Source organism: Thamnophis sirtalis, unplaced genomic scaffold (genome assembly GCF_051295495.1).
Source record: "Thamnophis sirtalis isolate CommonGarterSnake01/CBP01778 unplaced genomic scaffold, rThaSir2_p1.2 scaffold_1, whole genome shotgun sequence".
Classification (NCBI taxonomy): domain Eukaryota; kingdom Metazoa; phylum Chordata; class Lepidosauria; order Squamata; family Natricidae; genus Thamnophis; species Thamnophis sirtalis.
In genome coordinates, this window is record NW_028261381.1 from 134,916,932 (window position 1) to 135,205,289 (window position 288,358).

Genomic DNA, 288,358 nt, shown 5'->3' on the forward strand with positions numbered 1-288,358 from the left:
TAGAAGGATTTAAATTATTTAAAAGAAATAGACAAAATAAAAGAGGAGGTGGAGTTGCACTATATATAAGAAATAACTACATCTCTACAGAAATAGAGCACAACAATGATGAGAACTATCTTGAATGCATTTGGGTCAATATTAAAGGTTGGGGGGGGGGAATGACATTGCCATAGGTCTATACTACAGGCCATCCAGCCAAGCAGAGGAAGTAGATGAACTTTTTGCTAGTCAGCTAATTAAGGTATGTAGGAAGCACACCACAATAGTAATGTGGGATTTTAACTACCCTGACATCAACTGGGAAACAAACCCTGCACCAAGTGGAAGATCCAACAGGTTCCTAATGAACCTAGCAGACAACTTTGTTCCCCCAAAAGTAGAGAAGGGAACAAGGGGATCGGCCATATTAGACTTAATTCTCACTAAGAGAGAGGAAATGATAGAAGGTGTTGAAGCCATAGGAACTCTGGGGGCAAGTGACCATGCAATATTGGAATTCAACATTATGCAAACACAAGTAGTAGAACAAAGTCAAATTAGAGTCTTGGACTTTAAGAGAGCTAATTTCAATAAACTTAGAGAGAGCTTGAGAAGAATTCCATGGATGAGAATCCTCAAGGGGAAAACAACTCAAGAAGCTTGGGAAATTTTGAAAAATTAGATTACAAAAGCTCAGTCTAGCACAATACCAATGAAGAAGAAAAATAACAGCTCCCAAAAGAAACCAGCAGGGCTGCATAAAGAACTCTCTGACAAATTGAAAGACAAAAAAGTTAAGTATAAAAAGTGGAAAGGGGGGGGAACATAACTAAGGCAGAATATCAGCAAATAGTCCGAGCCTGTAAAGATGAAGTGAGGAAAGCTAAGTCTCACAACCTATCAAGAACAGCACCACAAAAATCAGATTAGGAACACAAATTGAACTAGGGAAGAAAATGGTAAGTGAGCACCGGTCTACCCTAGACGAGTTCAAATCACCAGGACCGGATGGATTACACCGCAAGGTTCTGAAGGAACTGGCAGACGAGATGTCAGAATCACTGAACTATAGCTTTCAGAGATCCTGGAGCACCGGGAAACTGCCAGAGGACTGGAAAAGAGCTGATGTGGTTCCCATCATTAAAAAAGGAAAAAAAATAGATCCAGGAAACTATAGACCTATCAGCCTGACTTCAATGCCAGGAAATATTCTGGAAAAGATAATCAAGCAACGAATTAGTGAACCGGTAAGATCCCACAGGGTGGGCCTCCTTCAGATGCTGTCAGCCAGACAATGTCGGCTGGCGGCTCCCCGGAGGACAGCCTTCTCTGTGGCTGCCCCGACCCTCTGGAACGAACTACCCCCAGAAATCCGGACCTCACCCACTCTCATGGCCTTCAGAAAAGCTGTCAAGACCTGGCTATTCCGGCAGGCCTGGGGCTGTTGACCTCATTGGTGAGGTCCAGCCCTGGCTGAAATGAATGTATCTGTGTTTTTTTTAACTTGTCTATTTTATTTTTAGTTTATTTTGTTTTCTTTCTTTCCCCTCTCTGTAAGCCGCCCGGAGTCCTCCGGGATTAAAATTAAACTTGAAACTTGAACTTGAAACATCTAGAAGTAAACATAGTAATAGGCAAAAGCCAACATGGGTTTGTCAAAAACAGATCATGCCAGACTAATCTTATTGCATTCTTTGATAATGTGAGAAAATTAGTGGACCAGAAGAATGCCAACGATATAGTTTACTTGGACTTCAGTAAGGCATTTGATAAGGTAGACCATAACCTACTACTAGATAAAGTAGAAGAATGTGGGTTGGACAGCATCACCACCAGATGGATTCGTAACTGGCTGACCAACTGCACTCAACATGTAGTCCTCAATGGAACTGCATCTACATGGAGGAAAGTATGCAGTGCAGTACCCCAAGGCTCTGTTTTGGGCCCAGTACTCTTCAATATCTTCATCAATGATTTGGATGAGGGAATAAAAGGGGAACTCATCAAATTTGCAGATGACACCAAGCTGGCAAGAATAGCCAACACTCCAAAAGACAGGCTTAAGATACAGGAGGATCTTGGCAAACATGAACAATGGGCACTATCTAATAAAATGAAATTCAATGGTGAAAAGAGTAAGGTTCTACATTTAGGCAAGAAAAACAAAATGCACAGGTACAGTATAGGTGGCACCTTCCACAATAGTAGTAACTGTGAGAGGGATCTTGGAGTCCTAGTGGACAACCATTTAAATATGAGCCAGCAGTGTGCAGCAGCTGCCAAAAAAGCCAACACAGTTCTAGGCTACATAAACAGAGGGATAGAATCAAGATCACGTGAAATGTTAATACCACTTTATAATGCCTTGGTAAGGCCACACTTAGAATACTGCATTCAATTTTGGTCACCATGATGTAGAAAAGATGTGGAGACTTTAGAAAAAGTGCAGAGAAGAGCAACAAAGATTATTAGGGGACTAGAGACTAAAACATATGAAGAACGGTTGCAGGAATTGGGTATGACTATTTAATGAAAATGGGTGGAAACTAATCAAGGAGAGAAGCAACTTAGAACTGAGGAGAAATTTCCTGCAGTTAGAACAATTAATCAGTGGAACAGCTTGCTTCCAGAAGTTGTGAATGCCCCAACACCGGAAGTCTTTAAGAAGATGTTGGATAGCCATTTATCTGAAACAGTATAGGGTTTCCTGCCTAGGCATGGGGTTGCACTAGAAGACCTCCAAGGTCCCTTCCAACTCTGCTATTGTATTGTATTGTATTGTATTGTAATTTATATATTTATGTTTTCTTTGAATCTTTTGACTGACACATTTTTTTTCTTGAGGCTATTCTTAAGCATCTAAATCAGCAGTCCCTAACTTGGTGGCATCAGGGACTATTTTTGTGGAAGCTAATTTTTCCATGGACCAGGAAGGGTGCGTGTGTAATTTCGGTTTTATTCATTCACCCGCCACTCACTTCCAACTGTGCGGCCTTGTTCCTAACAGGGAGTTGGGGACCCTGATCTAAATCATCAGAAAAATTCTACCAGATCAGGTGTCCAACTGGTCAGAATTTAGTGGCCAAACATGAAGTTAATAGATTGTTATAGCCATGTGAGATTGTCAGAGCTATATTAGCTTCAAAAATTCTTCTTTACATATTTCTTAATTATGAATAATGCTAGTTAATATAATTAATTGGCAACTTCTGTTGTACTCATTTGAAAATTAATTTAATTTTGTTTTAATCCTCTAATCTGAACATTAGTGGTTTGGGAAGATGATTGTATCCTATTAGTTCCATTCCTTTTGGGATATGTCAGAAACAGCTGCATCTGCCATTTGATTTTGCCTTAATGCTCTTGTGTCCTAGAATCCAGATAAACAAATACTGTACATATAGTGTACGATGCACTGAATTGTATTATATAATATCTTGCAGTCTTGTACAATTCTGCATAATTCTCTAGATAAGACACTGTTAGTGAGTTTCAAAGAAAAACCACTGGAAAAGTAGTCTGCACCACCATAATCCATCCTGGCAGAAATAAGAACTCCACAGTGAACGCTGGCAAATGGTTTAAGCAGCTCTTCTAAGTCTCCTTAATCCTGAATTACAGAATATTAAAGCTTTGCAGAAAGTATTATAGATAATGGATAGAGCCTTTAAGAAAACAGTCCCGTATGTACAAAACTATCCTATATGACAATCTGATGACTGGCTCCTACTTAAAATGCTGGGGAAGAATGAAGAGAAGAGAATAAATCACCAGCTAGTGGATGGGCAGAATTACAGTGGCAATGAGACCATTTTTGGAAGACCTGAAGGCCAGGTTAGGGTCAGATCATCCTGGAGAAAATGTTTTGTAGTTGCTAAGTTTATTTATTTATTTATATTTCATATTTCTTAACCACCTATCACCCTCAGAGAGGGGCTATGGGTGGTGTACCATATAATCAATAACATTAACCTTAATATTAGAATATTGTAAGATTAAAAAAATTTAAAATTATAGATATAACATTATAAAATCTCAAAAGCTAAAAAATTCCAAGATGAGGGATTAGCAGTTCTTAATAGATAGGTTCTCATGGGGCCAGCCAGTCCCATGGTTGTGTAGGCCTCTGTGTCCCACTTACAAGGCTGCCCACCCAAGTTTTGACCCCTTTGAAAAAGATCAAGAGATTGGGAACTTTCCTCATCTCTGAGAGCAGGAGGTTCCACAATGCAGGGGTAGCAACGGAGAAGGCCCTCTTTCTAGAGTTGGCATTGATTTGACAGCATATACTATTCAACCAAAAAATTTATTGATATAAGGAGCTCTTAAAGCAGTTTATGAGCCAAACCATGTCATCCAACATCAACAGTATATGTGATCTTTCTAAATGTTTAGGGAAGTTTGAGTAACAAACTTGGTGACTTAACCTTTCAACAGCTGAAGTCACCAATAACACACATTGAAAAAAACCAATATAAGCTTGTTTCTCCCCATATTCACAAATTGTAAGAAGAAAATGAGCATCTGAACATTGGATTAGCTTTAGGTAAGGTCTTTTTTGACTTGCTTGGACCCAGGATTGAAAGACAATATTGTAAATAATGATGATAAGAAAACTGGAATTTTTTCTATCACCCTTCATTTTAAAAAAGATTTGCATAGTCACACATCTCAAAGCACAATCTGGGTTGCTCACAACAACATTAAAAGTGCAAAATCATAAAATTTATTAAAAGATTTAATTAAGATAGCAATATTACCTAACTACCTAATTAGTAGAAACTCCTGTGATAAAATTACACTATAAGATACAGAATTGCAGAAGCAGGATTGGTATTGCAGTACTTCCTTCCACTAAGAAAATCAGGCTAAACTCTGCTATCTACCTGTTTCAGTACATTTATTCTCTGAACAATTCCAACATATGGAAACAACACGTTTAGCTTTTGACATTCCTCACAACCTATTCTTTTCATGAAGAAGCATACAATACATTTTGTGGGTTTGTTCCATTTATCCCTTCAAGCTCATTTTTCAATAAAAGTCAAAACTTTGTATCACTTCCAGAAAATATAGTCAATGTACACTTGAATTATTCTTTAAAGCATTTATATATGTTCTTAGTGCTGCAGCTTTCTACACAAATCAGATTCCTTAACAACAACATGCTTAAGAGCAGTGAGTGTACCATATCAAAAGCTGCAGGATTCTTATTTGACCTATAAATCCAATAGCAATAATGCAATACATGCTATGCATTTTCATCCCATTTACTATTTCTACCCTACAGGGATTTTTTCTTACAGTGTAATTACTATATTCACTCATTTCTCTGTGTGTTACAAACAGAAAAAACAATCAAATTAAATGCATCATGTAACCATTTGCAGAATGATTTGGTTTCATATTATATCCTTGAAGGACCGGATTATTTTCCATGTTTGATCACACACAAGGACAACTCTAGTGGTTCAAAACAATGAATTCACAGATTAGCACTAACTGAAAAAGGACTTTTTAGAAGCGATAATTCTTTCCTATACATGTTTATACAAAAATAAAAGATGCATCCCTCACCTTTGTGAGTTTAGATAAAGATCCAAACATCTTTAACTATCAAACCTGTGTGTGTTTGTGTGTGTGTGTTGTGTAAGCAGCTTCAACATACACATGAGATGATGTCTAATTTCAGTAATACAAAAAAACCATCATAAAACTATTGCATATATTTTTGGCTATTCTAGACATCCTATTTTCAAAGTGCAGAGTAATACAGCAGCAACAGGCTTGAATACTGTTTCATAAAACAGACCAAGTAAAAATGTAGATTCTTTTTTTTTTACTTTGCTTGAATCCTGGTTTCAAATCATAGTTTAGCATCTTCAGCTATCATGATTTGTGCACCTAACCGATGTCTGTGGACTTCACTTGCTATGAATGCATACATGCGTGTATTGTGAATTCTGTGTATAAAGAAAAATACTTACAACTGCTTGGGGAATTTGCAGCACAGTCTTATTTGTATGATTACGTTGCACATTATTTAATCCGATTTATTCCTAGGTAAGGATTCAAAGACTTGTGCTATGAGAAAATTGAAAGAAGACTTAAAAACATTTAGACACTTTTTCCCCCTTTCTAAGCAGATTTATGACTCTCAGGGACCTTTACCAGGCTATTTTAAGAGACTAATTGTCTGATTGCATTACATTTTTATCTATATCCTTCTTTCTGAGCCCTGCTGAAATTAATGCAAATTTTAATATTAAAGAGCAGTAGGGATGTAACAGTAGGAGGAAACAAAAAGTGTATCTGCGGATAAGGACACTGAAAGGGAAGGGTCTGAATTGAAGACTCTGCCTTGGCTTCTACAATCTAATTTTTGCTGTTCCTTCACGTTTCAGGAGGGATCTTCCTAACTGAAAATATTGCAAACTAGAAAAACATATGGAAAGACCCCAAGGAGGAAGGAAGAAGAACCAGACTTCACTATGCAATGAGGAAATCCTGGAAAGAGAGAGGGGGGGGAGGGAGGGAGGGAGGAGAGAGAGGGAGGGAGGGAGGGAGAGGGAGAGAGGAGGGAAGAGGGGGAGAGAGAGAGATGAAACTAAGTAAAACTATTGGGCAGCCTCTCTTTTACTTTTGGGTCTAATTGAAATGGAGACAGGAGAAATGGTTAAATGGAATACATAAGCAACCAAAGTTCATTTGAACATTTCTTTGCAAGACACTGACAAAAGTGAGGGCCCTGCATCTAAATTTAAATACCTTAAAGTGAAAATAGTGGAAACAGATCTTCACTTCTTTCCCAAATAGAATAATGATGGCACAAACATTCCTGTCATGGGCACAAGGAATGTCCTTCAAGGACAGTAGGAAGAACCTCTACAAAGGTATTGATCAGATAGTGGAACTTGAACCCAGGGCAAGAAAAGCACATTCAGATAGGCAATAAACATATGCCTAACTGACTGGCACTGGTTTCTTAGTATGTTCTAAGTGTATTGGTGTTCTGAGAGGATGACTTTTCTATTGGTCACCTAGAGGGAAGCGCCTAGGGAATGTTGTGTGAGTGATACAAAAGGATACAAAGTGCAACTAGGATAACAATAGGAGACAAATGGCTGAGGTAGTTTGCTAGTGACAGAGTCGCAACAAAACTGTCAATTCCTACCTACAATCACACAACACAGCTCTAATCAGGCACCTATAATGGATCCCCTGGCTTTGCCTCTAACTTAATAGTTTGCAAGACAAAACACGTTTCTCACATCTTGAAGCTATGGCACACAATGTTAACTTTAAGGGGAAAATTCCTATTTAAAATTCATATGCTATTCTTAATATCCACTAAAGGTTCTTTCACTCTGTTGCTGATGCCAAGACAATAACAACATCATTAGGCCATAGAAGAAGTTTGGTGTTGCCACAGTATAATTTTAACATGATAAACTATAATAGAGACAGGTCCAGCCCACAAACCTGATCCAGTCTGTTGCACCATTCAGCCTAATACACAGCGGCAGTCTTGATGTGTTGATGTCTGTTCACTTAGAAGCTGTGGACAATCCTGCCTTTCTGATTATTGTTCACTGAATAACTTTGCAGAATATTTAATACACTGTATTGCTTTTTTTCTTTTTGATGTTTTCTACCACCGAGATATTTTGAGTGTCAACCTGTATTCTGTTGAATAACTTTAAAAAAACTAACTCTGTTGCACCATCTAGTCTCAATCTAATATTGGCAAAGATTAGGATATCCAAAATTTGTGTAGGTTAGCTCAGCATTACTATAAAATAAGACAGGAAAGGTAGAAATACAGCTGCTCTTGAACCTATGGGTTAGGTTGCAAACTTTTAATTCTGTTATAACTTACACGACATATCAGAATAAAGGGATGCATACTAATAGAGCCATAAACTGAAAGTTTATTTAGTAGGTTGAAAATATTTGTGGAAAAACACAGTGCATTACTTTGCAAAATGCTAGCATATCATTCATATCATTTAGTTAAAATAAACTGTAGTAGAAAAGGGAATTTAGTTGGCTCCAGGCACATTATCACCATGGCACCACAAACACCCAAAAGTTAACTGATTTTGACTGAGTTTTTGTACTGCATTAAGACAAGCAATGATTGGATTAGTTTTGATTTAGCATGATTTGTAAATCAGTTTTTGGCTTACTAAAATATGTCAACCCAGCTATGGTTTTAACGGAGAACAAAAATGCTTCACTGTGTGCATATAATAGCACTCTTCAATTTTTCTGTCAAACACAATAAATCTGTTGGGGGAAACGTGTGGTTTTCAAATCCAAAAAACTTGCAGTGTAATTACTTTATAATTTAGGCCCAAAGTTGCCTTCTAAGCACATTTAAGGTGATGGAATAGGTAGAAAATGCAAATATTGTGACAATCAATATTCATGCCACTGACATGAGATGAGTTTCTAGTAAAACACAGACACGTCTTAAGTGAAATGATGTGATCACATGAGGGACCAGGAAAAACAACTGGATTAGGTAAGATAAAAGGAAGAAGAAATAGAGAGAAAGACTGGAGAAAACTGATTGTCACGCTCAGAGATATTTCTACAATATCCCAAGAAAAGCTGCCAGTTAGTAGTAAAGATCAAGGCAATAAGCATGTCTTAATATACTCTCAACAGGAGTCTTCAGAGTGGTAATATGTGCACTGTTGGAAGACCTGAAAGACTAGGCTAGGGCAAATCAGAATGCAGAAAATCTGTTTATGTGGTAGCTAACAGTCAACAATTACTTGGTGGCATATAATCCATCAATCACCTGGAAACAAAGTCAGTGAACCTAAGTAATATTATACCCAATGATTATGTATTATTCTTGTTGGCTTGGCAATTTGTACTCATAAAACAGTGTTTTATAAGTACAATCTGAGCCACTTTAAGGTACGTTGACTTCAACTGTGGGAAACACTGCCATCAAGTCACAATAAAAGTGAGCATATCTAGTTCTGCATCCCTCCTTGCAGAAATGTCCACAATAAGATGTGACGATTATGGCCCTCTTCTCTTATAGGAAGTGAATGGTAGCTGCTATTACTACCATTATTACTATTATTATTCCAAAATTCTCCTATCGTGAAAGAAATAGCCCCATGTTGTCTATCGATATGCCTCTCTTATCACGTGAATCAATCCTTTTTATATCACCCCTCCAATATAAGTGGGGGACCCCCTTCAGGATCTGGCCTTGAAAAGGTAGCTATCAAGTCATCCAGTGTGTTACTCCTCCATTCTTATTTTACAGTGAATGCAGTTGTAGAGCAGAAGTGTCCAACCTTGACCACTTTTAAGACTTGTGAACTTCAACTCCCAGAATCCCCTAAGGAGTCCCACTTTAGGGTCTGTTTCTGTTGTTCCCCTCTAGGGGAAGGTTTCAAAGTATTTCTAGGAGGATTCTGTAACAGCTTTGTTTCCTATGCCATCTGCCTGGTAAATTTGTAGGATTCTTTTTTCTTGCCATGTACAGTTATACATCCAAACTAGATTCTGTTGTTTTTCTGTGTCATGTAATACAGTGGTCTTCAACCTTGGCAACTTTAAGACCTGTGGACTTCAACTCCCAGAGTTCCTCAGCCAGCTTTGCTGAGAATTGAAGTCCACAGGTCTTAAAGTTGCCAAGGTTGGAGACCACTGATGTAATATATGTGGGTATACACTTACTTACTTACTTACTTACTTACTTACTTACTTACTTACTTACTTACTTATTTGTCATGCTTATGTAATGTATATTGGAGGTGTATTTGAGAGCTGTATGCCCCCCAAAAATACCATTTCAATGTATGGTGATTAGTGTATATTCAAAGTGACAATAAAGCTACTATTACATTCTATTATCCTATTATTCTAATTCTAATAATTCCTATTCTATTCGCCATTGCGGATCTTTCCTTGTTTCCTTTTTTTTTTTTAATCACTGCAACAAACCCCGAGGGGACCCGTCTTAACCACGCTCGTGTTCTAACCGCTGACCTATAGAGCCATCATCCCGCTCCCTTCTCAGCCTTTCTGAAGGCTTTTTGTCCTACGAACCCAATCTTCCCATTTTTCCCCTAGAAGGGACTCGGCCGCCGCAATGAGGGGGAAAACCCCCACAAACCTCTGTGACGACCTGCGGAGGGGAAAAGATAAGGTCAACTCGCGGGTGCTCCGCTTTTGGCTTTTGTGAAAGGGCGCGCGTGCAATTCAGGGATTTTTTGCTCCTGTTTACCGCAGAGGTGCCCTTGGACCGGCCTTTGTCTTTGCGAACTCCGAAGACCCGTCCAGGAGGAACCGAGCGTTTTAGGGGCAATCCGCGAGGAGACGTCGGGATTTTTCTATCCGGGACAGGAAGCGTGTTGCGGTAACCGGACTTGGCCACTGGAGGGCGCCGCTGTACTATTTCAAAGGCGCGAGGCAGGCAGCCTGAGGAGCTGGAGCCGATGGAGTTCTGCCCTCAATTCTGGTGCGAATCCGATGGAATTTGCCACCGAAACGCGGCAAGCAGCCTTCCGCTGAAGAGGGCGCGGGAAAGTCGGTGGCTCTGGGCTTCAGAATCCTCAGGAGTCAGGACGAGACTTCAGGGAATCGGCCAAAAGGGTCGCTCAAGCAAAACCGGCTGCCGGCTCGCCAGCGTCGCGTGGAATTAGAGAAAGCGAAGCGCCTCCTCACGTCAAGCACGAGAAGGCGCGCCTCAATTTATTAGGTCCAGGTTTCAAAGTGATCTTCAGGCGCTGCTGCTTTTTTTTTTCCTTAGCAGGGAAAAAAAAACCCCTGACCTATTTAAGTTCAAAGAAATTTTAACCAGAATGCAACCATTGAGGAGAGGGTGCAAGTGCTTGGAAGTTGTTGCCATTCCTGAATATATTCCTGAATGGCAATATAGCCACTTTAGGGTTCACACCTACAACCTGTACTACAAGCTACAAGGGTTCTGAAAAAAGTGACTTATGACTGTTTTTCACACTTATGACCTTTGCAGCATCCCCATCATCATGTGATCAAAATTCAGATGATAACTGGTTCATATTTATGACAGTTGCTGCGTCCCAAGGTCATGTGACCCCTTTTGGACCTTCCAACAACCAAAGTCAATAGAGAAGCAGGTTCAAGTAACAACAGGTTACTAACTTATCAACTTCAGTGATTCACTAAACAACTGAGACAAGTGGGGGGCAAATTTCTCACTTAACAACCCATTAAGGACTACCTGTATTTTAATTCCTTGGGAGGGGAAGGGACAGTGAAATATCTCTGAAAATGCATCACATTTATCTTTACCTGTTCACGATAACTGATGGTCTTAGATGTAAGAACTTAAAGAATAATTTCCCCCCTCTATTATGAGATGAACCTCCAAAATATTAATGCTTTAGTTATTAATAGCCACGCAGGCTGGAAGAATAATGTGCCTCTGTGCTGAGCAACAAATGTTATAAAGTAGCTTGACAGATAAGTAGTGAAGTTAAAATCATGGCATCTCTTTTGCAACAGATGATTTATCCTGTCATGTTGACCTCGTGTTGCTGCGTTAAGATGGACATTCTGCAGACTGCTCAAATATTCAGGCCACAGTTATCAAACCATCTGCCTCAGAGCTCATGTCAGTATTTGCACATGTGCAAAATGTTAAGAAGTTCACTCAGCTCATTTTCTGCGGCCGTTAAGTTTTCTCATTGTCCATGTCTGTATCCTAGGAAATGTAACTCCCTAAAGTATCCTGTGATGAATAGCTAAGTCCAAGTAAGCTGTACATAAGCTATACTTGCCACCTCTGCTGGATAATAAAGTCTTTGGTTTTAGGAATCAATAACATTTGGGGATATTTGCTTACAACAATTTCCATTTTCTCTCTCACCATTTTGGGGATTTAGCTCCAGGGCATCTCTTGATGCCAAATTTATTATAAGGAAAATGGATGAACCTATTGAATATTTCCAAATTAGGTTTTTATTGCACAATTTCTTAGTTTGTTGATGGAACTTTTCTGAGAAAGGTTCGAGCATCATTTTTGAGTTATTATCATCCTGCATTTTCATTGCTTCCCTACTTTTTTCTTTCCACAAAAAAATAGTGAGAAAGCTAATTGACAGCCAAGAAAGGAATGCCTTAATACCTAGAACAAACATCCTATGATTATAATGGTATCGCAAACCATTTCATCTGGCAAATGTTGGGATATATGGTATTATCTTGCCAGTTGGGGATTTCCAATGTACCAGATATCAGAGGCTTAGTATATAGTATTGTGAAAATGCACTTTATTTTTAGCAATAGCAGTAGACTTATATACCGCTTCATAGGGCTTTCAGCCCTCTCTAAGCGGTTTACAGAGAGTCAGCATATTGCCCCCAACAATCTGGGTCCTCATTTTACCCACCTCAGAAGGATGGAAGGCTGAGTCAACCCTGAGCCGGTGAGATTTGAACCGCTGAACTGCTGATCTAGCAGTAGCCTGCAGTGCTGCATTTTAACCACTGCGCCACCTTGGCTCGTTTTTACCAGCAGTGGGAAGATCAGAAAACTCAAAATGGCAGCTGTGATCATGTCATGAAGCCCTACACTTTTTGACATGTGTTGCAAGTGTGATGCAGGTAAAAAGAGAAGATGGGACTTCAATTGCATGGTCATACTATCACTTTTTTAACTCTTCCCTGCAGACACCTCTGTCCCACTGTTCATCTTGGAGGAGAATCCTGAATGATGCCCATATCTAAATAGCTAAATTAAAAGCTGTCTTTGATAGGTTGGGATTAATTGCCTCTCACATTTTATCTGCTTGGATCTTTAAAATATATCTGTTTCTTAGTACTGTATAGTATGCTACAGAAAACACCACTCATATTCTTCTTGAGGTAGATATTTATACCATTCCAGACAATTGACTGTCCAGTCTCTTCTTAAAACCTCCAGTAATGGAACACCCACAACTTCTGAAGGCAAGTCATTCTAGTGGTTATTTGTTCTGTTAGGAAAGTTATCCTTACTTCTAGCTTGTTTTTCTCCTTGATTAGTTTCTATCCATTGTTTCTTGCTTGGCCTTCTGGTACTTTGGAAAGTAGGTTGACCTCCTTTTCTCTGTGGCAGCCCCTCAAATAATTCTCTTGAACGAAAATGCCAGAACCAGTTGTTGTTTATAAATAGGATGTGAGTTTGATAGGAAATGAGTCTCTAGTTTTGTTTAAATAAGATTTTCCACACCATTTTATATTTTATATTCTACCAGGTAAGAATAGGAATCACACTTCAGTCAAGGGTCAACAGGTAATTTTCTTTGACATGAAGCATCTCAGCTGAATGTGTCAAAGGTAATGTGCTAAGTACTCACATTGATTTGCCAGTTCTTTTTTGCTATAGTGTTCATCTTTTCAGGAGGAGAAGCTCTCTTGGAGCAAAAGTCAGTAAACACATTAGAAGGTGCAATCTAGATTAGCAGCTTTACCATTGTGTCTAGGGAGGCAGGTGATGTCACAGGTGTTGTGATGTTTTCATGCAAATGCCACCTCTGGCTTTTGCAAAATAGTAGCAAAACAAAGAACACCATCTACTTCTAACCAGGAACGTGACTTCCAGGGTTTTATTTTTCAAAAAAAAATTATTATACTGTCTCTCTATGTATACGGGGTATTTCATATAATTTGTTTATATCAGATATATTTCATTTATTTATTTAATCCAAATTCCCAATTACATCAAAACCAATTGCTGCACAAGTTTACCAAAACAAGTACTGCACATATCAGTAAACACAAATAATAGTAACAAATCCATCCTACTAGGCCTCACTCTTTTGCCAAACAACTGTCCGAGGTAGGCTTGCATTTGGATAGGAATTTCCCCCCACTTCTCTTCAGGGGCCACTAGTACTTAAGGGTAGAAAGTCATAAAAAAATAAAGTCTTTGGATTTTGATTTGTTTTTCCCTAAAGCATATTATGAGCAGTCAAGGCCTTTTTTTGGCAAGTATGGCAGCTTTGTCTTATACTCAAAAAGCAGATCCTGCGTTGAAACTCCACCCGGAGAGGCCAAATTTTCTTCAAGGGTTTGAGGAAAAATAAATCTGTGGAAGAGACTCTGCCTCCATTCTTTTTCATTCAGGTCTTAAACATTGTCAAAAAAAGGTTCAAATTCAGGATGAAATCACACCCTTCTTAATAAAATCGCAGGCCTCTGCAAAACTGTGGAGTTTTACTGTGCAGAGCTCCCATCCCATGTAGCTGTTTTGGTTGAAAATAGTTACAGCTCCATTGTTGATAAGCATGAGAAAATCTGGAGACCGTAGAAGTTGCTGTGCTACAGCTCCCAAGAGCTTCAGCTAACAATCTCCAAAGTTGTTGAAAGTTGTAATTTGGCTATGTTTCAAGGCCAAAACAATAGTTTTCCTATCTCATTCCTGTTCTTGACAGGAAGATAAGATAAAGATAAGATAAAATCAAGGATGAAAAGAACACAGCAAAAATTTTCTTGTAATAATAATTCTAATGTTTCACAGAGCAGGTCCTCTGTTTGAAAGATTGTCCAATCCAAACCTGGTTTCAAATACGAATTATTTACAAGGAAAATTCTCAAAACCCAATTACCTATCATGCTCTTGGGGGGGGGATCTAATAATTGTATCAGTAATCCATATTTGCCTTTAAAATAACATCTATCATATTGTTGATAAGAATGAATTTGCAAGTAATATATTAAAAACATTATTTAGTTGTGTGAATCACTTTGACCTGTATTTGAGTAGCTAAATCGCAGCAGATTGTGGGAAGGGAACAGAACTAGAAACATTGGGTGATGGGAAGAATGCATTTTAGCTATTGTGTCCTTCAGAAAAATTATGGAAAATAGGATATTTCCTATATCTTGATTCTGTCCTTCACTGGAAAGAATATTCTGATAGCATTCTTGTGACCAAATGTATTTTTCTTCTAAATTTTACATGTTACAAGGCCTTTACATAACTCAGATTTCTGTAGCCCCTTATGATTCATAATAAGAAATATTAAGCCACAAATCATTCATAATAAGAATTCATATTAGTCCTTTTCCCATGTTCTACAGCTAACATTACGCTTTACTTCTGGAGCACTCATTTTCACTTTACAATATTTCTATGTTTTCTTCTCTACTGTCAATGTTCTCAGTTCTAATTTTGCTTTTTTAAAAAAAAATTAGGTCAAATAACAAAACAAATTTTTCTGTGGGAGAACAAAAGAGCCATCATCGTAAGTGCTGATGGGCATGAATCCAATAATAATAAACTCTGCAATGAATACAAACAGAATTGCTCAGATATTGCTGAGATTAAAATGCCAGTAAAAATGAAATCTGGCAAAATGGGGGTAGATCTACACACTGTTTATCAAAGGCAATAAAACAAGGAAGAGCAGAGCTGAAGCTCACAGTAGCTGCTCTTAGCTGCTCTAACACCAAGGAATGCTGCTGAGCAAGATATTTTAGATGCTATTGTATCAAATCTGACTTCTGGCAGTGATAGAAAAATGCCCACCATCTCAACCTGTCCCTGGCAATAATCTTTCAAGGACAGTCAGTGAAGCAAAGGTAAACTTGGTAAACTTATATTCTTTTCCTCTCACATTATTCACTGTTTGTTATCTATTTGAAATTGAATCCTTCTACCTTTTCAGAAACCTGCCTGCTCATTTGACATTTCATTCTCTATGCCTGGCTAATTTTCTCTACAAACATGTCTTTGCTAGTGTGAGGTATTAGTTAAATGATTTGAAAAATTGCACCACCACTTGCATCTCTCCCTTCCCAAGAATAAGTATATACACAAAACAATCCTTTCCAATCTCCAGGTTGTACATTCTAGTTCTTCGTTTTTGACGTAGAGCTATTAGCACTTTGCCACTTCTGCAGATTAAATAGATCAGCGGGTGTTTCATCTGAGCCTGATGCTTTCCTGTTTAGAGATGGTCTGTTGCATCTCATTCTTCACTTTTTAGCAGAGCCAGTTCTTCAGAATACTAGTTCTTTCTGTCACGCTGTGATCCTATTAACACAGGGCTCTTCTACAGCTTTCCATATTTTTGAAAATGCTTTTGCTTGTATTAGAGCTTTTCCATGGTTACTCTTGAGGGTTGTTCTTGGCTGTAAATTTTCCCATGATTTTAAAATTTTGCTTTTCTTTTTCTTGTATTGCCCTCTTTTTATTGACATGGTTGACAGAGGAATCTTTTCCTCTCTTTTCTTGATGTTGAGCATCTATATTCAGTCATCATGTATCTTTTTTGTTGCCCAAATCATTCATTATCCAACTTTCTTTCACTATCATCATAACTTGTTCTAAAAGCTTATTGGATTTTTCTTCCCTTTAAAGTCTTGGGAATGTTTTCTCATTTTGGTTTTCATAATATCTCTTATTCTCTTATTTTTCCAATAGTTTATCACTTTCCATTTTGGTTAAGTACATTGAATCTGTCCCTTACACTGATCCTGATTGTGTCTCCTCTAGGTCACACCTATTCTGTTCAAATTTCCAAACTAATGACAAATAGACTGTTCAGTAATGATTCATGACTTATTCCATATTCTGCCCCTGGAAATATCCTGGCTGACTGGATTGTACTTCCTTGTTTTCCATTCCCCTTTGTTTAGTCAATTTGATTCCAATATTGTCTACCCAGTGACATCCTGGAGTAGGTCCCAAGGTGCTTCCCCCCACCCTCCAAGAAGCAACTGGACTTTCTGGTTTTACTTTGAAGATGTTTTGCTTCTTATCCAAAAAGCGTCTTCAGTTCTGACTTGATAGTGGGGAATGGAAGGATTTATACTCCTTGCAGACAGCTGGTTATTTGCATTCTTTTAGTGGGTTGTTAAGGTCACCTGGAGGTTTAGCTATGTCATTAGGGTCATCTGAGTGGTGTAAATCGGTATGGAGCCTTCAGTCAGAGCTGAAGAAGAATTCTTGGATGAGAAGCGAAAAGTCTTCAAAGAAAAACAAGAAAGTCTAGTTGCCTCTTGAAAACAAAAGAATCTTTGGGACAACCATGACCTTGATGACTGAGAATCTCCATAGACATCCTGGAGTAGGGTTTGCATTTATGTCACCTGAAAAAGGTGTTAGCAATGGACAAAGAATTTCCTTTATAAAATTTAGTTAACTTTTAACTAAATTAACTTTTTAACTTTTAGTTAACTCATTAGTAAAGTAATTCCAAAAATATTAATAATACAATGCATTTCTAGATGTTATATTTAATATCTCTTGAAACTTACGATGCTATTTTATATATTTTTTCTACTACTGAATCATTCACATTCACTGGCTTAATTCTAATATGATCCTCTTATTTTTGGGGTTATGTAAGTATGGCATATATGTAGTGATGGGCATAATTGTCACTTTGTTCCTTTGTAAGGATTCATAAGCTGACAGCCTATCATGCAGTTATCTGACTTCAAGGGCCCCAATAAGCTGATTCTAAGCTTATTAATAGAGTATGCTGTCTTTACATTGACATTTTTAAGGTTGGCTCATGTTTTCCACATTTCATGTTCCATTTGGATGCATCCTTATAAAATGCAGAAATCCTCTTTCAAGATTGGCCAAATTTCTCTGTAGCTTTGGGATAGCCAAGCCATCAGCTCCAGATATACTCAATGAAAGTTCACAGGTAAAGAGTAAATAGATATGTACCTGCTGATTTAGCCCTTACATTTGTTTAAAAGTTTCAAGTCAAGCTGATGTTGCAACTTCTTGTCCTAAGTAGATTGCTTTCCTTTAGGCCCGCAGAATCTAATTTATGGCTCCTTGGTGATTATATTTAATCCAGGTTCAAACTGATGACTTCTAGACCAATCCAGGGTGCCTGTAATTCTCTCTCTGGCTGCTTCCCAGGCAACATGTGTCACTTGATTGATTAACTGATTGATTGATTTATATTTATGGGTACCACTAAGGCAGCCATTTTGTGAACAGGCAAGACCCATAGCAGTCAGAATGCCCACAAGACGCTTGCAAAATTTCAAATGTGCTCATTGGGGAAAAAAAGTTGTTAACCCTCAAGGAAGTTAAATCAGGGAAGCATGTCATTTGGCCCAATTTCTCTTCTCCATCACCCCCACAAAAAATATGTAAAGTATCATAAATATTAAATAAAACATCAACCGTTAAAAGAAAGCTCAGTGATGTTGGTAGCAGTCCTATTTCTTTTGTCTTAATAGTTTTTTTTCCCTACAAAGCAAGAACTTGAGGCTTGAGATGCGGCATGGAAAGCTTCGTTACCCAGAACATATTTTGTCATTCAGCTTCTCCTAGTAAGTATGAAGAATAAAGACCCTTTAACCAATAATTATGATTTGCCATGCACAGTGGATAAGCTTGGCCTCATGCAGCTTTCTGCATCAATCATACCATGCTCCTCTCTGCTATCAGGTCATCATCTTTCCCCAATCATTAATCATGTTCGCCCCAAAAATCTTGGGCAATTATTGAAACAACTGTGTTATCAGCAGCCCCTTCTGCATCCTGCCACCTTAGCAGAGGTGCTTATGCCCCTTTGATCTTGGCAACTACTCACTCTGATCAACAAAACAAGAGGCTGGGAAGGGTGAAGGATGGGGTGTGGAAGAAGAGAAAAAAGAGAAGGTTACATCTGGCCTCAAACAGGAGCAAGGCATTACTTTCAACTTTGGAGCTAAACATTTATTTCTTTTCCCAAAAAGGAGTTTCTGGTAAAGGACTCAGCCGACTGCAAAGATGCAGTGTTGTGTGTGTGTATGTCATGTGTTTGCAATGAAAGGAATGCAGGCGAGCTGGAGACGAAAAATAACAGCTGGGGGAAGAGAGGGAGCCAGCTTCACTTAATTCATAGCTGCCAAGTTGCAGTGATTATGTGGGGTGTTTTATGTAAATGATATAATTAGCTAATTTGCATGTTTGAAAATTATTTGCATATGCAGTAAAAACACACTGTGTTTTTAGAATTTGATAATATCGCTCTGGCAGACAATATTTTTTGGGGAGGAGGGTTGGGGATTTCTGTTTCAAAGTAGCAGCAAAGCACAATCCATAGATTGCGATTTTGGTCATGGCTCTTGTTTCCCAAACAGTGTGGATGTGCAAACATCCCAGAATCATGTTATTATTTGAAGCCATTTTTGGCACCATGTTTTAATTATATATTTACTAACAGAGGTGTAAATTGGGAGTGACTATTCCCGTGCAGTTCTCCTTCTCCCCACAGTATTTATTACTGTGATTATATTTTCCTTTATTATTTTAATGTGTAGTAGTTTTAAAGTTCGTAAGCTGCCCAGAATTGTCTCTGGACAAAATAGGTGGCACATATATTTGTTAGATAAATAAATAAAGCCAATAGGCAATTACATCAGTAAAACTCTTCTACATTAAATTCTTTTTCTACTTTTTCCTACTATTATCCATTCTATCTTTCCTTCAGGGAATGTGAGGCCAGATTGCCATCATATGTGAATAATAGAGTTCCCAAACAGGAGAGATGGATATGCCGCCTTACAGATTTGTAGCTAATCAAGTTTCTTTTGGTTTCTCACCTCCAAAATTAACAGCCTAACTCATGGATAGACAACCTGGAATTGATGTGAGCACCAATACTTTCCTTGGTGATTGCCAGTTTCTCTACTCATCCACTCTTTCATTGTTGTTGTTGTTCTTTAAATGAACCACTGCCACAGCTGTCTTGTGATGGTACTCATAACTTATTCTCAAAATCCTGAACATGTTCCAAGGCAAAACAAATTACTGTACGGTATTTTATTTAGTTACTGGACTGTAGTTTAGTTACAGGAGTATCCACATTCATGCTAAAGTAATTTCCAGGCTCCTTTGATGCCAAATGTTAAATGTGGAACTGCTCCCCCCCCCACATGCCAGATCTGGGCTGCAATGGTCTGAATGACTAATAGACTTAAAATTTATATTACATCAAACTTTTTATCATTCTTATTCTTTTAATCAGTTATAACAGTAGCAATTAGACTTACATACACACACAGTGTACATATACTTCACAGTGCTTTACAGCCCTCTATAAAAAGTTTACAGAGTCAGCATATGGCCCTCAACAATCTGGGTCCTTATTTTACTGACCTCGAAAGGACGGAAGGCTGAATCAACCTTGAGCCGGTGAGTATCGAACTGCTGGCAGTCAGCAGAATTAGCCTGCAATACTGCAATCTAACCACTGTGCCACCATAGCTCCACTATATATACTTGTGTTTTCCTGAAAATAAGACCCTGTCTTATATTTTTTGCCACCAAAAAGGTCTTATTTTCCAGGGGGGAGGCATTGTTGTTGTCCACTGATCAGTGGTGGGTTTCAAAAAAATTTGGAACCTCTTCTGTAGGTGTGGCCTGCTTTCCGGGTCCACTGGTGGAACCTCTTCTAACCAGTTCAGTAGATTTGACGAACCGGTTCTACCGAATAGGTGCGAACTGGTAGGAACCCACCTCTGCCACTGACTCATCTCACTTGCGAGCACACCCCCAGCCTCCTTTTTGCTGTCAGAGGCCTTCAGGAACTTCTTCTGTGGTTTGCAAGCCTTTCCTTATAGAAATATAATAAATTCAAATTCAATTCAATTTCCTGAAGGCCTCTGCAGCTGATAACAGAACTCCGGATTGATCCTTCAGGAAAGCATTGCCGGTCTTGCTGGCTGCAGAAGAAATGGGCTGACAAGGCAGGTGTTGGGGTGTGTGAGGCCTATTTGCAACTGTCTGAAAGCAAGTAGTAGGGCATCCACCATCCCATCCCCACCCTAGCTTAATTTTTACCCGTGCACCCTGGGGTGGGAGGAGTCTTAATTAGGGCTTATTTTGGGGGGTAGGGCTTTTATTGGGCATACATGTAAAAATCAAGCTAGGACTTACTTTTGTGGTAGGTCACATTTTCAGGAAAACACTGTAGTGGTCAGAGGGGGACTTGAAGGACCAGATTGGGCACAGAATGTCCTGTGTAAGATGTTTTTCAACTGTTGATTTATCACCAGATTATATTTTAGCATACTAATACTTTTGTGGTGTTTTAATTTTATCAATTTTACAGTAAATATTCTTGCGCTTCCTTTTTTCTCTCTTTCTTTTTTTACAAAAACAGAATTCTAATTCTCTGTATTCCCTTCTCTTGAACATCCTCTGTGTCCTACCACCATTTGTCCCTGGATATCTATGGAGATTCTCAGAATTATTCTTCAGGATCCCCTGAATCCTCCAGAGCAGATTTGGAGTGCGGTGCGAAGCGAAGAGAGTCAGAAGCCAGCCAATATGAGAGACAGGCAGAAGTGCTCTATCAGCAGACAGTCATGTGTCTATATGATTTGCTGGCAAAGGTAGGATTTGACAAGTGGGACAACTTATAAATATAAAATTAAATACATTTTTGTGATTGTTTATTAATATGTCTATTTATCAGGAGGCCAGGAAAGTAATGCAGTGCACCCATTAGTTCTCGAAACCGGATGAATTATCTTGTGAAATCAGAGTTCAGAAGCATAGAATACCTGGTTGAATAAATCCATGGAACTGTAAAGAAACATCACACAGGAATCAAACTAACCTTGATGCTAATTCACTAGCACATGGCTTGAGATAGCCTGTCACCACTTAATGAATCAAACACAAAGCAACTTGGATTTTGTCCAAGAGTAAAGCAATGTGTTATTGAAAACGCCTTTCCAAAGGTGACTGATAAATGGACACTGTTATTGTTAATTTCTCGGTTACTCTGAAATACCTGTCAACAGCTCAAGGTTCCTTATTTCTGAAGGAAGGCTAAATGCCTAAAGATTAACACTTGATTTGACAAATACAGTTTTGCTTAAAACAGTTTTTCTTTCTCAAATTAAGTAATAGAAAATGCCGATATTAGAAAATAAAATGAGTCTTGATTTACTGAAGAAAAATAATAATAAACATTTATGCTGATCTAAAGCTTCTTTATTATTTGCATGTTTCTTAAAACTGTAAAGAAAAAAATGTATATTTTGCACCATTATGTATTTTATTGTATTTATTTAAAATGCTTATATAGCTGCCCAACTATCAACCAGTTCTGGGAGGCTCCCAATCAAATTATAGTTAGTACAACTATATAACTATAAACTATTCATATGTTATCATGATTTTACTTTGAAGAAATCATTTTTATATTGTGACTTGGTTTTCCATCCAAAGCAATAAGACGGAAACCTTAAGATAATTAGTAAAGTGATGTGTTTGCATACACATTTCCTCAATATACTTGTTCATGAAATCATGAATTTCTTAAGATATTGAAACACTAAATTACATCATTATCTTGAACATTCATAAAGATCAGCAAAAACCTTAAGCAGATGAAGGTGAATATACATGTCCCAGGATAATGTTGCAGGATTCAATCTGCGTCGGTCACCAGGACCAGAGGTTTTGTCTTCTGAGCTTTCGAACTCTTGCTGGAGCCCATCTTCAGGGAACTTTTTTCTAGCAGAGTGTGTGCTGTTCTGTGTGTGGTATTTATAGCGCCCATTGTATGTGGCTTTTTGGATGTTGATTGGGGTGTGTTAATGGCTGAACAGAACCACACAGAACAGCACACACTCTGCTCAGAGGTGGGTTTCTGCCAGTTCGCCCCAGATTGGGCGAGCCAGTAGTGGCAATGGTGGGAGGTTCCACCCACCCAACTGGATGCTTCTGCGCATGTGCAGAAGTGTCACACGAGCATGTGTGCGTGTATGAGCGAACCGATAGTAAAATAAAATGAAACCCACCACTGACTTTGCTCCCTGAAGATGGGCTCCAGCATGATTCCGAAAGCCTGGAAGATAAAACCTCTGGTTATGGGACCGACCCAGGTTCCCAGGCATTGTGCTAAAACCTTAAAACATAAATATCTTGCACAAGATAATTTCTAAACACTGGAATTCTCTTTCGATGAATGTTATCCATAACAGTTTGGAAATCTGTTACAAATGCTAAGTGGCAGATTTTCCTATCCCTAATATGATGGATTAATAATATATACCAGGGGTTGTGACTTTAAGTATATACCTCCCACCCTGGCTGGCTGATAAAGGAGTCATTCTCTGTAGCTCAAATGGTTGTGACGAGCCAATTGACAGATGATGGAAGCAGTTAGCTTCCTCCCATAATTGGGGCTTACCAGGGGTTGTAAAAATCTAATAGATACCTTTCACCCTGGCCTCGCTGATAACGGATAAGAGCCTGTGGCATAATGGCTAAGATCTCTGCCTAGTGTGCCTAGTATGCCATATAGCCCAGGTTCAAATCCCAGTAAGGGTATGGCTAGCTGATGAGAGCTAAATAGCTTGAAATAGATCTATACTAGTCTCCCTTTATTTATTTATCAGCACAAATAAAAAAAAACCACACAAAAACACACACACACACACACACACACACACAATGAAATCCCACTTTTAATTTAATTTTTATTCTTAGCCGCTTTATTCCTCAAAGTTCATCTAATTGTTGGTGTATTGATCCCATCTTCCCAAGCATGAGAAATGTAGCCTGTTCTAAATATTATCTACTTATCGTATGATACTATAAAGTACACAATCTCTCCACTAGGGCTTTTCAAGAACAACTTGTCATAAAATGATTTTTGGGGGTAAATATCTCCACTTCTTCTGCTGTCTTTTAAACCTTCATAAGGCAGGATACAAGTGAATGTTTATCATGAAATAGAATTACAATCGAAACTATTAATACTTGGTCCCTGTAATATATTATACAGCAGGTATTATTGACTAGATAGAAAGTGAAAAAGCTTATAGTGGTCAAATGTTATGCACTACATTCCCCCAAACAATATACAGTAAATTGTTTGTATTTGCAAAGAAAATAAATGATCCTGGTTGTTGCAAATGAAGCAGAGTGTAGAGGATGAAAGCAGAGTTCTAAATGATTATATACAAGTAAGCAAAGAGAAGATATTAATAACTACCTAACAGAAAATATTTTAAATGTGGCAGAATCAAATATAGGGTACAAAATTGAACAGTTACACAGTAACAGAAAATGAAACATTGGAAAGATAAGTCAATATTTCATGGTCAATATGTGAAACACAAACACAAAGTGAACAGTAACAAAACTTGGCAATGAATTCAGGTTATATCCTCCAAGATATTTGCCGCACAGAAACAAGTTCTAGCAAAAAATGCCATGAAAACAAAGATTTAAAAAAAAGTTGAAACAGCAGAAAACATAGATTATGCAAAGAGGAAGATGAGAACCATCTAATAAGCAGCTGAAGGAAAATTCCCCAGATATGACCACATATAAAAATATGGTATATTATAATTTATTTAAAACACATAGATTTGATGACCCCCAAAGTATTGCTATGACCATAATGTTGAAAAAATTCTCCAGCATGATGATGTAAATTTTGTAAACCAATAAAAGAGAATATTTGTAGCTCAGGGTTTAAATGAGGGGTCCTTCGTGCTCTCTGAGCTTGCTTGTTTTCTTGCAGATGTTTCATTACCCTAATTAGATAACATCATCAGTGCTAGTAAGGAGCTTATATTCTGATAGCTTGCCTGTCAGTGTTGGTGGGATTGGTTTTAGAGATTGTTTGGTTGGGCTGTTTACTCTTGGTTCTTTGGCCATTTCTAGATTGGGGTATTGCTTACTTGATTGTTGATCTGAAGTTAACCTTGGAATTAACTTCAGTTAATCTATGCTGATCTGGGTGCTGATTGCTGGTGGAGAAGTGCTGGAGTCCTTTTCTCTTTTGGGCTGGTTGATTGTCTCTTTTGCATAATCTATAGATGTTATTAATTAGACATTAATATGTCTTTTGATGGCTGATTTGTCAGAGTTCCAGATTTATAGAAACTCTCTGGCAGTTTTGGACTTGGCCTGGTCTAGGATTGTCACATTTTCCCAATTGAAACTATGGTTAAATCTGCCTATATGTTGTGAAATCAAATAATTTTCATCATGTTTTCTGACTGAACATTCTTCAGAAGAGAATGAATACGTATGTATGTATGTATGTATGCGTGTGTGTGTGTGTGTGTGTGTATATATATATATATATATATATATATATATATATATATATATATATATATAGCTTGCTCCCATAATTGGGGCTTACCAGGGGTTGTAAAAATCTTATATATATATGTATATGTATATGTATATGTATATGTATATGTATATGTATATGTATATGTATATGTATATGTATATGTATATGTATATACATATACATATACATACACACACACACACACACACACACACACACATGCAGGTTTTGGTGTATTTGGGTCTTTTCCCGTGTAAGATTGGGAGTATCTTGGCAATGTTTCGACAAGATCCCACTCGTCATCAGCGTCATATATATATGCCATAAGATATGCATAGCCTACGCATTTACAGTATATAGTTGCATTTTTGAAAATACATTCTGAATGTTGCAAATCTGACACATTCCAAAGGAAAAAATATTCAAAAAAAAAGGTGACCAAAGTAAAAGACTTGAGTGATGAATAATTTGGAAATTCTGTGAAAAAAACAGCTCATGTCTTGATTTGTTGTTTGCATTTTAATAAGCACAAGCAAGATCTGTTTTTCTGACACCAGCACTTTCATTTTTAGAACGTTAAGCCTGCTTTCATTTCTTCAAAGCTCTGATTTCAGAGAGAGTGCTAATTTTCACATTTCATTGGATGCGTTTGGCATCCCACTGAGTTGTGACTTTTCAGATGTCATCAAGTCACAATAATTTGCTCAGGCCCTTTTGATAGAACACATCCTCTGGGTCACTTTTCTATCAACACTCTGGTAATGCTGAATTGTGAGTATTTGGGGACCTGAGAAGTGACCTCTGCCCGTCCCATATTTGAAATTCATTTCTCTTGTAAAAGTTCTCTTCAGAAATCTGCCGAGTAATGAAACACCAAGAAAAAAAAGACATTTATCTCCCAGTCTGAAACATGGCATATATTTTAATCATACAGGGAGTTTTATCATGTGGGATGTTAGAAAACTGAATTCATACAGTCATGCTGAAACAGTTGCAGTGAGGCAGTGGTGGGTTTCTACCAGTTTGGACCGGTTTGGCTGAACCGCTAGTGGTTTGGTGGCCTGGGTCGCTGGAACTGGCAGCAACCCAGGCCTACCATGCCCCTGAACCAATTCTCTTGTTCTCTTGTCCATCTTGTTTTTTGCTTCTATGCATGCGCAGAGCAATTTTTATTGCACTGTGCATGCGTGCGTGGTGTGCCCATGAGTGAGTGGCAGTAGTGACTGCTGAAACCCACCCCTGCAGTGAGGTGAGTGGTCACATCTCGGGTTCACTGGCCTAGGCCTTCTCTTGACCTCCTGCCAATTCTTGTTCCTTTAGCTGGCCATGTGCCATACTAGGGTGTTCTCCTGAAACGGCACTTTCAGTTTAGTTGAAGGTTTTCCCCTGTCTGGGCAAAGCACGCAAACCTTTGCCTTTTCATTTTTAGGTGAGAATTATTTTGGAAAACAGCAACAACAACAACAATTCAGTAGATTGAAATACCCGGTATTTAACTGATGAATAGTGGATCAGTCTGCTGCACTAATATCAAAATTAAAGAGTGTCTATCTATACCCTGACCTACTCTAGTATCAGTATCCCTAACTCTCTCCCTCCTTTCACCTTTTACTAAAAATCCCAATTGTCAATTATATTTGCTCTTCCTCCTTACCTATCATTCATTCTAAGTGATGTTTGTCTTTAAATCCTTCCATTGAGAGTCTACCCACTTCCTGTAAGTCTCTAATTAAGTCAATTTCATAAAAACTACAACTCTTCAAAAGTATTTCCAAAAAAGCGAAATCTTTATATATAACTATAGTAAAGATCTAAAGTTGTATTCTTGAGTTGTTATTTGATAGGATGAAGCTTATTTTTTTATTTATTAAATTTATATGCCACTTATCTCACCAATAAGGTGACTCTGGGCAGATTAAGGTCATACTTCTTATCTACTGAACTGTCAAAGTTTATTCTGCTTTGCAAAATATGAAGTCCTTCCCATACTTCCCATGTTAACATTCCTATGTTAATACTCCCCTCTTTTCCCACCCAAAAGTTAGCAGAGAACAACTTTCTTTAACCTAATGCCCCCACCCCCTTCAATATTTTGATGTGTTACACTGATGACCATGCTAGCTGGGTAAGATGAAAACGATAGCCCAAAATAAAGTGATAAGAAGCATTGCCCATCTGTAGGGAATGCTAAAATTCAAAAATAAAAGCCTCTGACTGTTGGGGATTAGCTGGGGATTAAAACTGCAACTGCATGTGGGCAGGAAGGGGCAGGGAGAGGTTTAATGTATTCTTAATAGGCACCTCGGATTAGTTGTAACCCCTGAGGACCTATCCAATGGGATCAAAGGGGAGGGAAAAGGGCATCACATTAGGGACTGGGTATAAAAACTCTTACTTTTGAATTCTGGGATGTGTTCTTGGGCCTAGAACTTTGTGTTGAAGTCTTGCTCAAGCTCACTGCACTTTGCAAACTCCTTTTTTTGTTTTCTTTTATTTTTGTTAATAAAATTCTTTTCTTACCGATCCAAATTTTTGTAAGGATTTATTTCCAACACATCCGAGAAAAGAATGATGTCCATTAAAAAAAAAGCTGGAGAAACATCTTGAAGGCATCATGTAGGAGAAAATTAATATTTAAGATCTTTTTATTTCGCCCTTCTCATTTTCTAGCCTGCTTGCTGGAGTCAATCTAGAAAATAAAATTGGGGATAAAATTTTCATAATTATTACCATTTTCAATATTATGAGCAACAGACTAGATGAACTACTTAGATTTACATACGTTACTGTCTACATTCTTGAAGGCTGGATGTATATAAGAGTGAGCATGTGGATAGATAAATAAAGCAAGAAGAAACTAATGAAAGCCTATTTGGGGATTCCGTGGAATATATGGGCTGGCAAATCTCCTACTGACACTTGTTCTACAAGCCAGAGATTAGTCGTCAGAAGACTGAATAAACAATTTGTTATCCCCAATGCTCCTGGGACAGTGGTAACAAGATGGAACGTGATCCACACACTACGCATAGAGATTGACAACTGGCTAGAACAGGACATTCTGCCTTCAAATGGAAAATAGAAAGAACTGATTATATAAAAGGCAGGTCATCTTGGCCTGCATGGTTCTGAGAACAATCAATATGTGATGTATTGAAAGATGACCTAGTCATTTAGTGATTAGGCATGTGAGAAGCTGCAATTGGCACTTCTGACTATAACAATAAACTCATCTGGTCACTTTAAGAAAGGTTCCTTTCGGTAGCTATGCACATGATAAGACTATCCTTTCTCATCTACAAAAATCCAGATTGCAACAAGGAGTCAATTTTCATTTTGTCTTTGCTGCCATCTAATGGTGTTTGAAAGCATCGCAATCCCACTATGGTATGTAGCAGCGATGGCGAACCTTTTTTGGCTTGTGTGCCATAAGAGGGGGGAGCGCAGGGGGGTTGTGTGCAGGCGTGCCACACCCATAATGCAATGCATGACACTCCCAGCGCACATGCGTGCCTGACAGGCGCTCCCCCCATTTTTTGCATGTTTTCGCCCTCCTCAAGCTCCAGAGGCTCGGGAGAAAAAAGCCCCCCCCCCAGGCCCTCTGGAGGGCAAAAAATGACCCTATGAGCAAACCGGAAGTAACTTCCAGGTTGCTTGTAGGGGCGATTTTAGCCCTCCGGAGCATTCAGGAGCCCTCAGGAGGCTTCCCTGAAGCCTCTGGAGGGTCTCTGGGGGATTAGGGGAGGCTGTTTTTGCCCTCCCAAGGCTCCTATAAAGCCTCTGGAGCCTGGGGAGGGCAAAAAATGGCTTTAAAAAAGGCTGAACTCAGCTTGCCAGCGCGTGCATACGCGCTGGCCAGCTGATAGGGCAACGCCTCACGTGCCCTGACAAATGGTTCTGTGTGCCACTTGTGGCATGCGTGCCATAGGTTCGCCATCCCAGGTATGTAGGCTACATACATCCCACAGACTTTTAACTGGAGATACATATGAAATGTTCTCCTGATCTTATACAACCCAAATTCATACTGTTCTGGTGGCACTCTGGTTATAATACAGTATTGCAGGCTAACTCTGCCCACTGCAGGGGGTTTGATCCTGACTGGTTCAAGATTGACCCAGCCTCCCATCCTTCCAAGTTTGGTAAAATGAGGTCTCTGATTGTTAAGGGCAATATGCTGACTCTGTAAACCATTTAGAGAGGAATGTAAAGCGCTATGAAACTGTATATATACCTAAGTGCTATTGCTATTGCTATGTATGAAAAACTAGTTGTGACCTATTTCAATTAGACTTTCAGCTGGAATTTGGCACTGAAATTGCTTTGTCATCTTGGCAGGTGACTATACTGGAAAGTAGCTGGGAAGAGCATGGTGTGTTGTTCTCCTGGATCTTGAAGCAACTTTGATGTCAGCACCAATGTGGTATCCCTTGGATCTCCCGTTAGGGCTGGGGATTAGGTCCCTGTTTGAACTGGCTTCAGCTGATATTGCCAGGAGAACAGAGATCAAGTCTTGGCATACGTCAGTATTGGCATGGTATATGCTTGTGTGATCATGATTTGATTTTAACAAGACATCCATTCTCTATCAAATCTTCTGCAATCTCAGAAGAATTCACATATTTCTATATGTGAACTTCTTTTTATATATTTCCTATTTCTTAACCACCCTTCTCCTTCAGATTCCTTTTTTGGAGGAATATATAGAAATGTGAAGTCCACAGCTTTGCTTAGTTTTTCTTTCCATTTTGAATAAATAGAGTTAATTGCCAGGAATCTAATTGTACAACGAGGAGGGATAGTTTTTTCTTTAGTATTTTTATTTTATGAGGTTTTTCCTTTTTTTCAAAGCATAAAATCCTTTTAAAATTATGTCTTATGCAATATGAAACCACAGCATTCTTAGCACAGGACAGCAGGGGTCTCCAACCTTAGCAACTTTAAGATTTGTGAACTTCAATTCCCAGAATTCTGGGAGTTGAAGTCCACAAGTCTTAAAGTTGCCAAGGTTGGAGACCTTCCGGTACAGTATGTTGTTGGGGCAGCCTGCAGGCTTGATGACCTTTTCTGTTGGAGACCCACCTGACTTTATCACCCAGACTAATTGGGTGAATTTGGATCAGCAATTCTTTCTCAGTCCAACCCACCAGAGTTGTGAGGAACATGGGAGGCAGAAGTATTTGCATATTGGCTGCCTTGAGTTGTATTTAAAAAGGTAGAGTAAAAATTAAATAATGATTCGTAATTCATGTAAGAAGCCAAATCACTAAACTCTGCCTTTTGTTAGCCATTTAACTGATTCTGTTAAAGGAAACCACTGTTTTATTGATGAGGTAATTGTGTATATTCCAGAATTAATGTTAAAAAGGTGATTACGGTATTGGCATAGACATATATTTACCTGATGTCACAGGCAGGACAATGGTATGGCTTCACCAGGATTATTTATTTAGCATATGGCATATCATACATGGACTAGCAACATATATTGACATTTCACCTGGATTAGAAAAGCATTAAAACATAAATGTTAAAAAGATCTGTTTAAAGATCAGCGACCCCCAATCTTTTGGGGACCAGGGACTGGTTCCATGGAGAGAGGTTTTTGCGTGGACTGGAGGCCTTGGCTGTGGTTTCATGTGCTGCCTGCTTCTCATGGATGGGGCTTTTTGTTTGCACGGCCCAGTTTCTGACATGCCATGGACTGGTGGTGGTCCATTGACCAGGGGTTGGGAACCCCTGGTCTAGGCCATCTAGCCATTTAAGTGCAGCATCATTTATATTTTTAAAAGGCATCAAATATTGTTCATATCTACCAACCATGACTTCAGTAACTTATTAGACTCAGCACAAATACGTAGGCAGGATTGCAAATGTGTTGAATTTGAGAAAGAAGATAGATCAGGGTATAGTATGCTTTTTATACACTAAACATTCCTACTTCTGTCTTTGAAATCTTTAATTAAAAGGTTAATTTGATAAGAGCCACTGCCCATCAGAGTAAAGAATGGTGCCCCCACCTCCCAAAAAAGCTGGAGGAAGTCTTACCTGAAAGAAGACAGCTTCTTATGAAAGTGCAACTTTACAATTGGTGTTATTTTTTTTTAACATCACAGCAAAATACTTGCTTCAGTAGTATTGCATTGTACAGTTTTAAATAAATAACAGCCAACACTGATAACTGCAGTTATTCAACTGATGCAACTCGGTAATTTTTATTGCAACTGGAAGACAATACATCACAGAAACTTTATGGAAGGTTTTGGGAGAGTGTTATTTACAATAATAACTGATGAAAGAGTTTGTCTTTGGCAATATGATTATACATCAAGAAACATAAAATGCAAGTATGCCTCTAGATCAACATTTTTCCATATTTCTGGCTGATTGCACTTGCCTTTTGACTGCTCATTTAGGTAAACACAAATACAACTTAACATTTCTGTTTATGTCCCCCATCACAGTTCTCACTTATATTAAAGAAACTGGCAGTTCCATTCAACTAGTACAGCATTTTCGGGGAAAAGAGGAATAAAATCAGAAAACAAAAACAAAACAACATAATTGGCTTATTGCTGTACTAAATTAACCTATTGGCCAATGAAGGTCTCATGACCCGCCCCTAAAGCATTGATATTGTATATATTGGTCTTTTGATTGCTTCATCACTTTTTTTCTGCAGAACAAAAATATTTCAAAAATATTACAGAAGAGTATAAAAATGTACAAATCCATAATGCTTTTTCATACACACAGAAATCATTCCCTACCCCATCTCTTCCAACATTTGACCCCAAGGCAGACTGAAGTAGTGAGTGTGTATAATACAAAAGTGAAACCAGGCTAAATCGATTGATTTTGAAATTCATTAATGAAAGTATTAAAACAGAACTCCAAGCACCAACATTTTCATCTTAATAGTAGTACTGAAGGGAAAATTTAAATCAGTGTCAAGCCAAGCCAGAAGAAATCCAAACCTGTAAGGTATATTCAGCCATCAGATCTTTTCCTCAGAAATAGACATTAGGACAGAGCAACCCAAATCTTCCCTTTCAGCTTCTGCACACAAATCTATTGGGAAAATATGTGTGCAAATCCACAACTCTTACTTTCTAATTCAATCTCTATCAATTATCTTTTGGGTGAGAAGTTGGATTTAGCTGCTCTTCCATAATCAAAAGGTTGTTTGGTAGATATGACTTCTGTTTTTTTTTAAAGCTTAAACCTGGGTATTTGGTGTATACTTTGTTGATGCTGGGTATCAGGTGGTTCTCATTCAGAATTGGAAAAAAAACAGAGGCATTCCCTCATTATCATTGGCAAATAGGTTCAAAAATAAATTTTGTTTTAGGTAAGTATAGTTTCAAATGCTATTATTGAAAAAAAAATAGCCTAAGAAGCTCTATGAAAAAAATGGTTTTAAAACATTTATTTTTAAATTTTGAATATTAGCAAAATACAGCACCAGATATTGAATTTAAAGATAGTTTTTGGTTAGTGAAGTAGTGCTGGCATGCTGAGTTGTGGAAGAATTGCACAGACATAGTTGGCTTTATAAAAATTTCACATCTACAATTTTGCATTTTGATTCAAGAAGAGTTTGGAAAAAGAATTATCCCTGGCTTACCAACATCTCTCCACCAAATTTTCCAGTTAGAACTACAATCAGAAGGGAGTTTTGTATAAAGAAGATGAGTATGGGAATGTTCATATATGTGATAGCATAGAATATTTAGTAAATACTTATAAAATTCAACTTAAAAAAATCCTACACCAAGACTATAGATTCATAGGAAAAGTAAAATACATGTGGTTAACTATGTTTTTAAATTCCTGATAGTAGAAAAACAGACGGTCAGAGGTTGTGCATGGTTCTTTCCATACTGAAGTATTAACATATATTACATATTAAATAATAATAAAGTTATTTAAATTAGATCACAGTGCTGCATTTATGTGCATAACAGTGTTTTATATATTGCAGGCAGTGTCATGAAATTCACTCACAAACTTAATTACAACACAACCAAAAGAATGACTGACTCTGGTCAGTGAATGGAACATTTAACATTTAGCCTGAAAATAATTTAATAGCCAGGAAACCGAATTCCACCACGGTAACTTTCTTACTGAAACCAACTTCAACTCTACATAGTCTGTATTGCCTTTTTGAAGGTGACAGAGACTAGCAAGAACCTGCTTGTATAAAGACACAGCACACTGCTTCTGTTGAAGTATTTCCATTTGTCATAGAAAAATGGCTTTCAAATCACTTCTGTTCTCCAAGACAGATTATCTGAATCAAGTGGCAACAACTGCTGACAAGTTTATACAGTTAAACAGATTCTCTTCTGTGACATAAGACACTAATAATAACCCATGAAAGTTTTCAAGTTGCCATCTATCCAATGCTATACAGAAATACAGCTAGGAGAACAATCCCGAGAGCAATTTCCAAGAAAGATTTGCAGCTGGCACATTCTGAACAGCTGATCTAAAAGTCAGAAGATTTGTTCCGGTAGATTACTAATCCCACTTTATTTCTAAATCATTTGGATGCAAGTCTAATTTTTTTCAGGGAGTGACATATGGATATCCTCACATCACATCTCAATTAAGTTTCATTGTGGATTCAGACCTCCATTCCAGCAGAACTACGTTCAACCTCTTTTATGTTAAAAGTCACAACACGGGTACTCAGAAGTCACCAAAGAACTACATACTTTGGAGTGTTCAGAATTAAAACACTGTTTGTAAAAGTTTGTCATTAAAATAATTTAATGGCAAACCTAGATTGATGACAAGAAATTCTGCAACGGTCTGCTATGAAAAAATATTACTGAGAATTAAATCACAATCCAAGCTGATGCTGGCTTGAATCCAAATCTTATTCCTACTAATGGGATCCACCTCTGCTAACTGTTCAGGACATGTTCCCAATAGCAAGTAAGAGGAACAAAAATGAATTTCTCCCATGCCAGAGCTGCAGCCTCTGAAAATTGGAGGATTTTTCAGCATAAAGTGGGAGATGATATTTGGAACTACAAAGGGGCTGGATAATTGACAACAGTTGTTTCTTCCCTTCTGTTAAAACCATCTATTAGAACAAAAGCTTTTGGTGGACAGAGAAAGCCCTTTCATTTATGGAAGGAGAAATATGGAGTAAACAATTCACTATTTTATAGGGAAAAAATCTTACACATTATTTTGACAATCCACAGTTCCTACAAAAATTATTTGCAGAACATAAAAGCTGCCTCAATTACCAAACACATTAAGAACGATGTAACAACAAGATAGATGTATATGTTACTGTAAGTACATATACACATTCTCCTTGCCATTTTGCCACAATGCATACCGCACAGGACTTGCTCCATTTTGCTTAAGGCCTTCAGAGATAATATCTCAGATTGTGCTAACTTAAAGACCTTCATACAAGAAGAATGCAGCTGTGACATCTACAATCCCTAAAAGCTTGAATAATTATGCCTGAATGACAATGGGTTGTGATTATTACTGGATTATTTTTAGTACTCTATGTGGGAGCAGAGAAAGACCAAACAGATGTTTTATTATTGCTTACATCCCCCAGTTATGAACATTCCCCTCTCGTTATTTCAAAATGCCTGAAGTGTAGGAATAAGGATGGGCTCAACACATAGAGGATGGATTTCACCATGAATAGAAGTAGTATCTGATGTTTTTAACTTGGGTCCACCTCTTTTATTTTCAGTTTGGCACTAAAGATAAGTTGGCACAACAGAATAGTGTTGTGGAGTTTGTTTAAAGTATTGATTGTGGCTGTACAACTGAGAAGGCGAATTCTTAGTAAATCTTCCATAATTTCTAATAAAATCTAGGTATTTAACTTGCAACCTCAAATGAATTTTGCCTTATTTTGTAAAAATATCAACTGTGATCACTTTTTGTATATCAATAGCTAAACATATTTACAGCACATTACTTTTTATTTGACATGTTCAAATTATTGATGTTCAGTCAGTGGGATACAGTCCTGTTGGAAGCATGTTGTACATTTCTGTGGACTTTAGTAGACAAATTGGTTTACTTTGGATAAAATTTTGGGATAATATAATTTCAATATAATAATATACTATATAACCTCAGTTCTCTTTTTACATTGTGGTATTTTCAAAATGTCAAAACATTGGCCTAAGCAATAAAAATTTGAGTTGGGAATCCTTCCAACATCAACTCTACAACTGAAAACAGTTTCACTATGAAATAATTATTCTTTTGCAATACATAGCAACAACATATTTTACATTTCATCAGGACTCCATGGCAAGATGTATATGGCACTCTTCTATAAAGAGAAAACTCCTAATTCACTAATGTGGTTTCTTTTCATTAACTCTTAAAATTATTGATGCTTTTTAGGCAAATATCAATTCTTTCAGAAGGTAAAGGCAGAAATAGGGATTCTAATTTTTGAATATACAAAAAAGTGTCTTGATAGGCAATGCAGAGGTTGAATTTGCTCTCAAACATTTGTTAGCTCAAGCCTGATTTGGCACACATTATTTTAAAAACCTGTTTGTATCTTTCAGTGGATACTATGTTCCTAGAATATAATTCAATGACAGCTAAAGATATTTCGAATTCTTTCTCAGTTTCTTGCTATTGACTATTCTCAACTCACCTTAATCTCTAAACCTTAAAATATCGTCAGTAACATCACTACTTCCATTACTATAACACTATATTTATTTAAAGTAAAGCAGCTAAAATCGAAAGAGTTGCCTTCCTGATACTATTCTTGTGAGGGCTTGCTAGAATGTTCGTTTGATTGTAGCTCCCACATTTTTAAGAGGAATTTTATAAGCTGCAGAATCCGGATTCTTGACAAGATCATGTAAAAATCATGTGGAACCCAATGTACAAGTCTTAAAAATAATCTCAAGATTATGGCTGTCTATACTAGTATTTTTTGGGGTGGTGGTGGTATGGAGCCTTATTATAAACTCTACAGTCCATTTACAGGACTACCACTGCAAAACAGGTATGGCCATAACAAAATTGCTTCTCCATCATGTACTCAAGTCAAGTTGTGAACACAAATGAAAGCCCTTTCAAAATGTATCCCTTCTTGTCATATCTGTGTATCTCATTGGTTACAATCTCTCCAAAACCAAATTGTCTATTGTTTCCTCTCTCCCATCTATACAGTAAATTCAGAGTCTTTTCCTGGAGTCTTAATCATACACACTCACTACTTGCTTTGCCCTCAAAATTATTGCGTAATGTTAATACATGTAAAGACAAAGAAAGGACAAACATCTTCAAAAAACAGAGAAGTAGGGGAAGGGGGCTGAATGTGCAGACAAGGCAATATAATTCAACCATCCAAGCCCTACCCGAGCATGAAGTTTTATTTTTTAATATTGCAGAATAAGTTCCCCAACAGTCAGTATTTGTCCCTGAAAAAGGTTAAACCTTAAAACACCTGCTTCCCAAACAAAATAAAAAACAAACCAAAAAAAAAAAAAAAAAAAACCAAAACTAAGCCTATTGGCTTAAAAATTAGAGGCATAGCCTTTTCTCTATTTTTCTCTATTTATATGAAAATAATTCATGCTTCATGCTAAATACATTATTTACCTTACAAGAACTTTTGTTATCTTTGAATTAAAAAGGGGGGTTTTATTTTGTACTCCTGAGCCCCTCCCGGAAATATATCCATGCAATTTGAATCAGGATCAGTGAATCTGGCTACAGTGGTTATAACTGGAAATATATTGTTATTTTTGCACAAATGTATCCTGGCTATTTAACAGGTACAGCGTTTTGAGGAGCACTGTACAGAGTTTTAGTTAAGATTAGGATTTCTTGTCCAACCAAATATATTTGTTTTTTTTAAATATAATATAATACTAATGACAGGTTTTGTAGCATATGTATTTTGCTCTTCTCATGAGATCAATTTTTTTTATCCTATCAAAAAGGTTTCCTCATTTTGATCCTCTTTAAATATCTACTCATATTTTTATTTTAGATTTGATTGCTTTTCACTCAGGCAGTTAAGAACTCATAGCTTGTTTTCCCATAATATTTTTGCAGGCAGTGCCAATCTTCAGGCTTATGGCTTTTTAAAAAAACATTCTTTTAATTTAAATATAGAAGACAATTAATTGATTAAAGAATATCACTAATCCCCCCAACCCCCTCCACCCTTTTCTCCTTATATTATTGAAACTCATTGCATACACAGTTCAGTTTCCATAATTTAAAAAGTTAAGTATTAAGTCTTCACATTATGAGCCATATACAGTACATGAAGCTTAAGTTATTCATTACTGTATGAGCAGCTGTTTTAGTGGATATTCCAAGATTTCTATGGCACAAATACAAGCAAATGCCACTATCTTATTCTTGATTCTGAAGATGGGCCTCTGACTTCCCTCAAATTTATGGAACATGCACACATACATACATACATTCATTCATACATACATTCTCTCTCTCATTTAATTATAAGGCTTTTAAATTATTTTTCTAAGAGCCTGGCCTGGGTCTACCATATTATTCAATTTCTCATTATATAATGTATTTTCAAGTGCCAATTTTTATTCTTCTCACATTAACTGGTGGTTATCACAGCGTATTCAACCATGCGTTTCTGACAGAACTGGAGAAAGCAATGGCAATTTTGGCTTTTACTTATTTTTGTCTTCGTGTAATGAAAAGCTTTTGTAAAATTAGATGAGTATCAGTATGAGTTCTATGGCTTCAATCTCCTTTAAAAAAATACAACACAAATATTTTGGGTTCAAAAAGGGGGGAAAGAAAAAAAAGGAAAAAAATGGGAGAAGAAAAAAAAACTGAAGAAAATATTTTCTGATATTGCCACAAATCATTAGAATTCACCTGACGTGCTGAAACAAAATTGTTTTATAAGTTCAGTCAATGGATTTGTTCTCATTTTTCGCCGTGTCCTTTTGCTCTTTCTGTCCCTTTGCCGTCCGATTGGTGATGTTGTTCAAACAAGATCGAATTCCTGCCAAATGCAGGAGTGACCCAGCAGCTTCTTTCATCTCCTCATCATCACTCTCAGGGGGTTTCTCCGTGCGTCTCTTTTTAAGAGGCAGTGTGTCACTCGGTACTTTTTTCGCCTTCAATAAATGCTGACGTTTTTTGTGCTGAGAGGGGACCCCGCTATCAGCTACAAAATCCTTGGTCTCTTTTCGGTTTTGCCGTTTGCTCTCATCTTCTGCCTCACTATGGCTCTCGTGGCTATGGAAGTTGACCTCGCTGCTCTCACTACTGTCCCGGTTGCCTTTTGCGACAAATTCATAATGATCATCAGCAGAAGAAGAGGAAACAGAATCACTAGTGGGTGATGTGCTCCTATGGTTGGAAGATTTGGCACTGCTATAGTTATGATCCTCCTTTGGGTCACCACTCACCAATGGAGAACCACACGACTGCTCGCTATCTGTCCTCATTCGGCAATTTGCTATTCCATTCCTGAAAAAAAAAAGAGAGAGAAAGAGAAAGAGAAAGAGAGAGAGAGAGAGAGAAAGAAGCATAGTCAAACTCTGTATTTTTTGTGACAACAAAAAGCAAGCAAGTAATGCAGACATCAAAATGCTGGAAGGAGATGGGTAAGCTAGGCACTTTCCTTAGTATTTGTTGGAATCTTAAAACTTTAAGGAGAGCAGAGTCATTAACTCTGCCAGCAGCAATGAGCTATTAATTCTGGATGGCCTGCTGAGGGCAAAATAGATAATTATTATCATTAGGCGCATAAGATTTAATCTGCTTTTCAAAAAAGTCAAATCATTTGAAGAATTATAGATTTAACTGAGCAGACTAAGATAGAACAAAGTCCTATTTAAATTCATTTTGATTTTCATGTATAATGAAGTAATGAATGGAGATAAAGAATAATTTTATGAACCTGTTTGACTGTTAGGATAAAAGGAGAAGTTCATTTTTTAATTTATTTATTCAGCTATCTATCTTAGATGCATGATCCAAGCATCTAATCACACTTAAAAACAAGATAAACACTAGATAATAAAATTATAAATAGCATCTAGAGCAATTGAGAAAATTTAATCAACAATGTCAACTTAGCCACACATCCGGGATTCCAGATTCAATGGCAAAACCAGGGTTTCAAGGTCTTATGAAAGGCAGTAGAGTTGGGACAAGTCCTTAAACACCAAGGGAATGTTGTTCCACAGGACAGATGCCATGATATAAAACTTTCTTTTCACCAAATGATACCCCCTAACGGATGGTACCCAGACCATGCCTCTACTATTGGACCTAACTTTAAACTTACACAAAAGCTGAAAATTCTATGCAAAATTTGTTAAAGCATCTCCTAAAATTTCATTATTGATGGTTATAGGTATTAGTGATAATAGCATCTCTAGACAAAACTGTTTTTCTACCACTGAATACACTATCATACAAAATGATAATTAAAAATGCAGAATAATTCATTTTGAGAATTTCATTTTAATTCAAAAGAATGCTGCTGTAATGCATGGGGGAGGAATAAATTCTTGTTGTGACATTTTAATAACATGATGACTATGATTTACAGGTGCCCTTAAGTCTGCCATACTTGATTATCAATGCTGAGTAGATTATATACTGTAGGTAATCACCAGAGAGCTAAAAATACAAGGTATTTCAATGATACTTCATTGAAGAGGAGTTACTTTAAGCTTCATTATTATGGTGAGTGTTACTTAAGGCTGCAGTTGGGTAATTCACAGCTGCATCTATCCTATATGAGTTATTGCTATAAGCTGTAGAGCAAGACTGGATAAACATTAGACTAGCTGTTTCAATCATTATTATTTTCTACCATTCAAAACCTAATGCAGTTGTACATATAGAATTAACAATCTTGAAATCCAAGCATTTGTTCCAATATAGTTGTATTAAGCCCAAGGATCAGGACTGCATATAATTTTGCAACACTTTAGACTAAGGGTGTCAAACTTATGTCATCGTTACGTGATGTATGACTTTTATCTCCTTTGCTAAACGGGGAATGAGCATGGCAGCGTGTGACGCATCTGGCCCATGGGCTGTGAGTTTGACACCACTACTTTAAATAGAGCCATCAGAGGTCATTTAAAAGTTGCAAAGAACTTCTGATTTTTAGTATGTCAGAAAGCAAAATTACTAGATGTGCATTTAATTTCAATTAACATACTGAGTACATAAGGAGTAGAGTGCATATAAGAGACACCATGTGGATTGGAAAGAGTGTATGAGAGGCATCCTGCAGATTAGGAAGGGTGAAAGACAGCATACAAGGGGCACAACATGTGTCAGGGAGATTGTGCACAAGAATGGCACAACAAGGGTCAGGACAATATGTGAGGTTTTGCAGGTATTAGGTATCTCTGAAACAATGACCCAACAGATCATGGATTGTCTAGTAGTATAATAACTGGCCATAGGGGGGAAAACCCTGCTTCTTCAAATATTGTTCTATTTATAGTCCTGGTGCAATTTAAGAAAAAGCTCCTATTCAATTACAAATGGCTAAACTCTAAAATCGTATGAAAAGTTTCTCTAAAACTCCTGGTTTATATAAAGGAAACTTAGCATCTATGGATGATAAATTATGCCGATCTCAGCGTGTGAAAAAAGACAAAGGTGAATCTCCTTCAGTTAATAATAGCTAAATGCAATGTCATTCATGATTGTGCAGGAAGTCAGCTGCATTTACAATGAGGCAGCATCACCAGTGCAAGAACTAAGATTAAATGATGCCAAATACTTAAAGGAAGTCATTCATGTATACATTCAAAGCAAGGTGGTACAGTGGAGAATTTTATTGGCATTCCCTTAAAACCATTTAGTGAGGTTTTAAAGAGAAAGCAAAATGAAGAGATTTAAAAAAATGTTTTTAAATATTTAAATTAAAAAAAATGTTTTAAGATAAAACATTGACATTTTGAGAAAATTGTTAACAGATTATACCAGTTTATGAAAAAAAATGCTTCCTTTTCATTAGTTTGCATAAAGATGGGGTGTGTGGTTCAATCAAGAGCCTGCATGTTGTAGTAGGGTTACGGAAGATGATTCTTAAGTTTGAAGATTTTAGTGACATATTTTGATATCTCCTTCATATAAAGAAAAGTCTAAAGGTTTAGAGCTCGTTCTGAGTCAACCTGCTTGTTTTTTCACTTTTGCTTGTTGAATACAGAAAAAGGAGGGAGAATCTTCACTTGGTTGTCAATTTGTGAAAATCTCAGACTTTCAGTTCCCATGCCAGAGTCATTTGCCAGGATCAGATCTTGCAGTCTCATGACCATAGCCAAGGTCATGAAGATATGGTGCCAGGTTTTGATAAAAATATTAGGGTTGTTTGTTGTGAGCTTCTGCACAGAACCTGGCACTGGGTACCATGGAAACTAGCTGCTCTTGGGGTATCTCTGCTGGCAACTTACAAGAGATTTGGGTATGGCCATTATTGCTTGGTATGTATCCTTTTCATATTATGCTTTAAAATCTGTTTGTTTGAGTTAATAATGACATTGAACATTTTCTTATCCACTGATATGCTGCATATCTCAGGATTCAAAAGAAGCAATTGCCTGGGTATTTTGATCACTGCCCTTCTTTTGACCCCTGAAATAAGCAGTTGGCCTTATTTTCCGAGTCTTATTATTTTTGAGTGTGGTCACCTCATGGCTGCTGCTATGTTGCTGTATTTTCGGGGAAGGGCTTATTTTAGTGCATGCGCGCAAAAGCCCAATTGGGCTTATTATCTAGGGAGGTCTTATTTTTGGGGAAACAGGGTATTAGCAATAAAGGTTTTGTTCCAAAAGGCAAAAACTAAAAAGGCAGGGGATAAGGGATCAAAGCTCAATGCATATAAAGAGGATATATAATGTATTAGTACAGATGGATTCTGAAACGGAACTGATTAAGGATTGTATGATAAAATGGGCTCAGAATATCGAGGAACCAATAATGCTTGAAACATGGGAAAGAATCTGGGTAAGAAATGTGAAATTTACACAAGCACAAAACTTGAGAGAAAATTTTTATAAGATGTTTTATAGATGGCACCTAGATCCTAAAAAGCTTGCCTCTATGTATCCAAATGTTCAACCTAAATGTTGGAGATGTGGTTCTTGTGATGCTACATATTTTCATATATGGTGGACATGTCGTAATGTCAAGGCATTTTGGATAAAAATATGGTGGATCCTGCAAAACATCTTTAAAAGAAGGATAAAATTTACCCCCCAGTTGTTTTTACTGGGTATATGTATTGATTTTACAGCAGCAGAGACTAATTTGGTTCTGTATTTAATAACGGCAGCAAGACTCTTGGTGGCGCAGTATTGGAAGAAGAAAGATTTACCTACAATTCAAGAATGGACTTTGAAAGTTATGAACTTAGCCGAAATGGCCAAAATCTCAGCATATCTCAAAGAACATTCAAACGAGAGATATAAACGAGACTGGAAAAAATGGATTGATTACATAAAAAGTAAATATGGGACTAAGAAACTCCAGATAGCTTATGCTTAGTATCAGTAATAATTTAAATTGTTTAAAATTTGGGTAACAGTAAGAAGCTGAGTTCAATGTAGAGATATTTTAGACTGTGATTGTTCAAAAGTTATACCACGTATGGTCTTTGGGAAGTCGGGGGGAGGGAAGGGAGGTGGGGATTTAGGGGGAGGGGGGAGGGGGGAAATACAATATGTGTTAAATTCCATGATTGTATTTGTATACTGTGGCTTTTCAATGTTAGTGCGAAAATAGAACAAACCTAATATACTGGAAGGTAATAGATACCGAAGGAAAGAGTCGAGTGAAAGAAGAAGGAGGGTGGAGAGGGTGAGAGAGAGGAGGAGGAGAAGGGAGGGAGGGAATGGAGAGGGAGTGATAGGGTTAAGGTTAGAAAGAAGGGGAGGGGAAGTAGGCGTAGAGGGGTGTGTGAGAAGGAAGAATGAAAGTTGGAGGGGGTTGAAAGAGGGTGTATGGCGGGCCAAGGTGGTATACTGGGTTTGTATTGTAGAGGGCATTTTCTATATTCAATGTTATATGCCCTGATTAAGCACAGTGAATATGTGATTGTATAGAATGAAAACATAATAAAATATATATAAAGAGGATTCAAAAGAAGCAATTGCCTGGGTATTTTGATCACTGCCCTTCTTTTGACCCCTGAAATAAGCAGTTGGCCTTATTTTCCGAGTCTTATTATTTTTGAGTGTGGTCACCTCATGGCTGCTGCTATGTTGCTGTATTTTCGGGGAAGGGCTTATTTTAGTGCATGCGCGCAAAAGCCCAATTGGGCTTATTATCTAGGGAGGTCTTATTTTTGGGGAAACAGGGTATTAGCAATAAAGGTTTTGTTCCAAAAGGCAAAAACTAAAAAGGCAGGGGATAAGGGGTGAGAAATTGTACCGCATGGCACGTATTTTTATTTTAACAAACCTATTTGAATGGATATGCTTAAAATACCCCCTCAAATACAAATTGTATTTTAATCAAAAAAAAAAAAAAGACAGTGCATTGAGGAAAACAAACCTTTATGCAAGGTTCTGGAAGAATAAATAATAGATCCTGAATCAGAAGCAAAATAGATTTAAAGCATGCAAAGGGACACACATACCATCTGTTGGGAATACCTTAAAAGTAACTATGAGCAGCTGCCACTGCATGACCTCGGAAAAATATACATAGAGGCTAAGATCTTCCCCAATAGGTGCTATATGTGCATCCATGCAGGCACTGAATACCATTTTGTCTTTTGAAACCAGATCTTTGCACATCCACAAAAATAAGCAACGGGAGCGTTCTTGCCTTTTTGTGAGTGCATAGAAGCCTCCCCCACCCCCAGTGTGTTCAACAGATGAAATGCATTTATAGGAAAAGCTGCCTAAAAGCCTAAAAGCTTTCCCAAATGAGGTCACTCTGAAATGCAAATGCTGGGCTTGTGGGAACTAATGTGCTCAACAGACACCTTCACTAGTGTTTCCCAGGCTTCCTACGCCATGAGTATAGTTTAGAAAAAATATTTAACAAAAAAAGTTTAACTGTTATTTTGAAAAATGCCTTTGAACCCAGTATGGGTGGGGGGCTGTTACATCCCAGAGCTATGTTTGGAAACATGCCCACTTGCCATGAACGAGGACAAAAGTGAACTGGAAATGAAAATTACAAGAGAACTTGGAGACGTATGTCCAAGTTCCTGACTACTCATACTCTTCCATGGCAGCCATTTTGCAATGGCACCTTCAATATTTATTTATTACATGTATTTTCACATCACCCATATCCCAAAACCACAAATAGTTTATAATAGACTTAAACATGCCACAGTAATGAAATAAAAGACATGATCATCAGCAATATGGATATGAGAATATCAACAAAACATCACATACAATAGCACATGAAATTAACCTCCAAATATGTTTGCAGAAGTCCAGAAATGCTTACCCACTCAAAAAGATGCAATGTACAATACACAAAGACACAAAGACACACACACACAAAAAGACACACACACACATATACACACAATCCATGCTGATAACTAGTGAAAGCAAGTATCTATCTATCTATCTATCTATCTATCTATCTATCTATCTATCTATCTATCTATCTATCTATCTATCTATCTATCTATCTATCTATCTATCTCAAAAGGCTGAGATGGGTATTGGGGGCGGGGGGGAGAGGAAAGCCAAGTACTTGAGAGGACTGGTAATGGGCCTCCTTGGGGAAGTTCTCTTGCCCAGGTATCTTCCAATTCTCAGTTCTACTTGTTAGCAGTGATTTGCCAAGATATCAGAGATCTTCACCACATCTTCTACCAGATCCCTCTATTTAAAATGCTGACCAATGAATTCTGATTATCTGCATGTAAACCACATGATTAATACCTGAAAATAAGTACCTTCTTGAATCTAGGACAATATATTTTTTCAAACGATTCAGCCATAACGAAAGATAAAAACTTTAACACAATTCTGCCAAGAAGACTTGAAGAGTAAACCAGAATATGTTGCTATGTTCAACTGTGCAATGTGATCTATCAACATTTTTCTGTGCTCTGGGTAATCACAATAGGAAGAGCCAGGAATGTGGTTGTTGAGCAAGGTGATCATGTGGGTATTTTGTTTAATGACAGGATGGGCTCAATTCTGGGTTTAATTATGGTTGTACATTGAGGACTACCTGTACTCGTATGTTCCTGCATTCTGCAGCTTCCTAATGAACTTCAAGAACAGTGCCACACAGGATATACTGCACGCTTCCTCATGATAAAAGAACCACCAGATATGGATATAAGCTGATAAAGTATATAAGTATATAAGTAACTGTCCACAGACCTCCCAGTCCATAAATCAGTGCAACTGGTACTCAAGATGAATATATGTGAAGGTCTTCCTATTCCTCTAGCAGGAACTATGAGTCCAGGAAAATCCTTGAATTGTACAATTACTTCCAAGCACTGGTACAAGAACTTAAGAGCACAACTTGGCTGAATTGAGACTGAGATGTACAATTGGTATCATCAGCATACTAATGACAGTAGTCACTCCAATCTGATGGGAGTTCCTCATCCAATGGCTTTGCACAGATGTTAAACAGCAAAAGGGAGAGCAATAAGCCCTGTAGGATCATACACAACAGGAGCCTCGGCTTCAGACTCTCTTTCCTGCCAATACTGACTAGAATTGGCCACAGAAAGAACCACCAGAATATGGAGTCCCAATTCTTAATTCTATAGGCAATCCAGAAAGATACCATGATTGATGGTATTTTAAAATATTTATTTATTTGGGTCTTGCCTTTATTATTTTTGCAAATAACTCAAGGTGGTGAAAGTATCCAACATACCTTTGTCCTATTTTCCCCACAACAATCCTTGGAATGAGTTGGGCTGTGTGAGAGAGTGACTGGCCCAAGGTAAACCCAGTTGGCTTTCATGGCTAAGGCAGGATTTTAACTCATAGTAACCTGTTTCCTGGCCTGGTGTCTTAATCACTAGATCAAACTTGCTAATAATATCAAAAAGAGAGATAAAAAAGAACTGAGAGATTACAGCACTCTGTGTCAACTTGCAAAGTGTTTCCATGATTATTATCAAGTTGACATAGAAAAGAGAGAAAAGAGAGAATGCCATGCATACCTTTGGCCAGAGTCAGGTCTCATATTTCTACAGCTGGCGTGTGAAATGCGCAAGTTCATAGCCTGCCACAGCATATTGTTGGTGGATGTGATTTATGACACAGACAAAAGGGAGGGGAGATGCAGGGGTAAAGTTCAGATGCCATTAAGTGGAAATCAGATTTGGCTCCGCAGCAGAAGATAAAGCCAAAATGTTGCTCCTAATAAATGACTGGATTTCTTTTGAACTTTGTCACGAGGCTCGTAATTTACTTAGGGCATCTTTTGGAAAGTACACACTCTGTCCATGTTCTATCAGAGGTCATCTCATCCACAAGTGCAACAAATGATATATCCATACTATGTCCCAGTGTAAATCTTGATTGAACAGAGTCCAGATAATTTGTTTTCTCTAGGGATCATTGAAGTGTAATCTGACCATTTTCTTAACAAATTTTACTAAAAATGGAAGGTTGGAGAATGAATACTTTTTTTAGAAGTGCTGGATCTAGTGCTGGCTGCTTAAAGAGGAGATATACCACTGCCATCAGTTTTCTACATTTCTATTTCTTAAGCTATGGTAAGCTTTTTTTCTATAAAATGCATTAAACAAATACATAAGTTGCTATACTTAGCTTTGTCTTAGGAAAAAGTCATCATAGAATGAAAATTATCCTACAATTTTTCTGCACATAGGCATTTTTATTGTGCTGTCATAATTGATGTAATTTTTGAGTCTGAATCAGAATACCAGTGTATGGGCAAAACATGGTGATTGGCTTCATGATAGCGAAGTGATGGACAAGGCTGTATACTATCCTCTTATTTGTTCAATCTATATGCTAAACAAACTGTATATTAGAGGAAGCTGGTTTGGAAGAAAATTAATGTGGTTTTAAAACAGGAAAAAGAAACATCAAACCTGTGCTAAGCTTATGACACTACCTTCTTTAATAGACAAAAATGCAAAGGATCTGCACTGCACGTTCTAATAATAAAAATTAAACAACAATGGGAAGAAATAGTATTAAAATTAAATATAAAGCAGATATACTAATGACACAATAGGTAAAACAACCAGCTTTAGAATTGGCAATGATAATACTGGAGTGATGGATTGTTTCTGTCTTTTAGGTCAACCATCAACAGCAAAGAAACAACAGATAAAACTAGCATTTGAAAGAGCAGCGATGGAGACCTTAGAAAAGATATTCAAATGCTGTGGTGCACCTATTCCCACAAATAACAGAATTGGACAAGCCATCCCTATGGAAGTGAAAGCTAGATGCTGAAGAAACAGGATAGGAAGAGTATCGACACTGTTGAATTTTGAGTTGGCAAAGCCTCTTAAGACTCCTGTGAATGACCAAGAAAAGAAACCTACTCAGAGTTCTTATTCAAGGCCCAAATGAGCAGGCTCAAATTATCCTACTCTGGCCACATTATGTGAAGATCTAGTTCTCTGGAGAAGGCTCTATTACTGGGAATAGTGAAATGAAAGAGAAGAGGACAACTAGCAGTAAATAAACGGAGTCAGTTTCAGTGGCAATGAGTACACTGTTGGAAGATCTGAAAGACTGGGTTATGGAAAGATAATTGAGGAGAAAATCGATGCAGTCACTAGAAATTGAAACAAGTAGATTGCACTTAATCAATCAAGAATGATTATATGGTCCTACCTAGTAAAGCACATGCAGGGAAATATTCCTATTGAAAAACTGAAATTGTATATTTGCCAGCTTCTGAGCAATGGAAATATAATTTATAAAAGTTTATCTCATCTATTCTACTTTCTATGCATTCAGTTTTGCTCATTTATTTTCACTCCTTCCTTATCTTTCAACTTCTATCCTATGAACTCTAATATGTATGAGACTAAGTCTGGTATTCTTTTCAGGCAGGGAGACAGTATATGCATAAAAACATAAACACTGACAGAAGTATGGTTTCCAATTAACCTGAAATTTTATTTTATTCTACTTTGGACAGGTCATATTGCAGGTACTATATTCAGTCCTGTCCTCATACTTTAAGAAGCAATTAGAGAAATAGGAAAGGTTCAGAAAATTGCAATAAGGATGTATGGGACCAGAAACTATGTCCTTTGAAGTGTGTGTGTGTGTATGTGTGTGTGTGTGTGAGAGGGGGGGTGGTAGGGGGAGGAAAGAGATGTTAGATCTGAGGAAGAAGAGTGAGGGGAAATCAAATAGCACTTTTCAGAGGCTGTCGTCAGCGTCAGGAAGGCTCCAAAGGAAGTAACTATGAGTGGGGAGCAGGAAGCAGGTGCAGCTGATGCCTACAAATACGGAGCTTCCCTCCGCTTTCCAACCCCAAAATTCCAGAGTGAATTTTGGGCAGCCTTTGACAAAATCTGCAATAAGAGGTAAGTAACCCAGGCTCATTGGGGGAGGGGAAGGTGTCATCCAATGAACCGCAGCTGGAGAGACACAATGTAACCTCAGCTGCTGACCCCTTCCTTAGAGGGTGAGGGTGGAGCACTCAACCTTTAATCAGGGCTTCTGGCATGGCGCTAGGTGCTGGTGCAGCCCTGCTTTGCAAGACAAAGTGGGCGGATGTAATTGCAACTCCAGCCAAGGAATAGCAACTGTGTCTGGCCCAGAGGCTGAGAAGGAACCGGAAGGGTGAAGTGGCTGGGCTGCCTTCTGGCCCGCTGGATTCAGGTTTTTCCTTTGATTGAGGGCTGGCGTGGGCCAGGGCCGAGACAGCAGGGGCCGGCCCCTTGCCATCTCCAGGGTGGCCCCAAGGGCCAAATTTAAACACCTTGTGGGTCAGATCTGGCCCACGGGGCCCTAAATTTGACATGTCTGATTTAGGTAGTTAAGCTTAAAAGACAACAAGAAACATAAAGGCACAATCTCCATTACGTTTCATGTCAAGTCATAGAATTTCTGTTGGTTTTAGTATTTTTGAGTAATTCACATTATCAAAACAATTCTCATTCTATTGCACCTTGGTTTTGACACCCAAACATAAAATGGTTTAAAAAACTGGCTACATAATTCATTCATTCAAAGATTACAAGTGGCTTGAGCATGGTACAACTGCAAAATGCAATGCATTAGAAATATATACAGTATAATCTAGGAGAATTTAAGTATCAGTTAAAATATAAATTCTGTATTTTCACATGTTGCAACCAAAGAAGTCATTTGTACATACTGTACTGTTTGGTCTATGAGAGTTTTTTTCCCTAAAAAATGTGGGTGGAAATGCCTTTGCGTCTTATAGAGCGAATGTTGCTGAAGCCCCGCCCACCCGCCGGCCCCCACCCTTCAGCCTCTGCCTCCCAGCAATTTGCTTTCTTGCAGCAAACAGCCTGGTCAGCTTCAGCACAGCCTGGTTTAGCACGAACAGCTGACTGGAGGTTGAATTGGCTTCTGGAATACCACTGATCAGCTGTTCCAGGCTGTGGGGAATCACCTCTGCCAATTGCCTCTGTCGATGCCCATTGTCACCTCCATGTGCCCATTTTTGGCCTCCGCATGCCCCATTTTCGGCCTCCACGCATCTGGATCCACGCCGCCTGGAACAGGCCAAAACCGGCACATGCAGAGGCTGAAAACAGGACACGTGGAGGTGGTGATAGGTGGTGGCAGTGATGGGGGCAATGGGCGGCGGTGATCCCCACAGCCTGGAACAGCTGATTGGCGGTATTCCAGAGGCTGATCCAGCCATCAATCAGTTGCTCAAGCTAAATCAGGTTGTGCTGAAGCTGACCAGGCTGTTTGCTGCAAGAAAGCAAATTGCTGGGAGGCAGAGGCTGAAGGGTGGGGGCCGGCGGGTGGGCGGGGCTTCAGCAACATTCGCTCTATAAGACGCAAAGGCATTTCCACCCACAGATTTTTTTTCTTGTTTTCCTTCCCAAAAGCTAGGTGCGTATTAGGATCCGGAGTGTCTTATAGTGCGAAAACAATGGTGAATAATGTTGCAGTCACATAGATCATGGACTGTTATCTTCTTCATTGCAGATGACTTGATTGCTGGTACTGAAATGGTAAAATAGGCAAATAGGAGCAAACACAAATTATAGTCCAATAACTATAAAGAATATATCCAATATAGCTTTTAAAAATTTAAAATGCAGACTTCCATTTAATATTTTACCAAAGTTGCAATTAATGATGGAAGGGTAGCATCTTATATATGTTATGACACATACGGACAGATTGAACAGATTTGTATGTGAATATTATGTAGTCACAGAAAAATGTTTTGTCATGGCTTCACCTGAAAAAAATTGAAGAGTCTAAGTCACGTTTATATGTCTCCAAATTTACTAAATCAATTGAAAATGTATTAGAATCCTTTGAGAGTTCTTATTTGAAGATTCTTGGTTTTCTTGACTTTCACAGAGAGCATAATCTTGGGACATGATAGAAATTACAGACAAGATCGAACTGACTCAGTTGCACAACTAAGTGCAGTGCTACTGATCTTGCACTTGAGAACTCTTACCTTACTGCAGCAGCCATGTTTCCAATAGGGTTTATTGGCAGTGGTCTAACTCCTGGGAAAATTCCTCTACTCAGAATGCGAGCTCCATTTTGTATCACTCCAGGGGGAACTGAGGACAAATGGAAAGAGAAAGAAAAGAAAATACAATTAAAATTGAATGTTGACTATCAATTTTTATATTAGAGTCGCCAGTTTCCTAAATTCACATATAGGGCAAGATGTTATTGTATATCATGCACAGAGTAGAGTCACAAAGACTGTGAAAAGTTGCTGAAAAATGCTTATTAAGAAGACAAGTTGAAATGTTCTTGGTCCAAACCTCATTTCAGCAACATACTTACCAGGTGATCTAAGGTAAGATGTTTTGGTAGAAGCCATGATACAGTGGAATAGAAAACGTATAATCCAAAGTTCGAGATATAATCTATTTTAACAAGCAATCTTTGCAGAAAGGGAAAGACCCCTGCCTAGCATTTCAAAAAGAAATCATAACCAGAACTAATACTACTAAACTAGTAAGAAAAAAGTAATCTGGTTGAGAAGCTGAATTTTGCAAATTCATTCAACTCAAGTATATAGTGCACATTTTCTTGGCAGCAATATTCTTTCTTCAAATGAGGACTAAAAGTAATGGTCAATCTAATAGGCATGTTTTGAAGGCTCCTGAAATAGGGATAGATTCAGAATTATTCTCCCATAACAGGAAAAATATTAAGAGTTGTAAATTTTTGAAATTCCAGACAATTCTGCAATAACTTTTCCAAAGGCCACAAAAGAAAGGAAAAATCAGTGTTCACAATCTATAGATGTATAGATGGATGTAGCCCACGGACCATTAAATACCCAGGTCTGTATTATATCACCAGAGCTGGCAGGCAAGGAATATTGATATACCTGGTGGGCCCAGAAGAAGTGCCTTCTATGTGGAACATCATTACCCCAGAGATTAGAATGGCCCTCATTCTAACACTCTTTTGGAAGGCACTGAAGACCTAATTCTCCCAGCAGACCTGAGGAATACAGAGAGGGGTGGCTCATGTGATGTGTTGTCGCTGAGGGAGGGTTATTTTATTATTTATTATTATATGATTATTCTCTTTTATTAGTTCTATTGTTTTATATATGAGGCTTTTTATTCTTGTAAGGTGCCTTGAGTCGCCGGGTGTGAATAGGTGGCAATATAAATTTCCTAAAACAAACAAATAAATGTCAACAGCAATTATATATCTATGGAAGTTTCTAAAATGAGTTTTCCCCTTTTCCAAACAGTGTTAACTCCCAATTGTCATTTAATACATAAAAGCAAGAGCTTTATCAGAGATAAAGGCTACTCCAATGAGTATTAACTCATTGTACATTACTTTATTTCCTTTCTAAATAGGAGGATAAGTAGTACATTGGGTCAGGTAGGAAACAGCAATTGGCGGGCCTTTGGTTTGGACTCAAAGTTCCCTTACAATGACTGCTAAAATGGACGACATTATTTTTATATATTTTGAAATGAAAAAGACTGTAGCAGAACTCCTCAAATATCTACCCTATGGTTAAAAGACTACCTCAAACAAATTCTTCCCAATCTAGCCTCACTCATATGTATAAATGTCTTGTATCACATTTACATATACTGTTTTTAGAATCAATATCTTCTGAAACAGTAGGATATTCTCACCTGGAGTAGAAACCTTTTCATAGATTATAGCCTATGAAAAGCCTAATTTACACAGATGGAGTAGCAGCAGCAACACACAACTCACTGTTCATGTGAATTGTCAACATCACATCTTTTTATCTATAGTAAGTGTTGTTATTGAGATTAATACTACTTATCCAATGAATAAAATATAGTGATTTGAATAGAAATATGAGATACAAAACGTATACAAGTCAGAAAGATAAGACTAAGGAGGACTTCAGTAGTGGAATGGAATGGAACTGTCAAAAAATGTCTGCAACATAGCAGATGAGAAAAGGAAGTTTTAAGGAACGAAATATAAAAATCACTTTTCAAGAAATGTAGACGTCTATAACTTCTTGTGAATGGCTATTATTTCTGCATAATGAAATATCCAATAAAATGGATATACGTAATCTTAAAAAAGTTTTTATTTAATCAACATCAGGCACACATCAGCAAATGAAAATACTAGGAAGAGAAATATGAAAATCAGTTTAGCTTAACTTAGTAAGAATATGTCTTAAGTATATGCTTTTTATACAACTGTGCTAGGCAGTTAGAATTTGTATTTTGCCTTCTATGCATTTCATAGGGCAACGACCCCTAACTTTTTGGGCGCTAAGGGCCGGTTCTGTGGAGAGAGATATTTTCGTGGACTGGAGGAGGCATAGTTTTGCATGCTGCCTGGATCCCGCACATGGGGCTTTATTTGTTTGCGCGGCCCGGTTTCTGGCATGCTGTGGACCAGTGCTGGTCCACAGATCAGGGATTGAGGACCCCTGCTATAACGAACATTTCAAAATTAAACTAAACCATCCACAGAACTAGTAGAATAAAAAATAACAACATCTTACAACAGAAACAATTTTAAAAACCCAGGCACTCTACCAATATATTCATCGAAAATCCCATTTGAAATAATGATTAATATGAAGAAGAATGCAAATTGTTATAGGATATTTGAAAGAAAACGTACTCTTCTGTTTCCATATGCCAAGGTTTTCATCATAATCTAACCCAATAATGTTCATCCCGTGGTCCATAGGCTACATGTGGCCCTTCACTGATAGTAATGTGGCCCCACAAGATAATAAAAATATTGAAAAAGTAAATGTTGTTGTTTATGTACATTAACTGTATTATTTATTTTATATGCAGCCGAAGACAATTCCTCTTGACTCAATGAGGCCCAAGGAAGTCAAAAGATTAGACAACCATAGTCTAATTCCTTCAGTCACTTTAAATGACTAGGCACAATAACAATATATAATGCCCATTAATGAATTCTAGCTATGTGGAGAGCAGGATACACATATACTACCCATTTGTATCAACCTCAAGCCCTATTTTTTTCAAATATTTTGTAACAAAAATAAATAGATATACACATTCACATTATTATGCCTCTTCAGACAGAAGGATCTGTAGGAGCTCCACATCCCCTGCAAATCGAATCCATGGCTTTTCCAGAACTTTTGAAATTGGGAAATTCTTAGGCAAAGGAATACTGTACTTATTTGCACAGGATACATTTGAGTCTCAGCTATACACTTTCCAATGCAAATACTCTAATTTGGTGGCAATATGTCCATGGGGAAAAATAAGCCTCACAATATTTTCTTTAAAAACTGGCTATAATTTCTAACTAGCTATCACAATAACCTTCAAGTTACTATTGTGATTACACCCATAATATAGAATATAGAATTATACATTGTAAGCAAAAAGTTGCAAAAGTACTTCAATTATAGAAATATACCTATGTATGTTTCAGGGCTTTTACTTGCAGGAGACAGAAAAAAAGATAGAAGGAAAGCTTGATCAATGTATTTATTCATTTTTTATTCCATAATGAAAATACCCCCCCCCCCTAATTTTGCTTGTCAAACTGATACAGATTGGTAGCTGAATTGTATGGAATAAAGCTGGATTACTTTTTTCCAGGCACAAATATAGCCATTATTGCCTACTCTCAATTTGTTAATAATATTTGACTAGACTTAAGAAGGTTAAACTAATGAAAACATTATATCTTTTTTATAGTTAACCAAAGATTTGTAGGCCAATGAAATATGGAATAAAATTTAATTGTTAAATTTATGTCTCAGATCTGAACTATCTGAAGTTAGAATTTTCTTTTTAAGCCTTAATAATCTCTAATTACAGACTGACTCCTGTACCAATTTTTGTTGTTGTTATTAACATCACAAGCATACATCTTCCTCAAATACTGTGTTTTAACTTGCAATGTGATCTGCAATCCCAAGAAACTTTGCATCAGTAGCAGGTCTGGATATTCATACTATCTATCTACGGTATATTTCATATTTGTTTGCAAATGAGGTTATTGGATCTGAATTTATAAATGCTTTTAATAGTATCTTGCATTAATTTTACGCAACTATGGTTAACTTTAAAATAAACAAACAAAAATGTGTTTTGTATTTTAGCAGAGATTTACATATCATTTAATACTTGGCATATCTCAAACATGAGACAGCAGCTCCCCACAGTGGATAAAAGAGCAAGTAGCATAAACATCCTGTTTCTATGGAAACAATAATTTCACTGAAAATTACTACCACTGTTCACACAGATACAAAGCCAGAGAACAGTCTAGCAAACACTTTTAGCACTCCCAATAGTAGCGGTTCTCTCACACATTTAAGTTACTTGATTCATTTCATGACAGTTGCTTAAAAGATATATGTAAAAGCTTACAAATGTTGGGAAAAGACTAGATGACTCAATTTAACATAACACTTTCTTTATATGAGCTAATAGAAGTCTATTTTGTAATTACACTGAAGCAATTCTAGATTGGGCCTAGACAATGTCATGTCTTCTCCCAACTTCTTCAGTTCACTTCTATTGGAAAGCTAGTTAAGGTGAATGGAAACTGAAACCTGAATCATCTGAAAATCTCCAGGTTGACTAATCCTACTTTAAAAAGAAATTGATTTTGTCTCATTTTGGGTTGTTATATTTTCCTGAACATACCACAAAATCAAGTAAAAAGGGGACTTGTAGAGCAAAATATCTGGAAAGACTTGGTTTTGGAAAAATTTCCGGCCTTGCTTTTTAGTACAATACTTTTCAAAAATGTGGAATTTAGGTCTTACCTATAATTCTATCTACTATGCTTGTTTTAGGCAGAAGGAATCCCTCTGGTGAGGAAACACAGAACTAAATTGGCATCTGGGAAGTGCCCAGAGGAATATGCCAGACAACTTCCTAAATCAATTTAAGCAGGAACCCCATCTTATTTGCATTTGCTAAGTTCTTTTTATTCCTTGGCAGTCAGTTCCATCTGTGCTATCACTTATTATCTTTCTCACCGACTTTCATAGTTGTGGATCTATTGAACCAGGATCCTATCTCAGCTGTTTGCATTATTATTCATGTAGCAAGTCTGTCTTGTCTCTGTCTTACCTACCCTGAAACTCTAATTCCTGTAACCTTTAACTAAATGAAACTTTTGACTCAAGGTACATCAAATGGACTAACTCACACATTCAGAACACATCTAAAGTTTTGGCTAAGCTTTGCAAACTTAGGTAGTCCACACTTTGATTTTGCATTTTTCTACTCACTAGGAATCTCACAGCAGAATTAACCATGATGGTTGAAAGAGGTTCTTCTTTTATCTTTACCTTCTGAATCCATTATTTTATAAAAGTGACAGAGATGTAATCTGTACTAAGCAGTAATTTAAACTTTACTTTAAAAATAGGTCAGAAAACCCTTAAAATCTTTATATGGCTATTATGGCACAACTTTAGAATATATTTTATTTAACATACATGCATGCTCATATCTGTCCTTGCAAACATTAATTAATGGGCAAATCAAAAGTCCAACAGAGAATATACTTTATATATTCACTTTAAAGAATATCAGAATGAAAGCTTTTCCTTGCTATCACTGATTATAGGGACAGAAGTGCCAGTTATCTATACAAATGTTAAGATTTTCATAAGAATCTTTTCCCCCTGTCATTAGACAATGAAGAGCACATTATGTAAAATTAAGGCCTTTTTAATGATGTCACACTTCATATTTTAGTTTTTGTTAACTTTTGATCATTATATTAATAATAGAGAATGCCATGTTCATATTAAATAATTCTAGTCGCTAATGTTAAAAAGTGTAGTAAAAGTACAGAGATTTTCCATTTTTAATATGTCTCTATTTTACAGATTTACTGGCCTTACTATCAAATTAAACAAAAAAAAAATAGAAGAGGGAAACTTCAGTAGAACTCTTATGTTGGACTGGTGCTTGGACTGTATCACAATAAAGTCTGGCCCAATAAAAATAGTAGAACGATGGCCTGATTTTAGGCTACAGAAATTTTACTCCCCCCGAATTCATTTAGATATAAGACACTATGAAATACAATGGCTTCATATGAACATCAGCCAATATAAGTAAAAATAAATAAATGTAGAATTGGGTATGCGCCTACCTAAAATGTGGTCTAACTCACATCATGCCTGTATCTTCAGAATTCCCTCTATGAGATTTCATGCATTCATAATCTGTCTCAACAGCTGATTTAGATGCAGAATATTCTTAAATGTGGAAATATCAATAGGTAATATATGGGAAAATATAAGGAAGTGAAAATGTTTCTCCATAGAAACCAATAAGTCAATTACAATCATATAGATTGGAAAAGCCAAAGGCAATCTTTGGAAGATAAACCTTATAATACTTAGTCCGTCCAAACCCAAAATGTCTGTTCCCAAATTGCTCCAACTCAAAGAATATAGAATACCTTATCATATGCAATAAAAGAAACAATTATACAGCAGCATGGAATCCTGATCCCTCCGTACATTAATTAATTCTACTGTTTGATTATATACAGAGCTTATTGGAGTCAGTCTACAAACTGAGAGAAATCAAGTTTCTATATAGGGAAATATAAGTTTGATGAAGATAGTGCCTTTTATACTAGTCATTACCAAGAAACTTTAATAAACTACTGATGACTATCGATTTCTATGGAATACCATATTGTGTTTCTGTTTAAAATGTTGAAAAATATAAATGTAGTCCTTCTGATAAACTTAAACAGAGCACTCCAGTGAAATTTAAATCCCTGTTCCAGCAGCTAATGTATATCTGTTGTATAACGTTCTGTATCAGTTGGATAATTACTTGATGAGTTATAGAGAAAAATGTTCTAAATGAAGCAATTACCTTATTGTTAGTTTTGGTTCTGTAATGAAAAACTTTCTGATATTGCAGAAATTTGGTTCATTTTTTTATTTGTTTTGGATGGCCACACATACAGTACAGTCTAGTTTAATAGAAAGAAGGACTAGGGGAGACATGATAGCAGTGTTCCAATATCTCAGGGGTTGCCACAAAGAAGAGGGAGTCAAACTATTTTCCAAGGCACCTGAGGGTAGAACAAGATGCAACGGGTGGAAACTAATCAAGGAGAGAAGCAACTTAGAATTTTCTTGACAGTTACAACAATTAATCAGTGGAACAGCTTGCCTCCAGAAGTTGTGAATGCCCCAACTTTGGAAGTCTTTAAGATGATGTTGGATAGCCATTTGTCTGAAATGGTATAGGGTTTTCTGCCTAGGCAGGGGGTTGGACTAGAAGATCTCCAAGGGCCCTTCCAACTCTGCTATTTTATTATTGTATTATTGTATATAGTGATTATATTCTCTGAAATCTTCAAACGTAAGTATAGTAAAGCCATTTATTATCTTTAGAACAATTTCCCATTTATGCGTTTTATGCCATGGAACATTTTATGACATTGAGTTGCTCTGCTCTCATACTTTTTTCTTTATGATATTTTAAAAGGCATATTTATTATGGCACATTTTTATTATTGACACTTTTATTCTCTCATATGGTCCTTTGTAAGCTGATTAAGGCAATATTCAACTTAATTTTTGTTCTATCAATGATCATTCTTTACCATTCTGAAAAGTTACCTATAAATTCAAGACAAAATCAGTGAAAGATAGTCATGATGGACTAGGAGAAACAAATATAGCTTATAGGATGATTTTGAACCAGACTTTATTCTTTGCCAGACAATTTCACAGGATAAAAGCATTTTAGATAAGTGGCCTCTTCTTAAAAACCTTGAGTGATGTAGAACCTACAACTTCTGAAGGCAAACCATTCCACTAATTAATTGCTCTCACTGTCAGGAAATTTCTCCTTATTTGTAGGTTGGGTCACTCCTTGATTAGTTTCCATCCATTGCTTCTTATGCTGCCTTCAGCTGCTCTCTAATGTTTTAGAAAAGGGAGAATCAACCTGCACACCAGCCAATTTGCACACACTTTATGATAGTCCTTGATAGCCAATAACTATTATTTTAGGGGTTCCAGTAAAGTTAATGAAAGACTCAAAATACATCTTAAAAACCAAAGTGAAGAATATTGTTCGTGGAAATTACTATTTCAGTTGGCCACCTATTATAAAATGCCTTGCTCCCATGTCAATGGATATACTTCCAATTTAATACCGTGAGATTACTAATTGTCATTAAGGGAAATTAGTAATATATTTTTAAAGTGTGCTGGTAACAACTTCATAATTGCCCACAAAATAACTATGAAGCACTGTGGTAGATAATGAACCACAAAGATTCTGCACACACACACAAACATACACAATCTCTCTCTCTCTCTCTCTCTCTCTCTCTCTCTCTCTCTCTCTCTCATATATGCATTTTGAGGTTTTGCTTTTTGTATGTTTTGTTTTTAATTTCAAGTTAGATTGCAGGGATAAATTCATTAGGTTTTCTAGAGAGCAGTTTTGAAAGTGGTTTGCCATTGCCTTCTTCCAAGGTCCAGAGGAAAGGAATGGCCTAAGTCAGCCATCTGGTTCTGTGACTAAAATCTTTAATCCTTCACCAAACTGACTCTGTATTTTAAGAATAGGAACCAAGTATTAAAAATGGGTAAAAATGAAATTCTAATCTGATAAGAAGCCTTCTCCATGTAAAATACATTCCAGTATGAGAGTAAATAACTAGATTAGGAAACTAGAGCTTCTCTTGTTTTTTTTTAAATCTGTTTAACTCTCCTTATGATAAATCCACCTTTCTATTTTAAAAAAACTGATTAATTCAAATGTAACTCTGGTACACTACATATATTTTTATTTATTTCTGCTTCAAGTTTTGATCTCTAAAACACCTGATGCTTGTACAGACATCCCCACAAATAAATTCAAATCAAAACCAAAGCATTTTTGTTGGCTCTACAACTCTTATCTGCCCTAAAGAAGAAAAATGCTTATCGTGCTATTATTATATGAATTACAGTTGCATATATAGATCATTCTGTGAACGAGATATATACAACTGTGACAGTTCAGTATTCAAAGAAACTTATCCATCTGAACATCTACCCAGATAATACTATGTAAGAGAGTTAGTAAGGGTCTAGCTAAGAAATCTGATTTCTCCAACTAGTTTTATTTTTAAACCTAATATGCTATGTACTAATGAAAGAGTTAGGCTTACATATCTATGGTGCTATAGGCTATAGAAATATCTACTCACAACCTGCTTGTATCTCAGGGGGAGTATTCAAAAGCATCATGGCAGTGGCAGCATCAATGTCAGGATCTGGAAAAATCAACCAATAAATACATTACTTTACAAATGGGCCAATTCCCATCCCCATGACTTGACAGAATGAACTGAATCGCTAAAAGATTTAAAAAGATTAAATCAACAACAACAAAAACCCAGAGAAAAGTCCTAATATACAAAACAAACGGGCATACTATCACAATTCAGCTTATCAACTATGCTATAGTTTCTTTCAATTTTTGCAGAGATCTCTATTTGTCAGGTTTTACTGCTTTCACATTCACACAGTATCCTAGGGCATTTTAAAGCTGGTTTTTAAAAAGACTTTCACTCACCAGGAGACTCTCTGCAATGTGTCTTAATCCTCTCAAATATGCAGGTAAAGGCTTTTTAAAAAAAAATAATTGGGATCCAGTCTGATTCCTTTCTCCAATAACACTGGTCTTAATCCTCTCAAATATGCAGGTAAAGGCTTTTTTTAAAAAAATAATTGGGATCCAGTCTGATTCCTTTCTCCAATAACACTGGTCTGCTCTGCACACTGTGCTAGGTCATATTTTTTTTCTTTTTGGTATTAGATATGAATATATGTTAAGGTTTGCGAGACCTGATATAGATTATATCATATTAATTAGCTAATTGTGTTAGAAAGTCTAGGTGCATCATTAACCACCTTTCATCTCCATTCATCTCCAACCATTCATTCATCTCGAACCACCTAGCTTTTGTCTGGATGCAGTTAAAAGAGCTGTACTATGCTGTACTGCAATTCGTTAGTGAACAAAGGTTAAATTGATTGCTGTCTTATCAAGCCATATATATTAGAGGTGGGTGATAAAGGTGGAGTATGAGCCAAATAGTTTACACAATTGTATACATGATACTATTGTCAAAACCTGGACTAATGTGTTTCTGAATACATTAGAGGCTGATCTTCACTTGAAAAGAGGCTTTACCTCTTTGCATATAAATTCAGAGACTTCCCGCCCCACTTCCCACCAGTAAGGGTTAATAAAGAAAAAATCAGTATACAGAGCTCAAAAATATGTATATGAAAAAGCAGAGCCGCCCCTGAAGGCAACAAAGACATTTGCATAAGGCCCAGTTTTACTTCTAATAAATTATCACTGAGGGCTTGCCATTATCCTTAATCAGTTTTTGAATCCATCACATGCAGTTTAGTTGACAGATGGTAAGTAAGAGACACAGAGCAAAATATGATTCTTTTATAACTATATTCCTTAGTCTCTGAGAGGAGGCCACATGGCTGCTATGGAAATAGACGTTGTCATGACAACAGTAAACAACCAAGAACAGCCAGTGAATAAGCTGAAAAGAACATCTGCCCCAGCAAAGCGTCCCAGCTGCCCTGGGGCGAAACTCACTAATAGTGTAGTGATGCTGCATGACAGAGAAAGCCGCCTATGCCATGTTCAAATAAATGAAGTGTGCAATTGAAGCAGACACAGAATGCAACACCCTTGTTGACTGCTGCCTCTGTGCTGCTAAACTGAATGACTAATGGGTTTCTTTCTTTCTTTCTTTCCTTTCTTTCTTGAGGTGGGGGCGGGAGAGAAAAAGAGAAAAAAAATACTTGTCACTACTGAAACTAAATTACATACCACAAAATTCAATTTGCGGTTAATAACTTCTTGGCACTTTATTTTGGATATTATGTTGGAAAATTACACTTTAGTGTTAAAAATACATATTTCACATATGTTATAAATGCAGTTCAATTTCAAGGGCAATAATATAATCAAGTATAAAACCCTGCAATCTGCTGGGAGGTACAATGTAAGAGGCTGTAATGGTTACTTTCCTCCTTTTCTTTCCCAGAGAGAGACCCCCCCCCTCCTCCACACATGTTACCTTTTATGGTTGCATTTCTCTGAGGGTCATGTTACCCTCATTTATAGATTATGCCTTTTTAAACAGTAAACTCATGCCCTGTGCTAACAGAAATTGAGTCAAGGGAAGGCTGCTGAGAAACAAGGAGGAAAGTATTCATATGCTTGGGAAATTCCCTGAGGCTAACAGAACTTCAAAAATAAATTGTTCTGGATGGAAACATATCACAAAAAACTGAAAGGGGGGGGGGTAAGGAATAATTTATTTCATTCCAAAATAAGGCATGTTTGGTCTGCTGGCTACAGCTCTGAATAAGAACATAATTAAGTGATTTTATTTATTTATTTATTTATTTATTTATTTATTTATTTATTTATTTATGCTATGTATGTGTGTAAGCATGTATGTCTGTCTGTCTCAACACACACACACACACACACACCCCTAAACAGCTCTGACTGCAATGCCACATGTTTCTGAATATATTTATAGATATAAAAAAACAATCCCCAAGTGTTGCCAATCAAAATGTGACTGCTGATTGAAAGATACAACCCCAACAAACCTGAACCGTACCCATCTGAAGCAGGTTGATATAGAATTATTCAAGATCTCCCCAGGAGTTGCAGAACTTTCTGCATAGTGATAGTTGAAGATCTTTTCTTTGTTTCCAAGATAGAATTCAAATTCAAACTGTTTTTACTGAATCACTGACTGGAATTAGGTTGTTTCATATATAAGCCTTACAAATAAAGTCATGTGTGTAATATTTTTCAAACTTGATACCATATATTTTTCCAATCAAAGTACTTTCCAATTATATGCTGAATTATTAGTGGATATTGTTGCAAAATCAAACCTTTAAAGATGAAAATCTTAAAATGTACAAGATGTCAGGAAACAAGATACCCAAACAAGAAAAAAGGTAGTATTCTTTTTAGTTGTTGTTGCTTCCAAGAGCAAAAAAAGTTCTATGACTTGCAGCACAATACCAACTAGATGACAAGAAGTATATAAAACAAGCTACAAGACACCAAATTTATAAGCTATCAATCCTTTCTTGAAAAGCAACTCTCAGGTTCAAATGAGACAGTATTAATGCTTCTAGAATGACTTTCATAAAAGTTCTTTCTCAACAATACATAGGCCTGGATGGTTTTCTCTCGGTCCCCAGAGCTCTCAAACAAGCTAGAGATCACTATTTTTTAAATTTAAATTTATATTTTTAAACCACCCATCTCCCCCATAAAGGTGACTCTGGGCTCTACTTCATGATCTCTTTGTGGACAGATTTTATATGAAGCAAACTTGTGAATGATCCTAGTCTTTTTTCTTGATCTGGAGATGAGTTCTGAGGAGTTGAACCATTCAGTGGCTCCTCTTATTACCAAGGTCCACTCCAGTTCACTATGGCTTCTACAGAGCACCTTTGGATGACAACAGTTTTCCAAAGGCTGTGCTGTCTTCAGAAAGCTATGCTGCTTTTGGAACAAAGAGTTCCAAAGACAGTGAAGCTTTCCAAAAGCAGTGCTACTTTGGGAAATAAGGAAGAAAGGTAGGAAAGTAGGAAACATTCACTAGAGAAGGTGGTAAAAGGTTGGTGCATGGACTGGAGAGAAGGCAGCTGTGTGAACAAATGCTGGCTGGGTTAGGCTGGGCTGGAGAGCCATGTGGGGCTGAGGAGAGAAGACTGATGGGTGAATGGTTGGTATTGCTGAGCTGGGGAAAAAGGCAACTGGGTGAGAGTGCTTGCTGGATGGAACAGGCAGGTAGCAGGTGTTGGACTCAATCCCTTATCATACTTAGGCATGGGGCTGGAAGGGGCCAAACCTGGACTGGCTTGGATTAGGGTGGGTACTTACTTAACAATCCACAATTCACAGTTAATGCCCACTAAGGGAAGAGCTGAGATTGCCAATATAAATCGGTGCAGTCACATGATATTTCAACTCACTATAATCCCCTAGTAATGAATGGATGGTTACAACTTGAGGTGGCTGCTTGGATATTGAAGTTAAAAAAGATTACAGGGCAGAATCCTCCAAGACACTTATCTTTTTGAAAAATTCATTTAAGAAAACAAGAAGTATTCAAACTCAATTGTGGTGCATGATTACAGCAAACATATTCAGAACATCTAGGATATAATTAAAAGGTTCCTGAAAATGATTGAATTAAAAACACTTGCCAAGTATTTTAAAATCAATAATATAATTGCTCAGGGATTGAGCAGGAACTCCCTAGTTCAAATCTTATCTTTACATAAATTCACTCAAGGGTATTAATTAAGTCAACTTTCTCTGTAATCCACAAGGAATAGTTAGGATAGTTATAAAGATTATAATAAGAATGTGAGTGTAGTTTTTAACATTTTAAAAGTGTCACAATGTTTATTTTTATTTAATCACTTGGCCACTTGGCTCTGCCTGGACTCACACCCTAATCAACTGCGCAATCTATCTTTTCTTTCTTTTCTCTACCTCTTCTCTTCTTACTTTGTATGGGATATGCTAGGGGTATGTATGTAACTGAACGAATGATCCCACTTTTATTGCCATTATTGTTGTATTTTTGTGTTTTTTTAACTATTACGTGGGGACTGTTTGGGGGAGTGTTTGAGTATGTATGATTCGGAGGGCCTGCCGGGAGTGGCGGGGGCGATGGGGGTGGTTGAGGGGACCAGAGACGCAGGAGAGGGTCGGGGTATTGCGGTCGTAACAGGGAGGGGCAGATACGGCGGGGACTTTAGGGCAGGCCATTACCGGGGAAGGAGGGTTCGCTACATTGCAGAGATCCCTCCTTCCGGCCCTAGGAGTCCCACTCCAAGACCAGATGGCGTGAGTAGTCAGGACCCTGGTCTCAGGCTGTTGTCGCTAAATGCCAGGTCTGTTGTCCATAAAGCTCCTCTCGTCCGGGACTTAATTTTAGACGAGAGGGCAGACCTGGCATGTATTACTGAGACCTGGCTGGGCCCAGAGGGAGGAGTCCCCCTTGTAGAGCTGTGCCCAGAAGGATTTCAGGTGCTGCATCAGCCAAGAGCCCAGGGAAGGGGTGGGGGTGTGGCCGCCGTTATCCGGGAGTCGTTAGTTCCTCGTAGGGTCCCTGCTCCGGAGATTGTCGGGTGTGAGTCATTGCTGTTAAAGTTGGACCTCAAGGGTCAAGTGGGTCTGCTGCTAACGTACCTGCCTCCCAACAGCGTTGCAGCAGCCCTCCCCTCGCTCCTCGAGTCGGTAGCCGAGCTGGCAATTGAGTTCCCTAGGTTGATGGTCCTGGGGGACTTCAATTTGCCGTCGCTCGGTGAAAGCTCTGATGGGGCGCAGGAGTTCATGGCCTCCATGACAGCCATGGGCTTGACCCAAGTAATTCGAGGCCCAACCCATTCAGCAGGACACATGCTTGACCTCGTATTTCTCTCGGAGCAGTGGATTTGTGATCTTGGTCTGAGGGGGAGCGACATCATACCCCTGTCGTGGTCAGACCACTGCCTACTGAGGCTCGACTTCCGGAGGCCAAACCCCCACTGTAGGGAGGAGGAACCGTCCAGGTGGTTCCGCCCCAGGCGCCTTATGGAGCCGTTAAGGTTCCAGACAGAGCTTGGGGTTATTCCTGACACTCTCGCCCACAGTCCGGTGGAGACTCTGGCTGCTGCGTGGCACTCGGCAGCGTCGGAGGCCCTCGACCGGATTGCGCCACTGCGGCTCCTCCGAGGCAGCGGATCCCGGAGACCCCCTTGGTTTACCGAGGAACTCCGGGAGATGAAGCGCCGGAGGAGATGCCTAGAGCACCGTTGGAGGTCCGATAAGTCCGAATCGAACCGAGCAATGGTAACCACCTGCACCAGGGAATACACCAGGGCACTTAGGGCAGCAAAAAGATCACACATAGCCACCCTGGTTGCATCCGCTGAGTCCCGTCCAGCCGCCCTGTTTAGGATAACCCGCTCCCTATTGAACAAAAGGGAGGCGGGGGAACCCTTGCAGGGCAGAGCTGAAGAGTATGCCCAATTCCTAGCGGACAAAATTGCTCGGTTTCGGTCGGACTTGGACTCCATCCCCGCAGCTCCAGCCGAGACACAGGGGGACCAAGTAGAACAGCTCTGGGTTGAGTTTCAGGATGTTACCCCCGGGGATGTGGACAAGGCCATGAGAGCTGTAAGTACCTCCACCTGTGTTCTGGATCCGTGTCCCTCATGGCTGGTCACGAACTGCAGTGAGGTGACACGAGGCTGGATCCAGGCGGTTGTGACCGCCTCCCTTCGGGAGGGGAACTTCCCCGCCGCACTGAAAGCGGCGGTGGTGAGACCCCTCCTGAAGAAACCATCCTTGGATCCAGCTGTCCTTAATAGCTATCGCCCTGTCTCCAACCTTCCCTTCCTGGGGAAGGTTGTTGAGAAGGTGGTGGCCTTCCAGCTCCAACGGTCCTTGGAGGAAGCAAACTACCTAGACCCCTTCCAGTCAGGCTTCAGACCCGGCTACAGCACAGAAACCGCTTTGGTCGCATTGATGGATGATCTCTGGAGAGCCAGAGATGAAGGACATCCCTCCATCCTGGTCCTCCTTGACCTCTCAGCGGCTTTCGATACCGTCGACCATGGTATCCTTCTGCGACGACTGCGGGAGGTGGGAGTGGGAGGCACCGTGCTACGGTGGTTCTCCTCCTACCTCTCGGACAGGTCGCAGTCGGTGTTGGTGGGGGGGCAGAGATCGTCCCCTAGGCCCCTAAATTATGGGGTGCCTCAGGGTTCGGTCTTATCCCCCCTACTATTCAACATCTACATGAAACCGCTGGGAGAGATCATCCGCAGGCACGGGATTAGATACCATCAATATGCGGACGATACTCAATTGTATCTGTCCGCCCCGTGCCAACTCAATGAAGCGGTGGATGTGATGAGCCGGGGTCTTGAGGCCGTTATGGACTGGATGAGGGTTAACAAGCTTGTGCTCAACCCAGAAAAGACCGAGTGGCTGTTGTGTTTTCCTCCCAAAGATTTGGCTAATATTCCATCACTCAGGCTGGGGGGTCAAATTTTACACCCCTCAGAGAGGGTTCGCAACTTGGGAGTCCTCCTGGATCCGCAGCTGTCATTTGACCACCACCTAACGGCTGTGACCAGGGGGGCATTCGCCCAGGTTCGCCTGGTGCGCCAGTTGCGACCCTACCTGAATCGGGAGGCTCTCACAACAGTCACTCGGGCCCTTGTGATCTCCAGGCTGGAATACTGCAATGTGCTCTACATGGGGCTGCCCTTGAAGAGCATCCGGCGACTTCAGCTAGTGCAGAACGCAGCCGCGCGAGTGATTGCGGGTGCACCTCGGTTCACCCGCATAACACCTATCCTCCGCGAGCTGCGCTGGCTACCTGTCGATCTCCGGATGCGCTTCAAGGTGCTACTAATCACCCATAAAGCCCTACATGGCAGTGGATCTGGATACTTGAGAGACCGCCTTCTGCCAATTACATCCCTGCGACCAATAAGATCTCATAGATTAGGCCTCCTCCGTATCCCATCGGCCAGCCAGTGTCGGCTGGCAACCACAAGGAGGAGGGCCTTCTCAGCAGTAGCCCCGGCCCTTTGGAACGAGCTCCCTGTAGAGATTCGTACCCTCTCCACCGTCCAAGCCTTCCGCACAGCCCTGAAGAACTGGCTCGCCCGTCAGGCCTGGGGATAAGGATAGTTACCCCTCCCGAATGATGAATGTATGTTGCTTACCATTTTAGTATATGTCTCTATTTTGTTGTCTGTATCCCCCCCTTCCTAGTTTTATGTGAGCCGCCCTGAGTCCCCTCAGGGAAAAGGGAGGCCTACAAATTCTAATAAAACTACAAAACTACCAAAAAAAAAAATCTGGTTGCAATAGATAAATTTTTCCCCAAAACAAGATAGGGTCTTATTTTCTTTTGACCCCTGAAATAAGCGCTTGGCCTTATTTTCAGGGAGGTCTTTTTATTTTTGAGGTGTAGGAGGCGGCAAGCATGGTCACCTCATGGCTGCTGCTGTTTTGCAATATTTTCAATGAAGGCTTATTTTAGCACATGCGCTCAAAAGCCCAATTGGGCTTATTATCCGGGAAGGTCTTATTTTCAGGGAAACGGGGTATCTGCTGCCCAACGCCCAGCAACATAAGAGCTCATAATTCCCTGAACTTTGAAATCAAATATAACCCAAATGACATGCACACATAACTCTCATACACAAAATATTTTGGTTCCCGCTTGTTACATCACTTCACTGCCATGACTTGTGGCTTTGTAATAGTGGTGGCAAACTTTTCTTAGGTTTTAGGCAATATTTTAGACAATAACAATATTGCTACATTAAATTTATACAGGTAGCTTTAGTTTAACGATGCTATTTGGAACTAAAAACTCTGTTGTCAAGTGCCATACTCATTACGTCAAATGGCAATTCAGGCAGTCCTGGCTGAAGTCATTAAACAAGGATCACTTGTTCTGACTTCCTTTCAGCTTTCCTATTGACTTTGTCTGTTGGAAGCTGGCAGGGAAGATTGCAAATTGCAACTACAGGAATCTTCAACAGCTTTTAAGTACGAGATACCAATCATTGAGTACTGTCATATAGCCAAACAGTCACTAAATAGGTAGTCATTAAATGGGAACCACCTGTACAATATTTCATCAAATGCATAAAGGAAACTTCTCTGTTTGATCACTCCCTTCTCTAATAATATCAAATAAAGGTAAAAGTAAAGGTTTCTCCTTTCCAGTCATGTCTGACTCTGAGGGCAAGTGCTCATCGCGGTTTCTTAGCCAAGGGAGCCACTGTTGTCAGAAAATACTTCTGTGATCATGTGGCCAGCATAACTATAAATCAAGGAGCATGGAATGCTGTTATCTTCCCACAAAGTGGTACCTATGTATCTACTTGCATTTGCATGCTTTCAAACTGCTAGGTGGACTGGAGCAAGTAATGGGAGCTCACCAGGTTTTGAACCTGGGCTGTCAGCTTTCCAGCTGTCAAGCTCAGCATCTTTAAGCACTGAGCCATCACATCTCCATGAATATCAAACACTGCTGAGTGATTAAAATGTATAATGTTGTATTCCTAAAAAGTCCTTTTTGAGTTTGAATCAGAGAGGATCAAACTTTTAAATTAATACTTTGTTTTAAAGCTACAATATTTCCCAATAGCTTTCTGTACAGGCAGGTCAATTAACTCTTTAGTTTTTAATCCTGTGAAATATAAAGTTCTCAATAAATAACAATAGGATGAAATACATAGTCTTATAGCTACAGATGGAGATTAAAACCCATTTATAAATGGAGCACTTCAAATTCTTTCTATTATATGGCTGTTTAGCTACTGAAGCCTGAGATATTAGGTATTGGCTTACACATATGCATATTTTTAGAAGTTTTAGTATTCTCCACAAAACAATGTTATTGGGTTGGAATAATTGTTTTTTAATCCTCTAAAGCAGATTAGAAAACAATCATCTCATAAAATTAACCAAGATACTCCTGCATCTGTAAGATGAATTTTGATGTAGACTGTTCTAATATTTCCTTCCTACACATACTTTATTCCAAAAATTATTTAAACCAGGAAAAAATTGCCTTGAAACATTAATGGTTATCAAACCAATTCAAACCTTCTGTATACAAGAAGGGATTTTAAAAATGTACATGGAAAACTTTTTTAGACAATGATAATCCAATTCATCTTAGAGATACTATAAATTTGTTTGCAATTTGCTTGAATGACATTTGTTTCATTTCTATTAGTACCGTGTATTCCCCAAAATAAGATAGGGTCCTATTTTCTTTTGATCCCTGAAATAAGTGCTTGGCTTTATTTTTGTGGAGTCTTATTATTTTTGAGGTGCAGGAGATGGCGAGCGTGATCACCTCATGGCTGTTGCTGTGTTGCAATATTTTTAGTGAGGGCTTATTTTAGGGGGGGGTATTTTAGCGCATGCGCTCAAAAGTCCAATGGGGCTTATTATTCAGGGAGGTCTTATTTTGGGGAAAACGGTAGATTATTCACCAGAGCTAGTAAATTTTTCAAAGATTTTTATACAGCCAGATGAGAAAGCATTCTTCTTCTGTAGTTTTCTAGTGCAACTCTTAATTTCCCACATGCCCATCTCCAGAATTTACAGTGTCAGTAATTTCTCTATAGATTTAAGGTAAGATCTAGAACAGAAGAACATGCAAATACACATTGCATGGCCATACTCATTAATTAAAACAATTAAAAAAATCTAAATCTGACAAATAGCCTTTTTGGGCAAGAAGAAAAACACTAAATTAAAATGCAATTTACATTTTTCTTCATTTTAGGTGATATAAACAATAAAAAAGAAACCAGACTTGTTTATTACCAAAACCTTTTAATAAAATTTACTTGAATATAAAAATAGAATGTTGATTTTACTCTCTAATTCTCTCTTACACGAATGCTAATCTTTAACAATCATCTGGCAGCAAATAAAATGCATTAAGGAAGCTGCAGTGCAAAGAAATGCTCCACTATTCCTGGTGACTCTTTTAAGGCTCTAAAAAATCGCAAACACTTAAAATTACTTTATCTAACAGAAGAAGATAATTGCTATTCTGGAAAACACAACTGTCTTGCCTTTCTATATGTCCAGTAGGGGGTAGAAAAATCTAGTATAAAAAATAACTCTGGATTATTTATTTCAAACAACTTTAATTCTGAATGTGATAATTCAGGGTTTTTTCCCCCTCCTTTCAAACAACAGCATACTTTAGATCAAAAAGCAGAGACCAGATCATTAGGGATATTTCTAGGCATTATAACATAGCTGCTTTTTCAGGTAATTTTATGTGAAATAGTTTTCTGTTAAACTACTTCCATTATTCTGGATAGCTACACCCAAGAAATTTACCAAGAGATTTTTCATGAGGGCAATAATTAAACGCCATATAGTACTTAGTACTTTTTTGTGGACCACTGATTTTCTCTGACTGCATAATCAAATTTCAATAGATGGGTAGCATGTGGAAAATGTAGCATAACAGTTAAGATCAAAAGATGAAAAAAGTAAGAAAAGCTTAGTTAGGCTAACACATCCCCCCCAAATGTTAAATGCAACCAGAAAATTGTCCACCCAGGAGAACAGGAATGTTCAAAAGTGCAGACAAAATGCCCCCCATCCTCGTTCCCCTTTAAATCTTTCTGTCTGAAAAAAACTGAGGTTAGAAAATTTAATTGGAAAAAAACCCCAAATGAAGCAGAAATGCTGGATTATTCAGCAAGGATAGAAGTTTTTCTTGTAGACTTCTCTTCCTAATGCCAACAGAATGCCCATGAGTTCAATCTGCTCTTGCCAATTGTGTTTAGAGTAACCAGGTAAAATGTTGTGTTTTATAAAACAAACTTAGAGAAAACAAATACTGTTGCTATGTGATTCAAATATAAGGCTTGGCAACACACACTTGGGCATGGGAGATAATAGGACCTGTAGGTCTTGATTTCATCAACAGGTTGAACAGGATACAGAACATTAACAGCCAAGGCGTATTAAATGCTTGTGGCTTAGTTTTTTGGGGGGAGCTAGTGTATATAATAACAATTGGTTTTAATATAATAACAATTCTTGTTTCAGTATTGTTATCTTGAAAAGAAAGTCTTCTCTCTCAAACATGCTTGTTGAGAAGCAATTTACAAAACATATTAGAGAAAATTTATCTATGTGGTCATTGATAATCATTATCAACTTTATGTTATATAATCAAAATAAATTTGACTCCAAACATATACTCCAAATAGACATAGAAGATAAAAAGGTTAAGAAGGAAAAAAACAAAATCAAAGTAACTCTATCACCAATTTTTCACCATTCTTATAATAGCTAGTTGCAATGGCATTGGGTTATTCAGAGAACTTAACATGACCATGGCTGCTTTCAAAATAGACAGCATTGCTATCATCTCTCTCTCTCTCTAGGCATCAAGTCTTGATGGGATTTCTGCCAGCCAGACACAGTGACAATCAAGAACAGTGGCAGTTTTATTTGGATGTTGTTTTCTCTCCCCCCCCCATTTGTCAGGTACTGAAGCTGGACAAAATTCCCCCGCTTAACCAGAAACTAAAAGACCCTGCTATTATCCTGTTTCTCACAGAATAGAGTTCTTAGTAGCAAATATCTTTCCCCAAAAGCCTTATAAAAAAAAACCACTGAAAGACAATATAATGCTTTCAATAACTTGCAAAGTGGTTTCTAGATTAAGGATCCTAGCTTGCAAAGTTTAAAATGCTTGGGTAAAAGTAGCTTCCACTTGCATTTGTGGGAAAGTGATCAAACTATTTTAAAATACAACTGGTGAAAAACAAAAACAAGTAGGTCAGTCTAGTAACTTGACAGGAAGCTTAATTAAAGAATGAGGATGAATTGCAAACAAGGAAAGAAAGGAAGGGTGAATGGCTTGAGAGGAAAGGAAAGACAGAAAGTCATGGTGGATGGGGTTGAGATTCTCAAAAATAGATGTTAAGGTTGTAGAAAGTAATGTATAAAGTAGTATATAGATGTGATAAAAGCAAGGTTAATTTGCAGAGACATAAAGATATGTTGCGATACAATGAGTGATGTTAACTAAATTGGCAACTAAATGTTTACTCTCCCCTCAGTATTTTAATTTCATCTACGTATATCATAATTTTCCAGATTAATTTCTTCTATTCTCACATCAAAATGTTGTGTGACTAGTTTCATTCAGCTCCATTAGGATGGCCCATCTTTTGATCCCTCTTGACTCATTTATAAAAACACCTATAGCCAAGTTATGCTATTATATTACTTCCCATCAACCAAGTTCCTGAAAAAAAAATCATATAATCTTGTAGAAAATGGAAAAAAAAATCCCTATCTATGCATTTACCTGTCCAAACAGCAATATTCAGGGTCAAGGTGGTGCAGTGGTTAGAGTGCGGTACTGCAGGCTACTTCTGCTGCCTGCTGGCTGCCTGCAATTTGGGAGTTCAAATCTCACCAGGCTCAAGGTTGCCTCAGCCTTCCATCCTTCCGAGGTGGGTAAAATGAGGACCCAGATGTTGGGGCAATATGCTGACTCTTTAAACTACTTAGAGAGGGCTGTAAAAGCATTATGAAGCGGTATATGTCTAAGTACTATTGCTATTCAAGGCCACACATTTAATTGTAGTTGTTTTCATGCTAGGTTTTTGTTAACTATTCATTAAGTTTGGATTTCGTTCTCATGACTATTTTGTCTATTTCTCTTGCAAAATGTTGAAGTATTCATATCTCTGCTGGCCTCTGAGCCATTCCTTCTTTGCTTTGAAGTATTTGAATCATCCTCTGGGCATTTCATTTCTTCTATTAAATTGAAAATTCCATGAATATCTTTGTAAACGCAATTGTTTTAAACTCAGGGATATTTGGTGTAAACCTGTAGGTTGCATCTTGAGTTTTCCTGAAGGTCTTAGGTTTGATTCTAATTGGTTGTTTTATTCTATGCACTTCTGCAAAAGTCTTACAAATTCCTGCAGTATTTATCTTTATTGTCTATCCATCTCAGTAGGTAATTAATTTTTGGCATTCTGCAAATTACTGGCTCTTCCAGATTTTGTCTATTTGTATAACTCCTTTCATGCTCATTAACAGTGTTTACTGTATATTGGGTTTGCCAGAATTCTTCCTTTTAGTAACATAAATATTATTGGGAGGTTTACTTCTGCATTGATCAGGCTTTTCCCCAGTTCCATTATTTCACTATCCCTAACTAGCTTACTATGTTCCGTTTCCTCCACCTGTGTTACATATAAGGTACCTAAGTTCTTTGTATTTCTGATATTAATTGATTCTGATTGGTTTTATAATATTCACAAATGTAATTTTGGAAGATCTTGTAATATCTAATAAACACCTTTCATTTAATTGCCAAACCAGCTGTTGCTATAGATTCAAAAGGAAAGATTGCTCTAGCACCTAGATCAATTTTTTTGTGCTCTACATAAATATTGTTTATTCCAGAAGTGAATAGTATTATGGCTATCTATGCAACATTATCAATAAGAAGAAATTAAGCACAATCTTTATCTTGACATATTGCTTCAGCTCAAGTTTAGGGCAACTGAATTTATTATCAACTTTACAAATCTTGTTTGGAAGAATAATGTCCTCCCAATATTTCCCCCAAAGTATGAAAAAGCAAGTAAATTTTTATTTGCCCCTTGTGTTATAAGTGTTTGCTTTCCACCTAGCCCTGACAATATCCATGTGTTAACTTAGCAAAAAATTGACAAATGGGTGCTTATAAGCAAGTGTATTTGTTAGTTCCCCTGGCATGCAGAAGGTGAAAGAAAAGCTTAGAGAGTCATAGAATCAAGGACAGAGGCTGTAATGATCCGGATTATCATACCATAAATTTGGAAAACATATGGGTTTCTTGTTTTAGTTATCTGCATAAAATAAAATATTAATCCATGCTGCCTTTTCACTATAAGGCAAATTGACTGGATTACCTATATATTTATAATTTAAATTTCTAAAGCCATCAATTTGCTAATAACTCTCGGCATCTTATAGAGAATAAAACATAGATACTACAAACATAGATAGCATATTTATTAAAATTAATGATGACAATTTTGCTTCTTGCTGCTATGAAATCATAGCATCTTTTGAGGTTATTTGTTGGCACATTGGAGATAAGCTTTCCAAATATGCCATGTGTGTGAAGTGTCAAGAGTTCCTTGTAGAAGAGTCTACAGCTAGGATGTACATGCACCCTGCAAAATTCTCAACTGTACCCAAATATCCTAATTCTCAACCCAGAGCCCTTTTGAAAATTTTTATTAAACTAAAATTTGTGACAGAAGAAAAAATATTAAATTAATTATGAAATTAATTTAAATCAAGTTTTTGTAATAGAACATCAATGTCTTTATTCTGCCTTTTCTGAAATCTGACATTGCCATATAGAGTATTTTTTGGAGTATAAGACGCACATTAAAAAAAAAAAAGACTGAAAATCTGCGGGCATCTTATACACTAAATACAGCATTTTTTGCCTCCTGAAACCCCGCTTCTCCAGCAAAATGGCCATGCATAGCCTTTAGGAGGCTTTTAGAGTGCTCCTGGGGGCTGGGGAAAACAAAAATGAGCGAAAAACAGACTGATTTCCCCCCCCCAGCTCCCAGGAGCACTCTATAAGCCTCCAAAAGGCTATGAATGCCTGTTTTTAAAAACAAAAAATGGCCAGTTTTTGCAAAAAAACAGACCTTTTTGGGGAGGTCTGCAGAGTGCAAAAACTTACCTTAAAAAATTTGCCTCTCCAAAATTTTGGTGTGTCTTATACTCTGGTGCATCTTATACTCCAAAAATACAGTATATGAAAGGAAAATGGCTTAGAACTTCTGGGAAAGTATGGCGAACTACAACTGGCTAGATGAAAACAGCATTGATGACTGCAGGAGAGACCCAGGAACTGGTGAGTGAATTATGAATTGCATTAGTTGCCAGTGTATTTTGGGTGCAATTCAGGGTGCTGATTATCAATTTTAATACACTTGGGTCCCAACCTTAGGACTGTGTTATCTGAGGGACCGCTATCTCCTAGTAGTTTCCACTCACTCAATTTGGTCCAGCAGGTTGTAAATACTACAGGTCCCATCAGTGTAGGAATGTCAGCTGGTGGGAATTAGGAAGTGTGTTTTCTCTGTCATAGCCCATGCCTCTGTAACATTTTCCCTACAGAGATACAATAATACAGCAGAATGGAAGGGACCTTGAGGTCTTCTTGTCCAACCCCCTGCCTAGGCAGGAAACCCTATATCCTTTCAGACAGATGGCTATCCAACATCTTCTTAGAGACTTCCAGTGTTGGGGCTTTCACAACTTCTGGAGGCAAGCTGTTCCACTGATTAATTGTTGTAACTGTCAGGAAATTTCTCCTCAGTTCTAAGTTGCTTCTCTCCTTGATTAGCTTTCACCCATTGCTTTTTGTTCTACCCTCAGGTGCTTTGGAGAATAGTTTGACTCCCTCTTCTTTGTGGCAACCCCGGAGATATTGGAACACTGCTATCATGTCTCCCCTAGTCCTTCGTTTCATTAAACTAGACATACCCAGTTCCTGCAATCATTCTTCATATGTTTTAGTCTCCAGTCCCCTAATCATCTTTGTTGCTCTTCTCTGCACTCTTTCTAGAGTCTCCACATCGTTTTTACATCATGGAGACCAAAATTGAATGCAGTATTCCAACTGTGGCCTTACCAAGGCATTATAAAGTGGTATTAACACTTCATGTGATCTTGATTTTATCCCTCTGTTTATGCAGCCTAGAACTGTGTTGGCTCTTTTGGCAGCTGCTGCACACTGCTGGCTCATATTTAACTGGTTGTCCACTAGGATTCCAAGATCCCTCTCACAATTATTACTACTAAGCAAGATACTACATATACTGGGCCTGTGTATTTTGTTTTTCTTGCCTAAATGTAGAACCTTACTTTTTTCACTATTGAATTTCATTTTGTTAGATAGTGCCCAGTGTTCAAGTTCGTCAAGATCCTTCTGTATCTTAAGCCTTATCTTATGGAGTGTTAGCTATTCCTGCCAGCTTGGTGTCATCTGCAAATTTGATGAGTTCCCCATTTATCCCCTCATCCAAATCATTGATGAAGATGTTGAAGAGTACTGGCCCAAAACAGAGCCTTGGGGTACTCCACTGCATACTTCCCTCCATGTAGATGCAGTTCCATTGAGGACTACATGTTGAGTGCGGTTGCTCAGCCAGTTACGAATCCATCTGGTGATGCTGCTGTCTAACCCACATTCTTCTACTTTATCTAGTAGTAGGTTATGGTCTACCTTATCAAATGCCTTACTGAAGTCCAAGTAAACTATATTGACGGCATTCCTCTGGTCCACTAATTTTATCACTTTGTCAAAGTATGCAATAAGATTAGTCTGGCATGATCTGTTTTTGACAAACCCTTGTTGGCTTTTGGCTGTTACTTTGTTTACTTCTAGGTGTTCACGAATTCATTGCTTGATTATCTTTTCCAGAATCTTTCCTGGTATTGAGGTCAGGCTGATAGGTCTATGGTTTCCTCGATCTATTTTTTTTCCTTTTTTGAAGATGGGAACCACATCAGCTCTTTTCCAGTCCTCTGGCAGTTCCCCGGTGCTCCAGGATCTCTGAAAGATATAGTTCAGTGGTTCTGAGATTTCATCTGCCAGTTCCTTCAGAATCCTGGGGTGTAATCCGTCCAGTCCTAGTGATTTGAACTCGTCTAGGGTAGACAGGTGCTCACTTACCATTTTCTTCCCTAGTTCAATTTGTGTTCCTAATCTGATTTTTGTGGTGCTGTTTTTGATAGGTTGGACTGTTTTATCCCTTTGTGTAAAGACAGATGCAAAAAATGAGTTAAATAGTTCTCCTTTCTCCCTGTTGCTTGTCACCTTCTTGCCACTTTCTCCCAACAATGGACCAATTGTTTCCTTAACCTTTTTCTTGTTTTTAACAGGTTGAAAGAAGCTTTTTTTGTTATTTTTTACTTTTGTGGCAAGCCTTTCTTCATTGTGAGCCTTAGCTTTCCTTACTTCATCTTTACAGGCTCGGACTATTTGCTGATATTCTGCCTTAGTTATGTCCTCCCCCTTTCCACTTTTTATACTTAACTTTTTTGTCTTTCAATTTTTTCAGAGAGTTCTTTATGCAGCCTTGCTGGTTTCTTTTGGGAGCTGTTATTTTTCTTCTTCATTGGTATTGTGCTAGACTGAGCTTTTGCAATCTCATTTTTCAAAATTTCCCAAGCTTCTTGAGTTGTTTTCCCCTTGAGGATTCTCATCTATGGAATTCTTCCCAAGTTTATTGAAATTAGCTCTCTTAAAGTCCAAGACTCTAGTTTGACTTTGTTCTACTACTTGTGTTTGTATAATGCTGAATTCCAATATTGCATGATCACTTGCCCCCAGGGTTCCTATGGCTTCAACACCTTCTATCATTTCTTCTCTGTTAGTGAGAATTAAGTCTAATATGGCCAATCCCCTTGTTCCCTTCTCTACTTTTTGGGGAACAAAGTTGTCTGCTAGGTTCGATAGGAACATGTTGGATCTTCCACTTGGTGCAGAGTTTGTTTCCCAGTTGATGTCAGGGTAATTAAACCCCCCCCATTACTATTGTGGTGTGGTTCCTACATATCTTAGTTAGCTGATTAGCAAAAAGTTCATCCATCTACTTCCTCTGCTTGGCTGGATGGCCTGTAGTATAGACCTATGGCAATGTCATTCCCCCCTCCCTTTAATATTGACCCAAATGAATTCAAGATAGTTTTCATCATTGTTGTGCTCTATTTCTGTAGAGATGTAGTTATTTCTTATATATAGTGCAACTCCACCTCCTCTTTTATTTGGTCTATTTCTTTTAAATAATTTAAATCCTTCTAGCTATATGTTCCATTTGTGGGTTTCATCCCACCAAGTTTCTGTAATGGCAACTATATCATATATGCCCTCATTTACTTGAATTTCTAATTCACTCTGTTTATTCCTCATACTCTGTGCATTGGCGCATAGACATTTGAGTCCATTTTGATTGATCCTGTGTTTACTGTCAACATAACCTGTGTTATGCCTGACTGCCCCTATTTTCTTGCCACTTATATGATTCGTGCACATGGTATGCATTCACTATTAATAGTGCACTTACTATTAAATGCTTGGCTTTGCTTGACAGCAGGACTGATAATCTTACCCACAACATCTAAGTTACATGCACTGATAACCCTATGAATTTTAGGTTGCTGGGGACAGAAATGTTCTGTATCAATTAATTCTCTGTCCCCGCTATTCAGTTTAAATGTTTATCCAGAAAATCTGTGAATTTAATGCCATGTAACTCAGTTCCTTTCTTGGATGGGTGCACACCATCTCATTAAGATGGCCTCAAACCTGTGGGCCTTTTGTAAAGCCTTGAAGTCCTGATTATGTGCCCAGGCCTGAGATTAAATTTGGACAGGGAAATACAACTCCATTCAGTACCAGAGATGGACTTTCTCTGGAACTGTTGGCTCCAGAAATCCAAACTCATTCCAGAAATATACAGCTCACACAGTAGTTATGTTACATATGTCAAGACAAGAGGTCACAATGGCATGGATGACTGCGTGCAAAGCCTTTTAGTCCAGGAATGAACGCAACTGATGTATAACCTGAAGCTGTATAAATGCTTTCCTAGTGACAACTACCACTTTCTCTTCTAGCAGGATGAATAAGTCCAAAATGACCTCCAGATTGCACATGGGTCTGTATGGGGCAGTACCAACCCATCCAAGATCAAAAGTAGAAAAACCTTGTCACCAGAAGACCCAAATACCCAAAGCCAGTTCAGTCTTGTCTGGGTTGAGTCTATGCCCATTTAGGCCCTAATAGTCTCCAGGCACTGGGAAGTGGAGTCCCTCAGATAACTTGGGATAGGGATATAAAGTTGGATATTATAGCACTGTGATGGCGAACCTATGGCACGCGTGCCACAGGTGGCATGCAGAGCCCTCTCTATGGGCACATGAGCCGTCACCCTCAGCTCCACTGTGCATGTGTGTTGGGGCAGGGGGCGCACATGCATGAGCAGGGGATGGGGGAGACCATGCGCCCCACGGCCTGTTTTTGGTCTCAGGAGGCTGCAAGGAGGCCTGCTGGGCCAAAAACAGGGCACAGGGGTGTCGTGCATTCATGCACAGGGGGGGGCATGCAGGGGGGATGTTGTGTACTGCATTATATGACAAAAAGGTTATCCATCACTGTTATAGCATACTAATGATATTCACTCCAAACCACTTCAAAGTAAATAAATAATAAAGTATATATATATAGTCCAAGTCCAAGCATCAGTGCCTAGGAGGTAATTGCTGAAAAGACATTTAAGTGGAAATTCCATGGACTCCACTGTAGCATTTTATATGTAAGTTAAATATATATACATATATACATATATACATATACATATACATATACATATATACATATATACATATATACATATATACATATATACATATATACATACATACATACATACATACATACATACATACATACATACATACATACATACATACATACATACATATATATATATATATATATATATATATATATATATATATAATTTAACTTACATATAAAATGCTACAGTGTAGTCCATGGAATTTCCACTTAAATGTCTTTTCAGCAATTACCTCCTAGGCACTGATCCTTGGACTTGGCATAATATATGCAAGTTCTTTCTCCCTACCAGCACAGTTTCACACATATGGGCTGCCATTCAGGAGGCAGAGAGGACTACTTCAAGAAATTATTTGGGAAACTGACTATTCCCAACATGTTACAGCATTAGTTAAAATGTAACAATAGACTTGCAAAGCTATATACTAGTTTCAGCTCATGAACCTCAAATTAACAAACACCAGGCAATTTGGATTTGTTGTTTTACTATGTTGGGAGTTTATTTTGATTAGAATATTCAGAGCTTCGCTGAAAACTTTCAACAAATATGGAAACATGGATAAATATTAAATCCCTTAAGAGGTGCTGAAAATTACAGCTTAGGTTTAAAAATAATGACTCAAACACACATTTGAAGGCTGAGAATGATTCTATTTTGGGTAACTGTATTCATTTTTTTAAATTGCCACAGGAGTGCATTGCATATCTAAATATAGCACAACAGAGAGAAGATGCTACTTTCAGACCACTTCATTTCTACCCAACTGTTAAAATCACTGCAATGTGTATCTGCCTTGCTATGTGTCATTTAAAATGCAATAACCAATGGCACTCAATACTGGGCAGAGTGACTGGTTTTTGTATTATGGTACTAGATCCTTAAAGCACTTAACTTTGAAATTTAAACAAATCCCCCGAGTAAAACAGTTCAAAATTTGGAACATTATGAATAAAAAGACTTAGTAAATAATAGTCAATTCTTCCAAGGGATTTGGAAATGTTCCAATACTAAGGGCAGCTTGCCAATTTTAGCACAGGGCACAGGGCAAAGCACTGGAGGGTTGGTATTCACTAAGCATGCCAGGCAATCCTGATATCGTCTTCTCCTTCAGGGGGAAAACTTTCATATTTCTTTGTAAGGTAGCTACTATGAACTGCAATGTAGATCTTTAGAAAAATACATGAACGAGGTGAATGAATTAGGTTGAGGATTCTGCTTGCACTTTTTTGCACTTATTTTATTTTAGCAAAATTATATTATTCCATCCAGGCTACAATCTAATCTAATCCAGGCACTCAGGAGCTCACCTGAGGCAGGTTGGACTAAACATTGTGATGGGCTGAAAGGCATCTAATTGGCTTCTATACATCGGACTACAACCTATGGCTGTGTTGGCGAACCTTTTCGGCACCGAGTGCCGAAATGGGAGTGGACATGCACACGCGGGGGAGTACCAGAAACCAGAAGAGCATTTCCCTGGTGCAAGCTTCCGGTTTCTGGCATGTGCACTGGTCACGTGGTTTTCTGGTTTCTGGTGTGCATATGTGCGTTAAGACCAGCTGGCCAGCACGCATGTGCATGCCGGAAACCAGAATTTTAGCTTCCTGACATATCAGGGAGCTGTTCTTCTGGTTTCCGGTGCTCCTGTGTATGAGAAAACCAGCTGACATGCGCGCTGGCATCAGGAAGAGCAATGGGTGTGACGGCTGGTGTGCCCAGAGAGATGGCTCTGCGTACCAATTCCAGCACACATGCCATAGGTTCACCATCCCAGACCTACGGCCTTCCTGTTTCTACTCCAGCATGTTAACCGCTTCATCAAAGTGCCAGATCAACAAAATTTTGGCAACAATGTGAGAGATTGCTGAATCAGTTCCAGTTTGTTGTCCTTGAGAATATGAACAGGATTCATGGATGAATTTGGACCACAATGTGTCCTGCTCCCTTTTGGCTGGTACTGGCTAGAAGGGATCAGGTAAGGGAGAGATTGCATTTAATATTAATAACTTCCTCAGCAGGGGAAAGGCTTATAAAAGAGGCATTTATACATTTCTTCCTGAGGAAGCTAACATTAGATTGCTCACTTTTTAAAAATATTTTCAGGCTACTTTTGAATATTCCATTCATGGCCAAAATGACTACGAATGTTCTGATGGAACAACGTTATGTGTTCCTGGATGAAGCTGTATGCCTAGATCTATTTCAGTTCAGTTTCCACCTGGGGGCATGACATGCAGATAGCTTCTGTTCTGTTCTATTCTACTATACTTTATGCTCCATGATGGTGAGGAATTGTGGGCCTAGGTGTCATCTTTGTGAACAGTCCACTTAGGTTCAATTTTTCCAACTACAACATATAGGTTGAGCTCCCAAGTGCTGGGTTAGATTAGACTGTTTGGATGGAATTACATAATTTTGTCAAAATAAGTGTAAAAACGTGTAAGCAAAATGCTGTGTTTATGCATCCAAACAATTCCCCTATGAACTTTCTGGCTTTCAAAGAAAATGAATAATGACAGATACAGAGGAAATACTGAACATAAAATCATAAATCGTATATAACAGGTCATCAAAGGAAAGTTTTGCTCCTTTTTGAATATTGAGAACAATATCAACCATTAAAACATAATGTAGGTTCAAGAGTGACAAAAGATTCTTATGTATAATTGATGGCCACTAATTTAGATGATTTTAAAACTGGACAAATCCAGTGGGAACAGAGATACAGTATTAAGCACTTCTAGTCTCAATCACTCATGTTATCAATGGCTATCTGCAAAAAACAAAGGCACATTCTTAACTAATCAACTGCTAGAGAGAAACAGTAGCAGAGCCTATCATCCTTGTTTCCATGCCTGTGTATTTCCTGAATGCATCTGACTGATTGCTAAGTGGCACAGAATGCTGGACTAGATAGGACTTTGGTCTTTTGTTTGGCTAAATTCTTTACAGCCTTTGGTCTTGCTTCCACAACAACTAAACGGCAAATAAATGACTAGAGTTCATTTAACAGACTCCAAATAGAAAGGCTGCCTGCTCCTTTTCTGGGAGGGAGCAAATAGCTTCTTTGATGGGGAAAGGCTTCTGGCATGCACAGGTCATGCCATATCTCAGAAAAATAGACTTTTCAACATTGTTTTTGCATTCTAGCTTGTCAAAAGTCAATTTTTACTTTTTTTTAAAAAAAAAGATATTTTTCTCTTATTTGCTTCGCTGCACATAATGTGAACATTGTGAACAGTAAACTCCCTTAATGGCCTGATCCAGGAGGACTCTTCCTATGTTCTTAGAGCATTTAGAGTCAATAGGGCAATTTTTGCCATATTACGTAGATAGAAACTGGGAGTAGGACCATGCCTCCTTATCATGGCCTGGCCTATACATCATATAGTCTAGTACTTATGACTCCATAATGGGATGCAGTGGCTCAGTGGCTAAGATGCTGAGCTTGTCAATCAGAAAGATAGGCAGTTCGGCGGTTCGAATCCCTAGTGTCGCGTAACAGAGTGAGCTCCCATTACTTGTCCCAGCTTCTGCCAACCTAGCAGTTTGAAAGCATGTAAAAATGCAAGTAGAAAAATAGAAACCTTTGGTGGGAAGGTAACAGCGTTCTGTATGCCTTTGGGGTTTAGTCATGCTGGCCACATGACCATGGAGACATCTTCAGACAGCGATGGCTCTTCGGCTTTGAAAAGGAGATGAGCACTACCCCCTAGAGTTGGGAACGGCTAGCACATATGTGCGAGGGGAACCTTTACCTTTAATGACTCCATATTTAGCATATCAGGAAAGTAGTTATAGTGGAGCTGGGCAAGCTGGGATCCTTCAGATAAGTTGGGCTACAATGCCATAAGATTCCACTAACATGGCCACTGATTAGGAATCTATAAACTAAATATATTAGAGCATAATATAGTTGGTTTTCAGACACTGGGGGGATATCCTTAGAACATCAGAGAATCTGCCTGCCATAGCAATTCCCTTTCCTTTTTGATAGATTTAATATACTATATGTTTGGAGCTAAATATCTAAAATACTTCAATTATGTGGAATTTAGCTACATTGTTACCGTAAACTAATTATTAGGTTTTCTCTTCCAGTCCTTCTAAGCCACAAAAGCCCCCCCCCCCCCCTCGCCACACAGAAAAAAACTGCTTTGCCAGCCAATGCTTCTTGGAAATTATACTTTTCATATAACTGCCAGAGGCTTTTTTTGTCCTTACTTTATGCAGGAGACTAAACCAATAATAGCCTGTTAGCATCTTCATTCTACTGCCTTTTCTGTTGCTGGTCTTACTTCATTCATAATATTATTCAGTTCACATATAAATCTGCTATATACTGGTGTTATAAGAATTCACAGGTAACCAGGAATTTATTACCCTTTGAAATTCAAATAATAACTGCAAATTAAAAGTAAGATACCATTTATCAGATGGGAAAAAAGGAAAACCTAAAGTTTTAAAATATGATTGGCAGTTATCTGAATCTAACAAAGTTCATGCCAATAATAAAGTGCAGAAGCTCAATATAAAAGTAGGTATTATATACAGCCTAGGGATACCATTATCTCCCTATGGCTTAAAAGCTATTCAAATTTGTGGCTGGGTTCATACTTACATTAAGCATAGGAAGACTTGATTTTGATTTAATGTGAACGTGGGGTAGTAAATAAGATGTAGTTAGTTTTAGAGAAGTAAGTCACTGTTTGAAACAGTAACGAACTAGTTCAACATGAGATTCAATTTGGAATATCAGCTTTGATTGTATTCAATCTAACCAATCCACAATAGTTCAAGAAAGAGCACTGAACTATGGGTAAAACAAAGAACAGTTTAGTATAATGTATAAACACTGCATGGGCTATTGTCCTGAGCAGAATCAGAATTAGTTAATACTTGAATGAAAGGCAAGGGCTGTGAAATGTTAGAGCTATAGATGAGACTGGGAAATTAAAAAAAAATCTTGGAAAAGCTAATAGAAAACCACATCCATATTGCTTCCAAGAACACTACACAGGGAGTCACCGTGGAAGTTGAACTTGATTCATGAGCAACTTCACTATTCTTTTATTGTTATAATAGCTGAAGTAGCAATGAAAGGGTCATTATTTCTACAAACATCATAAGAAAGAATAGCCATCCAGAAGCACACATGAATACCACTTTTGAGGTTATTTGACAACCTCAAATTTTGAATGAAACAACTGGCATAGGGTTTTGATCTTTCAATTTGGATAATTTTGTTTTCACATACATACATACATACATACATACATACATACATACATAGTTTTCACTGCCCACAACAACTAAACAGCAAATAAGCAGATGGAGTTCATTTAATAAGTTTCAAATTGTGAGGTCACATTTCCTTTTGCAAGAAAGCAATGGAGAACAAAAAAAAGAAGAGAGGAGCAAACTGCTTTTTGGACAGAGAAATTTCTAAGATAAGCAGGCCAAGTCTTGGATGAGAAAAGACACATTTCTATTTAGTTTTTGTAATCAAACTTGTCTCAAGTCAATGGATACATTTAACAAAGGACTGGCTTCTTTTCTCCCTCTTTTTAATCTGTTTTATGGGACATAAAAGTCTATGTTCTTAATGTAAATAATATGGTCATTTTAAGGATCTTTTCTATCTTGAAAGATGACTCAAACATTATACATTAAGGAAACAGTTGTAAAATGGTATCATTGCATGGCTGCATCAATAAGAAACATTTCAGTTCTGGGAATATGCATTTTGTAAATCTCCTTTCCAAATTGCAGAATTAACCAGATGTGAATCTTCAAGAATCTCAGGTTAGAGAAGATTATCATCAATGAAATCATTCAAAACAAAGTTCTAACATTTCAGAATGGGATGCTAAAGATACATAAAAAAACACGCAGAGAGAAACATATATTTGCCCCCTGCTTTTGTAATATTTCTTGTTTGCCTTAATAGGGTATACAATGTTATTGTACTCTTTGTTGAAGCGTGTGTCTGTCTGTCTTAATTAATACAGCATTTCTATGGCATGCTTTCACATCTTACAAAAGTAGCTGCTACTGGGAAACATTAGTAATTCATTCTATTCGTCTCTGTTTAGTGTAGATTTCATTTATTTCCCTGTGTCTGAGAAAGAATGATCTGCTTATATGCAGATGTTTAAACGGTTAATCATTTATTAATTTCAATAAATATTAATCCATATTTATCCTGTTTTGGGAGTATGTGACACAAACATGAAAGTGTCATAAGCACATATTTGTTGAAAGAAAAAAATCACCAGCATTAATTTCAATGGGAGATGACAACTTAAGTTGATGGCAGGGAAACTGAGAAGAATACAAGATTTGTCTATTTGCAACATTCATTCTGCTTAGCCTTCCTTGAGAGAGGATTGTTTTCAATTCAAGGTTTTGTTCCTTTCAGGTAAATGCCAGTCTTTCCATGCTTAGTACATCTTGATCATATTTGATGACACTGGGAACACTGAATCTATTCAGATTTATAATTGTTTAAAAGCACTTTTAAATTGGCTATTTAACAAAGGACTGGCTGTTTTGTTTTTGTATGAAACATTTATTTTACAAGGCTTGCATTAATGAAGCTAATCTTTATATTTAAACAGGGTCATAACCAGCATTGTCATGCTGAGGCTTTAAATTTATTTCAGGCATTATATACCTTCATTCATTCCTTTGCATACAAAAAGCATCTGTCTAGTCTCCAATGGCTATGTATTAAGCTCTTGAAACTCAAGTTGTCTATTAATCCTTTTTTAAGGGAAAAAAAATCCTAAAAGCATGCTGTCACATAATTCAACATGTTAATTAGCAAAAATCCTGCAAGCACCATCACCTATCCTTTAAAAATGGCAGGTGTTGGTGGAACTTTCACCATTCTATTATTTAAATGCTAAAAACAATTTTATACATCAGAACCAGAATCTATTTTCCTTTAAAAGGAAAGAAAAACTTTGCAAACCTATATCTTGTCTAGTTAGGTAAAGAAATTAGTCCCAAATGATATCCTTAAAAAAGGCTATATAAATATCATTTTAATTTAAAAGATGTTTGGCTAGAAGAAACTACTCCCGAACTGACTGTATTTTTTCTACGTAGACAAGAAATTAATAGACAATATTTTCTAAAGGAAAAATAATTTTTAAGTAGAACTGTAATACAATCTGAGCAACTCTTCAAATTGATCCATTATGACATCTGCACTATTAGTTTGGTTGATTGCAGTCAGCCAGATGTTTAGACTGAATTTGGCATTTTTGTCCACCTATCCTTTTAAAGGACCTGGATAGACAGATTTTATTTAATAATATTAAAGGTATCTGTCAAAAGTTGCTCCAAGTAAAGCTGTTTTTGCAATTGACTAATGGTATTCAAGAGATGCTCCAGATATTTTGGAATTGTACACAAGGTGCCTATTACTACTGATATTATTTTGCTTTCTTTTGCCACAATCATTTTACTTCTATTTGCAGATCTTTCTCCTCTCTTCAGATATTGTAATTTTTACTATCCAGATTTATTGTCATTCTTGTTGTGTCTGGATTTTATGTGTCAGATGCCTGTCTGCTTAAATTCTAAAGTCCCCAAACACTTTAGCTTCTTCATTTTGTATTATTTTATCTATTTTATGGCTTCACAAATTCTGTCGGGCAGGCAAATTGATTTTTTTTTTTTTTTTTGCAGATATTGCAATGAACCATTGTTGCTTACTTTGTCATGCTGTCGTTTGTGGTCAGTCTGTGCAATCTACTTGCAGCAGCTAACTAGATGGTCCACTATATGTTTAGTTTTTTCCCCCCCAGAAACTGCAATTATTCTGTTATTAACTTCATTATCACGTTGGTTGCAGGGTCAGCCAGCTGTTTAGATTGGATTCAGCATTTTTATCCACCTATTGAGTTCTTTGCAAGGACAGGCAGATGCTTGCTTATTGTTATATGTTCGTAACAATGTGAACTGTGTTTCCCAGTTTCTAAGTCAGCACATTAAACACTGCATCAAACTTGCCCTAATATCACAGCACAAAGAAAAGTTATGACGTTTCTGATTTTCAACAGTTGCATAGATATCCACTGAAAAATGGATTAAAAAGATACGTCAGCACTTATTGAAATGTAGGTTAAATATTCTATATAAATCTCTAAGCTTAGACTTTGATATAGAGATCTTATAAATGTTTTCCTGTGGAATTAAAATGTTCTTGAAATAGCTAGTAAAATAAAAGCACAAACAATGTTACATGTTGCTACCTAGTTTGATAATGAAAAGTCTGTAAACAATCAAGCTCAGAGAGCACCAAGGACTCCACAGTTCAACCCTGAGCTACCTATTTTACTGAACAATACCAAATTTTGGTAACCCTCTGTATTTTGAATGCATTTGCTATCTTTACATATCCTTACTGCATTTCTCATTCTGAATTGCCTATACTGTGCCTAAACAGCACTTCATTTTTCCAGTACAGACATGTTTAAAATTCTATTAGAAGACTGTGATTTCATCTTGTACAATCTCTTCCCCAAGGTGTTTATGTGAAGCAGTTGGACATAAGGAACATCTGTATTTACTGCAAATCAGCAATCATCCTTTGTACATTTCTACAATTAGGGATTTTTCTACTTAGAATACTAGAGGCATTTTGTGCTTTTCTTGTTATCCCATAATTAACAACATTCATGGGCTATGGACATTATTGCCATATTTCACATTATCTTTATTTTAACAAAATACGCATTAACGTAAAATCAACCTACCTTTCATAGGCAAAGAGAAACATATACATATTGATAAACTAATTAAAATGTATTCCTGTAATATAATCCTCTTCAATGGATTTCAAGAGAGAATAATTTCACAGGCCAATTTCCCTTTGTATTTCATGTCTTGTCCAGAAAAACAAGCAGGGCTTTGAGTGCTCAATAATCTGTCAATCTCTTCAAGTTAAGCTTGTTCTATGTCACATATGTGATAGTTGCTTTTTCCTTAAAAGAAATGTATTTTATTTGATTGAGAAGCAGTCTTGGATATTTTGAACACAGACCACAGATGATCCCAAAGTGCACCTCAACAATACATAAATTATACAAATACATGATGTAATGGATTTCATTTTAACTCACTTCTCAATAATTCTGTATCATTTAAAATGCCACTATAAAGCAATCTTTCTGTAGAGGAGGACGACGACGAGGTAGAGGAATGAAAAAAAACAAGAAAATAGCTTGAATGAGTCATCATCATCATCCAATGAATCCTATCCATGACAATATCTTTGGCATTTTCTCATTTGATATCCCTTGTCTGTAAGTCATCTTTTAACATCTGACACCAAGTTTTGCAAGGTCTACCCCACTTCCACTTTCGTTCTGACAGTTCCTATCATACAGCATTTTTGGGGTACCAAGTGAGTAGCATTGGCCAATTGATAAAATATACTCAACAACTTAGATCTCTTGCGGGCATGCATGGATTTGTAACTTATGACATCTTTGATCTCTCCCTCACGCTCAGCCTGGTCATCTTCTACAAATTCTGATTTTGTAATGGTGAATTTAATATGTATTTTTAATACTTGAAGGGAAAAAACAAAATCATTATTAATGCCTACTATTGCTTTCTCAACAAAAAGATGTTTATGATATCTTCCAAAAGCAAACCGCAGACTTTTCAAAAATGAATGAATTGGGTTTTAATCATCTAAACAACTGTTGGAAGACAAACTTTGCCACACGAAGTTCTTCCAAGAAATGCATGAAAATGCAGAAAATATAATCAGCTGTCCTTGACTTGATCCTAACCAGTAAAGAATCCTTAGAGTCATCCTTTGTCAATATTTGCTTGCCTATAGAGATAAACAAAATGACCACAGGCAGGCAAAAAAGAAGGGTGAGCAGGAGTGATTTCAGACTTCATGTTGGCTGCCCCATTGCCTTTGCTTGTGGAAACTAGCAGGGAATATTGGAAATCATGATTATTGACCAAGCTGATGTGTTACACTGCAAAAGCCATATGTTTATGAGTACAACTAGTGTTAAAAAGTTTGAAATTTCAATTCCATAGAAGAAATGACTCTTGGGTTTTGTATTCATTCTTCAAATTAATACATTTGAGATATCTTATTCAGAAATTGTTGTCCTGTGATGTACAATTTCAGCTAACTGAAGATTACAAATAGACAGGAGGGTTTTAGTAGCATGTAAATTAACACTGGAGGGGAAGTGATCTGAATCTCAAGTATGCAGATGAGGCTAGAGAAAAACCTGGTTGATGGCATGGTTGAACACCTGACTTTAAGAAATTCTGGAGAATTGATAAAGTGTCAGATTATTGTAGCCAATAATTGATAATTAAATGGAGGCAGTTTACTCAAAAAAATGTACTAATCAATGTTTATAAAATTTTTACCTATCAACCGTACGTCAATATATTACTATAAAATATAATATACAAATCATGAAAAGTAAGCACTGATTTTTTCTGCTCTGGTCAAACTCCCATCACTACTACTAAGTTGGAGCTCTAGAGAGCACATTTTAAGACAGATCCTGAGAAACTGCAACAGAAATTAGAGAAATGAAACCAAGTCCTCTGAAGGAGATAAAGATATTTTTAATTGTGAGAAAAGATAATTGAAGAAGGATATAATAGAACTCGTCTAATATTTTTAAAAAAATGATATATAAGAATGACAAGTATTATTCTTTCTCATTCCAAAGTGCAGAACACAGAGTAATGGATTTAAGTGCTGGGAGTCCAACCTTTTGACTTGGCTGGGGTGCACTGATTGAAGAGGAATGTCAACTTGTGTAGCTTCCCTGACCTGCTCTCTAGTTGCCTTAGGCAGGGGGATTTATTCCTCAGTCATAACAAGATGCATTCTGGCTGACCAAGTCAAGGCCATCTCCATGGATACCAGCAATGCCTGGAAGGGAGTGACTTCTGCAACCCGCAAAAGTACCTCATTGGATAACAGGGTAATACAATTTGGGGTGAGGGGGAAACAGGGACAGAGGCATGGCGTAAAGGGGTTGAAGTCAGAATTGGCTTCACCTAGGTAATGTTGACATGATTCTCCTAATAAAAGACTGGATTTTTATTGCCGGATGGCTTGAGACTCTTAATTGCATTAGGGCACTGGTCGGAACCCTGACAAGGAATTGTTTTGGCCCACATATAAAATACATAATATAGCTAATGTGTATTAATATCGCTACAATTCACATAATAATGTTAAAAGTTTATAATCTTATGGGGTCACATAACTAGCTATCCAGGCCTGCATGGTGGCCCATGGGTCATGGATTGGACACATGTAATTTAAGTAATAGAAAGGCAGATTCCAATTGAATATTGCTAAGTGCAATTTCATAATGAAACTAGATACAATGATAAATGACAGATTTCCTTACTTGGATTTATTCAAACAGAAGTTAAATAATCAGGTGCATGGGATATTTTAAATTAAACTATTTTAAATTTAAATTAGATGCTTGCTCTGACTGGCAGGGTATAGGGATAGGGTATAGGGATATCGGACTTGATGGCCTAAATGGACCCTGCTCATTATCTGACTATAGGTCTGTAGCTCTCAGTGAAAGTGATGTATATGAATCTTGTTAACTAAGAATCAAAATATTTTAACATGTATACATCATAATTAAAATAATTTTCTATAAAGTATTTAAAAAAAAACATAGGTAGCATTCAAAAGGAAAGCCCTTATGAAGAGAACAAAAAAGGGAGAGGGAAGAGAAAATAAGGGATAAAAGTGAAGAGGAAAAAACAAAACAAAACAGATTAGTTTTCTGTTCAAAATAAGAGATCTAAGAAAAACTATTCTCTTCTTAAGGAGATTATCAATTTTAATCTTGGAAGAAAATTTCTGGAAATTAAATATGGGAAAAATATTCATCCTAGACACTTTTACATCTACATGGACTGATTTTGCAATATTGTTTTCTGTCTACATAATAACAAAGCTACACTGTCTATATAAAATTGAATTTCATCCCAGTAAAAATGGAGAACTGTAATCTTCAAACTGCATAGTTTTTCAAAACCTAAAAATAGACCACTACTGTACTAGTTGCCAGACTTACATATTAAAATGGACTCAATATATGTGCTGGCTGATCCTTCAAGGGAACCCAGAAACACAATGCCTTGTCGTTTCCCAGTTCAAGATTTTCTGACATATCATTTCCTTCCTCAGTTTAGGTCAGCTATCTATTGCCATGGCAACGAGTAACATTTCACATACCACAAGCATTATATCATATAAAACCCAGGCTGAAAAGAAATGCCACAATATACTTTAGAAAGCCACCTTAACTTAAAGGAGAGAAAAAAGAAGAAAGTACCCATATGCATTAGGCAGTTAGAGTAAAATACTATTGTTTATGTACAATCTGCTTGCTAATGTATTACCTGCAAAAAACAAAATGTGCTTTAATCTATGCAATACATGAGCTTTGCAAAACGAAAACTAAACAATTGTTTTGTTTTACTTCCCACACAAGAGTTGTCTCATAAAGTCTTATTCATAAAATGCTAACTTGCATTTCCTAACTACAACTAATCATGGAGCAGTAAAAAGAAGAAAACTCGTTTTTCTCTGTTGGCAAAACTGCCTAGAGATAGATTGAAATTTTTCACCCAAACTCCAAATGTAATCGATTCTTCACATCAGATCACCATCCAATGCCGTGAGTTAGACCAGATCAGGAAAATGATCCACAGAAAGACAAGAGCTATATTTTATTGAATTGGTTGTTAACAGAATCTTGTGCAAGCGTGTTTTCTTCCCTTCTCTCTTAATACCCCAGTAAGGTATACAATAATACAATAGCAGAGTTGGAAGGGACCTTGGAGGTCTTCTAGTCAACCCCCTGCCTAGGCAGGCAACCCTATACCGTTTCAGACAAATGGCTATCCAACATCTTCTTAAAATCTTCCAGTGTTGGAGCATTCACAACTTCAGGAGGCAAGCTGTTCCACTGATTAATTGTTCTAACTGTCAGGAAATTTCTCCTCAGTTCCAAGTTGAAATGGCAAAAGAAACCATTGAAGATCTCTGGTGTGTAGGCGTGTCCAAGGGAAAATGCCAATGGCTGAGACCATAGTGCCTACCAACTGGACAACATAGCTAGGAACACCCTTCTCTCCCTGATGACCTGGGAGGTGAACTCCCTGAGATTTTGCTGTCTCTCAGGCAACAGAAAGACTATGCCTGACACTGTGTCTATCAAGGCCCCTAGGTCAAGGTTGACAGTCTTTTAGAGCACCATTAACCGAAGATGGCTGTAATAATATGTCATCTAAATAGCATTGGAGTCATACAGGTACCCCCATCACCTTTGTGAAAACCTCAGGTGCAGATGACAATCTGAAGGGTAAAGCCCGGTCCTGGAAATGGTGCCCTAAGTAACAAAACCTGAGATACTGCTGATGTTCAGGAGCTATGGGTATATGCAGGTAGGCCTCCGTAAGGTCTATAGAGGTGAGGAGGTTCCCCTGCCTTATACCTTCTAGAATGGCTTGCAGTGAGTGCATTTTGAATCTCCAATAACGCACAAAGTGGTTTAGGCGCTTTAGGTCAAGAATAGCTCTCCAGTCGCCCAAGGCTTTTGGGATCACAAAAAGAATGGAGTAATAACCCAGGCCCTGCTGATCTGTGGGCACAAGCTGGTTAGCCCTAATGTCCAATAGGTGTTGAATGGCCTTCTGCATAAGCTGCCTCCGAGTCAGGTTATTTGATACTGTACAAGTCCAGAAAAAACCTGGGGGGCTGGAGAGAAATTCAATAGAGAATCCTGACCTGACAGTGGACTTAACTCATGCATTTGATGTGGAAAAATCCCAACAATCAGCAAAATATGCCAAGCGTCCCCCGATGGGAGGGGAGAGCAGCCTTGAATTAGACCCAACGGTAGGAGTGGCCGCCACCACCTCTACGAAATGGACGTTTCCAGCTTGTAAATGTCCTGGTGAGCCCTGACGTCCACAATAGGCACCCACTGCTACAGATCCTGTAACCAAAGGAGACAAGAACGCTTAAACACCACCCCTAGTGCCCTAGGCATGACCACCTTGAGAGGCTGATTCTGAGGTTGCTGAAATGCAGCAGCCAGACATTGCTGAAAAGCTCTAGTCATCATGTCTTGGAAATTGGGGATGCACATGGGGAACATCAGCCCAGGTGGAACCCTTGGAGTGGTGGATGGAGCGCCCTGTGCTAAATCCATAGCAGGTTGAGGTGCCACAGGCGTGAAGTGTAGCCAAATTGCCATCCCTGGGTAGACCTCCAAATCCCTGAGGTGTCAATTGGGATTCTTAAGTTGAGAGAAGGATCTCCGTCTGTCAGTTGTCCCAGAGAAGACCTCTAGCAGAGGCTGGGGCAGGGGCAATGTTCCTGCTGCTGGCTTTTTTATAAATACACTCAAGAGCTTTATGTTTTTGTCACTCAAACCTGGAAGTGAGCTTTGAAGCTTTTTTGCCCTGAGGTGAATTGGAGAGGTGCTTGGTCTTTTTGCTGGCCTTGCGCCCCCTCCCCTTGGTGGCAGGGGAGCCGATGTGGCCACGAGGTCCTCCTGACCTCCCTTAGGCCTGGTGGACACATCTGCGAGAACCTGATTCCTCGCAGCATCTGTGCTGTTACTGGTGGCCATTTTGAATTGTGGCTGCAGCTCTGTTCAAAATGGCGTTTCATGCTAAAAGCAACTGTCACACTCTCCGAGGCTCTTAAATAAGCGGCTTGGGCCTCTAAGGGCTGCTGCATGCCTCCCCTCTGGCTGATAATGCCGGCACTGCAGGGAATGACTTGCCTGGCGACGATCTGAGCCTCCCAGCCATTTGCCTCACAATTTAAAGTTTTTTCAAGCGCAGGCCACTGTGGCGCTTTAAACAGCCACAGTTTGCCGCTCAACCTGCAAAGGGAGCAGCAGAGCGCTCCAGCGCAGAGCCCGTGGCTGCCCTGGCTGTCAAACTCCTCTTCTGCTGTCTTTCAGTAAACAGCAAGCCCCGAAGGCAGCCCTGTAGTAGCAGGCAATGAGGGCTCTTCTGATAGGAAAAGCCTCCCTCAGAATTCCTCATTGAGGCTGACAGTTCACCAAGGACTCTCTATGCCACCCCCAAGAGAGTAAAGGCAGGCAAATACCACCCCAACTGGGATTTTGTTGTGAAGTGAGGAGGTATTCACTATTATACAGATCAGAAATTCACAATTAAATCAATTCTACTGCAAATTCCTCTTGAGTAATGATATGACACATCTGTCCACACTGAGGGACTGAATTGGAAGCTGGGTCTGCCTGGCAACATGGGTGTGGTTTAACTGTCTTGTCAGACTCAGTCAAATCAATGAGCAGATGAAGTCAACCCAGCCTGGATGCTATTCCCCCCACTATGGAGAACACGCTGCTGCAAAGTGATTTTACTAGGAATATGCAGATTAAATGTGAAAGTTAATTTTAAAAAACTATGAAAAAAATTAAGTGATTTCTACAAGTATATTGTAAGATAGATGTTTATAGAGATCATTAATAGATGCTTTACATGCATGCCCATTATAAATATTTGGAAATAATAAAATAAACATCATCATCAAAAACAAACAAAACATATCTGGTGCTCATCCTTGTGAAGTATTGCTGTATTTTGTACAATAAGTTTATAAAACTGCATTACCAACTAGAGTCATGTCAAAAAAGCAGAATGCTGATGATTTGTGACAGGAGACATTTCTAACTAAGATTTTTTTTAAAGTACAATATGTCTTCGTGTGAGAAAGAGCTGAGAAGCAATAAAAAGCCTGTTTCTCTTCTGAATGTGCTGCCAAGCAAAATGATCTAGGAAGATACTTTCTATTCTTTTATTGAAGGAAAATACATTAAGAAAAATCCAGCACAAAAGATGTTTGGGCGGGGAAGGAGGAGCCACGTCACGATGTTACAACATACGGCCTTGATACTCTGAGACCGCCATTGACACTTTTGCCACTGGGGGTGGGTCCATTGAGACCTAAACCGTCCCGTAGAAATGGTGATCAGGAAGAGAAAGCCTTGCTGGTCTCAGGGATATCACAAAATCCCTGATAGACCCAAGGGAAGTGCTTCAAGCCCGTGGTAAATAGGCAGCCCCTAAGTTGATGAAATTAGGACGCTCCAGAAGGAAGGAAGTGAAAAGAGAAAGTGAGTCCATCCGGTGAGGTATTTTTTTTTATTTTGCTAAAGACTGCCCAAAGAAATGTTTCTTTAAAGCCAAATTAGATCCTTAAACAAAAGAACTGAGTGGCGAAAATAATCCTAATGGGATCGCTGTGGAAAGTTGTTTTTCCCTTTGTCATTGTAACTATTTTTTATGGATTGAAATGCTTGTAATATTCTTCATCTCTCCTTTTAAAGTGAATGAATTGATTTTTTTTCCTTCTGCTTCTTGTTACTTTATTTTTTGACTTCTGGATTAAAACCTTCCTTTTTATTTTAACAATTCTTCCTACTACTTGTTAATAAACCACACTAAAAGAAATTTAAAGAACTCTGTTTCCTACAGAAGGTGAAAATTAACTGCCACTCGGAGTTTTTTGAAACAACGTATATCTTTTTTTATTTGACTCCACTAACTTTGCAGCTGAAGGGTTTGCAACTTGTTTGCAGAAACTGATAAAGAACCAAGGGCACGAACTGTTTTCACAGGTGCCTCTGAGAATTATTTTGGCAGGGAAAGAAAGAAGGAAAGAAAGAAAGGGGGTGGGGAACAGAACCCTTCCCCTTTGAAGAGCATAAAAGAACTTGTGTTCAAGTCAACCTAAAGTAAAAAATAAAAGAGGCCTGGAAGGCTAGAGCGGCAGTGGCTATTCTTTTTTCCCCCTTTCCTCCTTCATTTTTGGAAACATGGATCAATATTCAGATGAGGAAACTTTAAAATTCCAAAATATCTTGGCTGGAATTCAAAATCTATTGGAAGGATATGGGAGAATTGAGAAGAAGTTGGAAAGACTAGTCTTCCTCACAGCAAAAGATTATGGGGTTTCAGCCCCCAAAATTAAAGGGGAGAATGAAGATATAGAGGATAAAGATAAGACGATAGATTAATTTATTAATGGAACAAATGTGGGTGAAAATGGAAAGAAGGGAATATGGAAAAGGGAATTTGATGAATTGGAGCTCTATCCCAGATTCCAGGACACAGAAGAGAAAAAAATACTATTGTTGATAGACATAAGAAGAGAAATTCTTTCAGAAGCAAGATTGACAAACAGAGATATGTTAACTTTAGTAGCAATTGGTAGGCAAGGAGATTATCTGAGAGACCCTTCAAGCAACAAAGTGAGGAGAGAAGCCAATAAAAACCTTATAAAGGAGATAAAAAGAAGACTGACTCCACAATTGGCAAGAGAGATAAGACTGTTTTGTTACTGGAAAGATACAGGTTGACAATGAAAGTTGGTAATAAAAAAATAGTTTTTTTATTATTGGTGATTAATAAGTAGGAATTTTGTAACTCCTAGATTGTTATTAAATGTTTACTCACTAACAATTAATTAACTATAAATAATAATAATGAAATGATAATGGATACAGCGTAATGATATATACATGTATTGACAATTTAGTAAAAGAAATTTGGATATAAATTGTAAATTGTGACTTGGGAAAAAAACCTATAAATTTTATTAACAAATTTTCATTTAGATCTTGTTATAAAGGTCTAAGGTTTTTTTTTGGGGGGGGGGCTGATGAGAGGAGATGGGGCATAAATAATAAATGATTTTTAGCCAGTTATAATAACAACAAGGAAATGTTAATGGACATTGTTTAACAATATATACATGCTATGGTATTGGCTACAGTAATTTGGATATAAATTTTAGTCAGTGAGTTGGGGAAAAAAAGGGAGGGAAACTTTATTAATTGACTTTTACTTAAAAGATGTTATAAAGGTGTAATGTTATTGGAGGATTTTTTGAAATAGCTAATGAATGCCATTATGTGGTTGTGTCTTTAAGTATGAATGATTTGAGGTAAAAGCATGTTCAAATAATTGTAATCAAATGAGAATTGTGATACATTGATAGTAAGATATACAAAGATTTTTAACTTAAAGTGTATAATCTAATATGAACTATAAGTAATGACTGTGGAAGAAATGCACGAAAGTTATCTGTAACCAATCGACACGCTTTCTACAAGATGTAATGAAGGATGATTCTTTTTTTGTGTTTTTGTTCAATTAAAATAAAAAAAATCTTTAAAAAAAGATGTTTGGGCAGCAATCAGACTTCTTTACATTATGTTGTGTACACCTAGATATAGATATATTGATTGGTCTACAAATTGACTTCTTGATATGCTTCATATTTATGCAATAAAATATATATAATCTATATTGCTTAGATGTGACTTTTAAAGGTTTACCATAGATATTTGTAGAGACGCACAATTTATTGCAAGAATCATTGTAAGAAATATCCAGCTTTTAATGAAGTTGATTCCTAGCTTTTGTTTGCCATTTGGAAGAAAAATTGGGATTAAATCATGTTTTCTAGGTGTTGCTGAAGAACAATTTATCCAGCCTCAACTGGTAAAAGTGAAGGGATTTGAAAGATTGCAATTCAAGTGGAGTGTTATATTGTCCATTTCTAGGCTATAGGAACAAGAGGATGTGACTCAGTACAAAATAGTTGTCTTTTTCTTGACAAAGAAAAAAGAATTCATTATAGCCACTTCAGAGATAGCAATAGTACTTAGACTTATATATTGCTTCATAGTGCTTTACAGCCTTCTCTGTGGTTTACAAAATTGTAAACCCGGCAATATGGTTTCTCATTTTATTGACTTGGGAAGGATAGAAGGCTGAGTCAACCTTGAGCCAATCATGATCAAACTCCTGGCAGTGAGCAGAGTCAATATACAATAGTGCATTCTAACCACTGTGCCACCACAGCTCTTCTGTGATACAAGTGAAAATTCATTACAATTACTATTGAGATGCCAAGGGAAATTTTTACCGTGAAAAGTAATGATTATTGTCATATGATACATATGAACCTTGCTGCAATACCTGTAAATGTTACAGAGCTTTCTTTCAACCAAGATTATTTCCAAGAGGACTCCTATCTCAATCATCTTTCACAGTGGAAAAAAGCAACCCACACCTCATGAAAATTTGCATTTTTTGAAATAGGAGAAATGTCTTTTCATTTCTGCTTTACATTTAAAAGCATTCAGACAATCACCACAGATCCTAAAGTTTACCTTGAGATAACTTCGCCATGTTTAAAATGAAATATTCTAAGTTGGATCCCCCTATTAGTTCAGTAACCTAAAACTTCATCGCTCGGTTCTGTTGGCCATAAAAAGCTTGTTAGCAAATAGGACAGTTACATAACACAACAGTAATCCATGGTTTAACACAGTAAGTATGAGCAGAAAAGAGCTCACTTTGTACTATTCCATCATTGCACTGAAGAGAAAAAGATGGATGTCTATTTAATTTCTGTTAATTTGGATTGTTGTTGCAATATGTAACAGGGATTGCAGTTTCATTACAAACTTTAGATGATTGTTAAACAAATCAACCATGAAAGACTCCAGTGACTTATTTTTTTAAGCAATCAAGTTTATTTAAACCACAAAATCCCTGGTTTGCTTGTAACAATCAGCAGGATTTGGGTCAAGTGAAATTCTCAATACTGTACTGTTTTTACCTTGGAATGTTCCAAGAAAGAATTGTGTACAGGTATACAACTCTTTATTGGCAAGCAAAGACTTTCATTTTTCCTATAATCTTTGCAGAACTTAAAACAGATGTGCAATCTTCATTACTCTTAATGACAATTAGGAAAAGATTCCAAATAAGCAATCTAATATCCTGCAATCAACAGCACAGAATAATGCCCTATTAAATGGATGTTTTGCTAACAAAGATGATGAATCTGGGGCTTTAAATTTAGCATCTAGCCATTCAATGACCTGAAATGTTGAGAAGAAATTCCTATGCATGAAAAATGAATTGCAACACTTAGGGAATACAGTACATAGTATATTAGTGTCATTTCCCAAGATTGCTCCGATCCGTAAATAGGAAATAATAATACTCACTGGGTATGGCAGTTTATTGGGCCTATACAATACTTTCAATTGCTGCCTTCCTGAGATCTGTCATTATGCTTAAATCACACAATCTGCCCGTTGTGTATTGTTTGCAGAATTTCTTGGAATGATATACTGAAGGGGTGACTATGGCTTTTGCCTACATGGTCAGCTACTGTTATCCCCTTGCAAAGTATCACCCTGATACTATAGTAAAATGATATTTATATAAAAAACCAGAGGGCTACCTCCAGTGGTGGGTTGCAGGCGATACGCCCTGATACGGACGTACCGGATCCTGCCCAGAGCACCGGGTACCGTTCCAGTATGGTGCGCCGGAGGGCCCATCCACCCGCCCTCCTTACAAGTGGTTTATGCTTTTGGTGCTTCCGCACATATGCATGGCACATACGCTGCCTGTGCGATGCTCCGCGGAGCAGCTGGAGCGTTGTGGAGCCTTGCGGAAGCATCATTTGATGCTAGAACGCATGCAAGCACATGTGGGTAACTCCGGTGCTGTTCCAACCGTACCGGTTGGAATGGAATCCGGAACCCACCACTGACTACCTCCCTTTTTATTGGCAAGTATTCTTGTGCCATCCTGTACCAGTCAAATAAGTGGACTTAGGTGATTATGTAGTTAGCATTAACTATTTATTCAGTTAACCAGCAGCAGATTCAAATGCAGGAAATGAGTGCAAGGTAAAAGCTATACAAATTCCAAGAAACGATGCAGTCATGAATTTTTCCTCAGCCAGTATTTGATCACTGTTTGCTTTGCTGGATAAAACTTATCACAGTATTTACTTTCAGAAATAGACTTTGTACCATTGTGGACAGGGTCATTGCTATTCACGTTGTTCTTACTACGCAAGCTTGGCAATTTCTGTGAAAAACAGCTGGAAGGCACCAATGGGGAAAGTTGATCCACAAAGACTGGCATCAGATCACTAACCTTCCATTTTGGCAGTCAGGGTTGATTTTTTTTCCTGGCAACTGACTGGTGATTTTAGTCTAATTGTTATTTTCTCTTTTCTCTTGGTAGATACAATGCTATTCTTGCTTTTCTATTATGCTTTACTATTTCCACATTTAAGATCATAGCATACCCAGAAAGGAAAAAGGGGATATTACATAAATATGTTTTATATAGTTTTTATATCACTCTTATTTTTTTTTAAAAAAAGGTTTAGCTGACAATCCTTTATAGATTTTATTTCTACTGGCTTTCCTAAAAATCCTCCTTAGATCAATACTACGCAATTTAGAGAATATATCTTTAACTTGTATTTTGCAGCAAAGAAATATCAGGAGGTAATTCCAAATGAACACTGAATCTGTTTTTAGCCTTGCTGTAACTTCTCTGCCATTCACTACAAACATACACACATAATCATACTATCATATTATGGCATTGCTCTCCTTTCAGCTGAGAGCAACCCAAGCTCCAGGTATTTTAGTAATGCTGAATAAATGTAATGGTGTATTTCATTTCCCACTGTTGTGCGGGTCTCTTTGACAATGACATAGACAGCTCAATAATGCAGCCAAGTCCCTAAAATGTAACCTGGAAAGACGGATGAAGGGGAAAGAAACAAAAACTATTGGGGGGGGGGGGAGAAGCAAAATTCACTCTAATTAGTAAGTGAAGCTGAACTCAGGGGTAAATACAAACAGGCAAATCACACACTACTAGAATGGGGTTGACTTTTGTGACAGATGTTGTAATTAAATTTAAAAGGTTTCAAAGCTACACTTCATGTCCAGCTCAAACATTAACTGTTAGGCTGTATTTAATTATTAGATAAGCATCCAGCCTTCAATGCCATAATAATCCTAATGTACTCATCATTACATAAAATGTACAGCAGAATCAATCAGTCTTGCTTTTATTTGAAACAACTCAGCAAATCCAGTAAATGCAATTCTGCTGCTTTTCTAATAGAAGGGAAAAAACCCTTTCCAGATTTCTGTTTGTAAGAGGAGGGTTGATATTCCAAACCTAGCCAGGAGTCCAGGTCTCAGTCTACCTCAACCTATCTCTTCATTGATATTATTCCTGTATAATTCCAATTTCTGGCAGAAATACACACCACACAGGTGGTGTGCAGGACAATTGTCAATCATTCATAAATATAAAATATAGACATATATTGAAATACAATTCAATTTTACCAGCCTTTGACCTGTTAATTGTAAAATGCAGGTGTCAGAAATCCGGCAGTAATCTCTCTGAACAACTTTAATTTAAAAATTAAATGTACATAGTTAATACAGATAATATACAGTGTTATTCTTTCATGTGATCATCATACCTGAACTATTTTAAAAAGTCATGTAAATAATTCAAAATCAAACTTATTTTCAAATAAACCAAGCTGCAAAAAAAAAAAAAATCAAAAACTAGAAACACTTGGCTTCACTTTGATAGTTATAGCAGTAATCTAAATGACAGCAACATACAATTATGGGCAATAAACTTATTAGTATATTTACAGTCTTAATTTGTAAGCTACATCTCTTAAATTGGCTCCTACTACACACTTACAATATATTTGATTTAAAAGTTTAGATTGCCATAAAAATCTGTGTGATATTCCTGCAAATTATTTAATTTGATTTATTTAATGTCGAGGTAAAACAACTAAGAAAGCATGCATAAAACCTTTTTCTCCCCCACGCTCCCATCTGAGAACACATGAAATGAAAGTCTAAACTTCCTCCCTGTCTGACGTTTATTGCTTCTAAATTTGTGGCAAACCTGTATGCCTAGAAGATTGTCCAGCTGACTTGTTGCTGTGAAATGATGATCTGGGATTGCCTTATAGGTTAGACATGAGACAAGGGAAGTGAACCATCCTATACTTGCCTGAATAGGATGCAGCCCTATTGCCTGGGGCCTAGTGGGAGAAGATTTTAGGGAAGGGAGCTAAAATCTCTCCTTTCCCTTTGGTGGATATGGTGGATGGCGGATATAGAAGTGTTTAGGGGTATTATGTGGTTGACTGGTATTGAAATAATGAAATAACAATGTCCTTTTAGATCTCAAGCAGCATTTGATACAATCAATCACAGTTTCTTATTGGCTGCCTGCAAGAGTGTGGTTGAGATGCATTGTTGTGCTGTAGTTCTACCCCTTCCTAAATTGGCAGTTTCAGCTTCTCTATCTTTGAGAGGAGTGACAACAAACTGATAGTTGCTCTAATATGGGGGCCCTCAGACTCACTCTTCTCTCCTATGCTATTTAATATGAGCATGAAACTGCTGGTAGAGGTCAACTATCTGTATGAATGAACTATGATGATGATACTCGATTATCATAGCTACAACACAAGATGGGTATGCTGTGGGAGCTCTGACCTAGTCTCTAGAGATGTGGGGGCTTAGAAGGGTTAAAAAAAGATTAGATTAAACCCTTGCAATGTATAGTTACTGTTCATCAGTGATACATCTGACTCAATCACAGCTCCAGTTTTAGCTCTAGATGGGGTTCTATTTCCCTTAAAAGAATAGGTCTGGACTTGGAGTGGCTCAGAGGTCTTGGCAGAAGGAAGTGAAAGCTATGTATGGAAGCTATTCAGAAGCTGGCTTGTTCTGCATTGTACTTAGGTGTCTGTAATTATTTAGGTAATGATCATTCCTTGTCTTTTTTTTAAAAAAAAATCATATTTTGCTTATAGTCATTTAGTTGTTTGTAAGCCACCTCAAGTGGTTGAAAATGGAAATAAAAACTTCTGCTATTTCCCTAACTATACTCATTTTTAAAGTGGAAGATAAGAAAACAACAAGCAATGATAGATAGTTAGACAGACAGATTTGCATACCATCATCACAAGAAAAACAATTCTGTCAAGAAGACTGGTATTCTGGTATGCAAAGTTATTGTTTTGTAATGTTTACATAGACTTCTAGCTCACTATTATGTTTTATAAAAATAGCAAGCTTCAACATGTTATACATATTGCATGACGTTTAAGTCCGAGAACCTGAAAAAGGGGTCGTAGAAATGAGAAAGAGAAACAAAGGCTCAACCAGACAGTGAACTTACAACAACAAAAGAACAAAATCTACCTCCAAAAGCTTAGATTTTATCACATGGCATCCTTTTATTTTATGAAAGCAAATTCAGCATTTGGGTACTGCCAATCCATAGCTTGATTCTTTCTAGAAAGATAACTAATCATCCACCGAACTATATCAACCTTAATTTGTAAAAAGAAGAGCATAGGGAACAAGCTACTGAGAAGCAAAAATATCTTATTTTCCAACAGAGAAAGTGCCAAAGCATTCATTAGAAAACTTATCTCTGTGGAATTTTAGCTATTTCAGCTTCCAAGATTTATCACATTACCAATGTATACCAAGTTACTTCTTCGTCTCAGCATCCCTTGGGCACTTATAATTTTGAGAGACGATTGTAGATCTGTTACAAAATTCTTGGCATTTCAGGATTTTGGGGAAGAAGCCAAACAATTAAAAATAATATAAAAACAAATCTAAAATTGTAGTAAAATTATGTTTCCAAAGAAAATCATGGGGTGACTGTATTTCATTTAAAATAAAAATTCCAATTATTGACTCTATTTTCATTTTGCAAATCTCATTGTACTACAAGATTTAGCTGTCTAAAGTTCATATGATAGTGTGTAGCCATGAGACCAACTTTATAAAATACCCACCTCTGTACAGTTGCTGCAAGGCAATTTTCTATTTGAAGGTGACTTCTATATGAAAGATTGTCAAACTGAAGTTAGTTTCAAGAAAAAAGAGAGAGCAAAATCTTTGTGAATATTCATATAGAAGTCCAAGAATGGAAACTATACCCTTGGCCATAATCTTCTCCGTTATGATGAAATGTATAGCATTCCTAATTAAATAACAGTGATAAATTCTGTATGTATCTGTAAATATTATGCCAAATTTCACCCTCTTTTTGAATGATTCCTTTCTCTCTTTGAAATGATTACATAGCCAAAGCTTATGTAATATATCAATGTTGATTAAAGGACTATAATTTATTATTTAGTAATATTTAAATTGCTGGGAGAAAGTGGCAAGAAGGTGACAAGCAACAGGGAGAAAGCAAAATTATTTAACTCATTCATCAATGATTTGATTGAGGGAATAAATAGGGAACTCATCAAATTTGCCGATGACACCAAGCTGGCAGAGATAGCCAACACTCCAGAAGACAGGTTAAGATACAGAAGGATCTTGACAAACTTGAACATTGGGCACTATCTAATAAAATGAAATTCAATGGTGAAAAGAGTAAGGTTCTACATTTAGGCAAGAAAGACGAAATGCACAGGTACAGTATAGGTGGTACCTTGCTCAACAGTAGTAACTATGAAAGGGATCTTGGAATCCTGGTGGACAGCCATTTAAATATGAGCCAGCAGTATGCAGCAGCTGCCAAAAAAAGCCAACACAGTTGTCGGCTACATAATCGAGGGATAGAATCAAGATCACATGAAGTGTTAATACCACTTTATAATGCCTTGGTAAGGCCACACTTGGATAGTGCATTCAATTTTGGTTGCCACGATGTAAAAAAGATGTGGAGACTCTAGAAAGAGTGCAGAGAAGAGCAACAAAGATGATTAGGGGACTCGAGACTAAAACATATGAAGAATGATTGCAGGAACTGGGTATGTCTAGTTTAAATGAAAAGAAGGACTAGGGGAGACATGATAGCAGTCTTCCAATATCTCAGGGGTTGCCACAAAGAAGAGGGAGTCAAACTATTCTCCAAGGCACCTGAGGGTAGAACAAGAAGCAATGGGTGGAAACTAACCAAGGAGAGAAGCAACTTAGAACTGAAGAGAAATTTCCTGACAGTTAGAACAATCAGTGGAACAACTTGCCTCCAGAAGTTGTGAATGCCCCAACACTGGAAGTTTTAAAGAAGATGTTGGATAGCCATTTGTCTGAAATGGTATAGGGTTTCCTGCCTAATCAGGGGGAAGACCTCCAAGGTCCCCTCCAACTCTGCTATTGTATTTTATTGTATTGTATTAAGTATAGTTAATACAATTGCTTCCCAATTTTGAAGTAAAAGGCCTCTACCAGGTTCAGTTCAGTGTTGACATATCTATTATGACTTAGGATATGCAAAACAATTAATTCCCATGAAAGGTTATTTATATAATTATTTCCAAAAATTGTTTAGAATTCTTTTATGAAGAAATTACTATTCTAAAATATACTAACGCAAAATAATACTTCCTTTAATGAAAACTATCACAAGTTCAATTTATACTAATTGGTTTGATAGTTCTAGTGTGTGAGCAAATGTAGATAAATGAGAAGACAGAAAAGAATGCTTACCCAAGAGGAAATGCTTTGGGGGCTTTTGGGGTTCAGGGCTTCACTAAAAATATTTAACAAATCTGATTCATTATAAAGGAAATAGGACACTGGTAAATTTCCAACAAATTATCCATCTTACTTGATTGATAGAGGATCTTGATATCTTATATTCTTGTCCAAGGTTTCAAATATAGGTGTAACATATATGAACTTTAAAAAAACCCAACAAATATTCAGTACAAAGCTACACTGTTTCCTTAAATATAATAGAAATAGAAGATCGAATACTCTGGTACTGTAACTTAGATCAAATGTACCAAATCATATTATTATGAGTTACAGTTATTTGTGTCATGAACAGGTTTAGTATGAGGAATGCCATATTTTTCAACTTGCAACTTGATATATGAAAGGAAGCCTAAATATTCCCAGACCAATGTTTTTATAGGTCTAATTTGTCTGGCTCTCCAAGTACAATGGCAAGATTTGCAAGCAAGGCTAAACCATAATTAAACATTATGCACATAAATGTTCAACTCTTGAACTCTCCTGTACCTCCTTTTTTGGAACAGCAACAAAGAATAACCTACAATTTCAGCTAACAGCATTTTGATTTTTCAAAAGTGGAAGCCACAGCTGGTGTTAACAATTTACCAAAACAAAAGAAAGTTAACTCAAAAAAGGTGCAACCATAATGAAGTTAACATCAAAATCAAATTCAATCTGAATCTTGTTTGAAAAATTGGCCCAAACAAGCTCTGAGGACTAAGAAAATTGTGAGAAAGTAAGTAGCCTCTTTGGTTCTTAGCTCCTTAGTGGTGCAACTGCAGAGAACCAGTTTGGTCTAGTGGTTAAGGTTCCAGGATGGAAACTGGGAGACCATGAGTTCTAGTCTTGCCTTAGGCATAAAAGCTAGCTGGGTGACTCTGGACCAGTTATTCTCAGTTCAACCTACTTCACAGGGTTGTTATGTAGGACAAGCAGGAGGGGAAAGAATGCAGTGCGTGCCATCTTGAGTTATTTACAAAAATAATAAAGGCGGGATAGAAGTAAATAAATAAACTGCAGAAGGCAGTACAATCCAAAGCATTATGGAAAAGTATAGTCACAGCACTGTACTTGGAACGCACAGCTAAAGCAAAATGTACCCACTCCAAGGGAAACAAAGACAACACATGAGAAATAAAGGGGGTCCTCTGATTAGGAACCTGTGTCTTCTGGACTGCTGCCAGCGATAGGCTTCTATGGTTTTTAATCTTCTACATTTGTTAATTTTAGTTGACTGAGTTAATTATATATTGTTAGTAGTTTAGTAATTGGGCCAGTTTACTTATTCTTTTCATGGTAAAACGGTTACATGTTGGGCATTCCACTGTTCCCTTAAAGTTAAAGCTAGCTAGCTTTTGTGTCTACTTTCTATTTTTGTATATTTTAATTCAACTGATATTCTTTTATTTCCATTCTGCATTTAATTTCTAAATGTATCAACAATAACACCCCCATATTAAAAAGAATTGTTTTGACAAATTAGCTTTAAAAAGCATGAACCATTGTATGGGTATGGGCTGCGTAAAAATACCACATTCAGTTTCTACAAAACATATCTCTGCTTTTCCATGGTCTAACTATATTATTTCTGTTAGCTGTTTCATGTCCCCTTTAGATTATTACATCCTCGAGGATGAGCATAAGGAGAATGAGGGGACACTGTCATCAGCAAAACTTACTTTTCAAAGTACATTTCAGGAAAACAAGAACGTTATTTTTGCTGAACATTACATAGAAACTCAGTTTACTACAGCACAAACACACCCAGTCTAACATTCATATTGTACTCTGACCTACCCTGAGGTATTATACCACTCCCATCAGTTGTCAAGGCTAAGTAAACAAATGGTAAACTTTGCCTGAGGAATTTTAACAGGGAATAAGCCATTCATCTGATACAAACAAAACTAGCTAAATTTCTGAAACACACTAAAAATATTTCTCCCATATTCAAAGTAACTGTGTATCAATGTGATAAGTGGATACTAATTTTCAAATGCTGAAAATTCAATAAATGCCAGCAATACCGGCTGCCTTAATACATTTTCCTGGCTTGCAGCATGAAAAGAAACAAAAGTTTTTGTTTTATGGCAGTCTACTCTTTTGTCTTACCTTTCCCAGGAGCTGAAAATGCTGCTACTATAAACCACCCTGCCTTATAACATCCCATTTTCACCTCTGAAAGGGTTAATATGGATTGAAAACAGACACTTACAGCACTGCTGGAGGAAGACAGAGTTAACCGAGTTATAGACTAGAACCCATATTAGGACTTACCTTGTGGCAAAAAGGTGTAAAAGTTGTACTTATTTTTCTTCCCTTATTGTATCTGCTATAGGACTTGTTTCACTTGGTGAAAATGCTGACCTAAAACCCAGGTTTCTCTTAGGAATGAAACCCTGAAGCTGACCTGGCCTGCTTGCTATGGGTGTATTAGTTGGAACCCTGATACCCATTCAGCTTGGAGTCGGACTCTGACTTGGCAGACCCTTTAGAAGTGACCAAGACATAGGTTATCTGAAAGGAGTTTGAGCCAATTGATCCTGAGGATATGAGCTTGGCCTCTCTTTCTGGACCATGCCGTCTTGGTTGCTTTAAGATCTCACAAGAGGTAGCCAGTGGTTGGATCCAAGTGATAGTTAATGCCTCTTTGAGGGAGGGGATGGTATTGCCTGACTTGAAGTACGCAGTGGAATGTCTTCTTCTTAACTTGCCATCTTTGGATCTAAATTATCAGACAACTTTTGTCTAGTCTATAGCCTCCCCTTTTTGGAGGTTATTGAGATAGTGGATGGTGCTCAGTTTCAGGGGACCCCTAATGAAGTGGATTATATGGATCCTTTTCACTTTGGGTTCAGGTGAGGGTAGAGTATTGAGATGGCATTGGTTGTACATGTTGATGATTTCTAGAGGGCTTAGGACAAGTGTGATGCAACCATCCTGGCTCTCCCAGATCTCTCAGTGGCTTCTGATTCCATGATATCAACCATGATATCCTTCTGGACTATATACAGAGTTTGGGAGTAACATACATTGTTTTGCATGTTACCTCCTTTCTCTGGATATGATTCCAATTGGTGTGTGTTGGGGGGAGCTCTAGGATCTACAGTGTGGGGTGCCTCAGAGCGTAGACCTCTCATCGCTTCCTTTGACATATACATGAAACTGATGGTCCTTCAACCCCACAGATATGCATACTGATGATATGCAGCTATAAAACTCCACACCATGCTAAGCAAAAGATACTATTGTAGTATTGACTGAGTGCCTGGAGACTGTAAGGGTTTGGATGGAGAATAACTGACCAGACCTGGCAAGATGGAGTAGCTTTGATTTTTTAGCCCCTTGGAGTCTAGACATCTGTGACTCTGAATGGGGTTGCATTTCCATGGACTGAGCTGGTGCATAATTTGTGTGTGTTAGACTCACAGCTCAAACTTGATGAGCAAGCAGGTGGCAGTTGTGAGTAGGGAGGCTTTGTATAGATTCAACTTGTGTGCCAAATTGACCATTGGTCCTGAAGGGTCCTTTTCTGTGCACTGCGGGAGAGTCCAAGCATGGATTAAGACTTAGGAAAAAATCTGGCGTTAAGGAAGACCAGGAGGTGTGGCCAAAGAAAAAAGATTCCTCAGTCCTAGGGCAACCAGACTAATTTAATCCATGCTCCAAGCAGTGCACAGGAAAAGTGCTTCTTCCTGGATCAGGAAGTCTTGGTCATAGTCATTTATCTCTTACTCATTTCCCATTTGGATTTACTGCATTATGCTCTACATGGGGCTAACTTTGAAAACCACTCAGAAATAACAACTTGGTCAGAATGAAGCAGTGCAGAATGTTGACTGCTTCTAGGTTTACCCAAGTAATGCATCTGTTGCATGAGCTGCATGCACAATTTCCTTCCAGGTGTAATTCAATATATTGTTTATCACCTTTAAAGTCTTACGTTGTATGGGATCAGGATATCTGCATGACCACCTCTCTCTGAGAGTATTTGCCTTGTCCCACCAGATCAGATAGGGAAGGCATGATCCAGGTCCCTTTCCTAATCTGTTGCCATTTAATGGGATCTCAGAAGTGCACATTTTCTGTGGTTGTCCCTACCTTATGGAACACAATTCCCTGTGCAATGATCAGCCCCCACCCTTTCAGTCTTCTACAAGGCCATCAGGAAGTGTCTTTTTATCCAAATGCTGAAGTAAAGTGAGGATATTTTGGGCTGGTTGTTAGAGCAACCCTAGGACATGATTGAAGTGATGGGGATTGGTGGTGTTTTTATGGTTATTATAGTTTGGGGTTGCATTGTGAGCTGCCCAGAATTGTGTTTTAAAATGGGCAGCCATATAGATCATAACTCAAACAATATAAAAAGTAAGGGAAGAGCAAAGCTATGAAAGGAGCTATGCTAAAGGCCACCATCATAAATTTACTCTTGTTCATCAGTCACTTTTAACTTTTCATGACCTAATGGACATAATTTAACTAGAACTGCCTGCAGTAATTGCTTCTTTGCATTCTCAAGCTCAAGCTCATGCTTGCATTATGGAGAATATCACCTAGCTACCTTGTTCTCTGTCAGCTTCTTTTAAAAAAAATGTTTGCTTTTTCCAACCATCGAAGTCTTTTTCATTGACACTTGCCTTTGCATTATCTGTCCAAAATATTAAAGCTTTATTATTAGAATCTGCAATGAGCAATCTTGTTTCACTTTCACCTAGTTTTGAGTGATTTATTCTTATAGGCAAAGGAATTCTCAATTATCTCCAGCACCCCATTTTAGGGGCATCAATTTCACCTTTCATTTAGTTTTTCTGAATATCCAGCTTTCACTTTGATAAATTAGAACTGAAGAAAAACCATGATGGCTTCACCAGCTGATGTTTCTCCTAACAATTTCAATTTCATTTTCTATTTTTTATAGTTCAGTATTTCTCCTGAAAAAATCAGCATATAAGAATCATAGTAAAAAAAAAAAAAAACTTTATGGACGTTGGCAGCCATTGAAGCTAACATACAGGCAGACACACACCTCCTCCCAATTACCTTAATATACTCTTTTTCCAATTTTCAACTACTTAATTGTTCCAAATTCTATTCTAGCTGTTGCATTCTCAACTCCATATAAATTCAGAATGTCCGAATTTATACTTGGATATTCAGGCAATCCATTGCATCTATGTTTTTAAGGACCCTCCGTGGTTTATTGTTTTCTATACAGTTAAAAGCCTTAGTATATTTAATAAAGCAAAAAGAGAATTTTTAAAAAACTCCTTGGTCTTTTCTACAAACGATCAGATTTTAGCAATTTGATCTTAGGTTCCTTTGTCTCTTCTGAATCTAATTTTTATAACAGGAAGTTCTCATTGTTTGTATTGTTGAAGACACAATTTCAAAATCTTGAGCATTTTGTTAATGTAACATGTTGGATTAAAAAAACCCACCTTGTGTTCCATTTAGCAAATGACATTCTGATAACATTCTGATATTACACCCCAGAAATTAGAAGTATCCAGCTACACAGAAAAGTTACCATTATTTGGGTTTCAATCATACAAGGATTACTAGGACTGTACATAGTTTTATGTACAATGTTATTTCTCCTTGAGCATGTTTGTACAATTAATAATTCATTATTAACAAATTAAAACAATCTACATCTGCTATAAAAACAGGAGGTAAAAATATTTCTATGAGTTGGATGGGGGGGGGAGTAGCTAGAAAGCAACCAGTTATACATCCAAAGGATTTTGTTGAAAAGTTTCATTTAAACACAAGAATGATAAAACCAAAGATTTTAAGATACACTGTAACCAAGATAATTGCACAAAGTCATAAAAAACTAATTGCACATACAGTGGAGTTTCTACAATCAAAATAGTGAAGCTATAGATTATTTGGAGCAGTCAAAACCAATTTAAAAAGGAACCAGTTGAATAAACAGTTTGTGATGTTGATGGTCATTATGACAATGTGTTACAACCTGTTTGTTAATTAAAATCCTCATGTTTGATGGCAGCTATGTAATCAACCTGGAAACATTATTGAGATTCTGAATATTCTAGCACATTATCCCTCTAGTTACAATCAACCTGGATAAAGCATAATGAAATAAATGCAGATAGTCAATTGAGGTAGATTTAGCTCAATGATCTAGAAATGATCTAGCTACAATGGATCAACTGTTTTTATATTTTGTATATTTTTTGCAGACATAATTTTTCATGCATACAAAAATATAGCTTTAAATTTGCATCTAAATATACTCAGTTGTTCAGTTACTGCAAAGCAATCTTATTGTTTCTTGCTTGTATAGCTATTGAGATATGAACCATTCATGGATTAATCTTACAATGGTCAGACAACTACTAACACTTTACTATTAAAATGTAGGTGTCAGGCCTGCAAATATATTCCTTTTAGAATTTTTGCCTGCCACACTTTCTCTTATTTCATTATGTTGTTTCATTAGTATAGTTGATGGGAGGGGGGAATAGATAGCAGTAAGATTGTGGAATGTATTGTTTTCATTCTTTACTAGAAGCCAAGGTCATCCTTTGTCTCCGTACTTTGACACCTGACCAGAAGCAGCTGGGTGTGGATGCCAGCGTGGAAGAAAGAGATTGGACCATGTGATGGATTGTGGGTGTGGGGACAAGATCATGAACTTTTAACTGGGTGGAATTTTGATGTCATTTCCTGTATTGGGATTCCATAGCAATGTGCCAACATGTCTGTCTTATTAAATTGGAACCTTAAGGATAGCTCTGCCTTGGACTCTGATTTAATTCTGCATGATATTTGGAACGCTGACAGTAGGTACGTAAGGAAGAAATATATGAAAGGTACTTCTATTAATGTTTACTAATAAGAATAATTCCATTGCTGAATTTAAAATTCTAACTTATTAAGATGCCATGTCCTAAAATATTGAATTAATTAAACCTTTTTATTAAATTCTTTGATTACATTCTCTATATATTTTAGTATTTTCTCTTGTTTTCATCTATGAGTTCTTTCTATGCTGTTCTATATTCACAGAAGCCTATGGTTCCACCACAAAATCGCGTAGGACAAAATCGCGCTCGACAAAAGCGCGCTGTGACGTCATCACAGCGCGACGAAAAAGATCGAAAAATGTAAAAATAAAGCGAAAACCTTACCCTAAGCCCCCCAAACCTAACCCTAAACCTAACTCTTAACCTAACCCTAAACCTAACCCTAAACCTAACCGTTAAAGTAACGAAAAACCTAACGCTAACCCTTATCCTAACCCTAACGCTAACGCTCTAAAGCTAACCCTAACCCTTAACCTAACCCTAACCCTAACCCTAACCCTAACCCTTACCTTTATGTGAATCGGCTTGCTTTAATTTAATTTTTATTAATATTTTTCGATCTTTTTCGTCGCGCTGTGATGACGTCAAAGGCGCGATTTTTTCGATCGCGCTTTTGCCGTCCGCGCTTTTGACGGGTCACGGAAGCCTATGTCCTACGAAATTTCACAAGAAACATTTTTTAACATGCATCTTTTCCTGATAATCAAGAATAGGCAGCACCAATAATACTATTTTATTCATTTTTCTATTTTGCAATTTTAAGACATTCTTTCTTCTTTTTGTAAAGCTATTGTCTATATATTCAGATAATAACTATATTTGGTAAGAAATACATCATTAATAGCTTATACCACTTTAAAACAGAAATTCTAGATAAAAAGATGAATGATAATGCAAGGACATGTGAACAATACACACATAAATCATAATCTTATCCAGATCTCCTCTGGGTAAAATTAACATATTCCCAAATAAGCATGTAGAGGATTGCAGTCTTAGTAAATCTGAAAAGTTTGAAGTATAAGATGTCTTTCTCTGCTAGGACCTAGATATTAGAATTCTTAATATCTCTTCAAATAATAATAATATTTTTCATTATATATTAACAATAATAATTACTAAAATAGTTGGTGTCTTTTATTCCTCTTCTGAGCACTATTTATATAAGTGGTAGATTAGATACCAATTTTCAGTTTTATATCAATTCAGTCATGTAATATGGTTCTTATGATGCATTCTGTGATCTAAAGATAGAAATCTCTAAAAATGACACAGTGACATTTTTAACCAACATGATTAAAGCAGAAATTAAAAATATATTCAAGGCTGTAGAAAATTAGCCTTACTCTATGTTCTGAACATGAATGAAGCAGTAGTAATTGGATGAGAGATTCTGGATACTTACTAACTCCCCAAGAGTCATCAAAAAATAAATAGATTTCCTCTTAAATAATACATTAAAATTACACAGAATATCAATTTCCATCACTGACAATTAAATTCAAATAAGATTATTCCGATCACATAACCCTCAAAGATTCAAAACTGGCATGCAACAATAAAAAAATGCTTTCATATTCTATCTAATGTAATTTCCAAGTTCAGCTCCATAATAACTAGTCAATATCACTCAAATGGAAAAATGAAAACCAACAAATACAAAGAGAACAATCATGCCTTGCAAGCATTCCTTCGCTACTGAACAACAATTCTTGTCTCCAGTACTAAATAGGAGAAAAATACTCATAATTATATTGTAATAGAAAAAAGTGACTGTGTCTTGCATATCAACCACTGTACATCGCCCTCTGAGATACACCTGTCACACGACTACAGCTAGAAGTATTTTTCCACTGATACATGCAGAAGCAAAACTATATTATTCATCAACACAAGTTGAAAGGTATCATGCTGTGTAAACCATGGATGGAGGAAAAGAGATACACGCATAGCATATTAAAATATTTCATGGTAAAACAAATTGAGCTCATGAGTATACTACATATGAATGTAGATACTGGAAAAGGATAAAAGCACTATAAATAAGCTTTTCTCCTGAAACAATGGGCAACTTATGGCAATTATTGTAACAGAGAATCTTTGGCCTACCTTGCAGAAGAGCTCCATTTCTCTTGATAAAGGTGCTTCCTGGCCAAATGGGTGGACTGGATGTGCTAAAGTTTAAAAAGGGGAAATGGTGTAAAAAAAACATTTATATTTACAAATTGTCTAATCATATTTTTATACAATTTTGTAAATTTGGACATCAGTTTTAAAAAAAATAACATTTATTTTTTGAATAGTAGAATTATCTCTTTATAAAAAAATATTCATCAATCATATTGTTTGCAAAAAGAAAAAAAAAGAACCTATTGTCTACCTACACGTATTTAAGAAAGGGAAACTAGAAACAACATGTTATCATTTCTTTAAAAACCATTAACAGTAAAGCTTTCGTTAAGTTTAATGTTAAAATACTGTTTTACATTCTCATATGCTTCAAGACAATTTTAAACAGAATTATAGAAGCTGTTGATTTGGCCCTGAACTGGATACTATTTTATTTTAGTCTAGGACATCTTCTGCGCTAAAAAAAAGATAGGCTGTTCTAACCGTCATGAAATGTAAACACATGTAGAATATTAATACACTACTAAATGCAAGTGTCCAGTCCAAGCAAACTATAAATAAGCTAATAATTTCTGTGTGTATTGTCAGATCAGATATATCATATAAAGACTTATGAGTAGCACAACAGGAAATGCCCTTGATAGATATATGACATCAGAAACTAGAATAAGGACATTTGGGGAAAGAAGTATATTTTTACCATACATTTACATTTTGGAACATTCCTGGTCTGAAAAATATAGATATCTATATAGATACAGATTGAATAAAGCCACAATAAAAAATAAAAATTACATAGGTGCTAAATCAGGTATAACTTAGGAAGTTGCCTACAGTAAAATCTGCATCTGGGCCTCCAAATCAAATTAAGGTAACAATTTGCTCACAATCTGATTTGGAAAGAGCACAAAGAGCACTAAGGAGGAAAAATAATAGCCTTTTAAACTGTATTAGAGGTCTCATCTATGTGGCACTACAGTTATTTTATCACACAATGCTGCTGTATTTGCAAAAATGCAGTAGCCAGGAAACAACCACTGGCACCAAAGTTTTGCAACCGAGTTTCAGATTTTCAAAAGACTATATGTATAAAATCAAACAATAAAATATACTGTGTATGTGTGTGTGTGTGTGTGTGTTTTAATAAATACATGGAATTATAATCAGCTATTTTCAGAGCTTGACTGATTTGAAGATATTTAAGCTTTAAACAAATAAGATGTACCACATTCTTGCTCTGTTTATAAGAATGATTTGATTGTAAGTAAAGTAACAGAAGCTATCATACAAACATCATTGTCTTATGGAAAAACTGATTTTCCACCAGTTGCCAACTTTAGACTGATGATGCAGTCTGACCTTCACTTACTGTAATGATCATTACTACTAATACAATACAAAGCAGTATTTCCTACGAATGATCTATGCAAGATTGGCCTAGTATTATTAATCCTGATTAACCATGATTTTTCAGTGTCTCGGACAGATATGTATCAGACCTTATAAAGAAGACTACCCAAAAAATATTATGAAATTAATCAGAACACCAAATACAAGTTGGGCAGAAACGATCTCATTCTGTTAAGGACCTAGGAGTACTCATTCATCTCAAACGATCGAAGACCCAGAGCTCACTGTAACAGCATTGCCAAAAAGGCATTAAGAGTTGTTAACCTAATTTTGTGAAATTTCTTCTCTGGTAACATTGTACTGCTAACTAGGGCATACAAAACCTTTACCAGTCCAATTCTTGAATACAGTTCGTCCGCCTGGAATCCACACTGTATATCGTACATTAACATGATTGAGCGGGTTCAGATGTATTTCACAAGACAAGTACACTAATCCTCTATTCACAATAGAATTCCCTATGCCACTAGGCTTGAAATTTTGGGCTTGGACAATCTGGAACAGCGCCACCTGCAGTCCGATCTAAGCATAGTACACAAAATTGTCTGCTACAAAGTCTTGCCTGTCAACGACTTCTTCAGCTTCAATCATAATCATACACGGGCAAACAATCGATACAAAGTCAAGGTAAAGAGCTTCAAACTCGATTGCAGAAAATACAACTTCAGCAACAGAGTGGTCAACGCCTGGAATGCTCTACCTGACTCTGTTGTAATAGTCTCAAACCCTCAAGGCTTCAATCTTAAAGTGTCCACCGTAGACCTCCCCCCATTATTAAGGTCCGTTAAGTGGGTATGCACAAGCACACCAACATGCCTACCGTCCCTGTCTTATTGTCTCCATTTATCTGTATTTACTTCCTTTGTTCATGTTTATGTTCATACCTATACTTGTTATCTTGTACATGTTTAACAAACAAATAAGACAAACAAATAAATAAAATTACAGACAGATAGAAACAAGCACTCAGTTACTTCAACAATGTTCAAATGTTTGTATCCTAATATTTATATTTAAAGTACAAAGCAAAAAATATGGCAAGCCTCCTCCTTCTTGTTCCCTAACACTTATTAAATTACCTGAATTTTTGTTTTTAACACTTTTTAATTTCTTCAAATGACAAGCTGTGAAAAGACAACATTTGAGTTCAAATATGTATAAAAGTAAAATTAATAAAGATCATTTGGAAAATATACTTAATGTTAACATGTGAGCCCAATCCATTCTCATATACTACTTCCAAATATTACATTCACTAAATTATATACAAGAATAGGTATTACTTAACTCTACAGATTCCTTCTCACCAATATTTCTTATATAGAGGAGTCATCAACTTAGTATTGTAATTGAGCCCAAAATAACAATTGTTAAGTCATGGACATCATGAGCATTTGTTGCCAGAAACTGGAAGTAAATGACTGCCTCTACTTGTTTTTTCAATAAAGGTTTTAGGATACTGCTGTCATACTACCCTAACAGCTTTTTTGGTCAAAGATTCAAAGAGTAAAAAAAGAAAATACCCTGGAGTATTTATTACTACCCCTTTCCCCACTATTTTATTCCTTGAAAATCTATCATAGAAACTGGAAGACCTTCTCAAATAACGTCAAGTGACAGAAAAGTCAGAAAGAAAAACTGCCAGTTACAAACACATCTTGTAGGTAAAAGTCCTTCCTGCCTTACTATTGTGGCCTGCCGGCAGCCAGTGAAGCTAGCAGCAGATTCAGACAGTGAGGAGGTTGGGGAGGAACATGGGCCAGTTCTGGAGTCTGGGAAAGGCTCTGATGAGGGCTCTGTATTGGAGGCAGAGAGGGGGCCACAGCCGCATGCCAGTTATCAGCTGTCTTAAGAGTCAGACATCAGTGAGGCAGATGAACAGCTGGAGCCTGTTCCCACTGTGTGAGCCTGTTCCCACTGTGTCCATGCAGAGTTGCCAGATGAAGGAAACAGCTAAAGAATAGGGGTCGAATTGGGAGTAATGGCACAGGTGGACCATGAATGGCCACTCCTAGAGGAAATAAAAGTGGAGCAAAAGGGGAATGGAGTTTGCAGGAGACAATTAGTTCACTTAATTGGTTTGTGACTCTACGAGGCTCCTTGCCAAGTTTTGCAGATATCGCCCCATCAGCTCTCCAAGCCAGGTAAGGCCTGTGACTGTAAATCCTCCCTTGAAAGACTTTGCTGGATGTGAATGAGCAGAATTCACAGTAAATTAATAAAAGGGTTTTTTGTTGTGGCAAGGAGTTTGCTTCATGTTCTTGGGAAGCCTCGATCAGAACAGTTACACGGCTGTTATGACTTCTGGGATGAGCAGTTACTATGTAAAAACTACTCAAATATTGATGGAATTGATGGTTCATTATCAAGCTGGTAGGTGGCAATCAGAAACTACATGACTACATTTGATAAATGCTATTATTCCAGTATTTTATATATATGTATGCATGATTAATCATTATGAGTACCAAAAGATAGTTCTCACCACAAAGTAACAAAAGTTGCTAATATTTAGGCCAAGAGAAATCACTAATAGTAAGCTAAACTATATTGCAGCATTATAATTTTTAAATTAAAATGGAATATTTATGTATGGCAATCACTTTAGTAATTTTTATTAAGATAAAAGAATTTATTATACTTTCTCACAACTGTTGGCAGTTAATATTACAATTAGGAGTTACCTAGCAACAGCTAGTAGTATTCTTTACAATTCAAGTCATAGAAGAAACAGAAAAATAACTGGACTAATTAAAATTGTATTTTAATATTTTACTGTGCTTATACCATGACATTTAGGGAAGGAACAAAATTTATATTTTCAGTGGAATAGATTAAAGGAGATGCTTAATGTCAAAAGCATTTAAAAGGCTTAAATTAATTTAGATTAGAATGTGTTGTTACTATTTTAATAAATCATAAAAGAAAAACCTGTGTAATTAACAATTTCTTAGTAATCTACAGATACCTTCTACTCTTTTTTGCGGGGGGGGGGGGGCATTAATGGGTAAAACACAAGGATGCTGTGGAACACTTAGAAAGTGATCCTAACATCAAGTTAACTTGATGTACCTTCGATTTTACTTTTAGTTTTTTCTTAAAGCAACTTATCAAATAGTTGGCAAATAATTTAAAAATCAGAGTTACATTTGAGTTGCTAAAACATCTAAAACTGTTTTTTAGAAATCCAAGTACGATTTGTACAATCACACATATTGCTGTATTTCACTCATCAGGGTAAACCTTATTTACTAGGATATTAATGAACTGTAGAAAATATTATGCTTATATGCTTCTGCCATTCATTCTTCCCTCACAACTCAGAAACTTTAGTATTGGTTTTAGTTTACTGTAATTATATGTACCTGGAAAACTACTACTTAGAATAAGAGATTTTTAAAAGATTATTTCTTGCAAAAGCAAAAGATGAAATGCCTGGCATTCCAATTTTTCTCACAAAAATATTGCAAAATACCTTAGGGTAAGGTAGCTCATATATATTTTTTCACATCTGTAATTAAACTTTGGCATTTGCTACCATGAGAAATGGTGCTGGCTACCATCTTGGGTTGCTTCAAAGAAGGGTAAACCTATCTATAGAAGTCATGAGGATCAATGGCTATTGGCCTTGATGGCATTGTGACTGCCTCTGAAAGCCACTTGGTGAGAGACAAGTGGGCTTCCTTGTGAATTTGGGTGGCACTGTGAAAACAGGCTGCTGTATGTGATAGGCTAAAGGGTCTGATCCAGGAGAGCACTGTTTATGTTCTTATAACTGGCCCAGAGTCACCCAATGAGCTATGGCTGAGGTAGATCTTGATCTTGAGTCTTAGTCCCAGTCCAACAGTTTAACCAATATGCTGCAATCAAGTGGATTGATTACAACGTATTTGAAACTGAACTTTAACCACAAGATTTATGCTGGAAATGTGAAAAACAGCAGTTAACCAAAATTAAAGTAAAAATTGTTTATTTAATTTTAAATATTTATATGGCTGCTCATTTTAATTCAAACTTTGGGTGGCTTGCCATCAAAGGCTAACTTTGGACATTTTCCAAAGTGAAGCAGAGGAAGCATAGGTGTTTCAGGCTTTCTTAACCTCATATATACCACACTAGATCATGCAACTATTTACTAAGTTGTTTCTTAGTAACACATTTTTGAAAAATTAGTAAGCTTTTTAACTACCCACTTTTGACATCTGGCACCATTCTACATGAACATATTCCATAATCATGACCGAATCAATATTAAACTAACCTTTATTATTTTTAAAAAAACAACTGCCATATATAAAACATCCTGCAGCAGAGTTTAAAGGTAGTCTTTTTCTCTTCAATTGTTAATGTTCATTTTTTTCTAGCTTTCCAACTGCTCACTGGACAAACAGACTGTAGTCTGTTTATATTCCACAGACACATACTTTGCATCGTGTTATAGGAATGGTATGTAAAAACCATGGTGATGGTAATGTATGGCAAGCGCAACTGATTCATATTTTTTCTTCCTGCAGAAGAGCATTGGGGGTGGGGGACAAATACCAGAGCTCTGCTGTCTCTGATTATCATATGGCTATTCATAAAAATACAAACCCTCCAAAGACTGAAAAAGTACTATTTTAGAAAACTGGGCAGTTAGACAATCTAACCATGGTTGCATTTTAAATAGAACAAGATAATGATTTGTAGGCCAATGTCTCAAATCCAAATAATCAGCTAGGTTTGTGAGGTCTGAACTGCATCTTACTTGAAAAACTGGGTGTGGAAAGTATAGTATCACTGATAGGGTTTGTTTTTTTCTCTCTCTAGAAAAAATCTAGGGGACGGAGGGCTTTAAGGTTTAATTAGCATCATTTTGAACCACTTAAGTATTTAAGTCCAAATAGCTATCCTTATGATTTTGAATGGTGAGATCAAAGGCCATATACCCCAAATTAACTTCGAGTAATGAAAAGAAATAAATAGGTAAATGTGATTTAATATAATGTACTTGTAATTAATAAGTTAATCTAATCATAGTTGATATTACTTTTCACGCATGCAACAATTTCTCTTCACATACTGTCAATATTTTTGCAGCAATATTTTTACACACAGGTAGTTCTTGATTTGGTATCATTCATTCAACACCTTTTTAAAGTTAACAATGGCACTGAATAGAGAGACTTATGACTGGTGCCTGATGTTACAGCCATTGCACCACTCCAATGGTCATGTGATTGTAATCTGGGTGCTTGGCAATGGATTGCCACAATTGCCCTGAGATCATGTGATCACCCTTTGTAATCCTCCCTGTGGAGTACTCAGGAAGTCAATGAGGAAGCTAGTAGGAAAGGTCACAAACCACTACCAATGCCAAGAGGACTCCTTCTCATCTCTTGCCTTCTGCTCTGAGGCTGAAAATCCTGCTGAGAATCTTGACAGCAGCAGGAAAGCAATCGCAAATGGGACATTTTGTTTGTACTGGTGGACTGCAGCATACCCTATGCCAAGCCTCCTTCACCCTGAGGCACTCTGCAGTCCTTACTTGAGATGCTGTCTGTTCAACAACCTACATGATCATTTAACAACCAAAAATGGGGGTGTCAGGATTACAGACATTTAGCAAAACAGTCACATTACATCTCATTTAATGATTGCTTTGCTCAATGACCAAGACTCCAATTCCAATTATTGTTGTAAGTTGAGAATTCACAGGTCTGCAACTAAAAAGCTGTTTGATTATTTTCATCTAATTTTCATGTATTTTGGTGTGCTGAAAACAAATAAATAGTGAAAAAACTCTTAGACGTCATGATTTGCCGCAACATGCAAAATTGTCTTCAAATTTATCAAATTTTTTTAATTTTGGGTATTTTTTTATATTATGGGTTTTTAACCAACTTTAAAGTCCAAATTACTATTAATTAATTCACATAAGTACATTTAAGATATAAAATGCCAAAAAAAACCTTAAACAGTTTGTCCGAGTTATGTAAAAAAATATAGCACAGTAAATCTGATGGTCAGCAATATATACATAAGCTAAGCAAGTTTTAAGTCTGTCCTTCTAATGGTAGAAGGGTTTATCTTTCCTGAAGAATCCAGTGGGAGGGAGACACAGGGCAGATAGCAGCATCTCCGGTCAGTGCAGGGGGCGTGGCCAGCACTATGACGTCTCGTGTACAGACACAGAGCTGCTCTCTCCTGCATGCCACACTTGTGCACGAATCATCATCAAGTTCTTGGTTCTAGGCTGTTCACACTTTTTCATCGCAATTCATGTTAGCTCGTCATTCTTCAACCGTTATGTTATGGCTCCGTGAAAGTGTATTAATTTGCCAGACAGTTTCTGTTTCATCTGGGATGAATATACAGTGAAGCAACAGCGGAATATTACATTACAGACTTTGTGAAAAAAGTATACTTTGCATACTTTGGACTAAAAATTGGAGATCAAGATAAAGTTTGGGGGCCTCATAAAGTGTGCAAACGGTGTGTTGAGGACCTCCAAAACTGGTTCAAGGGTAAGAAAAAATATTTCCGTTATGGGATTCCTATGGCATGGCGAGAGCAAAAGAACCCTAGTGATGACTGTTACTTTTGTTCATGCGATGTGAAAGGGTTTAATTCCAAATGGAAGGATTCCATTTCATACCCCAATCTTCACTGAGCAATTCGTCCCATCCCCCATGGCAAAGATATACCAGTACCCAAGCCCCCTGCTACCTTGGAAGAGATACCTAGCTCCGATGAAAGTGAAGTCATACCTGAACCAGATGACGAATCAAGTTCTGACTTTGAAGATGATACAAAACCAAAATTGTTTTCTCAGGAGGAGATGAATGATTTGGTAAGAGACTTGAATCTTCCCAAAGATGCCGCTGAGTTATTCGGATCAAGGCTGAAAAGCAGGAATTTATTGTTGCCAGGAGTGTCATCTTTATGGTTCAGACATCGTGAAAAGGAGTTCTTTCCTTACTTCGCCCAGGAAGACAAGTTGGTTTATTGCATCGATGTCAAAGATCTGATGGGTCAATTTAAAATCCAATATGATTCAGAGCAATGGCATCTTTTTATAGATTCTTCAAAAAGAAGTCTCAAAGCAGTTTTACTCCACAACGGTTTTTACACTTCCATACCTGTAGGTCATTCCGTACACTTGAAGGAAACCTACGAGAACTTGGAATTGGTTCTTCGTAAACTTAAATATGAAGACCATGGTTGGCAAGTGTGTGGGGACTTGAAGGTCTTGTGCATGCTGCTCGGGCAACAAGCTGGATATACCAAATATCCTTGTTTTCTGTGTCTATGGGACAGTCAAGACCGACAAAATCACTGGACCAAGAAGAGTTGGCAGCCAAGGGTGCTAACAGTCGGTGAAAAAAATTTCCTCCGAGAAACTTTGGTACCTTACCATAAAGTTCTTCTACCACCTCTCCACATAAAATTGGGATTGATGAAGCAATTTGTAAAATCACTTCCAAGAGATGGAGAATGCTTCAAATACTTGGTCACCAAGTTTCCATGCCTGTCGGAGGCAAAACTGAAGGAAGGTGTGTTCGTCGGACCAGACATTAGAAGGCTTATAGTTGACCAAGAGTTTGTCAATACCATGACGGATCCTCAAAAAGAAGGGTGGATTGCATTTAAAGAAGTCGTACAGAAATTTTTAGGCAATAACAAAGATCCTCACTACAAAAAGATCGTTGGAAGAATGCTGAAAGCATTTCAAGCTTTAGGTTGCCTGATGAGTTTGAAAGTGCATTTCCTCCAGTCCCACTTTGACTATTTTCTTGAAAATTTGGGAGCTGTGAGGAACAAGGTGAACGATTCCACCAAGACATTAAAGAGATGGAAAGGAGATACCAGGGAAAATGGAGCATTACAATGATGGCAGATTACTGTTGGATGCTTCAGAGAGACATTCCAGATGCTACTCACAAGCGTAAATGCACCAAGAGGAGCCTCACAAGGAAGAAGAATTGAGTTTAGTGTGCGTAGGTGAGCTCATTTCAGTTCAAAAAAGGATTTTCATGAAAATATTGTAATAAAACTTTAATTTTATGTCTATTTCCATTTATTTTGAGATATTGCCTTATTTAACATAGTTACCTAAATTGTCAGGAAATGTGATGTCCTATGACAAAATGGAGGTCATTTTTTGATTCAGCGCACCAAAAAACATAAAGATTATGTGGAATAACCAAAACAGCTCTCGAAATTTTTTTTTTTGCAGACCTGTGTTACCTGTATGTGGAATATATCCATTGAAGTCCCTGTTAATGTTTCCAGGGTTTTTCAATAAATTTACAGATTCTACTATGATGACTTGGTAAATTAGTAAAGCCAACCTCCTGCCAGTTGAAAATCTTTCTTACCTAGGGAGTAAAAGCTGTAAGATGTGAATACAATTATTTTATTCGTTTTTGCTTTACAGATTAGAAAATTGCCTTATATACCTTATTTTTGAAAGCACACGTATAATTTCACATGATATTATTGTAGCCAAGTCACATATTCCATTATAAGATGAATGAAAGACCTACTGAATATGAAATATGCAGAAAATGAAATTGAAAATAAGAACAGGAAATCTGAATGCATACACATAATGGAATCCCCTAAGTTGAATATTTAACACTGTTCACAGAAAATAGTTCATGCTTAAGGAGAAGTTTATAGACCATTATTATTTAATTTATTATGAATTTTATCCACCTATTTTTAGAAAAATTACAGCTTAGAAATACAGCATATACACTTTTTAAATATATAAATAAGCACCAGTTTCTATCCAAAACCAAAGCGCTTTCATATTCATATTTTGTCTTAGTCCAGATCTTAGAGTAGAGTTAAGTAGGATAGAATAACAGAGCTGGAAGGGACCTTGGAGGTCTTCTAGTCCAACACCCTGCCTAGGCAGGAAACCCTATACCATTCCAGACAAATGGCTATCCAACATCTTCTTAAAGACTTCCAGTGTTGGGGCATTCACAATTTCTGGAGGCAAGCTGTTCCACTGATTAATTGTTCTGTCAGGAAATTTCTCCTCAATTCTAAGATGCTCCTGTCCTTGATCAGTTTCCACCTATTGCTTCTTGTCCTGCCATTAGGTGCTTTGGAGAATAGCTTGACTCCCTCTCCTTTGTGGCAGCTCCTGAGATATTGGTACACTGCTGTCACGTCTCCCCTAGTCCTTCTTTTCATTAAACTAGACATAGCCAGTTCCTGCAATAGTTCTTCATATGTTTTAGCCTCCAGTCCCCGAATCATCTTTGTTGCTCTTCTCTGCACTCCTTCTAGAGTCTCCGCATCTTTTTTACATCATGGCGAACAAAACTGGATGCAGTATTCCAAATGTGGCCTGACCAAGGCATTATAAAGTGGTATTAACACTCCAAAATCCCTCTCACAATTACTACTATTGAGCAAGGTACCACATATACTGTACCTGTGCATTTTGTTTTTCTTGCTTAAATGTAGAACCTTACTTTTTTTCTCCATGAATTTCATTTTATTAAATAGTGCCCAATGTTCAAGGTTGTCAAGATCCTTCTGTATCTTAAGCCTGTCTTCTGGAGTGTTGGGTATTCCTGCCAGCTTGGTGTCATCTGCAAAGTGATGAGTTCTCCATTTATTCCCTCATCCAAATCATTGATAAAGATGTTGAAGAGTACTGGGACTAAAACAGAGCCTTGGGGTCCTCCACTGCATACTTCCCTCCATGCAGATGCAGTTTCATTGAGGACTACATGTTGAGTGCAGTTGGTCAACCAGGTACAAATCCATCTGGTGGTGATGCTGTCTAGCCCACATATTTCTACTTTATCTAGTAGCAGGTTATGGTCTACTTTATCAAATGCCTTACTGAAGTCCAAGTAAATTATATTGGCGGCATTCCTCTGGTCTGCTAATTTTGTCACTTTGTCAAAGAATGCAATAAGATTAGTCTGGCATGATTTGTTTTTGTTGGCTTTTGGTTATTACTTTGTTTGCTTCTAGGTGTTTGCTGATTTGTTGCTTATCTTTTCCAGAATCTTCCCTGGTATTGAGGTTAAGCTGATAGGTCTGTAGTTTCCTGGATCTATTTTTTCCCCTTTTTTGAAGATTGGAACTACATCAGCTATTTTCCAGTCCTCTGGCAGTTCCCTGGTGCTCCAGGATCTTTGAAAGAGATTCTATTGATCTGTTGTAAATCTGCTTTATAGGTAGTCCTCAACTTATAACCACAAGTGAGTACAACATTTCCATTCCTAAGCAAGGCAGTTGTTATGTGAGTTTTGCTCTATTTTATGACTTTGCCACAGTTGTAAAGTGAATCACTCCAGTTGTTTAATGAATTATGTAGTGGTTAAACAAATCTGGGTTTCCCTGTTGATTTTGTTTGTCAGACGCCAGCTGGGAAAGTCACAAATGATAATCGTATGACCTTGGGATAGTGCAACTATCATAAATGCTTGCCAATTGCCAAGTGCCCAAATTCTGATCACATGACCAAGGGGATGTTGTAACAGAAATAAGTGTGAAAAATGGTCATAAGTCACTAAATGAATGGTTGTACGTTAAAGACTACATGTATAAAACCTGGGGTCCTTTCTCAAAAATGAGAAATTCTGTGATAAAATGAAAATGAATGATACACATTCAGAGACCAGTTCTGATGTAGAGATAGAAATGAAATGAGAAGACTATTTTCCATACCAGCAATTTTTAAAATCACTATTTGCCTTCCAGGTTCTAGAATCCAACTTCCAGAATTCCTAGACAAGTGTCTGTAATGAAATATAACATGTATCTCACTAGAAGGGAAGAATGACCAGTCTTCGTCTACAAAGAGATTTAGATTTATTTATTCAATACTGCTGTTAGCCTTCTGAGAATGTTAAAAGTCTATTTCCTTACTAAATTCAAGAGAAGGCACTGTATTAGTTTTTTCCAAGACAAATGACACTCATTACAAAGGTAATGCAGTAATTCATTAAGCAGTAGTGACCTTTCCATAATGAATGCAAAAGAGGTCAACTTTCTCTCTGTTCCTTGAAATTCTTCAGTTGACTAGTAAAATATCAAAAAGAAAAAGGGCTCATACTGCACATCATGCAAGTATCTCGACTAATCTACTTCTCCTCCCTACCCTAACTAATATTATGTACCATAAGACTTTGCCTAAGTAAGCTACAGAAAATCTCTTCCACATCTATGACACATATTACTTTCCACTAAGTACTAATTTCCATTACCCTCATTTTAATTTTTACCAATTTTTTTATTTGTGAATTTTCCCTTTGCTATCATTGTAAAAACAAGGTGCAAAGGTATCAGCCAGATCAAAGAACAAAAGAACAGCAGGGTTGCATATATGCTCCAGTCCCATTGTGCATGACACTAGGATAATCATAAACAATTACTTCCATGGTTCTGATTTTATTTCATCTATAAATAAAATTTCTACTATTGTAAGCTAACTGAATGTTTATAATACAAAGCTAGCGCACAATTTTAATAATCAAAATAGTATTTATAAAGTATCAATGTCTTCAAAAATCAGACAACTGTCTAAAATAAATTTTCAATGAGAAAACAGAACTAATTATATTAAAAACTCCAAAGTCAATTTAAGAATCTGTACTGATTTATAAATACTGTTTGAAATCTTAATTATTTACATATAGTTATGTATAAAGGACAAGTGCAATCAAAACTCAGATTGAGCTATATTCTCAGGAAAAAGTTTCTTTTTTCATTATATTCACAAACTACCCAACTATAAATCAATTTAATTACATGACTATAAGTAATTCACTGATAATGTAACTTTCATTTTCCACGTTTCAACTTCTATGAAAATACTCTTTCAAATTCCTCATCCCAATTTCCAGCATGGTTCTATTTCAGGAAAAAGGCTAACCCCCTGATAAGATGAATATAAATTCTCCTTTCACATTCTGAAGAGATAATTGGTTTTTGCTCCCTCATTTATTAAAGCTAATTGTTTTGAAAACTTTACTCTAAATGTTAACATATGAAAATAGAAAGAAAGAAGGCTATCTGTAAAATTAATATTTTTGCAGAACTCAGACATGGAATATGCACAGTTCATATAGAAAGGTATCACATTTTTTTACATAAATCTATACATGAGGTGTAAACTTTATAAAGTAAAATTTCTATAAAACTCTATGTGCATAAATTACTATGCATGGAGCTTCTGGGACCTTGACTAAATTTTGGAAGATTCCAGATTGAAATGAAGCCACACATAAAAAAGCTCTGTCTCCTTCAGATATTTGTCATAAGTCAGTCTTCTTCAGTAGATGACCTCCAGAAATTTTTAATGATGGTAGGGAGGAACAACCAGATTAGGCTGAGAGTACTGGTCTCATTCTGCTACTTGACTTGATGGATCAGATGTTGTCAAACAGTAGAACTTGAAGGGTGTTATATGAGAAGTTAAGCCTATTCCACAATGTCATTCTTTCCTTCTCAGATTCCTCCCATTGCTCCTTATATTGTCAAGCACTGAGAAAAGAGCAATGTCTGATGAACATATCTCAGTGATGCGTACTGGATGAAGCAGGAACATGTATATAAGCTAAAAGAAGAGGGAATGATGTGACAGGATGAAGAGACCCAATCCTTCTTATAGTCCTTCAGGTGTGCTGACTAGATGAACTCCAGCTAGTTTTATCTCTGTCCCACTGTTTGCCTGCATTGGGAAAGGCAGAGACAAAGATGACCTAATTCTGTCAGCACTCCTCTGCTTTATACATGCTATAGTCTCAAATAAAAGGGACAGTGTATAGAGCAATTATGGAGGATGGGCCTTGGGCAGTTGTTTCTCACTAAAAGTATCGCATACCAGATGGGAAAGTCTTGTACCTAGGATTAGATCTCTGAGACAAAGATTTCCATTCCTAGATTGTACCTTCCATTCATCATCCCTGAATACTGCTTTAAAAGACTATGACATCTAGTGGGCAACACTATGAGGGAAATTGTCATGCACAAGAGCTAACTCACACAGAGATCTGGGGGTCATCATAGTTCCACCCAAGCTGTATCATCAAGACCGTTTTATAGAAGTACATTTAGCATTTATAAGGATAAGCTGCACCTCCAAATTCACAGGACAATGATCTCACAAGCTTTCCAAACTGAATTGGCTCATTAGTTTGAACAAAACTGTTGAATTATTCTTAACAAAAGAAAAGCTCTTTATAAGATTCATAGCCACTTTTCATGACCTTCTGCTCCACTCCCTTCTCTTTTTTGGCCTTCAAATTTCAATCCACTTTAAACAATCTCAAGACTAATTGGTGCCAGGACTACTTTGCTTTGCCATTTGTATTCTTTTCCTTTTCAATGTTGTTGAATGCCCAGAGAAGAGCAGGATCCCTGTGGGTGTAATTTAATAATCAGCAGAAAGTATTTTTTTAATTGATTGAGCACCAAGGTTTTACAGAGACATCTTTCACTGTCAATTAAGGACTTGAAGAAGGGAAAGAATGTTTGGGCTATTTGCATTTTTAGCATAGAGGACAATGGAAAAGGACTTACTTATTGCTATGCTCAACTCAATTTTATTAATGGGTCAAATATATGCTTTTTAACTTCTTTGTCTTTTCCAAAGACAAAACAGTAACAGCATTTATCAAGTGGTTTGGGATCTAAATTAAATGTAGAGGTAGATTATAGGGTTGGGACAAAGTAGACATCTTTTCACTGGTACGAAGAAGGAGTATAATGAAATAATTCTCTATTAGGCAAGATTAGAAAAATAGAAAGTAAAAAAGAAACTTTAGAAATTTACATATTTTCTTTGGTTTTTAACTTTTTACTATGCTTATATAGCAGAATACGTCTTCAAAAAGTCATCCCTCTCCATTTCTATTCTCATAAACACCTCAGAAACAGATTAGGTTACAAAAATGCAACTGGCACCATACTATTCAGTGAGCTTCACGGCTAAATGGAGATCTTAATTTGGTTAATGCAAAACCCTAAATTGCTAAATTGACACAATTAACAAGGAATGTGAGAACCAAAATAGATCACAAAATCTGGTTAAGTATAGGATAAAATACCGTTTGAAGAAGTTATGAGCTTTTCAATGAAAGAGAGATTAAAATCTATTGAAAAAGTCATTTCCGCTTAACAGTTGAGGAAACCCTGAAATTGAATCCACGCCCACCCCAGCTCCACAAAGGAAAAATGTTGTGATACATTGTGATGGCAATGTGACACCGCAAGTTTGACACGCCGGAAGTTTGACATGGTTTAGTCGATCGTAAATGTGAGTTGGGTGGCCAATCACCAAATAATGTGATCATGTAACCCACAGGGTAACAGTGATGATGGCAATCCTTACTTTGAGGATGCTTTGTAAGTAACTTTTATTGAGTCTGTTGTAACTTCTAATGGTAATTAAGTAACCGGTCATAAGTCAACATCTGTTCAAAAGCATATAGGGAAATATTTTACGTGAGCTGATGATGATACAGAACATTGTAGTTAAAAAAAGCTTGGAAAAGCTTTTGAAAACACACTCTCTGATATAAAAATACATCTACGTGAAAAAACAGAGTCCTGATAGATCAGCTTAGCTTCCTGGATACAACTATGGGAAGCTCACTATTACAATGTGGAAGCAATTGCCTTCTTCTTCGTTTTTTAGATGTGTACTATTTATGACTCAAAAACAATTATGCTCTCAAAATTAAAAATTAAAAGCACCAAAATGTTTGTCTTCCATATATTAACCTAACACTTCTTGAAAGCTATCAAAGAGCACAGCCATAACCTTATTTTCTGAATGGAAATTTCATTAGTTTATTATATGTGATATGAAGAGCTACTTTCTTGGTCTTATTCCAACAGTTTCAGAGATAATCCTAGCTTTCTCCTGATATTAAAAACTGTGAACCTGGCATGAAAATGAAGTACACACTCCACAGACTTGTCTCTTGGTTTGTAACTTTATGCCTATACTACTAAAACTCGTGCCCAGTAGGAAAAAAATATAAACATCATTAAACAAAAAATATTTATAAATTTTAAATTTATAAAATTATGATTAAAATTATAATGTGCAAAGTACATATGAGTGAACAATCAATACCAAATCAGTTCTTGTTTCATTTATTTCACAAATAAACCTATTCAGCATGTTATATTGCAGTGTGAAAAAATATTAATTGTTCCTTCAATCAGTTCAATTAAACTTATAAGTTATCATAAGTAGAATTAGCTGTAAAAGTGGCTGTTTGAATTGGACCACCACTACTTTATATCAGCCTCACAAATAATTGTTCCCTCTATCACAAACACACAATCTAGATCTATATCATACTATACTCAAAAGAAATTCCTGAAAATCTCAGTAAAAAATAATAATGCCCTTTAGTCTGGAAAAGGTTAGAAAACTATTTATAAAGTTTTGAAGCTCCACCAATCCAGTCTAATACTAAGTGTATTTTATATTTTAAGTGACCAAGTATTTCTTGACTGCAGTGAGTAGAAAATCAACAAATAAATTGTCTGAAATGAGAAGAACTGGGATCATAGTATATCTTTTCAAGAATGGTGGTCATAATAAACTCACTACAAAAGCACAGTATTAAATTGTTCAAGCTTTCACAAAGAATTCAAGAACAACATCTAAATACTTACAGTTTTTCTTGTCTTAGCTAAAGTCGGCATTCATGACCCTGCCATGAAGAAATGTACAGGTAGATTTTGTTTAACAGAATAGAGGGACTAAGAGGGACCTTGGAGGTCTTATAGTTCAACCTCATATACCATTTTAAATAAATGGTTGTCCAATCCCTTCTTAAAAGCCTCTGATGTTGGAGCACCCACAATTTCTGAAGGCAAGCCGTTCCATGGTTGATTGTTTTTATTGTCGGGAAATTCCTCTTTAGTTCTTCTCTTTGTTCAGGTTTCCATCCATTCCTTCTTGCCTTCAAATGCTTTGGAAAATAGGTTGAACCTCCTCCTCTTTATGGCAACTTCTCAAATATTGGAACATTGCTATTATGTCGCCCCTGGTTCTTCTTTTCGTTAGACTAGACATACCCAATTCCTGCAAACATTTTTCATAAGTTTTAATCTTCAGCCCCCCAGTCATCTTTAACAAATGCCCTGTTTAGCTAATATTTGAAGTTATGACTGCTTGACAATTTCCCTGTTTAGCTATGATGGCACTGAAAAAGTAACTTTACAACTGGTTCTCACACTTACAACCTTGCAGTGTCCCCATAATGACATGATTGAGATTTGGGCACTTCGCAACTTGTGGCAGTCTTCTGGCTATGTGACTGTCATTTGTGAGCTTGACAGCTAACTTCCTACAAGTAGAGTCAATGGCTAAACTGTAACAAGTCACAGTTACATGATGGCTAACTTAACTACTGCATCTAAGCATGCTAAGTAAAACTGGAATTTATTAAGGCAGAAGGCGTAACTCACTAAGTATAACATTGGTGCTTGTCTGAGATAGCTAAGTCAAACTGTACACCAAAACCTCATAGAAAAATCATGGCAGTCAATTTAGGAATCCCACAAATGTTGAAACAGTTTCCTATAGACAAATTGACCAGTATTCCTACAAAGATATGAGAGATTGATAAACAATTACAGGAAATAATTCGTTGTATGTATGGCTGCTAAAGATGGTATAATCAATGACTAAATCTACAGGGAAGCTTATTTTTTTTCAACACTAGCATACTACATTTGGATTACTCTGTTTAGTCAAATGAAACAATTATTTATTTGTTTGTTTCTAAGATTCTGGTCAGATATCAGCAGGATCCAATTCTCTTTAGATATCAATAAACCTTCATGAAGCTCGGATAACATTAAGTGCCAAAAATTAAGCAAAAATTCAGAAAATCCAAAAGAGATTTAAATACTTTCCCCCTGAATTGTATATGTACCATCAATAAACAAGCATTTTGTTCTTTTGATTTTTTTAAAAATATGCTTCAAATCACAGTTGTAGGGAAAGCCCCTGCAATTATCTTGGCAACAATATGAAGCTGATTTACTTTGTTTTCTTTCTTTCCAATCTACTCCAAAGATTTAGGATTTCCCATCAAATACTAACCAGTCCAACCCTATTTTAGATCTTTTAAATTCTGCTTAAGGAAAAATAAGAAAAGAAAGTCCTACAGGAAATATCTTCTGCTTGTCTATTTTTTTTATTGATTTTGTATATGAAATATGCTTATTCTGATAAAGAAAATTGATGTTGAATCAGCAAAATAATACAAAAAGAAAACCTGGCCAAAGTTGGCATGTCCTGGTAGCACTGGAATCTTATATAAATTACTGGCAGCCATTGCAATCAATGCATAAGCAGCATTGCATTCAGATTACAACATACATTAAATCAGGTGAAGCTTGCAATATTCGGGTCATACTACACCCAGATCCCAGATAACTGAAAAAGAATATGTGCACCACAGCAACAGCTGGGTAGAATAAGCTCTAAAACGCTGTGTGTCAAACTCGGCAAATGCATTTCTTTCTAAGGTTTGAAAGACATGAACAGTGGGTCACTTTCCCTCTGTGGTTTCCTGCCAGACAAGCTGTATAAATCTTCTAATTCCTTCTCTTAATCCAACCCCCTAGAGGCTTTTTATTACTGGAAGAGTTAAAGCCATTCTGTGTGTAGTTTGAACTATGTAGCAAGATCCAGCATTTTGGGGAATGCAGTGGAATGCTGACATTTGATTTCTCCTTGAAGATAGCATTTGTTCACGTAAAATCACAGTCTTATTACAAAATGCTGACTTGCAAGAGAGAATCTGCTTTCTCTTTTGGAGATTTCAGTCACTTCTGAAAACTAGTTCTACAGGTTCCCAACAACAGAGGATCTGAATGGGATGAATGCTTCAGGTACATACATATATGCAAATCCATTATTTAAGAAATTGCAGGTAGTATTTCATGAAATGCTTTCAACTTCAAACAGTGCCTTGTAATGACCTCCCAATGGAAGTTTATATAATAGGAACAGTTTCAGCAATGTGTATTTTGTATTCATGAGCTAATCCAATACTCTATTTTAAATACTTTATTGGTATTTTAAATAAGAACTGATTAAGCTTCCCAAGCGAGAAGGGGGGAAAGACTTTAATTTTTAAAACTCTTTCCCCCAATTCATCTTCCTTAAAATATTTCCAACGAAGCAGAAATATTACAATATTAACCAGGAGGGAGTAAGGCCTCTGTGTTTTCAGAGCTGGAAACATCAGATATTTTTCCCTTCAACTGCTACTTGTCATCCAAATTTCCCAATCTTCTTGAGACAATGGATACATTTGGAACATTTATGGTTATTCTTTCACAAATGATTTAGCACAACAGTCAATCACATAGCATCCATTTACCAGAAGGAAAACAGATAAGGATGCTATCCACCAGAAATTTTAGCTCTTACTCTAACTCCTCAGCTAAGCTTTGAATTTTGTTATTGGGAGTTTGACATATTTCCAAAAAAAAACAAAAACCCAGTGCCATAGTCTTATGACAACTAAACAAATTGTTAGAAATAGATATTTACATTACTACCATCATTATTACTATCTAAAAATAATAACTAAAATCAGATAGGTCAATAACCTGGTGTGGTACCAAGAAATTTTTCTTAAGTGTAACTGGCACTCTGGTTATAATCCAAGAGTAACAAAATTTACCACTGACTAATACATTTCAAATTGCAATCTCCAACTGCAGGCATACTTTGAATTACACACCTTATTTAATTTGTAGATTTTCTTGTTCTTCCCCATCTCTTGCATTTTGAAATTACTTGCCCAGTGAGAAAACAGTTGTGCCATTCTAGTTAGTTCTCAGAAAGATATTGCCCTATTGTGGCTGTTGGTTTTTTTTCTTATAGATAAACAGGACTATTGTTGCTTTTAATGAACAAAAAAGCATACTGTACAGTCCAAAAGTTAATAGGAACTACACAAAGACACTCTAATTATTGCTTTTAATATATTTCATAGGAAGAATTAGATGCAGCTTATTGTCAGCTTCAGAAACTACATATGTCTTCAGTTTAAAGGAACATTTTTGACAACTTTACCATACAAGTCAAAGGTACTGTAGTATTGTAAGAAACAAATGAAAATAATTTCCATCCAGATATAAAAACAACATCTCCATTTATTCCCATTTTTCTTATAGGAAAAAATCACTTCAGTTGCTTAATAAACTATTATTGCAGCTCTTTAAAGGCTATATTTTTCTATAAATTTAAACATCAAAATGGAATCTCATCTATTAGTTTAATATATATTCACTGCAACAAGTAGCTAGTAGTTAGTTAATATTTTCTACACTAGCACTCCAGATCTCACTAGTCATAAAAGTAAAGTGATTACTGAGACATGGACAATACAGAATTGCTATCATTTATACCAAACACACACACACACAAACATATATAAATATATACATACACATACACATACACAGAGTGCGTATATATATATACACATACATACATATACATACACATACATACATACACACACAAATACACACACACACACACAGATAGAGTTCTAGCAAACTCGGTTCTGTATTTACATAATAATCTTAAATTCCCTCTTCCACAATTCATTTTTATTTTTATAGTTACACATAGATCATCCAAGTATACGTTATACTTGTACATTAATAATTTTCTGTTTTCCCCCTCCTTCCCCCTCCCTCCTAATTCAAATTTTCAAATACTGTTCGTTAAATATCCAAAATGGCACATATCATGATGGACTCGACTATGTTGGAGGAGCCCCGAGCTTTAGAGAGGTGTGAGAAAGTATTTAAGGGGGTACCTAAAATCTACGGTATTTAAGTGAGAAGGATTGGGAAGCTACAAAAGAGCCAGGAAATAGAGTATCCTGGAAGAGGGCAAGTTCCAGCCTTGAGTATGACTAGAACGGTGCGCAACTTTCTCTCTATGTTTTTGGATGAAAGTTGTCACAGGTGTTTGGCCCTCGAAAAAACTTTGTGACTCATACTATAATCTGCACTGATACAGACTCTTCTTATATTTTCAATCCCGTCTTCATAAACAAAATAATTTCTATTCATTAGGTCTTCAAAAGACTTAACAGCCAAAGTATGCAACAGTCTTTCTATAAAATGTATTAAACAGAAGTAGATTTGCACTGATCAAGTAAGAACTGTTCTACACTTATGTAATGGTAAGTGAGCACCTGTCTACCCTAGACAATTTCAAATCACCAGGACTGGATGGATTACACCCCAGGGTTCTGAAGGAACTGGCAGACAAGATCTCAGAACCACTGAACTATATCTTTCAGAGATCCTGGAGCAGCAGGGAACTACCAGAGGACTGGAAAATAGCTGATGTGGTTCCCATCTTCAAAAAAGGGGGAAAAATAGATCCAGGAAACTACAGACCTATCAGTCTGACCTCAATACTAGGAAAGATTCTGGAAAAGATAATCAAGCAACGAATTAGCGAACACCTAGTAAACAAAGTAATAGCCAAAAGCCAACATGGGTTTGTCAAAAACAGATCATGCCAGAATAATCTTATTGCATTCTTTGATAATGTGACAAAATTAGTGGACCAGAGGAACACCATCGATATAATTTACTTGGATTTCAGTAAGGCATTTGATAAGGTAGACCATAATCTACTACTATATAAAGTAGAAAAATGTGGGTTAGACAGCATCACCACCAGCTGGATTTGTAACTGGTTGACCAACCACACTCAACATGTAGTCCTCAATGGAACTGCATATTCATGGAGGGAAGTATGCAGTGGAGCACCCCATGGCTCTGTTTTGGGCCCAGTACTCTTCAATATCTTCATCAATGATTTGGATGAGGGAATAAATGGGGAACTCATCAAATTTGCAGATGACACCAAGCTGGCAGGAATAGCCAACACTCCAGAAGATAGGCTAAAGATACAGAAGGATCTTGACAAACGTGAACATTGGGCACCATCTAATAAAATGAAATTCAATGATGAAAAGAATAAGGTTCTACATTTAGGCAACAAAAACGAAATGCACAGGTACAGTATAGGTGGTACCTTGCTCAACAGTAGTAACTATGAAAGGGATCTGGGAGTCCTAGTGGACAATCATTTAAATATGAGCCAGCAGTGTGCAGCAGCTGCCAAAAAAGCCAACACAGTTCTAGGCTGCATAAACAGAGGGATAGAATCAAGATCACGTGAAATGTTAATACCACTTTATAATGCCTTGGTAAGGCCACACTTGGAATACTGCATTCAGTTTTGGTCACCACGATGTAGAAAAGGTGTGGAGACTCTAGAAAGAGTGCAGAGAAGAGCAACAAAGATGATTAGGGGACTGGAGGCTAAAACATATGAAGAACGGTTGCAGGAATTGGGTAGGTCTAGTTTAATGAAAAGAAGGACTAGGGGAGACATGATAGGAGTCTTCCAGTATCTCAGGAGTTGCCACAAAGAAGAGGGAGTCAAACTATTTTCCAAGGCACCTGAGGGTAGAACAAGAACCAATGGGTGGAAACTAATCAAGGAGAGAAGCAACTTAGAACGGAGGAGAAATTTCCTGATAGTTAGAACAATTAATCAGTGGAACAGCTTGCCTCCAGAAGTTGTGAATGCCCCAACACTGGAAGTCTTTAAGAAGATGTTGGATAGCCATTTGTCTGAAATGGTATAGGGTTTCCTGCCTAGGCAGGGGGTTGGACTAGAAGACCTCCAAGGTCCCTTCCAACTCTGCTATTGTATTAATTTAATTTAATTTAATTGTAATCTTATGAGATATGAATAGGGACAACTATTAACCCAGACTTGATACATTTCATTTCCGCAGATCTGCCTGGCCAAGAAACTCCAAGCAATAATTTAATGTTTTGGTTAATGCATCAGCAAATATCCCTTAACTGAACCGATTTTAACTATATTGTTTTCTTCTCTAAGAATGTAAATATGTTGATATGCAAGCTTGCTTGTACTACAGGAAAACTTTTAAATAAAGCTGTATTTGCTTTGACGTAAAATGCATTATGTCAATTGTCTCAATGACAGTAATTCTGAAACACATAAAAATGATGTTTTGAAACATATTGTCAAACCTAGACAAATAAACATAGAAAACCTCTGCATGGAGTCAGGGTCACATTGTTTGACTTCTCTTCTTTTCCCATACTAAAAAGTGGAATGAAACAACATTCAGAACTAGTAGGATGGGGAGGGGGGATACACTGTTTCTAAACCATTACTGCCACACTACTACATCCAAGAACTGAGATAACACCAAGTATGATATCTACAGTGGCAAACACAAAATGACCCTTCATTGTAGACTACCTGAAGCTTTCTCAAATGTCCAATTGAATTCTGCCCTTAATAGGGAAAAAATCAAAATAAATATTTGAATGGCACATATAACAAGAGCTTTGTTGCTGAAGCATATAATGTCGCTTAGTATGCTTGCAAGCCACGTTACAAAATATTTAGCTAGCTCAGCCTTTCTCCAATCTGGTTCCAAATGCAGCAGCTCATAATTCCCAAAATTCCAAGCCAGTGAATCTCTGGATTTAGTTGAATTATTGAGTTGGATTCCAGCACATTTGGAGAACAAATCTGCTTCCTAATTCATACATGAATAATGCAGAATGAAGCATAAAACAAAGTTTCTTTACAGAATTCACTGATCAGGAAGACAATGTAGATTATATTTTAATGTGTTTAACTTATCAATTCTTAAGATGCTATAGCTATCAAAAACTTTCAATTGCTGCTCTTTCTTCTTTCATTTTTTTACTACAACAAAACATTTTGTAACTTCAAATGACTATACGTAAGAGTTCTTAATAACTAAATTAAAAATAAAGAAAAAAAGATGAAATGTCTCCCCCCCCTCCCTTTTTTTTAATCAGGATGATAAAATGTTCAAACCCACTGTAGTTTCTATGTAAGGTTATCTGTTACCAAGGCAACAGTGCATGTCTTAGTACTAATGGCCTGTCCTTTTGCCAGGCAACAAACAGCCTTGTGATGTAACTGCACCTGTCTCAGCTATGCGTTGCTATGGAGGCCTTCTAGTTACTATGGTTACCATCACGCTAATCGCCTAGCAAGGGCAGACATACAGCCGTTGCCTGCAAAAGCCCAGCTGTTCTTCCCAATCTCTGCCTGAAGATTGATTGTTTGGGCCATGTGATGGAACGCACGGCTCAGCAGAGATGCTCAGGCACTTTATTAGAGTTACAAGAATGAAATTACATTGCAAGTTGCCACTTCTTAAAGGAGCATTTTAACTGAAGGGTGCAACTGCACTCTCAAATCTCAATCTTAGTAAGCATTTAAAAATTGCTATCAGACAATCATTTGTGTAACCAATGTCTGCACTTAAGCAAAAAATGATGCCATGGCTCTATTTTATACAGATTTCACAAAACATTTATTATTTATAGCTATCTAACATCATGCTAAGTGCTGCAGCAATTATGGATTCCAAACTTCCTGTAACAAATCATATATTTTCAAGCAGATTTGAAATGTGGCAGGTTTTACATCTGCCGTACCTTTTTTCACTGCAGTAGGACAAAAAGGCAAACTCATCCGTGAAGGTTTTTTTATTTCCTGCCATTTTAAAGTTACCAGACCTGACTGACCCTTTTACCAAACAGAAAAGCACTATGGCAACTAACATAATTGCTCGCATTTGCTTTGCAGAGCAGGTAACCACAACAGTAGCAGGTTAAAAAAACAAAACACATACTTTCATCACCTGGAAGCCAAAGTTTACATGAGGCAATCTTCCAAACATAGCGTTAGAAAGAAAGATTCGGCAGCAATCTTATCCACTCATGAAAGCATAACATGAAAATCTGGAATCTTATCTTATACTTCACAGCTTCTAACACAAGTACAGAGGACAGAGAATTTTGGTAATAATTGCAGAAGCAGTGGAACATAAGAGTAATTAATTGCAGCGGACATGTGACTTTCATCAAAACTGGTAAGAAATTCTATAGTACAAACTAGGGCTGTAAGAATGCCTATGGTCTGGCAACAGGTGGGGACCTACCTTTTTTAATAATTAGTGTAACCATTCATGACAGGGATTCACAGGCTCTAGTTTTTGTTGATTATCACATAGTTTTGAGAGGACCACTCAATGTAATCAGGTAGTTGGATACACTCAAAGAAAAATGCTGAATAAGCCTTACTTTGAAAATAAATTGGTGGGAACAACATTTGATATCACTGCAAGCGCCAACATTTTTTTTAAAAAATTATTTGTGTCTCAGAGGTTGTCATAAGCAGGGAGATTCTCAGTCATACAGGTCATGGTTGTCCCAAATGTGATTTTTTTTAAAGGCAACTAGATTTGTTTTTCCTTGAAGACATTTGCGTTCTCTTCAAGGAAAAACAAAGTCTAGTTGTTTTTTGAAAAAGCACTCTTGGGACAGCAGGGCAGTATTTTCCTAGCCCCCCCCCCCCTCCCTACACTTTTTGTATGGAGGTATCTTAGAATTGTGAGGCCAATATTTATTTTATTCTTTTAAATACAATCTAAAGCTTATATGGTAAGGTAACTGCTAAATGTTTTTAAAAATGGATCAGGTTCTGGACACTAAAGAAGGAAATAAATTAGCAGTCTGAGCATTACATGGCATTCATTGGGTGCAGGTTGCTCATTCCTACTTCAGCCACTTATCATACATTAGTTATATTTTACTTATTTAAAAAATGCATGTATACATACATTCCTTCTAGATTTAATATATTTGAACAGATGAATTGACTTGCAAACCTGAAAGCAGTACACAGCTGATTTACAGACTTTATATAAAGATATGTTCAAGTTTTCTTACCTTTGATATGCCTGAGGAGATGCTGGAGGTGTGCTGAACACATGGGAATATGGGTGATAGGGTGTCTTTTTCAAAGCCTGGATAAGATTTTGTCTATATTCTGGGTCTATACACCACAAAGACCCCTTCCCAATACTCTGCAGAGAATGATAAAAAAATCATAATTTTAAAATAATATATTTTTCACATTTCTCAGAACACCGAGAATATTTCTTCCTGTTATAAAGGAAAGCAGTTCTAAGTCTTTGACATAAATTTCAGAAAAAATTCTGCTGCACTTCATTGCTAATGTTTAGAAGATACTAAGGCTATTTGATATTTAAAAAATAGTAATAGCTATTCTTGTTTAGATTTTTATCCTCTCTTTTTAAAAAGATATACAACTTAAAGTGGCAAACATGCCAATACTCCTTCCTCCTCCTATTTTCCCCACAACAGACCACCCAAAGTGTATTAGGGTGAGAGACGGTGGCTGGCACAGTCACCAAGTGTTTTGCATGCCTAAAGTGGGACTAGAACTCACAATCTCCTGGTTTCTAGGCTAGCACCTTAATTGCTACACCAAACTGGTTCCCTAATTTGGGGGGAAATTCTATTTTTCCACAAGTTATTTAGCTGGGAGGGAATATCACAGTCCAGATGGATGATGAATAAGCGCCTCATATCAAACTCCTATTGTGAATATTATAGAAGAAAATTGGAGACAGTGATTTTGAACACTCAACCATCTATGAAGCGGAGCCTAGATGCTGTGACGAGACGACGTGCGATCTCAAAGCTCTGAGATCGCACTCGATACTTTTATTGCTGGGGGGTTCTAACGGATGTAAATCATCCCGAAGAGATGGTGAACAGAAAGATTACACCTTGCTGACCTCAGGGATATCGCAAAATCTCTGAGAAAAGCAGGTTTAAAGTCTTCTGCTAGCAGTAAAAATTCCAGTCCTTCAAGACTGACAAAGTCAGGGCAATATGGAGAAGTGTTAAGTGTTAAGCTGGTGAGAAACTTTTATTATTTTTTAAAAAAACGGACTGCCTAAAAATTTTAAAACTAACTCTAATCAAAGAATAGAAGAACTTAGCGGCGATTTTGATTTTTGTAATGGTTCTGGACAGTGGTTATCTTACTTTTTAAATGTTATTTACATGGATTGATTCTAAGTAAAGCTTTTCAAATGGATAGACTACTCTAACATTTCTTCTGACTCTCTGTAAGCTATAAATTGACTGTTTACACCCCGACACTTTTATTGCTTAGCTGTTCTGGCTTAAGATCTGATAAGATTGTACAGCTATTCCTTTGTACTTTGCTTTCGCTGCCAAGTGTTTTTAGTCTTGCTGAGCTTTCAAGAAAAAATACAACTGCGTGTAAACATGGCGTCTCTTCAAGCCTCTCTCCAAGTGATACTTTCAGCTTTGAAGAGGGTTTTTGATACAGAGGAAAGAATTGAAAAAAAATTGGATTATCTGGTGTATTTGGCAACAAATTGTGATGAAAAGACTGAGGATGTTTATCAAATACAAAATAAGAAGATGGAAATTCAAAAAATTGAAATGGACGGATATAAAGAGTTTGAGCTGGTTGATATTCATGGCAATTGGTTTATTTCTGAGGGAGGAAAGAATGGAATATTTGAAGAGGAATTAAATGGAGAGAAAATTTATTTCAAAGGACAGGACATAGAAGGAGAAAAAAGCATTAAAGAACTTATGGACTATGAAATACTATTTGCAAAATATTTGATAACACTGCTGAGAAGTAAAGACAAGCTGATAAAGGAAACAAAAGGTGGGTGTCAACATTATATGAGAGATACTATAAACAAGAAGGTGCAAAGATCATTTCGTACAAACTTGTTTAAAAAGATGATTGGAGAATTGGATCCACAAATGGCAGTAGATGATTGTTTTGTTATTGGGGAGATACAGGTTGATAGATGGAAGAGTATAATTCAAAATTAGCTAAACTTAGCTAAATCTAGTGGTAATAGGTATAGTTAAATAAAAATTGATAATGATAGTAATGTATACAATGTTGAGCTGTTATGATAAGTAATAATTGGACATGAGAAGGGAAGGTTAGAAATATTTTTGGACTATATATAAAGATTATTAATAACAATAATAATTATAATAAAAAAACAAAATTAAATACAGTTAAGTTTTAACTAATAGGGGGATGTTATGATATAGGATATAGTTAAATAAAGAAAGGATAATGATAATAAATTATATACATGGAGGATTAGAAAATTTTGGTATTAAATATTATGGATGTTTAGCTAAAACAGGATATGAGGATTTAATGTTAATGGAGGATTTTACAAATAAGTAAATGAAATGCCAGTATGTGGTTATGTATTGAATCTTGGTATATTTAAGGATGAAGGATGTTTAAATAACTATAGTCAAATAAAAGTGGAGGTATGATGATGTTAATATAGTAAATATTTGAGTTAAGATACTTGAATTAATATGAATTATATTTGATGATGGTGGAAGAGATGCACAAAAGCCTTTTGTAACCAGCTGATACACTTTCTACAATATGTAAAGAAGGAAAATAAATAAAAAATTATAATAAAAAAAAGAGAAGATTGGCCGGGGAGCCCAGGGGACACTTGCAACTTCTGTCCCACAGTCGACAGCTGGTGGCCTCTCAGGAGGCAAAAGAGTGAACCTACTGGGCCTTTGGTGTGGTCCAGCAGGGCTCACCCCATATTTTCCTATGTCAGTTTCTGCTTCGCTTGCTTACTATCAGCTGCCATAGAAACAGGGTGGGTGAGGGCATGGTATTTGGGATGGGAATTATATGGTACTGGAGGAGATATGGAAAAGGGAGTTTTCTTCTCACCATCTTCTGCGTATGCTGGTGGCCGGTGTTTGGATCTGGTCAAGGCCAACCATCCTGCATACCAACTTGATGATGTCTTTTGGAGATGCAACCCACATGATACCTTAGGGAGTTGCAGATTGGACATTGGGGTAGGGTCATTGGAGGGGGGGCTGGGTTATCATTTGATATGTACTTGTTTGCACCTTTCTGGCTCAGATCTTGCTTTTCTTTCACTGCTATCTTTTCATAACTAGTAAAAGTATTTTAATTTCCATGGGGGGAAAAAAACATCTATGAAATAAAATAATTTTGATTGTACAGCTAAAAGGCATTAATGCCATTCTTTACCATAAACCTTATCAATTTTCTGCACTGATTGATTAGTATCATAGCTCCAAAAACTAATAATCTAAACAAACTTGGGTAGATAAACATATTTAAGAATATTATCAGTCTGGATGGCCTGCAATATTAATGTTTTTGCAAAGATTAATTACTTTCCAGTTCAGAGAATTTTAGCTGTGTTGCATTGGTATACTGAGTGGTCAAGACATCTTATATTTCAGAACTAGATCTCTGTAGGACTGTAGATATCTCTGTATATATATATGGTTTATCCTAGAATTGGTACCCCTTGATATGAGAATGGGGACAATATTGCATCAGCACAAACAAACTTGTTACTTATTGATGATCCTTTTAACATGACAACTCTTTCCTTTCCCCTCATTATGTCAGCTGCTTTTAAAACATCAGCATGCTGGATTCCATCTGGACTAGAGCTTAAATCACTGCAATGCACAAATAGCACTGTTGCAATATTATATAATAATTCAAGAAAAAGTACAGAGCGCAATGGTTGTCAACCTTTTCTTCACCACAGACCTTCTTTAAATATCCTTTGTGACCACGGACCACCAAGACTTAACTCTGCAAACTATTAGGTTGAGAACCACTGACATAAAGCATACATTTTCATATTAAACTTGATTAATTGGCTGCATTTAGAGTTAATGCTAATCTGTGATTTTACTAACCATGATTTGATGAACAAAACATTGGTGTACAATGTTAAAGGTAAGCAAACCACAAATATAAGAATTTTACATTTATTTTTAAATTATTGATGCTGCTCTTCTAATTTAGATATTTCTATGGCAGCTTACACTACACACACAAAAAAAGATTTATTAAAATGAATAATAAAATATATTATATAATAAGATCAATAAATGCATCAGCTGGAATATTTGTAATGTTTCTATCTATTTCATAATTAGGATATTATATTAACTAAATTCTTATTTTCAAATTGATTGATTTTGGATATATTTCTATGCATACCCCAGAGAGATATTAATTTTGTAATTTATTGATTTAATTTATATAGTCACTTATATTGAACTAGAAACTCAAGGTGGTAAACTGTAAGGCCTACATCTGAGTAGTCATTTTTTGTACATAAGCACAAAACAGTACTAAAACTATGATTCTAAATATAATGTTAGGATATGGATGTGAAAATATAGAATATGCATTCCATCAGGCACCAGGGGTCCTGTTCATGATAACTATTGCTGTTTAAAAGACCCAGTGAGACTTGAATAAAGCAAATATAATATGTTCATAATGAGATTCAGTTTGGTGTAGTGGTCAAGGCATCAGGCTATAAACTGGGTGATTGCAAGTGCTAGTCCAACTTTAGGCATGAAGCCTAAAGATTTTGGGCGAGTCACTCTCTCTCAGCCCTAGGAAGGAGGCAATTGAAAACGATAAAATCTTGCTAAGAAAACTGCAAGGATTTCTTCAGATGGTCACTAGGAGGCAAAAACTGATTCAAAGGCACACACACACACACACAAAAGTTCCTAATAACTAAACCATGATTTGGCAATTGTGAATACAATCTAATTTTATATCTCGCCTCCCTTTCCCGGTCATACGTATTATATTTTCTGGTTTTGAACAAAATCAAAATACTTTTTTTCTATATCATAGAATTAGAAAGCATAGCTTGGAGGGAAACAGCAGCAAAGTAATTTCCAACCATTGTTTTCAAGTCTGAAAGCCAGCTAAGGTCTCCTTAAATCCAAAATGAAATTCAGAAATAGAGATGACAAGAATTGACTTCTTTATCTTCGAGACAAAGATAAATTAAATTGCGTAAGTTCTAACTGTCACAACTGCATGTATACAAAGATATATCATCATATAAATGGGCTAAAAGATATATGTATTATGCATAAACAAATATCTTCCTATATCATTACTATACAGTTCCTGTATTATGGAAAAATATTATTGAATACCTGCTAGGTAAAAAGTTGGGATATAAATCATCAATATAATGTAGCTTTCTTGTAAACAAAAAACAATGGCAGGGACACATAATTATTGATAACCCTAACCTAATATTTTGTAGCCCATCCTTTTGAGGCAATAACTACAATCAAGTGCTTTCTGCAGCTCTGAAGGAGACTTCACTTCTCACCTGGCAATTTGACCCATTCTTGAGCAAATTATTCCAGTTTTCTTATATTCGGAGGATTCCTTCTCCCAACAGTGAGTTTCAGCTCTTTTCATAGTTGGTCTATTGGATTCAGACCAGAATTCATAACAGGCCACATTAAAACAATCTAATGTTGGTTTTCAACCATTTTTGGCTTCTCTCAAATGTATGTTTTGGGTCATTATAATGCTGGAGGGTCCATGACCTGAAAGTGAGATAGAGCTTTCTAAAACTAGGTATTATATTTTGCTCCAGAATGCTTTGATAATCTTCTGATTTCATTGTGTCTTAGCACAGATTCAAGGCACTCAGTGCCAGAGGCAACAAAGTAACCCCGTAACATTATGGAGCTTTCTATATGTTTCACATTAAGGATGGCATACTTTTCTTTAAAAGCGTTTTTTTACTTCTTTGAATGTATCCGCTGTGACTTAGTAAATAGTTCTAATTTTATTTTGTCTGTCCAAAAATCAGTCTCCCAGAAAGGACTGTGTTTTGTCAACATGCCTTTTAAGAATCTCCAATGTAGCTCTTTTGTGTCTATCAAAAGTGGGCTCTTCCACCATGGAAGCTACTTTAAGCCAGATGGAAATGTATAGTATAACTTGTTATATCTTGATCTTGGAGATTAGCCAGGATCTTTATGATCTTTTTTCTTGCTCAATCATTGAAACTATTCTACTCAATCTGGGGTTGATTTTTTCTCTTGGAGCTATGTCCAGGGAGGAAAAAAAAACATTTCTGCTCTATGGCCTATGGAACAAAGAATGGTGGATGAAATTTACCTGTGTTAATTTCAATTTATTTTAGAGCAAATTGGGATTCTTTGGGAATAAGTCCCAATACTTTTGGTCACATCAATATAAGTCTCAACAATTCATTTATCCATTTAAAATGTTATATTGTAGCGACACAAATTTTAGACAACTTTCTTATTGAACTTAAGATCCTTTAGATAATTTATCTATCCAGAAAGTCCAAATTTCATGGACATTGTTAATGTTTAACTCCTTCCGGGCTCTGCTTCACCAACATCTTCTGGGATAACCTGAAAAACTACAGTGCTAAATCCATTGGGAACACTCAAATTTAGCTCTAATAGTAGCAGGTCAATTTAGTGATGTGCACTCTTCTCCTGCTTTGGCCAGTATTTATTGTGTTAGGACCACTTTATAGTGCCTAGGTAAGACCACATGTGGAATATTGCATCAATTTTTAATTAGTACAATGTAAAACAGATGCATTCTAGAAAGAGTGCAAAGAGCAGCAACAAACATGATTAGAGCTAAAACATATGAAGAATGACTGCAGGATTGAGTATGTATAGTTTAATGAAAAGAAGGACTAGGGGCAACATAATAGCAATATTCCAATATCTAAGGGCTGCCAAAAAGCACCTGGAGGCAGAACAAGAAGCAATAAATGAAACTAGGCCTCTCCTGAATCTGACAGGGGTGTCAAACTCAATTTCCTCATCATGGTTGTGTTTGATCTCAGGGGGCTGGTGTAAGTGTGGCCAGGATGGGTGTGGCCAGCTTGACATCACCGTGTTGGGGGCGCCTGTGGTGGCCCGAGTGCTCTGCCAGCAAAAATGGGCTCCCAAGCTCCATTTCTGGCTGTCATGGCCTCCTGCACCTCTGCCAGCGAAAACAGAACCTGGGTGGGCCTTGTGCAGCCCTTCCAAGCTCCGTTTCTGGCTGCGATGGCTTCCTGCAATCTTCTGCCAGCAAAAACAGAACTCCCGAGTTCCATTTTCGCTGGCAGAGGCACTGTGGAAATGGTCCTTTGCTGTTTCCAGGGTGGCCCCATGATCTAAGAACCCAGCAGGCTGGATTTGGCCCCCAGGTCTTGTGTTTGACACCCCTGATCTAGGAGTGACTCAGTCTAGAAATAAGGAACAATTCCTGGCAGTTAGAACACTTAATCAGTGTAATGAATTGCCTTCAGAGGTTGTGAATGCTCCATCACTGGAAGATTTTAGGAAGAGATTCATCTGAAATGGTATAGGGCAGCGATGGTGAACTTTTTTGGCTCGCGTGCCATAGGTGGGGGGAGCACAGGGGGTCATGCGTGGGCGTGCCAGACCCATGATGCAATGTGCGATCCCCCAGAGCGCATGCGCATGGCAGGCACAACCCCCTATTTTTTGCATGCTTTTTTCGCCCTCCCCAGGCTCCAGAGGCTTCAGGAGTTCAGGCGCTTCCCTGAAGCCTCTGGAGGGCAAAAAAATCACCCTACGAATAAACCGGAAGTCACTTCCGAGTTGCTTATAAGACTGACTTTAGCCCTCCAGAGCGTTCGGGAGCCCTTAGGAGGCTTCCCTGAAGGCTCCGGAGGACAAAAGTGACTTCCGGTTTGCCCGTAGGGTCATTTCTTTGACCTCCGGAGGCTTCAGGGAAGCCTCCTGATGGCTCCTGAACTCTCCAGAGGGCTAAAAGCAGCCATACAAGCAACCCGGAAGTGACTTCCGGTTCGCTCATAGAGTCATTTTTTGCCCTCTGGAGGTTTTAGGGAAGCTCCTGAAGCCTCTTTGGGGGGGGGGGGTCGGGGGAAGCTTTTTTCGCCCTCCCCAGGCTCCTATAAAGCCTCTGGAGCCTGGGGAGGACGAAAAATGGCTTTTAAAAAGGCTGAACTCAGCTTGCCAGCACGCGCATGCACACAGGCCAGCTGACAGGGCAACACCTTGCGTGCCCTGACAAATGGCTCTGTGTGCCACAGGTGCCATAGGTTCGCCATCCCGAGTATAGGGTCTCCTGCTTGAGCACAGTTGGACTAAAAGACCTCTATGGTCTTCCAACCATCCCATTATTCTATTCTCCTTCTCTGAGGGATATATAGGTAATAACAAGCCATAATAATAAGTTTCCAGGAACTTGGAAACTCTTGGCATTTCAGCTCTGCATATTAAATGGATGTCATGAATGTTACAGAGGAAAAATGCACATATTGGGATACCTAGAGGTTATGCATCATCAAACTCTATGTTGACATCACAGGATTTACTTAATAAGACACAACAAAAACTGGACTTAAGCCAGGCTGACCATCTTCATTTATTGCTCCACCTGGACTGTAACTATCACATTCAGCTTATGTTGGAAACCAAGAGGATATCCATAGTTTACAAATCAGCCACAGGATTAAATGGTTCCGTATGAATTCTCCAAATTCTGGCAGCATCTGCTTTCAACCCTAGAGTCAATAGAGGCTCTAGTTGTATATCAAGATCTTATAAGCACCAACCATTCCCAAAATCTCCTCCTTGGGCTAGGAGAAGCTCCCTTGGGCTAGGAGAAGCTATATTAAAAATATTGACTGATGGGCTTCTACTCTGATCTCCCTTTTTATCTATATTGAAAACACATTCTGAACACCAATCCACTGGAATTAGTCTACTCCATCTCCAAAGTAAATAATAGTACACATCCCCTACATTACCATCTGAGTAATGAGTATACTCAATTAGCTATTGTATTTTTTGGACTACACTGGAGTATAAGATGCACCAAGATTTTGAAGAGGTAAATTTTTTTAAAGGTTTTTGCCCACCCTGGCCACCAGGAGCATTCTGCAGCCTCCCAAACATTCTGCACACATCGTTTTTTTGTGAAACGATGTGTGCAGTGTGTTTGGGAGGCCTGCAAAGTGTTCCTAGGGGCCGGAGAGGGCAAAAATGAGCAAAAAATGGGTCTGTTTTTCACAAAAATGGGCCTGGTTTTGCAAAAAACAGATCATGCGGAGGCTTTGAGAGGCCTGTAGAATGCTCCTGGGTGCCGGGGAGGGCAAAAACAAGCAAAAAATGGCCCCATTTTTTGCAAAAAAAAAAAAAACAGAGTGTGCAGAGAGTTTGGAAGGCCTGCAGAGTGCTCCTGGGGCTTGGGAGGGTAAAAACACTCCCTTTTTTGTGAAAAACAGGTCCCTTTTCACTTGTTTTTGCCCTCCCCAGCCCCCAGGAGCACTTTGCAGGCCTCCCAAACCCTCTATGCGTCCATTTTTGTGAAAAATGGGATGCACCAGGTGGGGTTTCAGGAGGCCAACAATGCTGTATTCAGTATGTAAGATGCACTCAGATTTTCACCCTCTTTTTTGGGATGAAAAAGGTGCATCTTATACTCCAAAAAAAAATCGGTATATGTTGCTTTGCTGGTGGACTGGCTGAAACTGGAAAAATTCCTGGCAGATGACCAAGCATAATTTATAGAGGATAGTTCTACAATGGATCAATGCATCATTGATCTTGCAATTTTTAACAAAAAAATATACACAGGAACAGCTCCTCATTCATTGCTTTTAATAATCTGAAATCATCTTTCAATTCCATCCAAAGACTCTGGTGGAAGTTTCCCTTACACCTATCGACCAATTGATACTTTCAGTAATCAGGATGTCCCATGAAAACATGTGTCACTCAAATAACAAAGATGAGGTGTTTTTTTTATTGCAGGTACTATCATCTGCCAAAGAATGAAACACTTTAACTCTCCTACTTCTCCATCAACAATAAAAGCATTCAGAGTAGGATATGTTATTCTTTCAGGCAGCCTTTCCAAAACTGGTTCCCTCCAGATCTATAGCTACTTTGGTTGTCCAAGGAAAGAAATGGCATATTAATATTAATAAAGAATATAACCCAGAACGCTTAACACATATACAATCAATTTGGGAAATACAACTTCAGCATGTATTTTTTAATAATGGTTTTATATAAAAGTGTATCCATGAGAAAAAGATTTATAGTATGATTCTTAGTGATACTAAAGAAAGGGTGCTCCTTGACCAGCCTCAGGTTGCAGTTCATTTTCTCTGACTGTATTTCACAAGATTATCAAGTTCTTCTATTAAGACAACATCCTACATCACCTCTTTGCTTCTTGAAATTTAGAATTGGCAAATGTAATGATCTGGCATCTGATTTAAATTTCACTTGCCAGTTTACATATGCTTGCAGAAATATTACAAATGTGAAATGCCCAGATGGTGCTTCTGAAAGAAAAAAAAATCTGTTTTACATCAATAATGCATCTCTTTTACTACATTCCTCTTCATTGCATTACTTCCAAGCTTTAAAAAAATGTTATGCCATTAGGTAGCTGAAATCACTTTCATGACCTAAAAAGCTGTTTCACAAAGAAGTTGTTAAAAATGAATGCAAATTGTAGAGCTGCATGCTGTGTATACTGCAGTACTATGCAACAGGAAGCTAGAACCCAAATGTATCTCCCTACGCCGAGCTTCTAAATAGAGAACTCTACAGGGAGACATGAACGTGTTCCAGGACATCCTTTACCTGTTTCAGGCGGTATTATGCATCTAATCCCTATCTTCAAAATGAGACCCATTTTATTGTTATTAATATACATATCTACATTCATACATATAAAGCAATGAAGTGGATCTCATGTTGAAGACTGTTATGTATTATAGTCAAAAATTCAGCAGTGTAAAATATGTATTGAAATGATCAGGAAGAAAATCAGAAAACAAAAGAATACAAACATAAATTCCCCCCCAAAATTAATCGAAACAAAAGAAAAACAATTCACAAATTTCTCCCTAAATCCTTGAAAAGGAGTTCCCTTAAAAAAGCAACCCCAAAATAACAGAGTCAAAACCAATGCAAAACAAAGCATGAGTAGTAATCTCATCTGTGAAAAATCTGCAGCAGTAATCTGCTTTTACCCATCTTTAGTTCATTTATTTGTAGTCTATATTTGTTCTCTTTTCCCATCTGTCTCTTTTCTTCAAGGCCCAAAAAAAAAAGAGGGGGTTAGTATTCTGATGATCCCTGACCCAGATTGAGATGTCAGTATAGCCTATGGAAGATCAAAGATTAAAAGTGAGTTAAACGCTTCATCATTACTGCTGTAGAGAGTAGGCCCCTCTGTCTCACCAACCTGCAGAGTAATAGTGTTTTTCCTGCGGCGGATCACACATGCTATTTATCTACTACTACATTTCCACCCATATCAAAATTTAAAGACCAAGTGTACTGGTTAACTGTCAGACTGTTCTGTTAACTAATCAAAATCAATTCCTAATGTAAATTTTCTGGAGAGAGAGCTTTGAAAAAAAAAATCAACAAAACTTGCAGAGGCCCAATCAAGACTGAACTAACTAATTACTGGATTAATACAAGGTAAACCAAGCGTAGTAGCCATATACAGGTGAAACAAAAATTAGAATATCGTGCAAAAGTTCATTTATTTCAGTAATGCAACTTAAAAGGGGAAACTAATATATGAGATAGACTCATTACATGCAAAGCAAGATAGTTCAAGCCGTGATTTGTCATAATTGTGATGATTATGGCTTACAGCTCATGAAAACCCCAAATCCACAATCTCAGAAAATTAGAATATTGTGAAAAGATGCAATATTGTAGGCTCAAAGTGTCCCACTCTAATCAGCTAATTAAGCCGTAACACCTGCAAAGGGTTCCTGAGCCTTTAAATGGTCTCTCAGTCTGGTTCAGTAGGAATCACAATCATGGGAAAGACTGCTGACCTGACAGTTGTGCAGAAAACCATCATTGACACCCTCCATAAGGAGGGAAACCTCAAAAGGTAATTGCAAAAGAAGTTGGATGTTCCCAAAGTGCTGTATCAAAGCACATTAATAAAGTTATGTGGAAGGGAAAAGTGTGGAAGAAAAAGGTGCACAAGCAGCAGGGATAACTGCTGCCTGGAGAGGATTGTCAGGAAAAGGCCATTCAAAAGTGTTGGGGACTTTCACAAGGAATAGACTGAGGCTGGAGTCAGTGCATCAAGAGCCACCACACACAGACGGATCCTGGACATGGGCTTCAAATGTCGTATTCCTTGTCAAGCTGCTCCTGAACAACAAACAACGTCAGAAGCGTCTTACCTGGGCTAAAGAAAAACAGACCGGGTCTGTTGCTCAGTGGTCCAAAGTCCTCTTTTCTGATGAGAGCAACTTTTGCATCTCATTTGGAAACCAAGGACCCAGAGTATGGAGGAAGAATGAGAGGCACCCAATGCAAGATGCTTGAAGTCCAGTGTGAAGTTTCCACAATCTGTGTTGAGCCATATCATTTGCTGGTGTTGGTCCACTGTGCTTCGTTAAGTCCAGGGTCAACGCAGCCATCTACCAGGAGATTTTGGAGCACTTCATGCTTCCTTCCACAGATGAGCTTTATGGGGATGCTGACTTCATTTTCCAGCAGGACATGGCACCTGCCTACACTGCCAAAAGCACCAAAACCTGGTTCAATGACCGTGGGATTACTGTGCTTGATTGGCCAGCAAACTTGCCTGACCTGAGCCCCATAGAGAATCTATGGGGTGTTGCCAAGAGAAAGATGAGAGACATGAGACAAAACAATGCAGAAGAGCTGAAGGCTGCTATTGAAGCATTCTGGTCTTCCATAGCACCTCAGCAGTGCCATAGGCTGATAGCTTCCATGCCACGCCACACTGAAGCAGTAACTGCTGCAAAAAGGGCCCAAACCAAGTACTGAGTACATATGCATGCTTATACTTTTCAGAGGTCCGATATTGTTCTATGTACAATCTTTGTTTTATTGATTGCATGTAATATTCTAATTTTCTGAGATGGTGGATTTGGGGTTTTCATGAGCTGTACGCCATAATCATCACAATTATGACAAATCACGGCTTGAAAGACCGCTGGCTTACCTGAATGGCCATTCTCTAGGCCCTATGGGAGTGTCCAAGCACAGGTTAACTTCAGCTTGCTGCCCAAAGAACTGAGTTTTAAAATTGTTGTAGCTCCGCCTCTTGGTTGCCTCAGAGGCTCAGTTTTGAAAAACTAAGAAGATCCAATAGTCCATAACTCAAACAAGTCCAAGTCCAAGATATAAGGTGAAATACACCTCGCAGCCCCACATCAAGGGTGGGGTTGGACACTCCTGCAGCGTCTAGAGAAAGACCATTGGCTTACCTGAAGGGTCCTTCTCTGTGCACCGCGGGAGAGTCCAAGCATGGGTTATTTCAGTCTGCTTGCCCTGGACTGAGAAGTCTTTTACCTGGCCACGCCTCCTTGCATGGCTATGTCCTCCAGAAAAAATAGAATAGTCTAGTCCGTGAGGATGTCACAAGAAGATCAAGTTCAAGTCCGAAGACAAAGTCACCACATATCCCGGGACAACTGGGCGGGTTGGACTCTCCCACGGTGCACAGAGAAGGACCCTTCAGGTAAGCCAATGGCCTTTCTCCTGTGCACCGCTTGGAGAGTCCAAGCATGGGACATACCCAAGTTACTGTCCATTAGGGCAGGCAGAGAGATGATCCCAGGGCTCATTTACAGGAACAACCGCCTGGAGTACTCTTCTGCCGAAGGCCGCCTCGGCCGAGGCAAACACATCAAGTTTGTAATGTCTGACAAAAGGAGAGGGTGAAGACCACGCTGCCGCTCGACAGATCTCCTCAATCGAAGCCTGGGAGGCCCAGGCTGCCAAAGTGGCGGCGCTCCTTGTAGAATGTGCAGTGATGTTACGTGGAACTGCCCGAGCCTGGCTTTCGTAGGCGGAGGTGATGCATGCCCACAGCCACCTTCCCACTGTGGTGGAGGAAACCTTCTTGCCCAGGGAATCAGGTTGAAAGGAAATGAACAAGGCCTCAGACTGCCGAAAATCTGAGGTCCGGTGAAGGTAGGCCTTCAGGGCTCGCCGAACGTCCAGTGTGTACCAAGAGCGCTCGCGCGCGTGGGAAAACACGGACAGAAGCTTGGCAAGATGACTTCCTGCACTCTATGAAATCTGGGATTAACCTTCGGGATGAAGGACGGATCGAGTCGCAAGACGACCCTGTCGGGATGAACAATGCAAAGGTCCTGACGAACCGACAGGGCCGCCAACTCGGAGATACGACGAGCGGAGGTGATGGCTATCAGGAAGGCCGTCTTCAGCGTGAGATGGCGAAGAGAGATGGAGCATAGAGGCTCGAAAGGTGGAGTGGTGAGCACCTGGAACACCACGGACAGTTGCCAGGTGGGATATCGATGGATGGTGGGTGGACGCAGATTTGAGGCACCCTTCAGGAAAACGCATACCCTGGGGACCTTGCTGAGAGGCAAGGAGAGGTCCCCGGCCCAGACAGTAGATAAGGCCGCCACCTGGCATCGCAACGTGTTGGGGGACAACCCCTTCTCAAGTCCCCCTTGCAAGAAATCCAAAACGTGGCCCACAGGTGCAGTAGCAGGATCCAACAGATGGTCCTCACACCATCTGGCGAAGGAGGCCCACGTGGCATCGTAAATTCTCGTTGTGGAGGGACGCCGAGAAGTCTGCATGGTGCGTACCACCTCCTCCGAGAATCCCTTGTTCCTCAGCAGGTCCCCCTCAAGTGCCAGACGGCCAACTGTAACCACTGGGGATCCGGATGGACAACAGCCCCCTGGCGAAGGGAGACCTGATTCAGAGGGATCCGCCACAGAGGGGATACCGACAGGCTGACCAGGTCAGCTAACCACGATCTCCGGGGCCAATGGGGAGCCACGCGAATCACCTCCGCCTCCTCCTCAATGATCTTGGAGATGACTTGCGGCAGAAGAGGAAGCGGAGGGAAGGCGTAAAGCAGACCCCGGGGCCAGCGGAGGATCACAGGCAACGTCCACCATCGGAGGGACCTCTTCACGGCCGGAGGGACGGTGATCAGCATGCTTGAGTTGCTCCTGTTGGCCCTCTGGTGGGGCAAAAGCAGCCACTGCAGAGCTCTTGAGTGTAGCCTGGCCCAGGGAACAATCGATAGGCACGAGATCATCTTCCCCAGCAACTGTGACAAGAGGACCACCTGAGTCTGCCTTGCACGGATCACCTTGTGTGTCAAGGATCTGAGAGCCTCTACCCTGTCTAGGGATAGGAACACCCTGCAAGAGGAGGAATCTATCACCGCCCCCAGGTGATTGATTTTGGTGGAAGGGGAAACTGCATCTTGAACCTCCAGTAGACAATGAACCGATTGAGGTTCTTGAGGTCCAAGATGGCCCTCCATCCTCCTGAGCTCTTGGGGACCAGGAAGAGGATGGAGTAGTAACCCCTCCCCTCTTGCCCGGGGGTACCTGTTCTATGGCGTTTATCTCCAGGAGGTGAAGGACCTCCTGGTCCATCCGCTCCCTTTTTACGGGACAGGAGGGAGTGGGGCACCTGATGAAGTTCCTGGGGGGAAGGGAGAGAAACTCCAGTGAGAGGCCCTCCCTGATGGTCTGAAGCACCCAAGCATCCTCCGCCGTCTGAGCCCAATGGGAGGCGAACAACTGGAGTCGACCCCCTATGGGAGACGACATCGGGGAGTCACTTGGACTTGCGAAAAAGCCTATTGGAGGCCCCCCCACGGTTGAACTTACGGAACCTGTATTGCTGTCTCCCCCTGTCGCGAAAGGGAGACCTCTCCTGCGCTCTCTCCCCTGACTGGCCCGAGGACCTGTTGGAAGGGTTAAAGGCGGCAGACGTGGAGGGCTCTGAGGCACGAAAGGACTGCCTCCTACGATAGTGGAAGGGCTTGCAGTCCTGCTTCTTGGAAGTCGAGGGCAAGACTTTTCTTTTGTCCTTAGACCCTATGAGGAAAGGGTCTAACACCTCCCCGAACAGCTTGACACCCTTGAAGGGTGCCGCAGCTAGCTTCCACTTGTGTTTTTGGTCCGCCTGCCAGTGGCAGAGCCAAATTAGACGACGGGAGGTAACATTTGACGCTAGGGCCCTGGCCGCAAACTTGGTGGCATTAAGGGAGGCGTCCGCAGCATACTGAGCTGCCGCAACCGTCTTAGACACGTCTTGGTGAAGTCGAGCATCATCAACTGGGAGCTTGCGTTGTAGTTCCCGCAGCCAGATCACTACAGCCCTATTAAAAAAGGAGGCGGAGGAGGCCGCTCTAATGGCCCAGGCCGCCGCAAGATGGGTCTTGTGGCAGGCCTTCTCCGCCTTTTTGTCCTCTGCTTTGAGTCCCTCTAAGAGGTCTGCAGGAAGGGGCGTGTTAGAAGTTAAAGCCATGATAGGAGGATCCACTTCTGGCAGGACCAGGAGGTCCTCCAGGGCGGGCTCCATCGTATACAGTTGTTTTTCCACCCCACTGGGAGAGAATGAGGTGGCTGGCTGACTCCATTGACGCTGTATAAGATCAAGAAAAAGCTCGGGAATCGGCACCAACTACTGGTGCGAGGGAGGAAGCTTAGACATGGCTGCATTGGGATTCACCAGAGCAGCCCCTGAAGGGGCAGGGACTGGAGTGGGTTTAACCCCCTCTCCGGTAGCCACCTTCACCTTTTGTAGGATTGAATAGGCTAGGCTTGAAAAGGCCCAAAAGGCCGGGGCGTCAGAAGTGAGAGCCTCATCATCAGACAATTGAAAAAAATCCTAGCCAGGATCCTCAATAACGGAGGTTTCACTGACTACGGAAGACTCAAGTGAAGGGTGGCGCACACGCTTTGGCGGCGGAGGCCCAGACTGGGCGTGCTGAGGGAGGCCTGAGGACGGACGGTGACACTTTCGCATAGCAGCCTCGACAGCCTTAGCTATGGCCCTGTCAACCACCCTTTGCATACTAGGGAACAACTCGGAATCAGAGTCGGATACCGAATCCATATCCAGATCAGCAGGCTCCCCTTGAAGGGAAGGGAAACTGTAGGAGGGATAGGTCCGGAAGGCCCCACAGGATCTAGCCCCTGGTCATAAGACCAGGAGGGAGTAGGGGAAGAGGGAGCCAAGGATCTGCCAGGAGATAGTTCCTGCGATCCAACCTCCTCGGCCAACAAGGCTGCGGGGTCCTCCCTGGAAGGGGGTGGAGCTGAGGATCCCCCAGGGGTAGAAGATGGGGGAACATCTCAAATTGCTTGTCAGGGGCCCTCTGGCACCTTTCGGCATCCCTAGCCTCAGCCACGGAGGGGGTCTTGGGGGTTTTACCCTGGCTGACCACCCACACCCTGCCCGAACCATCCTCCACAGCGGGGGGGGAACCCACGCTTGGAACCTGCGGGGGACCCTGTCTACCAGGAAGAGAACCTGAAGTAAAGGAATCCATAATGAATGATCACACAGGCAGATCAGGCAGTTGGCAGAATAACAGGAAAAGCTCTGACTGGCTACTCTGCAACAAAGGAAAAAAGAGAAAAGCCATAAGTTGAAGCACTCATAATCCAAGGCACAAACTTGAAAAAAATAGGCAGAGAAAAAAGGAACCAGAGACAGAGCAGAGAAGGGGGGAGGCCAATGAATCTGCGTGATACCAGCGAGACAAATCGGGAGAACAGAGAGCCACCCAGGAGCCAGCGAGGAAAAATCAGGGAAATTTTTAATTGCTAATCATGCTGGTCCCAGGGCCTCTCTGTGCCAGGGCGCAGGCCAAGAATGGCACTGGCACCTGCGCCGCCTAGAGAACGATGAGGATGGCCGAGGGTCAGTTGAGGGATGAATGAAGGCCCCTGCTGAATCTCCTGTCCACCCAGCGGCTGCCCGATGGGACGGAACTGAGGCGGAGGCCAGGGCTTAAAAGGGCGCGAAACCACCTTCGCCCAAAATGGCCACCGCAACAGCGTGGGAAGGAGAGACGAGGAGCAGGGACGCGTGCGGCAAAAACCGCCGGCCCCGCTCGCCTCTGCGGCAGGCTAAACTAGTACTAAGGCCAGAAACAAAAAAAACTGTGGAGAAAATAAGAAACGTGGCCAGCACAGCTTCGCTGCGTTCCCTAAAACCTAGCTGCCGATCGCTGCGCCTGTAAAAGGCAAGTGGCAGGCTTCTGAAGCCAGCCGAAGCCGGCTGCGAGCACGCGGCCTCCCCCACTCACCGTCTGCCTCCCAGCCTCCAAGAGGCTTAAATGCAGCAATCCAGGCTGCTCAGGGACGAAGAAGAAAGGAGAAAACAGGCAAAGAAGTTTAAAAGGGGAAAAGACCAGAATTGGAGAGTCCAAGCCAAGGGGGAAAAAAGCCAAAAGCTGGAGCTCACAGAATTCAATCCGACCGGGCTGGACTGAGAATTTTTTCTGGAGGACGTGGCCACGCAAGGAGGTGTGGCAGGGGAAAAGACTTCTCAGTCCAGGGCAAGCAGACTGAAATAACCCATGCTTGGACTCGCCAAGCGGTGCATAGGAGAACGACCATTCAGGTAAGCCAATGGTCTTTCTCCTAGGCGCTGCTTGGAGTGTCCAAGCACGGGACATGCCAAAGTCGAACTCGGGAGGGAAGAACTGTCCAGGGCTGCGGTGCTCACTATGACCCTCTGCAAAACTCTCCTCCCAAACGACGCCTCAGCTGAGGCAAACATGTCAAGTCTGTAGTTCCATATGAATGGAAATGGACTGTACCACGTAGTGGCATGGCAAATCTCCTCAATTGGCGCTTGAATAGCCCAAGCAGCCGAAGTTGCTGCGCTCCTTGTTGAATGTGCAGTAATGCAAGGAGGTACCGGCCTGGCCTGAAGCTCGTAAGCCATCTTGATACTCGCTCTTAGCCAGTGTCCTATAGTGGAGGACCTGACCTTCTTTCCCATGGAAGCAGGTTGGAATGACACAAAGAACGCTTCCGACTTATGAAATGGGGCAGTCTGCTTCATATAAATGCACACCGCCCGGCGAACGTCCAACTTGTGCCACGTTATCTCTCTCGGGTGCCTGGGACACAGACAAAAGTCTGGAAGTATCACCTCCTGCGCTCTATGAAAGACGGTGTTGATCTTTGGAACAAAGGCAGGATCCAGCCGTAGGATGATCCTGTCGGTGTGGATGATACAAAGGTCGCCTCTAACCGACAAAGCGGCCAACTCCGATATCCTGCGTGCCGAGGTGATGGCAACTAGAAAGGCAGTCTTTAGGGTCAGGTGGCGCAGACCCACCGTCCGCAACGGTTCAAAGGGAGGCGTGGAAAGCGACTGTAACACAAAAGTCCCAGGTTGGGTATCTGTGGACCGTGGGCGGACAGATGTTGGAAGCCCTTTTTAGGAAGCCCCGAACCTGGGGGTGTCTAGAAAGTGGTAACTGAGAGTCAGTGGACAGAATGGTGCCCAAAGCGGCCACCTGCCAATGGAGAGTGTTGGGTGCAAGGCCCTTGTCCAAGCCGTCCTGCAAAAAGTCCAGAACTTGTGGGATGGTTGCGGATGAAGCAGTTATCTGGTGGTTCAGGCACCATTGCGAAAAGGACGACCAAGTCGCTTCATAAATTCTGACGGTGGAGGGTCGCCTAGACGCCTAAATAGTCTGGATGATTCTGTCAGAAAAACAGTGAAGCCTCAGAAGGTCCCCCCCAAGTGCCAGACGGCCAACTGCAGCCACTGGGGCTCCGGGTATTGAACGGTCCCCTGGCTGAGGGAGATCTGCTCCTGAGGTATGTGCCATGGTCGGGACACCGACAAGCTGACCAGGTCGGCGAACCAAATCCTCCTCGGCCAGTGGGGAGCCACTAGCAACACCTCCACTCCCTCCTCCAGGATCTTTCGTATGACCAGCAGGATCAGAGGAAGAGGGGGGAAGGCATACAGTACACCTGGAGACTAGTGGGACCGAAGATCAATCGTGCCTTCCGCCCCGGGGCAATGGAACCTGGTGAAATACCGGGGAAGGTGCGTGTTGATTGGCGAGGCGAACAGGTTGACCACCGGATGGCCGAATCTCCAGGCCAGCTGGCGGAATAGTCTCAGGTGGAGTCACCACTCTGAGTTTTGGATGGTGGATCTGCTTTTAACCAGTCCGCTGTTACGTTGTTGACTCCAGAGATATGATCCGCCCGTATCAAGGCCAGATGTCTCTCCGCCCAGCGATCTAGAGACTCCACTTCCGACAAAAGGGCCAGGGACCGCGTGCCACCCTGATGGTTGATGTAAACTTTGGCAGCTATGTTGTCGGTCAAAATCAGTACATTGCAGCCCCTGACCTGATTGAGGAAATGGCACAAGGCTAGCCTGGCCGCCCAAAGCTCTAGCCAATTGATGTTGTGGGTGAGCTCCGCCTGCGACCATCTGCCCTGGACCACCAAAGTCTGTAGGTGAGCACTCCAGCTGAAGAGGCTGGCGTCTGTAGTTATAATTTGGTGCTCCGGTTCCCTGAAACAACTGCCCTTGAGAAGGGCCTCTGACTGCCACCATCTGAGAGAACGGAGAACCTTCAGAGGGACCCATATCACTGTCTGGAGTTGCTGGCCTTGCATCTCTGGAGAGGGAGCAGGAACCACTGGAGCTCTCGCATATGCATCCGTGCCCACGGGACCACTGAAATGCATGACACCAGCTTCCCATCAGCTGAGAGAGGGAGACGTCCAACGCTGACCCAGTCGAGCGGATACTCCTCACCAGGGCCCTGATGCTGTCCACTCTCCTGCGTGAGGAAGACTTTGCAGGTCTCGGAGTCGATGACCGTCCCGAGGTGCTGGATTCTGCAGGTCGGGGTCAGGTGACTTTTGGCGAGGTTGACTGAGAACCCGTGCAGGACCCTGATGGTGGTGTTCAAGTCGTTCTGGTCTTGACCCCTGGATGATGAGTGGATAAGGATGTCATCCAGGTAGCAGTCCAATCTCACAGGAAGGGACCAGAGACGCACAGCGACAGCAGCTTGGTGAATGTCCGTGGGGCCGATGAGAGGCCAAAGGGGAGGGCCTTATACTGGAAGTGGCAATCGGCGAACTGGAACCTCAAGAACTTGCGATGCACCGGGTGTATCAGAATATGCAGTTACGCTTCTTTCAGGTCGATCAAAGTCAGCAGATTGCCTTGCCTGACGCAGCCCAGAATGGTCTGAAGGGACTGCATCTTGAAGTGCTTGTATGCCAGATGTTTGTTCAGTTTCTTGAGGTCCAGAATCACCCTCACCCCACCCCCCATGACTTGGGGACCAGAAACAGGATGGAATAAAGATCTCCCCGTGGAGATTCATACCCTCACCACCCTCCAGACCTTCCGCATAGCCCTTAAAACCTGGCTGTCCCGACAGGCCTGGGGCTAAAGACCTCAACCCACCCGAATTGTATGAATGTTGTGCTTTTAATGATGTACTGTCATGTGTTTAATCTGTTTGTCCTCCCTTCCTTCCAAATTGTGAGCCGCCCTGAGTCCCCCCAGGGAAAAGGGCGGCATATAAATAAACTACCTAAACCTAAACCTAAACCCCTGCCTTCCTGATCCCTGGGAACTTCCTCTATGGCCACTATCTTCAGAAGATGGTCTATCTTCGCCCTCATAAGTTGGAGTTTGTGGGCGGACCTGGGGATGGGGCAGCAGTGGCATGCGGTGAACTTCATGGCCGGTGAGGCAAGCACGAAAGCCCCGCTGAAGCCCCGGCGCTAAGTCCACCATAGAGCGGGACCGGGTCCCTTTCTATGGCAGATGGCACTAGGACTTTAAAGTCCTGCTGCCGGGGCCCTGCCACCACTTTAAAGCCATGCCCCCGGGCACCGACTGCTCCAACGAGGCTTCCAGCTCCATCCCGATGGGCGGAAAGGGCGAAGGAGGACTGGAGGTGATGGGCGAGCGGGTGGGTGGGCTCAGCAGCGCCGCTGCACCGGCAGAGCCAGCCTGAGTGAAGAGGGGTGGCCAAGCCTCCGTGGCGGCAGGGCCCCGGCGGCAGGGCTTTAAAGTCCTGGCGCCATCCACCATAGAGCGGGACCGGGTCCTCCCTTCTACGGCTCACCCAACCTTCGTGAACCGATTGCTGACAGAGGGGAGAGAGGAGAGGACCGCCGCCCTCTAGACCAAGCTGCGGGCTGTAGCTCTGCCTTTAGCCGGGCTGGACGCTGGAAGCTGGCTGGCGCCCAACAGCCAATGGCTGAGCGACCCCAGGGGCGGCTCCCGGCCGGCGGTGAAGCAAGGCTGCTCGGGCGGCTGAGGCTCGGCCACCCCTCGTCCCTCAGGCTGGCTCTGCCGGTGCAGCGGTGCTGCTGAACCCGCCCGCCCATCGCCTCCAGTCCTCCCTCACCCTCTCTGCCCGCTGGGATGGAGCTGGAAGCCTCGCTGAAGCAGTCGGTACAGGCGCGCATCTTCAAGATCGTCGTCATTAGGGACTCCAACATGGGCAAGACCTGCCTGACGGTCTGCTTCTGTGGCGGCATCTTCCCCGCCACCACCGAGGCCACCATCGGCGTGGATTTCAGGGAGAAGGCGGTGGAGATCGCTGGGGAGCACATCAAGCATGTCCCGCTGAATGGCCGGCCCGGAAGGCATGCCGGCACTTTAAAGTGCATGCCGCCTCAGCCCGCCATAGAGCAAAACATGTCCTGGTTTGTGGCCAGGAGGCACGCTGGCACTTTATACAGATATTCTAATTTTTCGAGTTTCACCTGTATAATGTGTTACAAAACATAGTTTTAGTTACGGAATTACACAAATATCTATAGGTTGACTCAGCCTTCCATCCTTCCGAGGTCGGTAAAATGAGGGTCCAGACTGTCGGAGGCAATATGCTGACTCTGTCACTTAGAGAGGGCTATAAACCACTGTGAAGTGATATATAAATCTAAGTGCTATTGCTAGTGCTATATAATACAGAAATAATCCCACATGCCATTGTGATAAGCAAAACCATAGTAAGCTTTCTGATTGACATTCTGGAAATTGAGCATGCAAAATGTTCATGTTGGGTGCCTCCAAAATTGAAATTCATGTTTAATCATCAAAGCAGAGGAGCCAGATGGATTATTCAGAGCTAATAACTACTTCAACTTTCCCTTGAAACAAATATTCAGCTGTGAAAATGTTGGCCAAGTTTCTGGTGATAGGAACACATTAAAGACAGAACTTGAATCAATCAGCAAAGCTTATTTTCTCTTCTGGAATTAAGTGTTACAGGTTTTGTGTTTGTGTTTCTGTATTGTCTTGACAGCAGCTATAATAAGAATACATACACACCAAATCTGTTGATACGTAAAGTCCCCAAAGTCAAATGGATAGGGGATGGTATGTCTTAAGACGGCAGAAGCCAACATTAAATTATGGCCGTGTGATCACTGCAACATTTATTCTTCCATCAAATAATGTTCATTTGAATTACAGTTGGACATTTCCACTAAATCTCTTATCTTCACAATCTATAAAGGCTTTGCCAATAGTAAGTTCATGGAAAAACCTACCCCCCTCCCAACTATTTCACTTCCACATTTATAAAAATGTTCTTTTTGTATAAAGCTACTCTTCATTGATAATGTAACTTGAAAGAGACTCTTTAACACCTAAAAAAATGTCACATTGAACTTTCCATTGCAGCTTCTGCATGCAATAATAACTTAGAAATGCACTTAGGTTTAAAGATTGGATTTCCTTTAACCAAACCAAATGATATGAAAAAATAAATAATACATTTACCAATATCATGGATTTAATTCTTCCATAAACATGATTTACAATTGGTTGACATATCAGTACTTGCTTTAAATAAATAGTGCAATTAAGGAGGAATTCAAAACATAAATAAATAAACCTGTAAGATCATTGCTGAATCAGCAACCTGGTTCCAATGGCCCAGGAGTTTCAGAGAACATCAAGTTTTTAATTTTCTTTTCAGTTCTTATGTAGTGATTGTGAATAACCAATGATGTCTACTAGCAAACAATTGCATCCTTTATGGAAGGTATATTAGTTTATTTCCTACCTCCCCTTCAGAAGCTGTAAAGTATCCTAGAGCTAATGGGACTGAAGTAAGGTAGAGCTAGCTAGAATAAAAACAAGTAGCTTGTTTTCCCTGTCTCCTTCAGCACAGGGTAGAACTAACATTAGAGAATTTAATCACTGCATAAGGTCCTGATTGTATATTGTAGTCTTTTTCACAAGTGTCCACAAGAAGGGAAAATACAGATATGTGTATCATAGTATCATCATGCAAGTGACACAAATGACATGTCATGATCCACATGTGAATTTGATGTCATTGTTTGTTATAGATGGCTATGTTCTAGTCACTAGTAAACCTATATGAGGATGTTTCTAAGAAGTCATTAGAGTATTGTAACGATTCTTTAATTCAATGTTTTGAATTTTTTAAATTCAAAATATTGCTAAGATCAATTTCTAATGTTATAAAATTTTGTTTGGCAAACTTAGCAGCACATAATAAAAAAGCAGAATTTGGATCCTCACTCTTCTGAAGGCAATGAATCTGCAGCCTTTATACTTAGTTCTAAAAAGGCCCTCTATCTATGTAACACTGCAGTGTGACAACTCTACCTTACCTCCAACTGCAAATTTGAGAACATTTAATTAGAACTAAGGCATCCCCATTCATTTGAATCTATTTCCCAAGCAACTGAATTTAGTCCTTTGTATTCTATAAATAATGATTACAGAACAACTGCTACAGTATTTCTTTGATAAAAAAATAAGTATTCATTTGAACTCAGAAATTAAGTACTCTGACAATTTTCTAATGCTGAATAAATTCAACGGCTGAGGAAACAATAAAGAAAAACAGATGTTGTTGACATACTACTTCAATGCACTGTACCCTAACATTCAACAAAATGTAAACAATTTGTACCCAGTAAAATTTCTGCAGACCTTCAAACCATTCTTAATAAACTTTTCAAAATCTAGATATAATTTTTATAATTTAAATCCCACAAAGTTTTTTTAGTGGCCCGGTAAATATTGTAATGCAGCATTTCTTAACCTCAGCCTCTCCTCAGTATGTTAAAGTCCACATATCTTAAAACAGCAGAAGTTATGAAATACTTTTGAAACTTAAGAAAAACACTGGAGGGTTTTCTTCTAACACTAATCAACATTTGTGTAATTACCTCTACTCATGTGATAGCACCCTACATGTTAACTGTGCTCATCAGCCAACTCCAAAATACTCAATCTGGCAAGACTCAAGCAATAAAATTTCAAACAAAGGTATAGGTATCCAGCTACACAGCTTCCTCTCTTTATGGAGAATGCAAACTATAAAAAGGGTTGCATTTAGAGTTGCATTTAGAACAGCAGCCCCCAACCTTTTGGGCACCAGGAATTGGTTTCATGGAGAGGGGTTTTTCTGTGGACAGAAGAAGGCGTGGCTAAACCTGCTGCCACCATCCCGTAGATGGAGCTTAGTTTGTTTGCGCGGACCGATATCTGGCATGCTGTGGACCAGGGACGATCCATGGACTGGAGGTTGGGGACACCTAATTTAGGAGGAGATGGGCAGCATATAAACTTAATAAAAAAATAAAAAGCCATTAAGTATAGAGAAGAGTAAATGAACACTTGAATACATAAAATTTAACTTACAAGAGTTCTAGCTCATAAGAATCAGGATGGTTCATAAGAACCTGGAAAAATGAGATCAGCAAAGATAAAACAAACAAATCTCAAAGACAGAAATAAATCTAAGATTAAGCAAACCAACTTGTTCAGGGTCTAGGTCTGCAGGGACAAATAACAATTACTGAAGAGAAGACTGTTCAAACTAGGAAAGGCAAGCACAAAGAAATGTGTGAATACTTGAGAATAATATTCCCAATAATTTGTGATTGGTTGCACTAACTAGAATAGTTACTGTGTTTCCCCGAAAATAAGAGAGGGTCTTATTTTCTTTTGATCCCCGAAATAAGCGCTTGGCCTTATTTTCAGGGAGGTCTTATTATTTTTGAGGCAGCGAGCGTGGTCACCTCATGGCTGCTGCTGTGTTGCAATATTTTCGAGGAGAGCTTATTTTCGGGAAAACAGTACATTTTGATGGTGTCAAAAATAACTTTTAAAAATATTATGCTCATGGCTTCTGCTGCAGGACTCTGAAATTTCCTCTACTTCAGAGTTGAGAAATTTCTAAAATGAATATCTTTGACAATACTGGTAACTGTGTGACTATAGCTAAAAGCAGGCTTTAACTTCATGGCTTTGGACTAGAGTTATATAAAGTAATACTTCCATTCAACAAATCTTCAGTTCAATCATCCCATCAAAACAATTTGCAACCAAAGCAGGAATCTGTTTCGAAGTAGTAAATCAAAACAGGTGGCTTTGAATTTCATTTCAAAGCACTTCGCAGATCTAATGGATGGGGGGTTGGGTTGCTAGATGCAGTTCTCTGGTTGTAATAGAGAATATATAAAAATAATGAAAAAGATTGAGTGATGTGACAGGCTTTATGATACTAATGTGAATAGCTAGAAAATGAGTTATAACACCATTTTTAGGATGACAAAGCAAACACTGGTTTGGGATGTATTCCCTTTTACAGCCCCAGCCTCTTTAATGTGGGGTCCAACAAGTTTTAGTATTTGTTCACACCAGAGTGATGAGAGCTGATCTGAATTTTAGTTTAACTCATTCCTCAGCATTGTTAATGTGGGCTTAAGTTTTATTGTTAATGTGGCCTATAAGTCTTGTATAGATTCTTCAGTCAAACCTTAGTTTCAAATTCATCATGACAGATTTAAATACTCATCCATGATGAATGGGTACCAAGTGTTACAAATGTTGCCCTACATATTTACAACTTTTAATAGAAGTGGCGAGGTTATAAATGTGACTTGTTCTCTTCCTACATCTATATTATAGTCTCAATATACCAGTCCTCTTCTGTTGATTATTTACTAGATTACTGCAAATCACAACTTTGACATTACAAGTTCTGCCATTGATGAGGGAAGCCTTCACATGAAGAGACAAACTTCTCATCTAGTTATGCCAACCTTTTTGTTACCAGGACCAAAAGCTATAATACCTCATTAAGTCAAATCAAGTCATTCTTCTGAGTTCTCCCCAAATTAGTTCAAGCTTAACCCATATGCCTAAACTAACTTGGCACCCACTAAAGCTAGTGAGGTTCTTCCCATGAGAAGTTAAACATACCACGTTTCTCACATCACAGAATAAATATCTCATTGCCTGAGGCAACAAGGGCAATTTGAAAGCTGTTGTGGTGTCTTTTCCTGAAGTTTATTATCTCTGCTTAAAAGAGGTAAGTGGGAGATATGTAAAATCCTGAAAGATTTAGCCAAAATTAGATAGTGTTTCCATACAAATAGTCTTCCAATCCTACCATTTCCATCCCGTTCTGGATTCACTTAACAACTGCCACGTTTGCTTTACAAACTGGTGTGTTTGCTTAAATTGTCCACTGCAAAAACAGTCATAAAATCAGGAGTGCTCCCTTGATGGACAGATTCTGGAATTTCCAGTTCTTCACATAAAACCAGTAGTAGAGAAATACCTCATCTAAATATGCCATAGTTTCTATTCAGAAGGCATGTGTTTCTATTTAGTGGCAAAGCATTTGTCTTGCATGAAACAATCTTATCTTTATGACCCAACATCTTTTGGTTAAGACTGAGAAAGATCCTTGTCTAAAATCTTGGAGATCTGTTATCAGTAAACAAATACTGTAGACAATATTTAGCTAGAAGAGGTCAACAGTCTGACTCCATATAAAAATACTTTCTAACGTTTCCAATTTCCTCAAAGAAATTTACTCATTTTTCAATCCATTATTTTAAAATGATATGTAGAAACAAGCAGATATACCTAGACATTTCCTCGGCCAAACTCTGAAGTTACTTAAAATTATTATGATCATTGTAGACCATGTTACTAGACTCAGAAGTACCACTAATGATAGCAGTGTGGTCTGAAGTACCTATGCTTATTTATTCAAAAGTCAAATTCCACTGAGATCAATGGGATTTACTGACTCATTTATTTTATTATTACTCAAGTGGAGATTTTTAGTGGATAACAACAGATTTTGTAAATGCAGAGAGACACAGATCCTGCTTATCTGCCAGTCAGTATGTCAGCTCTTACCAGAAACTTGTACTGACAATTACTTATTTGGTCAATGACAAAGCCAAGAAGATTGCTTCATTTTGCCACTCTAAAGTTTGATTTGGACACAGAAGAAGTGTCAAGCACCGGGGAGATCAGGCGATTCAGGTAGCTCAAATAAGTATAAAGATTTTATTGCAAACTTTAGCTCGCTACAAGAATCTGATCAAGTAGTGTTCACCGGATGAGTGGGAGATAAGAGAAGCATTCAAGGTGGGCTGGACTTAGATCTCTTGCGGGCACACAGGGACTCGTCACTTATGATGCGTTTGACTCCTTCCACAGGCTTAGCCTGGTCATCTTCTACAAGAAGATCATTCAATGTTACTCAAACGTTTGTGAACACTTCTGAATTTTCGGTATTTCTGCATAAATATAACCTAAAATGTAATCTGTTCTCCAAATAAGTCCATATAAACCTAGATAAACAGAGGCCAATTAAATAAATGAGTCAGAAACATAAGTTGGAAGAGGCCATTTTTATCCTCCCTTCATCCAGAGTTAATATTTTTATTTTTATGCTATATTATTGTGACTTTTGAGATTTTTATTGGTTTTATATTGACTGTTTTATTTATTATAGTACGCCACCCAGAGTCCCCTTTGGGAGAGATGCGAGGCTATATCAATTTGATAAATAAATAAATAATATGTTCATTTATTTATTGAGAATGATCCAAAGCTGCATATGTATTTATGAGACAAATGTACATATCTTTGCTTTCAGTGAACGTCCCACACCTTTGGCAGCAACAACTGCAATTAAATGTTTCCGATAGCTGCAAATCAGTCTGGCACATCTCTTAGAGGAATTTGAGCCCATTCTTCCTTACAACACAGCTTCAACTCATATTGATGGGGTTCTTTATATGAACTACCTGCTTCAAGTCCTTCCATAACATTTCTATAGGATTACGGTCAGAACCATTGCTAAACATTAACTGTATTCTGCTTTAACCATTCTTTAATCATCCGACTTGTGTATTTTGGGTCACTGCCCTGTTGCATGACCCACTTTCTCTTGAGCTTCGGTTCACAGACAGATATCTTGACAATTCCCTGTACAATTTGCTGGTACAATTTAGAACACTTAGTTCTATCAATAATGGCAAGCTATCCTTCTCCAGAGGCAACAAAGCCGCCCAAACCATGATACAGCCAACACCATATCCTGGAATGCAGTGTCTACCTTTTGCCAAATGTAATGCTTTTCATTCAAGCCAAAAGTTCTATTTTGGTCTGATCTCTCTACAAAATATTCTTTCAGTAGTTTTCTGGCTTATCCATGTGGTCTTTCACTAACTATAGATGGGCAGCAATGTTCTTTTTGGAGTATATACTTTTGTTTTTTCAGTGTTCTCCTGAGGGTGATCTCATGAACATTGGCATTCACCAACACAAAAAATGTTAGTTCTTTATAAACTACCTTGAGATTCTTCAAGACCTTGCTCTTACTGTGATCTTGGTTAGTCAATCATTCCTAGGGAGAATAACATTGGTGCTAAATTGTCACCATTTATATATGAACTCTCTGGCAGTGGACTAGTGGAGTCCAACCTCTTTGAAAATGGTTTCCAGCCTGGTGAATGTCAACAACTGCTTTTTTTTGAAGGTCTTCAGAAATTTCCTTTGTAAGAGCCATACCATACCTTCCAATTCCTGTTGTGAAGATTAGATTTTGATAGTGAATACCCAGAATTCTATTCTTTAAATAAGGCAGGACCTTGCAAACTAACACCTAATTATCATCTCACTGAAACACCTTACTCTAATTTTCTCTTCAAATGAACTGATAATCCTAGCAGTTCACATACTTTTGCCACAAATAAATTTATAGCTTTGGATAGTTCTTTTTTTCAACAAATAAAGGAATGAATATAATGATTTTGACTCATTATTTAACTTTATTTCTCTTTATCTCTTATCCTATCTCTTTTAGGACGTGTGTAGAGAACAAATGATATTTTAGATCAGGGGTGTCAAACTAGTGTTGTCACGTGACATATTGCAACTTTTTTCCTTTGCTAAACCAGACGTGGGTGTCGCCAATACATGATATATTCAGACCGCAGGCCACGAGTTTGACACCCGTTTTAGATAATATTTATAGCACTTAGTACTTAGACATATACTGCTCCATGGTGCTTTACAGCCCTATCTAAGCAGTTTACAAAGTCAGCCTATTGGCCACAACAATCAAAGGTCATTTTGCTGACCTTGAAAGGATGGAAATTTGAGTCAACCTTGAGCTCCTCAGAACAGAGATATTGGTGAGAAAAAGATTTCAAGGAAATGCTGTAAACTATTTGAATAACATGCCTCTGGCTCCGAGCACCAGGTTGCCAGCACAATATTATTGCTTTTGAGGTGTACAAGAGCAAATAGCTTACTTTCTTGTTATCTCTCCCTGGAATCTCTCTACTCTGCAAGGGAGAAAAAAAGAAAAAGCACAGGCCATACAGTACAATGCCTGCTGACTAAAATGACAATTACATGACTGAAAAACTCTGTGAAAGTCACAAATGGGTCATAAAGTTATTTTTTCAGCACTGCTATAACTTAGAGGATCCTGAATAAATGCAATATAAACAAGGACTACCTGCACAAAGTTATATTATATTAGGGAAAACTGTTTTAAAAAAATTAAATACATTTGATATGTTGCAAAAAAAATCACCTATACATGCATTTGAAATGTACATGAAAATGCATAAAAATAGAATTGTGTTCTATTTTAAAAGCAAAACTATCTGAGAAAACAAAACTGATATTTTTCTGAAAAAATCAGAAAAAAGCAAATCAATCTGAGAATACCTAGATTTTACAAATTTGCTTATTCAAAGCATAATATACAGCTATATAGATCACAATTAACAAAACCTTCAGTCATTTCGTTTCAGTAAATTCCATTAATTCCTGATACCAGTAAAACACAAGCAGAGCTATAATGCATTATTTTGTATAAAATATGATTGGCCTTCTCCTAGTCTTTTTAGAGGAATTCACATCTTTAAAAAAAAAGAAAACCACATCAACAGGCCGTCTAAGCATTAGTGAGTAAACCCTTTAGTTAAATAATTTACTTTCAATTCTTTCTTAATAGAAACCAGTACTATATGTTATGTATGCCCAAGCAACACTTCTGTTAAGACCACAAGTGAAGCAACTTGTCTATGTATGCACATACATAAGCAAACAACTAAGGACAGACATTAAAGTAGACATGCAAGACTACCACTGCTTTAACATTTTGAAGAGAGATACTCTCTTTGAGTATACTCTCTTTGAGTATCTTCGAGTGAAGAGCCACCTGTGCTGCTCTCAGCTCCAGCCAATTGATGTTGTGTAGCAATAGCAATAGCAATAGCAGTAGACTTATATACCGCTTCATAGGGCTTTCAGCCCTCTCTAAGCGGTTTACAGAGAGTCAGCATATTGCCCCCAACAATCTGGGTCCTCATTTTACCCACCTCGGAAGGATGGAAGGCTGAGTCAACCCTGAGCCGGTGAGATTTGAACCGATGAACTGCTGATCTAGCAGTAGCCTGCAGTGCTGCATTTAACCACTGCGCCACCTCAGCTCAGTTCAGGAACTATTACAGTGTAATAGTTCCTCTGGGGACCACTGTCCCTGAGTTACTTGAGTCTGGAGATGGGCACCCCAGCCGAATAGCCTGGCATCCAATGTAATATTCAAGTGGCTGGACTCCTTGAACAGGCAACCCTTTGTCATGGCTGGAGAGTGTCACCAGCAGAGGGAATGAACGACTTTTGGTGGAATGCGAACCTTCGCACTGGAACTGCTGGCACCAGCTCTCTGGTGCGGTAGGAGGAACCACTGGACGATTCTTGCATGTAGACGTGCCCAAGGAACTATTGTGATACTACTGTTAGTGCTTGCAACCTCTGAACTTGGTTCACCAGGTTCTGATGCTGTCTAGACATTCTTTGGAGAGAAAAAACCTTGCAGGATATGATGTCCAACACCGCTCCCAGGTGGAGCAGTCTGGTGGTGGGAATCAGGTGGCTTTTCTCCAGGTTTACAGAGAATCCGTGGTCCTGGAGCATTTGTAAGACGGCGGTCATGCCTTGCCTGCGTGAGGGATGACGACTGGATGAGGATGTCATCCAGGTAACATTGGAGCCTCACGGGTCTTGATCTGAGGTGTGCTGCAAGTGCAGCTAACAATTTAGTGAAGGTCCTGGGTGCCAATGATAGGCCAAACGGCAGGGCTCTGTATTGGTAATGGTGCCCTGCATAATAGAACCTCAGGAACCTTCTGTGTGATGGCCAGAATGAGACGTGAAGATAAGCTTCCTTTAGATCTATTAATGTTAAGAGATCACCCTCCCAAAGGCATCACAGAATGGATTGAAGGGATTGTATTTTGAACTGTTTGTACACCAAGTGTAAATTGAGCTTCTTCAGATCTAGAATAGCTCTCCACCCCCACCCCCAAACTTTTTGGCACTAGAAATAGGATTGAGTAGAAGCCCTGCCCCTCCTGCCCTACAGGGACCCGTTCTATGGCCCTGATCTCTAATAGATGCTGAATTTTGTTTCCATGAGACCCTTTGTAGAAATGTAGATGGGGGTGGGACACTCAAAATGGCCACCTGGCAGTGGCCTGTGTCTGCCCCTGTCCTGAAAGGACTGTTTGTTCTGGGGAAGATCAATTCATTGGGAGTGGGGGTGGTGGAGGGAAGGAGCATTGAGGCCTGCTTTGGGGGACCGAAATGGTTGCCTATGAAAATAAGGAGGGGTTCTATGCTCTGCTCTCCTGTTGAGTGTGGGTCAAAACCTTCCTCTTATCCTTGTTCATAATTAGGATAGGTTCTAGAAACTCCCCAAACAGGTTACCTCCCTTAAAGGGAGCAGAAGCCAAATTCCACTTTGACCTCAATTCTGCATGCCAATGGGAAAGCAACAGGAGGTAACGAAGTAACCTTGTAAGATGTTGAACGCTAAGGTCCTGGAAACAAACTTGGCCACCTTGAGGGTAGCGTCCGCAGAAAATTCAGCTGCTGCCATTAACTTGTTAACGTCGTGGTGTAGCCTGGTGTCCTCTGGGGACAAATTGGATTGCATCTGGCGAAGCCAGAGAAGAGAAGCCCTATTGAAAAATGAGGCAGTGGTGGCCGCTTTAATGGTCCAGGCTGTCGCCTGATGTGTCTTATGAAAGGATTTTCTGCCTTTTTATCCTCCGCCTTCAGACCTTCCATCAGATCTGAGGATAGAATTGAAGCCGAAGTCACTGGGACATCCACGGAGGGCAACTGCAGTAGCTCCTTCAGGCTTGGGTCAATGGTGTAGAGCTTCTTGTCATTTCCACTGGGCGCTGTTAGGGAACCTGGCTTAACACTGACATTGGATCATGTCTACAAACAGCTTAGGTGAGGGAATAATGTCCTGCACCACAGCAGGTTTGTTAAACAACCCATCACTGGGATCCTGAAGATCCATAGTCGCCTCCTCAGGTCTACCTGGCACATCAGGAAAATTATATTAAAATAGTTCCATATTAAGCTGAAACATGGCCATTTCCAATACACTGATGGTGTTCAGAGATGGTGCTTCAAAGCACTATTTATAGTTTATGTGCCTTCTCTGGGAACAAAATCTGAGGTAGCTCAGGAATTCATGGCCATTGTAACAGCCATGGACCCAATCTAGATCACTGAAGACTCAACACACAATTGTGTCTCACACTGGATTTAGGTTTTATTTGTCAATATAATTGCAATGTGATCTGAATTTGGAGATTATCATAATCTGTTTGCCATGTTTCAGCATGGTCAGATCAGTTATGATTGCCTTAGAATGTTCTGGTGCTACTTCCTGTCACAGAAAGTCAGGGCTTATTTGATTGGCCCATCACAGACAACTGATGGATTCTACTGGGTTTCAGAAAGAGCTGAAAATTTAGTGCATGCTCCAATTTCGGCATCACCTGGAATGAGAGAACACGCCTATGCATTCTACCCTTATGATGGCCAGGGTCCCCTTTGTTTTTTAAGGAATTGAGGAAGGTGAAATGAGAGAAGAATGGAGAACAAAAAGGGTCGAACCCAACTGACCAGGAGCTACAGTCACTATTAAAAGTGATACCTCAGATTGATAATGGGCAATGGGTAAATCTCAATATTTCTCTACTCTTATTGCTTATAGGGAAAGCTATCAAGCAACCCTGTTTAAAGTAACATGGTCCCCTGTAGGAAATGTTGAGTTGGAGGTCAAGCTGCAGTATATGTTAGTGAGGTATATGTTATCTGCTGAATGAAATCACTCAGATTCACTACAAATTGGACTCTGGTCATAAAGCAGGTCCCATAGAGGCCCACATACAGTTGATTATCTGGGATGGCTTATCTGTATTATATTACAAATATTTAAAATAATATTTAAGAGACAAGGCTATGAAATCAACATATTACATTTTTCTTTACTTGATACTATCTATTTAAGATTAACAGAACCATTTTTAAAAAAACTTGACTATCAGAACCCAACAAGTACTGTAAAAATGTTTAGAAATGAGAAATATTCAAATGATTATAACTTAGTTCATACATATTTGGGTACCTAGAGCAGGAATTAACATTCAAAATGCTTTCATACCTTTATACTTATAGGCTGACACATGGCACAGGAATTCCTAATTTATTTAAAAACAATTCATTTAAAATTGATACAGTCTTATATAGTTCTTTTAAGAAGAGTCAATGAGTTGCTGTGATCACAGTTTGGCTAAGCCTAAGCAAGTTCAGGTTTAAATTCCCACTCAACCAGGGAGCTCACTTGGATAACCCTTATGCCAGCCAAACTCTAGAACTACTAAGCAGAAGTGACAGAGAGTTTATATGGCTAGCTTTGATCTCCTTGCAGGAAAAATGGGAAATAAGTATCTGATGCTAAAAAATACACCTTGGGATTTCTTATGCCTAGACTGCAATTGGTTCTCCTTATAAATAAAACTTAAAATTAAGTACTCAACTATAGCTTGAAGACAAACATACTGCTTAAATATCAGTAGCTGGAGGCAAAATTTTCTTGGTAGCCAGGAGCAAGGTTTCTAAACTGACAAGCAATAGACCTGTTTTACTGAAGTACTTAAAATGTAGTTTTACCAGTTCTAGATTACTGATTGAAAACTATCATCTAGTGCTGGTGATACACTAATTGGCAGTGATACCCAGGCCCTCTACACTATAAGTCTAAGGAGAGAGGGTTGAAACTAAAATTATTGGAATACAATCAAATCCTTACAGTGCCAGCTTTCTGCATCTAACCCCAGAAGAAAAAGATGCAAAGAAAAGGAGTGACAGCTAGACTATTGGGGAAAGCTCACAGGCCTTCTGAGTGATAGACTATCCAACTGTTCCTCCATATCCTCTAAATGTCATTTGCTAGTCAGGGATGATACAATGACAACCAAGTTTTCAACCTTTTGGTTAGAGATCAAAGGGGAAGATTTTACAAACCCACTTCTATATTTCACATGCTTGGCGAACAAATAGCCAGGAAGCATAGACCAACAACAATTGCTAAGTGGCACAGAATGTATTTTACAAGTAAAAGGCTGCAAGTTGAGTTCCTGGCACATGGTGCCTCCATTTCAAAAGATTAATAACCAAAAATAAAGAGTGTGGGCACAATCTGACAAAAGAGAGAGAGAGAAGAGATTGTCTTCAAAGGGCCTTGATAAAAAAATAATTTCAGTTGCCTTTTGTATTCTGGATACGTAATCCTTTTTTAAAGAACAGAGGGTTTTAGAGTTACAAACTGTCTTCTAAAATGAGGAAAAAGCTTATGCTGTTGAAAAAAAGAATAAAAAAACTTTCATTGAAACAAAGAGTGAGTTTTCACTGTTCTCAATCACCACAAATAGTATTGGTATAGGTATAGGAAATCCTCCCCATATGACCACAATTGGACCCAGAATCTTGGTCACTGGGGGAAAAGAGTGGTTAAGCAAGATGCCATGTAACCACTCTGCTCAACAACTACAAACTCACCTCTCACAGGTGTGGTTGTTAAGCAATTACAGAGATTGCTAAGAGGAGCACTAGGAAGATGGCTGGGCCTCCCAGGCATAGCAGGGTGGGGATTGGTCACAAGAATACTGGTATTTGGTAATCTTTTTGCCAGATTTAAAGTCTATTCCTCTAATGTGTCAGATTTCCCCTCTAGAGGAACAGAAGCACCAGCATTCTGAGCTAGCATTTTGCCCTCCCTTCTGGGAGCCTTTCTGAGTCTTCTGGATGGTTGATGAAAATGCTAGCAAATGCCAGTATTCTAAGCCTTTCAAAACACTGCCTTAGCTAGAGCTTTACCCCACGAAGATGAGGAGAAATTGCTAGTGAATGCCAATGTTCTGAAAGGCTCAGAGTGCTTGTGATCACTGGTATTTTTGCCAGATTTGAGGTCCGTTCTTCCAGTGTGTGGAAGGATTTCAGACACCTCATATCCAACAGCCCCTCCATTTGTAATGTTCCCTGGCGGCTTCCCCATTGACCTTTTGGAGAAGTCAAAGTGAGGATGGCAAATGGAAATCATACAATCACAGGGCACTTGACAGCCAGTTATAAATGTGAGCCGGTTCAGAAGCACCCAAACAACTGGTTGAATCAAGGACTACCTGTACAACGATTTCCAATTATCCTGCAGCTCAAAGTGGAAACACCCCACTGCAACCTACATTATTCTGTGCAATCAACTTAAATTACACATCAGTATTTAAAGAACTACTGATAATATCATGTTTAAAATCAAACCATCATTACTGAATGACTATTGGCTTACCTGAATGGTCGTTCTCTAGGCACTGTGGGAGAGTCCAAGCATGGGTTAACTTCAGCTTGCTGCCCAAGGACTGAGTTCAAAGTTTGTGTAGCCATGCCTCCTGCTCCTTATAGAGGCCAGTTTAAAAAACGAAGGGATGAGACCCAGAAGGATGCGGTAAAATAGATGTGTTATGTCCTTAGCAGTGGAAACTTGCACACCAACGACGATCCCAAGGTGAGGTTGGACTCTCCCGCAGCACCTAGAGAAAGACCATTGAGGTAAGCTGATTGTCATTCACCTAGGCACTGCTTGGAGAGTCCAAGCATGGGACATACCCAAGCTATGTAGTCCCAGGGCGGGAAGAAGGATTGTCCTGGTTAGCAGGAGCTGCGAGGACCCATTGCAAGACCCTCCTTCCAAAAGAAGCTTCAGCAGTTGCAAAGGAGTCCAATTTGTAATTCCGGATGAATGGAGATGGTGAGGACAAGGTAGCTGCCCTGCAAATCTCCTCAATGGACGCTTGCATGGGTCAAGCAGCCATAGTTGCAGCACTCCCCGTAGAGTGAGCCGTTATGCGAGGAGGGACCGGCCTAGCCTAATGTTCGTAAGCTAGCTTAATGCAAGCGTGCAGCCAATGTCCTATGGTGGAAGATGATACCTTTCTGCCCATGGAAGCAGGTTGAAAGGATACAAAGAATGATTCCGACTTGTGGAAGGAAGCTGTCCTTTTGCTATATACGTGCAGCGCATAGCGTACATCCAGTTTATGTCAAACAGGCTCTCCGGGATGTCTGGGGCACATGCAAAAATTTGGAAGGACCACTTCTTGCGTCCTATGAAATAAGGTGTTAATTTTCAGAAGGAAAGACGGATCCAACCGAAGGATAACACTGTCAGGATGTACAATACAAAGATCCTTCCTGACCGAGAATGCTGCCAGCTCCGAAATTCTGCAAGCCAAAGTAATGGCTATAAGAAAGGTAGTCTTAAAAGATAAATGTCGTAGACTAATGGAACGAATCGGTTCGAATGGAGCCGAGGTTAAGGCCTGAAGGACAATTGATAAATCCCAAGTTGGGTATTGGTGTATTGGCGGAGGACGGAGTTTGGTAGCTCCTTTCAAGAAGCTGCGAACCCTGGGATGCCTGCTGAGAGGTGGAGAAGTGTCTCTGAACAAGATGGTGGCTAAGATAGCCGTCTGTCACTGAAGCGTGTTGGGGGCAAGACCCCTGTCCAACCCCTTCTGGAGAAATTCCAGAATTTATGAGATTGTCACTGCAGTGGCATTGATATGATGAGACTGGCACCAAGATGTAAAGACCAAGATGTCGCATCATAGATGCACACCATGAAAGGTCGCCTGGACGCCTGGATGGTACGGATGACCTTGTCAGAAAATTTGCCCTGCCTCAGGAGGTCCCCCTCAAGTGCCAAACAGCCAACTGGAGCCACTGAGGATCCGGATGTGGGATGGCCCTTTGGCTCAGGGAGATCTGCTCCTGAGGTATGCACCAGTGTTTGGTCACCGAAAGACTGACAAGGTCGGTGTACCAGGACCTTCTTGGCGAATGAGGTAAAACCAGTAGGACCTCCACTCCCTCAGTCAGGATCTTTCTGATCATCTGTGGTATCAGGGAGAGGGCATAAAGGCGTAAAGGAGGCCAGGAGCAGCAGAGAGCATCCATCCCTTCTGCCCCGGGGCACTGGAACTGAGAAAAGAATCAGGGGAGGTGTGTGTTGTCCGGATTGGCGAAGAGGTTGATTGTCAGAAGGCTGAATCTTTGAGACAGCTGGCGAAACAGAGATGGGTGAAGACCGCCATTCTAAGTTGCTGATGGTAGTTCTGCTTAACCAGTCCGCGGTCACGTTGTCCTTCCCCAAGATGTGATCTGCTTTTAACGATTCAAAGTGACACTCTGCCCATCACCCTAGGGCCTCTGCCTCCAACATGAGGGCCCTCGATCGAGTCCCTCCCTGGTGGTTTATGTGGGCTTTGGTGGAAATGTTGTTTGTTAGTATTAAGATGTGGAGTCCATCGATGTTTTTCCGGAAATGGTGCAGGGCGAGTCTGGCGGCTCTGAGCTCCAGCCAGTTTATGTTGTGGGAGAGCTCCAATCATGACCACCAGCCCTGCATCACATGCATTTGTAGGTGGGTGTCCCAGCCGTACAGACTGGCATCTGTTGTTATGACAATGTGCTCTGGATCCTTGAAGAAGGACCCTTTTGTCAACGCCGCCAACTGCCACCACTTGAGTGACCGAAGTACCCTCTGGGGCACACATACCACTCTCTGGGAATTGCTGGCTTTGCGTCTTTGAATTGGAAGGAGGAACCACTGAAGGTTCCGTGCATGCAATCATGCCCAGGGAACTACTGCAATGCATGAGATCAGTTTCCCCAACAACTGGGATAGGTTGATGATGGATGTTGACCTGGGTGCACGAGGGATGTGATGCTGGTCACCTGCTCCTGCGTGAGGAAGACTCTGCAGGTTGTGAAGATCCCCGTGGCTGGAACTGGAGGCGTGTGACCTAGTTCTAGATCGACCCTGATGACGCAAACTGTGACCCAGCTGTTGGATGCTTTCAGAAATCCCCTGAGATATCGCACGTGCAATGACCTCTTTCATCTCATGGAAAAAGTTAGGGCCTTGTTCCTCAGATGGGCGACGGCCCTTGATTCTAAGGCTAGGGGACGGAAGGACCTCCTCCTCAATAAAGGAGCAGGCCTCACGCAGTGAATCCTCAACCAAGGACGGACTGAGGGATCTAGGGTATGCCCTGGATGGATCAAGCAATAAGTCAAGCTCTCCTTCCTCTGCCAGAGATGGAGAAATATCCTGATGGAAAGTGGGCAGGGAAGGGCCCACAGAGGCCTCCACATGCAGAGGAAGAACCCTGGCAAGGCTGTGGGCTTTTTGAAATTGTTTTTCTGGGGCCCTTTGGCATCTCTCAGCATTTTTTTCAGCAGCTTTGGACATCTTCTTAGGCTTGGGCTGTTTCCCCTTAGATGTACATCCAGTACCCTCACCCTTGCCAGCAGGATTGGGTCTGCTGCACTTACTGGTGGAAGGACCTGCTTGCTCAATATCCTCGGCTGCGCTGTTACTTGCTATTGCCAAGGGATCAGGGCACAAGAAATTGTCCTTCACTGCAGGTATGCTGCCACTGGAGGCCGAAGCAAATTAATGAAAGTCCCAAATAGAACAGTCACTGTCCTGAGGCAATGAAGAGCTCAAGCAGGAATAAATTGGCATCTATCGGAAAGGTCCAGAGCGCCCGCAGATCTAAATGTAAAGCATGGTATGGTCAAACACAGCTAAACATCCTGCAGCCGCTTAGAACGTTCTTCCTGGAGAGGGGGAGACCCGTCTGGAAGCCCGGAGCAAGGTCAGTAAATTAATACCCCTCCCAGTGGTGATCTGCTTTGGAGACAGGCAGCGGCAAGGCAAACGACCAAGAAGAAAAGCGTGCCAATTTTAAACCATCCAAAACGGCCACTGCGCGGCTCCGAGTGACACCGGGAACTGTCGGCAATCTGGATTGTTCAGGAGAGCCTCCGGAGCAAGAAAGGAAGTTCTCTGACAGTTCTGGGGCACTCTAGGCTTCCTACCTAGGTTCATCAGCAACCGCTAAATGAGCCTCCGGTGGTGGTGCCTCAACCGCGATGATCGTGGAAGGCAGCTTCGCACCGAGCAGCCTGCTCTGCACGTCGAGAAGAGCTGAGGAAAAAAAAATTCTAAACTGCAAAAAAAAAACATCTAAACTCTCAACTAAATACAAAAATAACAAAGGCTACACTACACTGTTTTGAGAGTCCAACTTTGCTGCTCAAATACTGGAGAGCTCCCCAAACTGCGTCCTTTTAGGGAGGCTGAGTTTTTTAAACTGGCCTCTATAAGGGCAGGAGGCGTGGCTACACAAACTTTGAACTCAGTCCTTGGGCAGCAAGCTGAAGTTAACCCATGCTTGGACTCTCTAAGCAGCGTCTAGAATGTACACAAAACACTTATTAATAAAAAAATAAATTGGTGTATAATTGCAGGGTCAGCATGCATATCTGCATCATAAGCAGTAATACCTTTCAAACATAGACAGGGAACCCATCTAGCATCTAGCCTTTGCACTAATTTTAATTTGAAAGAGAATGAGATAAATGAGATAAAAGACTTTGTGAGGCTAACTGAGGGATAAAATTCTAACGGAGCTAACATTGCACACAATTTCTCAACCATAAATTAACAGGGGGGGGGAATTAAATACTCTATTATGAAACTCTAAAAAGTATTAACTCTATAACAGATCCTCTTTTTAGAGTAGATTGTCCCCTGAATCAAGGCTGGCCTCCACCCTTATGTCCTTCCAGATCCAGGTGCACCTGCCTCTTCTCGAACACCTTCAGAGATTATTATAAGTAATATCACCATGTCAAACAAATTTTAACTCATTAATTGTAGGCAAATAAATTTTGGATTTTATTTTTAAAATTTATAATATTGATTTTTGCACAGTATTCTATTTTGTAAGTTCTGTAAGCCAGTGGGAGACCCTTAGGATTCAGGCAATGAATAAGGTTCACAAATAAATAAATATCCTTCAATTAATACATTTAAAAACTAATGTGCATTTAGTTCCATATAATTTTACTTTCAACAAGAAAGAAAATACGTTGCTGTAACAACATTCTAAGGAAAATAATTCAACAGACATTAAAATGTAGGAAGTGACATGTACAGAGAATTATGTCCCCCTTAAGAATGCCAGATTGAGATTACAGCCACCTCTAGAAGGCTCAGCAGCCCCACAATGTGATGCAAAGCCCACGACACCCCCCATCAGTGGTTCAAAGCATCAATGCCGCAGGAAAACCCAGCTGAGTCCCAGTCCCAGTCATTCTCAACATCATGCACTCCTAATGTGAGCACATCTTCCACATCTGCTTGCTCTCATTGCTAACGAGGTCTGCCTGCCCTGGCCCTTCATGAGGCAGATGCTGACCATGTGGGCCATTTTCTCCAGGTGCTGCAAATAAGCCCCATGCAGCCAGCAACTGCCTGTGAAGGGTCAGGTGGGCAGGCTGGTCAGCAGTGGGAGCAGGAAGAGAGTGAAGGAGAGCTAGGATGGCAGGGGCTGTGGAATGTCAAAAGACATAGATGGAGACAGTGGTGGGATATGACCAATATGCCCCGGTACAGGTGTACTGGTGCCTGCTGGGAGCACCAGGTACCGTTCCGGTACGGTGCTCTGGAGAGCCCACTCGCCCATGCTCCTTACCTGTATTTGAGCTGTTTGGGGTTTCCGTGCACATGCATGGAGTGTACAGCGCCTGCACGATGCTCCGCTGAGCAGCTGGAGCATCACGGAGGTGTCGCGGGGGGTTAGTATGCATGCGCGTGCTGCACGCATGTGCTGTGCGCAATCATGTGGTGGATGCCTGGCCCCGTTGCACCATACCGGTTGCAACAGGATCCGGAACCATCACTGGATGGAGAGAAGGTAGGAGAGTGGGGAAGCTGAAGACCCCCTGCATCATAAGTTCTGGCAAGCTGCCAAGCACCCAAATTTTGATCATGGGACATTGAAATGACTATAATTCAGGGACTAGTTGCAAGTCCCTTCATTCAGTGATGGTAACAAACGGTCCTAAGTCAAGCACTTTTTAAAATTCTTTTGTACCAGCTGTAATTTTTCTTGCAATGCTCTTAAACAAATAAACAATAATGCAACAATCAGAATGATTAAATCTACACACAATTGCTTCACAAATAAATTACCCAAAACTAAATTTAAAAGAAATTTAAGAAATGTATTTGCTTAACATTACAAATATCAACCTTTAAACTGCACAACGTAAAATTTCACACCCAATATGATTAATATCACAATCACACCCTTGCAAGGCAGATATATTTGAACTAAAGGGGAAATTAGCTATTTTCAAAATACCTTTTTTTCTTTTGCAAAAAAGCCGTGATGGCAGTTGAGTGCTAAAAAATAGAATGATAAAACCATTCAGCTTTTGACTTGGGTAACATATTTAAAGATTCGCACTTGCTACTTGTAGTTGAAAAAAGCATTTATTTTTAGTGAGCACACATACATACCTGTGAAAGGGATGAAAATAGCAAAAATGAGTATGGTGTGTAAAAATATTGCCTGGAGTAGAAAGCCAAAATTAGTCAGAACAAGACTGCTGAGTTTCTACTTCTTTTGTTTTCATTACAGACACTGAAGCTTCATCCTCCTTTAAGGCTGAGATATAAAATATTCCAAGTATTTCATAAAATGCTTAGTTTTAATTGAAGTTTAAGTGTGCTTTCCTTCTTACCACATACAAAAGAAATAACAGACAATAGCAGAGATATTATACATTCCTGTGAAGCTTAATTCTCTTATGTACCTTAAATGACCCTTCTGAAGATTAAAAGCTTCAGTTTTGCACACATTCTAGGACTTATTTAATAAACTCAGACAAGTTCTGAATAAATTCATTTAGATTGCTTAGCATCCTTTGAAAGGTGTTTCTTGGGTTAGATCAATGTAGGAATATTTCATGAAAAACAGCAACCTGAAAGAACCATAATATATCAAGTATTGATTATCTTAGCTGTACAATACAGTCATCACTGAGATCATGCATTATATTCCATGTCTGTGATGGTGAACCTGTGGCACGAGTGCCAGAGGTGGTACGCAGAGCCCTCTGTGTGCACATGTGCCATTGCCAGCTGCTTGTCTGGTTTTTGGTGTGTGCATGCCTGCATGCATGTGCACCAGCCAGCTGGTCTTCACGCACACCGGAGTGCCAGAAAGACCAGCTGGTCAGCGCATGCATGGTCTTTGGGTTTCTGGCGCTCTGGTGCACGTGAACACCAACTGGCCAGTGTGCATGCGCATGCCGGAAACACAAGGACCAGGTGACCACCTGTTCAGATTTCTGGCACTCCACCGCATGCACGCACACACACACACACACAGACACATATCAGTTTGGGCACTCAGTGCCGAAAAGGTTCACCATCACTGTTCTATGGCCTGGGAAAGAAAATGTAATTAATTTAAATTGTATAGTGCAATGTAATATTTACTGCTTAGAAGGTGATTTTAGGTTCTGGGTATTTGAAAATAGTCACAAAATAATGACTACTACTAAATTCTTCAATTTTTTTAGCTACCTGTCAAAAGTGAATAAATGGCATCCTTTCCTATGTTGTTTCTGTGAAATTTAAAATATGTTTTTTCTATTGAAAGCTTTTTTCATTGATTATACAGTTTCCATCACCCAGTAACAATCCTTTCTGCTATTCTTTCCATCAGACTTGAACCTAGAACTGGGAAAAGGAAGAGAAAAATTATTGGAATACGAGCTAAAAAAAGCTATGGATTCCTACATAATTACGACTAAGACCTACTACAGTAGACATAAGCCTGATCTGATGCTCTTCGACCTTATTGGAGCTGTAATTCCCATAGATTGGGGGGCATCAAAATGGAGAAATCTAACCTCCTCCAACTAACAATCATGCAAGCAACCTGCTAGAGTCATACACAGTCATTGGTAACTTTTCTCAGAAAATTCTTTGCTGCTCTTGAGCACAATAGTTATTTTGCATAAACCAGTTCATTTAGTGCATAGACAGTCCCTAACTATGTTGCTATTACCTGTGGTTTTACCTCTGTATCACTACCAAGGACAAAGCAGATCAGCATGATGAATCTGAATTATAAAGAAAAAGTATAGCAATAGAGTGACAAGTACAGGTTTTCAAATATTACATTAACAGTCAACTCTTCTTGTCAGCTTTGGGACATATCTGCAGCACAAAGTACAAGTAGCCTTTGACTTACAACCATCCATTTAGTAACCAATATTAGAATGGCAATGAAAAAAGTGACTTATGACCATTTTCCCCACTTATCAACCATGCAGCACTCCCATGGTCAAGTGATCAAAATTTGGGCATTTTGGCATGTATTTATGACAGTTGCACTTTCCCAGGCTCATATATAACCTTCCCAGACAGTTTCTGACAAGCAAAATCAATGGGGGAAGCCAGATTCACAGCCACGATTCATTTAACAACTGGAATCATGCCGAGTCTTCCAGCAGCGGCTGCTCTAGGAGTGCACTCTATGGTTGTGGGCTGGCTGCTCGAACTCTCTGTAAGGGAGTCTTCCAGACAGAGAGTCTTCCAGCAGCCAGCCCACAACCATAGAGCGCACTCCTAGAGCGGCCGCTGCTGGAAGACTTGGCAGCCAAGTTTGGGAGTTTGGGAGAATATATTATGCTCGGAGCGCGGCGGCGGCGGCTGCAGGGAGAGCTGGGCCCGGACATGTTGAGGCTATGATACATGCCTGCTGGAGGCGGAACAGGCGCTCGCGCAACCCCTTCTCCAGCCGGGCAGAGCTCCCTGCACTGACCTAGAGGGTATCCCTAATGAACCAAGCCGTGGGAGCTGGGGAGTGGGCAGAGCACCACATGGCTTGGCGCCTTAGTGATACCTCCTAGATCAGTGAATGGTGCTCTGCCCGGCTGGAGAGGGGGGTTGCCGGGCAGTTGCTCGTGAGGTTGGTTACCTCATGGCTTCTTCGCCCCTGAGGCTGTGCTTGGCTCTTCGGGAGCCAGTTTGTAAGGGAGCAGCCGCCAGGCAACCCCAAAACAATAAGCCTTCCCCTATAATAAGCCCAAGGCCATATTTTGTAAGTAAAAAGAAAATAAGACCCTGTCGTATTTTCAGGGAAACATGGTAACAATCCTAAAAGTCATGTTGCAGCGAATTTGTAATTATTTATTTACTTGTAATATTTATTAACTGCCTATCTTGCTATATGATAACTGAGTAGATTGCAATATCAGAAGTTAAAATTGTATAAATTATAATAACATAGATACAATACTATAAAATCAACCTAGCTAAAAAGATGGGAGGGAGGGAATATGATGGAGGGGGGGGGAGAGGATTGGATCTAGCGTTAATCAATCAACCACCACCAAAATGAAGCCCTACATTGGCATTGCAAGCAAACTGGCAGAGCCAGGTCTTTAAGATCTTATGGAAGGTTAGGGTTGGAAGGTCAGGAGGGTTGGAGCTGATCTCACGGGAGGGGGAGGGAGATGTTCCAAAGAACAGGTGCAAATTACCATTACCATACAACTACCATATGTGAATACTTTGTGAAACAGAGTAGCATATCTTGGATGATAGTACAGTTGTCGTGGACTTCCAGAGCTGAGGAGGAATGCTCTATAGTTTTCCAATAGTCAGGGAATTATGGCCACTGTATATTTTTGTTTCTCATTAATAAGGACATCATAGCAAAGAGATGTTCAGCAAGAAAAAAGTTTCTTCAAAATGCTGGAGTTTTCTTTTCACATCGTCTCTAATTGCCATTGTTCTGAGAAAGTCATGTACAAGTTATAGAACTGACTGTGCAGCATATCTATATACATCTGTTTAAGGAACCTGAACAATAATAATTTCTCATGATTTAACTTAAGAGTCGTTCAATTGAAACATGGATATGTAGAAACATAACTATTTGATGGTCAGAGATCGCAATCATTATTGAAAAGGGCACAAAAATATTAGTGGCCAGGTTTTTATTAGGTTATAGAGGAAATCAGTGGTTGCTTTTAAAAACCTACTTTATTCAATTTATATTACAATTTTAATAGATTATACCCTTTGCAATGCCACTAATTTTCAAGACATATGTAATCAGATGGTGCATTAGAGTCCACTAAAATACCATTTGGGGCTATCTCGAACTCCACATGCTAAAACTAATCCTTCAATAACTATAAATAATATCTATGTAGTATAATAAGAAACAGCCCTTTTTAGAACATTTAGAATTTAATATTAGGGCAATGGACTTGCTTATATTTTAAAAAAGAAATATTAAAACTGTATCACTGTATCTTGTACCTATGAACAAAATAAGGACAAATTTAGTTCTCAGAACAAGCTTATGGAATTGTCTTTCTATTATACGTCCTTTTCAGATCCACGATACAATATGCAAATTCCCTAACATACCCAATTATAAGCAATTGTCTCTGCTAAAGCAAAAAAAAAAAAAAAACAATTACAGAGAAAGAACTCAAAGATTAATCTGAAAGCAAAACAGTTAACAGGTCTGTCAGATTTTGCTAAAAGTTGCTTTTGTCAAAACCTAGCCTTTAAAAAAACTAAGCTTCTGTTTTAAAAATGTAATAGTTTTAACTGTGAGCTTGATCTAGAATTGTGTAGTACTTAACAGGGAATTCCCCAACTTCTCAGTAGTTTATACACACTCCAAGATACTATAGAAAGGAAGAGTAGAGAATGTCACATCAGAGGCAAGGACTCTTCAAAGCTCAAAGAAGCCATAGGAAGAATAGTTGGGAGAAAGATGGACACAACTAGAAATAGCACTGTAAAACATATAATTGGCGGCCTCTGCATTAGCAGACTCAGGAAGGCTCCCATCTATAAAGCCATGGGCTGAGAAGAAACATTCTTGGTATAAAAACTTGGTTTAAATTTTATAAAATTCACCACAGCATAAGGTTGGTAGACAAATCCTTCCTATCTGAAGGCTAGCTAGGGAAAAAAAAAACATTTCAGCTGCTGCAACCAAGATGCTTGCAGATGTCTTACCTGCAAGAGCACTAGTGGTCACAACCATATTATAGCAGAACCGCATAATGCATTTGAACTAAACACAATCCTTTGCCTGCAAGCAGAGGAACTGCCACATCAGTAACTCTGTTGCTAAGGCAACTGCTTACTTTCCCTATCAACCGCATGCTCATTGTTACAGAGTCACATATACAAGAAAAATTCCTCTCTATAGCCAAGGACCAGATGGCAGCAAAGCTACGAAAGGCACGGACTAAAGGGATCGCACTAAACGGGTGACATACTAGTGCATTCAAGTGATGGAAACAAAAGCAAATGGATACAGAATTCTACTAGTAAGAAGGAAGAAAAGGGGAGAAACCTCCCATGTCACAGTTACAATGCCATCATTAAGACTTCAGGCTTGTACATACAAGCTGATTTTACTGACAAAGACCTTTGTAATGACACTAATGTTTTTCAGCAGCCATCCCATCTATGCCCCACTTCTATCTAAAACAACTTCAACATCAGTCTTGTTAGTATACAACTGTCGATAGCACACTTCACCAAACGAAGAAAACTCGAAGATGCTTTTTGAAGACGTTTTACAATGAAAATCCAGTGCACACAGCATAAATCTAACATTATTTAACAACATGAGGGAGAGTTGCTCAGCCATCCACAGAAATCCAGTATTATTCCATATAACAGAAGAAAATGTTAGTAGGCAATATTGTTCTTAGGATAACACGTGATTTTCCTAGAAGCCCTTTTGCAAACAGTGGAATTTAGGAAAGTAAAGGACAAACTATATTATACTTCTTGACTCACTTATCGGACAAAACATTAATTTGTTTCCTTGTTTATTTTCTGTTACATTTATAACAATAGCTATTTCAATTATTCTTTGAGGATATTTTATGATTAGAAACTTGTTAAGGATGTGTTTCTGTCTAATATATGACACTGTGAGTTGTTTCACATTTACTTTATGGGGAAAACAAAAAACAAAGGCAAGATAGAAATCCTTATAAAAATTAATGAGACATTTAAATCATTATTAAATAGAAAATAACTACTGTTTATTTTAAGTGGCACTTAGCTATTGGATTCACACCTAGACTATAATATGCATGCATTTAAAACAGATCACTCTAAAATCTGTAAATAAAAAGTAAGTATAAATGTACTTACTTACCCAGGTCACACAATAACATGTTCTGGGGGCAGCTTCATAAGAAATAAAAGAATAAAATATATATATTTTAAAAAGTAACATAAACTATACCTATAAAGAGAATACCAGTCTAGTAACAAAAATAGGCAATGACTTAAAGGAGCAGTCCTATACACTATCAAAACCTGGCAGTTGCTGGATATGCTGACTAAAAACAGAGTACTTTGAGTACAATCAAAGGTGTATTATACGCAGTGCAGGATTGCTAGCATTCTGGATTTGTGTCATTCCAATCATCCCTAAAGCATAAAGAGAACTATGCCAGGTCAAGAGGTAGAATACTTAATTACCTCCCACTGGATATAAACAAAAGAGTGCAGACCAATCTCAATAAGCCAAAAAAGCATAGAAATTAAGGAATACATATTTCTCTCTACAAGTATGGCAGGACTGTTCTGTTAGGCACAAAAACCTTGCTCAATCTAACATCTCCTGTGTTAATGGGGGTGCAAGAAAGACCTCACATTGTGATGGGTTCACTCATAGAAAAAAATACATGCCTGCAAGACCCAAGTTACAGAACTAAATCATCCATTCAGATTTTAGGCACACAAATATCCTTCCTGTAACTTGACATAGCTTTGTAAGAAGTTTATTTATTTATTTAATATTTTATTAGTTTATCAAAATATAAAATACAGAAGTACAAAGAAAAATGAAAATAATGTTAAAATAAGGAAAAGGGGAAGCGAGAGAAGTGTAGGAGAAAAGTGAAAAGAAAAAGAAAATCATTGACTTCCAATCCTTTTGGTGCGGTAGAATAAAACCCCAAATTTTCACTTTTATATGATAATATATACTAGCCATTTCTATAACAACAAATCTATCTAATCAGCAAAACCCAAATCAAAATTTTATTTTTTCCACCTTAAGCACAAAGTCCAGAAGCGGTTTTCAAGTAGAAGCAAAATTAATTGTGTTCTTTTCTTTAATCAAAGCAGATGGCTAAATTGACTACTTTGAATAAGAAGTTTAATCTTGGAAGTTACATTCTATCAGCAAGATTTGGGAATTCAATGACCAACCTAAGCATTCTTGAGCAAATAAAAAAATGTTGCCTCCTCCTTTTATCTTTTTTGCCATCTGCATGTGTTAACATATCAAGCATTCTTCTCTGGCCACCATCAAAGTTGCAGACCTGAGGCTGCAAAAATTACACACATAAGAAAACATCAATATTTCAATAACATTATCAACTACAATTACATTAACTTCACATTTTGCAAAAGCTGAAAGGAAAAAAGCTGACATAATTTATAGAAGAAGAAAAAAGAACTGACACCAAATGTTTATGTAGCCCATTTATAGTGTTCCAATCAAACATGTTTCTTCTCAATTTCAATGCTCAATTTCACTTCCTTGATTTTGATTTTCTTCTTCATGGTTTATATCATGTGTTTTTAAGAGTTTTAAATATGGGAACAGTAAATTGTTAACATAATCTAAAAGCATATATACTATTAGTCTAAATTTAATATCCACTTGTTCAGCAACTATCCAAAGTTACAATAGCACTTAACAAGGTTACTTAGGATAGATCCTCATCTGGCCATCACAATATATCCATAGCAATAGCAATAGCAATAGCAATAGCAATAGCAATAGCAATAACAGTAGACTTATATACCGCTTCATAGGGCTTTTAGCCCTCTCTAAGCGGTTTACAGAGTCAGCATATTGCCCCCAACAACAATCCGGGTCCTCATTTTACCCACCTCGGAAGGATGGAAGGCTGAGTCAACCCTGAGCCGGTGAGATTTGAACCGCTGAACTGCTGATCTAGCAGTCAGCCTGCAGTGCTGCATTTAACCACTGCGCCACCTTGGCTCCATAGTCAGGTAATCATGATTGGACACTTAGTGACAAGTTTGCAATTATGTTGAGGCATCCTACAATCACATGACTGCCATTTACAAATTTCACTGTCAGTTTCTAACAAGCAAAAGTCAATGGAGTAACAGTCTGGAGATTGCAAATGGTGATCATGTCACTGCAGATTAGTGCAAATGCACAACAGTGTTAGGCAAACAACATTGTTCACCTAACAATGTGAACTAGAACTGCCAGAACTGTTATCCCAAGCCAATGCAGTCATATTATGTGCCTAATAACTGCATCACTTAGCAATAGAGTTCCTGGTCCAATTACACTTGGTAACAGTTCCTGGTCCCATGCTTGTTATCCTTCACAGGTACACAGCATCCAACACATTAGATGCTTAAGCAACTTTTGGGATTCAGATGTCTGATCTCAGAGATGTTGTTAAAAACAATATCACATCTCTATATCTCTGCTGCAGTTTACAAGTCAGTGAGTATTCCCCATAGCCTTGTATTTAAGTACTACACTGGTAGCCACAGGCAACCAGAAATTGCATCTAAGCATTCAGCAGGCTAGCCAGGCAAGGAGGAACACCATATCCCTTTTTCGCAGATAGATACCAGATTGGAAGGTCCCTTTTTCATGCTTAGCACAAAGTGCATTTGTTTTTGTTTTTCTTTGTTGAGCCTAGGAGACTGGTCAATTTTTGCAAGCTACTAATATATCCAATGCCATAATAGAGTTTTCATAGCTTGAAAAACACAGTTATTCCCTGCATTATATTAAGGAAAGTGATTCTACCAGACAGCATAAAGTAGTTCAAGAGGAGAGGCTGAGCAATTCCACTGGTAATTAAAGCAATTCCACTGGCCATTCAAGAACTGTTACCTAATGGCTGCCTTTCACAATGCTACCTGAATTGTCTCTATTCCAGCTCACAAACTTTTATCACATGGAAAGAGAGTGCTGGAGGGATAAGCGTTTGATCTGATCTAGATGGGGTCTATTTTATGCTTTAATATTAGGAATTACCCCTTGAGATTCAATTTTCTTCATTTTACCACCCCTTTCTAATCTTGCTCTCAAACAGTGTGTTTTTAAGTTTATTTTTAAGGACTAGGTGTATTATGCCACTGCTTTTCGTAGTACATGTATTTTTTTAACTGAAGAGTAAAAATGTTTTAAATAAATACCACATTTTAAAAACATTTGAATGCAGGAGATCCTTTAAAGTCATATTATCACTTAAACTTTTCCAAACTATGTTGTCCAAATAAATAATTTTGAAACTCTCATTACAGTGAAAACATTAGTCCTCAAAATACAGGCATTAAGCTAGAGGAAGTTGCAGCTCAGAAAAAGTCATCTTCCAACAAGTGAATATAGGTTTTAAGCCCAGTGAAACATTTTGCATGAGATTTGTTAGATTCCTATAATAGATCAAGTAATGATACAGTTTTCACCTAGCATGTTGTGTAACCCTATGGCTTAATGCAGTGTATACCTCTAACCAATGTTGCTTTATTCAACGAGTATTTAAAAAGTGTGCCTTGCCACTGAATTTATAAAATAACAAAGCATTCCAAACCCAAGAAGCATTTCTTTTACGTATTATTACAAAGTGAAAATAATGTTCATTAACACAAATCCCCAGAACTAAAAGGATTTTAAAGTATAATTTTTCAAGTACAGGTAGTGCTCAATTTACAATCACAATTGAGTCCAAACTTTCTGTTGCTAAATGAGACATTTGTTAAGTGAATCACTGGAGTTGATAGGTTAGTTGCTTCCCCATTGGGGAACTCCACTGGAGAGGAGTAAGCAGCACTCCAAGCAGTGATAGCAACTTCCTTTTCTTTAAAGGTAACTATCAGAAAGGCATGAGACTACAGCTGTGTAAAAAATATTCTATCTGTCTTAATTCATGGTAGACCAAACTTATTCATATGCTTATCCACTTACTTTTCTTTTGTAACTTTTGCTATTTGCAATTCAATCTGTTTTCCCTTCCAGATCAGTTCTGTAAGATTTTTTTCTTGCTGTTTAAGTAAAGACTGAATCTATATACAATTTAAAAACTCTCATAGCCTGTTCACTTTAACAGTTCTGCCTATCCCAGTAAAGCTAAACCTTAGGTTTAATATAACTTGTTGCACTCAAATATATCAAAAGGGCAAATCAATATTCTTAGAGTTTCTTAAAATATTTGGATCAAACATCAGGATTGACAAAGGATAAATAAAAGATTCTTGAGCAAGGAAGGGGGGATGTTCTTGATTCTAGAAATTTTTCCTTTCTGTTATAGCTTGCCTCCCACCTCTGTTCTACTGGAAATTTCCTTAAAACTCTTTGGAACAAATCTAACAGGAAAAACACAAGCAGAAAGGACGTTGGTCTTACCTGAACGTCTATTTTCAGAGTGGGGGAGGGAGTGGTCACGTGTGGGTTTTATCTTAGCCTGATTGGTCCAAAGACTGAGAGCAAAGCTTTAAATACTGGTGCCTTCCAATCCTGGCCCAGATTCTCGAAGTCGAACGGTATAACTGAAACAACAAGAAAACAACCACAACAAACCCCGGGAACGCCCGGGCCCTCCCCTTGGCCCCAACGAACACAACCCAGGGCGGGTCGTGACCACTCCCTCCCCCACTCTGAAAATAGACGTTCAGGTAAGACCAACGTCCTTTTTCCAGAGGAGGGGGAGGGAGTGGTCACTTGTGGGACATACCCAAGCTAAGGTCCCAGGGAGGGAGAACAGGAGCCACTAGGGCCCAAGGGGAGCCTCGGCCTCCACCCCCTGCAAGAATCTCTGACTGAAGGACGCATCCGCAGACGCGAAAGCATCCAGACGATAATGTCAGATGAAAGATGTCGGGGAAGCCCAAGTGGCCGCACGACAGATGTCCTCAAACGGGGCCCTTGTGGCCCACGCCGCCGAGGTCGCGGCACTCCTAGTAGAATGGGCCGTGATCCCCGATGGGGCTGGCCGACCTGAAGCCCCGTAAGCCTCCACAATGGCCTGACGCAGCCAACGGCCAATGGTAGCCGAAGACACCCTAGACTCCAGCGTCCCCGGCTGGAAGGAAACAAACAAGGCCTCCGACCTATGGACCCCCTCGGTCCACCGGAGGTAAATCCGCAGAGCGCGGCGGACATCCAACTGATGCCAGAGTCGTTCCCTGTCATTGGATGGACCCGGGCAAAAGTCGGGCAGGACGATCTCCTGAGCCCTATGAAAGGGGGTATTCACCTTCGGGACGAAGGCCGGGTCCAGACGAAGCATCACCCTGTCCTGGTGAAAGTGACAAAGATCGTCCCTATAAGACAGGGCACCCAGCTCAGAGATACGTCGGGCGGATGTAATAGCCACCAGGAAAGCCACTTTCAGCGACAAGAAATGTAAATGAACAGACCGGAGAGGCTCGACCGGGGCCCCCATCAGAGCCTTGAGCACCAGGGGAAGATCCCACGTGGGGAACCTGTGAACGGGGGGAGGCCTGAGATTAGCCGCCCCCTTAAGGAAAAGCTTGATCAGGGGGAACTGGGAAAGGGAAAAAGACCCCCCCCCAGGACTGAAGGCAGAGCTGCCACCTGGCGGCACAAAGTATTCTGCGAAAGCCCGTCCTCAAGACCTTTCTGAAGGAAATCCAAGACGTTAGGAATGGTGGCCTTATTGGGATAAATGCCCCTAGGCGAACACCACCGGACAAAGACCGTCCAGGTTGAATTATAAATGCGGGTCATCGACAGTCGCTGAGCCGCCTCGATGGTATGAATGACCCCGGAGGACAGATGAGCCTCCCTCAGAAGCTGCCGTTCAAGAACCAGGAGGTCAGATGGAGCCACTGGGGCTCCGGGTGAACCAGAGCCCCCTGCAGCAGGACTACCTCCCCCTGCGGAATCCTCCATGGGGAGCCCACCGCCAGCTGTACCAGGTCCGCGAACCAGGGCCTCCTGGGCCAGTACGGGGCCACCATGATGACCAGGGCTCCCTCCGCCACCACCTTCCTGACGGTTCCCGGGATGAGGGAAATGGGAGGGGAAGCAAAAAGCCCGGGGGCCACCGGCTCCTGAGGGCGTCCGTGCCCTCCACCGACCTGGACTGGAAACGGGTGAAAAACCATGGAAGCTGGGAGTTCGCAGGCGACGCAAACAGATCCACCCGAGGAGACCAGAACCTTTGGCAGATCCTTCGAAACAGCGACGGGTGGAGCTGCCACTCGCCATTGTCCAGAGTCGCCCGACTCAGCCAATCCGCCTGGACACTGGAGAGTCCGGAGATGTGCTCCGACACTAGGGACAGCAGGTGTCTCTCTGCCCAGGAGCCCAGACAGAGGGCCTCCAACCAGAGAGCCTGCGAGTGGGTTCCCCCTTGACGATTGATGTGGGCCTTGGTGGCCACATTGTCCGTCAGGAGGAGCATATGACGCCCCTTCACTGAGGGCTGAAAGTGATGCAGAGCTAGCCGCGCTGCCTTCAGCTCCAGCCAATTTATGTTGTGGCGGAGGTCCGAGGCCATCCACCTGCCTTGCGCCATCCGAGAGCCCACCAGGGCCCCCCACCCGAACAGACTCGCGTCTGTGGTGACGGTCACCCTGTCCAGCTCCCAGAAGCAGCAGCCCCGCTGAATGGCCGGGGAAAGCTACCACGCCAGAGAAGTCCGGACCCCCGCCGGGAGACGGAGAGTCCGAAGAGAATTGCTCAATCGTCCCCTCTCAAAGGGGATGGGCTCCCACTGGAGGGGCCTGAGATGAAGTCTGGCCCATAGGACAATCCCGATACAAGAGACCATCTTGCCCAATAACTGCGATAGAGAGAGGATGGAAGTGAACCGCCTTCCGTGAACGCTTTTCGCCAGTCGACGAAGACTGTCCTGCCGTTCCTGAGACAGACGCACCATCCCCGACATGGAGTCTATGACTGTCCCCAGCTGGAGAATGCGGGTGGAGGGGGAAAGATGGCTCTTGGCGAAGTTCACCAAAAAGCCCAGGCTTTGAAGGCTCCGGATGGTGAGCCGAAGATCCAAGACGGCCCGAGGCAGGGACCCCGCCTGAACCAAGACATCATCTAAATAACATTGGAGCCGAACCGGAACGGACCATAGATGAGCCGCCAGGGCCGCCAGAACCTTCGTGAAGGTCCGGGGAGCCGAGGCCAGCTCGAAGGGAAGAGCTCTGTACTGGTAGTGGCGGGACCCGTGCGAGAACCTCAAAAACCTGCGGTGAGCGGGCAGAATAGGAATGTGAAGATAGGCCTCCGTGAGGTCCACGGAGGCCAGGAAGTCCCCCTTTCTGATGTCCTGAAGGATAGATTTGAGGGAGGACATTTTGAATCACCTGTACACTAGAAACCTGTTCAGGCGCTTGAGGTCTAGAATTACCCTCCAGCCCCCCGTGCTCTTCGGAACCACGAACAGATTGGAGTAGTGGCCCCGGCCTCGTTCCCCTAGGGGAACTTCCTCCACCGCCCGAATGTCAAGGAAGTGGGCAATCGCCTGATCCATCAGGCGGTGGCGCTCCCTGCGGGTATAAGGTGACAGAGGTGGCTAAGGCACCGGATGCAAACTTGACCGTGTCCAGGGTCGCGTCAGCGGAGAACTGGCAAGCCGCCATGATCTTAAAGAGATCTTGGTGGAGCCGCTCGTTGTGGATGGGAATGCGCTCCTGGAGCTTCTTAAGCCACATGACAGTGGCATGGTTAAAGTAGGAGGCCGAGGCCGCAGACTTGATAGCCCACGCTGTGGCATTAAAATTCTTCCACAAGGTAAGCTCTGCACGCTTATCCTCCGGCTTCATCTTATCTGCTGCATCGCCTGAAACCACCAGAGAGGAGGAAACAAGGGTGGCCACCGGGGTGTCAATGGCAGGCAGTTGAATGGCCTGGGCAAAGGTCTGCTCCACGTTATAGTGCCGGCGGTCATTACTCCCTGGAGCAGACAAATTGGAAGGGCGAGCCCATTGATCGGTCAAGACCTCTAAAAATAGGGGAGGAGCTGGAATTTCCTCCTTGTTTGTGGCCATGGCGGAGAACATGGCCATGTCAGGATCCCTAGGCGGGGACACCGAGGAATCCCCTGTTCCAACTTTGGTGGCCTGCCTCGCCTTATCCAAGAGGATTTTGAACATGGCTGGAACAAAGAGACCCTTAGACGAGGGCTTATCTGAAAGACCTGCATTCTCATCATCCGAGAAGCCCATGTCCTGCAGGTTCTCCCCGCCCCCCAAGAAGGAAGCCTCGCTCACCATGGAAGGAGAGGAAGCACGACACTGGGCCCTGCCAAGTCCCCCATGCCTGGAAGAAAAGGAGCCCTTGTCTTGCTGGGCAACACCCCTAGAAATGGCTGCAGAAATAAGCTTTTTAATACCCTCAGGGAGGTTCTCCAAATCTTCTACATCACCAAAGGCAGTGCTAGGCCCTTGCGGAGCCAACCTGTGTGGGGGACATGGCCCCCTAGATGTCCCCTCCAAGGGATCCCTAGAAGGGGAAGGAGAGGGAGATCGCCTCCTTCTGGAATAGGAACGAGGCCTATATGGAGAGACCGAGGGGGAAGAGTAAGGGCTAAATCCCCTAGGAGAAGAACGTGCTGAAAGAGGGCCCAGAGGGGACCTGGATCTATTCCAGGATGAAGGCCTAGTAGACCTGGCCTGTCTTTCAGCCCTTGCAAAAGTTTTCTCAATAGCCCTGTGCCTACTGGCTTCCTCTCTAGTGGAGGACCTAGAGGGGCGTTGGGCCTTACCAGAACCCAGGGGGGAATACCCTGATCAACCCCCTGCCCTAGGCCTTCCCCACCCCCAATCGGGCCCACCTCCTGGCCCTGGGGGATTTCAGGCCCCTCGTCCATGCCTACTCACGTGTTCGACGCTGGAACGAGGGTTTCAAGGCTCTGTAGGCCCCACGGGGACCAAGGCCTTCAGCACGCTGAGGGAATAAGGCCTGGGCAGCCGCAGACTGAAGCGCGCGCCTCGCACACGTGGCGGCAACAAAAATGGCCACCGGAACTCCTCGCACCAGCCCAGCGGCCAAATCAAGCCTCCAGCGGCTCAGCCGGGCGCTCAGACACCCGCGCCGCTTCCAGAGGGGACGGGGAAGGCCATGCGGCACTCAGGCTCGCACCCCCTCCCCCAGAGGCCACTCGCAGCCAGAGAAGGCAAGAAGGTAACGCGGAAGCCGATCCGACAATCGTCGGCTCCACGGGTGGCTCGAAGGCGCCTCGTGGCGCCGCTGCTGCAGTCCGAGGCTTTATGGCCCGTGCAGCCGCCGCTGCAGCCACCGATAAAGGAGCTGGCACCCCCGCACCCCCGGGGATAGGGATAAGGCTCCAGGCCCACAGGGGGGGAGGCAGAACGCCCCACAGGGCCCTCCCCAACCGCCCAAGGCAGATAACTGTCCCTTGGGGCCACAGCTGCACAATTTGGAATTTGGGAGAACCCTTTAAAGTGCCCAATTTAGCCAAATAGAAACCAGATTGCAAAGAACAAGAAATCCTACCAATATTTCTCTACCAGTGTTTGGACCAAAGACTGAGAGAATCTGGGGCCAGGATTGGAAGGCACAGTATTTAAAGCTTTGCTCTCAGTCTTTGGACCAATCAGGCTAAGATAAAACCCACACATGACCACTCCCTCCCCCTCCTCTGGAAAAATATCCTATTCTCTGAAAATCAAAGTTAATGAAAGCCATTTTGTAGTTTGCTTTAAAAAAGAAGCTCCTCGCTGCACCAGCTCTTGCAGCATCCCAAATGTTATACAGCCATCAAAGTGCATACAAATACAGATACTCAGGATAATAAGACAAATTATAAAGAGAAGTTTAAATTAAATGAGCATGTTTCCCATTTAATTTTTGTGTAACTCAATTTGCTCTTTATGAAACAGAAAGTTCTAATTTCAACAGAACATTAAATTACTGAAAAGTTTCAGTTGAACAAAACTGAGTCTGAACTGTCAAAAAAATAAAAAGCTTAAAAGAAAAAAATTCAAATGCTAAAGAGATTTGGGGTGTTATGTATAACTTAATCCAGGCTAAGTTTTGCTTTATTATTATTATTTTAGAAAAGTTTTGAATTGCATGTTAAAAAAATCTTTAGACATGCCAAAATCAAATTATAAGCTTCTATTTTAGGAATTACATGGCTCAAATTCTGAATAAAGATAAACCTGTTTTCAAATTACACTTCACAACAAAAATAAAACAAGGCAGTTAGGGAAATAACAACTTTGGGTAAAAAGATTTTTAACCATTTTACCACTACAAATGTTATAAAAGTCAAGAAGTATATAAAAAAGTAAAGGAAAATCCAGTGTAAAATCCAGTGGCATCTGTTGTGTCTATGTAAATTTTACTCATAAGGAAGGATTTCATAAAATTGTTACTTTTTTATTTTTCTCAATTACCTTTTCACACAATACCTAACAGAAGAATATTCAAAGACAACGTAAATGCATAAGATAAGGTTGTATAACATCTTACATCCATTATAATATCATGGAAATTAGACTTCATAATGGAATCATTCAAACATAGTATAGATAGTCCTCGACTTACAATCACAACTGAGCCCAAAATTCAAGTTGCTAAGCGAGACATTTGTTAAGTGAGTTTTGCTCCATTTTTCCTGAAACATTTGTTAAGTGAATCACTGCAGTCCTCAAGTTAGTAACATAGTTGTTACATGAATCTGGCTTCCCCATGGACTTTGTCAAAAGGTTGCAAAGGGTTGCAAAAGGTCATGATCCTGGGACACTGCAAATGTCATAAATATGAACCAGTTGCCAAGCATCCAAGTATTGATCATATGACCATGGGGGAACTTTTTCAATACCATTGTAACTACAAATGTTTGCTAAACAAACTTGTAAATTTCTATTTAGAATTAGAAATTAGAATATTTCTATTCTGCCTACCATCTGAAGAGTTAAGCAAACAAGATTGATAGTTTTGGGCACAAGTAAAGCAATGACTGATCATCTTTTCAAAATGGAGTCTGTGAACCAAGCTCAATAGTATTATTTCACAGTAAAGTGTAGTTAAAATTATCAGATTCGTAAACTTACATGTTAAGTACAAGAAATCCAAAAAAAGGCTTTTTTTCCAAAGTATTTTTCAAGGCTTAGTAAAAAGACAAACATTGGTAATGTAAATGTAAAAGTATCAAGGCATATGTCACTGAGGCCATACATTCTTATTTCATGAATGCTAATTAAATGAGCTCTGCAATTTGTTTGGTCTTCAATTTATGAACTGGGATTACTAGCACCTTAGCACTGTAGTAACTAATAGCATTTTAAAAAAAAAAGAAAATCTAAATGCTTGGCCTAAAATGAATACATTATTTGTTGATGTAAGTTGAGTGTAACATAATGTTCCCAAGCCAATACCTTATATTTGAGTTTAACTAGAAGTCCGCAAACTCATATCCCATCTAACAAAGACAATGTTGCTGAGAATCCTAGAACTTGTAGTTCAACCATTCCCATCCCTTGGAGAAACAGAACTGTTTCATGGCCTAAATAACACTATCTATATGGAATGTGTTGTACAGCTAGATAGTCCTCAACTTATAGTTGCAGCATGACCATTCAAAGTTAGGCTGGATTTCAAAACAGTTACTTATTGCCTATCCTTGAAAGTGACTATCAGACACAAACCCACATCACATGACTGCATTTAGGCGCTTAGCAACCGTACACATTTACAACTGACTATAGCAACCAACAGTCATGTGACACAATTTGAGACTTTTTGCCATTTTCCAGCAGAAATGACAAAAAGTACCTATTGAATATGCTGGATTCCCCCAATGATGTGATTCACTTAACCACTTACCAACAGTGAATTGCTTTACGAACATCATAAAAAGAGTCATAAAATTCAGTTCAATCACACGATGCCTCAACTTACTATTATGACAACTTAACAACCATAATGGAGCCCAGATTTTGGTTATGAGTCACAGACTAACTGCATGCTTTTTTAACATAGAGGATATACATTTATACAATATATTTTATACTGGTTAACCTAACCATAGTTTAACTCATTTCAGTTTTCTAAAACTTGATAACAAATGAATTTGTCCTATTTTTGGATATTAGGCTAAGATATGGTTGATTAGTTTTTGGTTCAGTTTACTTCAGTGTAACATGTGAACATAACCAGAGTATGTCTTTTTATTTAGATGTAAAAACAATCAAAACAGAGCTAGCAACTGCAATGAATCTTTTAAAAGAAATATTGAAAGTGCAAACTAGAATCTTGATTTAAATGTATTCTTTATTTTTTCCTAACAATTCATATCATGACTAAATCACCTTGATTTTTAAGGCACTACATCCACTCCACTTATAACTTAATATCACATTTTAAAAACCTTCATCAGTTTGTAGGAGACTACAAACAGCTGGAAGAGACGTTAACACAACAGAAATGAGAGTATCTGGTTGCTTGATCCCAAAGGAAAGTGGGGCAAGAATATAGAAAGTCAACAGCAAAATGGTTGAAGAAAAACATCTGAAAAGTAACGTGTTATACTTAACATTATTCCTTTCTTCTGATATTTACACACATACACACACACACACACACACACACACACACACACAACAGAACGTTCAAAATAATCTACATTTGCTTCAGCCTGTTGAATATCTTTTCCTCAAACAGAGTTAACAATAACTCACTAGGTTATTTACATTTACTAGCATTTTGGAGAAAGAAAAATGTATGTGTATATATGTATACACACAATATATATAATTGTGTCACAACCCCTGGTATGCCCAAATATGGGAGGAAGCATACTGCTTCCTTTCTCTGTCTATCCGCTCACCCCAGACCATCCAGACAGAAAGCCATTAGTGGCTAACACAACTGCCTAATATGTAATACAGCACAGGTTCAAATCCCAGTAAGGGTATGGCTAGCTGATGAGAGCTAAATAGCTTGAAATAGATCTATACTAGTCTCCCTTTATTTATTTATCAGCACAAAAGCAGTTTATATATTTATATATATAAACTGCTTTTGATTTTAAGCAAATGTTATTGATCTTAATACAATGCACTTTAAAACTTTTAACTGCTGTGTGTCACAGAAAGTCGAAAATACATTAGATTTGATAGAAAGGAGGCATCAATCATAGTAACACCTAGTGTATTGCACAAATATCATCCATGTGTTGCTTCTAACACAGCTGTGCAAGATACAAACATTCCTCAAATCACTCTTAATCTCAGCTTCCACATTTTATCAACAAGAGATACTATCTAATAGAAATACTGGTTTGTCTCAGAAACAGCTACAAGAAGATTTAGATCATAACAGATTCAATAAAAGGCTAGATGATATAATTCAACAACTAAAGCAATGGCAAGAGATCATTCTCCAATCAGAGAGAACAAGCTTGATATAAAGATGGTCCTACATTCAATTTTTGCTTCTTTAGTGCAAACTATTAGGCAGCAGGTGCTTAAACCTGCCGATCTGCTGCCAGTGATAAAATACTGACCAGAAAGACTAAGTCCATGGAAAAATATTCTGTAAAATGCAATCCTGGATGGAAAATCTGTATATAAGCTATTTATCTTAACTCACAGTTTTTTTTTCAAAACTTAAGACTTTCACTTTTCCTCAGTTCAAATACTCAGTCCAAATTTAAGCAAGCAAAAAACCAAGCAAAAAACATAGTCTTTGATTCCTAGATTTTTTTCCCCCATGGGTCAATCTGTGAATTTCACTGAATTTAAGATACAGATCTCACCAATTCCTTGCATGGAAGCAACCCAAAATAAACCAAAGTTACAGCAGATGGTTATAAATGAAATATTAATATAAAATATTAATGGAAATACAATAAAATTACTGTTTTGTAATAAACAGAAAACTGAAAGACTGCAAAGGTCTGCGCATGCAACACTAGACACATAAGAAATCAATTTCTTCACATTCAATTAAAGTGGAAGAGAAGCTAAAATTGCACAGACGTATAAAAAGCCAAGCATAGTATTCAACTCATTCTATGTGATTACATGCACCTGGTATGTCTAAAAATCACCAGTAAAACAAAATAGCCTATATTGGTATCGTAGAGATATATATAACATGGAATTTTAAAATGCATACTATATATTTATACAATATCTTACAGCTGTCTAGACAAAAATGCAATGTTTTATGAATGAACCACTTGAGATCAAATACTATTTCTTCAACTGCATGGAGCAATACTGAGAGAGGGGAAAGAGAAAACATAGGACTGCTCGATCCATTTTAACTAGAAAAAAAACCATCCCAAACCCCAAAGTAGTAATAAAGATTAGAAGACTAAATGGATTTTACAGACATTATTCCAGCCTCACCTGACTTCTGTCTTTGTCCACTTTCTTAAAACATTTATTTAATGACAGATTATGCCTCACAGAATTTTTCCATCCAGTAGGAGCATTTGCAAAATAAGGGAAGTGTTCCAAAATCCAGTTGTATATATCCTTCACAGGAAGCCGCTTGTTTGGAGAGTCCTCAATGGCCATAAATATGAGGCAGCTAAATGAATAAGGTGGTTTACAGTTAGGGTTCTGCTTGGCATCATAGGGCATGTCAGCATGAGCAGGAGATGGAGGGGTATCATCATCCAGGTCTTGAACTGGGCTAACACTTCTTAAGACCGAGTCCCCAAAACTTTTCAGCAAGTTCTTACTCTCATGTAACCAATTCAAATTAGTAAGTTCTTCATCTTCTATAGGATCTTTTTCCAGTCGAAGAGTAGGCAAAGAAAAGTCTAAGTCCTCCTCATCTTGTAGAGTTTTTGATAGGTCACCATCTGTGTAACACTGACTCAGTCCACTGGAAATGGTAATTCCCGAGCCCTCTGGCTTCTTACTAGGAGGCATAACTGGACCCATTTAGTCGGAGGCTCCTAATAAAATAAATCCAAATTTTACACAAAAAAGGGTTAGGTAGATAAAAAGAAAATGACATTCAAGCAACTTTTCCTAGTCTGCATTAGGGATTTAAAAAGCCTAGTGGCTATGCATCCTCCCACACAACAATGGAATTTTAATTTTTGCAATAAACATTATTGTATTTTTGAAATACATTAATTTTTCTGCCTATGAACAACAAAAATAGGTTGATTTTTAAACCCTTTTAAAAATCATCATGCTTTATCCATGAACTTGAGAAATAAGCAAATGCTATCAATTGTACTTTCTCCCGAACTAGCACATCATATGGACTCCAATATCACTGGTCATAATAACGGTTATTGTTTGTAATAAGCATAGAAAATTGAGAGCTTAAGACCAGTTGCTTCATGTTAATTTCAGCTGTTTCATTTCCAATGTGAACACAGCCACATTATAATTATAGCCTCTGTAACTTTGGCTAAACACACAAACAAGCAAAACTCCATGTTTACACACACACACATTTACAACCAAGCATTCACTCAGCTTCCCAAAGAAATTGCAATAAAATTTGTGATATGCATTCAGTATTAAGTTTTAGTGATTTAAATACAAGTTAGAGAAGCAGAGAAAAGATGCATATACAGAAAAAGAATTCAGCCCCACAATGACAAATTTAGCTGAAATTACAGTAAACAATGAATGTGACAAGCGTGACTTAGAAGAAAGCATGAATAGTGATGTCATACACAGATGAGTAGATACTGTTGTTGCTATACTGGGCTCAGAGAATAGTATGCAAAAATAGATCAGGCTATATTACATTTTAAAAAGCAAAAGGCACCAAAACTAGAAAATGTGTACAAATAAATAGCCTGACTATGTGATATTTTAGAGAAATATTTGAGAAAGTATTAAAAACATTAATTAAACCTGAATTCTGCTATCAAGATTAAGCAATCAAAGCCATATCTTAAACCGTTTACCCTTTATCTGAAACAAGTTGATTAATAATTATTCATTATTTCATCTATCTTCAATCAGTATTCCATATGTTATTGTCATCCCCAAGATACCATGCCACATCATGGCTTTGGCCAATCAAGGTTTTTACATACAGGTTTATAGTAAGATAAATAAAGTATAGGCTAAGTTGCTTGTGTTAGTTGTATTTATGCCACATGCAAAATTCCATGACACTGGTCTCTTTTGGCAGTTTGACAAGTATACCACAAATATAATCAAAGTTCAAGCATGTTCAAACTTCACTATAAAGGATCTCTAAATTAAAATAATAGAGACCAACTAGAAAACCTAAAGTTGCATGTGGACACTGAAAAAATCAATCTACAGAAGCAATATCAAAACATTTCTGCATTATTGACAAAAGAGTTATCAATTAGTTTCATATCTGAGCTTCATTCAAGGAAGGCTTTACCTTTGTGCAACTTTTCTAGAATATTTTCCTTTATCAATTACAATTATGATCAGCATATTTTATTAATATAGTGTTAGTGCATTACAAGAAGATTTAAATGGTTAGCCCCTATATAATGCATGCAACATTTTTATATAAACTCATCAAACATATAACCAGGCTTTCCTCAATGTAATGTCTTCAGCATATACCATTTCTAAAACTTCTTAGGAGATACACTTTGGGGAAGATTTTGAGCTTAAACAACACTCAGCAGTTTATTTTTTAAAAATGCAAAATTACTTGAAACACTTCACAATAATTTAATATGACATGTCAAAAACCTATGTAAAAGGCTTGATTTGTTAAGATGTTTCAAACATTAAAAAAATATAATTACATAAGAGGTCATTAAGGTGAGTTGAAGAAAAAACACAAAAAACCAAGACTCTTGGAGATAAAGGTTGAATAAAAATGAAGCTGAAGGAAAATATTAAAATAGTTGAAAAAAGTTAAGTGAATCAATACCATATCATTGCTACTAATGAGAAAATGTATTGATAACACTTAAAACAAAGTTCAACAATTAACAAAAATGTGATTAAAATGTTCTTGAAAATTACAAAATTGGAAGCTACATATCTCTCATTTTTGAAAGAAGGGGGGGAAGTAGTGAGAATACCCGTAAACATTGCTTAATAAGGGTTTTCAATGCTGTTTTTCTTCACAATGCTGTTTCAGTGTGAAGAAATGCTGCCTAGTGAAGACACTGTTATGGAAGGACTGAAGAAGTAAGGGAGATTACTGCAACGTGTATCCCTAAAACATTAATCTCGCCACCTTTAGTTGAAAGCAATGTAGCCAAATGCATTCAGTACAGAGAACTTATATCCCATGAGCAAGCTTTTAAATAGGAAAATTATATCATGGCTGACAACATAATTTAATTGCTCTGTTGCTATGACAACATGCTGCTCTCTTTCAGTTTAATTTGCTTACTTGCCAGCATTCTCCCAAAGGACTATATAATACCATCAATTTTCACACAAAAACTAGGGACTTCTTTCTAAAAGCTTATGTTAGACTGGCAACTCTTTCCAATTCTATAGATACTGGGTCAACTTCATGGTTTTCAACATGCTCTGAGTTAATTAAAATTATAACCTACCAAACAATTTATGTTTGGATTAATAGCCACAACCACTTTACTACATGTTTTAAACATGTGGTTTTATTTATATTTATGCAGAGTAAAAGCCACTGAATGCCACAGGACACACTTTTGATCATGCTGGAAATGTCTCATGGATTCTAATCATAATCATTGAAAAATATAAATTAATGAGAAATGTTGTGCATGGCTGAAGGAGAGATTTTTTTAAAAAAAATGTGCATTATACCATAAACATTTCAACATCAACAGCTTGGAAACTATAAGTGCCTCTTTCGTGTGCACAAGGAAAAGTTTCCAGAAGTGATGCAAAAGAAATGCTTAAGTATTTCTAGTGTACCCAGAGTAGTGTAGACCTAACTGTACAGTTTCAAGAACATGTTTGCAGCATTTCAGTTGAAAGAATAGCAGACAATTTCATAACTTAAGATGAATTATGGAAAAGAGACATTCTAGTTTAGATTTACATGAAGGAAAAAAGTATACTGCAAAATAAGTTTTAGAAACACAGCTGAGTTTTCCTCAGCTGAACTCCATCTCAAAGGAATAACCTGCCTGCAATTTCTAATTAACAATATACATGGAGGCTGAAGAATTCTAACCAAACAATTATATACAAATTAGCAACAAATATTTTGTAAAGAGGTAACTCTACCAGATGCCCTCAGAATATGACACCAGTGTGTGCAATATGAACGTTTTGCTGCTTGAGCAGAGCCACTGTTTTTAATATTCAGAGTTGTAAAACTGACACAATACACAAAAAGGAAGAATTACTAATTACTATCCTTTCTCCAAATAACTTACATCTATGCAGTGACATATATTTGAAAGCTACATTTGAATGGGTGTATATTTAAAGAAATAATAAAACGGGCCGATATTTTTAAGTGAAGAAGAGAGCAGTCAGGGAGACTGCACTTTGCCTACACTCCCTACTGACTGTACTTGTCAAAAACATTTGAAGGGGAGAAGGAGGCCGCTGATTGGTTGGGATTCAAATCAATCAATAGCGTTGCTAGGCGACTAGAAAACTGCACTTTATGTCTATACAGTGCCATTTGCAGCGAACATACCTACAATGCTGGACAGATATCTTAAAACCTTTTGCATCGGCCTATCTTTTTTTACACCACGCCATCATATATATGCGCCCCCTCCCAAAAAAGCTTATGATCTCTTTCTGTAAAAATCATTTCAAAAACGTGATGTTTTAATGCTGAAGCTCATTCTACTTGTTAAAAAAAAACAACGATGGGATTTTAAAACTTGAGAGAAATGCTCCCCCAAACTACAGGAAGCAACTGGAAGCAATCACTGTCGCAAAAAAATGATTATTACAAATGTTGTAAAGGTTGAATTCGTCCTCAAACTCTCCCCCCCCAACTTTAAAACACAATGCCAACTCTTTCGTCAAAGGTCCTTATTTGCTGCTTTAGTTCTGATAACAAAATTACGTTTGTGCCTGCAAACTCGGCTCGACCCGCTTCACCTGACGAAGAGAGAATTTACATCCCCTTATTTCCAAGACGAACAGGAAGTTGTTTTTAGACATTCCGAACTGATTTTACTGCGTCTTGCGCCCAATTCACCTTTTTCTCGTCTCCCTTGTGCTTTTTTTTTGCCCCCCTTCTTCTTTCGATTCCAATGCAGAGAATCTTACGCAATCTTCCCAGCGAAGGAATTACGATTGAAATGAAAAGAGTGTCTACCCAGAAAGCAGAAGACAAAACGCCCCAACCATATATATTACACGCGCGCGCACGCACACACACACACGTATGTTAAAAAAAAAAATCTAAACTTACCTGTCCTGGGTGAGTTCTAGATTTTCCCTGCCGCCTTTCCCTTGATCATTATGCAAACTTTTCATCCGATTGAACAAGGCATTGCTTCCTCCCCCAGCCTGAAGCCAACAATGTGGCCGAAGGGAAAGAGCGAGGGGAGCCCAGAGCCGAAAAGGAAATCCGAGGCGAGCATGGGACCCTACTGCAGTTTCACCCCCCTCCACCCCGCCGCCCCTCTTTGCTTCGCCTCAACGCTCCAGCCGTTGTCTCCCCTTCCTTTCCTCTCCCCCCCACCCCCTCCAACCCCCCCGTCTGAGCGAGTAGCGGTTTGGGTCGGAGGTGCTAGAAGGCGGCGAAATTGTTTCCACTGCAAACAACAAAAAAAAGGCAACACATGACCGCGGGGGGGAGGGAAAGAGGGAAACGTGGGCAGGGCCAGCAGAGACTAGCCGCCACGGAGGGAAGGAGAAGGCAGGGCTAGCGGAGGTGGGTGGGTGAGAGGGGGGGTTAGAAGAAAAGAGGGGGGGGCTTTATTGCTCCACGACCCTAATTGCGAGACAAGCGCGGGGTTAGGTCGGCGTTTCCACCCACGCGCGCGCGTTCCCCGGCTCTCGCTTCTCCCCGCTGCCCAGCCAGAGAGGCCTGTGTGAGCCCTCAGAAATTCTCAGGCTGCCGCCTCCTTCGGCCTCTCCTTCCACCACTTGGAGAGTCCCAAACGCTGCACATGCCCTCCTCCTCCGGTTGCTCTGACTGGCTTCTCCCTTTTTCTTTCCCCTCCCCACCAGCCTACGTGGTATGTGGGTGAGCCTGAAAGTCACTTCAGGATGTGTGTGTGTGTGAGAGAGAGAGAGAGCGCGCGCCACCCTTCCGCGTTAAAAAAATAATAATTAAAAAAAATATGGACAGTTTTGCCTTTCCAAAACTGCAACTACGAGATAGCACCTGCTCGCCACTGCTTAACGAAAAGCCGCACGCAGGGAGAGAGTTGAGTGGGTGGGTGGGGAGGCATCTTAAAAGACAACACTTCCTGAGGGGTCAATTCAATTCTGAAGTAAGTCCCCATGAATTCACTAGATCTCTCTCCTAATTAAGTAAAACTAATAGGATACAGGCAATAATTCTAGGAATTGAACTGGGAACAAGCTGTATCTGAACGCAGTTGCTCTGCCCACCAGACAGTCTTACCCTTGGTTAGTGTAAAAATGTTTGCCCAATGTTGACATTGATTGATTTAGAGAATCGTAAAGTTTGCACAGTCAGATTAAAATGTAGCTGGTGTTCCATGTGCCAGTGGGACACTATGACACTTACTTTACTGCTTTTCTTCATTAGGTGTATAAAGTGGCCAGTTGGAAGATCAAAAAGTCAGAGACAGGCTCACAATCTCTCCAAACTGTAGTATGGTTTGTTTGGGTTGGGTTCAACACAATTTATAAACTCAGATATTACCATAAACTATAAGTGGTCACATGGTTCAAGTTGTTTTGGTCTCTATCAGAATCCCTGATCACTGAAATGAAAGTGATTGAAATCAAGGAGGCACCCAGGTTGGCCTCATGTAAATGCAAGGGCAAATAGAGATCTTGTGACAGATTGTCATTGGGGGAAAAAATCAAAGATGGCTTATATATCACGGTTGTTGTTGTTTTGCTTTGACTAAAAAGATGTGAAAAATGGACTGAAAAAAACAATACAATGGAAAACCAGGAACTAGTGAAAAAAGGAAATAAAACTTGGTCCTATAAATGCTTAGCTGCACATATAATCTATACATAGATGTATACATATAGGTCCAAGTTTCATTTTCTTTTTGTGTGTACATTTTGTTCTTACAAAAACAATTTTAACTTTTTTCAATATTACTCAGCAATATAATCTGATGTTTTAAGAGCACAATTCAAATGGTATCCATTATGTAGCAAAAGTACAATAGATAACATTGATGATTGCTGCATTTTTCAAACAGTGCCTAAAATCTGACATCAGTTTTGTTCCACACACTGAACTTCAAACAACAAACTATTCAACCACTGGTCAGCAATATTTTGGGATAAAACCTAATGTCTCTTCTCTAAGCCAAAAATACCCCCACATACGGGTAGTCCTCAATTTATAACCATAGTTTGGATTGGAATTTTAGTCATTAAGTAATGCACTCATTAAGTGAGTCATTACACAACCACCCAATTTTATGATCATTTACTGTAGCCGTTAAATGAATTGTGTAGTTGTTAAATGAATCTGCTTCCCTCATTGACTTTACTGGGAAGGTCCAAATCATAATTATGTGGCTGCAGGACATTGCAACTGATCACATTGGAAGCCGGTTGCCAAGTGCCCACTTCACAATCCTGTGCTTTTGGGGGGGGTGGGACAATTGTAACAGGTTGTAACTCACTCTGAACCCTTGTTAAACAAATGGTTGTATATTAAGGACTATCTGTATATATAATTTCAAGTTGGAATTCTTATTCACATATATTCATAACTTGCTGACAAGCAATTTGATCTGTAAGCCCCTGCTCAATGAAGTTATAGGCATAACCCTTTTGATTTAAAGATAAAAGAATATTTTGGAATACATGGGATACTCACATGGCACCTATCCATAATTCCTCAAAGCAGCTGGTATGGTATGACTGCTCTTTGCAGCAATAGCATAATCCAAAAGAAAAATTATGGAGTTGGAACCAGATGCTATCTGCATCAGGAATGGGACTGTATAATCTTAATACTCATCTGAGAGTAAAAAGCATTGGATGCAGTGGAACTAATTCCCAAGTAAATTTTATGTTCATTTACTTTAATAGCATAATTAAGCCTAGTATGAATTGTGTCATGTATGTAATCAAAGAAAGACATTCTCAATTGACTCAATAAACAGATAAATTTATAAATGATAAGGTTATCATTAGCTACCAGTCATGAAGACTGTGTTTTGTCCTTCAGTATTAGAGCAGTATTAACACAGTAGTTTAATGGCTAAGACCTTGAGCTTGTCAATCAGAAAGATTGGCAGTTCAGTGGTTTGAATCCCTATCACCATATAACGGAGTGAGTTTCCATTACTTGTCTCAGCTTCTGCCAACCTAGCAGTTTGAAAGCATGTAAAAAATGCAAGTAGAAAAATAGGGACTACCTTGGTGGGAAGGTAACAGCGTTCCATGCGCCTTTCGCATTTAGTCATGCTGGCCACATGACCATAGAGACGTCTTTGCACAGCGCTGTCTCCTCGGCTTTGAAACGGAGATGAACACCGCCCCCTAGAGTCGGGAACGACTACCACATATGTGCGAGGGCAACCTTTAGCTTTATCTTATTGGAGCAGTGGCAAAGTTCAAAGGCATTCTAAACAATGGTTTATTTAATTATATTTTATTGAGCGAACTATACATCAAAATGAGCTTCACAACAAGATAATCATAAATTACAGTGTCTCAATTCTGATAACACATTGCCAGAATTAAACAAACTACAGTGTAGCTGATGTGGTGCAGGAATCAAATGAGTTTATGGATATGATTTGCTTGGGAAACAAAGCAGGACAGTGCTGTTCTTCAGGTCCTATTTAGAGGCTTCCAGAAGGCAACAGATTGCTGGATTAGCTAGGCTTCCCATTGAATCCATGCATTTTTGTTTCTTCATATTAACGTAAGTAACTTTCATGCAAACATACTTCTGCAAATCATTATTTTTCAGAGGCTTTTGCATAAATGGATATAACTAATACATTTCATTGTTAAAATGAATCACCACATTTAAAATAGTTGCAGCATTTAAGTTTCTAAATTACCCAAATAAATAGTAACATATGATAACAATCAGAGTAATCCAGAGACAGTGTCTTCCTTTGGAACCCTTTTGAATAGGTCTGTGAGTATACATTAAGTATCATTTGCTTTCCTTCTCAGTTGTATGACTAATAATGTTAAGATGGAACTCCCTATGAATCACATGGTGTATATGTCCAGCACAGTAGCTGAACTGAATTATTGATATTTATAAGAACTACCGGTACCCAAAGCCAGCTTAATATATCCAGTGAATTCTTGTAACCTACTTGTGAAAGGAATGAGTAATTAAAAATATGACCCTTATAAAGCAAAATGCCATTTTTCTTTTATCCTTGCTTACCCTGCAGCCATGCCTGTTTATCTAAAACTAAAGCAGACCTTGAATTAGTAAGTCAAACAACGCTTATCTCATGGCCATTTTGCTGTTTTTAAAATACAACCCAAGTTACCAAATGCTAACCCAACCCACAGAAACACATATACTCAAAGCATTCTGAGAGATCTTTCAGAATGAGATAAGTAGGTAAGTCAACAAGAGATGAGACATTCTCTGTTTGCGACTGATGTCAAAAGTCAAGTGGCTAAAACACACACACACACATGTAGGTCAATGTAGCAACCACTGTTTTCAGTGGCAATAAACAGGAACTCTTCGGGAATGTTTGGATGTATATTTAAAAAAATGTTTAGCTAGAAGACTTAAAAGTGAAATGTTCCTGTGGTAAATAAGGTTTTATGCCATTTGATATTCGAGGCAAAATTGATATTTAATTTTAATGAGATGAGAGGAAAATTCTAAAGCTAAATAAAGCAACAGCAGAAAGAGTCCTACATGAGTTATGAGCAGACTGACCTTAGAATGATTACTTGGAAGTTATGTCACAGTAAATAATTTTGCATATCATGCAAAGCTCTATTGTGGTTTGTTTGGTTTTCTTTCAATTTGTTGATAACCCAGTCAATTCTGGATTATTCAGTAAATGATTAAACACACCGTAGCTTAGATTATGTATGGGTAAACTAAAGTCAATGAGGCTTCTGTGGTAAATTATGATTAAGAATGACATCCTCAATATTCCAATTGCTGACATTAGTCCCATGTTCATAATTGATTATCTAAATCAGGGGTCCCCAACCTGTGGGCTGCAGCCCACTAAAGGGCCATTTCTGTGGCCCATGACAGCCCACATGTGCATCCTCACTTATGAGAGCAGCAAGTGTGCGCATATGCATGCATGCTGCATTTAAGTGAATGGCATGCACACGTGCATGTCCTTCACCTAAATGGAGCTGCACACACATGCTTGCTGGCCAATCACATGAACTACCCCCCTTGCTCCCCCGCTCACTGGTCTGCAAAGCCAGAAACGTTGGGAAAATCTGATCTAAAGCAATTGTCTTTGGATATCATACTTGATTTCATTCTGTCCTTTCAACCCATATCAAGCTTTCTTCAAATATACAAATAAAGATTTCCCCCCCTCTGCCCGGAAGACATAATATTTATTTTTACACAACAATTCATTAAAGCATTCACTTAAATTATGCTTAACATAACTTTGCCAAGGAATACTTTCTGACAAAATACTTAGATGCATATTGATGCCTTTTCATGCCATTTATATCGCTTATTAATACAAGACAGAACCTGAAAGATAACTTGATTGCAAAATTGTATATTCTTTTCTAGAGTATACAATTTCTTTTCTAGAATATACAATTGCATTACTGTAAGCAGCAATATGAAACACATATTAACCTTCACATTCTTTTTTCTCATATCAGATTGAAGTTACTTCAGTACTCTGATCATTAACAAGTTGGAAGGTTATAGGAACTGATGGAATACCCACTGTATAATGGCAAGCAATAGAAGAAGAAACAGGAAAGATTTTAACCAAGCAAATCTCATTGTCCTCATGAGAAATTTATATACATGTCAGGAAGCTATAGTATATACAATACATAGCGAAACAAACTGGCTCCAGGTTAGTAAAGCAATGTGACTAGACTGCATATACTCCCCTTATTTATTCACCTGTATTCTCAATATATATTAAGGAGAGCAGATTGGAAAAAGATGAGCATGGTTTTAAAACTGGAGAATAACCTGTAAAGTACTAATTACAATAACCTGATAGCTGAGAATGCAGAAGATTTATAAGCCCTAGTACTAAAAGTCAAAAAGCACACTGAAAAAACTGGAACTAAAATTAAATATAAAGAAGACCAAATTAATAATAACAGGTTGAGCAACCAGCCAACTTATAATTGACAATGAAGATATCAAAAGGGTAGATAGCTTCTCCCTTTTAGAGTCAACCACCAACAGAAAAGAAACAAGCTATCAACAAATATGCTGCAGACTAGCACTTGATAGAGAAGCTACAAGGTCATTGGAAAAGATATTCAAATGTTGTGATGCATCTATATTTGCAAAGATGAGAATTAGTCACAATCTATGAAAGTAAAAGTTAAATTTTCAAGAAGTAAGGTGGGAAGAGTATTGACATTTCTGAAGATTGGTGGTGTTGGAGAAGATTCTTGAGAATACCGTGAAGAGCCAAGAAAACAAACCAATGGATCATTGAACAAATCAAGATTATCACTCAAGGGACAAATTACCAGGCTCCAATTTATCCTACTTCAGACACATTGTACAAAGATCTAGCTATCTGGAAAAGCTTCTAATATTTTGGAAAGTGGAAGGAAAGAAAAAGAAAAGAAAAGGATGATCAGCAGCAAGGTGGACAAAGTCACTTATAGTGGTGATGAGTGCACCATTGGAAAACCTGAAAAACCAGCTCAGGGGCAGATTGTCCTGGAAAAAAAAGTCTAGTGATTGCTGAGTTTTGACAATTACTTGATGGCACATTATCAATCAATCCTGTATCCACACAGGTCTTCCTTTTTTCTTTCTAGTAAGAATTATTTGCAATTGCACCTTCACTGTCTGATGTATAGCATATAACCAAAATTATTCAATCACCGTAATGCTTCTTTGAAGGTTCATTTGATTTATTATTTACACAAGATAATGCAAGCAAAATTTACAAAGACTTAAATTTATGGGAAAAAATATCATAGCAGATCCTTAGCTAACATCCAAAAGGTTACCAACTATCATAAAAAAACAAATTATATGTCTGCAATTTGTCCATTATAAAATGATTTTCATGCAGTAAAGAAGCTGTGAAGTGTTTTATATAATGGTCTCCTACAACCTACTTAGATGAATATTGCTAGTCTAGTTACATGTCTTCCCACTTAGAATGAAAAGCTGTACACTTTGCCCTAAAATTACATACTTGTGGCAGACTGTCAGTAAACATTACAGACCTAATCAAGAATATATTGACTCATGAATGATGGAGAAAATACACACAAATAGTAGCAAAGTGGAAAAAGCAAAACAGCAACAACAATAACAGCCAAATCACAGAGATTTATGACACAACATTTGCCTACACAGAGATTTTGCCAAGAACTCAATTATGAACAAGTTCTCGCTTTGTCATTTCCTCTGAAACATATGGGATACCAGCCACCTGATTCAGGTACAATGGTAACTAGATTGAATTTTGATAAATTATTTTGAATGGAGAAATGTCTCTTTTCTTAATGCAAACAGGTAGTCATATTATTCCACTGTAGCAAACACCCACACACAAACACCCACACCCTTGTCTCTTAAAGATAAACAGGACAAGCATATCCTCAATGAAATCATAGCTTAATATATTGTTCTGGAATCCACTGTCTTTGCAAAAGTCTTGCTAAAGTGTACTCTGTTCTTTTTTTTCGGGATGGCACATTTTCAAGTGATTATTGATTAGCATAATGACCATATCAAATAAAATAAGATAAAATAATAGTGTACTGAAATATTAAAAATATTCAGTGAAATAACCCAGTAAGATCATTCCCTTGGTAGTTGACCCCAACTTGATCTAGATAAGAAGCTCTCAGTTGAATGGAAACTTGGCAGTCTTTCTTATTGTCCATATATAGCTTATTGATGGGGGTCACATTTCCAAATGTAGATGTTGTGCTGCAGCCATTCATCACTTTCACTGTCTAGCAAAACCTATGGACTAACTAAACACATGGACTATGGACTATAATTAATATCCTGAGTTATTCTTGGAAGTAAGGATGATGGTGATGGAGGCCATTCCTTTGTTTTATAGAATCCACTTTTCTTTTTCTTTTCTTTTTTTAGTTATGTAGTTTTATTTAACTATAAAAACACAAATAAGCAAGGAACCAGCTGAATATTAAGAAGACATCCAGGAGCATATTAGCATTCTTATCAGCAGTATATTGGTGAATCTAGCAGCAGAGTGTAAACTAACTACTCATATAAAGGATCACTCCTCTGCAGCCTTCTAGCATTGCTTTGGGAAATGTGAAAAGCAGAGAGGAAAAGAGGTAGCCTATTGTGCCATTCACTAGTGAATGAACACAATTGGAGTCAACCTAGAATATTTTAACACTCCACAATGAGGATTCATATTGTTTGGCTGAATAAAGCACGTATATAAGAATGTGCAGCCAGAAACCCGTCTCTTTCCTAAGCCGACTTATGAAATACTTTGTTTATTTTTCATTAACAAAAATTAGAATTTAATCTTTTGTTGACAGAGCCTGTTGAAGCAAAAGTACTATGACTAGCACTTAAGCCTTGTATATTTTGTTCCAAACCTGGAATAAGTCTTACATCAAAAGTATATAGATCTAGGATAGATGTACACATTGTACACAGTACTGTGATATCTATTTCTGGAATCGCAGGATACACATTCTAACCTGTCATTTCATTCTGGTGATATTTTCTATTAGCTGTATATTTTTATGACAATTATTTGAGATAATCAAGACATTTCTGGCAAAACCTGCTCTATTTAAATTTCCTTATAAGAGTGGTTTCTGTCACATAGATGGCAATAGACAAAGGGTGTCTGAAACTGGCCATATTGGGAAAGGGGCACCTTCGCAGAAAACAGCATTGAAACAAACAAACAAAAACAACCCCCCCCCCCAAAAAAAACATAGTCAATGTGAACTAGGATAGGAAGGCATTCATTAGCTCTTTAGAAGGGAAGAGATGAACTGACAGGAAATACTCATCTTCAAATATACTTCCTGTATCACATGACTATTTATCTCAAATCATTGATATATAGCCTTAGACAAATATTGGAATAAAAATAAAGAGACAATGTGCAATGCCATGCTGTAAACCTTTTTAATACCTCTTACTTTTTTTCAGAGTTGTGATGCTTTTTGTTTTAATAGGAATACTGCATACTGTAACTTGCTCGTGTCTCTGAGCAACAATTACATTTGGCAAAAATATCACCTTCATGATTCCTTATATATGAAAGGCAGCCTAAAGAAAACGTAAGATGCAGTAATGAAATGGGAGTGATCCAGTACGACCATAAATTATTAATTAGTCAGATTTGCAATTCCTCCAGCTGCGTCACAGGTACATTCACCCCAAGACCAAACAAGTCTAGCACTATTTTCCCTCAGGGATAATCTATTTGGGTTGCTGTATGGATAAGGCTAATGCAAGTAGGGCTGAAGATTATTTTGAAGACCTTTTCCAGACAGGATTTAGTCCCAATCTGAACATATTTAGTCACCCCAAAGGATAATCTGTATGGGAGGAAGGAGGGAGGGAGGGAGGGAGGGAGGGAGGGAGGGGGAGAGAGAGAGAGAGAGAGAGCGCCTTGTTCATACCACTGAATCTCATCAAATTTTGTTACAGATAATTACAATATTTTTGGAAGCATTTGGGAGAGACACAGAGGACTATAGAAAACCCTACTAGGTACTAGAGGCTATACCTCTCTTAACATTTTAGGACTTAACATTTTAGGACAAAAGCAGATTTTGCTTTTGCTGTACTTAACTATTTGCAAACCATCTAGACGTATATATGGGTATTACTTGCATCATGCCAAAGTTGGTAGGACTCCCCCCCCCCAGATGACAGCTTTTCCTTTTAAAAAGCAGGGATAAAGAGAGGACACTTATAAAAGATCTGAATGGATCTTTTGCAGAGAAATTTTGAAATTAGGTTGAAGGATACAAGAAATTGATTCAAGGACTACATGTGATTCACTCTTGACTTGAGTGCTGGCCTGAAAGAAAAATTACCCCTCTCATCTTTAATTTGTGATATATTAATAGATTTCTAAACCACTGAATTTATACAACTCAGTGATGTACAAGAATGATTGCAAACATGAACATAAAACAACCAGAGTGTAATCATCACAATGTAATAAAAAATTAGAACAAATAATCTAATTGGATAAATATAAACATCTCATTTATTTATTACATTTCTATAGCACCCTAGGACTTAGGTGATTTTTGGGTACTCAAAATAAAAAAAACCATCAATTTGGTGTGGTCTCAGATATAATGGAATGCATGGGTGACCTTGAGGAAAGGGGAGAAGAGATGCTGACTAGAAAACAATCAGACAGGAGGGACAAAAGCTTGCTGTTAAAACAATGAGAGAAAGAAACTGAAGGACCCATCCTAATGGAGCAAGTAGTTGGAAGTAAAAGATAGGAAATTTGCACTTTCAGACTTGCAGGATTCTGTTAATGTAGCTTTACAATAAAATCAATGTACCTCATTTGGTCAGGTTTCCTTGCTGGTGTACCAGGGAAGGCTGACATCCCTTGTAGTAGAATTTTTAAAACTTGTTTCTTAAAGGATAACTCTAAGCTTAATCTGACTTCCCAGAGAATAATGGCCACTTTCTTCTGGCCTCAGCCCCCTAATTTCATGATAGTTGGGGGACAAGTAATTTTTATTCAGATAATTCATTCTTGTTGAAGCATATATTTCTGAAGGTACCTTAGTATCAAGGCATATAGTACTTTAAGGTTAAAAACAGGTTTAAATTAAATTAATGTCTTGGTGAAGCTCCTCCTGGGTTCTCACAGAGATAGAGAGAGGAGCAAAGTGCATTCAGACTCACAAGATTTGGTTACTATAACTTTACAGTAGTAATTCTAAACTATGTGAGCCTGGATCCCAATATGATATACCTTGAATGTCTGACATCTGCAGTAGTTTAGCCAGTTGATGAATACATGAATTACTTTTATAATGTCTGCTCTCTCCTAGTGGTATACCAGCCTGATGGTCTACCACTTGGAATGGAACCACCACCAGGTGCTATACCAGATTTATGGCAAGGCTTTCTTGGCCACAGTTTCCACCTGCCAAATCAACAATTGATATGAAGCTGGGAGGACGTCTTAGAGCAGTTCAGCTCTTTCAAGAGAAAAAGGGCGTTGGTATCTTACCTGATATGCCTCTTCTAATAAGGTGGAAATAGCATCCATGCATGGGTTGATACTGTCCATGCTCTGATTGGACTGAGTCTGAATACTAATTAATTAACCACTATATAACCCGCCTCCATGAGTGGTACCACCCAGTTTCCGGTGAAGAGAAAAAAAGACAGATTCCATGTGTTATCCAAACAAATTTCAAGTTTAGTGATTCAATGAAAAAAACCACCACCAATATGTCAATACAAACATCTGAAATTAGAATGAAAAAACAGACCCATAAAAACAAGGAACAGTCAAAAGAAGGGCCAGGGCTGGATGCTATCTCCACCTTATTAGAAGAGGCGTATCAGATAAGATACCAATGCCCTTTCTCAATAAGGGTGGAGATAGCATCCATACATGGGACATACCCAAGCTGTATAACCCTCAAGGGTGGGAAATAGACTGTTCTGAAACTGACTCAACCATCCGAATGGCCTGCAGCACTCTCATTCCAAAAGCAGCATCGGCTGCTGCAAATTTGTCAAGTTTGTAATTGTGTATGAAAGGGGACGGGGAGATCCACGTAGCCGTTCTGCAAATCTCATCCAGAGAAGCCTGCGTCGCCCACGCTGTCATCTTGGCAGCGCTTCTTGTAAAGTGGGCCATTACCACTGCTGGCCTTGGTTCCTGGAGCAAGTCATACATTACTGCAATGCAACGCCTGACCCACCGTCCAATGGTCGCTATCGAGACTTTTTGCCCAAGAGAAGACGACTGGAATGAAATAAAAAGGCCTCTTGAGTGCCTGTGATCTGCCATGCAATCAATGTAAACTCTTATCACCCGACGCACATCTAACATGTGCCAACAACACTCCAATTCATGACTGGGTGAGGGACAAAAATTTGGCAATACCACCTCTTGCATGCGGTGAAACCAGGACCCCACCTTTGGTATAAAGGAAGGGTCCAGTCTGAGGACCACCCGATCCTTATGGAACCTATAGAGGTCATCCCGCAGAGACAAGGCATGCAGTTCGGATATATGCCTTGCTGACATCAAAGTCACCAGGAATGCTACCTTCCAGGTAAGTAATTGTAAGGACACTTCCCAAAGGGGCTCAAATGGTGGATCAATCAGGACCTCCAGGACCTTAGCCAGATCCCAGGTTGGGTATCGATGCACCGCTGGAGGCTTTAGATTAACCTAACCCTAACGACTGACCCCCACCCAGGTAAGTACACTACTAAAGGCGGCCACCTGTCTCCTAAGAGTGTTGGGAGACAACCCCCTCTCCAAACCATCCTGTAGAAATTCCAGAACCTGAGGGATGGTAGACTGAACTGACGAGATACACTTGGCCACGCACCACCAAGAAAAATTCTCCAGGTGGCACTATAAATGCGGACCGTTGATTAACTCCTGGAGGCCTGTATGGTGGAAATGACCCTGTCTGAGAGATTACCATCCCTCAGCGTGAGGTGCTCAACTGCCATACGGTTAGCTGCAGCCACTGAGGGTCCAGGTGTTCCAGAGACCCCTGGGTGAGGACAACCCTGTCTGGTGGAATCCTCCAAGGTCTCTCCACCGACATCGACCGCAGGTCAGCGAACCAGGGGCGGTGCAGCCACTGAGGCGCCAGAAGGATGACTTCCGCTCTGATGCAGATGACTCTGCAGATGACCCTGTGGAGCAGAGGAATCAGGGGGAATGCATAAAGCAGGCCCCTGGGCCAGGGGCAGCAAAGAGCATCCACTGCTTCCACTTCCAGTGCATTGAACTGTGTGAAGAATCTTGGCAGTTGGGCGTTGTCCGCAGTGGCAAACAGGCCGACGATCAGGAGACCAAAATGCTGCGTTATTTCCTGAAAAAGACAAGGGTGCAGATGCCATTCGGCTTGGTCAACCCTAGCTCTACTAAGCCAATCAGCAGTGACGTTAGTGATGCCCGAGATATGCTCTGCGGAGATGTACCAGAGATTCTCCTCTGCCCAGTAAAGCAAGACATTCGCTTCTGCCATAAGATCACCTGATCTAGTACCCCACTGCCTGTTAATGTAGGCTTTGTCTGCCATATTATCAGTCAGAACAAGTACATGTTGTCCGGAGACGGAATCCTGAAAACTCAATAGGGCTAATCTTATGGCCCGTAATTCCAACCAGTTAATGCTTCTCTCCGCCTCCTCTCTTGACCATTAGCCTTGTGCCATTTATGTCCCCATATGGCCCCCGCCAATCATACAGACTGGCCCGTAGTTCCAACCAGTTAATGCTTCTCTCCGCCTCCTCTCTTGACCATTGGCCTTGTGCCCCCCCCAATCATACAGACTGACATCTGTGGTAACTGTCACTTTATTGAACACTCTAAAATGGCACGCTTTCTCTATGGCCAGTGACCTCCACCAGTGGAGAGATTGGCAAACCTCTCTGGGTAATAGTACCTTGGTTAAGGAGACACTGCAATTGGACTTCTGGTAGGGAAGAAAGAACCATTACAACTCCCTTGTGTGCAACCTAGCCCAGGGCACGATGGAAATAGTAGAAACCCTTTTGCCCAACAACTTGGATAGAGTGGCCAGGGATACCCTGTGACTACGTAACACCTCTGTCATGATATGCCTAAGGCTGCTGAGGCAGTCCTCCAAAAGGAAAACCTGATCTGCCTCTGTATCTATCCAAGCTCCCAAATGTAAAATATGAGTTGTGGGTGTAAAATGGCTTTTGGCTTCATTGATGGAGAACCCATGCTCCCTCAATACACCTAACGTGAGGGGAAGATAAAGTTGTATCCTGACAGGGATCGAGCATAGATGGGCCGCCAAGACTGCCAATATCTTGGTGAAGACCCAGGGCGTGGAAGAAAGGCCAAAGGAAAATATTCTGTACTGGTAGTGATGTGACATGTAACAGAAATGCAAGAACTGGTGATATTCCCTCTGGATAGGCATATGTAGGTATGCCTTTGTGAGGTCAATCAATGTTAGAAAATCACTTTCGCGAATACCTTCCAGGATAGTGATTAAGGAATGCATTTTAAAACATCTGTATTTGACAAACTTGTTTAATTGTTTCAAATCAAGGATGGCCCTCCACCCTCCAGAGGCCTTAGGTATCTCAAATAGAACAGAATAGAAACCACAGCTGGCTTGATCAGCTGGCACCTCCTCTATAGCCCTAATCTTGAGCAAATACTGTATAGCGGACTGCATAAGGTTTCTGGGGGTTGTTAGAAACAGGGCAATGAAGAAAGAACTTTGGGAGTGTGGAAACAAACTCCAAGGCCAGACCGAACCTGACCGTGGCCGTAATCCAGGTATCAGTAGTTGTGGTCACCCATTGGTCTGTGAAAAAAATGCACCTGCCTCCAATGGGGAACTGTTCCTGAGAAGGATTAAGGTCTGTGGTAGTATCGGTTACCGCCTCCCCGAATAGGGCATTTAGATTGGCTACCCCTCTGCTGCTGATACTGTTGTTGCCAAGACTGCTGAAAGAACCCACCCTGTGGCCGATACCCCAAGGGAGAGTACTCCTGCTGTTGGTTGGGACCCCCATACTCTTGATTACGAAAGCATTGCCTTCTAGGATGAGGAGCCAGGCACGCGAACCCTTTCTTGGGATTGGAGGGGAGGATTTTGCACTTATCCTTACCCTCAATCAACAGGGGAGTGAGTGAATCCCCAAAAAGTGCTCTCCCCATATATGGCTCAGATGCCAGGTGCCATTTATCTTTGACATCCGTTTGCCACTGTCACAGCCACAAAGGTCTGTGTGAGGCCACCGATGACGCCATTGCCCTGGAGGCAAACCAGGTGGTGCTCAAAGTGGCGTCCGCGGTGAATTGTACAGCAGCTACAATTTTATTCAAGTGCTGATGGGCCCTTGAATCCTTGACCGGCATCTGCTCCTGTAGCTGTTGTAGCCAGCTAAGACTGGAGCGGGAGAAGAAAGAAGCCACTGTCAAGGCTCGCACCGCCCAGGCAATCTCCTGGTGGCCCCACTGGATGATCTGGTCAGCCTGTCTATCCTCTGGTTTGAGGATGTCCTCCTGTGCTCCTGGCATTGTGGTGTTGGTGTACAGGGCTGTCACGGGCGGGTCAATCATTAGCCACAACAGCACCTTGTTGAGGTCATCTGCAACATTATAAAAATGCTTATTGTTGGTTGACGGGGCTGGGCTAGACGTAGGAGTGGACCACTGATGCTGAATAGTGTCAACAAACAGTTGTGGAGCTGGAATGGTGTTGGTCTCCATCTTGTGTTCAGTAAACCAATTGCTGGTTGACTGGGGCTGAGATGGGGGTTCCTTCACTGCTTGAGGCCCCAGCTCTGAAGCTGCCTTGGCGTGGCATAATAAGGGAGTGAACAAGTTAGAAGGAAAAAGGCCCATGTAGGAGGGTTTATCGGTGATGGGGCCCTCCTCATCTGACAGGTCGCCATCCCTGATTTTGCCCTCTTCTGAGGCGGGAGAGGGGCTGCGGTCAGGTTCTGGAAGCTGAGAAGGAGCTGCAGATGCCGGCGCCCCCCTGCCCCAGATGTGACCTGAGGGGCCTCAGCTTGCGGCCCCGTGGCCCTCTCTTTTAGTCCAGCTGCAATCCCTTGTTTTATAGCTTCTGCTATAAAATCCTGGTAACTGGCGGGCATGGTTGGCATGGCGGCAGGGGCATATAAACTGGGCAATGGAGTCAGGTGCTCTGCCTGGTGAAGGCCAGCCGCAGTTGGGGTGAAGGTGGTCTCCATGCTCCTACCCTGGAAATGAGGCCCAGTGGTCCCCCAAAGCCCTGATGTGTTAATTGGTAACAATGGGCTAAACGGACCCAGATTTAGGTCAAGCTGCAGCAGTGGCAGTGGGCTTGGCTGCAGCAGTGCCCGTGTCTCCTTCTCTGATCTGTGTTGGGAGGAGGTAGACGAGTGCTTACTACTGGAGGAGGCCTTGGATGCCTTCTTAGCCTTTGAGCCCTTGCTTCCTGAAGAGGAGCTCTTGTGGGAGGTCTTAGCCTGAGATGGGACTGCCCTGGCAGGGGAAAGAGAAGCCTCTGCCATACAAGTAAACCAGGGCCAAATTCAGCAACCTCCCTGCCAGTGCTTGAGGCAGGTTCAGGCACACCATCGTCGGCCATGCTGTCACTGAGGCAAAAAGATGGCTGAAAATGAAATCCGCAGCTCTTTGTGGGCACTCTGGGCTCCGCCCCCTTTTTAAAATGGTGTTTGCTCCCTTTTGTTGCTCAGCCAAGGCCCCTCAGTGCAGCACCGAGCCTCCCAGAGAAGCACTCAGTCGCCCTTGCCAATTCGTGCTCTTCCTGGGCTCTCCTTTTCGGCGTGATGCTCTTTGAAAGCAAGAACAGCCTCACATGCACCGTTGGAGCCGCCTCTGCAATTGGTGCGCTGCCCAGCCGCTGCGCAGCATTCTGGGTTCTCCCCTGTCTCTATGGCTGTCAGTTGTTAAAAGGAACAGAACACCACTTTTTTTACTGCTTCCCAAGCAAGTCGTTTAAATGAGGTGGGGAGCAGTCATCCTTGTGTTTGCCAGGGGGGAGGTGCATGGCCTGTGGGCAGAAGCCTGTGGCCCCTAGCATCCAGAGTCCCAAAGTTTGGATCCAGAAAACTCACAGTTGCTGCTAATAATCAACAGTTCTGAATCTATCAAATTTGACCAATAAAGGTAGAGATAAGAAGGATAACACGACTGTCCCAGAGTAGACTGAGTTGGAAACTGGGTGGTACCACTCATGAAGGTGGGTTATATAGTGGTTAATTAATTAGAAATCAGACTTAGTCCAATCAGAGCACGGACAGTGTCAACCCATGCATGGATGAAATCTCCACCCTTATTGAGAACACTAGAGCTAGCAGAGAATCTCCCTGAAAATGGAGCAATTCCATCTTGCTTGGCTTTAGCTGTTTATTCTCATCTATACCCCAAGTCATGGGACATTCATCTGCATTGCTAAAGCAACCCAGAGAAGTTATATACAATTGTTTTGTTTTATTTTTTACAAAAGAAGCTTGTTAAAGTCTTGAAGAAGCCTATTCAAAAGGACAAAGAAAAGTTGAAGAGAAATAAAATATTTGGACAGTATTTGGATGAACTAAAGATTCATATTTTCAGAGGTAAAAGGAAGGAATATAAAATTGATTCCAATAAAGGAGAATATTTGTAGTTTAGGGTTGAAATGAGAGGTCCTTGGTTCTCTCTGAGCTTGCTTTCTTGCAGATGTTTCATTACCCTAACTAGGTAGCAACATTAGTGCTAGTTAGGGTAATGAAACGTCCACAAGAAAACAAGCAAGCTCAGAGGGCACCAAGGACCACTCATAAAGTTGGTTTATTTGAACAAGGTTAAAATAAGAAATGTGTTCATCATTAAGTAAACATAATCTATACAGTGGCCTTCTCCTGATTGCTACAGTGCAATTAGTCCAGGAAAGATGGTTCCCTTCAGGCTCCCTCTTTAATGCCATGTAAAGAATTGTTCTGTGGAGAAGTATCCTTTTCTATTGATGCCCCCTTCTCTGAAATAGCATTGTGATTCTGCAGCAGAAATAGTGTTGGCTACAGCCTGATTGGTTTAAAAAAAAAGGTTGAACCAAATTATATAAGTCATGAGGATTGTGGGGGATCAATGACTTGATGTCAGTGTGACTGCCACTGGAGGCCATTTGCTGGGAGACTAGTGGGTTTTATTCTGCAGTTGTTGGGCATTGTGAGAACTGATTCTAGACTAGATGTCCTTGGGTCTGATCCAGCAGGAGACTTCTTAAGTTTTTATTCCCTTGGGGTATTCAATTTTATTTATTTGTTTGTCATATTTAAGAACAACCCATCTCCCTCAACATTACTGAAATTTTGGGAAGCAAGTAAAAATTAATTCAAACAAGGTTTTGAAAAAGCAATGATTTAAGAGACATTCCTCTTAAATAGGATATACAACTATGTGAGCATGATTTCTTGGCACAGGAATGTTTTAGTATGTAATTGTTTATTGTTGGGTATTTTGGTTACCATATCTAATCTTGTTTCCATATGGCAAGACTGTAAACCTCTAAAGATTGATTGATGATTGGAATGACATATAAGCTTAGTTAAATAAATAAATGGATACATGTGTTTCTTAAGTTATTTTCTCTACTAAAGTTGTTTACATTAATTCTTATTAACTAGGAGTACAATTACTAGCAAAAAAAATCTTCAGTATAGTTGAAACCTGAGGAAAAATGGAGAAAAAAAGCGAACTGAATTTAAATCAAAAAGAACTTTAGTCCAAATCAAGAATGTTTATAACATCTTTTCTTAATCAACTTATATGTAATGTACACTCAACTCTAATGGAAGCCTTTGTTCAGTTATACATCATCTGTGTGTTTCTGTCTGTGTGTATGTATTCCTCAGTAATAAAAGGAAGATATTACCATTTTCTTATGTATTCTCTAGTTTCAATTTTTAAGTTGTAAACTTTTGACCAAAATGTCCACAGAAGCAAGATGATACATGTAATGACATATAAAGTCACAAAAAACCCTACAGAAAGGCAGAGCTTCATGATGTCACATTTCATCATTTTGACATCACTGTGGTCAGCCACAGAGTTTGAGCAGTGGAATGTTGAATTCACACACAATACACAAGATTGTATATAAGGCTGTAAGATTTTACTTGCAGATTCTGGCTCTGATTCAGTGGGGCCATTCTATTTTTTAATATCTTCCATGCACTCTCAGTATTTGTTTCTAGTTGGGAGAAATCCTCTAGGTAGGACTGTTGCACCCTTAGCAACCAGGAAAAGCCATTGTACAGATTATGTTCACTTAATGGTGGGTGTAGGCTAATATTCTCTTATTCTGTAATGGTCTTCCATGGTCTCTCATAAAATAGGTGATAATCTAATTGATACCAACTTTTAGCTACTACATATACACTTTACTCAGAATTATTAAAGATTCATAGAATATAATGATTGGAAATGACTTTGTGCAAGATTCTGATCAGCAAACACTATCCTTTTGTATGAGATTTTATCTATTCTCTCAGATGTTTTGAACCCATTTTCCATGCTCCAAAAATACATTAATACTGTAGCCTATATTGGGGAGAATTATGGTCAGCCACATAAAGATTTTTTTTCTAAAGTGTTTATAGACTACCGTAATGTGCTTTACTTGGGGCTGCTATTAAAAAGTATCCAGAAGTTTCAGCTGATGCAGAATGCATCAACCGTGGTATTAGGTATGCTCCCAAAATCACACCTGTTACACCTCTGCTGTTTGAGCTGCATTGACTGTCAGTTTGTTTTCTAGTCCAGTTCAAGCTGATGGTTCATAGTATGGGACCAGCTTAATCCAATTACATCTGCCTATTCCATTAGATCCATTAGATGTTGCGCAGATACTATGCGCAGATACTATGCGCAGATACTATGTTTGAGGGACCTACATTTGGTGGGTTCCAGGAGGTGGGCCTTCTCTGCCCATGAAACATTCACTCCCAAACCAGGTAAATTCCATCCCTACTATCATTCTGGAAATCCCTGAAAAACCTGATTATTTCACCAGGCGTGGAGATCCCAGGAAACTGGAGATATTTTTAGATGGCTCCTTCATAGTTGATTCTTTTACTCTCTGTGTGATTTGTATATTTTAAATTTTGATTTCATATTTTTATTTGCTATTTTATTGATCGTTGCACGCTGCCCAGACTTGTTTTTTGTGAGATGGGTGGCTAGATAAATGTGTTTAAACTTAAGGTAAACCACTCCAAACTCAATTGCAGAAAATACGACTTCAGCAGCAGAATGGTCAATGACTGAAATGCACTATCTGACTCTGTGGTTTCATCCCCAAACCCCCATAACTTTAACCTTAAACTGTCCTCACCCCATTCCTAAGAGGTCTGTAAGGGGCATGCATAAGCACACCAGCGTGTCTACTGGCCGTGTCCTACTGTGCCCACTTATTTGTATCCATTTCCTGTATTCATAATCATGTGTATATGTAAATGAAGATGGCAGATAATCTAGAAGAATAGAAGAGTCTTGTGGTGGAAAGAAGGTTTTGGGATCCCTATAATGCCAGCAATAGCTACCAACTCTTTGCCTTAAAAAAAACCCCAAGAAGCACAAGAGTTACTGGACCACCGTTGGATGATACAAATGGGAGGGAGAGGGGGCTGAAAGCAAAGGCAGCTCTAAAATGAGACAGTCTACTCTACTGCAAACAAGCTAACTGCCAAACTGTCATTTTGCCATGTGGCTGAACAGAAGGCCCATGTAATGACAAGCACCAAACTCATTTAAACTTTGAAAAGGTGACTAATGAGCTCATTCATCCTGCCTATAAATTATTCACTACAATAGTGACCCCACTGAAGACAAACTGCAAAGTAAACTTTAAACTTAGAAATCGGGTTGGAGTAGGGGGCTCCGAGGAACTGAACTTAGGCTTGCAAAACAGTTTTCAATAAAACAGATTCTAAGCCCACTTCTGCTCTTTTATCTGGACTCATTCTTATGTGTACCCTTTCTTTAGTGTCTTTAATTAAGTTAAAGTAGGCCCAGCTGTTGCACATTTATTCCTCTGTTAAAGAAAAGTGGATCTTGTTCCCCCTCCTCTTCCTAGTGGGTATTAGAAGCAACCATAAGATGCATTAAATTATGTTCTCCAGAATGGCATAAGTGACCTTAAAATGGAACCTTGCTCTACATACAAAAGTATCATATATGTACACCTGATTGATGAGAAGCACCACAAACTAGGAAGAAAAGGACAAAGTGACAGTTGCTTTCAATTATTTTAACTCTTGATTACCCCATTTTACATTTGCTTCAGCTCAGCTGGAAATATCTTGTGAAGGGAAAAAAGGTTATTACAGAAATGCCATCCTACCTGGACTGGTGACAAGTTTTTCATGATAGTTTACACAAATAAAAAAAGGAAAACTATTAAAAATAAATGAGAATATCCCCATTTTCCCCAGAATCAGCATTTCCAACTTCTTTATTTACAAACAGGTACATTCATCCCTTTGTTAATCTCAAAGGAGCTGTCTATATGCTTTACAATTCATCCAATTGTAGTAAATGATATCGAAGCATTTATTGTAACATAGCTGTTTGATTGGGGCTTTGCATAACTCCACAGCAATTAAGTTCCAAGTTCTTTTTGCTAATTTATATAAACATTCATGTCCCTTTAGATATTACCATTGAAACCTTGTGTTTATTAATGTGTGGAATGCAAAATTGAATAATGAACCAGTAGGCCAAAATCCATCCTTAAATTTCATAAAGTTATGGCACTTGATGTGCTCTTGACACTTAAAAAATATGAAGTAAATGATATATAAAAAGAAATCAGCAGTTTAATCCACTTGTATATAGTTTAATACTGCAGTATTTTGATTTTGCTGTTATAAAAGCAACCATCATGTAGGGCTCCTCTGAGCAGAAAAATAGTACATAAATGAAGCATACTTGAAATGTAAAGACACGGTCACCCAACAGGACCTGAGCTTGCAATATAACTTAATTTGTTCAGTTTTTGAACTGGCAGAATAACAGGATTTTGAAATTCTTGTCCTCCCAATTGGCAAAAGGGAAAAAGGCTGGGATGAACATAATAGGAGCCAATTATTGTGCAACCTGTGAACATATCCACAAGTCTTAACTCATTAAAAGCTTTGCACCTGATGAGTCATGTTTATGGGGTTGAAGGGTGTTGGCAAAATTGCTCTGAAACTGTATCACATGTTTTTCTCTCAATAACCAGTTTGACTAGCAGAGTTCACCTCTCAGTTCATTGATGAGAAACAGAAGAATACCCGTCTCTTTCCACAGCTACTTCTTCATTTACCTATTGGCAAATGATGTCACTCCTGCCTTAAGTCATGAGATAAGATTTAAAAAGATGTGTAAAACAATGAATAGAGCAAAGGGAGTAGGATGTCCAAAGAAAACAAAATGTTTGTTGTTGTTGCTCTGCCAAATGTAACATGGGAAGGGAAATCATACTACAGAGGAATTGCCACAGGAACCCTGGGGGCAAATGACCATGGAATATTGGAATTCAACATTATGCAAACACAAGTAGTAGAATAAAGTCAAACTAGAGTCTTGGACTTTAAGAGAGCTAATTTCAAAAAACTTAGAGAGGGCTTGGGAAGAATTCCATGGTTGAGAATCCTCAAGGGGAAAACAACTCAAGAAGCTTGGGAAATTGTGAAAAATGAGATTACAAAAACCCAGTTTAGCACAATACCAATGAAGAAGAAAATAACAGCTCCCAAAAGAAACCAGCATGGCTGCATAAAGAACTCTCTGACAAATTAAAAGACAAAAAAGATAAGTATAAAAAGTGGAAAGAGGAGGACATAACTAAGGCAGAATATCAGCAAATAGCCTGAGCCTGTAAAGATGAAGTGAGGAAAGCTAAGGCTCACAATGAAGAAGGGCTTGCCACAAAAGTAAAAAACAAAACAAAACAAAAGCTTCTTCCAACATGTTAAAACAAGAAAAAAGTTAAGGAAACAATTTGTCCATTGCTGGTAGAAAGTGGCAAAAAGGTGACAATCAACAGAAGAAAGTAGAACTATTTAACTCATTTTTTGCATCTGTCTTTACACAAAGGGATAAAACAGTCCAGCCTATCAAAAGCAGCACTACAAAAATCAGATTAGGAACACAAGTTGAAATAAAGAAGAAAATGGTAAGTGAGCACCTGTCTACCCTAGATGAGTTCAAATCACCAGGACCGGATGGATTGAAGGGTTCTGAAGGAACTGGCAGACGAGATCTCAGAACCACTGAACTATATCTTTCAGAGATCCTGGACACCAGGAAACTGCCAGAGGACTGGAAAAGAGCTGATGTGGTTCCCATCTTCAAAAAAGGAAAAAATAGATCCAGGAAACTACAGACCTATCAGCCTGACCTCAATACCAGGAAAGATTCTGGAAAAGATAATCAAGCAATGAATTAACAAAGACCTAGAAGTAAACAAAGTAATAGCCAAAAGCTAACATGGGCCAAGGTGGCGCAGTGGTTAAATGCAGCACTGCAGGCTACTGCTAGATCAGCAGGTCAGCGGTTCAAATCTCACCGGCTCAGGGTTGACTCAGCCTTCCATCCTTCCGAGGTGGGTAAAATGAGGACCCAGATTGTTGGGGGCAATATGCTGACTCTCTGTAAACCGCTTAGAGAGGCCTGAAAGGCCTATGAAGCGGTATATAAGTCTACTGCTATTGCTATTGCTATTTGTCAAAAACACATCATGTCAGAATAATCTTATTGTATTCTTTGACAAAGTGACAAAATTAGTGGACCAGAGGAATGCCATTGATATAGTTTACTTGGACTTCAGTAAGGCATTTGATAAGGTAGACCATAACCTACTACTAGATAAAGTAGAAGAATGTGGGTTAGACAGCAGCATCACCAGATGGATTCGTAACTGGCTGAGCAACCGCACTCAACATGTAGTCCTCAATGGAACTGCATCTACATGGAGGGAAGTATGCAGTGGAGTACCCCAAGGCTCTGTTTTGGGCCAGTACTCTTCAACATCTTCATCAATGATTTGGATGAGGGAATAAATGGGGAATTCATCAAATTTGCAGATGACACCAAGCTGGCAGGAATAGCCAACACTTCAGAGGATAGGCTTAAGATACAGAAGGTTCTTGACAAACTTGAACATTGGGCACTGTCTAATAAAATGAAATTCAATGGTGAAAAGAGTAAGGTTCTACATTTAGGCAACAAAAATGAAATGCACAGGTACAGTATAGGTGGTACCTTGCTCAATAGTAGTAACTGTGAGAGGGCTCTTGGAGTCCTAGTGGACAACCATTTAAATATGAGCCAGCAGTGTGCAGCAGCTGCCAAAAAAGCCAACAGAGTTCTAGGCTGCATAAACAGAGAGATAGAATCAAGATCACATGAAGTGTTAATATCACTTTATAATGCCTTGGTAAGGCCCCACCTGGAATACTGCAATCAGTTTTGGTCACCACGATGTAGAAAAGATGTGGAGACTCTAGAAAGAGTGCAGAGAAGAGCAATAAAGATTATTAGCTCCAGCGGTCCTTGGAGGAAGCTAGCTATCTTGAACCATTCCAGTCCGGCTTCAGGCCTGGCTACAGCACAGAAACCGCTTTGGTCGCATTGACCGATGACCTCTGGAGAGCCAGGGACGGAGGCTATGCCACCATCCTGGTTCTCCTTGACCTCTCAGCGGCTTTCGATACCATCGACCATGGTATCCTTCTGCGACGACTGCGAGAGGTGGGGGTGGGAGGCACTGTTTTGCAGTGGTTCTCCTCTTACCTCTCGGACAGGTCGCAGTCGGTGTTAGTTGGAGGGCAGAGATCGACCCCTAGGCCCCTAACATATGGGGTGCCGCAGGGTTCGGTCTTGTCCCCCCTACTTTTCAACATCTACATGAAACCGCTGGGCGAGATCATTCGGCGGCACAGGATAAAATACCACCAGTATGCGGACGATACTCAGTTGTATCTGTCCGCCCCGTGCCAACTCAATGAAGCGGTGGACGTGATGAACCAGGGACTTGAAGCTGTTAGGGACTGGATGAGGGCTAACAAACTCGTGCTCAACCCAGATAAGACCGAGTGGCTGTTGTGTTTCCCTCCACCAATTTGGCAAGTATTCCATCGCTCAGGCTGGGGGGTCAAACATTACACCCCTCAGACAGGGTCCGCAACTTGGGAGTCCTCCTGGACCCACAGCTGACTTTTGAACACCATTTGTCAGCTGTGACCAGGGGGGCATTTGCCCAGGTTCGCCTGGTGCACCAGTTGCGCCCCTACCTGAACCGGGAGGCTCTCACAACAGTCACTCGTGCCCTTGTGACCTCTAGGCTAGAGTACTGCAATGTGCTCTACATGGGGCTGCCCTTGAGGAGTATTCGGCGACTTCAGCTAGTCCAGAATGCGGCCGGCGAGCGATTGTGGGTGCACCTTGCTTCACCCACATAACACCTATCCTCCGCGAGCTGCACTGGCTACCTGTCGATCTCCGGATACGCTTCAAGGTGCTACTTGTCACCCATAAAGCCCTCCATGGTAGTGGATCTGGGTACTTGAGAGACCGCCTACTGCCAATTACCTCCACACGACCTATTAGATCTCATCGATTAGGCCTCCTTCGAGTTCCATCTGCTGGTCAATGCCGACTGGCAACTACGCGGAGGAGAGCCTTCTCGGTGGTAGCTCCGACCCTATGGAACGATCTCCCCATGGAGATTCATACCCTCACCACCCTCCAGACCTTCCACACAGCCCTCAGAATCTGGCTATCCCGTCAGGCCTGGGGCTAAGATTGTAACCCGCCCGAATGGTATGAATGTTGTGTTTTAATCATGTATTGTCTTATATGTAAAAAGTCTGTTTTCCCCCCTTTCCTTTGGATTGTGAGCCACCCTGAGTCCCCCCAGGGAAAAGGGCGGCATATAAATAAACCTTCTAAATCTAAATCTAAATTAGGGGAATGGAGACTAAAACATATGAAGAATGGTTGCAGGAACTGGGTATGTCTAGTTTAATGAAAAGATGGAGTAGGGGAGACAGGATAGCAGTGTTCCAATATCTCAGGGGTTGCCACAAAGAAGAGGGAGTCAAACTATTTTCCAAGGCATCTGAGGGTAGAACAAGAAGCAATGGGTGGAAACTGATTAAGGAGAGAAGCAACTTAGAACTGAGGAGAAATTTCCTGACAGAATCAGTGGAACAGCTTGCCTCCAGAAGTTGTGAATGCCCCAACACTGGAAGTCTTTAAGAAGATGTTGGATAGCCATTTGTCTGAAATGGTATATAGGGTTTCTTGCCTAGGCAGGGGGTGGGACTAGAAGACCTCCAAGGTCCCTTCCAACTCGGCTATTGAATTGTATTGTATTGAATAGAAGGTGGATAAGAACTGGCAATATGTCATAGCCTGGGCCTTCCAGAAATTTGGGATTTGAGTTCCTTTTAGCCCCAGACAGCCTGGCCAATGACAACAGAATATGGGATTTGTCTACCCTATAGAGCAGCGGTTCTCAACCTTTCTGGCTCCAGAGACCAGCAAGGGGGGGGGAGGATGCTTTTTGCATGTGCCCATTGCTTGTGCATGTGCTCATGCAGATACCCATTGCTTACATGGTCTGCTCCCTAATGGGGCATGGCCTGGGGAACCCTGCTATGTAGCCATAACATAATAAAGGCAAAAATGAAATCAAAACTAAGTTTGTTCTAAGGCTACAATCCTATGTACACTTACCTGTGAGTAAACACCATTTAACATAGTGGGTCTTACTTCTGAGCAGACATGTATAAGATTGTGCTGCATACCTTGAAAAGAAAAGAAAAGAAGATTCACTACAAGAAAACATTATTTCCCACAGCAAGCACCATATTTTTCTTCATTTTTATTACTGCGCTGTTAATTTCTACTGATTCTAACTGCAGCCTATTTCATTGAAGAGATTATAATATTTTACACTGGCTGTGTTTTGCCTAACATAGCATAAATTAGCCAACTGTATTTTAATCCTAGTGTTGTGCATGACCAAGCTTGCCTGCTTAATTGATGGTTCAGTATGTTGAGTAAATCCAGAAAAATTGGTTAACTAAGCATACTAAGTTGATGATGAATATGGGTATCATGTAAACATAGCCATTTAGTTAAAGGTAGTTTGAAGAGGCATCACTAGTTGTATACATAAATTCTTCTACCTTTGCCAAATAGGTTTTGTGGATTTTGCACCAATGTAAAAACAATTAATCCTGTTACCTCTGCCAATGTTTTAATTGTTGATTTATCATTATAAACCACTGGAAGATGTAATAATGTACAAATATAATAAATATTTAAAACTTAATGGTATAAAAGAAGGGCATAAGAAAAGTCCTTCAGTGGAATTTTCAATGGGAAGAATGGAAATCAGACTTCAGTTCTACATCTAGAAAAGATTTAGTTCCTTGTTTTCTATATCTGTTTCCTATATCTTATTTCCTCATTCAGTTTTTTATACTCTATCACAATTCTCATTTTTTCAAAATGTCAGCTTTATGAATCTACCATCCACAGAACCTTATCCCACCAAGAAACATAACCAAACACGACTGTAAAGCAAATCAAAACATTAAAATGAAATTTACTGCCATCAGATGTGATAATGGTTACCCATTTAAACAGTTTCATGAGTAGCCAGGCTATCAGTGGCTATTCTTTGTAATGATCACATACTACTTCATGTGTCATAGGCAGTGCTCTGTAATCAGATGCCCAGGAATGACAACATAAGAAGCCTGCAACTTTCTTTTTTATTTTTTATTTTTGCATTTTTTTATTTTTAAACATAATAAACAACATAAAAAATTTCTCATCCATTACATACAGCATGTCATTTGGTTACAAGCGTTTTTGCATCTATATTTTCAATTACATATACAATCCCGTCTAATATATTCAATTACAATTAATATTTCTTTTCACCAAACCTAATTCCCTTGCATTTTTGATTGTCTGTTTAATAACAATATACCTTTATGTAATCACTTATCTCATTCTGAATATTTTTATAGTGTAAAAGAATTTACCAACTGTTTATGTCTATATATCACTATTTTCAATTATGTATGATCCCGCCAATCATCCATCGACTATGCTTATGTTCATTATTGTCCTTGTACATCATACATTCAAACAAAAATGTTATTCCTTCATTTTTCAACAAAGTATTCTAAATACTCACTTCATATATATATATATATATATATATATATATATATATATATATATATATATATATATATATATATATATATATATATATATATATATATATATATATATATACACACACCAGTTTTTGATTACTTCCTTATTAAAATTATTTATCAACAAGATATCTTTATAATATACACTTAGGGTTATACATTATATCACCAATCCTCTATAAAATGTACATAGATTCATTATTATCCTTATCCTTCATTTTAAAACAAAATATTCTAAATTATTCAATTCATATATATGTCAGTCTTTCATTGTATCGTTATTAATCTATTTAACAAAATAATTGTATTATCACTTATCTCCTTCAATTAAAACATAAGTAAAACATTTTTTGAAAAGCCTGCAACTTTCTGTCTCTGCTAGCTGGCCTACTCTACATGACTTCTGTGTTTATATTCTGACATGGGCTTTAATATGTTCTTTATCTAGGTTTGCCTCCCCACCACCAATCTGTATTTTTAAGACGAGTATGGGTTGTTGAAGTTATGGAGAAAACCTCACTCCTGGGTTTTGGTCTGTTGGGGCAGTTATTGAAGTAAAAATATATGTACTAAAATGGCAACATTATATAAATGATGATCAGAAAAGTATAGTACAGATTAATCAAGATTAATAAAATGATTAGGGGGCTGGTAGTTTCTCATTGCAGTTGATACTGGAAGAAGGGGATTATTGCTATCTTGAAAACATTCAAGTTGGATTCAAACAGGATATGAACATCACAGACTCTCAGTATATGCTAATCCCCATGCCCAGGACCAAATATTAAGTGCAAAATACTGGACAGGTTGGCACAAATCTAATCTCAGGGGGGAGACCTTCTATAAGGCAGCAGAACCAACTGAAAAGGCTCACTTCCTGGGTTTTGCAAAGTGACGTTCTTTAACAGAGGGGACCTGCATCATACATAATGAGATACCATATTTTTCGGAGTATAAGACACACTTCCCGCCCTAAAAGAGGGTGAAAATTTAGATGTGTCTTATACACCGAGTGGCCCCAATGTAGCTCCACCTGCCCACTGGCCCCCACCCTTTGGCCTCTGCCTCCCAGGAATTTGCCTCCTTGCAGCAAGCAGTGAATAGCCCATTTCAGTTTCAGCACAGCTTGATTAGCACAAGCAGCTGATTATCAGCCTCCCAACCATCAGCTGTTTCAGACTGCAGGCCAACAGTAGGCTATCACAATCCCTGCAGCCTGGAACAGCTGATTGTCATGAGGCAATGTGTTAATCAGGTGGTGCTAAAACTGAAAGTGAAACAGGCTATTTGCTGCAAGGAGGCAAATTGCTGGAAAGCAGAGGCAGATTTTTATTTTCTTGTGCAAATCAGGCTGTGCTGAAACTGAAACTGGTTGTTTACTGCAAGGAGGCAAGTCAATAACTATAAATGTTATAGAATGTTCAAATTATTAGACTTACTTTTTAAAGATTGCTTTATTGTTGTTGTAGACAACTTAACAAAATGAAGAAGCTTTTTAAAATAAATGCTTGCTCTGAAGAGGCCCAGTGCTATTGTACCGTTTTTTAAATAGCAAAGAATATACTTCCAGAAAGTCTCATCAATTTTAACAGCATCTGTACAAGTATAGTCTGAAATATAACAGTGTCCTGTTGTAGTATTAAGATAAGGCAGCTGAGTTAGATGCTGACTTAGTCATGTTTGGACTAGATCTATTTAAATAATTGGGAGGAGTTAGTGCGACTACATTTAAGAAAACTTTCTGGCATTAATATGTACATTTCTCCAATTCTTTGCTATTTCTATGGGTCAGGCACACATGTACAGAAATATACCACAAACAGTGTATATCATCTGTACTGTTTGCTGTTTGCTACAAGGAAGCAAATTGCTGGCAGGCAGAAGCAGATTTTTTGTCTTGTTAACTGGCAGGAGGCAGTCCAGGAAATAATCTGCCCCTGTACCACAAAAACTCATATAGATGGCAACCAAAACCTTGAATTGCAACTAGAAGCACACTGTCAACGAATGCAGTTCTTAGAGCACAGAAATATCTATACACTGAGCTCCATTCATAACTACCTCTGGTGCTACATTCTTCACCAGCTGTTGCTTCTGGATGCTCTTCAAGGGCTGCCTAATGCACAGCGCATTTCAGAGATCCCACTCTGGTGGTGACGAAAGCATAAGTAACCATGAGCAGAACTTCCTGGTCCAAGAAAGGGCACAACTGGTGCACAAGGTGAAGTTATTTGAAAGCCCTCTTGACCACCACTGCCAATTATTCCTTGTGTAGGAGTTGTAGGTCCAATACAACTCAGCCCCCAGGTTGTTTATCCAATCCAGAACAAGATGGCAAATTCTTGGATCCAGCCCCCCCCCCAATTCATTCAGTCTTGAAAAAGTTGAGCTGAAGTTTGTTCCTGACTCCCACAGCCTCTAGACACCAAAACATAACCTCCACATAGTTAGCCAGAGATGTAAAACTGGGTATCAGCATATTGATGATACTTCATCCCATTCCTGTACATGACCTCACCCAGAGGCTTTGTATAGATGATAAACAGGAATGGGGAAACACTGGGCTCTGAAGCAAAGTATGGACCATAGATTAGATCTGTTCCCCTTATCAACTCTCCCTAGAACTGACCCTGGAGGAAATTAGATATCAAAAAGAGTTCACAGGAATATCTGTCTGCAATTCCTTAAACCAGCCATGTCTTTTCCTAGTATTTTTTTTAACAAGTTATTTAAAAGAATTGTAAACACTTCCCTCTTAACATATTTTAATGTTTATCTATTTTAATTCATTTTAGCCTTTTTTATTTTATTTTTTTAATTTATAAGCAATTTAGAAGCTTGGTATTCTATAATTTAAAAATCATTTGAAGAGTATTCGGCGACTTCAGCTGGTCCAGAATGCAGCCGCGTGAGCGATCGTGGGTGCACCTCGTTTCACCCACGTAACACCTATCCTCCGCGAGCTGCACTGGCTGCCTGTTGATCTCCGGGTGCGCTTCAAGGTGCTACTTGTCACCTACAAAGCCCTGCATGGTATTGGATCTGGGTACTTGAGAGACCGCCTACTGCCAATTACCTCCACTAGGCCAATAAGATCCCATAGATTAGGCCTCCTCCGAATTCCATCAGCCGGCCAATGTCGGCTGGCAACTACCCGGAGGAGAGCCTTCTCGGTGGCTGCTCCGACCCTCTGGAACGAACTCCCCGTGGAGATTCGTACCCTCACCACCCTCCAGACCTTCCGCGTAGCCCTTAAGTCCTGGCTGTCCCGACAGGCCTGGGGCTAAAGATTTCAACCCCACTCGAATAGTATGAATGTTGTGCTCTTTTAATGATGTATTGTTTTCGTGTTGTAACTTGTTTGTCCTCCCTCCCCCTGAATTGTGAGCTGCCCTGAGTCCCCCCAGGGAAAAGGGCGGCATACAAATAAACTATCTATCTACCTATCTATCTATCTATCTATCTATCTATCTATCTATCTATCTATCTATCTATCTATCTATCTAATTAATAATAATAATGCTGTTATTAATAAGTAAATTCAATTAAAAGTCAAATGCATACTAAATGCATTAATATAATTCCAATGCATTTATAATACCAAACTGATTCATGCAGATTCATTCATTTAACATAGACCAGTGATGGCTAACCCTTTTGGCACCGAGTGCCAAAACTGGAGCACACCTGTGTGTATGCACACCTACGAGCATCAGAACCCAGAAGAGAGAAGATGGCTAGTGCACATGCATGTGGCGGAGAGCTGCTCTTCTGTGTTCTGTTGCACACATGCCCCTGGGCCAGCTGCTATCTTCCAGTTTCATGCAAAGACCAGCTGGCTAGTGCGCATGCGTGTACCAGAACCCAGAAGAACAACTGTTTGGCGTGCATGCATGCAACAGAACCTGGAAGAGCATGGCAATGGCATACATGCCCACAGAGGGGGCTCTGCATGTAACCGCTGGCACACATGCGATAGGTTCGGCCTCAGAGACATAGACAGGATCTTTCCCAAAATCTATCTTAGTTGGATAATTGGCCTGTCATTATTATTTTCTGTACTCCCCAAAGAATCTGGGAAAAATTGTAGCTCATAAGTAGTCTACAGTACAATCCCTGCCTCTATATTTAGGACTAAAACCCATAAAACTGTTGCCAGTCTTTTAGCAAAGCTAAATGCACCAGCAGCCTAACTGAAAACTAGATCACTTTTGCTGTTTTTATGTTGATATTCTTCACTTTGCTTCAAGCTCTCCTTTTCTGTGTTTCAACTTTCTAATTTGATCTCTCCTGACTACTCAGCTCTGCATTACTCAAATCAGTCACTGCTGTTGGTACTGTCTCAATCATATGAAAGCCTTCTTTTAAATGTTTATGCTGACTTTCTGTCTATTTCTGGAGCAGTATAAGCTCAAACGTGATATACTTGTACTCTCACTGTGGAGTCTGTATGATGGATGGAGCAACGAAGGAGAGAGCCAAGGTGGCGCAGTGGTTAAATGCAGCACTGCAGGCTACTGCTAGATCAGCAGGTCAGCGGTTCAAATCTCACCGGCTCAGGGTTGACTCAGCCTTCCATCCTTCCGAGGTGGGTAAAATGAGGACCCAGATTGTTGGGGGCAATATGCTGACTCTCTGTAAACCGCTTAGAGAGGCCTGAAAGGCCTATGAAGCGGTATATAAGTCTACTACTGCTATCTAAATGCAATCTATCAACCTCATAGTTAAAGTTAAAGTTTAACTATATGTTAGTTAACTAGGTTTTTCAACCTAAAACAAAACCTGACCATCAAACAGTCAATGACATTACATAGTCAATATGGTGCATGTTTAGAAATAAAGATCTAAGAAATAAGAACACATCCATCAAATTACTTAAGTGCATTTGTTTCCAGATGTATTGTGTGAAGCAGCTTATTATAATGCAAACCAAATCAGTATTCTTTGTAAGATACAAAGAATATAAGAAGATATTATTTCCTTCTCTCTCTGCATTTTTGTACCTATAGGAAAAACACCTAACCTATAAGGACATGAAATATCACTATCACAGCCAAATGAACATAAAATGCTGTAGCACCTCAGGAAAGTATGTCAGATATTTAAGTTTTAGGAGGCTGGTGGAATAGGAAGGACCAAGGCAAATGTTCCATGTATAATACCAGAAATAAATGAAATGAACAGTCATGGGTAACACAATGGAGAAGAAACATACATACTATGCTAAATCCTATAGCAGAAAAGGGCAATTCATAACTCCAGGAGTGAATTTAGTCACACCTTTCTGGCTGGGTCCATGATGCCTCTCGGACTGAACCTTGAGGCAGCAAAACACAGGAAAGTTGAAGTGCAAATTTAAAACAAGTTTAATACAATTAAATTTGATGCCTATTGAAATACGGTACCTTCTCATTATATTCAATTTAATATGGGATTATATTCATGCAAAGAGCTGTGTGATAGTGAGATGGGCAGTATATAAATTTAATAAAAAAATAAACCTACTCCAGTTCTTGCTACTAATAGCTAAACACTATTTAATGCATTTAATAGTTTTGCTTGCATGATTACCTGCCAGACACATGGTGCAAAAACAACTGATTGGTCATTCTGGAAAGAAATATGAAGTTCTAGATAGATCAACAGCCTTATTTAAAAATCAATAACCTACTAAGTAGATGCTAATTATACAATCAGTCAGTGATAGTTGAGAAAAGAGCTGTATAAGCTTTATAAGCTATATTGAACTTTAATACTTAGACATATCCGTTCAGAACCAATCCTTCCAATATTACACATCGCTATATATTTCTTGCAAACAAGAAGTCTCCTCCCATTTCCATATATTGCTCCTCTAAAGTAGGCATGGGGTCATGCAGGGCATCAGTGAAGAAAAGATTGAATCTTTTAGTGCCAAAACCCATTAGTGTGAAATGCATATTTTCATTGAATATTTTAATATGGTATCAGAACCAGGGGTGGGTTGCTGCCGGTTTAACTACTGGTTCGCAACCCATGCACACCAGGGGTGTGTGTGTGTCTCTGTGTGTGTGTGTGTATGCATGCACTGTTCAATGTGAATTGTTTTTTGCGCATGTGCAGAACAATTTACGGTGAACTACGCGGGCGCAGTCACTAAAATATAAAATGGTGGTGGCCCAGCAACAGTGAAGGAACCAGTTCAGGGGCGTAGCAGACCTGAGTCACTGCCGGTTCTGTGATCCAGGCCTGAATTCTACTACCGGGTCAGCCAAACCGGGCCGAACCTAGAGCAACCTACCTCCGATCAGAACTATTTCTCTACTATGGATAAATGTGTGTTTCTGTTTGTGCCGGTCTGTATATATGGATTGTACTCTTTTCAAATTAGTCAACACAACAGGAGTAAGGAAAAAATAAACTGATAAGAGGTAGAACCCTTCAATTTTGCTGGTGAAGTTGCAACCAGATACACAACTCAACTTGCTCTGCAAAAGCCTGTAAGGTCAGTATAAGAATGAAGCAACTGAGATAGATGAACCATTGCTAGAATCACTGAATTCATTTATTTACATCAAATATTTTTTCCTGAAAACCCAGAGGATGAAATAAAATGAGAGAAGTCAAATGTGACATGACTTTCTTTCAGATAAAAAAAAATCAAATTTGTGGACTAATGAGTGATAAGCACTCTGGGAAAGGAAATATATAATTCTTTGTTACATAAAATAAGCAGTATGTTCTGAAGGCTGAAGGAAAGAAGGACGGAGAGAGGGAGGATGGGGGAGAGAGAGAGAATCAGTACCTGCCCTCAAGTTGCTGCAATTCCTGGAGTAAGAAAAATCTCCTATGCCAACTGAAAGAGAAAGAAGAAAATATCCAGGCAACCTGAATCTTTGCAGGTGACTTGAATCTATTAAACAGAAGGACCATTGGACTTACCTGAGGGGTCGTTTTCAGGGCACTGCGAAGGAGAGTCCAAGCAAGGGTTAAAAACAGCCAAACTGCCCAGAACTGAATTGAAACTTTAAGCCATGCCTCTGGTGCTGAATATCTCCAGATTTTTCAATGAAGACGTGGAACTGTTGCGCGCTGAGAAGTCCAACATTGGATCAACAACAAATAGAACAGGAACAAGTCCAACCGGAACATCCAAGGAAAAAAACGTGATAACAGTGGAGCCAGACCTCAGGGTGGGGTGGACTCTCCTTCGCAGCACCCTGAAAACGACCCTCAGGTAAGTCCAATGATCCTTTTCCAGGGCGCTGCTCAGGAGAGTCCAAGCAAGAGACATACCCAAGATAAATGTCACTAGGGCGGGAAGCAAAAGCAGACAGGGTCTCTCTGCTGGAATGAATACCCTGCAGCACACGCCTCCCAAAGGCCCCTTCCACTGAAGCAAACTTGTCCAACTTGTAATTCCGCACAAACGGAGATAAGGAAGTCCATGTGGCCGCTCTGCAAATCTCCTCGATGGGAGCCCGAGTTGCCCAGGCCGCATTGTAGTTGTAGCCACTGGGGCTCTGGATGTTGAAGGCCCCCCTGGCAGAGAGAGATCTCGTGTGGAGGAATCCGCCACGGATCCTGGACAGAAAGACTCACCAAGTCAGCAAACCAGGTCCTCCTAGGCCAAAAGGGAGCTACCAGAAGGACTTCCGCTGCCTCTGCCAGGATCTTTCTGATGACTCTTGGAAGGAGAGGTAATGGTGGAAAGGCGTAGAGCAGCTCTTTCGGCCAAGGGCAGTGCAGAGCGTTCACCCCCTCGGTCCTTGGGTCTTGAAACCTGGTGAAAAACTGGGGAAGATGAGAGTTGGCTGCTGTGGCGAACAGATCCACCTGGGGGCAACCAAACTTCTGAACTATACGCTGGAACAGATGTGGGTGCAGGCACCACTCTGAGTGGTCGACTGTCACCCTGCTCAACCAGTCCACCTTGGTGTTCACCGTGCCGGAGATGTGCTCCACCTGTATGGACAACAGATGGATCTCCACCCATCGACCTAGGTTGTCGGCTTCTGACATCAAGGATCTGGACCGCGTGCCCCCCTGGCGGTTGATGTGCACTTTCGTCGCAACGTTGTCCGTCAGCACCCTCACATGACGACCCTGAATGCCCATCTGAAATCGAATCAGGGCCAACTGGACCATTCTCAGCTCCAGCCAATTGATGCTGTGCAATGCCTCGGCCGAGGAGCCCCCCAACCATACAGACTGGCATCGGTCATGATGATGAGCTGGGTCGGTTCCTTGAACGGAGACCCCCTCTTCAGGGCAGAAGACAACCACCACCTGAGCAAGTGACGCACCTTCATGGAGACCAGTATGAGCCTTGGTGAGCTGCTCTCATTGGACCTTTGATAAGGAAGGAGGAGCCACTGGAGGGGGCAAGGGTGAAGACGTGTCCATGGAACGATGGACAGACACGAGATCATCTTGCCTAGGAGCTGCGATAGCTGAACGATCTTGGCTCAAGGAGATTGCTGAACCTGCATGACCATCTCCCTGAGGCTTGCCACCTGCTCTGGTGAGAGGAAGACCTGGCAGGCGACGGTGTCGATGATGGCCCCTAGATACTGAAGCCTGGTCGTTGGTTGAAGGTGGCTCTTTTCCAAGTTGATGGAAAAACCGTGACTCCAAACAACATGCAGCGTGTAATGCAGGTCCCTGACCGCCTGCTGAGGGGATGACGACTGGATGAGCACATCATCTAGGTAGCAGTGCAGCCGCACTGGTCGCAACCTGAGGAATGCTGCCACAGCTGCGAGGACCTTGGTGAACGTCCTGGGGGCCGATGATAGGCTGAACAGCAGGGCCCGGTATTGGTAGTGCTGACTGGCGTAAGTGAACCTCAGGTTTCAGCGGTGGGCTTTGCGGATGGGCACGTGGAGATAGGCCTCTTTTAGGTCTATGAAGGTCAAGATGTCTCCCGGCCTGATGTAGCCCAGGATAGATTGGAGGGACTGCATCTTGAACCTCCAATAAGTGATATGATAATTTAACCTCTTTAGATCTAGGATCCCACTCCACCCTCCGGAGTTTTTGGGGACCAGAAACAGGATGGAGTAGAACCCTATCCCCTCCTGACCAGGTGGGACTGGCTCTATGGCCCTAATTTCCCTGAGATGTCTTACTTCCTGTTCCATGAGAGACCTTTTGACTGGACACGAGGGAACAGGGCACGTGATGAAATAACGGGGAGGAAGAGAGAGGAACTCTAAGGCAAGACCCAGCCGGATCGTTTGTAAGACCCACTGGTCCGGCGTGACCTGCTCCCATTGGACGGAACAATTGGAGCTGCCCTCCTATGGGAGCTGACTCCCAACAGTCACTTATATCTTCTGAAAGGACGGGAACCAGATCCCCCCCGAAAGGGATGTCTGGAGTAGTACTGTTGGCGACCCCTGTCCTGAAAGGACTGACGGTCCTGGGACCTGTCTACCTGCTGGTTGAATGGCGGATGCGATGGAGCAGAACTGGAGGAAAGTTCTGTGTTCCGAAAGGGCTGCCTCCTGTAGGAGTAGAAGCCCTTCTTGTCGGATTTCTTAGAAAACGACGGCATCACCTTCTTTTTGTCCTTATTTTCAACTAGGACTGGATCCAGGACCTCCCCGAAAAGCTTGACCCCTTTGAAAGGGGCAGAAACCAACTTCCACTTGGAATGCATGTCCACATTCCAGTGCCTCAGCCACAAGAGATGCCTGGTGGTAACATTTGAAGCAAGGGCCCGAGAAGCTAACTTAGCCGCACTGAGGGTGGCATCGGCTGTGTACTTGGTAGCTGCCATGATTTTGTTAATCTCTTGCCTCAACTTGGTATCCTTAACCAGAACCCTCGCCATTAACTGCCTCAACCAGAGGAGGGCGGCCCTGGAAAGAGAGGAAGCCGAGGAGGACGTCTTAATCGCCCATGCAGCCGCCTGGTACATTTTATGACAGGCATTCTCAGATTTCTTATCCTCAGCTTTAAGGCTCTCCAAGAGTTCAGGCGGAAGCACTGACATCGAGGTGAGGGCCGCTATCGGAGGATCAATAGGAGGCAACTTAAGCAAATCCTCTAGGCTGGCATCCACAGTGTACAGCTTCTTATCATTGTTTCTGGGGGTAGTCATGGTAGCTGGCTGGGCCCATTGTTTCTGAACCAAGTTAAGAAAAAGTTTGGGAATAGGAATGATCTCCTGGACCGAGACAGGTTCCTCAAACAAATCCACAGACAAATCATCCAGTTCAGCAGGAGCCTGAACAGGTGGAGTGGACTCCATATGGGTAGCCAACTTGGCCTTGTCCAAAATGGTTTTGAAATTGGTAATGTTAAATAGCCCCGAAGATGTGGGCTTTTGAGCCGCAGCACCTTCATCCCCCCGAGAATTCAGCCTCCTGAACAGGAAGAATATCCTCCCTCTCCTCTAAGTCCGAATCCTCAGAACCAGAAGAGGAATGGGGGGAATGCAAGGTACGTGGGGGAGATGCGACCCTGGGAAATGGCTGGGGCTCTAGATGCTTAGTCTTGTGGGTGCGTTTGCCCTTGTGCAACATGCCCGCTTCGATGCCCTGGGAAATGGCCTGTTAATAACCTCCTGCATCTCAACTGAAAGGTCAGGCCCAAGATCCTCCATGGGGCGAGCCCTGGGTTTGGGCCTGGGAGGTGGATGTTGAGGGGCCAAGGGACCCGGAGCAGGGCCTTCCTCCAGATCCAAAGGGCAAGCAAAAAGATCAGCCTGATCTACCATTGAAGGCCCTGGAGATACTGCCCTAGACATGGAGGCCGTGGGTGAAAACTCCCGGCCCTCATCCTCACTGTCTGAAACAGGCCTTGGCTGGGCTGGAGGGATCTCCATGGCGGGCTCCTCAGGAGACACCGAATGAGAGGATTGTGCTTGGTGCTGGGCCTTGGAGAACTGCTTCTCAAGGGCCTTTTGGCAATGCATCCTTGTCTGGCCCTGATCCCTGCTTAGGCCCGGGCCTGGAGTATGGTTTGGAGCCCCTGATGGCCTCCCTGGCAGCCATGCCGGCCTGCCTGGAGAAAGCCCTGGAAGGACCCCCTGCCTGGGTGGAATCCTCGGGAACCTGCTCAGCCATATGGTAAACTGTGGCCCAATTGATAACCAGGGGCTACCTCCACTCACCACCTTGCAAAAGCCCTGCAGACCAAACAGACGCTCCGAAGAGACATGGGGGGGGGTGTCGCAGCACCAATATCCAGCCAGTTGGAATAAAGCGTGAGCGTTAACAGCTCCCAGCGCTTGCAGAAATGAAGGCTTGTGACCAGCGGCCCCAATCCTTGCCGCTCAGGTGGAAGGGACACAAGCCAAATTGCCAGCCAGGCTGGACAAAGAAGGAACCTTGCGGCTCCTGCCGTGAGTCAGGCTGCAGGCAGCTGCAGCACATGGTTTAATTAGAAACCGAAACCGCAAATAGCTCCAAAATGGCGGGCAGAAGAGAACTAACTAATTTAAAAGTTGCCGCCAAGTAATATAAGCCGAGGTGGTGCAGTGGTTAGGGTGCAGTACTGCAGGCCACTTCAGCTGACTGTTACCTGCAGTTCAGCGGTTCTAATCTCACCGGCTCAAGGTTGACTCAGCCTTCCATCCTTCCGAGGTGGGTGAAATGAGGACCCAGACTGTGGGGGCGATATGCTGACTCTGTAAACCGCTTAGAGAGGGCTGAAAGCCCTATGAAGTGGTATATAAGTCTAACTGCTATTGCTATTGCTATTGCTAATTCGGAGCTCTGAGACACTGCACCTGCACGCCGGCCACCAAAGGCACGGACGCCAACCACAAGAGCCTCAGCGGGGACTTCCCCCCCAGCGGGGGTCGCAGCAGCGCTGGTGTCGGAACTCCGACCCGGGCGCTTCCCCCAGCAGCTGCCTGAGTTCCAAGCGGCTCCTGGGTGATAAGCAGGACGCCGGAGGAACAAAGAGTGAGCCAAGAGCGTAAACGAACTAAATAAATCTCAAACACACTCACTCAGCCTGCTCACACCCTAAACTAAGCATTACTTGCAATAAAAAGCTCAAGAGAGTCCAAGCAAAGTAATAGAAATGAAGAGAAACTCTAAGCGCGTCCTACTGGGCTAGCTGAATTGAAAAAATCTGGAGATATTCAGCACCAGAGGCGTGGCTTAAAGTTTCAATTCAGTTCTGGGTAGTTTGGCTGTATTTAACCCTTGCTTGGACTCTCCTGAGCAGCGCCCTGGAAAAGAGAAAAATTCACAGAATTTTTGTTTTACCCTGTTTACTTCATCTGGGCCATTGATGGGGAAATACAGATCTTTCAAGCTAGCATTCACTTTACAAAACTTACTAGGGCAATTAAAGTCCAAAAGTTGCATTAAGGAATGAAGTAATCAGGAAAGAGCCTCTGCTCATGCTCTACCAACTTCCAACATTTCTATCTGAAAATGAACTCCATAGCTCAGCTCAGCTGGAAGTAAATTCACCCAATTGCCAAGTTAGACCATTTTATGAGAGTGCACGGCTACATAGCTGATCTCTGACCTGTGCAAATCCTTATGAAAGTATTTTTATTCTTGGATAAGTAGTAGATGCAAAGATTGCACGTTATGAAAAGAATACAATACAATACAATAGCAGAGTTGGAAGGGACCTTGGAGGTCTTCTAGTCCAACCCCCTGCCTAGGCAGGAAACCCTATACCGTTTCAGACAAATGGCTATCCAGCATCTTCTTAAAGACTTCCAGTGTTGGGGCATTCACAACTTCTGGAGGCAAGCTGTTCCACATTGTATATACAATGCATTGTATGCTGTTACTAGTTTGAAGGGTGATCGTTTTTATTTTGAGCATTTATCAGATGATGACTGGACAAGAGAAGATACACACACACAAGGTTTCATGCATTTATTTGTATCTGAATATATATCATTTTTAAATGGGACAAGTATTTTAAAGGCTTTCTTCTGGTTAATAAATGCCAGATATAATTTACTGAAAATGAATTAACAAACTTTAGGGCTGTAAGGAAATGGAAAGTCTATGTCAAGACTCAAGATAAGCTGAAGTCCTGGTGACTTCACAATCATGCATCTACATCAGGGGTGGGTTTCAACCGGTTTGCGGCGGTCCCTGCAAACTGGTTGGTCGGCGAACCCGGAAGTAAGTAACTTCCGGGAACGGCGAAGGGCCCACCCGCCCGCCCGCGCTCCTTACCCGATTTTGACGAGTTCTGCGCTTCCATGCATGCGCAGGACGCATACAGCGCCTGCGCGATCCTCCAGGAGGATCGGGGCGAGAAACCCACCCCTGATCTACAAACATTCTGTTCAATATGAAAGTTACTTAATTTTGCCTTCTTTCAGGATACTTTTGCTTCCTAGGTTGGTCTACACCTCTAAGATTCCCTAATATTCTCGCATCAAAATCCCAGCTAGTCCTAACACTACTTAGCTTTTCAAGATTCATAATGGTTAGTTAGGTGCGGCCACCTATTACAAATTTTAGGCATTGTGATGTTATCTAAAGAATTTCAGGTCCTCCTCCCATTTTGTGGGCCATCCCTAATCCAAGAGGCTTTCTAGGTGCATTGAGATAATACATTCCAGAATAACTACAAGGTTAGGAATCCTGCAAGTAGTAGCCACAGCACAACTATAGATCTAACTCATATACAACTGAATGATGACATTAAGAGAAAACATAATGACTAATGAAAGGGGCTGCACTTTTTCTCATAATGTCAATTATAAACGTTTAATGGATTTCAATAGTCAATTGCCATGAATGACAATATTTTATCTCCAGATTTATTAATGGAAATGGGGTTTGTGAGCATTAAACTGAAGGCTATAGCTTAGATTTCTAACAATGTCAACCTTTTGGAACTTACTTCTCTCTTAATTTCTATGGGACAGATGGGTAAAACTTTCTCAAGCTGAGGAACCCATAGTTCTACACCAGGGGACACATTCCAAAAAGTAATGTGTAGCTTGATTTCATTTACATTTAATATAAATTTAATTAGTTAATTATAGTAGTATGATTAAAATTCATATCCTGACAGCAACCAATCTCTCTAGTCTAATCTAGAGATCCTAGTTTGCATATAATACTATAAGCGGAATAAACTTTGTTTTTCCAATGTGCTAAATGCACACTACTTAAATTGTGCCTTGTTTTTATATTTAGTTGTGAATGCACCATATAGTGTAAGCATCTCTAAGTCTAGTAACCTAGGCCACACAATCTCTATTTTACTAAAAAGTGTTATATGAAAGACTGATTTGACCAAAACCATGATGGATAGTAAAATCTATTTCCTGATTACCATAACATGGTATGGTGGATTGTAATTTGGATTATATAGGTGGAGTAACCTATAAAGAATAAAAATTAACAAAATAATTAATGAAAGAAAATTTGATCTTGTGTTTATGTGAAAATGGAGGAAAATATATAGAAATTAAATGAGTTGGGTTCACTTTCTGGATGCAGTTAAATGAAGATATATGGTTTACAGTATTTATGAATCAAAAGGCTAAAGACTTCGAAAGTATTAATTGGCATCATCTAGGTTGTGTATTTGTATAAAATTAAGAATTATAGGCTGGTCATAGTTGTATTTTATACTCCAGTGAACATTGATAATGAAACAACAGAGATGAGTTTTGTGGGAAAAATACAATAGTCTAAATGAATTCCTTTCAGAGGGGAAAGTTTCCCTGTCAGATGATATGAATGGCTGGTGGGAATGAGATGATAAAGTACAGAAACAGCTATTGGTTCATTCAGAAACCCAGAAATGAATGAGAATGGTGAATATTGAGTGTAAGTAAATGGGTAAAGGCACAAATAAATTCATATGCCCCTGTGGTAAAGGAATGAATGGGGATCTGATATATGATAAAATGATAAAAGATTGACATAATTAGTAAAGCATATGATGATGTTGAGAGATTTTTGAATGTGGGGCAAACCATTCGTTGGTAGAATCAAGAGTAAATCTTGGGGGAAACAGATATGGAAGAAAAGCAAATTGAAATGAGAATGACAATGCAACAATTGTAGGAAGCAAAAGAACAAATCTTATATGGAAAAATATGATAAATTAGATTAATCTTCCAAAAGAATGAACAGAATGTGAACAAAAGAAAATGTAGAAACTGATTGGAATAGAATGAAAAGAATTATGTTACAATGTGACATAGAAGTATATGCAATTACACTAAAGGAAATTATGAAAAAGAATACAAACAAGAGTTGAGAAAGTGAATGAAGAAAGTTTAAATTGGACAGCTGCTAATAGAAACATAGTGCATACATGTGGACTGGGAACTGGAAACTGAACATTTGTTTAAAAAATTGGCCCATTTTACAGTGTTATATCGCAGTAGATTGGATATATTGGAAATGACATAAAATGTACTGGCAATGGAGCATTTACTGCAACGGTATGATCAAACAAAACAGGTAAAGTTAATAATGAATGGTAATAAATTAATGTGAACTGAATATAAAGTGAGAGTTATGAAAGAAGAACACTGCAGTAGTTTGGTCATATAGACAATGAATGAAAATTGAATTGTAAAACAAATATATAAAGGAAGAGTTAATGGGTCAAGACTAGAAGAGCTTAAAAAACCCCACAATTGCATAGAATTGATGAGATTCTGAAAGAAAGATGAGAAATTTAAAGAAAAAATGCAATATATTAAACAGTAAATGGATATAATAAAGCAAGGACAGTGCACAAGACAGAAATGTATAGAGAAGTATAGTGAATGGTGTGAGTTTAAATTAGATTTAGATTTCTTTCCTTTTTTCTCTTTTCCCCTTTCATCTCACTGGTTGCATTTTTATACTTTTCTTCATATGGCATAGCATTATTTACCCTGAAAAGAAATAGCATGGTGAGTGTATATGTATAATGATTATGCTGCAGTCATATATTCTGCCAAATTAAAAATTGCAATTCTGGCTTTCTGGGACCACAGCTAATCCCAGAACCTTAGATTTCTTGGGTTGTACCCTTAGGCATACCTTTAGATGTACAGAGACATCTGCTTTTTGAAATATTATTTGTCCAGGTGCAGTTATAAGGGAGGTAGTAAGATGCCAGAACGTGTTTATTGCAAGAATTTTTATATTGTTTCTAATTATAAAAATCCTAAAGTTGTTTGCAATAAGTATGACAACATTAATAATACAGTAGGAAGAACTAAAACCAAAATTAAAAGTTTTAGAAATATTGTTAGAGAGAGAAGGCCAACAGAGGTGATTTTTTTTAAATGACTAAAACATGTCAACATTGGGGATTGTTGTTCCCCAGAAAGCACTGTTATAACTTGAAAGGTCATTACATGAATGATCATAAGTTGAAGACTACCTGTTTGTCTAAGTTTCTGCATTTCATTTAGAGCCCTGTTCAACACAACACTCTTCACAGGGAGTTTATTCAAACCATGCTAATTAGGTCAGAGATTGCAACCTCATGCAGCTACATTTTTCTGTAGAACAGTGATACTTAAGCTGTTTGATTCCATTGCCCCCCCCCCCCCCCCCACACACAAGAACTCTGTTCTTCTGTACAAGTGTCTTGGTACCCTGGTAAACTGGATCCTTGTAATTCCGAAGAATTAAAAATTGCTTCATATACCTCCTCCATATGCCCTAATCACTGCCAGTTTAAGGACCACCACCAATGTGAGCTGAAGACCAGAAGCACCCACATCTCATTGTTTAGGATAGAGAAGATGGAGGTTGGTCAAAAGTAAGGAAGGAGATAACACAATCATCAGTGTACTATCCATTATAATAGTAAATTTAAGAAGGTAGTTCAGATAAGGGACTTAGTAGCATGAGCACTGGTTTTTGCCATTCTGTTGCAGCACTAAGATTGTTGTCATTACCAGAAATACGTTTTGCTGCCCAAAATATACTGATGTTGGTTAAGGACTATTATTAAAAAATTGAATTCATGGGAGGAACTTGATCCAGTGAGTTTCTCTCTCAGCCAACCTCTTTTCCTTGGCTGGAAGGAAAAAATGGTAGATAAAAGTGCTATACAGAGTCTAAAAGCGTGGACACAAATAAATAAAGACTGCAGACGAGCTTCACAAGGGGAGACCTAAGCGCACAACTTAACAGCATGGATAATGTATCTCTCGATGCACTTGGCTAGTTTATTTAACAAGTGCAAATTAGCTTCAATTATTCATGATGCTCTTTTGTGCCAACCATTTTTTTGGTTTAACATATCCTGCAAAAGTGAAATGTGTTACTTCTGCAAGTAATATGATCAATCATCTTTTTTTTTCTCAATTAGCACATTTGTCTTTACAATAACAGTGTTCTTAGTCTGGATTACAGCCCTTGTATTTTCTATTTCAGTATGTAAACCCCTTCCTAGGGTGCATAGCATTTGATCGCTTAACTGAGTACAAATAGATCATTAGTTTATTGTAATAACGTATAAGTCTTAATTAGTACACCAATGCACAAGGTGGTTTATATAAATTGCAACTGGAGAGGTATTTCATGTAAATTTACTGATATATATTTCTACTACGGTATATCTTTAACTTGAGTTAAATCTTCCCCCCAAGTTTAGCCCAAAATCACCCACTAAATGTCTGAGATTGCCCACAATAATCAACTGTGGCCTTTTCAGGGGCCCAAGAGATGCCATGCTGTTCCATAAATATACCGTGTGTTGAATCTGTAATCCTCCTTATAATGCTACTATAATTCCAAGCAATCTAGCTAGCCAGGCCCATTGTGAGAAATACTGAAGGGCCATATACATCTACGAAACAGCACACAGTGTAATTCCAACAGAGGACAAAGCAGCAGCTGTTGCTGCCACTTCAATTGTGATCAAATTATATTTTTAAAAGAGACCTAGAACTGAAGACACATATTTCGGATTAATACAACAGTCTAGTGCTTAGGAAGAATCTGTCTCATCATTCCAATAATCAAAATAAAGTGTTCTTCCCACCATCACTTTAACATGGGATCAGAAAATTTAAAAAAATCACAACTATGATTAATGTTGGGGGATAATTGCTGAATTCCATTAAAGGAAAGATTATTATGCCCACCAAAGAAATAAAAAATAGCAAAAAGTATAATTGTGCATCACTTTGAAACATCAACTCAACTAATGTGCAGGTGTGAAATTCTTCCAGAATTCTTCATTAGGCACAATGAAAGTAAATACAGTCACAGAGAGATGCTGCAGGTGATGGCTGACATTTAAGCCTATATTCAATTACCACTCTAATTGACCTTAGGTATTAAATTTAGGCTGAATTAGGAGCTGAATTGCTTTGTGTTTTATCTAGAACTCTACCAAGGGATCCTGGGATGACCCCAGTGGTGGGATTCCAAATTTTTTACTACTGGTTCTGTGGGCATGGCTTTGTGGGCGTGGCAGGGGAAGGATACTATAAAATCCCCATTCCCTCCCCACTCCAGGGGAAGGTTACTGCAAAATCCCCATTTTCTCCCGATCAGCTGGGACTCAGGAGGCAGAGAATAGATGGGAGCGGGGCCAGTCAGAGGTGATATTTACTGGTTCTCTGAATTACTCAAAATTTCCACTGCCGGTTCTCCAGAACTGGTAAGAACCTGCTGAATTCCACCTCTGCATGACCTGCATTTAAAAAAAATAATATAAATTCCAACTGCTAATGCAGTATTCTCTTTGTATAAATGAAGACATTTTTAAAAATTCCTATGGTCCGATTAATGTTACTGGCAGAGAAGCATTTTTTCCCCCCTCTGTCTCTCTCTGGTGAATTTTTTCGTGTGGTTTCATTTAGTCATGCAACCCTTTTCCAGAGATTTCTGATGAATAAGCAAGTAGCATATCCAAAGGAAATGAAATCTCACTTGCAGTTCTTGTGAACTGTAAAGATAGAGAAAAGCTTGTTTAACCTCACTGGGCAGCTCTGTGTAAACATGGCAATGTGCTGATATCAACCATATCACAGAATAAGTTGTTTGGGGAACATGAAATAAAGTTTAGCACTTATCTTAAATTTTAGTAACCTTAGAAACATAGACACACACATGATATATATAAAGGTAAGTGTGCGTACACACATGCACACACATACATAAATATACAGGTGGTCTCCCTTAAATGAAAGTAAAGAATAACACTCACTCCAGCTTTGGCTTTTCCACATTGCAAACTTAGATACCACTGACTATGTTTAATTATGTCATTCCTATAAAAAGTCAAAACAAAAAGGCAAGATTCAAAGCTGTCCTTGATCCAAAGTGCTCAAAGTCAAGTGCAGTTGCAACAACAACAGATCTGCCCTAAAATGTTTACAGTGACATACAAAGAGGGGAAAGAGTATTAATTATATCAACTTTACTTTTTCAGTTCACCTGTCCTGGAATGCTCTGTATGTTTGAAGTTAATCAAGGTGAAAGGTATGTGCGCATTAGCTGTATGACCAGAAAGCTGTGGTTTTCTGTATCTTTTGAAAACAGGAACATTTGCCAGCAAAAAAAAATATGTTTCCACGGAGTTTGTATCGCTCTATGAACAATACCAAATGTGAACAAGACATAATTAAATATCTACAGATTACTTGGCTGAAATTTTAAATAATAAACAAGGTATTATTTCTCATAGTTCAAGAAAGCACTGACTTTGTCTACTTGCATGACATAATCTTGACATGCTGATTTTGCACCATTGTCCCACTCCCACTCAATTTGCAGTTCTCCAAAACAATTTAAATACAACTCTCAGCCCAAAATATTTACTTACCTACAGCACGGGTGTCAAATTCGCGGCGTCACATTGCCGTCATATAACATTTTGCGACATTTTCCCCATTCATGGAGCTGGGATGGGCATGGCCTGCATATGATGCATCCAGCCCATCCAGCCTTTGACACCCCTAGATTCTACAGCAATGTATATATGGGGAAACAGAAGCTTCCCCTGATCAGTTTTTATTAAACCTTATACCAGTCATTTGGTTTTTAATTTTATTTCCCATTACCTCTCAGCTTTTGGGGTATTTGATTTTTTTTTTAATCATCTTGTTGATTGTGTTGTATTTCAAGTGAATGGAATTACACACTTTGTGTGGGAGGTGGGAGAGAGTGTTCCATAAGGTGAGCAGAAAAAGCTTCTGAGTCTTATCAAGTGTACCTCCCTAACAGACTAGACTCATTTCTTTATTTAAATGCTGCCCATCTCACAGATGGCATAGCATTCCTCTTCTGCTGAATCTGATGGGCTGGGCTGATGATCCTTACATCACCCATAGATTATAAGGTGATCATATGCAGCACAGAATTTGCTCGACATGTGTATCTCTATAATTGACTCCTCTATCTATATGAAAACAACAATAATCCTATTGCGCAGACACCAACATTTTGGGTGGGGCAGTCAGGATGTGATGCACTTGTCCCTAGTTTCATTTATATAATTCTAATTAATAAAGGAAGTTAAAGACCTAATAACACCAGTGATAGTCCAAGTTATGAGGTATAGAACTAGCTTTGGTACCTGCACCTGCCTTATCCATTTTTTCCTAGTTTAAATTAAGAGGACTAGGCACAAGAAAAGCAATCTCTGCTCAACAAGTTCAAGTCATAGTAAACCTTTGTTGATCTCGCGTCCTAGAAATTAGATAAATCAAGATCATTTCCTCTCACTTTACAGAGATGGAGTCCTCAACTGACGGCCCTAATACCATTTGTTATTAAATTTGTTGTTTTTTAAAAAGTCCTTAACTCTACAAGGCTATGAGAACGACGGAGTCAAATCTAATGGAACAGGCTAATCTCAAGAAAGGTCTATTAAATTCAAATTTGTCAGGTTTCATTACTTCCAGTACTTATCCTCAATGACAGTAATTTCCAAGATCATTTTATTATTCACTATATTACAATGCTGCACTGTCGATGACCCTGTTTCTTCAACAACATAGATCACATTTTGCTGAACTCATAATTGGCTTGAAATCCTAACAACTGTCACTCCTCCAGCCTAGTTTCAAATGGAGAAATTAGCAGTGTAAACTAATGCAGGTTTAGAAATCTGAAAATAGGAACTCACCCTCCAACTTCTTTGTGCCATGCTCACCACTATGCTAATCTTCAGTGAGAAGAAACATTAATGGATTTGTGTACTGCTCCATTGTAGAATCAGCTACAGTCAATAGACTGACTACCCTGAGCTTCTATTATTCCGAGCTAGCCCTTTTATGCTCCATTTGGGAATAACTGAAGAAGACTTGTGTTTGGTCTCAGATTTTGCTCATGCAAGAGTAGTTGCTAGGTTGGTTGGTAGAATTAAACATGACGACCATGAGTCTTGCCAAAAAATCAAAAGAAAAGCATCAAGCCATTCATAAGTAAAGGTAAAGGTTCACCTCACACATATGTGTTAGTCATTCCCGACTCTAGAGGGCGGTGCTCTAAGCCAAAGAGCCAGCACTGTCCAAAGACGTCACTGTGGTCATGTGGTCGCCATGACTAAATGCCGAAGGTGCACGGAATGCTGTTACCTTCCCACCAAGGTGATTCCTATTTTTCTACTTGCATTTTTACATGCTTTCGAACTACTAGATTGGCAGAATCTGGGACAAGTAACGGGAGCTAACTTGAACTGCTGAACTGCCGACCTTTCTGATTGACAAACTCAGCGTCTCAGCCATTGATCTAGCAATTCTTTTAGAGAGATCTAATTTGGCTTCCATTTCTCACATGTTGGTTTCTTCCTCTTTGATAATTATAATCTTACTATGGAGGCTCCTGAAGGAAATGCAAACATACTACTTGCATTTTTACATGCTTTCGAACTGCTAAGTTGGCAGAAGCTGGGACAAGTAACGGGAGCTCAGTCTGTTACCCAAGCCATTCATAAAAGGACTCTAATTTGTATAATATAGGAATGCATTCATGTGCCAATACTAATTTGCATGTGTTCATTAAAAGTAAATTTTGAAAAATTATTAAAAAGTACTATATTCTAATACATGAAGGGAAGTCACAGGGAAGATATCACCATAACCATAACCCTATGATAACCAAAGCATCGTAGGATAAGACAAAACCAGTGGAGGAAAGTATGTTTTACAATGAGAGAGCCAAACTTAAAATAAAGAGGAATTTCTTTACTGTGAGAGCTATTAAGCAATGGAACTGCCTACCTTCTGAAGTCATAGGGGCTCCATCACTGAAAGTTTTCAAGAAAATGTTGGACAGCCATTTATCTGGTATGGTAGGAAGATTCCTGACCAGGGAACTAGAAGACCTCCAACCTACTTTCCAATGAGCAATTATTTGATTCTTGGAGAAGGCTACGACTTGAGACAATCTGTTCAATCGGCTTTATAGTCCAAACAAAAAGGTGAAGGAAAGTTTAAATTGGGAATGCTTTTCAACAAACAGAGAACTATCTTTTCCCCAAAAAAGTAGGGCACACAGTCTCCTGCATAGTTACTTATATTAATTGCAGATGCAGGGGTTCCCTTTTAAGGGGGATTAAACTATTTTCTCTCGCGTATTTTATTTTTGCTTAGGCTGGCTGCACTTCAGCAGCAATTTAGTAAACAAAATAAAAGGCCCATCATGTTCTTAATGTACAGCCTGACATTCTTGGTGATTTGTAGCTCTGAGTTTTGGCAAAAGCAAGGTTTAAAATGATATTTTCTTGTGTTCACCACATTAACATTTGGAAATGATTGAAATATCTGCTGCTCACAAAATAATGTTTGCACATTGGATTCTTCGCTCAGGTACTAAACAAAGTGCACACACAAACATGAAGTCTGGGTTGTAAAATTAACCTGCACCCTCTTTCTTTAATTGCTTAATTGTGAGAAATTGTTTCAGTTATTAATCAGTGATGCAAAATTTAACAATATGAGAATGTTGGATAAAGGAAGAATACCAGAATATGTATTCATGTATGTTCAGTTATTTTAGTTATACAGTACCACTTAGACCTAGTAACGTGAGGATGGATAATGGATATGCTGTCTCAGAAACATTAATAATAGATGAAAATAACAGACCAAGCAGGATATTTTTAATTTGATTACATTTTTGGAATTAGAATTTGGGGCTCTCATATCTGCAATGCCCTTACTTATCCATAGGAAATCTTGCAACTTGAAGGTGACAGCTCACCACCTTAGCAAGTTGCCAGTAACCAAAGGCCTTAATACCCAGGTAAAGTTCAAGAATGTTCTGTGATGTCATTAACATGGGTTTCCAAGCTAGTCTGAATTATAGAATTTTTACTAAATAAACTGCATGGTCTTAATATGGTAGGGTGGTGGAGTCAGAATATACAGGTAATCCTCAACTTACAACCATTTGTTTAGTGGCCATTGGAAGTTACAGCAGCATTGAAAAAAATGACTTATGACCATCCCCCAGCATCCCCAAGGTCACGTGATCAAAATGTGGACAGTTGGCAAGTGATTCATGTTAGATCGGGTAAAGGAGAGGCACACAAAGGCTACAGTAACAACAGCTCTTTATTGCAAATGAGAAACATCTGGCGAGGCTCAGCTGGACAGCAACCCTTTTAGAGGGGGCTGTCAGACCTTTCGACCAATAGGATTCAACCTCTGTTCCCGCCGGAGCAGCGGACCTTGGTGGAAACCATTGTCGCTAGGGTGAATATCTAACACCCCTCCCCTCTTGGATGGAACAATCCTACTGGTAATGTAGTCACGCAGGTAGGCGGGTCTTTGGGTAGTTCTGCCTGACCTACGCAGTTCAGTAGGAGGAGTTTCCTTGGACAAGTCGTACAGACCTGTTTGTTCTGCAGCCCCGCTTGGTGAAAATTCCTGGAACTTTTCACAGGCCACGGATGGAGCTTCTGGAGCTGGCTTGCTCAGAGCTCGCTGCAGGCCTGCAACAAAATCAGATAATTCTTCCGGAACCCTCGAGCTTGAGCTGGCCGTGGAAGGAGTGAGAGTTTGCTCTGTTTGGGTAGGGCTTTGGCTAACTTGTGCAGGAGTTACCTCTGGCTGTCTAAGAGTGGAGTTGGAGAGGCGGCCATGGAATTGGTCAATATGGTTTCTCCAATTCCCACCGTCCTTGAGCTCTACCAGATAGGAGCGAGGGCCAGTGATGCCTATTATTGTGGCAGGTATCCACAGAGTTCCCCCAGTGTAGTTGTGGGCGTATACCGAATCCCCTATGCTAAATGTCCAAATCTTGCTTGTGGAGTCTGGGGGCGATGCTGTAGAATAATTCGGGTGTAGGTGGTCTAAGTGGGACCTTAGCCGGTGACCCATGAGACGCTCGGAGGGGCTTCTCCCAGTGGTGGCGCTGGGTGTGATGTGCTGGATTAGTAAATAGTCAACCCATGTTTGGCAATCTCCCAGGCCCATCCTAGCGAAGGCCTCTTTTGCCGATCTTACCATTCTCTCTGCCAGACCATTGGAGGCCAGATAGAATGGCGTGACCAGGGCATGCCTGATTCCCTGAGTTGCTAGGAAGGTCTCGAATTGCATGGCCATAAATTGGGGCCCGTTGTCAGAGACCAAGACGTGGGGCAAGCCGTGCATGGAGAAAAGTCTCTGTAGCACCTTGATGACCGCTTCTGCTGTAGTGGAGGTCATCAGGACTACCTCTAACCATTTCGAGTAGGCATCCACAACTACGAGAAATGTGTGGCCAGCAAAGTCAATGTGCACTCTAGATCATGGTGCTTGAGGTCGCTCCCACTCCTTAGCGGGCGCCTCTGGGGGAGCTGGTCTGGACTCCTGGCATGGTGTGCAGGTAGCACTCATTCTTCGATCTCCCTGCCCATGTTAGGCCACCACACATAACTCCTAGCCAAAGACTTCATCCTGATGATTCCAGGATGCCCTACGTGTAAAGCCTCTAATACTGCAATGCGCAGTTTGGTTGGAACAACTACCCAGTCCCCCCACAGTAAGCAACTGTTAACAACCGACAGTTCATTGCATTTGGCAAAATACATTTTGAAATCAACCCGCTAGGCCCCTTGGACGACCCCTCCATACCCAGTTCAAAACTTGCTTTATGGGGGAGTCCTTCGCAGAGTGGCGTGCAACGTCGCTGGATGAGACTGACCCGGTCTCCAGGCATTCAATGAGAAGGACCGGTGTCTCAGGGGTGGGGTCAGTGAGAACTTCAGGCAACGGGCAGCAGCTCAACGTGTCTGTGTGCCCCAAAGTGGAGCCAGGTCGGTGTGTGAGATAATAGGAGTAGGCAGGCAGGAAAATAGTCCACCTGGTCATGCAGGGTGATAATGACACTGGGGTAGGTCGGTCACCTGCCAGTAAGCCCAACAACGGCTTGTGGTCCGTAACCAGCTCGAAATCCTGGCCGTAAAAATATTCGTGGAACCTCTTTATTCTGGCCACTGCAGCCAAAGCCTCATAGTCCAACTGGCTGTAGTTCCGCTCTGCAGCAGACAAAGTCCTGGAGTAAAAGGCAATAGGGGCTTCAGTTCCATTGGGCAAATGGTGGCTGAGGACAGCACCAACACCGAAAGGGGAAGCGTCACAGGTCAGTACCAACGGCAGGGTCTGGCTGTATTGGACTAGGAATGAGTCCACTGACAGGAGTCAGTTTACCGCAGCAAATGTGGCAGCTTCGGCTCTGCCCCAGGACCACTTCACATTCTTGGCCAGGAAATGGTGTAATGGCTCAGCAACGGTGGCCTTCTGTTTGAGAAATACTCTGTAGAATGTAAGGAGCCCGAGGAACGCCTATAGTTCGGTTTGATTGCGAGGTGTGGGGGCATCCTGAATAGCTTTGCTTTTTTGTGAGTTCAGGTGAATCCCAGACCCATCGATCAGGTACCCTAGGAATTCAACCCTTGGTACATTAATTTGGCATTTTTATTTTTTGAGACTGAGGCCCTTGTCTCTAATTCTAGTCAAAACTGTCCGTACGCGGTTAAAAAGTTGTGCCTCATTTGCAGTCGATACCAAGATGTCATCAAAATAGGGGACGACTCCTGGAATCCCCTTCAAAAGCTGTTCCATGACGCTTTGAAACAGTCCCGGGGTGATATTAACGCTGAATTGCAGGCGGTGACATTTGAATACACCCCTGTGCATCACAATGGTTTCGGCCTTCACTGTAGTGCCATCTACAAGCAATTGTTGGTATGCCTGCGCCATGTCCAATTTTGCGAATACTTTTCCTGGCCCTAGCGAATGTAGTAGGTGCTGTACAATGGGTACAGGGTAGGCGCTTTGTTGTAGCACTTCATTAATTGTGCACTTGTAGTCCGTGCAGATGTGGACAGTCCTGTCAGATTTGACAGGTGTCACAATAGGAGTCTCCCAGTGTGCATAATCAAGTGGCTCTAGGATTCCCTGGCTCACGAGCTTGTCAATTTCCCTGTAAATTTTGGGGTGGAGAGTGAAAGGTACTCTCCTGGGTTTTAGCCTAATTGGGGCTATGTTGGGGTCCAAACTGAAGGAGATTAGAGTTCCCACATACTTACCAAGACTGGTGCCGAAAACGTCTTCAGACTCCTTAAAGATGGCCTAAGCACCATCGTCCTTCAAGGAGTTGATTCCGGTCACTTCCATGCCCGGGGCTTGGAACCAATCAAGCCCTAGGAGGCTCTGCAGGTTTCTGCTGACCACCGTCATGGGGAGGCTTCCGCAGAATTGTTTGAAGTTCACCCGGAAGGTGCCTTGGCCCACGATGGGGAACCTGGTTTCTGATGTTAAATTCATGCCGGCAAACGTGCTTGGAGGGCTTGGACGCGTAGTGGGTCTTCAGCGTCTGCTGTAGCACGGGCCATGTAACTGCTTGAAGCGGTGTTGGTTCTGAGAGGTTTTTCGCCATCTCGAACACTTCCCGGCCATAGTAACCGAGGAACATGTTCTTCTTATGGCCTTTGGGAACACCCATGAGGTAATTTGCTTCGAGGAAGCAGTCAAATTGTAGCATGTACGATTCCCAGTGCGTGATGACTGGATCATACAGAGCTGCCAGGGCATGCATAGCCATCCTGCGCTCAGAGGGCGATTCAATTTTGCAGCTCAAAAAGGTGGCTGCTCGTGGCTTTTCTGGGGCTCTCGGCTGGATGTTCCTTTTGGATCTCTATACCCTTTTTGTTTGCCTAGTTGCCTTCCAATCCCACCTTCGTCACCCGTGTTAGATAGGGTAAAGGATAGGCACACAAAGGCTACAGTAACAACAACTCTATTGCAAATGAGAAACATCCGGCGAGGCTGAGCCGGCCAGCAGTCCTTTTAAAGGGGGCTGTCAGACCTTTCGACCAATAGTATTCAATCTCTGTTCCCGCCAGAGCAGCGGATCTTGGTGAAAACCATTGTCGCTAGGTTCACATTTATGACAGTTGCACTGTCCTGAGGTCATGTGATCACCTTTTACAAGCTTCCGAGAAGCCAAGTCAATGGGCAAGCCAGCATCACTTATCATCCAGGTTACTCACTTAAGCACTGCAGTGACTCACTGAACAACATGGCAAGAAAGGTGGCAAAAGGAGGCAAAACTCATTTAACACCTGCCTTGCTTAGCAACAGAAGTTTTGGACTCGATTGCGGTCATAAATTGAAGACTCCCTGTATTTGGTGGGATAGTCTAAAAACTGAAGTCAGATTTTTCTCTTTCTTTTCTGCGATCCAAAAATATAAGCACACCTTTTTAATAGCTACTTAAGTATATATCCCTAGCAGGGGTGAAATGCTATCGGTTTGGACCAGTTTTCCCGAACCGGTAGTAAAAAATTCTACTGGTTCAGGCAAACTGGTATTTCAGATGATCAGCTGGGTGATGATCAGCTGGGATCAGCAAGGCACTTGAGGGTAGAACAAGAAGCAATGGGTGGAAACTAATCAAGGAGAGAAGCAACTTAGAACTGAAGAGAAAATTTCTTGACAGTTAGAACAATTAATCAGTGGAACAGCTTGCCTCCAGAAGTTGTGAATGCCCCAACACTGGAAGTCTTTAAGAAGATGTTGGATAGCCATTTGTCTGAAACGGTATAGGGTTTCCTGCCTAGGCAGGGGGTTGGACTAGAAGACCTCTAAGGTCCCTTCCAACTCTGCTATTGTATTGTATTGGGACGCACAATTTATATTAGCTAGAATCGTCAGATTTCTTGCATTCTACTTAATCTAATTCACATGGAACAAAGGTTCCCCCCCGCCCCCCGTTCCACTTAACCTTTGCAGACTCTGAAGGTTTCAAAATGTTCCTTTTTTAGCGCTGTACAGGCATACCTCAGGCACGCATGCGCACAAAGCACACATGTGTGCGCAAACCACACACTCAGTAGCAGACTCACTGAATTGGGAGCAGACTTCGGAGGATTTCACCGCTGATTCCTACTAACATATTATCACCTTTTCCAGGAGACAGAACCAGATACATTAATTCTACTTTATTGTAAAGCTACATAAATAGAATCTAGCAAGTCTAATAGTATAAATCTCCAGCCGTCTCTTTTACAGTCTCACAAGTTAGGGTGGATCCTTTCTGAGTTTCTCTGCCCCTTATGAAGCTGCAGGCTACACCCTCTCTTAACTGATCATTTCCTAGGCAGCATGTCTCTGCTTCTACCTTCCACATCTCCCAAGGTCACTCATATCCATGTATCATGATCCATATTCATAATATACCTTGGATGTTTGCTTTATTTTGACACATCTTGGTACCCCTGCACTACTGCCTTCTACAGAAGCAATGCTAAAGTGACACCTAGTGACAGAAACGAAGCATTAACATAGCAACTGCAGCAACCCCAACAAGGAAGGGGGAACCTGCAGGCCTGATTCACAAGAGACTGGTCCTCACTAGCAACCCTGCTTCATTTGAGGGAACATAAAGTCAACCTGCTGTACTAGTCACATAAATTGTCCCTCAGAAAGTATTTTATTTTGTTTCTTTTTGAATCAGCTCTTGTGATTCACCATTCACCTAAATGGAACCTTATAAATGGCTTTCATGTGGCCTCCATAGAATCCTAGGGTTGGAAAGGACCTGGAAGGCCTTTAAACAGATTGTACAAGTAACCACAGCAAACCAATTTAAGAGACTAAACCAAAATAAAACATGCTATAAATATTTTGAAAAGAACCCAAAATTGAGGCTCATTTGTTATCAAATGCTGAGCAATCTGTTAAATTGGCTTTCATGCTCACTATACATAGCACTGAAGTTCATTTTTTTACTCTGGAATGATGCAAGCTTTGGCTGTCTAAGCAACTCTCAAAAATACAAATTATAAATACCTTTTGCACAGTCCAACTTTCTAAAGAAAACTGTAGAGACACAATAAGTCTTAATATATAAACATTCATAGCTTGTTATAATATGGTCACTAGGAAACTTTATTTTCCTCCCAGATTATAACTTCAATAAATACTTGTATGCTGAATAGATAGACTAGATAGCGAAACAGTTGCTCTTGCTCAGTTTATTGGATGGGACTGGACATTTCCAATAAAAATGGAAATTCTTTTATCTGCTCCATGGTTCCCTTGGGAAAACCCATGTATGGTTTTCATCAACATATCCTTTCACTCAAGGCAGGAGCAACAGTCAAGTACTATGCATGAGTTTACCATTGAATGGGCACACATTTATTGAATTGGCATTGTCTTAAGAAATGCTTAGCAGCTCATTGATTGTCTAAATGTGTAATCCTATGGTCCTCCACTCAGAAGTAAGTCCTATTATGTCTAATAGAAGTTACTCTGATGTAAATGGCTATACAATGCAACCTGAAAGAAAACTTCCAAATAAAACTACTGAGACAAATTTCTTTCTCTCCCCTCCTTCTCTCCCTCCCCCCCTCTCTCTCTGTGTGGGTAGAGAGAGGGGGAGGAGAGAGAGACAGAGACAGAGGGAGAAGTGGTCTTATCGACAAGTAGTGATGTAGTCAAACAATGAGATTAATATGCTTCAGTGAGTGTTTCCCAGTTTGACAAACACCTTACTCAGTGAAAACCTTGATGTACCACTGAAAGCTGACTGTATAGTCAGAGTTGTAAGTAGCTTATGAAGTCTGAGAATACATACTTAAAGTCTCCTTTCATTTTATCCACACAACAGCAACTCCGTGATTTGTCTGATAGCAACCAGTCTAAGATCATCCATCTCAACATTTTTACAATACTACTACATCAGACCATATCACCAGCTAACTCAAATAACATCAGTGAAAAAGGAATTCCAGAGACTTAGATGTATGTGCACATTCAATTAACTTAGGAAATAGACTCTGACTTTTTTAAAAAAACAGACTGTTGTTTAACAAGCTTCCCATGAGCATAAAACTCTATGCATAAAAGCCTTTCACAGGTTATGATTAATGTATGTGAGTGAGGGGATGAGGTAAGGGAGAACCCATTGATGTGAATCCCATATGTTTGCTCTGTTTATAAACTATATATGATGCATGTGTATAGTTGAATAATTACATAACCATATGGTGACTATATAGTTAAAACACACATTTAAATATGAGCCAGCAGTGTGCAGCAGCTGCCAAAAAAGCCAACACAGTTCTAGGCTGCATAAACAGAGGGATAGAATCAAGATCACGTGAAGTGTTAATACCACTTTATGATGCCTTGGTAAGGCCACTCCTGGAATACTGCATTCAGTTTTGGTCCCAACAATGTAAAAAAGATGTGGAGACTCTAGAAAGAGTACAGAGAAGAGTAACAAAGATGATTAGGGGCAGTGGTGGGTTTCAATTTTTTTTAGAACCTCTTCTGTAGGTGTGGCCTGCTTTGTGGGAGTGGCTTGCTGGCCATGTGACCAGGTGGGAGTGGCTTGCCAGCCATGTGACCCGGTGGGCATGACCAACTTGTAAAATATGGTGAAACTCACTTAACAACGCTCTTGCTTAGCAACCAAAATCTTGGCTCAGAAACTCTGGCATTTGAAGCATGCAAGTCTTAAAGCTGTCAAGTTACAAGACCCTTGCACCCCTAACCCTTTAGGAAAAAAAACCCAGGGATGTTCAAACTTGACAGCTTTAAGACTTGTGGACTTCAACTTCCAGAATTCCTCCTCCAGTCATGTTGGCTCAGGAACTCTGGCATTGAAGTGTGCAAGTCTTAAAGCTGTCAAGTTACAAGACCCTTGTAACCAGCTTTAAGACTTGTGGACTTTAACTCCCAGAATTCCTCCTCTCGCTCTTCATCTTGATGATGTACAGACAGGTGGGTGGGGGGAGGGAGCTGGAACCAGTTCTAAATGGCACTGTAGATTTGTGGAACCTCTTCTATAGAAGAGATTAGAACTGGCAGGAACCCACCACTGATTAGGGGACTGGAGGCTAAAACATATGAAGAACAGTTGCTGGAACTGGGTATGTCTAGTTTAATGAAAAGAAGGGCTAGGGGAGACATGATAGCAGTGTTCCAATATCTCAGGGGTTGCCACAAAGAAGAGGGAGTCAAACTATTCTCCAAGGCACCTGAGGGTAGAAAAAAAAGCAATGGGTGGAAACTAATCAAGGAGAGAAGCAACTTACTGTAGAACTCAGGAGAAATTTCCTGACACTTAATCAGTGGAACAGCTTGCCTCCAGAAGTTCTGAATGCCCAAACACTGGAAGTCTTTAAGAAGATATTGGATAACCATTTGTCTGAAGTGGTGCAGGGTTTCCTGCCTAAGCAGGGGGTTGGGCTACAAGACCTTCAAACTCTGTTATTCTGTTCTGTTCTGTTCTGTTCTGTTCTATTCTATCCTATTCTATTCTTAGTAAGCAATTGCTGTTAACTGCATCTCGGAAAATGTGTAAACATGTAACCTTTTCTTTCTCAGAAATCAATAATGTACTACAGAATAAAGTAGTAGCTCTGCTGTCATTGAGAAGTATTGGTCTACAACTTCCAGAATTTTCAACTATCATACTTATCATTTCATCCTTCCACCTCCCCAAAGCCTTACCATTCTGAGCAGTCTGTCTTACTGTCTTCTATGATGCTTCCTGTATTCTAAGTCAAGAAATTGTTTCTTGACTGGATGCTGGATATATTGACTGGGAAGACATCTGGAGTCCATCAAGTCATTGGAAGGCTGAATGCAAATTCATTGTCTCACAACAAGCTCTCATTGAGCATCATATTGATATGGCAGAAAATAGAAGCCAAATTGTCTTAGTTTCTCATCAGGATTTGGATAGTATTATGGCCAATCTTCGCCTTAGTCTTATACAGGAAAGGTTGATCTAATGAGCATGGGAAAGAGCCGACTGCTTCAACTCATCATTCGTTTAGTAGACTGCTTTGTTTGGAATTTGTTTGTGACTCTTCAACTCTGAATACAGTCTAAATATTCCTGGTATGCTTGTGTGCTGTTGGAAAAGGAACTTGTATCTCGGCTTGATGTCAGCTCTTCAGTAAAAATAATAGGCATATCAACCTATTCACTTCTTTGCAAGGAATTATTTCCAGTTCCACAGGAATAAAGTGGCAGGGCAAAAAATTAAATTCCCACTTCTTCCTTCTAGGTTTGAAAACCCAAGCAATATTTTTAATTCAGTGGCAACTACAAAAACTACTCCAATATGACATTAGATTTGTTCTGAAGAACAAATTAGACATTAGATTTGTTCTGAAGATGCTTCTTGCATAAGAAGCAAAATATTTTCAAAGAAAAGAACCAAGAAAGTCCAGTTGCCTTTTGGAAAAAGTACTTTTGGGTTAGATTTTGAAAAACCAACACTAACTCTCTCCCCAATGTGTGTGCAATGAACACAAAACCCGAATGCCTGTTGCAATACAATTGTATCAGTACATGGATACATGCACACAATAGAGATACAACTGCAGTAAAGAGGATTTTCAAGCAATTTGCTGAAATTTTCTTTGAATTTTGTCTGTGATTATGTATTGCTATGTAGCATCACATAATCTTGGCTGATCTTTAACAAGGTCAGGAAGCTGACTTGATTAGAGGCCTCCAGGAAAAATTAAGATTGAATATGAAGTACAACGTTTTAAAAAATGTAAAGAAAGCCAAGTAAACCAAGCTATTTTTGAACTGTTGCTGAGAAAAATAAACGCATTTATTTTTATGTATTTATTACATTTTATGCTGTCTCCCCAATAAGGTGACTCTGGGTGTAATAAAATGAGATTTTTCATGAGATTTTTTTTCTGGATGATATTTTTTCTTTGATTAAATATTTTCATTCATAATCTTTTTATTTAATATTTGCTCTTGTATTAAAAAAAACTTAGTTTAAAGAAGAAAAAGCCTACACAAAACCTATAAAAATAAGGCTCAGAATCTGTTTACACTACTTAAAATTCTGCCTTATTTCCAGAACCATGGTGGTTTGCTGTTATCAATCTTTGCAATGAGAACAGAAAAACCACTGAAGCTTCAGTAATATAGCCATGGAAGAGGGCAATAATTTATCATCGCTGTAGTAGTTCAGTCCCAGATGAACCATTTGCTAATTTATTTCCATATGTAGCTAGCAGACAGATTAATCAGGCATTCCGCTCTAAAACCTGGATTGTAGTTTAGCCTTTTATCAGACAAGAGGAGCATAAGGCTATACAACAAAACAACAATTCCAGTTGAAAGGTATTCTGTCAAGTTTAATGTTTGCTTAAAATAAATGATTTTAGAAAAAAAAGTGTGGAGCAAAACCAAACCTCAAAATAAACATTTTGACTATAATTGTGGAAGACCAAATTATTTAGAGAATGAGCTACTGTGCAACAATTCCTAATTTTAGTGCCTGAGTCCACTTCTTTGTTATCCAGTATAGCAGCTAGATTAATTACAGAAATGTCAGCATTTGATCGCTAGCAATATTATTGTGATTATCCTGTCATTGTTTCTGCTAGTGGGTTTTCAGATTATGGTTGTATGACTATTGTTGATTTTAATTCAGAAGCTGCATTACTAATACAGGCAATCGAGTCTCACATAATTAAACATATTTAGACTATGTGATTTATTCAAAATGTTGTATTTTACAGAAGAACGATCAGGCTGCTACATGGGAATATATCTGCTTGTAGAAGGAAATATGATTTTAGGACCAATAGTGGTATTAAAGAGGGAAGACCATGTCCCAGGGATAACTTTTATTTTGTTTTTATTTGTTTGTATCCCACCTGTATTATTTTCACAAATAACTCAAGATGGTATGTATGTATGTATGTATGTATGTATGTATGTATGTATGTATGTATGTATGTATGTGTGTATATATATATATTTGTTTTCATAGATTTTCACAAGTACAGGTATGCAGGTCTTGGCGTATTCAGGTCTTTTCCCATGTAAGATTGAGAGTATTTTGGTGACGTTTTGACAAGGTCCCACTCGCCATCTTCAGGCTGGTGCCTTCGGCTTCATGCTTGTGTGAGCAAAGCGCGATCAGAGCTGCCATCTTCTATAAATATTGGTGGGGGTGTGTGGAGTGCTGGCTTTGTTGTTGTAAGCGAGTTGGTTGGCTGTGTTGTTACATCTTGATTAGTTGATGGAGTTGATGTATGTAGATTAGTCGGCTGTTTCGTAACATCCTGTGTGGCTGAGGTACTAGCTATGTGCCCATTAGTCTTTTGTGTTGTAACAACCTGGGTAATGGGCTGTGTGATGACATCTTGAGCTCTAGTGTAGTGATATTCTGAGTCCTGTGCTGCAACATCCTGGGAGGTTGGCTGCATTGTAACATCCTGAGCCTTTGCGTTGTAACCTCCTGAGTTCTGTGATGTAATGTCCTGAACAGATAGCTGTGATGTAACATCCCGGGCTTTGGTTTGGCTCCGAGTTTGCAGTCTGGCCATGTGTTAATGGCGTGTGTCAGTTTGCTTTGTGTGGGGGCCAGAGGGGGGTGCAGCAGTTGGTGATGCTGCCGTGGTTGGCCACCACCATCCAGAAGCCAAGTTTCCTACTAGACCAAACCAACCGGGACCTACTCACTCTTCACTTCAAACTCAACAACAAAATTCACCAGCACTCTGGGACAAATCCAAACAACTAGCCCTCTGGAAAGCTGAAACAGAAACCTCCTACAAGACAGACAAACACACCAACACACCACAGACTAGAAAAACAACAGAATCCCAACCCCCCTTCACAGCAACTCATGAAAAAAACAGTACACAACATATCAGACAGAACCCTCACTACAGCTGAAACCAATGTCCTTTCCAGAGGATTCAACTTTGCAGTCGCCCCTAAACGCATCCCCATTGAAGACATCATATGCGGAGTTGAAGCTACACTCACCAAATCAACCCAGATGAAGCCAATAAAATCAGACTTGCAATCACCAATGTCCTTTGCTTCAGTAATCCACCCAGAAGCAACTTACAGCAAGAAGAAGAAAAAGCACTCACCAACCTGAGGAAAGACAACAACATAATCATTCTCCCAGCAGACAAAGATAACGCCACTGTGGTGATGAACATGTCTGACTACCAAGCCAAACTATCCAACCTACTCCAAGACCCCGCTTACTAACATCTAAAAACAGACCCCACCACCTGCCTGGAAAAAACTACCAAATCCAAAATAAAAGCCTCTCCCATGAAGAGATCCAGCAAAGAATCATCCTCAGAGAGAAATATTACAGATGCCCCAAACTCGATGGCCTCCTCAAGATACACACTGAAGGAACACCACTCAGACCCATAGTCAGCTCCATAGACTCACCTCTACAGAATCTTGCCAAATTCCTCGCCAAACAACTCCAACCCTACGCAGAATCCATCACCTCACACGTACAAAACTCACTCCACTTCATAGAAACAATAAAGAAACAAAACCTACAACCCAGCGACCTATTCGTGAGCTTCGATGTCATATCCCTTTTCACCCAAGTGCCTATAAAAGAAGCCTTGACAGCTATCCAGAACAAACACAACCCCCCTAAACACATCCTGGACCTGACCAACCACTGCCTAACCAACACATACTTCATCCGTAATGGACAAAGATACAAACAGATAGAAGGAGCACCCATGGGATCACCCCTCTCACCCGTCATCACAAACTTATACATGGAATATTTTGAAACTAATGCCTTAGATAAATCTGAACACAAACACAAACTCTGGTTTAGATATGTTGATGACACATTCGTGATTTGACCACATGGGAAGAAAAACTGGACAACTTCCTCACACATCTCAACAGCCTAAACCCCAAAATACAATTCACTATGGAAATAGAAGCAAACAACCAACTTCCCTTTCTGGACATCCTGATCTACAAAAAACCCAATTGCTCCCTAGGACATACCATCTACCGGAAAAAAACACACATCAACCACTACTTAAATGCACAATCCCTTCACCACCCTGCACAGATCAACTCTGTAGTCAAGACACTCATCTCCAGAACCAAACGCCTAGCTGACAAAGACCACCTGAAAACTGAATTACACACTCTCACAAACGTATTACTCTCCAATGGATTCCAAAGAAAAACAATTACCAACCTAATCCAAAGGGAGACTCCCCCCAAAAACCAAGACACAGAACAGGACAACAGCATCACCCGCCTCCCTTACATCAAAGGCACCAAAGATAAAATCAGCAAAATTCTCCACAAACACAATATCAAGACAGCCTTCAACACTGACCAAAAAATAGCCAACATCTTAAGAAACCCCAAAGAAAAATTCCAGTTAGAAAACCAAGGAGTCTACGAAATACCATGAAAAAATCTGCCCTGCAACATACATAGGACAAACGAACAGGAGAATAAATGCACACATCACAGAACACAAGAACGCATTAAGAAAAAAAGAAAAAACTTCCTCCCTTTTCCAGCACTTTAAAGCTGCAGGACATGAAATTAATTTTGAAGGAACCAGGTTAATCTCCAAAACTGAACACTTCAACAAAAGAATAATTATGGAAGCTATCGAAATGGAGAAACACCCCCACAACATGAATAAACATGATGATATCTCCCGTGACCCGACAAAGGGGCGAACGACAAAACCGCGCCTGACTGAACCGCTAAAATCGCGACGTCATCAACGCGGCGACAACAGCGCATCAACAAAAGGGCGATTTACAACAGTATGTCGGCAGAAGGGCGGTTTAAGTTAAGGTAAGGGTTAGGTTTAGGGTTAGATTTAGGGTTAGGTTTAGGGTTAGGTTTAGGGTTAGGTTTAGGGTTAGGTTTAGGGTTAGGTTTAGGGTTAGGTTTAGGGTTAGGTTTAGGGTTAGGTTTAGGGTTAGGTTTAGGGTTAGGTTTAGGGTTAGGTTTAGGGTTAGGTTTAGGGTTAGGTTTAGGGTTAGGTTTAGGGTTAGGTTTAGGGTTAGGTTGAGGGTTAGGTTTAGGGTTAGGTTTAGGTTTAGGGTTAGGGTTAGGGTTAGGGTTAGGGTTAGGGTTAGGTTTAGGGTTAGGTTTAGGGTTAGGTTTAGGGTTAGGTTTAGGGTTAGGGTTAGGTTTAGGGTTAGGTTTAGGGTTAGGGTTCGGTTTAGTTTTACAGCGTGGTTCTGTCGCCGTGCTGTTGTCGGCGTGATTCAGCGCTCATTCGTCGGAGCGCTTTAGAACACGCGGTTTTGTCACCGCAGTTTAGTCGGGCGCGGTTTTGTCGTTCGCCCTTTTGTCGGTGAACCGATATCTCCTGCCTACTAGACATCTGGAAAGCAGCCCTGGTAAACAAACGAGCCCCACCCACCACCTAGGCCATTACAACACAAAACAACAACGGACCCACAGCCAGCACCAATCAGCAGCAATCTACCAATCATGATACAGCCACACATCCAATCAATCCACTTACTGAAACAACGCCAGCACTCCACGCACCCCCCCACCAAGATTTATAGAAAGATGGCAGCTCTGACCACGCTTTACTCACACAAGCATGAAGCCGAAAACACCAGCCTGAAGATGGCAAGTGGAACCTCGCCAAAACGTTGCCAAGACAATCTCAATCTTACACGGGAAAAGACCCGAATACAACAAGACCAATGTACCTACACCCATGAAAATCTATGAATATATATATAGTTTTGTCAAAGCACCTTAATCATTCCCCTGCTCGGCTGATAAGGGAGGAGAGCTTGTGGCTTAGAGGTTAATATAACTGCCTAATATGTAAAAACAGCCCAAGTTCAAATCCCAGCAAGATATGGCTAGCTGATGAGAGCTAAATAGCTTGAAATGGATCTATACTAGTCTCCTTTCATTTATTTATCAGCAAAAATGCAACACACAAACACACACACACACCCCTGTATGTATATATGTACATATGTAATACTTATATTACAGTATAGACTAAGGATCCATAGATGTTTTATGATGAAGCAGGCCATTTCTCTATCCAGCCAGAGGTGTCTGTGCAAACTGGAAGATACTATTTCCCACTATTCCTCTATTCAGCTAATGAAACTGGAAAAATAACTGGGAATATTTTGCACGCAACATATGTGCTTATGAAATAAGCAATAACAACAGTGATAACATAATAATGGAGCAAATAAAAATACAAAAAAAAATAAACTGGAATTACAAATGGATTTCTAATGTTAATTGATAATCTGGATTATATAGACTGCTACTAATTGCATCTGCTCTATAGTGAGCTTTAGTCCTTTAAGCAAAAGATTAAAATCAAATGAGGTCAAACAGCTGAAAAGTAGTGCATTGAGACAGTTGGAGTAAAAAAAAAAAAGCTGCCCAGCTGAGGTCCAACAGTCTGGGCCCATTAATATTTTGCATCCATAAATGGCTGCTTGAATGTTATGTGTATTTGCAAATTTCTTGCTGGCTATACTACTCCCATGCAATTTTTCCATAGGTTATTCTGTGGATAGATGGTACACTGGAAAGAAACCACAGAACATAGGATAATCGGCACGTGTTTCACAAGTAAGTGAGTCATTCTACTGTTATATATCTTTGAAGGGGAAAAAGTACTATTAGACAACTTATACATGGTCCTTCACAATTACACCTCTCAGGAATTCCAGCCAGCATCGTCAGTGATCAGACAGGTTGAATATTGACATTTTGAAGGGTCATTTGTTATCCCCCCCCTAAAGTATTCTGTTGGTTGAGATAGAGGAATTAACATGGGTCAAAAATACAGGCAATGAGAACAACCCAAGAAAAAAGCTTCAAGAGTTCCTGAGAGAACATCCTGGTCCTTAATAACTCATGAAAGGCAAAAAGCTGGCCTATCCAGATCTCCAAGGAAATTATGTTTCATAGGGAAACTGCTGTAACAGATTCATTGAATAGTCCTCACTGTGCCCTGCAAGTATTCATCTGACCCTTCTTATCCAGGATGGCTTGGATCACCTTAAATAGCTCTCCACAGACACAATATGGACAGAAAAATAATTACATTTTGTCAGTCTTATTCACACAGGATAACACCTAAGAAAGGCTCTTACATGTGTTTGGTCTCTTTGTTCTTTGTTTTCTTTTTGTGGTATCTTAGATCTCTCTTATATTGTTTTTTCACCCATAATTCATCTGAAAACTAGGGAGCTCCCCCTGATTCACATGCATAGAGATGCAATCCACTCAGATTTGTATTTGTATTTGTATTTATTTGTCTTGTATGCTGCCCACTTCCGAAGGACTCTGGGCGGCTCACAATAGACAAATAGCAATAGATGCAATCTGATCCAAAGCTTCCATCGCTCTCTCTTTCAAAATATCAAAATAGCAACTAAAGCCTTGATTAAACTATATACAGAGCCTCAAAAAACAACCTAACCACCAATAGAGAGCTACTAATACAGCCACATCTATTTTCCATCTACTCCAGAATAAAAATTATTCTCTATAGCTATGATTCTCTGAAACGGATAATGCAGCGATGATGTGGCAGATGTTCAGCAATTTCTTGACAGATGATGTGCACAGTGTTCCTAGTAGGTCAAAAGTTCAAAACTGATTTAGCAGAATTTAAAGGGCCAGTGAGAGGATCAATTCAGAAAGTAAGGAAGATAACCTTGGTAGAGATAAAAGCCAAATCTGTTACCAAAGTAACAAGGATCAAAACATGCTTTAAACTCAGCCAAGCAGAAAGCATGCAGAAATGGTATGCACCTCCCTAATTCACATGGGTATAAGAAGGGGAAGAGGTACAGCATAATACAACTTGCAAAATTCCATCATTATAGTCACTCTCAATAAAAGTAGAATTAGCTTTCCTTTGGAAGACTGTAGAGATTCTCAGTCATCCAAGTCATGGTTGTCCCAAAAGTGCTTTTTCAGGGGACAACTGGATAACTGCTTTCTGAGAAAGCACCTTTGGAACAACCATGACCTGGATGACTGAGAACCTCTATAGACTTTTAGCTACACAATTTGGGATGAACACCTTTTGGATGGTGTGGGAGTAGAAATGGATTTCCAGAGAAAAAGTGACCCTGAGGACACAGATAAACCTCCAAGTGCTTCAATGACTCTCTAAAATGATGCAGCTTACCAGCTGTCTGCAAGGAATATAAATCCTTCCCCACTATCCTGTCACAGCTGAAGAAGCTTCTTGGATGAGAAGTGAAATGTCTTCAAAAGAAAAAAAAACAAGACAGTCCAGTTGCCTCCTGATAAAAGCACCTTTGGGACTTTCCTTTGGAAGTGATTCCTGATCTGGTGTAGCTAATAGGGTTGAAATCAATTAACTTCTAACCCAGGATAGGGAATTTGTTGCTAAATTAATTTACTGGTAAAATTTGCTAGGGGTACTGGAAGTTGTTCCCTGTTTTTGCAGTGTAATGCCTCCACATGAGAAAATATATTTTAAACTTCCCATCTGCAGTGGTAAGGCAGAAATCAAGTCTTTAAAAAGAAGAATGCTCATTTTTAAAAATTAAAACAACATTCTGAATTTGCAATATTTGTTTCAAATATTTTGACAGATGTTTTCTAATGTTATTTCAAGATTAGTTAAATAAAATATATCATATTTTAATAAATGCTCTCATTAGAGACAGATAATAATTAAAATATCAAAAAAGAGTTATGTTGGGTATATTAAGATTGTTTCTCAAATTTGCTTGAGTTTAATTAACAAAATGGAATAATCTTTCAACAAAAGCTTTTCATCCAAATATCCTTTTTTTTTTTGGAAATTGCCATATGATTCTGATTCCTACATTCTAAATTTGTCTCAGTGAGTCCATAAAATTGGGTTGAATTCAAGGCTTATTTGCCAAGGAGCAACCTTATTCACTGTCTCCAACCACCACCCCATGAATGTCATAAATTAGCTCTTGAGATTTGGGGGAATTCAAAACAGATTTGATGGATGCCATATTCATACTGAATTAAGTGTAATCTACTGAAAAGTACCTAGGCTGAATGACTGGCATTGGTAATTCATAGCCTGCACCGATGACCCTTCATACTGAGTACAGTATTAACTCTGTGCTAAAGTACCCCATGGTGCATGAAATTGTCATTAAAAGTCTTGTCATTTTTTAAAAATTGAATCTAAAATGTCTGAAATTAATATGGAAAATGCCACTAAGTTTGCTTTATTGTGGTTTGTCCTCTTATAGATTGGTGCAATATGTTCTTACAATTATCACAATAGGAAAAAATCAAAAGAAATGTTATGCGTGGATCTGCATAAAACATTAAATATTAGACATATACAGTATTTTGTGATTACAATAATATTTGAAGCCTGAATATAATCAAAGCATAAAATATTCAGATGTGTAGATGACAAGCAAGCAGTGGTGGGATTCAAATAATTTAACAACCAGTTCTCTGTCCTAATGATTTCTTCCAACAACCAGTTCATCAAACTGTTCAGAAACTTAACAACTGGTTCTCCTGAAGCAGAGGTGGGTTGCCAATTTTTCTACTACTGGTTCGGCGTGCTCACGCGCCATTTCTGCATATGTGCAGAAGTGTCCAGGGGGGTGGGCAAAGCCTCCCACCGCTGCTTCTACCAGTTTGCCCGATCCGGGCCGAACCGGGAGGACGCACCTCTGTCCTGAAGTGGTGCGAACTGGCTGAATCCCACTACTGCAAGCAAGTAACAATAAAAGTGGTAAATTATTCAGGTATCGGTGTGTTTTTTTCTTGTTCACTTCCTTATAATGGATGCATCTACCCCACAATTCATATTTTAATAATGGACAGCCATCTAATGAAAGGCAAGCTATTAGGCAACTATTTTTTGTTTGTAGCGTCCACTCCAGGACTGAAAATACACAAAATAAAAAGCTGGATTACAATTTTGAAAGGGCAGAAAGCAATTATCTTAGAACAGACCTGAACATTTTATGGCTTCCAGGCCACATCTGTCCCCTTTTCTGTCCCTGTCTGGTCTGTGTGAGGTCAATCAGAAATTAAAAATCAACTGCAAATAAGTGTATGCCATGCATGCAATGAAACTGCATTGCTTTCATTTTGAAGGCAACTGCTATTTTTCCCCAACTTATGTATGTGTATACATGCATGCCTGCACACTTTCATAACCCTGTTGCTTCAACCTTCCACAACAGTCTCCATTTCTCATGTGGTCCTTTGGAAAAATTAATTGCCCACCACTGTCTTAGAATATGTAATACAAGTCATTTACAAAATGCAAACATAATGCAGATAGCTGCAATGAGCACAGAACACAAGTCTTAAATCCAAAGCAAAACAGGCAACAAGTTAAACTTTTAGGCAATATGTCAAGTTTAGGCATTTCAGGTTCCATATATAATATAAAATGTTCTCATTGGTGGAGTTAACAAAGCAGAGTTTATTCTGGAGTTTTGTTGTGGCACCACAGCTTTTGCAGGGAATGTTTCATATAAAGAAGAGAAAGTGATAAGCAGTGCTTATAGCAGACAATGAATATGTAAGTAAGTAAGACAAGAGAAGTCGCTGATTCAGACAAAGTAGTTAAACACCTCCTCCACGGTGCCTCCAAAGAGAAAAGGTGCTTTAAAGTAAAAACTATTTGATTTATTGTAAAATTTTCTCAACAATGCTAAGAGTAGCATTCAAGGATAGAGACAGAATATGTTTAAAGTTAGTGGCAAGTATATATATTGCTTCTTATTGCTGTAACCTAATTGGGCGAGAAAGATGGCTGCCGGGTCTGCCGCTCGGCTTCTGTACTGAAATAAAATCTTGCAGAGAGGAGGAATTTGGCACTTTGGAGCTGGCCCAAGGGAGGTGAGGCTGTCTGACCATCTAGCGGTCCTGGAGCTGGCAGCGGATCGGAAAATTCGATCTCTCCGAGCTGCCAGCTTGGAAAGACGCCGAGCCCCGAAAAAAACGCTGAGAAACGCCGCTATAGCTGGCTGCTGACATTGCCGGCCGCGGACGCCGCCTAACGCCGCCTGACATCGCGGAACAGGGGGAAAAAAAACCTGCGGAGACGGCGGAGACTTAACAACTAAAAGAAAAGCTGGTGAGAGGGGAAATTGGCCCCTAGGACCGAGTCGAGGGAGTTGGGAAGAGACGCGGACGCCGAGAGACGTCGTTATTGCTGGCCGCTGACATTGCTGGCCACGGACGTCGCCTAACGCCGCCTAACATCGCGGCTGAATGAAAAAAAAAAAAACCTGCGGTGACTGCGGAGACTGAAAAGAAACAAAAGGAGAGCTGGTGAGAGGGAAATTGGCCCTTGGGACCGAGTCGAGGGAGTGGGGAAGCGATATGGATGGCCTGTGACTTAGAGCTGGCAGCGGACCGGTAAAACTTCAATTCTCCGAGCTGCCAGCCCCGAAGGACACCGACATTGCTGGCTATTAACATCACCAATATTATTGGTTATAAACATCGCCCACCTCTGGATTTGACTTTCTGACGTGTTGGGGCCCTTAAGAACGCTGGGCTCGACTGTTGAATGGGATGCCCTCCCCCCCTCCTCTTCCATCGAAGACAAGTTTTCTTCCTCCCTTCATTGATTCTTGGAAATGACGCTAAGAGAGGTTATTGGAATGAACCCACCCATCAGGCTTTTTCCATCATCGTGGGCGGCTTTAGCGATCTCCGTGCTGCCTCATTTACACCAGCTGTTCGGCGGCGAGGAGAGGAATATCAGCTCGGTGGCAGTGGTGTCACTTTGGATTTGTACTGCGGGTGGACAGATGATGATTGCACTGCGTGTTTGTTTTGAACCCCCACAGGACCTTCTGACTAACAAAGTTATAGGAAAAGAGAGGGGCTATAAGACACTCCCCCATATGTTCTATTTGAACTATAACTGGTCCTCAGCCATTTCAACTCTGAACATTGAGAGCCGATTTTTACCACCTGAACTCGCACCTTAAATTAATCAATTGCGCAATTTTTAATTTCTTTCTTTTCTTTCATCTTTTTCTTCTTTCTTTGTATGGGATATGTATGAGATATGTGTGAGATGAATGAATGTCCCACTTTTATGACCATATTGTTGTAAAATTTTGTGTTTTTTAACTTTCACGTGGGGACTGCTTGGGGGAGTGTATGAGTACGCATGATTCGGAGGACCTGCCGGGAGATGCGGGGGCCATGGGGGTGGTTGAGGGGACTAGAGACACGGGAGAGGGTCGGGATATTACGGTCGTAACAGGGAGGGGCAGATACGGCGGGGACTTTAGGGCAGGCCATTACCGGGGAAGGAGGGTTCGCTACATTACAGAGATCCCTCCTTCCGGCCCTAGGAGTCCCACTCCGAGACCAGATGGCGTAAGCAGTCAGGACCCTGGTCTCAGGCTGTTGTCGCTAAATGCCAGGTCTGTCGTACATAAAGCTCCTCTCGTCCGGGACTTAATTTTAGACGAGAGGGCAGACCTGGCATGTATTACTGAAACCTGGCTGGGCCCAGAGGGAGGAGTCCCCCTTGTAGAACTGTGCCCAGAAGGATTTCAGGTGCTACATCAGCCGAGAGCCCAGGGAAGGGGTGGGGGTGTGGCCGTTGTTATCCGAGAGTCGTTAGTTCCTCGTAGGGTCCCTGCTCCGGAGATTGTCGGGTGTGAGTCTTTGCTGTTGAAGTTGGACCTCAAGGGTCAAGTGGGTCTGCTGTTAACGTACCTGCCTCCCAACAGCGTTGCAGCAGCCCTCCCCTCGCTCCTCGAGTCGGTAGCCGAGCTGGCAATTGAGTTCCCTAGGTTGATGGTCCTGGGGGACTTTAATTTGCCGTCGCTCGGTGAAAACTCTGAGGGGGCGCAGGAGTTCATGGCTTCCATGACAGCCATGGGCTTGACCCAAGTAATTCGAGGCCCAACCCATTCGGCGGGACACATGCTTGACCTTGTATTTCTCTCGGAGCAGTGGATTTGTGATCTTGGTCTGAGGGGGAACGACATCATACCCCTGTCGTGGTCAGACCACTGCCTACTGAGGCTCGACTTTCGGAGGCCAAACCCCCACTGTAGGGAGGAGGAACCGACCAGGTGGTTCCGCCCCAGGCGCCTTATGGAACCGTCAAGGTTCCAGACAGAGCTTGGGGTTATTCCTGACACTTTCGCCCACAGTCCGGTGGAGACTCTGGTTGCTGCGTGGCACTCGGCAGCATCGGAGGCCCTCGACCGGATCGCGCCACTGCGGCCCCTCCGAGGCGGCGGATCCCGGAGACCTCCTTGGTTCACCGAGGAACTCCGGGAGATGAAGCGCCGGAGGAGGTGCCTAGAGCACCGTTGGAGGTCCGATAAGTCCGAATCGAACCGAGCAATGGTAACCACCTGCACCAAGGAATACACCAGGGCACTTAGGGCTGCAAAAAGATCCCATATAGCCACCTTGGTTGCGTCCGCTGAGTCCCGCCCAGCCGCCCTGTTTAGGATAACCCGCTCCCTATTGAACAAAAGGGAAGCGGGGGAACCCTTGCAGGGCAGAGCTGAAGATTATGCCCAATTCTTAGCGGACAAAATTGCTCGGTTTCGGTCGGACTTGGACTCCACCCCCGCAGCTCCAGCCGAGGCACAGGAGGATCAATTTGAACAACTCTGGGTTGAGTTTCAGGACGTTACCCCCGGGGATGTGGACAAGGCCATGAGGGCTGTAAGTACCTCCACCTGCGTACTGGATCCGTGTCCCTCATGGCTGGTTACTAACTGCAGTGAGGTGACACGAGGCTGGATTCAGGCGGTTGTCACCGCCTCGCTTCGGGAGGGGAACTTCCCCGCCGCACTGAAAGCGGCGGTGGTGAGACCCCTCCTGAAGAAGCCATCCTTGGATCCAGCTATCCTCAATAATTATCGTCCAGTTTCCAACCTCCCCTTCCTGGGGAAGGTTGTGGAGAAGGTGGTGGCCTTCCAGCTCCAGCGGTCCTTGGAGGAAGCAAACTACCTAGACCCCTTCCAGTCAGGCTTCAGACCCGGTTACAGCACAGAAACCGCTTTGGTCGCATTGATCGATGATCTCTGGAGGGCCAGAGATGGAGGACACTCCTCCATCCTGGTTCTCCTTGACCTCTCAGCGGCTTTCGATACCATCGACCATGGTATCCTTCTGCGACGACTGCGGGAGGTGGGAGTGGGAGGCACCGTATTGCGGTGGTTCTCCTCCTACCTCTCGGACAGGTCGCAGTCGGTGTTAGTGGGGGGGCAGAGATCGTCCCCTAGGCCCCTAACTTATGGGGTGCCTCAGGGCTCGGTCTTATCCCCCCTACTATTCAACATCTACATGAAACCGCTGGGTGAGATCATTCGCAGGCACGGGATTAGATACCATCAATATGCGGACGATACTCAATTGTATCTGTCCGCCCCGTGCCAACTCAATGAAGCGGCAGACGTGATGAACCGCGGCCTTGAAGCTGTTATGGACTGGATGAGGGTTAACAAGCTCGTGCTCAACCCAGAAAAGACCGAGTGGCTGTTGTGTTTCCCTCCCAGAGATTCGACCAATATTCCATCACTCAGGCTGGGGGGTCAAATTCTATACCCCTCAGAGAGGGTTCGCAACTTGGGAGTCCTCCTGGACTCACAGCTATCGTTTGACCATCATTTAATGGCTGTGACCAGGGGGGCATTCGCCCAGGTTCGCCTGGTGCGCCAGTTGCGACCCTACCTGAATCGGGAGGCTCTCACAACAGTCACCCGGGCCCTTGTGACCTCTAGGCTGGAATACTGCAATGTGCTCTACATGGGGCTGCCCTTGAAGAGCATCCGGCGACTTCAGCTAGTACAGAATGCGGCCGCGCGAGTGATTGTGGGTGCACCTCGGTTCACCCGCATAACACCTATCCTCCGCGAGCTGCGCTGGCTACCTGTCGATCTCCGGATGCGCTTCAAGGTGCTATTAGTCACCCATAAAGCCCTACATGGCAGTGGATCTGGATACTTGAGAGACCGCCTTCTGCCAATTACATCCCTGTGACCAATAAGATCACATAGATTAGGCCTCCTCCGTATTCCATCGGCCAGCCAGTGCCGGCTGGCAACTACAAGGAGGAGGGCCTTCTCAGTAGTAGCCCCGACCCTTTGGAACGAGCTCCCCGTAGAGATTCGCACCCTCTCCACCGTCCAGGCCTTCCGCACAGCCCTTAAGAACTGGCTCGCCCATCAGGCCTGGGGACAAGGATAGTTCCCCTCCTGAATGATGAATGTATGTTGTTTACTATTTTATTATATGTCTTATCTTAATGTTTGTATTCCCCCTCCCCGATTTTATGTGAGCCGCCCTGAGTCCCCTCAGGGAAAAGGGCGGCCTACAAATATTAATAAAATCCTAAAAAAAAAAATCCTAAAAATCCTAATTTGTTTGCACCCATTCTATGTCTCCCTGATAGTTTTCAATCAATATTAAGATATCTTAAATATAGAATTAATAGTTATCTCAGGCTAGCACAGGAATCGCTGGCATATGATTATAAGATACTGTAGAACTAAACAGGTGCAATTTATTCAAAAGGAAGAGAATAAAAAGAAAAGGAAGGGATGTTGCACTGTATATAAATAAAGTACATTCATGCTCAGGAATTCATGAACTGGAGCATAAAAATCCTGTTGAAAGTATTTGTTTAAAAATAAAAAAGATATTGTTGTGGGAGTCTAATATAGATCACTGTATAGTGCATAGTGTATAGTGCAGAGAAGAGCTACAAAGATGATTAGGGGACTGCACTGGAGACTAAAACATATGAAGAATGGTTGCTGGAACTGGGTATGTCTAGTTTAATGAAAAGAAGGACTAGGGTGACATGATAGCAGTGTTCCAATATCTCAGAGGTCGCCACAAAGAAGAGGGAGTCAAACTATTCTCCAAGGCACCTGAGGGTAGAACAAGAAGCAATGGGTAGAAACTGATCAAGGAGAGAAGCAACTTAGAACTGAGGAGAAATCTCCTGACAGTTAGAACAATTAATCAGTGGAACAGCTTGCCTCCAGAAGTTGTGAATGCCCCATCATTGGAAGTCTTTAAGAAGATGTTGGATAATCATTTGTCTGAAGTGGTGTAGGATTTCCTGCCTAGGCAGGGGGTTGGACTAGAAGACCTCCAAGGTCCCTTCCAACTCTGCTGTTGTATTACTTAGAAAGGCAATAAATATTCTGCCTTTTTGTGTCAAATGATCAAACTTTCAATGCTGTAATAACAATCTGAAAAAGTCAACGATCTTACAATTTGCTATCTTTTCTTGATGACAAGTAGAAAAAGTAATAATGGAGCCTAATTTTACCAAAAGGAAATGATTGTAAATGTGAAGGTGATTGGAAACATGGGAGAAAATGACCATGTTATCCTTGAGTTCAAGGGGAGGAAGAATGCAGAAGAATCAAGCTCTCTATGGGATTTCAGGAGTGTAGTTCTTGATACACTCAGTACAAGGAGAAAGGTATTCACAAAAAGTGAGAAGTTCTGCAAAATGGGATACCAAATATGTAATTTGGTAATATATACTTTGGTAATATGTAATTTGGTAATATGTAATTTGGTAATACATAATTTGGTAATATGTAATTTGGTAATATGTAATTTGTAACATTTCCTAGAAGGAAAAATGGGAGACTGTAAATACTTGATCAATTGCCTGATTGCCATCAATTCATTGTCAGTTCTTAGCAACCACATAGATTTTTTTATTTCCATGACAATCTGTCCTAAGATGTTTTTTCAGGTTTTCCAATGGTACACTCAGTGTCACTGTGAGATCATCCACCTTGCTGCTTCTTCTCTTTCCTTCCATTCTTTCCAGCATTAGACACATTTTCAGAGAGTTAAATCTTTGCACAATCTGTCTGAAATAAGATAAATTGGAGCAGTGGTGGGATTCAATTTTTTTTACTACCAGTTCTGTGGGCGTGGCTTGGTGGGCATGGCAGGGAAAGGATACTGTAAAATCTCCATTCCCTTCCCACTCCAGGGGAAGGTTACTGCAAAATCCCCATTCCCTCCCGATCAGCTGGGACTCAGGAGGGAGAGAATAGATGGGGCGAGGGGCAGTCAGAGGTGGTATTTACTGGTTCTCCAAACTACTCAAAATTTCTGCTACTGGTTCTCCAGAACTAATCAGAACCTGCTGAATATCACCTCTCAACTGGAGCCTAGTCATTGAGTGAGAATTTTGGGTTGCTTTCTTCAGTGATCCATTTGTTTGTTTTCTTCTTGGTCCACATACTCTTAGGAGTCTCCAACACTAACATTCAAAAGCGTCAATACACTCATCAATCTGCTTCTTCAGAGTCCAACTTCCACTTCCATATAATGTCACAAGGAATACCATGGATTGCGTGATTCTAATCTTTGCAAATATAGACACATCACAGCATTTGAATATTTCTTCCAAGGCCTTAGTCTCTGCAGCATATTTTTGAATGCTCTCTATCATCTCAGAGGACACGGCCAGAACTAATGGGTTGAAATTACAGGGAAGTAAGTCTCCCTTCATTGAGATGTTCAATAATTGTTGGATTGCTACCTTTTTGAAATGTTTTAGCAAATTTTACACTGAGTGGAGGGTTGGACTGGATAATTTCTGATATCTCTTCTAAATCCATTATTCCACATTAAACATTACTCAGTTTATTATAATTCAGTTTTTTTCTATTAGCTCTTTATGGTGGTCTTTCAGATATGTTAGACTTTGTTCCTATTTTCCTCCTAAACCAGGGGTGTCAAACTTGCAGCCCACAGGCCGGATGCCTTATGCTCTGGCCAAGCCCATGCCCAGTTTAACGAAGGGGGGAGAAGTCATGATATGTCATGTGCTACTGCTGTGACGATGCGAGTTTGACACCTCTGTCCTAAACTGATCATGCTTGCTAGGAATTATAAATATTAGTTCTGCTAGGATATATGTCCTTCTCGTTAGCAGAAATATTGCACTATGTTAGTGCTCATAGCTAGGCCAATTTAGGAACAAAGAGAATTGCAGAATTTCTGACCAATGTAACAAAACCTAAATATATCAACCCAGTTCTCGATGCACTGTTACAGAATCCTCCAGCATGGAAAATTCACTGAAATAAGATATGCTATTTATTAGGTAGAGTTAAGAAGGTGATTGTAATCTTCATCTAAGCTAAGGCTCACAATGAAGAAAGGCTTGCCACAAGAGTAAAAAATATAACAAAAAAAGCTTCTTCCAAAATGTTAAAAACAAGAAAAAAGTTAAGGAAACAATTGGTCCATTGCTGGGAGAAAGTGGCAAGAAGGTGAAAAGAACAGGGAGAAAGCAGAACTATTTAACTCATGTTTTACATCTGTCTTTACACAAAGAGATAAAACAGTCCAACCTATCAAAAACAGCACCACAAAAATCAGATTAGGAACACAAATTGAACTAGGGAAGAAAATGGTAAGTGAGCAGCTGTCTACCCTAGACAAGTTCAAATCACCAGGACCGGATGGATTACACCCCAGGGTTCTGAAAGAACTGGCAGACGAGATCTCAGAACCACTGAACTATATCTTTCAGAGATCCTGGAGCACCGGGGAACTACCAGAAAACTGGAAAAGAGCTGATGTGGTTCCCATCTTCAAAAAAAGGAAAAAAACAGATCCAGGAAACTACAGAGCTATCAGCCTGACCTCAATACCAGGAAAGATTCTGGAAAAGATAATCAAGCAACGAATTAGTGAACACCTAGAAGCAAACAAAGTAATAGCCAAAAGCCAACATGGGTTTGTCAAAAATAGATCATGCCAGACTAATCTTATTGCATTCTTTGATAATGTGACAAAATTAGTGGACCAGAAGAATGCTGTCGATATAGTTTACTTGGAATTCAGTAAGGCATTTGATAAGGTAGACCATAACCTATTACTAGATAAAGTAGAAGAATGTGGGTTACCACCATCACCACCAGATGGATTCGTAACTGGCTGACCAACCACACTCAACGTGTGGTCCTTAATGGAACTGCATCTACATGGAGGGAAGTATGCAGTGGAGTACCCCAAGGCTCTGTTTTGGGCCCAGTACTCTTCAACATCTTCATCAATGATTTGGATGAGGGAATAAATGGGGAATTCATCAAATTTGCAGATGACACCAAGCTGGCAGAAATAGCCAACAC

The 288,358-nt window shown here is 39.8% G+C and overlaps 1 protein-coding gene and 2 long non-coding RNA genes across 6 annotated transcripts; 2 read left to right on the plus strand and 1 right to left on the minus strand.

The window, feature by feature from the left end:
* Window positions 1–15,408: 15,408 nt before the first annotated feature.
* Window positions 15,409–21,766, plus strand: LOC106557008 (uncharacterized). Of its 2 annotated transcripts, none has more exons than XR_001314072.2 (3): window positions 15,409–15,563; window positions 18,210–18,284; window positions 21,104–21,766. It is a non-coding gene; the product is annotated as an uncharacterized LOC106557008 (long non-coding RNA). The 2 variants fall into 2 exon arrangements; XR_015698275.1 differs by lacking the exon at window positions 21,104–21,766 and adding an exon at window positions 19,430–20,187.
* A 9,467-nt stretch (window positions 21,767–31,233) lies between these two features.
* FOXN3 (forkhead box N3) lies at window positions 31,234–209,477 on the minus strand. 3 transcript variants are annotated; one of them, XM_087725332.1, is made up of 7 exons: window positions 209,204–209,477; window positions 204,262–204,818; window positions 141,423–141,559; window positions 115,137–115,201; window positions 59,896–59,958; window positions 50,669–50,777; window positions 31,234–38,542 (listed from the first exon to the last, which is right to left on the minus strand). In XM_087725332.1, exons 2-7 carry the CDS (start codon window positions 204,802–204,804, stop codon window positions 37,975–37,977), a joined length of 1,485 nt encoding a protein of 494 aa, XP_087581458.1. In that variant the 5' UTR covers window positions 204,805–204,818; window positions 209,204–209,477; the 3' UTR covers window positions 31,234–37,974. The 3 variants fall into 3 exon arrangements, with proteins under 3 accessions (XP_087581458.1, XP_013929442.1, XP_013929443.1); XM_014073967.2 differs by having other exon boundaries at window positions 59,893–59,958; XM_014073968.2 differs by lacking the exon at window positions 59,896–59,958 and having other exon boundaries at window positions 209,204–209,476.
* On the plus strand, window positions 140,325–216,317 carry LOC148049741 (uncharacterized). Its single transcript, XR_015698000.1, has 3 exons — window positions 140,325–140,563; window positions 146,681–146,820; window positions 214,762–216,317. It is a non-coding gene; the product is annotated as an uncharacterized LOC148049741 (long non-coding RNA).
* The last annotated feature ends 72,041 nt before the right edge of the window (window positions 216,318–288,358 follow it).

What these genes read in the sequence shown, in the direction of transcription:
- FOXN3 (XM_014073967.2), bottom strand. Translation starts at nt 204,804, where the DNA reads ATGGGTCCAGTTATGCCTCCTAGTAAGAAGCCAGAGGGCTCGGGAATT. An exon ending in TCTCCTCAGGCATATCAAAG is followed by an intron (nt 115,202 to 141,422) that starts GTAAGAAAACTT and finishes TTTAAACTTTAG; the next exon opens with CACATCCAGTCCACCCATTT. An exon ending in CCCTGAGATACAAGCAGGTT is followed by an intron (nt 50,778 to 59,892) that starts GTGAGTAGATAT and finishes ATTTGTCCTCAG; the next exon opens with TTCCCCCTGGAGTGATACAA.